General features: G+C 38.2%; 16 protein-coding genes and 3 pseudogenes across 28 annotated transcripts in view; 14 read left to right on the top strand and 5 right to left on the bottom strand.

Annotated features, from left to right (window-relative positions):
• Nucleotides 1-7,982, top strand: part of LOC149003567 (protein DETOXIFICATION 42-like) — a 9,116-nt gene extending 1,134 nt beyond the window's left edge. Inside the window, exons 2-14 of the mRNA XM_089137341.1 lie at nt 4,282-4,558; nt 4,751-4,872; nt 5,056-5,265; nt 5,402-5,595; nt 5,777-5,912; nt 6,038-6,134; nt 6,317-6,417; nt 6,552-6,715; nt 6,875-6,946; nt 7,042-7,158; nt 7,262-7,357; nt 7,448-7,569; nt 7,665-7,982. Coding sequence (XP_088993467.1) covers nt 4,392-4,558; nt 4,751-4,872; nt 5,056-5,265; nt 5,402-5,595; nt 5,777-5,912; nt 6,038-6,134; nt 6,317-6,417; nt 6,552-6,715; nt 6,875-6,946; nt 7,042-7,158; nt 7,262-7,357; nt 7,448-7,569; nt 7,665-7,707 — 1,641 coding nt within the window. The 5' untranslated portion in view covers nt 4,282-4,391 and the 3' untranslated portion in view covers nt 7,708-7,982. The remainder of the gene's footprint in view (nt 1-4,281; nt 4,559-4,750; nt 4,873-5,055; nt 5,266-5,401; nt 5,596-5,776; nt 5,913-6,037; nt 6,135-6,316; nt 6,418-6,551; nt 6,716-6,874; nt 6,947-7,041; nt 7,159-7,261; nt 7,358-7,447; nt 7,570-7,664) is intronic.
• A 2,593-nt stretch (nt 7,983-10,575) lies between these two features.
• On the top strand, nt 10,576-14,016 carry LOC149003566 (protein DETOXIFICATION 42-like). Its single transcript, XM_089137226.1, has 13 exons — nt 10,576-10,742; nt 10,913-11,034; nt 11,240-11,449; nt 11,567-11,760; nt 11,940-12,075; nt 12,201-12,297; nt 12,477-12,577; nt 12,712-12,875; nt 13,177-13,248; nt 13,344-13,460; nt 13,564-13,659; nt 13,749-13,870; nt 13,974-14,016. Exons 1-13 carry the CDS (start codon nt 10,576-10,578, stop codon nt 14,014-14,016), a joined length of 1,641 nt encoding a protein of 546 aa, XP_088993352.1.
• A 2,813-nt stretch (nt 14,017-16,829) lies between these two features.
• LOC149003565 (protein DETOXIFICATION 42-like) lies at nt 16,830-19,005 on the top strand. Its single transcript, XM_089138839.1, has 8 exons — nt 16,830-16,972; nt 17,142-17,263; nt 17,443-17,652; nt 17,800-17,993; nt 18,092-18,251; nt 18,384-18,480; nt 18,652-18,814; nt 18,910-19,005. Exons 1-8 carry the CDS (start codon nt 16,830-16,832, stop codon nt 19,003-19,005), a joined length of 1,185 nt encoding a protein of 394 aa, XP_088994965.1.
• Nucleotides 19,006-23,599: 4,594 nt separating this feature from the next.
• Nucleotides 23,600-27,731, bottom strand: LOC149003564 (zinc finger CCCH domain-containing protein 30 pseudogene; annotated as a pseudogene). 3 transcript variants are annotated; one of them, XR_016170314.1, is made up of 2 exons: nt 27,436-27,731; nt 23,600-26,749 (listed from the first exon to the last, which is right to left on the bottom strand). The product of XR_016170314.1 is annotated as a zinc finger CCCH domain-containing protein 30 pseudogene, transcript variant X1 (transcript). The 3 variants fall into 3 exon arrangements; XR_016170316.1 differs by having other exon boundaries at nt 23,600-26,745; XR_016170315.1 differs by having other exon boundaries at nt 23,600-26,729.
• Nucleotides 27,732-41,731: 14,000 nt separating this feature from the next.
• LOC149003563 (chaperonin-like RbcX protein 2, chloroplastic) lies at nt 41,732-44,788 on the top strand. Its single transcript, XM_089138442.1, has 5 exons — nt 41,732-42,418; nt 43,596-43,687; nt 44,072-44,129; nt 44,206-44,271; nt 44,357-44,788. Exons 1-5 carry the CDS (start codon nt 42,077-42,079, stop codon nt 44,480-44,482), a joined length of 684 nt encoding a protein of 227 aa, XP_088994568.1. The 5' UTR covers nt 41,732-42,076; the 3' UTR covers nt 44,483-44,788.
• Nucleotides 44,789-45,773: 985 nt separating this feature from the next.
• LOC149003562 (ARM repeat superfamily protein) lies at nt 45,774-55,228 on the bottom strand. 2 transcript variants are annotated; one of them, XR_016170233.1, is made up of 9 exons: nt 54,739-55,228; nt 53,063-53,788; nt 50,144-50,239; nt 49,984-50,067; nt 47,217-47,451; nt 46,955-47,115; nt 46,510-46,791; nt 46,206-46,413; nt 45,774-46,119 (listed from the first exon to the last, which is right to left on the bottom strand). XR_016170233.1 is itself a non-coding variant. In XM_089137062.1 (8 exons), the coding sequence occupies exons 1-8, from the start codon at nt 55,066-55,068 to the stop codon at nt 46,363-46,365; spliced, it is 1,965 nt and encodes a 654-aa protein (XP_088993188.1). In that variant the 5' UTR covers nt 55,069-55,228; the 3' UTR covers nt 45,775-46,362. The 2 variants fall into 2 exon arrangements, 1 of the variants encoding a protein (XP_088993188.1); XM_089137062.1 differs by having other exon boundaries at nt 45,775-46,413.
• An 89,806-nt stretch (nt 55,229-145,034) lies between these two features.
• On the top strand, nt 145,035-151,377 carry LOC149003561 (zinc finger, C3HC4 type family protein). Its single transcript, XM_089138440.1, has 3 exons — nt 145,035-145,200; nt 145,504-145,620; nt 151,005-151,377. The coding sequence occupies exons 1-3, from the start codon at nt 145,180-145,182 to the stop codon at nt 151,113-151,115; spliced, it is 249 nt and encodes an 82-aa protein (XP_088994566.1). The 5' UTR covers nt 145,035-145,179; the 3' UTR covers nt 151,116-151,377.
• A 1,277-nt stretch (nt 151,378-152,654) lies between these two features.
• LOC149003560 (guanylate kinase 2-like) lies at nt 152,655-156,961 on the bottom strand. Of its 3 annotated transcripts, none has more exons than XM_089137871.1 (11): nt 156,571-156,961; nt 155,908-155,943; nt 155,651-155,758; nt 155,438-155,514; nt 155,225-155,354; nt 154,675-155,037; nt 154,365-154,486; nt 154,141-154,276; nt 153,949-153,994; nt 153,738-153,843; nt 152,655-153,634 (listed from the first exon to the last, which is right to left on the bottom strand). In XM_089137871.1, the coding sequence occupies exons 2-11, from the start codon at nt 155,908-155,910 to the stop codon at nt 153,496-153,498; spliced, it is 1,230 nt and encodes a 409-aa protein (XP_088993997.1). In that variant the 5' UTR covers nt 155,911-155,943; nt 156,571-156,961; the 3' UTR covers nt 152,655-153,495. The 3 variants fall into 3 exon arrangements, with proteins under 3 accessions (XP_088993997.1, XP_088993994.1, XP_088993996.1); XM_089137868.1 differs by having other exon boundaries at nt 156,513-156,960; XM_089137870.1 differs by lacking the exon at nt 156,571-156,961 and adding an exon at nt 156,345-156,506.
• A 10,601-nt stretch (nt 156,962-167,562) lies between these two features.
• On the bottom strand, nt 167,563-172,916 carry LOC149003559 (translocation protein SEC62-like). The gene is made up of 5 exons (XM_089137827.1): nt 172,705-172,916; nt 170,735-171,049; nt 169,310-169,520; nt 168,168-168,396; nt 167,563-167,861 (listed from the first exon to the last, which is right to left on the bottom strand). Exons 1-5 carry the CDS (start codon nt 172,861-172,863, stop codon nt 167,636-167,638), a joined length of 1,140 nt encoding a protein of 379 aa, XP_088993953.1. The 5' UTR covers nt 172,864-172,916; the 3' UTR covers nt 167,563-167,635.
• A 3,953-nt stretch (nt 172,917-176,869) lies between these two features.
• Nucleotides 176,870-200,720, top strand: LOC149003558 (uncharacterized). 2 transcript variants are annotated; one of them, XM_089136344.1, is made up of 9 exons: nt 176,870-177,105; nt 180,577-180,808; nt 188,912-189,061; nt 189,160-189,294; nt 189,721-189,786; nt 193,002-193,055; nt 193,217-193,339; nt 197,372-197,453; nt 199,806-200,719. In XM_089136344.1, exons 2-9 carry the CDS (start codon nt 180,611-180,613, stop codon nt 200,018-200,020), a joined length of 1,023 nt encoding a protein of 340 aa, XP_088992470.1. In that variant the 5' UTR covers nt 176,870-177,105; nt 180,577-180,610; the 3' UTR covers nt 200,021-200,719. The 2 variants fall into 2 exon arrangements, with proteins under 2 accessions (XP_088992470.1, XP_088992471.1); XM_089136345.1 differs by lacking the exon at nt 176,870-177,105 and having other exon boundaries at nt 180,711-180,803; nt 199,806-200,720.
• Nucleotides 200,721-202,804: 2,084 nt separating this feature from the next.
• On the bottom strand, nt 202,805-205,048 carry LOC149003557 (remorin 4.1-like). Its single transcript, XM_089137436.1, has 2 exons — nt 204,323-205,048; nt 202,805-204,227 (listed from the first exon to the last, which is right to left on the bottom strand). Exons 1-2 carry the CDS (start codon nt 204,944-204,946, stop codon nt 204,036-204,038), a joined length of 816 nt encoding a protein of 271 aa, XP_088993562.1. The 5' UTR covers nt 204,947-205,048; the 3' UTR covers nt 202,805-204,035.
• Nucleotides 205,049-218,466: 13,418 nt separating this feature from the next.
• LOC149003556 (calcium-dependent protein kinase 8-like) lies at nt 218,467-223,422 on the top strand. Its single transcript, XM_089136755.1, has 8 exons — nt 218,467-219,565; nt 220,314-220,437; nt 220,543-220,686; nt 220,944-221,096; nt 221,239-221,354; nt 221,465-221,632; nt 221,912-222,139; nt 222,229-223,422. Exons 1-8 carry the CDS (start codon nt 219,062-219,064, stop codon nt 222,385-222,387), a joined length of 1,596 nt encoding a protein of 531 aa, XP_088992881.1. The 5' UTR covers nt 218,467-219,061; the 3' UTR covers nt 222,388-223,422.
• Nucleotides 223,423-229,248: 5,826 nt separating this feature from the next.
• Nucleotides 229,249-236,324, top strand: LOC149003555 (uncharacterized). Of its 2 annotated transcripts, none has more exons than XR_016170381.1 (5): nt 229,249-229,516; nt 230,110-231,780; nt 231,877-231,923; nt 235,289-235,369; nt 236,249-236,324. XR_016170381.1 is itself a non-coding variant. In XM_089138473.1 (5 exons), the coding sequence occupies exons 3-4, from the start codon at nt 230,198-230,200 to the stop codon at nt 231,881-231,883; spliced, it is 1,590 nt and encodes a 529-aa protein (XP_088994599.1). In that variant the 5' UTR covers nt 229,263-229,329; nt 229,452-229,516; nt 230,110-230,197; the 3' UTR covers nt 231,884-231,923; nt 235,289-236,216. The 2 variants fall into 2 exon arrangements, 1 of the variants encoding a protein (XP_088994599.1); XM_089138473.1 differs by lacking the exon at nt 236,249-236,324 and having other exon boundaries at nt 229,263-229,329; nt 229,452-229,516; nt 235,289-236,216.
• A 1,741-nt stretch (nt 236,325-238,065) lies between these two features.
• LOC149003554 (uncharacterized) lies at nt 238,066-247,426 on the top strand (annotated as a pseudogene). 2 transcript variants are annotated; one of them, XR_016170241.1, is made up of 3 exons: nt 238,066-238,170; nt 238,770-239,518; nt 247,183-247,426. The product of XR_016170241.1 is annotated as an uncharacterized LOC149003554, transcript variant X2 (transcript). The 2 variants fall into 2 exon arrangements; XR_016170240.1 differs by lacking the exon at nt 247,183-247,426 and having other exon boundaries at nt 238,770-239,769.
• A 4,307-nt stretch (nt 247,427-251,733) lies between these two features.
• On the top strand, nt 251,734-254,634 carry LOC149003553 (polygalacturonase-like). The gene is made up of 9 exons (XM_089138838.1): nt 251,734-252,012; nt 252,149-252,277; nt 252,414-252,581; nt 252,686-252,706; nt 253,494-253,701; nt 253,824-253,905; nt 254,023-254,131; nt 254,219-254,335; nt 254,416-254,634. Exons 1-9 carry the CDS (start codon nt 251,734-251,736, stop codon nt 254,632-254,634), a joined length of 1,332 nt encoding a protein of 443 aa, XP_088994964.1.
• A 3,974-nt stretch (nt 254,635-258,608) lies between these two features.
• LOC149003552 (F-box protein At3g07870-like) lies at nt 258,609-262,565 on the top strand. The gene is made up of 3 exons (XM_089137651.1): nt 258,609-260,335; nt 261,853-261,912; nt 262,006-262,565. Exons 1-3 carry the CDS (start codon nt 258,663-258,665, stop codon nt 262,331-262,333), a joined length of 2,061 nt encoding a protein of 686 aa, XP_088993777.1. The 5' UTR covers nt 258,609-258,662; the 3' UTR covers nt 262,334-262,565.
• A 1,731-nt stretch (nt 262,566-264,296) lies between these two features.
• On the top strand, nt 264,297-268,077 carry LOC149003551 (F-box protein At3g07870-like; annotated as a pseudogene). Its single transcript, XR_016170351.1, has 3 exons — nt 264,297-265,863; nt 267,461-267,520; nt 267,610-268,077. The product of XR_016170351.1 is annotated as an F-box protein At3g07870-like (transcript).
• A 6,197-nt stretch (nt 268,078-274,274) lies between these two features.
• On the top strand, nt 274,275-277,073 carry LOC149003550 (F-box protein At3g07870-like). Its single transcript, XM_089138837.1, has 4 exons — nt 274,275-274,527; nt 274,650-275,706; nt 276,503-276,562; nt 276,654-277,073. Exons 1-4 carry the CDS (start codon nt 274,275-274,277, stop codon nt 276,820-276,822), a joined length of 1,539 nt encoding a protein of 512 aa, XP_088994963.1. The 3' UTR covers nt 276,823-277,073.
• Nucleotides 277,074-284,614: 7,541 nt separating this feature from the next.
• Nucleotides 284,615-286,930, top strand: LOC149003549 (cytokinin riboside 5'-monophosphate phosphoribohydrolase LOG1-like). 2 transcript variants are annotated; one of them, XM_089136673.1, is made up of 8 exons: nt 284,615-284,867; nt 284,986-285,125; nt 285,219-285,316; nt 285,419-285,449; nt 285,548-285,647; nt 285,751-285,821; nt 285,911-286,054; nt 286,212-286,930. In XM_089136673.1, exons 2-8 carry the CDS (start codon nt 284,991-284,993, stop codon nt 286,305-286,307), a joined length of 675 nt encoding a protein of 224 aa, XP_088992799.1. In that variant the 5' UTR covers nt 284,615-284,867; nt 284,986-284,990; the 3' UTR covers nt 286,308-286,930. The 2 variants fall into 2 exon arrangements, with proteins under 2 accessions (XP_088992799.1, XP_088992798.1); XM_089136672.1 differs by having other exon boundaries at nt 284,616-284,872.
• The last annotated feature ends 1,428 nt before the right edge of the window (nt 286,931-288,358 follow it).

Here is a 288,358-nt window from a genome sequence, read left to right as displayed (position 1 = left end):
AAACCCCAAAAAAATTAAAAAAAAAAATAAAAAAAAAGAAGGGAAAAGCCCACCTAAAGTAAAAGATTTAATACAAAGTGCTACTAAAAAAAGTATGAACTATATAAGTAAGGTCAGACTGCTAAAGATTTCTGTAGAGCATGAATATAATAATTTACAATGCAAGGGATGGCTAAATTTGTAAAAATCAATGCCTCATACCATAAGATCAATTCTCCTTTATTATTTGCCTAATTAAAGTTTATAGTCTAACACTATAGACATTGAAAAAGATGTCCAAATTGGACCCCTTCAAGTGTACTGTGGCAACCCCATTGATTGGCTCTGAAACCTATTCACAAAAGAGAAAATGAGTGTGGGTTGACTCGAGGGTCAGTCAGCCTTCAAAATTCAAGCCAAATTTAGGAACAACACTATTTAGAGGTCAGGGACCTAAACTATTGTGCTAGAATGAACAGTAAGCAATGGAGGTAAATATGCCTTTTCAGATACGGTAGTAGGTGTGGGATATTTATAACTGAATTTAATTCCCTGTGGTGGTTGAATTGATTAACATGTCGCGAATCTCCTCTGGAGTCAACACGTGGCTAGTAGGCATATCCCTGTTGATGGGTCTACTCTTGCAACTGGCATGGCAGTGGTGGGTGATGGGACAACTCCGAGTATGTGCACCGGACAATTAATTCAGCTGGAAATAACGCCCCATGTAGATATAAATAAGGTCAAGGAATCTCTTGACTAGTACAGGTTGTCAGACCTTGACACAAGCATGCACTATCTTTCCCACTTTTTTCGTTATCATGAAACGAAGGTCGACCCCTCATCTTGACAATGATGTAATCCCTCGCCGGGGACTAGAGTTTCCCTCATGCCTTAGCAGGGAAGACATTGGTTCCGAGAGCCCCTACTGCGTATGACCTAGATTTGGATTTCTGACACCTCCAGAGGATTCGGTTGGCTTTGGTTCGGTTAAGACTCCGGTATATTCTAAGGTCAATGCCTTGGACAAAATTGGCATCACAAGATCGAAAAAATAAAAAAAAAGGAAAATGTGAGAACTCTCTCCTCTTCTATCGTGCCAGCTTCTTCTCTTTTTGTCAACCAACAACAACCTACTATCGTTTACGTGTCAACTTTGGATTGTACATTGATTTAAGGTCTTGAAGCCTAAAGGGGTTGCAAATAAAGAAAGAGATTTGAGAACACCAAAATGATAAAAAGTCTTAAATCCATTAAAAAAAAAAAGCAATAGAAAGTACAAAGGAGGGACAAGTACAATTTGCTTGACTAGAACTTCAGCTCTATCTGGACCATTACTACCTTAGACAGGTTTAGTATTATGAGAACAAAGCAATAGAAAGTAGAAAGGAGGAACCACTTGCTTGACTTAGAAACTTCATCTCTATCTGGGCCATTACTACCTTAGACAGGTTTAGTATTATAAGGAAGAGGACCTACTTTGGTGGTAAGTACTCTTTTGTTGAAAAAAAATTTTGGTGATAAAGAATCTATCCCCTTGGATGCTTGTATCTACATTCTCATTGGTGAACGAACACACACCGATTCAACAAATGAGTTTTAATGCTTGTATTATTATTTTAGTTTAGGGTTGTTGAGTCACTTAGATGAAAATCTGACACCTCTTCTTCAAGAATAATTTAAATGAAAAGATCCAGAAAACATGCATATTAAATGTAGAAAATCAGGATCTATGAGTTTTGCATGAGAAGTCTCCAAATAAAGCTTTCAAGATTAACATGAATTTTTTTCCATTAACGTCTTATCAGTTTTCAAATAGTTTTTTCAACTTTCACGAATAGCAGCAGATTTTTTGCTGAAATTTTGTAAATTATATCGCTTCTTCATCCGGGCAGGGCGTTCGTTCATCTCTTGTACTTCTGGGTGGGCAGCACATAATCTGTCCGTACTCGAGGGTAGAAAATGGAAGAACTACGTGCCTAGATAGAGAAGATCTGAATTCAAGATTTTGTCTATAAAAAGAAATCAGTTGTTCTTTAATATTTAAAATTTCACTTTAGCGTCTTGTGTGGATCTTCACTTTGTTTCACATTTAGGTTCTGTAATGTTATCTGATCCACAAGTATCCTGTACAGGTGCTATCCATCTACATATCATTTGATGATTCCATAACTTTACATGTACTTCCCCAAAGAAAGAAAAAAAACGAAACTTTTGCTGTAAAGTATTATTTTCCAGAAACCTTATCTGGCCCAGAAACAGCATGAACAGGTTGCATCTGTGGATGACTTCTTGGTCAAAAGATAAGTAACAACAAGAATCAGAGCCATCAGTGCTCTTATATCTGATTCCTCTTCTCACCGAACAATGACCCACAAATCCACTCAGAAAATTTACTAATAATGAAGAAGAATCCAACCTTGCAGACGTTCTGCATTTGATTTTTCTTCCCTCTTTAGGACACCTGGATTCATTCATACATGTGAGGTAGCTTAATCAGAAGTGAAAAAAGAAAAAATCAATCAAAAATGCTTGTTGGGTTCCTTCAGAATATTGTTTTTAGCATATGGGAATAAGTTCTCCAGAATCCTGTGTCACTCTCTGATATAGAAACCTGGGGAGTGGGGACCATTGTCCAGCAAACACAGTTGCTCGAATCTTTTGACACACTTTTGAATACTATTCCTCATTTCTTCTATTTTCCAGAAGCTCTATTTAATTGTTTAATCCAAAATAATAATAAAATAAAAAAACTCTGAAGCTTGGATGGAGATCCATCTTGTTCATGAACTACATTAATGGTGGTCCTGTAATTTACTACGGCGGGAAACGTACGGTGTTCACAGTCACCGTACGCAACACTCAGTCAATGGGAACAAAGAATCATAGGGCCCTCCATGGCATCACATTCACATTCACATTCCCTTCCCTCACCACCTTGTTCAGGTGTTTTCTGGGGATGGACAAACCTCACCGTCATTTTCTCTCTCTCATATGTGGGACCCACAAACGTTAGTATGTTCGGCCCATGTTACAGACAGGGTAGTATGGGACCTACACTCATGTGAGTGTACGGATGGGTTGGGGCAAAGCATTTGTTTCCCACATAGTGGAATTTGGAATTCTCTGTCTTGCATTGCCCATGTCGCCTTGAATGGGTGACACGTGGATGGGTAAAATTTTAACCGTTGGATGGTAAGAATGGAACTGAATCAGTCCATTTAGATATGACTGAGAAACAAAATAAGTCCATTTTACCATCAAAGGTCAACCGAGTTGACAATGACCAACACCTCCCAGTGGAATGATTAGAGAGTAGCAAATCTGAACAAAAGACAATGTAGGATGGAGAGGATCTGGATCCCAAGTGTTGCTTTAAGGGCCTATTTGATTATCTGAATCCAGAGATTTCAAATCCCTTGATTCATGAAAATCGGAGATTTATACCTGTTTGATTGTTAAACATAAATCCAGGGATTTCATTTTTTTGCCAAAAAATGTGAATTAAAGTCATTCTTTGGGTATTGGGTGAAATCTATGGATTCCACAATGAGTATAAAATTAATAAAATTCACGGATTTGAAATCTGTAGATTTGAAATCCCATTTCATTTCAAATCCCGGTTTGAAGTAACGAAAAAGGCCCTAAAGAAACATGACAAACCCATGAATAAAAAAATATATATAAAAAAAAAAGAAGGAAATAGAATGAGTTCGAACTTCAATACCGCGTTGGGCAGTGGATATGGAACTGAGGGAGGCTTTATGTTAAGTTTGTTCAAAAGCTATGTTGCTATAAATGTGACAATGCATGATTCTCGCACAACATACCTATAAGACCCTACCCTTGTGGTTTCTTGACTGCATGTGTATTCTTCCTTCGTTTCCTCTGTTGTTCCATGTTCATGGGTAGTGGTAGTAATTATTGTGTTTCTTGGCTCTCATCTCTAGACTCAGAGAGCCATGCATTTGATCTTTGATTCAAAAAAAGATTGGTTTCTTAACTGACTGCATGCATTCAACCTTGTTCATGTTCATAATCGAATCTCTCTAGATCCATCACTTAACTGAGGTTAGATTATGCAGCCTTTGCTATAAAAAGTTCAAATCCCATCAGGGTTACTGCATGCTTCTCTCTCCCACTGGTTTCTTTAACACATTTCATTCTTCTTTCACATCACCTGTTCATATTCATGGGTACTCAACATGTGTTTTGCTTTAGTTTCATCTCTAGACAATAATATTTGATGATAATGTTCTTGCTTTTTCTAAGTATTGATCGTTTGTAAATGAACTTTTGCAGGGTGTAGCCCTTTCACTTGTTTGAAGCATTGCTTGTTAGAGTGATCTACATTTCCACGTTGAGGAGTACATCTGGGAGCATCTTAGTTTGATAGTTTAGTGTTTCCATTAATGGCAGAAGTTGTAGTTCGGGCAGCCATAGAGGAGGTTCCACCGGTGTCCAAACCAGATGATGAGGTTCCAGTTGTCTCTGAAGAGGTTCCAGTCAGTACAGAGGAGACCACTCTTTCAGGGAAGAAGCGAAAGATACCCCTGTTCGTCATCTTCAAGGATGCAAGGTAACAAATGCTAAACCAGGGTTATGCAGTTTCTAGACTCACTCAGAATGTCTCCCCTTCCTGGACGTTTTTCTTTCTGAAATTCTGTTTCATTTTCCATTGCTTCTGTTTAAACTGAAAAAAGAATACTGCGAAGATCAATCAATAACGTTACAACAGTACTAATGTGAGATTCTGAAATTTCATGTCCAGTCGTGTCTTCAACAAGGATGAGCTGGGAATGGAGATATTAAGGATTGCATTTCCTGCTGCATTGGCTCTAACAGCTGATCCAATTGCTTCTCTGATTGACACAGCCTTCATTGGACGAATAGGTATGTCTACTTAATGAGTCTGTTTCTCTTTATGTTTAATCTGTTGCAATGACTATTGAAACTGTTATGCTTCTAAATGATTTTCCGTTAATGTATAAGTTCATCGATTGTATATGGAACTTAGCATTTTTTAATGGTTCTGTCATTGCTAATGAAGTCTTTCTCTTAACTTGTAATATATAGGTGCTGTGGAGCTTGCTGCTGTGGGAGTCTCTATTGCTGTGTTCAATCAGGTGTCAAGAGTAACAATATTTCCACTTGTTAGCATCACAACTTCTTTTGTTGCAGAGGAAGAAACTGTTGCAAAAGTGCACGCTCATGAACATGAAACTGACAATCTAGAGAAAGGGTTGTCCACATGCAGTGATATGAAGGAGCTCATTCCAGAATGTGGTATGCGAGTCAAGTTTTCATTTTAACTTCTTTCCATGGTGTATTGAATAGTCATGGAATAGGAAGTAGCAGCCTAGAGAATTTAATCTCTTCAATCCGAAAATGAAGAAGTCTTTTGATTATGTCTATATTGCAGATACTGAAAAAACCTCATGCCAGACATCTTTGGATATTGTTGGAGAACCCAAAAAATCCAAATCTAAACTTGTAAAAAGGCATATTGCATCAGCATCATCGGCATTGGTTATGGGTGGGATACTTGGCCTTCTCCAAACCATATTCCTAATCTTCGCATCAAAACCAGTCTTGAGTTTCATGGGTGTGAAATCTGTAAGTATTCTCACTAGGATCTTGATACAAGCATTTTGGTTTTCTATATATTTTTTTCATGATGGAGGATATGAAATTGCTAGCATGGTCTGTGAATTTTAAATATTAGTCTCTTCTATTCTTTGTAGTTTCCATGGCTATTAACTATCATTGACAGACACTAATTTCTATTTATAAATAGGGTTCCCCTATGCTGAAACCAGCTTTAAGGTACTTGACATTGAGGTCACTTGGTTCTCCTGCTGTTCTTCTTTCTTTGGCCATGCAAGGGATCTTTCGAGGACTTAAGGACACAAAAACCCCTCTATTTGCCACTGGTAAGTAGACGTCTTTGTTCTTAGTAAGTATACTTGTGTTTGTATACTTGACACAGCATTTCACCTTTGCAACCCGGATCACATTTACCACATCTAATGCACGCTTTTAATCTTTTCTGATTCAGTGGTGGGGGATCTAGCAAATATAATTTTGGATCCCATACTGATGTTCGTTTTCCACTTGGGTGTCAGTGGTGCAGCACTTGCTCATGTCATTTCTCAGTAAGTCATATCAGGTTGCAATTCAATATAGACCGAATTGTATCATAACTACTATTTTCTTTTGGGGGGGGGGGGGGGGATGGATAGATGAAATATGCTTTATTAACTAGAGTTCATATTCATGATTTAATATACTCAGACACCTTTGCTTGCTTTTCTCACAAGAGTTTTCTTATCTTTAGGTACCTGATTGCTGTAATACTGTTGTGGAGATTAATGAAACAAATTGAACTATTACCTCCAAGTTTTAAGGAACTACAATTTAGTAGGTTCCTAAAAAAGGGTAATGTACTACTCAAGTGCCTATGGGCTTCTCTTTATTCATGTTCAGTGCACTTCCAGATGAAGATTCAGTGCTTCTGATCAGCTAACTTCTAGTGGACCCATGTCTTACTCTGTTTTTGTACTCGAAAACAGGTTTCTTGCTCCTTGTGAGGGTCATTGCAGTAACCTTCTGTGTTACCCTGGCAGCATCAATGGCTGCAAGGGAGGGTCCAACTCCTATGGCTGCGTTCCAGATCTGCCTGCAGGTCTGGATGACAACATCTCTTCTTGCTGATGGATTGGCTGTTGCTGGACAGGTATGACACCTACAACCTTGGTTCACTATGTTCTGTTGCTGTGCTTGGAGATCTTTCTCATCAACAAAAACAATCACTCACCATTACCAATTTATGTAGTGTTTCTTTTCTTTAGTTTCATATCCATTCTTAAGACTGAATGGTCTCATGCTCTTTCAGGCAATACTCGCAAGTGCATTTGCTGAAAAGGATTATGAGAAAGTGAAAGCCACTGCAGCCAGGGTATTGCAGGTGCATCATTTGTCAACAGAAGGACCAAATCTAATCATTTTGTTTCTTAAATGTAATGATTTGTTCTGAAAGATTTAGATGGAATAATATTGCAGATGAGCTTGGTACTTGGGTTGGGGCTTTCAATCTTTATTGGACTTGGCTTGTTTTTTGGAGCTGGAATATTTACGAGGGACATCAATGTTATTCATCTCATACATATAGGTCTTCCGGTATGTCCTGCTTCCTATGAACGTAACAAAGACAACAATGTTCTTCCTATTTAATTTACAGAAATGCGAACAATTCTGAATTTTATCTTCTCCTGTCCATCAGTTTGTTGCAGCTACTCAGCCTCTCAATTCCTTAGCTTTTGTTTATGATGGTGTCAACTTTGGAGCATCTGATTTTGCTTTTACAGGATATGCCATGGTATGTCTGTTAGATTATTGCAACTGTGCATTACCATCACTGTTCATTTTAATTCTGTTCTGATAACATGTTATACTCTTTCTCCTTCAGGTCCTTGTAGCTGCAGTGAGCATTGTGAGCTTATTCTTTCTGTCTTCTAGTAATGGTTTTGTTGGAATTTGGATTGCCCTGACTATATATATGAGTTTACGTGCATTAGCCGGCTATTGGAGGTAATACCATTTTCGATTTGCAGCAGCATATGAGTCATTTTCACTCAAATTTGTCATGAGCCCTTATTAGTTTCAAATTTTTTTGGACATTGCAGGATGGGAACTGGAACTGGACCTTGGAGATTCTTAAGAAGCTAGGTGTTTAGACTCTTTTTTATGAATAAGGGCTCTTGTTCCATAGGCTTTTATACACATATATACACAGATCGATGTAGAGTTTTCTATTTTCTGTTTAGTCTGCCCTGAGGGATAGGTCTGTGAATCTCTCATGTGGTGCTCATTTGTTATTGCTTCAGTGCTGAGCCTTTCAGACTGTATTAGTTCACTGTTGACTATAATGTTTGTAAAATAGTGAGGAAAGACATGCATTCCTAATTCTGATAGCAAATATAACTTTGAATTTTGGAGAATAATTAATTATCCTAATATTTGATGATTCCATAACACTTATACTGTAAAATATTAATTTCAAGAAAGCTTATCTAGCCCAGAAAGAGCATGCACAGGTTGCATCTATGGATGACTCCATGGTCAAAAAGATAAGTAACAACAAGAAATCATAGTCATCACTGCTCTTATTTCCTATCCCTGCTTTTTCCCTACCAAACAATCACGCACAAAGACAAACCCATTCAGAAAATTATTGACTAATGAAGAAAATTCCAACCTTGACATTTCTTCGAGTCTCCACCAGAAGTTCTGCATTTTTTCTTTCCTCTTAAGACACCTGGATTCATTCATACATGTGGGGTAGTTTAGACAATCAAATCGCTTGTTGGGTTTGAGCACAAAACAAAAAACGCTTGTTGGGTTCGAGCACAAAACAAAAAAATGCTTGTTGGGTACCTTGGGAATAAGTTCTCCAGAACCCTAATGAGTCGATTTCTCACACAGAATCGTGGGGAGACCTGCTTTCTCTAGCAAGACACTTGATGGAATCCTCATTAATTTCTGTTGTATTTTTTTTTTAATATAATAAAAATAAATGTTTCATTTTCCTGGATTTTTAAAGTGCTTAAACATTTTCTTTATTTACTTTCAAAAAGTGTTTTTATTTAGCCTCACATCGGAAACCGAGAAATCCCAATCCGAATTTAACTTTAATTTATAATAATAAAGCACACCAATATGTGTGCGGTACAAGTGAAAATGGTGCACCGTGCACCATCCTAGCGCACTTGCGCTCGTGCACATGCCTCACGATCTATTTGTTAGCGCTTAGCACTCGTGCATGCGTGGAGTGGGTAGTAGGTTGTTTGGGCGCTTTTGCACACTTAACATGCTTGCATTGTTTCGAGTGATCAGATCTAAACCACGTATTTTGATCAACCATAGATCAAAGACAATGGAAGTAGATTAATTGGATTCCAAGAATATGTTATAAGATGATACACATCTATACACAGCAGTGCTTTCACTTCACACGCGTCAGAGAATCCAGAATTTCAGGTAGACAGAAACGTTTTTCCCAACAGCAATGCTTAATACAAAATAATCTGAACCTTGGCTTTACATGGGGATCATCAATATTGTTGTTCATGAATCATGAACCACATTAATGGTCCTCATCACGTCAATCACTGTGAAACGTAAGCGAACTATAGAGGTACGTACGGTCTTCATGATCATGGCTGATAGGTTTTCTTCCAGATGATGATATAATAAATAAGTACGTAAAAGCTCAGTCTACTCACCGTACGCATCACTCCTCAATGATAATAAAGAAAAACAGTCTTCTCCACCCTTGTTCAGGTGTTTTCTGGGGGTGTCCTTGTTCAGGTGTTTTCTGGGGATGAACAGGCCTCTCTTCTCTCTCTCGGCACAACACTGAGAGAGAATTGGTTATAAACTCTTCAATTGGATGTTATCAACTTGCTGAACCCACTCTGGTGTATAAGTTTTAGATTGAACCGATGAGAAGAGAATAGGTCAAGAGAGTCAGCCTTGGCACCACCTCAAGGTTCAAATCTTATAAAGGATTATTTGAGTAAAAGCTGCCAAGAAAGTATTGCCTACCACCTTAATGGGTTAAAAACTTCTTTTAATCCATTTCATCAACTTCAAAGCTTTTGGTGCACAGTTCAAATACCCAACATCACATTAGATGGCATTACCCAGTTTGGTGTTTCAACAAATCTAACAAATTAACCCATGAAAATTAAAATAAGAGAAAAGAGGTGGCTCTCATCACCCAGCCAGCTTTTCAACAAATCTGACAAACCCATGAAAAATAGAATAAAAGGAAAGACTAAAAAAGAAAAGAAAGAAACTGAGTTGACAGGAAACGGACATGGATCTGAGGGAAGCCTTATTCAAGTGCAACCTTCGCATTAAGTTAGTTCAATAGTTTTTTTTGGTCAATCCTTCTTCCCACACCATGGTTCCCTCATCGGGATCCATTCTCCTTCATTTCCCCTTGTTGTACTATGTTCATTGGCAGTAGTACTAATTCTAGTGTTTTTCTTGGCTCTCATTTCTAGACTCAGAAAGGCTTGCATTGGATCTTGCTTCAAAAGGTTATCAGTAACTTACACGCATTAAACCTCGTTACTGAATGCTTCTCCCTCTCTATTGTTTCCTTAACTATCTACATACATTAAACCAATTGTTTATGTTCATGCTCGGATCTCTATATCCATCACGAGGCAAGCATTAATTGAAAATGGATTTGAAATGGAGAGTAGCTTATGCAGCCTCGGCTATAAATAGTTTAGAAGCTATCAGGATTATTGCATTCTCCTCTCTCTCCACTGGCTTCTTGTCCACATTTCATTCTCCTTTCACATCACCTGTTCATGTTCATGGTACTCAACATGTGTTTTGATTTACTTTCATCTCTAGACAATAATAGTTGAGGATAATGTTCTTGCTTTTTCAAAAGTATTGATCGTTTGTAAATGAACTATTGCAGGGTGTAGCCCTTTGGCTTGTTAGAGTGATCATCATTTCCACGTTGAGGAGTACGTCTGAGGAGCATCTTAGTCTCATAGTTCAGTGTTTCCATTAATGGCAGAAGTTCTAGTTCCAGCAGCCATAGAGGAGTTTCCACCGGTGTCCAAACCAGATAATGAGGTCCCAGTTGTCTCTGAAGAGGTTCCAGTCAGTAAAGAGGAGACCACTCTTTCAGGGAAGAAGCAAAAGATACCCCTCTTCGTCATCTTCAAGGATGCAAGGTGACAAATGCTTTTACCAATGCTAAAACAGGGTTATCCTGGATGTTTTTCTCTCTGAAATTCTGTTTCAGTTTCCATTGCTTTCTGTTTAAACTGTAAAAGAAGATTGCGAAGATCAATCAATAAGGTTACAACAGTACTAAAGTGAGATTCTCAAATTTCATGTCCAGCCGTGTCTTCAACAAGGATGAGCTGGGAATGGAGATATTAAGGATTGCATTTCCTGCTGCATTGGCTCTAACAGCTGATCCTATTGCTTCTCTGATTGACACAGCCTTCATTGGACGAATAGGTATATATGTCCCCTTCCGTCTGTATGTCTACTCAATGATTATGTCTCTCTCTATGTTTAATCTGTTGCAATGACTATAATTGAAACAGTTATGCTTCTAAATGATTTTTCATTAATGTATAAGTTCATTGATTGTTTATGGAACTTTGCATTTTAATGGTCTATCATTGCTAATGAAGTCTTTCTCTTAACTTGTAACATATAGGTCCTGTGGAGCTTGCTGCTGTGGGAGTCTCTATTGCTGTGTTCAATCAGGTGTCAAGGGTAACAATTTTTCCACTTGTTAGCATCACAACTTCTTTTGTTGCAGAGGAAGAAACTGTTGCAAGAGTGCACGCTGACGAACATGAAATTGACAATCTAGAGAAAGGGTTGTCCACATGCAATGATATGAAGGAAGAACTCCCAGAATGTGGTATGCAGCCACTTTTCATTTTAACTTCTTCCCATTGTAGAATGAAGAGTCATGGAATAGGAAATAGGAGCCTAGATAATTCAATCTCTTCTTTCCATGATTATGTCTCTATTGCAGATATTGAAAAAACCGCATGCCAACCATCTTCAAATACTGTTGGAGAACCCAAAAAATCCAAATCCAAACATGTAAAAAGGCACATTGCATCAGCGTCATCAGCACTGGTTATCGGCGGGATACTTGGCCTTCTCCAAACCATATTCCTAATTTTTGCATCAAAACCAGTCTTGAGTTTCATGGGTGTGAAATCTGTAAGTATTCTCACTAGGATCTTGATACAAGCATTTTGGTTTTTTATATATTTTGGTGGTGGAGGATATAAAATTGCTAGCTCAATCTGTGAATTTTTAATTATAACTCTCTTTTATTCATTGTCATTTCCATGGCTATTAACTATCACTGACCAATAGTACTTTCTATTTATAAACAGGGTTTCCCTATGCTGAAACCAGCTTTAAGGTACTTGACATTGAGGTCACTTGGTTCTCCTGCTGTTCTTCTTTCTTTGGCCATGCAAGGGATCTTTCGAGGACTTAAGGACACAAAAACTCCTCTATTTGCTACCGGTAAGCAAACATCTTTGTTCTTTGTAAGTATAAATGTGTTTGTATAGTTGACCCAGCATTTCACCTATACAACCCGAATCACATTTACCACATCTAATGCACACTTTTAATCTATTCTGATTCAGTGGCTGGGGATCTAACAAATATAATTTTGGATCCCATACTGATGTTCGTTTTCCACTTGGGTGTCAGTGGTGCAGCACTTGCCCATGTCATTTCTCAGTAAGTCATATCTGGTTGCAATTCAAAGTAGATCGATCGTATCATAATTTCATAATTAGTATTTTCTTTTGGGGGGATGGATAGATCAAATATACTTTCTTAACTAGAGTTCATATTCATGATTTAATATACTCAAGACACCTTTGCTTGCTTTCTCACATGATTTTTCTTATCTTTAGGTACTTCATTGCTGTAATACTGCTGTGGAGATTAATGAAACAAATTGAACTATTACCTCCAAGTATTAGGGACCTACAACTTAGTAGGTTCCTTAAAAATGGTAATGTACTACTCAAGTGCCTATGGGCTTCTCTTTATTCATGTTCACTGAACTTCCAGATGAAGAATTCAGTGCTTCTGATCAGCTAACTTCTAGTGGACCCATGTCTTACTCTGTTTTTCCCTTGAAAACAGGTTTCTTGCTCCTTATGAGGGTCATTGCAGTAACATTCTGTGTTACCCTGGCAGCATCAATGGCTGCAAGGGAGGGTCCAACTCCAATGGCTGCATTTCAGATCTGCCTGCAGGTCTGGTTGACAACATCTCTTCTTGCTGATGGATTGGCTGTTGCTGGACAGGTATGAGACCCACAACACTCCTTTGTGAAACTTAAATTTTGAAGGACCACAGTTAAAACACTCATGAGATGGATCCACCAAGTTTACACTGACCCATTCTTTGATATAGCATGAAAACTGAAATTTAGAACTAAGAGAGCATCTATTTTAGATCACAAATTTTGTTCAATATGTTCTGTTACTGCGCTTGAAATCTTTCTCATCAACAAAAACATTCACTCATCGTTACCAACTGACTTAGCATTTCTTTTTCGTTAGTTTCATATCCATTCTTAGACTGAATAGTCTCATGCTCTTTCAGGCAATACTTGCAAGTGCATTTGCTGAAAAGGATTATGAAAAAGTGAAAGCCACTGCAGTCAGGGTATTGCAGGTGCATCATTTATCAACAGAAGGACCAAATCTAATCATTTTGTTTCTTAAATATTGTGATTTGTTCTAAAAGATTTCGATGGAATAATATTGCAGATGAGCTTGGTACTGGGTTTGGGGCTTTCAATCTTTATTGGACTTGGCTTGTTTTTTGGAGCTGGAATATTTACGAGTGACATCAATGTTATTCATCTCATACATATAGGCCTTCCGGTATGTCCTGCATCCTATGAACATAGCAAAGACAACAATGTTCATCATATTTAATTTACAGAAATGCGAACAATTCTGAATTTTATCTTCTCCTGTCCATCAGTTTGTTGCAGCTTCTCAACCTCTCAATTCCTTAGCTTTTGTTTGTGATGGCGTCAACTTTGGAGCTTCTGATTTTGCTTTTACCGGATATGCCATGGTAAGTATGTTAGAGTAGAACAACTCTGCATACCATCACTGTTCATTTGAATTCTGTTATGATAACAAGTTCTACTCCTCCTTCTTCAGGTCCTTGTAGCTGCAGTGAGCATTGTGAGTTTAATCTTTCTGTCTTCTAGTAACGGTTTTGTTGGAATTTGGATTGCCCTGACTATATATATGAGTTTACGTGCATTTGCCGGCTACTGGAGGTAGTACCATTTTTTATTTGCAGCAGCATATGATTCATTTTCACTTCAAATTTATGATGAGCCCTAATTAGTTTCTTTTCTTTTTTTTTTTTGGATATTGCAGGATGGGAACTGGAACTGGACCTTGGAGATTCTTAAGAAGCTAGGTGTTAAGACTCTTTTTTATGAATAAGGGCTCTTGTTCCATAGGCTTTTATACACATCTACAGATCGATGTAGAGTTCTCAGTTTTCTGTTTTCTCACCCTGAGGGATAGGTCTATGAATCTCTCATGTGGTGCTCATTTGTTACTGCTTTCAGTTTTCTGTTTTCTCCACCCTGAGAGATAGGTCTATGAATCCCTCATGTGGTGCTCATTTGTTACTGCTTTAGTGCTGAGCCTTTCAGACTGTATTAGTTCACTGTTGACTATAATGTGTGTAAAATAGTGAGGAAAGACATGCATTCCTTACTACTACTGATAACAAATATAACTTTGAATTTCACTCTTAGGGTTCTATAATTTTGTCTGATCCACAAGTATCCTATACAGGTACCATCCATGATTCCATAACTTTACTGTAAAATATTAATTTCCAGAAACCTTATTTGGCCCAGAAATAGCAAGCACAGGTTCCATCTATTGGTGACTTCGTGGTTAAAAGATAGGTAACAACAAGTATCATAGCCATCACTGCTCTTATATTCTATCCCTTCTTTTCCCTACCAAACAATCACCCACAAAGAAAAACCCATTCAGAAAAGTATTAACTCATGAAGAATAAGAATCCAACCTTGACATCGCTTCCAACCTCCAGCAGAAGTTCTGCATTGGATTATTCTCTCCTCTCAAGACACCTGGATTCATTCATACATATGAGGTAGTTTAGACAATCAAAATGCTTGTTGGGTTTGAACAAAAAACAAAAAATGCTTGTTGGGTACCTTCGGAATATGCTTTTTAACACATGAGAATAAGTTCTCCAGAACCCTAATGTGTCGATTTCTCACATACAATCGTGGATGTACCTTTCTTCAGCTCGAATTCTCATTAATTTCTTTTTTTTTTTTTCTGGGCAACTGGAGTTGCCATGATCAATGCAACAAGCAGAGAATCCAGAATTTCAGGTTAGACAAACACTTCTCCCGAGTGAAGAATTATAAACCAGCTAGAGCTAATTTTATGGAGTTTCTGTAAAATAACAAGAATTTAGATCGAGTCGGCTTCGGTTTTTATTAGAGTTCTTGAAATTACCATAAAAAAACAGAATCTCTAATATGCCCGGAAAGCATTTTTTAATCAAAAATAATAAATAAATAAATAAATAAATAATCTGAATTTTGGCTTTAGATGGAGATCAATCTTGTTCATGAACAACACCATCGTCCTTCAAGAGGGTTTGTTAGGTATTTGATTAGTGCAGTGAGAACTCAGTAATTGATGGAAGAGATTCGAGTAATCTTTTCTCTCACTAGTGGGAGGATGAAATTATCATCCTTTAATTGGTCAGACTATTACAAGTCGTCTTCAGGTAAAAAGATTATAGATGTACGGTCTTCACGGTCACCAGTTGATAGGTTCTCTACTCACCGTACGCATCACTAACCAACAATGGAAACAAATACTAATAGAGTCCTCCTTCGGAGTTCGGATCGTCTCCTCCTACAGGGAGAACTCTGTGAGTAGTATGTCTCTCTTGATGACCACGAATTACTAGGGAGCCCACAATATTAAGGTGATAGAATTTTTTTTATATATATTTTTTATTTGTGGATCCTACATAATTTGTGATCGATGTCGGGGAGATGATCCATACAGCCCCTCGTGGTATCACATTCACATTCCTTTCCCTCTTGCCTTCTCCTCAGCTCCCCTGTTCAGTTATTTTCTGGGGATGGACAAGACAACCCTCACCATCGTTCTCTCTCTCACTATTTCTCTCTCATGGAGGCACAGTTTTGAGAGAGAATGTGGTATGAACTCCTTCACCACATATTGTGTGCCTAACAGGGGTTCTTGTATGGGCACTAGACGAAATAGCTTAGGATGGGATGGGTTAATTGCTTGACTCAATCTATTTCATTAGATCCAAAATTTTTATTACAATGATCAAGTTCCTAACATTTGGTATCAGAGATGATACCAGTCCAATATTCGAATTCCAGAAAGAGCTAACCCAGGCTACTGCACCCAAAACAAAACAAAACAAATTTGAGGGAACGAGTAGATGAGACTAGGTGGCTCTCATCACCCAGCCAAGTACCCAAGTGTTACAACAAATCTGGAACTGAGGGAGGTTTTATGCAAGTGCAACCTTCGCGTGAAGTTAGTTCAAAAGTTGCGTTGATTTAAATGGGTTACACTGCATGCTTCTCCCCATATCACCCTTTTCATTCATCTTCATTTCTACTCTGTTGGTCCTTCTTCATGGGGAGTAGTAATTCTTGTGTGATCCTTCTTCATGGGGAGTAGTAATTCTTGTGTGGTCCTTCTTCATGGGGAATTGTAGTAATTCTTGTGTTTTTCTTGGCTCTCATATCCAGACTCAGAAAGGCCTGCATTGGATCTTGCTTCCGAAGGTTAGTTACTGAAAGCTTCTTCCTCTCCATTGGTTTTCCTAATTGTCTACATACATTAAATCTTGTTATGTTCATGCCCATCACTAAACAAGCATTCAACAGAGGATAGCTTATGCAGCCTCTGCTATAAATAGATTAAGCTATCAAGATAATTGCATTCTCCCTACACGTTCCCTATTCATGTTCATGGGTACTCAACATGTTGTTTTACTTCAATTTTTTCTCTAGACTATGATATCTGATAAGTTCTTGCTTTTTCTTAGTTTTGATCATTGTGAATGAACTATTAATGCAGGGTGTAGCACTTCAGTTGTTTGAAGCATTGTATCTTAGAGTGAGTCATCATTTCCACGTTGAGGAGTACATCTAAGGATCCTTTAATAGTTTAGTGTTTCCATTAATGGCAGAAGTTCTAGTTCTAGCAGCCATTGAGGAGGTTCCATCAGTGCCCAAACCAGATGAGGTTCCAGTCAGTACAGAGGAGACCATTCTTTCAGGAAAGACGAGAAAAATACCCCTCTTTGTCATCTTCAAGGATGCAAGGTGACTTAAAATGAACGAAGCCACAAATGGTTTTAGAATGTCCACCTCCCTGGATGTTTTTCTTTCTGAAATTCGGTTTCCATTGCTTTCTGTTTAAACTGAAAAAGAATATTACGAAGATCAACGAGGTTACAACAGTACTAATGTAAGACTCTGCAATCATGTCCAGCCGTGTCTTCAATAAGGATGAGCTTGGGATGGAGATACTAAGGATTGCAGTTCCTGCAGCATTGGCTCTAGTAGCAGACCCCATTGCTTCTCTGATTGACACTGCATTCATTGGACGAATTGGTATGTTCCCTCCACTCTCTATGTCTACTCAAATGAGCTTTTCACTCTCTGTTTTTGAAACTGTTATGTTTCTATATGAATTTTCATTAGTGTGTAAGTTCGTTGATTGTTAATGGGACTTTGCATTTTAATGGTTCCTTCATTGCTAATGAAGTTTTTCTTTTAACCATAATGTATAGGTCCTGTGGAGCTTGCTGCTGTGGGAGTCTCTATTGCTGTGTTCAATCAGGTGTCAAAGGTAACAATATTTCCACTTGTTAGCATCAGAACTTCTTTTGTTGCAAAGGAAGAAACTGTTGCAAGAGTGCATGGTGATGAACATGAAACTAACAATCTAGAGAAAGGGTTGTCCAAATGCAATGATATTGTGGAGTTCATTCCAGAATATGGTATGTGTCCACTTTTCTTTTTAACTTCCATGGTGGAATGAAGACTTTTCTTTTTAACTTCCATGGTGGAATGAAGAGTCATGGAATAGGAAATTGCAGCCTAGATAATTTAATCTCTATAGTCCTTTGATTATGTCTCTATTACAGATAATGAGAAAGCCATGTCTCAGCCATCTTCAAGTACTGTTGGAGAATCCAAAAAATCCAAATCTAAACATGTAAAGAGGCATATTCCTTCAGCATCATCAGCATTGGTTATCGGCAGGATTCTTGGTCTTCTTCAAACCATATTCCTGATATTTGCATCACAACCAGTCTTGAGTTTCATGGGTGTAAAATCCGTAAGTATTCTCACTAGGAATATTAAGGTCACAAAGGACTTGGTACAAGCATTATGGTTTTCTTTGTAGTTTTCATGGCTATTAACTTTCATTGACAGATACTACTTTCTATTTATGAATTGGGTTCCCCCATGATGAACCCAGCTCTAAGGTACTTGACATTGAGGTCACTTGGTTCTCCTTCGGTTCTTCTTTCTTTGGCCATGCAAGGGATCTTTCGAGGATTTAAGGACACAAAAACTCCTCTATTTGCTACTGGTAAGCAGACATCTTTGTTCTTAGAAAGTATACATGTGTTTGTATACCTGCACCAGCATTCCCCCTATGTAACTCCTGTCAACACATTCAGTACATCTAATTAATGCACATTTTTTGTCTTTTCTTATTCAGTTGCAGGGGATCTTACAAATATAATTTTAGATCCCATACTGATGTTTGTTTTCCACTTGGGTGTCAGTGGTGCAGCACTTGCCCATGTCATTTCTCAGTAAGTCATATCTGGTTACAATTCGAAGTAGATCGATCGTATCGTCATTGGAATTTTATTCCTGAGTTGGGGGGGGGGGGAATGGATAGATCAAATCTGCTCTCTTAACTGGAGTTCATATTCATGATTTAATATATTTGTTTTTCTCACATGCTTTTTCTTACTCTTTAGGTACTTCATTGCTGTAATACTGTTGTGGAGATTAATGAAACAAATTGAACTATTACCTCCAAGTATTAAGGACCTACAATTTAGTAGGTTCCTTAAAAATGGTAATGCAGCACTAGTCAAGTGCCCATCAGCTCCTCTTTATTCATGTTCACTGCACCTGAAGGTTCTTCTTCATTACTATGTTATCCTTTCACACTTTCATGTAGCAGTTCTCATAGTCAAGTCATGCTTTCATCTTTAGATATGCATAAACTATAGAGATATGTTGATGATGACAGTGTCCAAGCTTGGTTGCAAAGTGATTCTCATGATTCTATAATGTTCTTTTTACCTGACAATGTTCAGAATGCCTAATAGCTAAACTGCCCTGTCAAGTGCATATTTTATTGACACTTTTTCTTTGCTCTGTTTGTGATTCCATTTACTTTATCTACTTCCAGATGAAGAATCAGTTTGTATTTAATATACAAAAATGCAAACAATTCTGAGTTTTATCTTCTCCTGTTCATCAGTTTGTTGCAGCTTCTCAGCCTCTCAATTCCCTAGCATTTGTCTATGATGGTGTCAACTTTGGAGCTTCTGATTTTTCTTTTACTGGATGTGCCATGGTAAGTATGTTAGAGTAGTGCAGCTGTTCATTTGAATTCTGTTCTGATAATATGTTCTGCTCTTCCTTCTTCAGGTCCTTGTAGCTGCAGTGAGCATTGTGAGCTTAATCTTTCTGTCTTCTAGTAATGGTTTTGTTGGAATCTGGATTGGTCTGACTTTATATATGAGCTTACCCGCATTAGCCGGCTATTGGAGGTAATACCATTTTCGATTCGCAGCAGTATATGATTCATCTTCACTCAAATTTGTATAAAAGTTTCAATTTTTTTTAATATTTGCAGGATGGGAACTTGAACTGGTCCTTGGAGATTCTTAAGAAGCTAGGTGTAGACTTTTTTCTAGTTCCAAAGGCTTTTATGTAGAGTTTCCAATTTTCTGTTTTATCTGCCCTAAGGGATGCTTCTGTGAATCTCTTATGTGGTGCTAATTTGTTATTGCTTCTTTCAGATTGTATTAGTTCATTGTTCAGTAGAATGTTTGTGAAATAGTGAGGAAAGACATGCATTCCTAACTACAGATAACAAATATAACTTTCAATTATGGAGAATTATTAATTATCCTATGTTTTTCACCCCATTTGGTTGAGATAAAAAGATCGAGTTGAGTTGAATTGTTTCACAATGGATCACTTACCTAGTTTATTGACTCCAATGCTTCCAAATTATAGGAAACCAACAACTTGAATTTCAGACAACGAATCATCTGGATTTTATTTTGGGATAATTATTGTTGCTCTCTTATACTATAGCTTAATTTTTACCTTATCTCCTATATTTTTTGAAATTATTGATGCAACCTTAGACTTTGTTTGTATTTACTGTTGTCCCCCTATCGTTAAGCTCTGTTAGTTAAGTGATGATGTGGCATTTTTAATTTATTCAAATACCCTAGAATAACCCTAAGTTTTTATATTACTTATTTACATTTTTTGTTAAATTACATTACTACCCATAGTAATTAGGGAAAAAATCAACCCTAAGGTGATCTAGACTCGTCAGTCTAGCTTATACACATGCCTCAGCAAGTCTAGAACACATTTCCATCAAGGAGGAAGTATATGCTCCATTGACTCTTCTTCACCACACAATAGGAGTTGTGTCTACCAAGGTCCCGCCTCTGACTTATTCGGCTTAGTGAGGCTTAGCATCTTATGATAAACAATGTCATTTTTTAATCTTCTCGAGGCCAGGGGCGCCTTATACTCTGTGCTCCCCTGACGGCTTTACAACGACAAACAACATGTGGGACCCACAAATAAAAAATAATAAAATATTTAAAAAAAAAACCTGTCACCCTAATCTTGTGGGCCCCCTTGTAATTTGTGGTCAATAGCCATCGGGGAGCACAGACCGTCAGGGGAGAAGATCCTATATATATAAATAATTTTAAAAAATAAAAAAGGAAGAAAAATCAACATTTGAGTTATGATTATCAAAAGACTATGTGGAGTTTGTAACTTCAAAAGCAGTTTTTTTTTTTTTTTTTTTTTTTTTTAAGTCAAATGATTTTGCATTTAAGTGACAAATGACGAATTTTATAAGATCATTTAATTTTCTTTCTTATGTTTAGGGATTAAATTAATCAAGTTGCTATCACGCTATCAGTAAAGTGGCAACATGTCCCTCTTTTAGTTGTTAATTATATTATTTCCAAAAGTAATCTCGAATACAAGCAAAAATGATTCTTAAAATATTTTGAAAGTTGCTTTTCACTGTGTCATTATCAAATAGCATGCCATTGTTGTCTTTGCAAATTTCTCAAGCACAAAAGAATGACATAATTTATCTTTTGTTGATAGAACATTATATAACTTAAAGAACAAGAATAAAATTACGACATCTTAAAGCAATATTCTCGTGGCTTAATGATGCCCAATATCTCAAAATATGCCTAACCTTTTTTACAAGTTAAATATCATGATTTTTGCATCTAAAGACATTGATAATATTATAATGTATAAATAAAAACAAAAAATTGAAATACAACGTGCTATAACAAATACCACAAATAAGAAACAAAAACAAAAACACACAGAGATTTAACGTGGTTCACACACCGATATAGTATGTTACGTCTACGGACGAAGAAGAAACGTTTTTAACTAAGTAGAAGAAAAACAGAAGAAGATTTCACGACCAACTCGCCAAGAATCGCATTACAAAAACTCTTACTCAAAACCTAATCAAAAATCTCAAATCTCTCAATCATATATGTGGTAGACGAACATACGATATAAATAACGGCTCAAGCCCTCCGCTTCCACTACGAATCTCCTTAAACAGGTCATTCGGGTCACCTACTAAAATATGTCAGTACGTAGTCAATTTTCCAAATCAAGTACAAGAATTTGAGTCAAAACATAGCACAACGTGAACTTGATTTTTATCCATGGAAACTATTGAACTTTTAAATATTATTGAAACTAATTAAAACCTATATTTTTCTAACTCTTGATAATTTACCAAACTAAGATTTATTTCCATGAAAGTAGAATGTTGACAATAAAAGTTTTGTCCCCCAAGAAAATTCAAAGAAATAAGCAAATCAACAAATGGTTCAAAAGCAAGAAATAAACCTTCTTTTTTCTTTTTTTGTAAGGAAAAGAAGGGATGCAGTAGCTGCGACCTAGCGCCTCCTCGCTACGCAATGTTCAGACTTTTTATTGAGTGCGACCTATGCAGGCATTAGCCCTGTGCACTACTAGCGCAAGCATTGGCCCCGTCAACGGAGCCCCACTGGAGGCCTAGTATAATCCACAAAAGCCGGTAGCACTTATGCCCAGACCAAAGAGAAATAAACCCAATGCATTCACCAATAGAAATGATCTCACAAGGCCATACCCATACACGTGTTATTTTTATTTTTTCCATATGAAATAACTCTAATGTCTTTATCTTTATTCTTTTTTCCGTCATCATCGAACTAGTCACAAGGACTGAGGGTTTATAGGCCAAGGATGAAAAGGGTAGAGGGGTGAGAGGTACGAAGAGAATTTCGAATGTTACTTTTTAATCTTGTTGCCTTTACATAGGAGGCTACTACCATTGTGCCAAAAACACATCCACATCTATTTCATTTGCTTACAACCATAGAAGCATTAGCAGAGCCACTTTTGAGTCATACAAGCATAAAGGTAGACCTACCCATTAATTTACAACCAACTTCACATCAAACTTCCAAAGCTAGCATTACAAAAGTTTTATATGTCACCATGACACATTTGGTAGAGAAAAGTCCCCATCCTCTTGCCACTCACCACTACATCTCCTTTATTAGAGTTTTAGGGTTGATAACCCAAACCATCTACCAATTCAGAACTGGTAAACAAATCTGAAAAGCCAAATAGAAGAAGATGGGAACAAAGCATTTCCATGTAAACCAAAAGGGAAAAAGGGTAAGAGCACTAAGGAAGGTTGGATAAAGGAAAAGAGCAGTATTGAAGGTTTTGTGGCCTTTGTTGGTTATACATATGGTGCATAGCTTGATTCATTCACACCTTTACAACTCATATTATACTCATCAAGCCAATATCCTTATTATGTGAATCTTATCATTAGAACATAAGATTATCAAAGAACCAATTAACTAATTCCACTAGCAATTAAGCAATATAATTCAAAGAAGCAATGCATTTCTTGGTTGATTCTTGCATTTTGTATTTGCCAACTTTACTAATAAAAGGAAAAGAAGATAAGGGACAGATTTCACATCGTTTTCTAAAGCGATCTTGCTATGTTGGAGTGTCTAGTAGTGCCCAGCATTGAATAGACACCACGTGAATTCCATTTAATCTCAATCATACAAAAGAGCATGTGTACATACCACAGAATTGCTCAGCCGATAATTAATAACACATCCACCTGCCCAGGGACAAGCAGTGCTGCTGCTAAATATAAACCAACAGATTTGGTTTTTGGACCCTCAGCAACCCAACTGATCTACACCCTTTTTAGAGAAACAGATTGGATTTAGGACCACCACCAAGGCACCTACCCTACATACCTGCAAGGTGCCAGCGCAAGACGTAAAAACTCGGTATGACAACGAATCCACATCCATTCATCATGGCCCGCCGACACGTCGCATCATACCAGTATCATCCAAACCAGCCAATTGGCCAATACAACACTTATTATCATGGGGTCACTGTATTAGCTCTGACCTTGTTAGCCTGATGCGTCTTAATGGTGGTCTAGTAATCTCCAGCTCACTCCCATTCAATTTGATAGTTTCCATATTCCAAACACAAATCTATACTAGATCTCTAATGGGAATATGCTGACAGGACCAGTGCAAGTTCACACGGCTAATACTTGCATAAATCAAACTCAAAAGTTCAAACACTCCATTACCAAAGGCCGCAAGTTTGTCACATCTGCATCCCCTCTTTTATTATCAGAAAATAAAAAAGACATGGTGACAAACATATCACTCAACATTAGATGAATATCACATAAATTCTATTAAATCTTAACCACACATTTTTGTGTAAGTAATACCAACTCAATAAATTAAACCCACGTTTCTTGACTATAACTCAACCATTGTGCGGCTAAAATAAATTAGTGATACCAACAAAAACAAAAAACAAAAACCACAATAAGAAAAACAAAGACAACCTTCGATTCCCCATAAAGTTTGATAGATAGTTAGATACTATGCTGCATTCCCCACCGAGGCTGAAAAAAAATTCCCAACTCATGTTGCCCGCACTATCTACTTCCCATAATGAAGAGAAAACTACCACTTCACAGATTCTCTTGCTTTCTTGAAATCCGAATCCACTATACAAAGATCACAGAGAAAGTAAAGGAAAGAAAAAATGCAGTAAACAGAAAGATACACCCACTTCTTTATGTTCAACATTAAAATGATAGAGATTAAAGGAACAGTGAGAATTACATTGTAAAAGGAACATAGAAGCTATTCTTGTTTCATTTTCAATGAAACATGTAGCCAAAAAAAAGCAAAACTGGAGACTATAGGGAGGGAGGAGCTCACCTATCCAACTACTGGGTTTTCGAATTTAACCCAGTGTTGTTCTTTCTTCCACTACTAATAAATGGTGACAAATAAAATTTCTTTCTGAACAAAAAGAAAAAACTATTGAACCCTTCTTGTTCTGTTACCCTTTCCACCGAACCCAAAAAATAGTAATATGTGATATTTACTAGTTGTTTCTTCTTGGATGATTAAACTACCTCTTGGCTCGTCGCCCGGTAAAAGAATATCATTTTTTTTGTCAACTTTTACTGAGCCACGAGCTGATCAAGCTGCATTTGCTCTAGCCAAGCGCCCAAAACCGAATGATCAATGGCATCCAAGTGAGAAATTGAATTTGAACCCTCACCGGAAGAGGCAGCTACAGATGTCTGAACAGCTAACTTGTCTTTAATTTCTGGTGGTGATTCCTTCACAAGAGACTGAACCCATGACAAATCAGGTTCCTCGCCATTGTTCCCATGTTCGAAGGAAGATGATGATCTCTGAAAGCGACCCAGTTCATCTCCTTGAATAGCCCAGTCTAATTTTCCATTTGGGGATCCCCATTTCATCAAAGAATTTACAGGAGACCCAACAATTCCGACAGTACTGGAACTGAGATCGCGTGAGCTGAGGCTGCGAAGCTTCTGCTGTTGTTTCTCACGTTGAGCAAACGCAGGAAGCCGGGAGCTCATCGGTGAGTGTTGCTCCAAGCTCCGCGGTGACATCCTTCCAGGAGAAGAAACACCGAAAGAAGGCTGCAGAAAAGGGTGATCCACACTCTTGGGGGAAAACATGCTTGTGTTGATGGGTGCTAACATGCTTTGCTGTTGCGGGAACTGATTAAGAACGGCTGATTTGTGCGAGGGAGAGAAGACAGCAGAGGAAGCCTGATCTGAGTACCTAGGAGAGGAAGCAACTTCAGCAGTAAAAAGCTCCTCAAGGTTTGAAGGTGCTAGGGTCTTTGATCGACCAGATTGGTTCACTGACATGGTTCCAAGACGGGTTTGTGAGTAACAAGCCAGGTCATTGAGGAGGTGCTGCTGCTGAGCATCAAAATCAGCCAACATATTGAAGTCTTCAGCAGGAATGTCTCTTGCATTAAAAGATGATCTCAAACGACTCGATTGCAGATTACTTCCAGGAAGATGCAAGGTGGGGACATTAGGTTGTGACCAAGCCAAAGAGGAGTGAGACATTCCATTGGATGGTGACATAGGTGGCGTAAATGGAGAGGGTGACATAACAGAGACTGAAGAGGGAGAACCAGGCAGAAGACTCATGGCTGCAGCCATCTGTTCCATGGCAGTAGCAGCAGAAGCACTTGAACGAGGAGATGGAACAGCAGAGCCAGTAGATACATACAAGGGGCGAAGCTCATCAGATGTGTGAGCAAAGAAACAGACCCTTCTCATACAACTAGTTCCATCCTTGCAAAGACGGGTCCTGTATTGGGCTGGATGAAGCCAGCACTCGAATACACCATGAGCATATTCGCACAAATCCCCTCTTCTACAAGCACCCTTTCGAAAATCAGGGCATGGCACACAGCTATAGTGGTACTTCCTTGGGTCTCTTCTCCGAGCGTTCTCTCCTGGGTGAACAAAGGGACACTCAGTCCAATCATGCGAATAGGCTCGAGAACAAGGTCGGACCTTGAAGGAGAACATCCGAAACTCATCAGTTGCATAGATGCTGTTCTTGATATCCGGAAGCGATGGATCAATCGGGTACTCTTTCTTTTCCGATGCAGGAGGATCATAGAACTTTACGTTCATAGGAAAAGATGTAGAATCAAAAGTAGAATCAGATGCAGAGGATGGTGTTTCATTCTCTGGAGACGAAGAGCGCGCAAGAGAATTAGAATTAGAATTATTAGTATCTGTGGACACTCGAAGGTTGCGCAGAGCAGCAGAACCATCAGAAATATTACTCGAGAGGAGGTCTTCTAGTTCACCCTTCAAGTTAGGTAACTTTGGAGGGAAAACAATACAATCGACTGGTTGTCGTCCATTGGCATCAACACAACAGGGATCAGCACCAGCCATTAGAAGTAGCTTCACAATATCAACACCATTTACAGAACCACCAGAAGCAGCACAGTGAAGGGCAGAAATCCTATCTGGGCCGCATGACCGATTTACATCAGCCTCAGATAAAGAAAGGATGAACTTCACAACATCAACGCTACCATAGGTCGCAGCAACCATCAAGGGAGTTCTCTCTTCAAGGACCATCTGTTTTGAGCCCTGCTGTCGTCCATACCAGAGACCAACCTCATCAATAGCAGAGGGGTCCTGCTCGATTAAGCGTTGGAAACCTTCAAAATCATTGTTAGCTGCAAGCTCGAGTAAGCTGGCGAAAGAATCATCAGTTTGAATAGTCAAGTGATTCATATCTTTAGTAGTGGATTTGTTTTCTTCTGAAGATGATGGAGACGGAAACGATGTAGATGATTTTAAGTGTTCTGGACCACCGCACATTCTCTGATAAACCAAAAATCTACCTGAGTGCACCGAAAATACTCAAAATCTCCCACAATATAAGAATCATATATGAACAAATGATCCGACAAACCGGAGAAAAAGCAAGAAGATCAAGGGACAGAATAAAAAGCGTCAACACTACCGAGACGACTCGGCAAAAAAGAAAGCAAAAATCATTTCTTGTCAAACAAGAAAATCGGAAGAGAAGCCCAGAATGAAAAGACAAAGGATCGCGGCTAAAATGTAGCCAACATAAAGATTCAAACGGTAATAATTCGTTAGATAATGTTTCCGAAACTCCAAACCCTAATAAAGCTTTGACGATCGTAGAAGGATAAGAACAAACTAAATGAAGAAAAATAATTGAATCCGGTGAAAATATGAGACAGAGATTATCTGACTCTTTCCTCACGCGAATCATATGCAGAATATCAAAATAAACGAAAAGTAATTTAATAAAAACTTAGTCACTAAGGCAAAAGAAAACGCTTCTAATTTCCGAGAAAAAACACTTAAAGATCACAAGACATTTCAGCATAAACTCAGGAGAACACCAAAAGCATAAATTTTTTTTGTAACATCGTGAACTTCGAAGGGTACAGCGACGAATATGGTGCAAAAGAAGGGGAAAACAACTCCTTTTCAGTGACAGTCATTAGAAAACATATATCATCAAGCACCATAAATAGATGAAACAATTACTCACCTATGCAGTTAAAAAAAGATCAAAAGCTCCATTAACGCTCCAAAGTTGCAGACAAGACTTCACCAATCTGAAACCAGTAGAGAGAAACAGATATTGAAAGCCGAAAATGCCTCGATAACCAGAAGACGAGAACAAGAAAATCGCGAAGAAGAGCAACAGAGAAGCAAAGGTTCGATCGCCATGTCTCGATAAGCCCCACCCAACCCTTAAAGCTTTCGTTGAAATACTCGCCGATCCACTTGAAGCCGAGAGGGAGAGAGGGAGAGAGGGAGAGAGGGAAGAAGAGAATGAGAACTCCAACGTCTCCAAATTAAAATGAAATGAAATGAAATGCATATGAATTGAAGAAAGTTAAAAGTTAAAACCTTTGGGAGGGATAAATTCGAGAATTCAAACTGGGGTGAAACCGATCGAGTCGGTGAAAGGTAGGAGACGATTCACCGGTTAGGTGAACATCTTTGTGTTAGTGGCGACCGAATTAACCGGTGTCCACTTCCGGACATATCTAGAAGATTTTGTTGGATTTGAATCCGGCATGGATTCCGCGAATCAGAATTAAAGATTGAGCATACGAGCGGACTCCAGAAACTAATCAAATCGAGTTTAATCGTGGAGTCAAATCGAAGAAAAAGGCAAATCCCAAATGGAGCACTAACGACAAAAACGGCCCCCCACATTATATATTTCCAGTTTTAAGAAAAAAGAATTTGTGAAAATTCTATCTACACGAGCGTGCTAGTACGAACGGCTCAGATTGAATTATATTCTTATCTTACGGATGAGGATGATGGGACAATCGTGTGGCAAATCTTGCCAGCCACGTGGGAGCTCATTAGAAAACGGAGTTCGAAGTGAAGAGGAAAGTGGAAATTGTGAAATCTTGGCCAGTGGGTCCCACCGCCGTCCCCATTGACTCTAAGGGTCAAGAAAAATAAAATTTCTTTTCTAGAAGAAAGATCCAGAAATAAAAACAGTAATTAATAAATTAAAGAGCAAATTACAGATTCTTCACTTTAGCCGAGCTTAAACTCTAAATTTCACATTTTACTGCCATAAATTACATATTGCATATTCTTAAAATTACAACTTGCACACTCATAAGGGTGTCAATCGCTATGTTTTGATAATTTGGTACGATTTTGGTACAGTACCAACTTTAAATACCAAAAAACTAGAATCATACCCTACTGAATTTTCACAATACGGTACAGTTTCGGTACTAGCAAAAATGATCTTATATAGTTTTGATATTAAATTGGTGCGAAAAAATTGTTTAAATACGGTATTTAGTGCGAATGAACATATGCCACTTTTGTTATTAGTTCATTAAGATCCTAATGAAATTGCGATCAAACAGTCGTTAGAATTTTATATTAACAAGCAAGTAAATCTAAGAAGAGAGTGAATGACAGAAATGAAAAATTTAAGGATTTAAGGATAAGATAAAGGTAAAGTGTTTTAATTAAAAAATTATATTTATATTCCTTAATTTGGTGCGGTACCAATTCGGTACGGTTTACGTACATACCGATAGTATGAGTACCTAAAAATGGAACCGTACTGAAAAAATTCAGTTTCGGTACATACTGTACTGAATTTTGAACAGTGTGGTTTTAGACGGTACGGTTCGGTGCAATTAAACGATTTTGGTACACAATTAACTCCCTTACTAATGCTCATCACTTTCTATCAATTCTGTTAAGTTTATGAGTAAAATGTTCATATTACCTTCATTATAGTATAATGACCAATCCATCCCTTTTTAAATTCTCTCACATCCAATCTTTAGATGGATGAATGGAATCGCTTCACCCTTCTTTCTATCTATACCTCAATAGACCACTAGGAAACCACCCAAACCCTCCATTGCCGGTGACCACCGCCCTCACCATCCCTACAAAAAAATCCCTCTCTCTCTCTCTCTCTCTCTCTCTCTCTCTCTCTCTCTCTCTCTCTCTCTCTCTCTCTCTCTCTCTCTCTCTCTCTCTCTCTCTCTCTCTCTCTCTCTCTCTCTTCTCCCTTGCCGGTGACCACTGCCCTCATTGTCCCTACGAAAAAATCCCTCTCTTTATCTCTCCGTCTACACCTCTATCTCTCCTCCTCTGCCGGTGACCACTGCCCTCACCGTCCCTACCAAAAAATGGCTCTCTCTCTCTCTCCTCCTCTGCCAGTGACCATTGCCCTCACTATTACTACCAAAAAGTCATTCTCTCTTTCTATCTCTCCTCCTCTACTGGTGACTGTGACCATTGCCCTCACCATTTCTACCAAAAGGTCATTCTCTCTCTATCTCTCCTCCTCTACTGGTAACCACTCCTCACTGGCTACCAAAAAATCCCTCTCTCTTTTGGTGAAATTAAAATTATTGTGCTAAAAATTATGGACAAATAAAGTTCACTTATCAGGCTCATACCTCCATCTTAACAACTTGTAACTTGTAAGTATGTTTTTCCAATGCCAAAGGAAAATAGATATTGTAAGCAATCTGCACTAATTTGAACAATTGAGGACCCAATTTATAGAAAACCAATTATAAGTATGACAACGCCAGCTAGGTAGATAGATCTGCTGTCGATCCTACTATATATCCTTAAAGGCTAAGTTGACCTTGAATGCCACTATTTCTTAAACGAATTCAAACAAAAGGGCTGCACGGCAGCACAACCTATTTATGATGCCTAAAGAATTTTTTGGGAAAGAAGCAATATAGTCATTTAACCAATTGAGGTTTAAAGTATCTAGTGTCGTATCGGTTAGCTGATTTTAAGAGACCCATTCTCCTGTATTGAGCATTGTATCACTTTGGCTAATGTAGTTTAGTGTAATTTAATGGAGAGACGTATCGAGATGTATCATATCATTTGGGTCAAATATGGATATATACTGGCTAGTATCGTATGGTATCGTGGGATACTTTAAGCCTTGCAACCAATAATGTTCTCACGCCGGGGGGAGGGAGGGGTGTTAACTATTAAGGACAATAACAAACGACACATAACTCTTATAGGGATCGAATGGTGAAGTCGAGAATTGGTCTCAAATCGGCAATCTATTTACAGAGAGAGAGAGAGAGAGAGAGAGAGAGAGAGAGAGAGAGAGAGAGAGAGAGAGAGAGAGAGAGAGGGATTATGGCAGGGATGGTGAGGGCGGTGGTCACCGGCAATGGAGAGTTGGGGTGGTTTCGGATGGTGGTGGTCCGGTGAGGTGTAGGTAAAACATGGGTGAAGAGAAAAGTTAGGTGTGATCAAGTTTAAATGAAGGTAGACTGGTCATTATACTATAATGAGGGCAATTTGGGCATTTTACTCTTAATTTAACAGAATCTTGAATAAAAAGTGATGAACGTACAACTTCTATCTATAATTTAAGATACTAAAGCATGCAATGTAAAGTTTAAGCCTCACTAAAGCATGCAATTTATAATTTACTTTAAATTTATTTTAATTGCAAAAAACAACAAGATTTTTCTAATTTTTAGATTCTTCGAGTTTCTAACAAATTTTTCGGGTTTGATATGAAGAAGAAAAAAAATATGATTTATTAGTAAAACTTCATATTTGGGAGGAGAAGTTTCATGTTCTTTGACTACGCTGTTGAGGCTCATATCAGTAGTTAACAGGGTTAATACTAGCATAAGCTGAACTCACAAGGTCACCATTACTACATCTCCTGATAACTACTACATCCCCTCTTACTTACAACCAATAGGTGAGGGGGGGGGGGGGGTATGCTCCATGGCCACCATCTATGACCTAGTTTATCCTACTTTAGTATAAGGGCCTCATTGATTTTTTGAAAATTTTGCCACGTCTCTCTAATTTGTTTAAATTTTTTCTCCGAACTTGTTTTATGTATAAAATGTCAACACGTGGTCCCTAGTAATTTTTTCCAGACTATTTATTTACAAGCAAACAACTAGAGAGCATCTAATGAAACTTGGCTTTATGGTTTCTTACACACAGCAATTGAACATTAATTTGGGTAAAAAAATGCTTTGCAATCCAAGAAAAAAAACATTACATTAGTGAATTTTTAGGTAATATTTAGAAAAAGAAAAAAAATTCTAACATGATAAGATGTATGTTTTATGCTAAGCCAAAATATTGAAATAAATTTAGATTGCTAACGAAATCATAATTAAATCTGAACTTTTTATAATAAATGATCCACATTTAATCCTATCAAATTTTAATGGTAAAATTTTTAGAATTGTTCAAGCAATTTACACGGCTGTTCAGCCACCACATTTCCTCATTTTATTATTGTGAATGACATTTGGATTTTTTATTCAGAATACAAAACTAAAGATTAAGTAGGAATTTTAATATAATATGATCCAAATGAACAAGGGTCAATCCTTTAGACGTATGACGAGTGTTCGGAAGCATGCTTTTATAGAAAATTTTCAAAACAATAGTACTTCGAAGATTAACATTTTCATATCATTATCTCTAGTGCTAGGTTAAGATCAGCATTTATATAGAATTATTATTTCTAGAGGCTAAGTGTCTATTTTGCCAATTTAACCTTCTTTAATTAAAAATAGTATCTAAGGAAAAAGATGAGAAAATAAAAAACTAAAAATTAAGAACATTATAAATCAAGGCCAAAGCCTATTGAACACCTCATTCATGAAAAAACAAAACAAAACAAACAAACAAGAGTGCACAAAGCTAAATTTAATTCATCTGCCCACATCATAAAAAATTAACCTTTGTAAATTCAATTTCTTCCCTCAAATACATAAAATTACATTTAAGTAAACTATAAATCATAATAATTACTATGAGACCCACAAAGCATTTGTAGAAGTGTCCATGAATACCACTTGAAAGAGATAAGTAGTGGAGTGAGGGTTGTTAGTCACCTTCATCATTACATGCTACATAATGGGATTGCGAATATATACGTTCGAATCAGTAACCCTAAAGTGCTCCCCAGACGCTTTTTGACCACTGTGGGTTCCACACCCTTTTTTTTATTATAGGTCCCACTTGATTTTGTAGTTAAGAAGTGTAAAGTGCTCTTCATCAGGGGAGATGATCTAAATTCCTAATATGCAAGGTGATTTCCTTTATAGGTCCCGTACGGTAGTCAAATTGTAGATGCTATGAATTGCTATGGAGAACAAAAAGAAGGGAGGGAGGAGAGGAAGTCTGGATCAATTCTTTATTGGGGAAAATTGCATATTGTGTGGAATTTTTGTCTAAATATGATAATATAATTTAGAGATGGGGTCTCCAATAGGTCCCACATAGGCCCACACAATCTATGTGGTAAAAAAGTCAAAGAATGCATCGACGGAGAGGTGATTCAAACTCGAAAGGGACGGAGAAGGGGAAAGATGAAGGTAGTCTTTCAACAAGGACAACCGTAGCATAATTTTTAATTAATTTTGACATTATTATCATATGGCAATTAGATAGGTCTCAAATTCAATGTTTATGCTTACATTATACATATATATTTTTTGGTAATGATAATTATAATATATTCATAACTTCATTGATGAATATCTTTTGATTACTTAACACATCAATATTTATTTATTTAATATAATAGATTAAATAAAATATTTTTTAATATATAATATTCAAAGTCTAAGGTCAAAGTATCGAATAGCTTACAAGAATAATTGTTGGGACAAGGCTACGTAAGAACTAACGATCTCTTCCCTTCTCTCCCCTAAGACTCCAATTTTACGAAAACCTCGAATACCAAGGCCCCGCAAAAGGGGGAGAATGTGTGGAAAAGATGACGATTTAAACTCATGACTTCCTTTGATTTATTATCTCAACATAGAAAATTACCACCACTATATTAGAAGCGCATCCACTTGTTATTCCTAAATGGGCCATGAAAGGATAATTTCCAAATATAAATAGGTAAGGAAAGAAAAAAATGATTTCTTGAAAAGAGAAAATTAATGAATAAAAGTGGATAATAAGCCTTGGTTTGCTTTACTTTCCGTCCAACAAATTTTTTTAAGGCACTATTTTGATGCTCAAAAGTAACCATTGTACTTGCATATTTTAAAAGGTAACGACAACGGCCACGATCGCTTCAGAAAGTACGAAATTTTGAAATATTGATGAAAAAAATAAAAATAAATGAGTTTGAAAATAAAATAATTTAAATCGAGACGATTTATTAGGGAAAAAAATCATCCGTTGTGCATAGATTTCTACTGTGCATTTAGATGCCAAACAATATGTTGAAATTTATAGCGTGATTTTAAATTTAAAAAGTTTAAAATAGACTTATAATTTTTTTGTTTTTTCAGCCTATTGTTTGGCATTTAAGTGCACTGCTGTATATAGCAGAGGATATTTACCCGATTTATTACCCATTAAAAATAAAAAATAAAAAATTTTGGGGTAACCACAAAAGTAACATGCTTAGAATAGATTGAAACTTAACTTGAGTTCAATCTAATTTTTTTAAACCTAAAAGGTGAGTTTGGGTTACAACATAACTGGCCCTAGTAGGGTCAGATAAGGTTTAGGTACAGCCCTCAATTCAACTTGACCCAGCCCTATCTGATCCTATGTTTATTTAATCAAGTTAAAATTATATATAAATTGAATTTGAAGAATTACTTAATCAAACTATCTAAGTAACAATCTCAATGGATTAGTTCAATTAGCAAACCCCTAAATTTTGTTTTGTTTTCAAGGTTACAGGGCAATGTTAGGTTAAAACAGGGTTAACCCCAACCCTAGCAAAGTAAATCAGGTTGGGTTGGATTTAGAATAACCCTGAAAAGATAGGGTTTGGATTGGGGTTCTCAAACCTTGATAGAGTTGGGTAAGGTTTGAATAACCCTGTAAAGGTAGCATATATGTTTTTCTAATTGAAGTACACCCATTTAAGATATCTAGAGCATTAACCATCGGCCTCCTCTATGGAAGCAAAAGCTTGTTGTGATGTTCTCCATTTTGCATTAGCCCTAAAGCTTAACTGTATTACTAGATACTCTGATTGCCTACCAATTATATCTTTGTTGAATGGTGCGCAAGTACAAATAGATTGGACAACTTCTTTAATTTTGGAGCATGTAAAGCAGCTTGCCAACGATTTTGTGTCAATTCAATTTCATCACTTTCGTAGGACTGACAATTTCTATGCAGATTCCCTTGCTTCTGGTTGTTCTAGGGTGAAACTTTCTAGGGTCTGTTGGGATTACACACCACCATTTATTCTTGATCCGTTAATTTGTAATGCACGGCTGTTCAGGCTAGATTTTTTTATTAATGAAAATTTTCAATCTTCAGACCAAAAAAAGATATCTAGGGCATTAACCATCTGTTTTGATTGGAATCTATTCTTGAAATTGATAGAATTGACCCAAGTTTTACCATCAAGCAAGAAACAAGAACATTTGCAACCAGACAAGGATGTTGATGCAACTTTGATTAATTTACCGAATAAAGTTAACAGAGATGGATTCTATACTATTTATACTTTTATTCTTCTAATGGTCCCATGTCATATGATACAAGATTTGTTTATCCTTGTAGGTCCAAGCATTATCATCTGAATTCCAATTCAGAAATCCCCATTACAAGTTTCCTTTTGTTTATTAAACTCATAGAAAGGATTAAAGTTGAACCAGTAACACTTTTGAGAATAAGCTCTGAAAAGGTTGTTGGGTATATACTTATATAAGAGATCAGAAGAAAAAGACTGGTTTGAGAGGATTTGTGGCTAAGGGAGTTTGATAAGTTTTGCTTCTTGCTTTTCTTTTTACATTCAAGAATCAAGAAATCTTAGATACTAACACTCTTTCATTTTCTATTCTCTCACTTTCAAAGCTTGAGATTAGAAACATGAAAGGAACAACTGGTCCTTAATTTGGTGTTTGTTTAACACTCGATTATATTTTCACATCTTTGCTAGTCGCATCTACGTAGGATTGAGACATTAAGGGATTGGAAAACTTTACATCTCTGTCGTGGTTTGCTACCTTTCAATCTTATCGAATAGTTGAAAGGGTTTCCATTCCCCCTCCCCCACAAAAAATAAAATAAAACCCGAATGGAGAAAAGTAGGGATTCAGATCTTCTCCGTCCAAGTCTTTCATATGTCCGATCTGCAGGCCGTCAAGTAAACAACATATCCATGACAACCGTTGGATGTAAAGACTAAAACGAAATCAATTTGTTTAGAAATGGCTTAAATGAAATCAATCTGTTTTCAAAAGGTGTGATTCTGTTTCTAAACAGACTGATTCGATTTCAGTGTTTTCATTCAATGGTTGTCGTCATCTCCATCCACGCATCGCCCATTCGATGGTCTGATGGACCGAACAGACGAGAGGATTGAATGGAGAGGATTTGAATTTGAAAAGTAGAGTTTTTTTGGGAAGAAAAAACAAGAACAAATTACTTTGGTGACTCCTTCCACCATGCTTATGGCTCTTTTTCTTTCTTTTCTTGTTTTCTATAATGGTAGCCCTTTCACTATTAGATTGTGACATTAGAAATTGGCTGCCTTGTCAATTGTCCAGCCAATCCAGATGATTGATTTAAGGGAAAATAGCACTCTTTTCATCATCCACTTGGCATCTTCTAATTGGTTTGTCGGTTCTATTAGTTGACTTACCACTTGTCATACATGAGCATTTTGAAAGCTTTTTCTCATAATAATTTGATCCCGGAAAACATAAATTGATTTCCTTTTCCTTTTATCTTTGTCAATTTCATGTGAGGAAAAGATTAATTGATCAGTCAATTTGGGATTTGTTTTTTATTATATAAAATGACCTTATTACCCTCAGCCAGTGTAATGCACTTTTTCGATATGGAAGACTTGACATTGGTGCTACTACTTTTTGACGAAACTGTCGAGTTACCTGCAAACAAACTGGCCAGTTTTGGTTTGGTTGAGGATCACCTCTGAAGATCAAGTCAATGCCTCTCACAGTAAAGAAGGAGACTAACGAAAGTCTCCCAATAACACTTGATAGTGGTGTAGAGAATAGTTACCTTTAACCCTCTTAGGTTGGGCTATTTATAGTGCCACCTATGGTATCTTTCTATCGTTGGATCCTGCAGTTGTCCCTACGAGGTGTTCGATCAACCATAGAATCACATTCTTATTTGGTTATGCTGGTTGGGCAAGTTCCTGTATACCATATATCCTAGGCCACTTCGGAGTCTTTTGGTAATTTAGGTTCTTAATTGTTTCTGCAAAAGATTATGCCGTATACTTTGTCAAGAAATGATAACTCGGGAACTAGCGGCTGGATACTGGTTCGACCACATGGAACTCGGTCCATTCCCTTGGCCATAACAGATTTAGAACTCATGGAAACTTTGTACAATTATGAGCCCACTTTGACCCCCAAAAAAAATGTTTTTTTTTAAAAGGTAGAGATGCGGTCTTGTCTATTTCATATCAAAACATAACCTCATATTTTGAAACTTCAAAAACAAGTTTATAGAAGAGAAGTATCACATGCAAGTCCGCGTACAGTAGAACATGGGTCGATTAAGAACATTAGTTTAAGTGATGTTTTATGTCAAAATAACACTCCCAATGTGCTTATTGACCTCAAATTAGGCTACACGTCAAATTTCAGGTCAAAATGACCTGAAATACCCATCGAAACAAGGGTTCAACTCAAAATAATTAAACAGGGGTTAAACAGGGGTTTAAGTAACCATGTCGCCAGGGTCCGACACGGGTTGACATGTCGAACCTTGCATACAACCCTATATTACCTAAATAATGGAGTGATGTGATAAAAAGGGTGTTCGAACTGTAAAAATATGACATCTAATAGAATTGAATTGTAAGTTCATTCAAGTGCACCATTCTCACTCAATTTTAACGGTGTTATACCACATTTGCAAGAATAGATTTAATGGTGTTAAATTAAATATCAGGGGTACATATGTAAATAAAATTTTTTATTTTTACGTTCAAATGTTAAATATTTTAAAAACTTATAAAATGAACACCCCCTACAGAAACCCCTAGCTCCACCGAATCCCAAACCTTCTATTTCGCAAGCCCTAGACGAAATAGAATTTTTTTAAATTATTTTCTGGAAATAATACAAAAGCAAAGAGCTTTTTTTCCCTGAACTCAATTATTTTTTATTCAAAATCCCATCAGGAGGGTGAAAATGAAATGGTTTTTCTTTCCACCTTGAATTTCTTTAATTAGGTCTTACAAAATAGGAATATGGGATTGAGTAAAGTTAGGGGTTCATTTTGTAAATTTGTAAAATATCAAATCCTTGAATATAATAAAAAAAATTATTTACATATGTACCCCACTATTTGATTTAATACCATCAGATTGATTTTTATACACATGATGTAATCCCGACGAGGAATTTGTATTTTTTTTTCCGGTAAAGTACGAGGAATTTGTTAGTGGAGCTATTGCATATCACATCCCAATAGAGAAATACTTTTGTTTTTTCTGAAAAATAATTCTCACTAAAGGAGAATATAAATCGGTAGATTGTTAGTAGAGTTACAAAATATCACATCACAATAAATTAATTTGTTGTTTTTTTTAAGGCCTGTTTGGTTACTTGAGTCAGCAGATCTCTCAAAAATCTAGAGAGTTCAAATCTATGGGGTCATGGTTCATAAAATTAGTTTGGTTATTTTGAATTTTTGGATAAAATCTATAGATTCATCTTAAAAAAACATTTTTGGAATCATGATTCAAATGTTTAATACTTTTATACTATAAGTGAAAATGAAATATCTAGATTCATGTTTTTAATGTAAAAAAATGAATCTCTAGATCTCATGAATTCAAGAATTCAAGAATTCACACAACCAAACAGATATAAGTTTCTCATTTATGAATACAGAGATTTGAAATGTCTTATTAACTAAAAACATCACAATTTACCAGAGAGAGATTCGAACCTATGATCTCTTTAATAAGAAGTGTCAGAGTTGCCAACTGAGCTACCCTTCAGTAGTAGTAATTGTAAATAGTTTATGGCTAAGAATTTTTATGGTGGAGCCACAGCTTTTTCTTCTTCTGCCTTTTTTTTTTTTTTTTTTTTTTGAGTGGATGTGAAAAGTTTTACACAAAAAATATGGTCACATTTAATACGGTAATAAAAAAATTTATATGATCCATTGTCCTAAATACCCTTTTAAATCCTATCATTTTCATTCGGTTTATATAGATTCTGAGGGAGGAAAAAGAAAAACTCCAAAATTGGAAAAATTTACTAATTTTGAAGCTAATCCAAAGTCCGAACACATCTAGGATTCCCCAAAATCAGTCATTCCAGGATTTTAAACAGTGAATCGAAAGATCCAACCATGATATTATCATTGGGAGTATAGTTTATGATGATATTGATTTCAATTTGGATGATGGTTCCACCAAGAAATCTAGAAGATGGTCAGTGATACTCAAGTAAGGGTTATGATCACTTCTAAGAATTCGAGGAACAAAAGTAACGGGAAAACAATAATCACAGGGTGGATTGGTTGGTAACGATCAAACACCTCTTATTGAAGAGGTCGTGAATTCAACTCTCCTTGATTATATATGTGATATTTCATTCCCCTCCGTATAAAAAAGAGAGTAAGGGAAAAACACGAAAACTAATGAAAGAGAGAAAGAGAGACCAAGAGCTCATTGACTATATTCCTAATTATTCTTTTGCTGTGGTGGTTAAAAAAACCGGTCCAGTGTATTGAACATGATGGCTCATTGAGGGCGAGAACAACAGATTTGCAATACGAGAAAAACTTCACTTTCTTCACCTAAATGGAGGTTGCTAATGAATTGCATCCTTAATAGCCTCAAACTCCAACATTGTAAATAACAATTCTAAAAGCATAAAGTATCCTATGGTACGATGTGATCTATATTGGATACTTCAAACCTTGTCTTGAAGTTGACTGAGAGAAAATGGGCCGTTCGGCCGTACTAGACACATACAGGGCCATCCGGGCTAAGGAATGAATGTCGGTGTTCCAACTACTCCCTTGGAGAAAGCACAAAACTATGAGGAAAACCTAGACCTCTGGGCCTTAATGTCTTCCAATATTGATGTGCAATTTATAGGGCCCACTAGGTCTGGTTGCTGTGAGAGCCCAATTAATGATATATTGTCCAATAGCACCAAAAGCTTTTGGACTTGGGCCCACGAGGCCCATTTTAGAGCCCACAAGAAAGATGGAAGACGATGGAGGAATTCCTCTCATTGGTGGCGCACATTCATATTTGGTTACGATGAAGTGAATAACTCCCAATTGAAGATGTGAACGAAAACACTTCGTCTATTTAGAAGAATAAAAAAAAGAGTTTTATTTAGTTAAGAAAAAAATTATATAGGTTTGTCACTTATCAATGTTATCATCACGGTATATTATGTCACCGATTTATCGGCGAAATATAGCGATAAATCGACATGTCGCTGAAGGGTGACAGAAACCCAACTTCGATACGACATCGACGGAAATCGTCGAACCAGCAAAATATCGGCCAAAACCAAACTGTCACCGCCGTTATTCAGTCTTCACCTTCTCCGACTTCACCATTGTTGTTCCTCAGTATCTCTCTCTCCCTCTCTCTCTCGCCCTTTGCCGGCGATATCTATTTTCAGATATTTCTCAATTTCTCTTTAGTTTCAGGTGAAGCAGAGCCCTTTGCGCTGCAGATTTCCGGCCGACGACTCTCTCTCTCTCTCTCGTTTCAGGTGAAGGCGTGAAGATTGTGGTTTGAAAGAGAAAGGGAGAAAATTTAAAGAAACCTGTAACTTGATCGCAGGAATCATCCAAAGCAATCGTTGCAACCATCACCACCGCTGCAACCTATCAGGCTATCACTACAGCCGCCTTCACCACTGCTGCAACCTACCACCAGCCCCACTGCATCTTCACTTCTTCAAAGTTCAGACCCCTTTAATCCTTTCTTCGATTCAGCGATGAAACCTAAAACCCTGACAGAAATAAATAAAACCACCGACAAAAGTTCGCCGAAGTATCACGAAACATTGCCGTTTCGGTGGTGTCGCCAGCCACCGACACGACGACATAAATAGATATATCGAACATTGGTTATCATAAGTTAAAATTGATTGAATCACTTAAGTTCTTAAGGGCCTGTTTGGTTACATGAATTCAGAGATTTCAAATCTCTAGATTCATGAATCTGAGAATTATACCCGTTTGGTTGTAAAAATCTCTAGATTCATGAAATCTAAAGATTCACCTTTTTACACTAAAAACGTGAATCTGTAAATTTATGGGTAAGGGGTGAAATCCAGAGATTTCAAAAAACCTATACATTTGCACATTCACAAAAATCATGTCGATCAAATAGTATTTTAGGATGAATCCACATATTTCATTCCACTACCAAACATCTAATTTTATAAATTATAACTCCATAGATTTTAAATCTATAGATTTGAAATCTCTAGATATTTGAAATCTTTAGACTCATGTAACCAAACAGACCCTAAAATTATGTTGGGTCACAAGTGAAACTAATAAGTTTCTATTGTTAAGTTATCAAAATATCTTTACATAAAATTAAAAGAGATAAATGTACCAAAATACCCTTATTTCGTATTTCATACCTAATTCTTAGATGGGTGAAGGATTCTCGTCATTTTGACCCGCCATCCCCAGAAACCACTAAACACTAAAATAAATAAATAAATAAATAAAAGCACTCCATTGTCCCAAATCCCTTCTACCTCTATTACTAGTACCCATTAAGGTCGAAAATCCTCTTCCACCACTATTGCAAGCCACCCAATGCTACAAACCCCACAAAACCCACTTTCTCCTTCTTCATGTGGAACCTACTGAAAATTCTACCTTTGGTCCACTTTATCAATAGTCAAGTAGATCTTCCTTCTTTTTTGTGGTCAAGAATAGTAGAAGAACACATTGTTCTCCTTGTCAATAGAAGAACACATTTTTCTCGTTTGACAAGGAGATGATCAGAATCTTAAAGTATAACGTTGCATTAAATTCAAAGCCTTGCTTGTTGATTTGGGAAGGTGTGAACTGAATCTTTACATACCTAACACGATCTCTTTACGTTCACGGTTCTATGTTTTAAGAATTGAAATCTCTCACACAATTCATTGCGAAATTGCCTCAGTTAATGTGTATGATGGTCAAGTGAAATTGCAGACCGTCAAATCCAAAATTTCTATTGTGATTGAGATTTCGATCTGACGGACCAAGATGTACCGCATGAAAATCTACGCATTATGAATGAAGGTCCCAATTATTGGAGCCAAAAGTGGGTGATACCGGTATGTGTGAAAAAGGAAAAAACGTCCAGGTGTAATACCGTTGAGTGTCGTTTTTAGAAGCTGAGTTAATCTTGTGAATTTCTGAAGGTTTGGAGAGCAAAGAGATTTGGACCTCACAAAAAACGTCTGGTAAGGGTTGATATAGAACTTCATTCTTCATTCCTCTGAAAGCTCTTTAGTTCATCCATTGCTCCACTAGCCCTAATCAGCCTGGAATTCTTGTTTTCACCGTTTAATCCACGAATCTCTGGTACCCATTACTGTTTTCGTAGTTTTCCTTGGCTGGTGTCTCCTATTTCGATATAAATTGCAGCGTTGAAGAAGAGATATTGGTTTTTTTCTTGAAGAAACTTGTAGGGTTTGAGTGGTTGAAGGATGGTGGGAGCTTTATCAATTGTGGGTTCAGCAGTTATCGACTCTCACACCTGCCCATGTCTTTGTTTGGATTCTCTTTCATCAGCTGACATCAATATGAAGAGTGCAGGGGATTCTGGTTTGTATAGAAATTTGTTGAGAAGGGAACAATTCAAAAGACGTAAACCTTTGGAGCTGAGTAGCTCATTTGTGGATGCATGGCAAGAATGGCGTCTCTCTGCAAAAGCATTTTCGGTCTTTGTTAATGGACAATACTCAAGGAAACAGAACAAGGGCAGAAGTCTTGTAATCGTCAGTGAACTCGGAGGACAATATGAAGACACCTTCGAGGATGTTAAGAAGGTGAAGAACTAAACCAGATTTTTTTCCTTTCTCTCGGATTTAAAAGCTTTTGTTGATGTTTCTTTTCCATTCTTCTCAATTTGAAATTTGATGGCTTTCATAGCATTGCTATTTGCTTATGTATAATCTTAAAAATTAGCTACAAAAACTCTTGGTATTGATTTTTCTAATTTTCTTTTACTTTTTGTAAAGTTTGGAGCATCCTTTTTGCATCATCGTTACTGCTTGATTCATTAGAAATGAATGGGTATGAATTGATTTTTCCCCAGTTGCCTCTTTGATGATGATGATGATCTTATTGAATGGTCTTCAGCAACTTAACATGATTTTCTTCCAATTAAGCTTACAATGCATTGAATATGTGTTTCATTACTTTCTGTGATACTACATCACATTAAGAAGCCAAATATAAGACATTGAAAAATTAGCATGTTCAGGACTTCTTTGATGTACAAAAAGACTGAGTCTTTGAAGAAACAGTAAAGGTACCAGTAAGTTCTATATGCAATGGCTTGAAACTTTATTCAAAATGTGTATTTTGACCCAAATATTTTCAGGATGCCCCTTTACCAGCTTCATCTATTACAGAAATTTGCACTTTGCCTCCAATGAGATGTGACCAAGTATTAAATCATGGTGGAATTTCCTTAAACATTTGTTTAGGTATCTATTATGAACACCAACTTCTGTTCCTTTTATTTTTTCTGTAAAAGTTGAGATTTTTCAAGGTCACTCCTGAAAGTTATTCCAGACCAGTGTGCGTTCTGCAAATGTGATGTTTTAGCATTAATTATTCAAGTACTCAGGCTGCCTTGTGAACTAATTTCATCAAATTCATTAAAAACAATGATAATAGTAGTGTTTCTCTCATGCTGACCACACTGGGATGCATCTGGTTGGACCTATAATCTATGATCAAATTGATAATCATGCCTTAACTAGGAACTTGAGAATCTGAGATAGGTTTCATCCACTTCTTGTTTGTTTTGTTATGCGAGAAAATACGCTTCAATTGAATCCCCTGGCTCATTTTCTTGTATTTTATGATAGTTGTCATTATTGTTACCATCATGAGCTAGCTAATTGTGGGATTACTACTGTTTGTATTACAGCTCACGCAGTTGATCCAATTTTATTTGTAATATTCCATACTATTAAAGTTTCTTTTTACTTGCAGCAAATACTCAACTATTTCACATACAAAGCTACAAGGACTGTTCTTACCCAGCTTTATGAGATGAACCCAACACAGTATCGGTGGTTCTATGAGTAAGTGGTTTATTGCTGTCAAAAGCTTTCTTCTGTGAAGGCATTAATAACCTCTTTCTGATTATCTTGTTCTTATCTTTGGCATGCTAATAACATATTAGGAAGCCTTGGAGGCTTGACTTGTGACCTTAAAATACTCCAAGATGGTTAAAGAAATTGTGCTGATCAGCTTTACTTAGTCAATAGATTGCTTAACTAGTAATGCTTACACTGATGATTATGTCGCATTATACTTTAGATGATCTATGATTCTTCCTATTCAATACCTCAGAGCAGACTGCTTTTATGTCTTCATAGTCAGTTCCAAGGCGAAGCGTCCATTCCTCAATTCTTATCTCATTTAGCCATTTTCTTCTAAATCCTGTTCCTTCCCCTTTTCTACAGTTTTGTGGCCACAAATCAACCTCAGGATGCAAAGCGTTTTATTCGTAACCTTGTAAAGGTATTTATATGTCTAAACGAATTCTAGTAGCTTTATATATTATCTGGGTTAGAGAGTTCACTGTTACCATTGTCAGGAGAAGCAAGAGCTCGCTGAAAGGGTGATGGTAACTCGCCTTCATCTGTACGGTAAATGGGTCAAGGTATGCACATTTCCATGCTATTTCAAGAGCTTGGCTTTGATTTTAAGCACGATAAATAAAACTTGCCCATTGTTTCATGATTCAGAAATGTGACCATGCTGCGATGTATAAAGAAATCTCTGACCAGAACTTGGAGTTGATGCGTGAGCGGCTCATTGAAACCATTATATGGCCACCATCTGATGACTCAAATACAGAAAAGATTGGCTGATGGGTTAACCTTTGGTCTTGGACTTCATGTGATTTTCTCAGTGTATCAGCATATATCCTCCTCTATGTTCAACCAGTTAGGTCCCCAAAGGCTTCCCATTATGAATATTTCCCACATCCAAGGGAGAAATGTTGTAAACTGTATTCTTGCTTATATAATGTTAATATACTTGAAGATGAGAATTTTTTGTTCAGTTTCTAAAAATACAGAAAAACAGATCCCAATCTATCTTTAAAGGTTTCTTTTCTCTATATTTGTTGTGAATTTTTGGGAACTTTCCCTAGTCAATTACATCTGCGGTTGCAGTTAGTTTTACATTAAGCTTGTTCTTCTCAACTAGCCACCCTTTAGTTTTACAGTAAGCTAGTTCTTCTCAACTAGCCACCCTCTCTTGTACCTTGAGTTGAGATTCTTTTAACAAGCTCATTATCCAAAGGTTCTCAAAAGGAGGAATATGAACTTTCCTTGTCAATTCTTGCACATTTTTCTTTTTTTTCTGTTTTGGTAAAATACATTAGACATTTCTACAGAAATCTTGAAGGTTCTTTTTGGTTACCAAGCAAAGCATTCCTTTAGTATAGAGTGTAATTTGAAGTTTTACAGATCTGTGGCCCGCGGCTGCTGAAAAATCTGTCTACTCGTGGTGGCTTGAATTACCCTTCTGAGTTTTTTGTACGGTGCTTTAAGTGGGTCTCAAATTTGTGACTTGTCCCTTATGTCAGTTAAATTACATGACACCCCTTGCTTAAGTTCAAATATTGTAAATTACCCCACAAATATTGTAAATTACCCCACCCAAATTCGTGACTTTGCCACCCCCTTTGTTTAAGTTCAAATATTGCATGTTACCCCTTAGAGATCAAGTTTTTTGTCCGTTAAGTTTGGATTGTAAAATGTCTAATATATTTTTGGTACTATGTATAGAAAAAATTATCTGCTTACTCACTTAAATTATCCAATCCTAAATTTACCTATCTTCTTCTCATACCCAACAAGCAAAAACCTGACATCATCAGCAACCGCCGCCGCCCCTTCCCTGACGGCAACAACCACCCCCAAATTTAAGTGAACATTATCTGTTTGTGATTTAATGATTTTCGGTGACAAATTGGATTAATGCGTCCAATAAAAATCCAATTTTGAAGTATCTATTTTTTTTTCAAACATAACATAAAATAAGGTGTTAGTGCTTTAACGCCTCCATTTTAGTCTGCCAGTGCAATTTACTCTATCAATTAATTATGAATTACAAGGTAAATCCTCTCTGATTTGATTAGATGACTGAATCAAACTACTCGGAGGGGCAGCCAGATAGGGTTGAGTGAAAATTTGCTAATATGGCAATAAAGGTGAAGGTCATAATGAACTAATTTAACAGCCCAACAATAAGGGACCAACAGGAGCAACTTAACTTTCAATTGAAGTTAATTTGATGTTCATGGCTTACAAACATTGATTACAATAAAGTACATTCACCACACACTATATTTACAATAGGGTCACCTCAGCAAACCGATGGATAAGCTTCAAAAAGATCCGGTTCGATGAGATCTGAGATTCATGGATACAGATACAAGGATACCAATCATGTAACCTTACTGGCTAGAAACTGCAGCAACAAGCGAGTTCCGCAAGTGCTTAAACAAGCAAATGAAAAACACATTAGTCCTGCAAAAATAAAATTCAAGGTTTCAATTCACAGAGACCACCATGAATTTTATACCTAAAGGCGACCCTACCCTTCCACTGTAAGCCTGCAAAAGGGTTGGGAGCAGTCACATTGACTGATATAAAACAGGGCAACATCCCTGCACCCACCAAAGCTGAATCTCTTCCTAGACTTTTGGGGAATGAACCATTGTGAAGAGAAGACCAAGCTTTCAGCTGCTCTCAGAAACCATACATTGTTCTAGAACTGTTTTTACTCGAAACTGCAGGCAAAAATGATAAACATGACGCAACTATTAGCACACTGAAGACGGTTATAGAAACATGAAACATGTACGAAGAAAAGATATGATGAAGACCTTCACATCCAAGGAGGGGTCATTAGCCATATTCTTCATTTGACAGAAAATGCCTGCATTCCGTATTCTCTTGATACGATCAGATGTACCGGGACAATTAGGATATGTAAGATTTACAACACACCAAACAGCCGCCGTACGTAGACTACTGTCATTATTGTGCAAAAACTTCACTACAAAAGATTGGGAGCATTCACTGGCTTTAGGTGGAAGGAGATGATGCATGACTGCCTCTTTATGGAGTTCATTCCCAGTTGCAACATTACTTAGCGTGTACATTCCCTAATGACGAAGATTGCAGAATTTGTCAGTACTCAGTAACAAAAACTGATCCCTATGGAAGAAAGAGGTTTTTCCCTCGTCTCTCAGCATAGTGTTTTATGAATATAAAAAGCATACCGCACCCTCAATTTATTTGAAGAAAAAAAAAGATTCAAGTCTTCACCTGTATGCAAACTTCTGGTTTCAAAGATTTCCACAATTGCCTTCCAACAGCATTTATAATAATACCATCCTCTGCAAACACATGCTCAATGCAGTTGATACATCCATCAACAAGGTTGCGCACAAGGGCAAGAGATTGCTCCTGGATAGAAGGCTCTGGATCTGCAGTATAAACGCAACCAGAGATTCGAATTGTGGTGAGATAGATCAACGACAAATTGGTATTTGATTGGATAAATTTTAGGCAAGGAGATTCATATTACCACAGATGAGGCTTGCCAGTGTGGACGGTGTCAGCTCCAGAAAAATATCTTCTCTGCGAGTTTGATCAGCAAGAAACGTCAAGTTCCTTAAAGCCCACACAGAATTTAACCTCAGGGCAGAGTCCATTGATTTTGATAGCCTAACGAGCTCTTTCACACCTCCACATTGGATAAAAATAGACTTCCGTCTTGTAAAATCAACCGCAATGTTGCAAAGAGCTCCAAGAGCTGCAACCTGGACATGTAAATCAGACATGTAATCTTCCTATTTCCCCCAATTAGATATTAATGAAATGCTGCAGCTTCTTGTGCAAAATCAGGGGTCCAAACCTTATGGAGCCACCCCAAAATTTAAAAACTCAAATAAGAATTGAATCAGGTCAGTAAAAATAATTAATATATGGTCCATTTTGGAATAAAAACACAACTAAAACTCCAATTGAAATGTGTTAGGGGCTACTTTTCAACTCAATGAAGGAATAGTTAATGTGTTAAGGGTTAACTTTCAACTCAATGTAAGGAATAGTTAATGGAATAACAAAGATTTAAAACTATCAAGAAAAGAGGTAAAGATATCATTTCCAGAACTAAGAAAGAATCAGAGTGAGAGGGAAGGATATACAGTCCTACCTCTCAGTTACAAACAAGGCAGTAGAAATGTAGAATAGCTTCTGACTTACAGAAGAACCTCACCCAAATCAAGTTCATTCATAGTGACATTTTACAGTGATGTTCTCCAGTTAATATGCTGTAATAGGTTCCATTGGTTCTTCTAGCAACATAATAAAGATGGAATTGCAGTCCCCTGGCAAAGAGCCCAAGGGCCAAAGTATTAAAATCCATCACAGTATCTTCACGATCCATCAGATATCCCACAAAAATGAGCATACTGTGATTGGAACCAAGCACTATTGATGCAGAATCACTAGACAGGCTAGACAGACATGCTAGGCTTTGGAGGCCCAACCCTAAAAAGAACTGTTCTAATGGGTTTCGGTCCAACAAGAGCTGGAGTCAATTAATCAAACTATTTCAGCATTCTATTCTTAGTCTTTCATTTGTTTCAGTTTACCAAGTAAGAAAGTTTAAATCAGAGTTGAATTGCTGCATTAATACAAGTTGATATTGCCATAACAGGAGTCTTACTATTTCCTTTATATATTTGCTTGTAACCAATCATTATTAGAATGAACTGACATAGAAGTCTAGGAGTTATTTGTGAATTAGATTGTGGATTTTCTTCCTGCTTTCCCTACATACTCCCCTTCTTCTTCCTATTCGTCTAGTTCTCCTTCCGTCAAAGCCCACTAAGCAGCCTATTCCCCAGTCTGCAGCGATTATTATCCTCTCCAAAAAACTAAGTTACCTGGACACAGCAAGGATACAACTTAAGGACTGAAAATGTTCCACTTTATGCTTACTCATTGACTTGCACAGTGTTGGGCACAGCTGCAAAACATTATGATTGTAACCAATTAAAGGTAAGCAGGAAGAAAAACACCACTGTTTTACAGTCAGAGAAGCATAAGCCGTAAAGGGAAATTGGTGTAGGGTGAAACGGTGTCAGGAATTATAAAGATGAAGCGGGTGGGTGGAACCTATGGTCTTGTAAAGGTAGAATTGGTTTGTGGTGTCTGTAATGGGTTCTGGGACATACGTAGAAAGATGAGTACAGCAAAAGATATGAAAAAGCTAGCTCATGTTGGTTAGGTGATTAGGTCACAAGTAACAAATAACAAGAGTGTATGAAGATAACTAACTGAGCCATGAGTTTCCAAGGGTTTAATGCTAGAATCAACTAGCATCAGAATACAAGGGCAACAACCACAAGTGCAGCAAGCCAGCAAGGTAAAGCAACAACTCAGCTTTGATTTAATAAATGCACCCGTTGCCTTCATATAGGCAATACCTTGAGAACTATAAATCGCTCCCCCGACAATTTCCCAGAGAGACATTGACTTTGACTATGAATGACAAACAGAATTTAGAATCTCAAAAACTACTCAACCTACTAAAAGCCACAATTAGATACAAATCATACAACCTTTTTAAATAGGCTCTCCCATTCAGTTTATCTCCCAGTGCACAAGTTTCCTGTCATTACAGGTTCTGGGAGAGGGCTGGCTATAATGTATGGGATCTTACTACTGATTTTGCAGAGGCATTCTGGACTTGAATCCAGAACCACTTGGTCAAAACAGAGCAACCTTACCATTTCAGTTTAGTCTGCCCTCAAACAAAAGAATGTAAAAGGATCTTTGGTGAATATCATTACCAAGGATGCTGGCTCAGGTTTGTGTTACAAGAACCATCCTCGTACAGATCTGAGCTACACATATGGAATCAGGCTGTGGAACCCACCCAGCTTGGCTTCCATCAGTGTGGCTCAGCCATGCAAGAATGATGCTCCTAAATTGGGCTGCACCCTTACGAGTGATGGCTCCTCAAGTTTTTGATCTGATAGAGATAATTCATCAGATTCCATAACAAATGAGGCATACCCAAAAGATCATATGCACGCACCCCTATTCACTGGCTGGTGAAGAGGATGCCGTGATATTTTTGTATACACATTTTTCATCACCGCAACCCAGTTTCAACCATTGCAGCTTTTATATTATAATATTTGACAATGGAAAATACACATAGGTAACTGACTCAAGGTTATGTCTTGAGAAAGTGATGGAAAACTGTTAGTCATAATGTAATGTTCAGCAATCCAAAGTCAATCAGATTATTCAAAATGTAAAGTGGTAAAAGCACAAACCTGGATTGATGTGGAAGGATCATTCAAAAGTTGCACCAAAGAAGAAACGATCTTTTCATTCATAAAACGACCTGCACTCAAGTTCTGATTAATATCTTGTTAGCAAATTATCTAGCAGACCAAACCAGGGTTTAATTCACAATCAGCATTTCTATCACACCTTGGATGAGCGAGAAACATTTCTCATACAGATGCAAGCTGCAATACGCACAGCCAGACTATCATGATTCAGTGCATCTGTTACCACATTCAAGACCTGGACAATTCATGAAAAATGAGTCACAAATCACAAGTTCATTTATGCATGCATAATTACATAACTTTGAATAATGTATTCCAATATTAAATGTAAAAACGAGTATCGTGAAAGTACATATAATGACACTTTCTTTCATGTAATTTTTTCTGATTAATTAGCACAAAAGGACAATCACCTTGAGTAGAAAATATATACTAAGGGAACTGCCATACATATTGCTCCAATCTCCAGGGTTTGAGAACTCTGCTTCAAATCATTTATAGGCCCACCCAAGTTACAAACAGATCAAATAATAGGACTGATGACTATACTATAATTCTGTAATAGTCCAGCACCTCGTATATAAAGAAATGAGGAAGGAAAACTGAAATTTAAGTTTTAAGTCAAGAACTTCTTAGGAACTAGAATAAGAAAGGAGACAGGACATGAATGGAAACTGAATAAGGGCCTTTTGGTCATTACCAGCTTATTTTTATTTTAGTGATGTTATCTTTTTAGGTTAGAAAGGAAAGCGCCAGAAAAGATACTCAGTATCAGAAAGTAAAAATAGAACAAACAGGGCTTCGTTTGATCTGGAACTCCGACAGCAGATCCCTAACCCTCTGGTCTACTTAATCAACTCAAAAAGCACCACGATTTACAACCTGAAATTTAATAATAAAAAATTTAAAAAAAATAAAAAAAAAAACTCTGGAAGTAAGATCTGGCAGAACTGGAAGAACCAGCCTGGCTTGCAGATTTGTTTCCATAATAGAAGGGGCTTCCCTTTCTGGGTTTCATGGGAATAATTGCCTATAGCACAATAGGAGAATTGACTAGCGCCCAAAATAATAGCCGAAAGGATCAATTAAGAGGGAGATCAGTCACTTAACATCAAAGGATGGTTATGTTGCCAGAAAACAGAGCAAGCTACTACTAGTGCCAAAAGTGAGGTATATCCCATGGAGATATAGGGTTCAACAAGAAACTAGGTTGAGATGCAGACCAAACAGACACAGTAACAGCAGTTAAAATCAAATGGGGAGGTCTTAAAATATCTTAGGAAACAGAGTATCGCATATTTGGGGAAGAAGAAGCAGAAAGAACAATAATGAAAGCAAGAAGAGAGGAGAGAATGACAGCAAACAAGCTATCCAGGTCATTCACACACACTCAAAAAGAAACTTGATATTCCATTCACGTTCATCTACTAATTGCTGGATTACAAGCACATTTATAACAAAGAAATTGCACCTTATAAGAGAACCTGAAGAAAACTTAAACTAAAATATCATATGTATCTTACCCCAACCCTAATTAATGGCTGAAAATAATGTTCTATCCAAATAAGAAAAATATTCAAAAATATCCTACTGAACCAACAACCTGGTTTGGAATCAGTAAAAAGTCTAGTAGTCCCAATGCCCCAACAGATCAAACCACTCCAGCCAAATGTCTGTGTTTCACATATTCCAAAATGCTGATCATGAGAGCCAGGTGCCTTCCAAGACTCTTTACCATTCCCCATCACATATCCCTACCCTTAAAGGCTTAAAGCAATTAGCTATACATTTCCAAATGCAATCTGGTAAAGGTCCCCAAATGTTGCTTCTATTATCTGCCCATTTTCCAATAACTTGAAATGAATATGATGATCTTACAAGAGGTTAGAACGAGATAGCAGTAGACAAAAAACCATCACAAAAGGCTTTGTTATGTTCTAACCTGATGGACCCACACTGACATATTTTGGTGGGGGCGACCCAAATGACTTGTTTTTGGAGTTTTGGGCCTAAGCTTGGAGTCCACCATTGATCTTAGTCTATGGAGGGGGTGCGGGGGCATAGCCCTTGCGGTATGATATGATCCAACTCGATGGGTCAACCCGTTTACCCAATTGGAGTCTATATATATGAATCTTATGTTCACCTACCACATCATTGAGAGATTTGGGATTTTCGGTTAGGGTTTTGCATGAGAGTTCTTGTAACATCGTTCTTGGCGATTGGTTGTGAGATCTCCTTCTATTTTTCTCCTAAATAATGAAAAAAACTCTTTATCTTTGCCCGTGGACGTAGCATACCGCATTGGTGTATGAACCACAGTAAATCTCCGAGTGTTTTCATTTTGTTTCTATTTCGATTCACTATTTCATGGTGTTTGTTTTAACAGGTTTTACACAAGAGATTATCAACCTCAAATGGGCTAAGATAGTAAGATCTACTGAACCAAACAGCTTGGAAGAAGCGGGGATTGAACCAGGTCATGGTGTTGTGCACCAAGCAAGTCATGGTAAAAAAAAGACCTTTTGTTATCTAATTTTCAGGAACCAAGCAAGGGACAGATTCCTGGTACCCTATGAATATATGCTCAACAAGGTTTTGATGTTTACATATTAGATTCAAATTTGAATTGAACATAAGCAACACAACTGATGCAGTAATGCAGAGGTTAAACTCGGATCATATGGTAAGTTTTCTTTTCTTATTTATTCATGCTGCAAGAAGATAAGAGTCCAGATGCATCTGAATTTGTCTTCCATTTCAGGTTATGATAGAGTTTGAGAGTTAAGCCCTCGCTCTCTTCACGTTACGTCTTCTCCTTGGGGCATTTGGTTGCCCTACCGAAGCTTCTGACTCAGGAATTATACTTCGGTTACAACTTACAAGATAGGATTACAAGTTGTTTTTTCCTTTATGTACTTTGTTGTATGCAACATGGTACTATATGACTGAACTACTTATAAGAGGAATAGAAAGCATCAAGGGATTATCCAAGAGTAATTAACAAAAACTAGAAATGGAACATATGCAACTTACTGCCTTCTGTGAAGTAACAAACCTGCAGTGAGAGAAATCTAGACCTGCAGATTTCCATATTTGAGCATAGTTCACCTAATGCCAGCAATATTCCTTGTAGACATCTGACTTGTAGTGGACTTTTATGCAAGAAACCACAAAGTTTATCAACAGCATTGACCTCAAAGGCCAGTTTTTGTAGATCCTCCTTTTCTGCAATCAGGTCTGCCAGAGCAAATGGAGATTCATCCCCAACTTGATCAGGCTCACCAAGAAGTTCAACTAAGATCAAGATCAACTTAGTCTTTGTTCCAATGTCTTGAAGATAGCAAGGAAAAGCATTTCCAATAGCAATCAAACAAACGCAGGCAAGCAATCTTGTCCGGGGGTTCCTGTCCTTTGTCAACTCAGCTATAGTACTCAAAGCTGTTCCACCCTCAAGTCCAACAAACTTTGAGATGACATTTGAGTCATTATTAACAATTTTGGCTATCGAATCTAAGCTAGCATCCCTCTGATTTAAAGAACCTTCAAGTAAGCATAAAAGCCTCTGCAGAACTCCAGCATCACACAATGCTTTTTGCTCTATATTTGTCTCACAAGAGTGTAAAATGATGCTTGTACCTAGTCCTGTTACATTCTCATTATCACTGTTCAGAAGAGAAAGAAGGAACTCCATGTTCTTCTCGATAAGAAAATCATATTTTGGCGCCAATTTTGATTGAAAAATCATCCTTAGGGAACGGGCACTGGCATCCACAACCTGAAACTGAAAACAAAGCCATCTCTCAGATACCATGTAAGAAGAAAGAAGGATGACCATGGGATAAGTCCATAAACGAACTAATTCCATAAAAAAGAAGGATGATAATGGGTCCATAAACGAACTAATTCCATAAAAAATTAAAAAAAAAAGCCATGATGTCAAGCAAGGGCTTTAACCCTTATTAAGCAGGCTCCCGCAGCTGAATGCAAGTCAAATAAGGGAAATAGTAGTTTACTTTCATAAGCTTTGTTCAACTTCGACTGGAATGAAACAAAAATTATCCTACGAATGTTCATGTCCCCTACATATTCTAAATTTAAGTGAAATGCCTTTGTCTTATTGTTCTACATAGATAGCCAAATGAAACATTTCCAAATTTTCATATTAATTTTAAGATTAATTTTGCCCACAAAGTGAAAGCCAAGAAGCCCATAAAAAATTGCACTTCTGCAAACACTGGCTCACATTGTTCTAGTACAATAGAGACAACAAGTTCCACAACCAGTGAGTTCCATTCTTCATACCACCCTTACGTTAGGAAGCTGATCAGAGAAAACTTAACTTGACAAAATCCTTAAAAAAGAATATTGTCAGAAATAAAAGGCAGGAAAGTACATGTTTTGTTAGAAACCAATGCCCTCATTGCATTCACAAGATAAATACATGATATGCCATCAAAATTAAATAGTAGGATAAGACTGTCACACGATACAACAGCAGGTTATTTGCACATTTTTGCTTAAGACGGTTAGCCCCAATCAAAAATAAAAGTCAAAACTAAATCTATATACAGGGTAAACATTTATGATAGCAGCATGCCCACCACCATATACATAATTGAATGCTAGCAACATCCAATTTTCAATTTTCAATTTTATTCTAAAAGATCATAGATTTGGCAACCAAATAATTTAAACTCAAACTCAATAGTCGACATTCTCAATAAGAAATACCTTAGCATCTGGATTGGAGAGGGTTCGAAACAGATGAGGGAAGGCTCCGCTGTCAAGAACCGCCTTGACACCGGCGTCTATGCCGCATGCGAAACTGCCGATGGTGACGGCGGATTGGACTAAGAGAGGAACGTCGGAATCAGCGGCGGCAGCAAGGATTGAGACAACCGCAGGGACAGCACCGAGCTTGATATAAGAAAGCTTCTTGGTTCTGTTACCGATGATTTGATTCTTCACTTCTCTTATGGCTTTAAGCTTCACCTCACCATCACTCGATTTCAGGCGAATGATGAGATCCTGTGGTCGGTTTGTGGACGCCGAAGCCGGCATTTTGGTCGGAGGGAGGGAAAAAATGGAAAATCAAACACGCACCTCCGCCACCGGCGACGGATTTTTTTATCAGAAGATTGTTTTTGTGTTTAATAAGGAAAATTTTAATAAAGATGAACCACCGTGTTCGATCTTATCCCTACCCAGATCTGGAGACCCACAGAACCAAATTCCAATTTGCCCGGTTTTTGTATCATCGAATAAACATATATTTTTAACCATTTTTTTTAATTAATAATTTAAAATTTTTGTGTAATTTTCATCACTACCCTGATATATGTCATTTTTTCATAAAAAAAGACTGAAACTTTGCATCTGCCACCCTGTACTATAGAAAAAATCAATTTAAGGACAAATTATCACTTTTATAACCAATTCACCCTTATATTTTTAACCAGTTTTTTTTAAATATTTTATTAATAACTAATCATTTTTAAATAAAAACACTAGAGTTTGTCGATCATTCCCGTTGGTTATTTGGTCTCAATTAATTTTTATTTATCTATTTTTAATATTACCTACGTTATAAGAGAAAAATGTAGGAGGAAAACAAAAAAAATTGTGTCAGAAAAAAAATCATGAAGACATAAGAATGAAAGGTAGATGAAGATGAGTTGAGTGCAAGGTTTTTCGTTTAAAGGTATTCTTGTCCCTTTAAAAGTTTAACTTATTTACATTAGCACTTTGATTTTGATTTTCTAACAACAATTAATTGATTAAAAAATATCACTAGTATATTTTTCTCCCATAAAGGATCTTAATGATAATTGGACAACTCAATGAATGACATTAATTTCAAGGAAATAACTTACGGGGGTGGAGCTGAAATTTTTTCCCATTCCTATAATCATAGAAATCAAAATCAAGCAAAATTCTTGTGAGATGATCTGTAACGTAAATATAATACACAAATTTTTTTCCTTGTCATGTATTATTAAGTAATAAGATCAATGTACCATATAATACCCCAAAATAATTTATTTTATAAGTATTTTTATTTATTATTTATACTAGGACATTCAAAAAATATATATACTAAGGAGGCATATAATTCTATTAAGGACCTCGAGTTTCATGTTTAAAAGTTATTATGTATATACTAAAAAAATAATAATAATAATTACTATTGTCTCTTGTAGTGTAGCTTAATTGTTTTTTTTTTTTTTTATACTTTTTAAATTTATTAATCTAATTTTAGACTTTACTTTTAATTACTATTGCCCTTAATGCGAAACTTGTTAGTTAAGTGAGATGACATGACAGTTTTTATTTGTTTACAAATTTTAAAATAATCTTAAAATTTTATATTATTTATTTACATCTTATGTTAAATTATATTTAATCTTAGTAATTAAGAAGAAAAAAAATAATCCTAATTAAACGTTATTTTTCTCTAATCAATATAAAGAGTGGGGAAAAAAAGGAAAAAATAACCCAAAATCTTATGGTAGCTGCTTTTTTTTAGATTTTATATATTTATTACTTTTCAATTTAATGTTACTTTTAATTTTTGTTATTTTATTTTCAATTTAATACTATCAAGTTTAGGAAGTTTCTACTTACTGTCTAAGTTGATGTTATCAATTTTAGGAAGTTCTTGCTACCAATAGGATTTTTTTTTTTTTTTGAGAATCCAAAATGATAAGTAAAAATATAAAAATGGTATTTTATATGGTTTTTTAAATAAGGATATTGTTGTCTTCTCGCTTCTTAACTATAGAATGGCAAAATAAACATAAAATATTCAACTATAATGGTCTCTTAACACTGTTAGCTGATAAAGAAACAATAATAATTTTTCATAAAAAAGCAAGGTCCTTCAGTAATTAAACTACAGCACAGAGGGGCAATGGTAATTATCTCCCAAAAAAAAAAGGTAAAGAAAGAGATTTTTAATTCAAAAGCCATAGTGGTTCTTTGACTAACACGAAAAAAAATTGATGGGTTAATAAAGCGGTTAAGGGCCCAACCTCCCTAGGGGAGATATTGGGTTCGCACCCATTCGGCGGTTTTAATTATATAAAAACTCATTGAGGATGTAATCGTGGCACACGTAAGTTGGCCTTGATAATCTATGGACATGCTAGGGAACGAGACATAAGAATCATGTTCAAAGGTTTTTCCATTTTTTGATGGTTTAAGGCTCCCAACATATATGGTATACATTTTTATTTTATTTTCATTAATTTATGTAAAAACCCCCAAGCCAAAAGAAATATTTATTGAAACCCCATGGTTGGGGTGCAAGTTTGTTTCTAATGGCTCGAATTATTTGAGTCCTCTAGCATTGGTTTTCATGCATTGCCAAAATCTAATTTTAATGCCTTCCATACTGAGTTTCTCTCTCCTCCTAAACTCCTTTAGAGTGGTTGAGTATTCTTTGTAGTTATCCACTTCCATGTGGAAGTTCAGTTTTCGAACCTTCAAGCTCAATTCAAATGGTCCAAAGTTGTCGTCTACTCGAGCTCCGAGTTCGTAGTCTTGAAACCGATGGATTAATGGATTAGGATTCTTGTGGATTTCACAAGAAGCTCTGAATCTTCGATAGAATCACTTTGGTAGGGATATAAGAGAGACCGTTTGATTGTAATCCACTGTGGAAGTCTCAATTTTTGATTGTAATCCACTGTGGAAGTCTCAATTGGAAGTCTCAATTGGGAGTACCCATTGAGACTTCCACAGTTCCACAAGAGGTAAGTCTTGCAGTAATATGAGTGTAAGTATGAGTAGAAGATGAGGATTTTTAGTTTAATAAGACAATAGATGTGATGGGTGTGGAAGTTTCACAGTTTCTCATGAATTCAAAAGTCAAGCTTGGCTACGTAGCATATATGGACACCACACAGCTGCACCAGCAAACTTCCAGAAATGTTGTGAATCTGGATTTGTTGGCAACCAGTGAAAGACGAAATCTCGGCAAAACGTCGCACCTTGATGAGTCAGTTGGAACTAACCAATAGGGGGATAACTCAGAGAGTGGCAGTGTGGCACCGAAAATTTTTCCATTTAAAAAATGATTGATCCGCATTTTACCAAGGAAAGAAACAGAAAACATAAACAATTTATTAATAGCCACATTAGCGTTAAGGAATTATAATTTATTATTATTTTTTATCTTGTCTACTTTTCGTGGTTCAGTTTCTCGTTGAGAACTGCAGAGGGAGAAAACTGACATGGATTTACATTCATGGCTTTGAGCTTCGTTTCAGCGAATTGAAGGGTTCTTTCAGTGCTGTTCTGAGTCAGTAAGTTCTTCAAGCATCTTTCGCGGTTCATCTTTTAGTGTCTGAGCATTTGTTACTTAAGTGCGCTCAATTCACAGGCTTTTGGAGCTTCTGGAAATGGAAAGTTTGTATTTTTTCGTAGTGGTTTTTTGGTTTTTTTGGGCCTGCGGGATGCAAAATGCTTTTTTTTAGGCGACTTTTCGGTTTAAAATTTTATGTGTAATGTATTTTTAAATTATTAGTCTATCTTCAAGTTGGTGGTTTCTTCTGATCTGTTGTTAGTTTGGTTGTTTGGTTCTGAAGTGTTTCTTTTCCAAATAGGTTTTTATCTTTCAGTATAGTGGGTAGAATTTCCATGGTTTGTTGGTGGGAATTTTGCTTTGTTTGATTAGTTTCATGATATCTTCAGAGTCTGGACTCTTCTAGGACTAGGGTTCTTGGTCTTGTTCTTCGAGGTGAATTGTTGATATGAGGAGATTTTACGCTTGGTCTGCGCGAGGAAATTGGTTTAGTTTGATAAATCCGTCAATTTAATACACTATTTTCTTAGAATTTTAGCTTTAAGTCTCTTGTTGTGTTTTAGTTGGGTTTGGCTGATGACGGTTTCTTAAGAGGAACATTCATTTTGAACATTTTGTGAAAAGAAGGAAGTTTGTGTGAGTTCACTTGATTGTGTATTAGTTGCATTTCTGATGATTTCCAGCTCAGATTACAGCTTACCGATGTTCTTGGTGGGGCAATTCAGGTTTGTTTCAGGAAGCATTGGTCGTTGATGTCTCTTCTGTCGCTTAATCTTCTTTCTGTCATCATCTGTTTGTGGACTTTTCAGGACCTTTTGATTAGAAACGGAATTCTTTATGTGGTGGCGAGGCTATAACTTCCAAAGTTAAATAGATGGAATCAGAATCTGAAAATGCAAATCGATTTCAGCTTGGAGCACAAAGCATTCCGACTTCCACAGTATCCTCTCGACCTTGGTGGCAGCATAATGATGTCCTGCCAGCTGCAGTAGCAGAGAATGCATCAAAATCACCTTCAATGAATGACATAAATGGTGGGTCGGGGGGCAAAGCAAGCCAATCACAAGCCAATGCTGTACTGGAGAAAGAAGCTGATCTTAGCAAAGAAATAGAGGCTTCTGTGGCATCAGGTACTTCTATATCATCTCTGTGTGTTTTACCATAGTATTCTTCGTGTTCCTTAGAATAAAGAAAATTTGTTATTTTCTGAATCAGCAAAAACCCGTTCCTGCTCTTACTTCTTAGTAGCATCTACCGGTTAGCTTCAAATGATTCTTGATGCCAACGTTCATCTTTGATTGTCTCGGTCTTCAAAAAAGTTGTAGTTGTACTTGGAATTAAGGTAAGGAAAAAGAGTAGAAGTGCCATGCATTTTTGTTCAGGTTGAACAGTCTGTTTCCAATAACATTTGGAAAAAAGGATGAGGATTTTTTTGTTGGCTCGTTTCAATTTAATATTTTATGTTGGGATTACAGTGATGCTTGTATTGTTTTTTAATCTTATTATAATTCTCACTGAAGGTATTGGTTAATCATATGAGTACTCTTCTTTGCGTCAAACTCCACCAAGAACTATTCAAGGTGGGGCTTCCATTTTTTGCAACTTGGCCTTGTCACAATGTGAACTTGCATTTGCATGTGATGAGTTTCTAGCACCTAAGATCGTTATATAATCAAATTAGGTGAGACTAATATTTCCCCCCATATGTTTGTGTCTTATGTGCATGTATAAACTATATCAATACCAATATATAAATGTGTTTATACAAAGTGTAGAATTGCCAATGTAATACTATGAAATATTTACAACCTAGAGGTGCATAAGCCATAAATTACAATATTAAATTGCAAAAGGAACAAAACAACTCAACTCAACTCAGCCTTAATTTTTTTAATAATAAAAAGCAAAGACCACACTAGCCCACAGATTTGGTATTTTGGAGAACTTGTTTAAATCAACCTAGGCAGGTTGAACTGGCGGAAATTGCCCCTTTTGAAGAAAATTCAACCAAATTAAATTCAATAAAACAGATAAAACAAAAGACAATTCAACACAGAATCTATAGTGGTTCGACTCAATTGAGTTTACATCCACTCAAAGACAATGCAACACAGAATCTATAGTGGTTCGACTCAATTGAGTTTACATCCACTCTTCTCTAGTCTTAGAGAGAATTCTGCTAGTGATTCTCATTCAGTACAATAGGTGGGAAAACAACACCTCTTTCAATCTTGTTAAGGACTAGAGAACCTATACACAATCTTGATTCTGGACAAAAGTATCCAACCTCTTAAGGATGAGAGAGTCCTTGTACCTTACTCAAGTCCAATCTAGTGTCTTACTACAATGAATTACAAAGATAAGAAATGATAGAAATGTTACCTACAAATTACTCTTTAAAGTGAGTGATGATGATGGACAGTGATACAGATGATGAGCAATGCACCAAATGTCTCCTCAACTTGCTTCTTCATCTTGATGATGCTTAAGGAAGGATGCCTTGAGTTCTTCACACCAAGCTTTTCAATTGGTAGCAATTGAACTCAATGAGATTTGGACTTCTAGGAAGACAAGGAATAGTGAGAGGCTAATTAGTGTTTCATGTTTGTAATTAAGAGTGTCTTGAAGACCTCTATTTGAACTCCTTGCTATTGGTCCCAAAGGAAAATTATATAGGACCATCGTATGAGTAGTGATGGTGTATGGTGTGGAGTGTTGGTCTGTTAAGAAGTATTATATAGATAAACCCAATGCAGCATAAATGATGATGCTAAGGTAAGTGGGTAGCAAAACTAGGAAGGATAAGGTAAGGAATGATCATATTAGAGCTGGACCTAGGAGTAGCTCCGATAATTGATAAGTTACGAGAAAGTTGATTGAGGTGGCACATCCACGTTCAACTTAGGCCTTTAAATGCCCCTGTGTGGAGTAGCGATTTAATCTAGATTGAAGGAATTAGAAGAACTAGGGGCAGACCTAGGATAATCTTGAGAGAAGTGGTGAGAGAGGATATGCATAGCTTAGGCTTTGTATCTAGTATGAACTCAAATAGAGCTGACTGAAAGGCAAGGATCCATGTAGTTGATCCTGTTTAGTTGGGAAAAGGTTTGTTGTTGTTGTTGTTAGTTTATTGTAAAGTTAGGTATGTAGGATATTTGGTTTCTCAATTGTTCTTGGTTTCTTTTTTCCAATTGTTTTCCTGTTAGAGAATTGGTCTCTATTTTTGGGAGTCTTCAATGTAATTCTCATAGCTGGACAGAAGTTGAGTAAAATAGAATGGTTGGGTCATGATTTGAGTAGCCTCTGCTGGCTCTGTGTGTGTGTCACTCTTCTATCCCTCCCTCCACTCCCTTCTTCTTGTGTGATACCTCCTTAGCCCTTGCAACTCTGATATTCCCTTCTTCGTACTGCCCCTTCACCATATCTTTTCTCTACCATTGTCTCCTCTTGACTCTTTTGTGTTTTATCTTATCCTTTACTATTGTTCTTATAGTTTCTCTTATCTTCCTTTGATTTAACGTACTATACAGGTCTTGTGATAGGAATTCTTTTCATTTTCTAAGTCTGATAATTCAGTCTGTAGAGAATATAACTATCAAATTAGGCTGGATTTTGACTTCCTCTACTCCATTCAACCGAACTTGAGCACCAATGTACTTACTTGATTGAGAGTTATGATAGTTTTCTGCACTACTTTCTGTTCTATGTATCTCCTAATCAAGATATATTTACCACTTACTCAACCCAATGTGCCTAATTGATCTCAATGGACAGATGAGGAAATCTTTGTTGGATTTTATAGTCCTACCTATCTTGGTTCTATGTCTTAGACCACGAATTGCTTCTTTTTGTTAAGACAACAGGAAAATATATTATAATGAACATGTAGAAACCTTTTTTTTTGGGGTGGGGAGAAGACTATTGTAAGTGAATGTATAAGAATCATCTACATAATTGTGTGGTCCAAAGAAATAAATAAATCACAGAATTGAAAAATTAGAAATGTGCAAGAAGATCTGTTCCTATACCTTTGTCTGTATGTCCTTGAATAATTGCCACAGCTGTAACATATCCCAGTAAAACTTTCAGTTCTTGGAATCTATTTGTAGTCATTGCACAAATTATAATACTGCACCAATGAGTAGCAGCTATCATGCAAGGTGTGGTCTGAAATATTCATCAAACGTGTTTGTTTTCTTCTCGTTCTATGACCTACAAGAAATTCTAACCAGTAACAGTTATCCACTAAATCATAACTCTTTTGGATTAAGCTCCAGAGAAGGTGAGAAGAAATGAATATTAGCTTCAGCCGAGAAGGGAGCACAAAGATTTGTTGCTTCCATATTGCATTTGCCTAAATAACATCTGAGGCCAGTTAGAATACTACATAGACTGTAATCTTTGTCCAAAGGAATGGCCGATGTAAACCCATCAACCTTGCAAGTTATGAATAGTGTGGTCTTGACTGATGTTCCTGTTCAATGTCTCTTCCCCCCCCCCCCTTCTCAAGGCCATGTTTGAAATGGACTCTTTCTTGTCAGTTATTTGTATCTTTCAACTAGTGGAAGTAGAGTGGCCATCTTTGTCACCCAGCTTCTTCATTTTCTTTAGATTAATGGTGACTTCTTCATGGTTTATTTTTTAAGAAATTCCTTTTCTATAAATGTTTCACTCTTTTGTGAGGTTCTTTTCCCTTTTAACGTGTTTTGATTGGGTAATTTGCTGCCAAACTGTGCTCTTATGGCTTGTTTTGCAGAGAAGCTTTTTGTAATATAATATTTCTTGGGACTGGTCGCATTTTTCAAACCTGACCAGTTGACATGATGAATCAGGTTCCCTGGACATTCCAGTCAAAATGTACCAATGACTAATGAGAAATGATAAGTGCTATGTTCTATAAAGGAAAGGATTAAATGCTACTTGTCCTTTTTCGTTGCCTCATTTCTTTTGTTTTTCTTCCTTGGTTCTTTGAGCTTGTGAAATTGCTTGTACATTTCCCCATTGTTATTCTGTGAAATATTTGATAAATTGGTTCATTATTTTTTTGTTTATTTTACATATAAGTAATCTGGATTGGATTACTTCCAGGCTCAGCTGGAGTTCCTCCAACAATTGGTGAATGCCTCGTACCACATTCCCAACTTGAACTTGTTGGTCATTCAGTTGTAAGCATTTTTTCCCCCCTTTCTCTATCCAGTGAGAATTTCACCATTTCATTTCCCCTCCTCCCTCCCTGCCCCCCAAACTCACCCGCCCCTCCCCCCGCCAAAAAAAAAAAAAAGAAAAAAAAAAAAAAAAAAAAAAAGAGAAAAGAAAAAGAGAAAAAAGAAGTTAAAATTATGAATGTTATTCCTTCATTTACTTGGTACTTTGGTAGTCATCTTGATGCAGTCGCATGCTAGTTTAATTAGGGATATCTTATAATTGTGAGAGTGGTAGGAGATAGATTAGTTACATGGAATTCCATTTTCAGTTTTAAAGTTTATGATAAGCCCCTGGTATCACGAGTCTACACTCGACAGGGAAAGCAAATCCCTAAATTCTAGGAAAGCAAATCCCTAAATTATAGGGAAGGAAACTATTGGCAGATTTGAAGAGTCTTATTGCATTCAGGTTACTTTTTAGGATTAGATTTGAAGAGTCATATTACATTCAGGTTACTTTTGAAGAGTCCTATTCGAATTGGGGTGATTCTGTTAATTAATACTGTAGGAATGTAATTGCTATAAATAGGGGGAAGAAAGAGTAGAAGAGACATGTTTGGGAGTTAATTGGGAAGTTGAGTGAGAGTTCTTGCTCTGGGGTAGCCGTAGGATTCACCTACTGCTAGTAGTGTTTTGTTTGAGATTCTTTTGATTATATTGGAGATAACTATTATCGTGGTGTGATAATTTTTCCATTACTCTTTTGTTGATATCGGGTCGTATCAATTTGGTATCAGAGCTAATCGATTCCAAGGGAATGGAAAAAAGCAGAATGGAGCAGCTGGTAGAAGATCTGGAAACGATCGTGAAGGAGATACAAGGGCAGGTAGGAAGCTTAGCACAACAGATAGAAAAGGGAGAAAAAGCCAACGATGAATTTCGTGAAGAATTGCGATTGATGATTTCAAAAGGGAAGTTAGTTGATAATCTAACTGTAGAAGAAATTGAAATTAAAGGCACACCAGATCACGTCACTCGAATGGGTACAGCAGAAAAATCGAGAGATTTTCTTCCCAGGCAAATTGAAATGCTGATTTTTTTGGGAAAAGACCCTATAGGATGGATCGCAAGGGTTGAGTGATACTTCGATCTGTATAGATTGAGCGAAGGAGAAAAACTATGAACTGTAACACTGTGTTGTGAAGGAGCAGCATTGGGATGGATACGTTTCCGAGAACTTCGACAACCGTTGCTATCATGGAAAGGACTGAAAGAAGCAATGATTCAGAGGTTTAGTTCGACGCAGATGAAGACCCCCCAAGAGGCGTTGATCACCCATAGACAAACTGGAACGTTTGCAACATATAGAGATGGTTTTGAGATCCTCACAGCGGCTGCCGGAGCTGTGGACGACGAGTGGTTAAAAGGAGTCTTTCTCGTAGGTTTGAACGAAGATATAAGGGCTGAATTCCATATATTTGGATCCACTGCTTTGGGATAAATGATGGACCTGACCCAAGCAGTAGAAGCCAAAAATCTGGTGGGAAAGTTAAATAGAAAAACTTCTTAGGCTCAGCCCATTCAAGCAGCCCAAAGCCCTACCCAGCGCTATATTCAATTGGGCCCAGCCCAGAGTACCACTAAAGGAACCGGAACAGTCCACGGGTCCAACCAAGAAGTCGGATCGAACCAAGGGAGCAACTTACCGGTTCGCCCAAACCACAGATTTGAACCATCGTCTTCCTCCTCTCATTCTCGATCTGCAGCAGCTTCAGCGTCAGGAAGCCCAAATCGTTCACGGTGGTTGTCCTAGGAGGAGATCAAGGAGAAAATGGACAAAGGCATTTGCTTTAGATGCGACGCTCCATATACTAGAGGCCATCAGTGTACTCAAAAACAATTGAAGTTGCTGCTGTTACACGAAGACGATGAACCAGAACTCATGGTAGAGACCAACGGTGACGGTGGAGGAGTCGAAACGGAACCATTGCTGGAGATAGAGCTATCTCACACTTCTTTGGTAGGAATTGATTCTCCCCACACACTGAAACTGAAAGGGCAGATCCACGGTTGTGATGTTGTTATTCTGGTTGACTGTGGAGCAACGCATAATTTTATCGCGCAAGAGCTAGTGGAGGCATTAGGATTGCAAGTACAAAAGAAAGACTTCCAAGTGGCTTTGGGAGACGGCACGATTCGCAGAGGGATTAGGGTTTGTCGAAATGTCCTGATTAACATGGGTGGTGAGAGTTTCGTCCAAAGCTTTTACCCTTTCAATTTGGGCAGTATTGATGCTATTTTGGGCGTCGAATGGTTGCAAACACTCGGGGAGGTACGCAGTAATTGGCGTTTGAGGACCATGAGCTTTGAATGGCAGGGACAACCCGTGAAACTGAATGGGGATCCGACTTTGCTGCAATTAGAAACAACAGTAAAGAGCGTGCTACAGTCCATTCAAGCAGGCGGTGATGGATACTGGCTACAGCCTTAGCATTCCGACAGAGACGATATAGAGGTACATGAGAGTACAGCAGTGTCAAATTTATTAATCGAATTTGTTCAACTATTTGCTAAACCCACTGAACTGCCGCCAAGAAGGAAGCAAGACCACTGGATACGGCTAGCCAAGAAAAGTACCCTACCTAATATTCGACCCTATCGTTACCCACACTCTCAAAAGAATGAAGTCGAAAGCTTGGTACAGGAAATGTTAACAGCAGGATTGGTACGGCATAGTGTGAGTCCTTACTCCAGTCCAATATTGTTGGTTCAAAAAAAAGATGGCGGGTGGTGTTTCTGCGTGGATTATCGTGCCTTAAATAAACTCACGGTTCCTGACAAGTTCCCCATTCCCGCAATTGCCGAACTGTTGGATGAGTTAGGCGGAGCCACGATGTTCACCAAGCTTGATTTGAAAGCAGGATCCACCAGATCAAAATGGTGAAAGGTGATGAGGAAAAGACATCTTTTCGTACCCATAATGAGCATTACGAGTTCTTGGTGATGCCATTTGGGCTTTCGAATGCTCCGGCCACATTTGAGTCACTCATGAATGAGGTATTTCGAGAACACTTGCGAAAATTTATTTTGGTGTTCTTTAACAATATTTTGGTGTATATCAGGACCATGGAAGAACATGTGGGTCATTTGCGAACCACCTTTATACTCCTCACACAGCACCACCTTGTCATCAATCGAAAAAAATGCATGTTTGGAGTTGCTACACTGGAATATTTAGGGCACATCATATCTAAAGACGGAGTTGCGGCGGATCCATGGAAGATCAAATGCATGGTGGAGTGGCCCCAACCCGCTAATCTTAAAGCCTTACGAGGGTTTTTAGGTTTAACCGGGTATTATCGCAGATTTGTCCAAGATTATGGTAAGATTGCCGCTCCGCTCACTAACTTATTGAAGAAAGATGCATTTCAGTGGGGTAACGAGGCAACCACGGCATTTATGCCCTCAAGACAACTATGACAACCGTTCCAGTATTGGGTATGCCAGATTTTACAAAGGAGTTTTTGGTGGAGACTGATGCTTCAGGTTTTGGGCTGGGTGCGGTCTTGATGCAAGATGGCCATCCTATTGCCTACTGGAGCCAAGTGTTGTCCCCTTGCGCACAAACCAAGTTTGTCTATGAGAAAGAACTAATGGCAATTGTGCTAGCTATCCAGAAATGGCATCATTACTTGATGGGGAGACATTTCAAAGTACGAACTGATCAGAAAAGTTTGAAATATTTGCTGGAACAACGCATTGTGGCTATTGATCAACAGAAGTGGGTCTTGAAGCTTCTGGGATTTGATTTTGAGATACTGTACCGTCTGGGCAGCAAAAACAAAGCCACCGACGCTCTCTTGCGACGCTCAGAGGGTGACAAACAACTTTTCTTTATGACAAAAACAAATTGGCAGGAAAGTGAGGGTTTAGATGCGGCAGTTCACGCCTCAGAGCGTTATCAGAAGATTATTCAGGCATTGATGAAAGGATCCCAAGACTATCCTAACTATCATCTCCAACAAGGAACATTATCTCTATACAAACAGGTTAGTCATCCCTGAAGGATCCCCCCTAGTTCCCAAATTATTTTCCGAGTATCATTCTACCCCATTTGGCAGACATTCAGGATTTTTGAGGACCTACTGGCGATTAGCAGCGGTGGTATACTGGGTAGGAATGAAGGTTGTTGTCCGCGATTTTGTGGCGAGCTGGGATGCTTGTCAACGCAATAAATATCAAGCCATGAAACCCGCTGGACTCCTTCAACCACTACCAATTCCGGATCGCATTTGGGAGTATATTAACATGGATTTTATTGGGGGGTTACCCAGGACTAAGGGTGGAGATGCCGTGCTTGTTGTAGTTGACCGGTTATCCAAGTACGCTCACTTCATTGCTCTTTCACACCCTTATTCCGCCAAGGATGTGGCTACCTCATTCAGCAAGGAGGTTATCCGCTTACATGGGTTCCCTCGAACCATTGTCTCTAACCGAGATCGCATCTTCCTCAGTAATTTTTGGATGGAGCTTTTCAAATTGGCGGGCACCAACCTCAAGTTCAGAAGTGCCTACCATCCCCAAATGGATGGTCAAACGGAGGTGGTAAATCGCAGTCTTGAGATTTACCTACGATGTTTCTGCGCTCGCCAACCGAAGGACTAGATTAATTGGTTGCCGTGGGCAGAGTATTGGTACAATACGACATTTCATTCAGCCACTAAAATGACTCCCTTTCAGATTGTGTACGGGCGAGACCCCCCTTCTCTTCTGCGTTGGGAGGATGGTCGTTCTAAAGTTGATGAGGTTGGTGTGTTCCTTCGGGAGCGTAATCGAGTGTTAGATGACCTCAAAACAAATCTGCGAGTGGCCCAAGATCGAATGTGCGTTTCAGCAAATTCCAAGCGTAGGGAGGTGCATTATCAAGTGGGGGATGAAGTTTTTCTTAAGCTACAACCTTATCGCTTTCAGAAACTCGCCAAACGGCCCAATGAGAAACTCATCCATCGCTTCTATGGGCCGTACCAGATCATTGAGCAAGTGGGACCAGTTGCCTATCGTCTACGTTTACCTGATGATTCAAGGATCCACCCGGTGTTTCACGTTTCACAGTTGAAGTAGGCACTTGGGCAGCATATTACTCTGCAGCCGCTTCCAACTTGTTTGCAAGGAAACGGCGAGTTGCAGCTCACACCCGAAGCCTTGCTCAACATTCGTTTCTCTACTCAAGGGATGCTGGAGGTTTTGATTCAATGGAAAGGACTGCCTCATTGTGAAAATACTTGGGAATCTTATGATGAAATGTAGTCCCACTTTCCAGATTTTAACCTTGAGGACAAGGTGAAACTGTTGGAGGGGATTTTTGATAAGCCCTTGGTATCACGAGTCTACACTCGACAGGGAAAGCAAATCCCTAAATTCTAGGGAAGGAAACGATTGGCAGATTTGAAGAGTCCTATTGCATTCAGGTTACTTTTTAGGATTAGATTTGAAGAGTCATATTACATTCAGGTTACTTTTGAAGAGTCCTATTTGAATTCAGGTTACTTTTGAAGAGTCCTATTCGAATTGGGATGATTCTGTTAATTAATACTGTAGGAACGTAATTGCTATAAACAGGGGAAGGAAGAGTAGAAGAGACATGTTTTGGGAGTTAATTGGGAAGTTGAGTGAGAGTTCTTGCTGTGGGGTAGCCGTAGGATTCACCTACTGCTAGTAGAGTGTTTTGTTTGAGATTCTTTTGATTATGTTGGAGATAGTTATTATCATGGTGTGATAATTTTTCCATTACTCTTCTGTTGATATCGGGTCGTACCAGTTTACTTTGGAAATTTTTATATATGTAACCAACGCCACCAAATTGGTTTAGGTTTTGGAAATGAATGGGAAGTTTGTATGAGTTGCCTATCCTACTGTATAATGCACTTACCTCTGTTCGATCCAGAGGTACTCCTAAGTTCTGGCTTTGGCAACTCACTTTGTTAATTTCTGTCTTCTTTTTCTTGTTTCCGATCATCTGTTCATCTGTCAACTTGTCCTATCTTGTGCTATTGTGAAATTCTTTGTGGTTTGGGCTTCGTTTCCGGTGGTTCTGGCAGCTTTTGATCTTGAACTCGAACTCGTTTGATTCTTATGGCACCATCCATGCTTTTACGACATAATCCTTAATCTAAAACGGCCTATATGGCAGAGTTTGGTTTTGAGATCTGAACTTGATTAAAAGTTCTAGCCAGTTCAAGTCTGGTTCCTTTGTCTTCTGCCCTACTGATTTCAGAGATTATTTTCAATTGTATACAGTTACCTAGTCTGTTAGGGCTGGGATCATGATCCTTACTTGAAATTTTGAATCGGTCAGTGCTATACTTAAATGAGATCCTTCACCTGAAAGCAAACCAGATCTACTGCAGGTTTATGCAGTCTCAGGGAAGATGAGGAATTCTTTTTGGGATGGATTTGTGCTTGTTTACATAATTACCCTTTTAATCCTCTGTTAATCTATTCTAGTACATCCTTAGTATCAGTTTCTGGTAATAGCCCCCCTTGGTTAATTGTTACCATCCTTAATTCTATTTTGCTTCACTTGTTGGTTATAGACTCGCATATAATTGCAGAATTGGCAGTTAAACCATTGTTTTGATATATTTATCATTCTCGTGAGCCTGCTGTGAATCCATAATCTGGGTTATTGAGCTGGGATTGCATCACCTCTCTTATATTAAATCATGGGTATGTTCCTTGTATGTTTTTGGAAATATAGGACTGCTGAAATTATCTAAATTTTCCTTTTTGTTATGTGACAGGCTTGTGCTCCATTTACATATTCTGATCCATATTATGGAGGAGTAGTTACTGCATACGGAGCCCAGGCTTTGGTAAGCAACTTGTGGTCCTTTGTATATATATGGTTAAATTGATCATATCTGTCTAATCAGGTTGATTTACATCAGATTGATTCGTTCCATTAGTTGGGCTGTGATTTGGTTTTAATTTGATGTGATGGTCACTCTCGTGTTCTGACTTCTGACCAAAAAAAAGAAGAAGGTGGTTACTCCCCTTCATTGTTCTCTGTTTTTAATCTATACATCTGGGTGAGATCCCAGTTTCTCATTTCTGGTTCATCAGAATTGATGTCTATGTCCAGTTCACGGGGTGCATATATGTTGTTTACTGGGACAGGAGGATGTGGAGCTTTGATGTGCCCTGTGCTAATGAGACTATTGACGTCATATATATATGAAATAAGTCTTTGTAGCCATGAAAGTTTTGCCTAATGATTCTCGTTAATTGTCAGGCACATTCTCATTTGGTTGGAATGCATCAAAGCAGAATGCCATTACCTCTGGAAATGGCAGAGGAGCCTGTTTATGTGAATGCCAAGCAGTACCATGGAATTCTGAGGAGGAGACAGTCACGTGCAAAAGCTGAACTGGCTAAGAAATTGATAAAAGTTAGAAAGGTAGATGAAGTATTTTATTCAAATAAAAAAAGTTCTTTCTACTTTTGTTGCTTACTTTTATTTAAAAATTCTCTCAACTTGATTGCCTCCTATTATTTATGAACTGTATTATTTCATATTTCTTAGGAGCTTTATTTATTTATTTATTTTATGTCAAAAAGAATACTTAGAATTCTTAAATTTCTGAAGTGATTTTTTCTCTTTTTTGGTTTCCTGCAGTGGGTAGGAGGTTGGGGGTTAGAAAGAGTAAGATATCTTTACTGTCAATTACATAAAGTGCTAAAAATATCTGGATCCACTATCAATTTGATCTGACACTGATCAACTGCCCATTGTTCATTACACGAACCACGGAGATTAATTTCATTGCAGAATAAGAAGGACATTAAAGAGAAAGAAATGAAAGAAGAAGAAAAGAAAATGAAAGATCAAGAAAGAAAGAAGATTCTAGATCCATCAAGATTGATCCCTGGCACCCGTTGGGCATTCTCTTCACCCTGCTTGGCCCCCGTACTGCCTATGAGACTCGCATCCCCAAGTCTGCCACCCTTGACAGCTTCCTCTCCAGTGGAACTTGGGTCCCTCTCCCCCACCCCAGCCTCACGCATGTTTGGAATGCTTTCCCCCCTATCCATAGCCTTCCTCGAGATACCACCATTTGGTCCCCATCGCCCTCAAAATCTTTCACCACTTCTTCCGCTTGGAACCTTCTCCGCTCCCTCATCCCCCTGTCCCCTGGTCCCACTTGGTTTGGTTCAGAGGTCTCATCCCCCGTCATTCCCTTACCCTTTGGAGAGCCCTCAACCTTGCTCACCCCACCCAATCATTCCTCATTAGCCACCATATCTCCACTAACCCTAGTTGCACCTTGTGTGGGGATGGTTCAGAGGACATCGACCACTTGTTTTTGGCTTGCCCTTTTTCCTGCCCCTTTGGGACAAAGCCCTTGCCTCCATTCGGCCCCGCTCGAGACGCTCACATGGGTTTGCTCGTGATTGGACTTGGATTTTGAGGAACTTTGCCGGTAACTCTATTTGCGCTCGCCTTATCAAGCTTGTCTTTGGTGCCTCCATCCATCACATCTGGTGGGAGCGTAACCTTAGAAGATGGACTTCCAAATCTCGATCTTTAGACCTGATTTAGAAAGCCATCTACTTTGATGTATCTTCTAGATTGCTATCTCTTCCCCACCCCCTGTTGTTGACAACCCCAAAAATAGGTTAATTGTTAGTTTCTACCTTTCTGGGGGCCTCACTGTTCCTTCATCCCCCCTTGAGCTTGTGCTCCATCTCCCCTCCCCTCCTTCTCGGCTCCTTGTTTTTGGGTTGTTCTCTTGTTGTTGGCTTCCTAGTTTTTTAATATATTATTTATTCATAAAAAAAAAAGATTGATTTTAGAAAGCATCAAACCCATTCCCATAACCAACCATAAGCTTCCTTTTCCAGTAACCAACGACTTCTCCATCCTTCCTTTTCTTTCCCACATCCATTGCCTTATCCGATCTACAGTCCCAAGTGTGAACTTTGATCCTCAAGTTCTTCCATTCTATTTAGGTTTTCTTAAACCCTGATCTTCATCCCACCCCATCTTGGGTCTATTAAGACCAACCTTCCCATCCTTCCCGAATTTAAAACTCTATTCCATTCCATCTATCTAATTCAAACCTTAGTGTCTTTGTGTTGACAAACACGTTATTGGTAGAATGGCTATATGATCAATGATCTGAGGCCCTTTATTTATAATTAAGTGGAAAGTACACTATTACATAAATCTTACTTGGGTAACAAGAAATAGAAATTAATATGAATACAAACTCTAATTGAACTCCTAGTAGAATCTAACACTCCCCCTCAAGTTGAGGCATAGATATTAGTCATGCCCAACTTGCCTACAATAGGAAGGAAATATCTTTCTTTCAAACCCTTAGTGAAAACATTTGCTACTTGGTCTCCAGACCTCACAAAAGGCATGCAGATAAGCTCTTGTTCCAGCTTTCCTTTGACAAAAAATCTGTCAATTTCAATGTGCTTTATTCAATCATATTGCACCGGATTATTAGCAATATTAATAGCAGCCTTGTTGTCACAATATAACACAGGGTTTGGAGCTTGGACTCCAATATCTTGCAGCAAGCCTTTCAACCATTGTAGCTCACAAACTCTACAAACTATAGCTTTATATTCAGCTTCGGTACTGGATGAAGCTACCACATTCTGTTTCTTACTTCTCTAAGTAACTAGATTACCTCCAACAAAGGTACAGTAACCTGAAATTGACTTCCTGTCTGGAGATCCAGCCCAGTTTGCATCAGTGTATGCTTCTACTTTTAAATTATCAGTGGGAGACATAAGTATTCCTTTTCCAGGAGTTCCCTTCAAATACTGTAGTATTCTGTAAACCACCTTCATATGAGCTAAATATGGATCATGCATGAATTGGCTCACTATCCACATGGCATAATCAATGTCTGGCTTGGTGTGGGACAAGTAAATAAGCTTTCCTACCAGCCTTTGGTATCTTCCTTTGTCCACTGGTTCTCCTTCTTTTTCTTTAAGTTTAGCTCCAGCTTCAATAGGGGTATCAACTGCTTTACACCCCAACATTCCCACTTCTGATAATAAATCTAGGACATACTTTCTTTGTGATAGGAATATACCCTTCTTTGATCGAGCCACCTTAATCCCTAAGAAATACTGTAACTTCTCTAGATCTTTAATCTCAAACTCTCTGCCAAGAAAGTCCTTCAACCTTTGAATTTCTTCTCCATCATTCCTTGTGATGACAATATCGTCTACATAAACAATGAGAAGTTTGATGTTAGTACCTGACTTCTTGACAAATAGTGTATGATCAACATTGCTTTGCTTGTACCCAATAGAAGTCATTGCCTTCAGGAGGCGTCCAAACTAGCATCTAGGAGACTATTTTAACCCATAAATTGACCTCTTCAACCGAACTTTCCCTGCAGTAGTGTCATCGGAGAAACCATGTGGGATTTTCATATAGACTTCTTCCGCTAACTCGTCATGTAAGAAGGCATTCTTTATGTCTAGTTGATGAAAGTTCCAGTCTTTGTTCACAGCTACAGACAACAAGAACTCGACAGTGTTTAGTTTAGCAATAGGGGTAGAAGTCTCCTGACAATCAATCCCATAGGTCTGGGTAAATCCCTTTGCAACTAGTCTAGCTTTCAACTTGTTGACTGATCCATCCATATTTTGTTTAACTACAAACACCTATTTGCAGCCCACTAGTTTTTTTCCTGGAGGAAGTGTAACAAGCTCCCAAGTGTCATTTTTCTTCATTGCCTGCATTTCCTCTACCATAGCTACCTTCCATCTCTTATTAGCATAGGCTTTTTGCCAACTTTTAGGAACATATATAGATGATAGAGAGGATATAAAAACATGGTAAGAGTCAGACAAATATTCATAAGAGACATATTTAGCTATGGGATGATGAGTGCAAGATATGATTCCTTTTCTCATAGCAATAGGAAGATCAGAAGAAGATACCTCAAGGGGAATAGTAGAATCTGATTCTAGAACAGAGACTTGAAGTGGTAACGTGTCACATTTCTCCACTTGCTTTAGCCGGTTGTAATTCTTCCTCTGATAAGTCTGCACCTCCATATCAGATCAAGCTGGTTTTGAAAGACCTCAACAGTGTGCCTCACAGGAGTGGTCTCCCCTTGGCTAAGTTCTTCACATGGTTCAGAAAATGAAGGGGGAGGATTAGAGTCCTTAGGTATACTGACCGAAGTCTCCCCCTGGTTAAGAAACTCTTCTTGAACTCTTAAGTTGTGTTGGTGTGTGATAGGAAGATCTAGAGTTGGAAAGAACACCTCTCCTCTAGGACTCTCCCCCTGGAGAGGTGTATAGTAAGGGCAAGACTCATTAAAAATTACATCCATGGATACAATGGTTTTCCTGGAAGGAGGATGATAACTTTCGTACCCTTTCGAGTAGCCAGAATACCCCAAAAATATGCAGCGTGGGCGCGGGGAGCTAGGTTACTCTAGTGGGCTGTGATTCTAGCATAACACACACATCCAAAAATCTTTGGGGGAATAATAAAAGAAGAGGCTCTCTGGAGAATCTCATTAGGACATTTAAAACCAAGTATCCTACTGGGCATCCTATTCATAAGGTAAGAAGCAATGAGTATAGCATCACTTCAGTATTGGTCAGGTACATTCATAGCGATCATAATTGAACATGCTATCTCTAAAAGATGCCGATTCTTCCTTTCGGCAACCCCATTTTGGGCAGCCGTATCAACACAACTGGTTTGGTGTATTATGCCAGAGTCAGAGATATCTTTGAAATTCACCATTAATATACTCTGTCATTGTCACTGCGAAGGATCTTCACAGTGGCATTGAACTGAATTTTAATCATATTATAAAAATCACGAAAACATCGGAAAACCTCATTTTTTTTGTTTTAAAAGATAAATCCATGAAGAACGAGAATGACAATCAATAAAAGTAACAAAGTACCTATGGCGAGTAATTGACACACGTCGGCAGGGACCCCACACATCAGTATGAATGAGCATAAAAGGAATAGATTTTCTATTATGAAGAGAATATAAATAAGTAGAACGAGTCTGCTTCGCAAAAATGTAGGCTTCAGAAAAAAAATTATCCTTATTACAAAAAGAAATCAAATTAGGAAATAATATTTTCTTAAGAGTTCTTAGAGGAGGTGACCTAGCCTACGGTGCCACTGATGAAGGTCTGATATTATCAAATGGATCGGATTAGAAGATGTAGTCAGAGCAGAAGCAGATCCTCCAATCGGGTCGAGCAAATAAAGTCCTTTGTCTAGTTTACCGCGTCCAATCTCCTTCCTCGTGACTAGATCCTGGAAGACACAGTAAGATGGGAAAAAAGTCACTTTCTAATTCAAGTCATGTGTAAGACTATTGATAGAGAGCAAGTTAATAGAGAAAGAGGGAACATGTAAAACTTTAGACAAAGAAAGTGATGGAGAATGCTGAATGGTCCCTTTTCCAGCAATGGAAGAATAGGAGCCATCAACAATTGAAACTTTATCCTTTATAGAAGTTAGAGAATATTGTAAGTAAAAGGAGGATAAACCTGTCATATGATCTGTGGCTCCTGTATCAATGATCCAAGGAGTAGAAACTGAAGTAACTTGGAAGCCTGTAAAAGTTTTACCTGAAGTAGCAAGGTAGGACTTGGTATGGGTAGTAGAGGAAGCAGTGGTAGAGGCTGTACCGGCAGTAGAAGACTGCAGAGTACGTCGTAGAGTAGCTAACTCATCCTGTGAAACCAATGTCTGCAGAGGGTGTGGTGGAAACTGTCTCAGAAAGATTAGCGTTTGGTTTTCACTTTCTTTGAGCTCTTTTTTGCTCAAAATCAGCAGGCTTCCCATGCAGTTTCCAACAATTGGCTTTGGTATGATATGGTTTGTGACAGTGCTCACACCTGACAATCTCCTTAGTCGGATCATATTTAGTGCGAACAGAGTGTAAGGTTGATTTCTCCATAATAGGAGTATGAAGCATGGCTAATCGACGACTTTCCTCACATTGAACAAGAGAGACTGTTCTAGTGTAGGAAAGGGAGAACAACTTAATACTTGCACTCTGATCTGATCGTACTCCACATTCAAACTTGCCAAGAAGTCATATACCCGAATCTTATCAATGTGTTTCCTATAAGTAGTCACATCATTTGGGTTAATGAGATGATAGTCCCCATAATGATCCAACTTCTGCCAAAGAGATCGCAACGTGGCAAAATATTGGGCCACAGTCAGTTCCTTTTGGGGAGTCTCATGAAGCTTCTTTCGTAACTCATAAACCTCTGCATCATTCCCTAACTGTTCATATGTTTCAGTAGTAGCCTTCCAGATTTGGGCTGCAATATCAAGTAATAGATATCCATGAGCAATATTTGGAATCATGGAATTCAAAAGAAATGACATATTAAGAGAGTCATTCGAGATTCATTTATTCTGTGAAACACTTGTGGTAGTTGGTTTGATAGTGGTGCCCATAATGTGTCAAACAAGTCCTCTTCCGGCAATAGTTAGGTAAGCAGATCGGGACCAAATCAAATAATTTGTTCCATCAAATCTTACCGAAAGAGGATGAAGAGTGGGGTAATGTTCGGAGCTAGTGGGAGCAGGAGTACCATTAATAGTTGTCATGTTGACAAAATTATCTACAGTTTTTCAGTTTTCAACAGAAATGTCGTAGAATGCAATATCCAAAAAACCCAAACAATTCTAAGGAATGATATGATCAAAAAATACAAGTCTCCTCTTTTTTTTTTTTTTTTTGGCTAAAACAAATAAACTTTGAAAAATATGAACCCCTGAAACATCAATAATATATATATATATACTAATAGGGGGTAGGAGGTATTCCAGAAAGTTTTAAGTTCGCTGGGTCGAACTATGCAAAGCTATATGCAAATATGACCTATACTCAGAGTATTTTGACCAGTATATCTGAGACAAATAGACGCAGGACACAAGGCCTATAGGGCTCCTGCATACTTACATCGTACCCACCGAGACTTATAGCCAAGCTCGCTCTGGAAGTGGCACTGCAAAGCAGGGATGCTTTCTGCATTTCCTTTTGGGCCAAGGGATACATTTCTGTCTGCTTTCAACCAGATCTCAACTCTTATTGAGTTCTATATGAGTTGATGCAAAGTCTAAATGATATGCAAAGTCAAGTGTGGAATTTTTAATTTTCAAGGAGTAACCCAACCAAATTAATGGTACTTGTCTCCTTAGGTCAAGAGAGGCTTCCATAAACAGACTCATCTGGCACCTCTACAACCTCGCCGGCATAATGGGACTTACACTTACTGCCCTTCACGGCTCTCGCCGAGGCCTTTACCCGATCCTTGATCGTTATAGCCTTTACCTCTTGACTTTATCAGATAGGGTCCTTTAACTTTACTCATTCTTTAAGACTTAGACAGACTTTCAGACCGTCAGGCACCTCACCGACTATTTCACGGGGCTATAAACACTCGTCTGAACTTCTGAATAATTCTTAGGATTATTTAACTTCAGCTTTCGTAACAGTGTTTCACCAATTCTAGGTAGCACTGGAGTTGGGTCTCTTTCAACTCGTACTCAATCACAAGATACATCTAGTTTCGGTTTTCACTGAAACTACTCATCTGGGATTATTAATGAGATATGCAGCTACATGTATGCAGTGGTGGTCGTCATCAAGAACAGAGGCACTACTGTAAGCATGTTCCACGGTTATCCACCTCGAAAATGCATGCAGATGACATGAAATACATAATTACTACACTACTACAAGCCCATATCTTAAAGAAATTAAAAAAAGAAACTTACGGAAGAAGACGCAGTCTTTCTTCGCTTTGATCTTCTCAAGACAAGTGCAATATTTGAAAGTAGTACTTCATAAACATCTATTACAAACCTTACAACAGTTACTATTACAGAGCTTCACTCCTCTCTCAAGCTCTCTCCATTCCTATTCTATTTAAAACAAGAAGTCCTATTTATAGACTTTGGACTTCAAAGTTTATACAACATAATTTAATAAAAGATAAAGTGGAATCCAAAAACTATAAAAGGTAGTTTAATAAAAGATAAAAGGACTCTTATTTAGTGGTTACATGACATCAGCATGACGTCAGCGGCATCTTTGTTGTGAGTGGAATCTTTTAGGCAATTACTGTTCCTACTTCAAAATCTTCAGCTGCGAGGCTAATGATTTCTCCAATAATCTTGTTGTATCTCAAGGGCTGATCATCCATCATTTCCATGATTTGGGATCTGCTCCTTCTATTGGCTTTCTTGGTCACCTTTTCATCATGCTTCTTTTCATATCTTTTCAGAAAACAGGTAGTTTTCTTATTTTTCTTGAACCTTCGTCCAAGTATCTGGCCATATCTGTTTACCCATCTTAGAATAGAAATGTCTCCAAGTTGGGCAATGACTATTCTTCTGGATCTTCTATTATACTCATCTCTTCTGGAGGGCCTTCTACGAGCCATCTGATCCGTAGAAACTGATGAACTGGTCCACCATCTTCCGCTGATAGTAGCTTCTTGACCTGTACCAGCATTTCATCAATTGATTTTACATATTGCTGGATAGGAGGTTCTAAAGCTTCTATAATCTGTTTATCTATAGAGGGTTTATCTTTGGAATCTTCATTTGATCTTTTCTTATGCTTTCTGACAAATGATGTCATAATCTCTAACTCATTCATGCCTAAGAGATCTTTGGCAAGAAGTAGATGTGCTGTCAACTCTACTTTCTCGCTTTCAAGCTTACGGTTCGCAAGCCTTAAGCTGTTTACTTCTTCAACAAGGCGCAGTGCAGACACCCCTGTTTATTTCACATTGCTCAGTGAGATCTTTTATCTCCATCTTTGTGACAGAACACTCATCGCACGCCATAAGTGCTCCTTTGAAATCTTTTTGATCAACTTTTTCAATCTTCGGATCTTTGTGGAAGTTAATACCAAGAGTCTTCCTGGCATCCCTCAATGCTTCAGATAAATCAACATAGCCTTTGTAAAGAGGCTTGTCAAAATTTCTGATGCAAACAGAGACATCTGACCATTGTGTATAAATTCCAGGTAGCTTTCCTTTAAACACAACGTAGTATCTATAACTGGATTTTGACTTGGAATAAGTCATGTTCATCTGATAATTTAAGCAATTCATGACTGAGCTAAAATAGTCACGCTTGCTTTTATCTGCTGGATCTTGGATACTCTGGTGATGAGAAATCCAAAGATTATCTAAAATTGTTTTATCTTGTTCTTCAACTTCAAGGAGAACCTTGAACTGAAATCTTTCATCTATGGTGTAGAGGTATCTCTGCCCATACATAATCTTCTAGGGTACTGATATGGAGAGTTTATGATCAGACCGGGTTCATACCTGGTCCGACCCTCGACCCCGGTCGAGACGGAGAAAACCGAATCGCTCTCGAGCGAACCGGATCCGGAAGATGGCTTGCTGAAGAAGAAAGCTTATTCGGCTGCAAGCGTGCCCTAATCTTACTTATGGATTAGGGTAATCACCCTAATGAGGGCAGACTCAAACTGACGGCTGCGGATAATCATTATCGAAGGGATAACCATCGCATAACCAAAAGGTTATCTCAGGAGTCCTCTACTAGCCCAAACTAGTAGAAGTCTATCGCTCAACAGATCTCACTAATGAGATCCAACGACTACCCGAAGAAGGCTCAAGTGCATCCAACGAAGGAGATTCGAAGGTACACTCTATATAAACCTCACTACCATACAAGGTGAGGGACGGATCAATCGATCAAAAAGAATACTATCTGAGACTCGGGTTCGGATACATACCGATAGACCTAAACTATCGCCGATCTCGCTATCTAGATCACCTTTCCCGATTCTTCATTCTTTAGCTCGTGCTTCTAGCGAGCCGTTTGTGATTAAGTTCATCAATTGACTTAGCCTTCGGAGGTGGACTCCCGACCCCAGCGGTCGGGCCACATCTGACGCTTTCGTTTTGCAGGACATCACGTGGAGATCCAAGGGCTGAGCAGATTTTGGACGCATCATTTGGCGCCGTCTGTGGGAAACGACTTGAAAAGCCATGGTGACTAGATCAGCAGCCGCAGCAGCCGCTGCACAACGCAATTCCGGTGTTCAGATACCTGGAGTAAATAATCCAGATATTCCCCAGGAAAGCCAAAATCCTATCGAAGTGGATGATGGCCAGGGAGGACGTAATCCTCCTCCTGATACAATCCAAGATCAATTGGATCAGGTAAAGATTCAACTCTTGGAGGTGAGCCAAGCACTCCGCATGCTCACCAGACGAGTGGTTTTACCACAAGATCCTGATCAACGCGATTTAGGGAGACGTGCATTGCCACGTGACCAGAGACTGGAGGAAGACCGGAATGTTGATCAGAATTTTCGTGAAGGAGACTGAGGACTTCGGAGGATCGATGATCAACCGAGGCGAGGCGATCGGTTCGACAGACCGCAAGAGAGTACAACTGATTCAAATACAAGGTTGGATACAGGGGTAAGAACTCACTCACCCACTGTCAGAAGAACCGTTCGTGATGATCGAGCAGTTCATGACGAGAGGAATGCTCGGGAAGGATGGACTGTTCGTGATGATCGAGTAGCACGGGATGATCGTGTTAATCGAGGTCGTGATCATATTGCTGAAGATCACCCGACCCAGATTGGTCAGGAATTGGCCAACATCAATGAGAAATTAGGGCGATTGGCTAAGGGAAGAATAACGGATGATATTTACTCGGTCATTCGGAAGACTCCTTTTCTTGAGCCAATTGCGGGATATCGGTTTCCCCATAACTTCCGTTTGCCTACCTTCTCAACATTCGATGGCTCCGGAGATCCAACGAGCTCACATCGGCTATTACCAACGAGACCATGGCAATTTCAGGTAATTCTGATGAAATTTTATGCAGGGTTTTTGGTTCATCTCTAACTGGAGCAGCACAAAAGTGGTTTTCTAACCTCCCCTCTGGAAGGATCATAAACTTTGACGAATTGGCACGCCAATTCATAGGGCGATTCCAGAGTGGGATACGAGGTCAAGAAAACGGAAGAAACCTTGTTTCTTGTCAAACAAGGAAAGAGCGAATCGATCGGAGAGTTTACGAAAAGATTCAACAAAGTGACGATGGAGATAGAAAACTTGGATGAACAAGTAGCCGAACCGCTCTATTCACAGGACTCACTAATCGGAAACTCCTGGAGTTATTACTACAGGATATACCCACGACTTATGCTGAGTTGGTACAAAGATGCCAGAAGTAGGCTGAAGTCATGGAGATTCTAGATGCGCGCCAAGGAGATAATAAAGTCTCCAATAAGGAACAAAAGGCTCCTGAGCAGAAGCAGAAGCTAAAGAAAAATGTTCGCGATCGGGTTGGAAAATCCCAGCCTTGGCGCCAAAGATCCCCCTGTAAAAGTGAGTACACTCCATTGAGTGCTCCTCGGGCTGATATTTTGAATATCCTCAAAAGAAAAAATATTTTAAAGTGGCCGCCTAAAATTCTTTTGAAACCCGGAGAGCAGCAGGATCGGGAAAAGTATTGCCGATTTCACAAGGACTATGGTCATTATACTAATGATCGTCGTCATCCGAAGGCGGATATTGAGAGATTGATATCTCAGGGACATTTGTCCAGTTTTGTTAGCAGGAGAAGGGAGGAGCCACGTGGGCCACGTGCGGCTGCTCCAAAGAGGGATTGTTCGGTTAGTTCAGAACGATCGAGGGAGGCCCCGAAGTCTAAAAAAGGCAAGGAGGTGATTGAAGCTGCTACTCGGTCACCGATCCTTACCATCTTCGGGGGACCAGAGCCCGAATCATTCCGAAGTCTGAAAACAAAATCCAAATTTGTTGGAGCCGGAGAGGCGCAGAAGCGGAAGAAGCTGAATGGTGAAGATTCTATCACCTTTAGCGAGGAAGACGAAAGAGACGTTTGTTTACCTCATGATGATGCTATAGTCATCAAGGTAGAGATTGCACGGCGGGAAGTGCATAGAGTTTTGATTGATACAGGGTCTGCAGCTGACCTAATTTCCTACGAAGTGTATCAAAAATTGAAGGTTGATCAGGACTTGATGAAACCTTCATCTACACACCTATATGGCTTTGCAGGGTCATCTGCAGTAGCGGAAGGATCGGTTCAGTTGGATTTATCTATTGGAAGTTTTCCTAAGGAAACAACTGTCCGAATCAATTTTTTGGTGGTTCGAGAACTACCAGCTTATAATATGATTCTCGGGCGACCATCTTTATCCAAGATAGGTGCTATTGTTTCGACAAAACACCTGAAGATAAAATTCCCAACTGATATGGGAATTGGTCAAGTCTCCTCTGACCAGAAGATCTCTCGGCAGTGTTATGTTGCCTATTTAAAAGACAAGGAGGGTCCGAGGAAGGTTACTGCCCTCCCCATAGAAGTTCGAGATGATCGGGTAGAGACAGAGATGCAAAGGCCCGAACCAGTGGAGAAACTGGAGCAAATCCAGCTGTGTACCGAAGACGAGAAAAAGATTACTTATATCGGGTCCGAGCAATGGAAGAGTTTAAAGATGAGTTGAAGTTATTTCTTCAACGGAATAAGGATGTATTCGCATGGTCTGCGCTAAGGACATGCCCCGGGATCGATCGGACCATTGCAGAGCACAAACTCGGATAGACCCTAAGGCGAAACCAGTGGTACAGAAAAGAAGAAATTTCTCTATTGAAAAGTATGAAGCCGTTCGAAGCGAAGTTGAAAAACTTAAGAATTCTGGTTTCATAGAACCAATCGAGTGCCCAACGTGGTGATGGTGAAAAAGGCGAATGGGAAGTGGAGGATGTGTACAGACTACACAGATCTAAACAAAGCTTGCCCAAAAGATTGCTACCCGTTGCCTCGGATTGACCTCTTGATAGATGCGACTACGGGATATGAAACTTTAAGTTTCATGGATGCCTACTCGGGGTATAATCGGATCCTTATGAATAAGGAGGATGAGAAGTATACGGCTTTCATGACTGACCGTGAGAGCTATTATTACAAGGTCATGCCTTTTGGCCTGAAAAATGCAGGAGCAACATATCAGAGGGCCGTCAACAAGATTTTCAAAGAGCTGATAGGAAAGAATGTTGAAGCTTATGTTGACGACATGCTAGTGAAAAGCTTTACAAAAGCAAATCATATTGTAGATTTGACTGAGGTTTTCTCGATCTGGCGGAAACATCAAATGAAGTTAAACCCGAGAAAAATGTGCCTTTGGAGTCTCCTCGGGCAAATTTTTGGGTTTCATGGTATCACGAGAGGGGAATTGAGGCTAATCCCGCCAAAATACAAGCTCGATTGATATGGAGGCTCCCAAAACCGTTCGGGATGTACAATGTTTGACGGGAGAGGATTCTTTGCTTTAAATCGATTTATCTCCAAGTCCGGAGAAAAATGTTTGCCTTTCTTCAAGGCACTTAAAGACCTGAAGGGCGGTAAGGAAGCAAAGTGGATGAAGAGTGCCGAGAAAGCTTTCGAGGAATTAAAAGAAGCACTTGGACAACCACCGATCCTGTCCCAGGCCGGAGAAGGGGGAAATATTACAGCTATATCTAGCGACGTCCCTTTCGGCGGTCGGTGCGGTACTTGTTCGGGAGAAAGATAAAAAACGGTGGCCGATTTACTATGTAAGCCACGTGTTGCTAGATGCGGAGACGAGATATTTGCAGATTGAGAAGCGGGCTCTAGCTCTCATGATGGCCGCCGGGAAGCTAAGGCCATATTTTCGAGCTCATCCAATTGAGGTATTTACAACTTTTCCTCTTAGTAAAGTTCTTAACAAACCTGATTTGTCTAGAAGGATGGTGTCCTGGTCGGTTGAGCTCGGTGAGTTCCAAGTGAGCTTTAAGCCCGGAACCGCAATCAAGGCTCGGGCATTAGCCGACTTTGTAGTAGAAACTACTGCACCAGTGGAACCCACCATTGAGGATCCCATTATTCCAACCACTTGGGAGGTATATGTGGATGGTTCGAGTAATAAAGATGGAGCAGGTGCTGGAATTCTATTAAAAAGTTCAGCAGGATTTTTTATTCGATATGCTTTGAGATTCGCATTTGATGCAAGTAATAACGAAGCGAGAATATGAGGCACGATAGCGGGACTTCGGTTGTCAAAAGCATTAGCTATTACGGATGTTACTATTTATAGTGACTCTCGACTTATAGTCAACCAAGTCCGGGGGGAGTATGGCATTAAAGAACCACGCTTGCAAAAATATCGGGAGATAGTGCGGGCATTTCAAAACCAATTTCGGAATTTGAAGATATCTCAGATTTCGAGGAATGAAAATTCAGTGGCAGATGAGCTCTCCCGACTAGCCAAAACCAAGGAAAAGAATCTAGACCCTTCGGTCTACATTGAAGAGATAACTTTTCCAAGTTATCTTGAGAAAGAAATTTCTTATATTGAAGCAGAACGTTGCTTGATGGATCCAATAATCGAATATCTAAGGGATGACAAATTACCCGAGGATCCAGTAGAGGCAAGGTTGATCGGGATTCGATCAGCTAGATTTGTCATTCGAGAATGGGAGACTATACAAAAGATCTTATGCTGGACCCCTTATGAGATGTATAGGCCCCGAAGGAGCAAAATCAGCTTTGGCTGAAGTTCATGAAGGAATTTGTGGAGCTCACATGGGTGGCCGAGCCCTTTCCCACAAAATTCTAAGACTTGGGTTATATTAGCCTAAGGTCCAAGAGGCTGCTATGGACTACGTTCGTCGATGTGGTAACTGTCAAATTCATGCTACAGTATCGAAGCGCCCGGCGGAAACTATAACTTCAATTCTAAATCCCATTCCTTTTGCAATGTGGGGAATTGATATCATGGGCAAATTCAACAAGGCATCAGGCGGACGGGAATATCTGATAGTAGCAATAGATTACTTCACAAAATGGGTAGAAGCCGATTAGCACCGCGACAATTCCCGAGAAAAAAGTGGAGAAATTTGTGCTTGAATCAATCATATATCGCTTTGGGATTCCAAAGATTATTATCAGTGACCATGGTACTCAGTTCGACTGTCCACAATTTGAGCAATTCTGTGGAACATATATGATCGAGCATCGTATGTCCTCGGTGGCATACCCCCAAAGCAATGGCCAGGTAGAGGTTACTAACCGAACGCTACTGGAAGGAATAAAGAGAAGACTCGAAGCTGACAAAGCTTATTGGGTCGAAGAACTACATAATATACTGTGGGCTTATAAAACTACGGTTTGAACACCCACAGGAGAAACTCCATTCAGGTTGGCATATGGATCCGAAGCATTGGCACCAGTGGAGATAATGGTGGGGACATTACGGGATCGTGAGTTCGAGGAAAAAGCAAATGAACAAGGACTGCTTGATAGTCTTGATTTGTTGGACGAAATTCGGACAAAGGCAATAGCACGAACTCAACATTATCAAAGAAGGATAGCGTCTCATTATAATACTCGAGTGAAGAATCGTCGGTACTTAGCCGGAGATCTGGTGTTGAGAAACACCCTAGCTTCCGACCCGCGTCACCAGAGAAAGTTGGACCCTTCCTGGGAAGGACCTTATATGGTTGTGAAACTGGTCGGTTCAGGAGCTTACAAGCTGAAGAACATCGATTCCCAGAAAGAATTGGATCGTTCGTGGAATGCTAGGCATCTCAAAAAGTTTTATCCTTGAGGATGATTTCAATTTTGTTCGCGATGTAATCATTTTCAACTCAATCAATGCAATTTTTGGCTTTCAACAAACTATCTTTTGATTGGGGGGCGTCATTCACCACATTCAAGAACAAGATCCAACTACAAGGCATCGGATGAAAATTCGTATGGGTCCTTTAACACTTCAACACTTATGGAAATTTTTCGAACTTTCTTAAGTCGGGGCATCGGATGAAAATCCGAGTGAGTTCCTTTTGCAAGGCGTCAGTTTGAAACCCGAGTGAGTTCCTTCGATACTTATTTAATTTTTGAATTATCCTTAAGTAAAGGCATCGGTTTAAAACCCGAGTGAGTTCCTTCTCAGACTTATTGTATTTCTCCGGAAATCCTTAAGTAAAGGCATCGGTTTAAAACCCGAGTGAGTTCCTTCTCAGACTTATTGTATTTCTCCGGAAATCCTTAAGTAAAGGCATCGGTTTAAAACCCGAGTGAGTTCCTTCTCAGACTTATTGTATTTCTCCGGAAATCCTTAAGTAAATGCATTGTTTCAGACAACTAAGACCTAATACAACGGCGATTCAAGTGGCTAGCAAAGTTCAAGATAAAGTAATTTCTTATTTCTTCAAAAGATCCAAAGAGGCCAGTATCAAAACAATTACAAGAGCTGGATACAATCTTCGATCAAAGAAGAAAGTCATTACAGGTGACTGTTAACAAGTTATACAAGATCGACGCGACTTTGCTAGAACAAACATATGAGTCAACCATTGGTGGGGATTCAAGGAAAAGAAGAGAAGAAATGAGGATTACAAAAATATTTCGGTATTGATATGGAGAATTTATGATCAGACCGGGTTCATACCTGGTCCGACCCTCGACCCCGGTCGAGAAGGAGAAAACCGAATCGCTCCCGAGCGAACCGGATCCAGAAGATGGCTTGCTGAAGAAGAAAGATTATTCTGCTGCAAGCGTGCCCTAATCTTACTTATGGATTAGGGTAATCACCCTGATGACAGCAGACTCAAACTGACGGCTGCGGATAATCATCATCAAAGGGATAACTATCGCATAACCTAACGGTTATCTCAGGAGTCCTCTACTAGCCCAAATTAGTAGAAGTCTATCGCTCAACGGATCTTATTGATAAGATCCAACGACTACCCGAAGAAGGCTCGAGTGCATCCAACGAAGGAGATTCGAAGGTACACTCTATATAAACCTCACTACCATACAAGGTGAGGGACGGATCAATCGATCAAGGAGAATACTATCTGAGACTCAGGTTCAGATACATACTGATAGACCTCAACTATCGGGCGTCCCGCTATCTAGATCACCTTTCCCGTTTCTTCATTCATTAGCTCCGTGCTTCTAGCAGAGCCGTTTGTGATTAAGTTCATCAACCGACTTAGCCTTCGGAGGTGGACTCCCGACCCCGGCGGTCGGGCCACATCCGACGCTTTTGTTTTGCAGGACACTACGTGGAGATCCAAGGGCCGAGCAGATTTTGGACGCATCATTTGGCGCCGTCGTCGTGGGAAGGACTTGAAAAAGCCATGGTGACTAGATCAGCAGCCGCAGCAGCCGCTGCACAACGCAATTCCGGTGTTCAGATACCTGGGGTGAATAATCCAGATATTCCCCAGGAAAGCCAAAATCTTATCGAAGTGGATAAAGGCCAGGGAGGACGTAATCCTCCTGATACAATCCAAGATCAATTGGATCAGGTAAAGATTCAATTCTTGGAGGTGAGCCAAGCACTCCGCTTGCTCACCAGACGAGTGGTTTTACCACAAGAACCTGATCAACACGATTTGGGGAGACGTGCATTGCCACGTGACCAAAGAATGGCTGAAGACCGGAATGTTGATCAAAATTTTCGTGAAGGAGATCGAGGACTTCGGAGGATTGATGATCAAATAAGGCGAGGCGATCGGTTCGATAGACCGCAAGAGAGTACAACTGATTCAAATACAAGGTTGGATTCTGGGGTAAGAACTCACTCACCCACCGTCGAAGAACCGTTCGTGATGATCGAGCAGTTCGTGACGAGAGAAACGTTCGTGAAGGACGGGCTGTTCGTGATGATCGAGTAACACGTGATGATCGTGTTAATCGAGGTCGTGATCGTATTGCTGAAGATCACCCGACTCAGATTGGTCAAGAATTTGCCAACATCAATGAGAATTTAGGGCAATTGGCTAAGGGAAGAATAACTGAGGATATTTACTCAGTCATTCGGAAGACTCCTTTTGCTTGAGCCAATCGCGGGATATCGGTTTTCCCATAACTTCCGTTTGCCTACCTTCTCAACATTCGATGGCTCCGGAGATCCAACAGCTCACATTGGCTATTACCAACGCACCATGGCGCTTTCGAGTAATTCGATGAAATTTTATGCGGGTTTTCGGATCATCTCTAACCTGAGCGGCACAAAAGTGGTTTTCTAACCTTCCCTCGGGAAGGATCGTAAACTTTGACGAATTGGCACGCCAATTCATGGGGCGATTCCGAGTGGGATACGGAGTCAAGAAAACGGAAGAAACCTTGTTTATTGTCAAACAAGGAAAGAACGAATCGATTAGAGAGTTTCTGAAAAGATTCAACAAAGTGACGATGGAGATAGAAAACTTGGATGAACAGGTAGCCAGAACCGCTCTATTCACAGGACTCACAAATCGGAAACTCCTGGAGTTATTACTACATGATATACCCACGACTTATGCTTTGAGTTGGTACCAGAGATGCCGAAGCGTGCTGAAGTCATGGAGATTCTAGATGTGCGCCAAGGAGATAATAAAGTCTCCAATAAGGAACAAAAGGCTCCTCGAGCGAAGCGAAGCCAAAGAAGAATGTTCGTGATCGGGTTGGAAGATCCCAACCTTGGCTCCAAAGATCCCCCTGCAGAAGTGAGTACACTCCATTGAATGCTCCTCGGGCCGATATTCTGAATATCCTCAAAAGAAAAAATATTTTGAAGTGGCCGCCTAAAATTCTTTTGAAACCCGGAGAGCAAGCAGGATCGGGAAAAGTATTACCGATTCCACAAGGACTATGGTCATTACACTAATGACTGTCGTCATCTGAAAGCAGATATTGAGAGATTGATATCTCAGGGACATCTGTCCAGTTTTATTAGCAGGAGAAGGGAGGAGCCACGCGGGCCACGTGCGGCTGCCCCTAAAAGGAATCGTTCGGTTAGTTCAGAACGATCAAGGGAGGCCCCGAAGTCCAAAAAAAGGCATGGAGGTGATTGAAGCTGTTACTCGGTCACCGATCCTTACCATCTTCGGGGGACCAGAGCCTGAATCATTCCGGAGTTTAAAAACCAAATCCAAATTTGTTGGAGCCGGAGAGGCGCAGAAGCGGAAGAAGCTGAATGGTGAAGATTCTATCACCTTTAGCGAAGAAGATGAGAGATGTTTGTCTACCTCATGATGATGCTATAGTCATCAAGGTAGAGATTGCACGGCGGGAAGTGCATAGAGTATTGATTGATACAGGGTCTGCAGCTGACCTAATTTCTTACGAAGTGTATCAAAAATTGAAGGTGGATCAAGATTTGATGAAACCTTCATCAACACACCTATATGGCTTTGCAGGGTCATCTGCAGTGGCGGAAGGATCGGTTCAGTTGGATCTTTCCATTGGAAGTTTTCCCAAAGAAACAACTGTCCGAATCAACTTTCTGGTGGTTCGAGAACTACCAGCCTATAATATGATTCTTGGGCGACCATCTTTATCCAAGATAGGTGCTATTGTTTCGACAAAGCACCTGAAGATAAAATTCCCGACTGATATGGGAATCGGTCAAGTCTCCTCTGACCAGAAGATCTCTCGGCAGTGTTATGTTGCCTATTTAAAAGACAAGGAGGGTCCGAAGAAGGTTACTGCCCTCCCCATAAAAGTTCGAGATGATCGGGAAGAGACAGAGATGCAAAGGCCCGAACCAGTGGAGAAACTAGAGCAAATCCAGCTGTGTACCGAGGATGCGAAAAAGATTACTTATGTCGGGTCTGAACAACTGGAAGAGTTTAAAGATGAATTGAAGTTATTTCTTCAACAGAATAAAGATGTATTCGCGTGGTCTCGCCGAGGACATGCTCGGGATCGATCGGGCCATTGCAGAGCACAAACTCGGATAGACCCTAAGGCGAAACCAAGGATACGTAAAAGAAGAAATTTCTCTATTGAAAAGTATGAAGCCGTTCGGAATGAAGTTGAAAAACTTAAGAATTCTTGTTTCATAGAACCAATCGAGTGCCCAACTTGGTTGGCCAACGTGGTGATGGTGAAAAAGGCGAATGGGAAGTGGAGGATGTGTACAGACTACACGGATCTAAACAAGGCTTGCCCAAAAGATTGTTACCCGTTGCCTCGGATTGACCTCTTCATAGATGCTATCACAGGGTATGAAACTTTTAAGTTTCATGGATGCCTACTCGGGGTATAATCAGATCCTTATGAATAAGGAAGATGAGAAATATACGGCTTTTATGACTGATCGTGAAAGCTATTATTACAAGGTCATGCCTTTTGGCCTGAAAATGCAGGAGCAACATATCGAGGGGGCCGTCAACAAGATTTTCAAAGAGCTGATTGGAAAGAACGTTGAAGCATATGTTGACGACATGCTTTGGTGAAAAGCTTTACAAAAGCAAATCACATTGCAGATTTGACTGAGGTTTTCTCAAGTCTTGGGAAACATCAAATGAAGTTGAACCCCGAAAAATGTGCCTTTGGAGTCTCCTCGGGCAAATTCTTGGGTTTCATGGTATCACGTAGGGGAATTGAGGCAAATCCTGCCAAAATACAAGCTTTGGTTGATATGGAGGCTCCCAAAACCGTTCGGGATGTACAATGTTTGACAGGGAGAGTTGCTGCTTTATATCGATTTATCTCCAAGTCTGAAGAAAAATGTTTGCCTTTCTTCAAGGCACTTAAAGACCCGAAGGGCAGAAGGAAGCAAAGTGGATCAAGAGTGGCAGAAAGCTTTTGAGGAATTAAAAGATGCACTTGGACAACCACCGATCCCGTCCGGGCCGAGAGAAGGGGGAAATATTACAGCTATATCTAGCGACATCCCTTTCGGCGGTCGGTGCAAGACTTGTTCGGGAGAAAGATAAGAAACAAGTGGCCGATTTACTATGTAAGCCACGTGTTGCTGGATGCGGAGACGAGATATTCGCAGATTGAGAAGCAGGCTCTAGCTCTCATGATGGCCGCCAGGAAGCTAAGGCCATATTTTCAGGCTCATCCAATTGAGGTATTTACAACTTTTCCTCTAAGTAAAGTTCTTAACAAACCTGATTTGTCTGGAAGGATGGTATCCTGGTCGGTTGAGCTAAGTGAGTTCCAAGTGAGCTTTAAGCCCAGGACTGCAATCAAGGCTCAAGCATTAGCCGACTTTGTAGTAGAAACTACTGCACCAGTGGAACCCACCATTGAAGATCCCATTATACCAACCACTTGGGAGGTATATGTCGATGGTTCGAGTAATAAAGATGGAGCAGGCGCTGGAATTCTATTAAAAAGTCCGGCAGGATTCATTATTCGATATGCTTTGAGATTCGCATTTGATGCGAGTAATAACGAAGCGGAGTACGAGGCCCTAATAGCAGGACTTCGGTTGTCAAAGGCATTAGCTATTGCAGATGTTACTATTTATAGTGACTCTCAGCTTATAGTCAACCAAGTCCAGGGGGAGTATGGCATTAAAGAACCACGCTTGCAAAAATATTGGGAGATAGTGCAGGCATTTCAGAACCAATTCCGAAATTTGAAGATATCTTAGATTTCGAGGAATGAAAATTCAGTAGCAGATGAGCTATCCCGATTAGCCAATGCCAAGGAAAAGAATCTAGACCCTTCGGTCTACATTGAAGAGGTAACTTTTCCAAGTTATCATGAGAAAGAAATTTTTTATATTGAAGCGTAACGTTGCTTTGGATGGATCCAATAATTGAATATCTAAGAGATGACAAGTTACCCGAGGATCCAAGTAGAAGCAAGGTTGATCAAGATTCGATCAGCTAGATTTGTCATTCAGAATGGGAGACTATATAAAAGATCTTATGCTGGACCCCTTATGAGATGTATAGGCCCCGAAGGAGCAAACTCAGCTTTGGTTGAGGTTCATGAAGGAATTTGTGGCGCTCACATGGGTGGCAGAGCCCTGGCCCACAAAATTCTAAGATTGGGGTTATATTGGCCTAAAATCCAAGAAGCTGCTATGGACTACGTTCGTCGATGTAGTAACCGTCAAATTCATGCTACAGTATCGAAGCGCCCGGCGGAGATTATGACTTCAATTCTAAATCCCATTCCCTTTGCAATGTGGGGAATTGATATCATGGGCAAATTCACCAAGGCATCGGGCGGACGGGAATATCTGATAGTAGCAATTGATTACTTCACAAAATGGGTAGAAGCCGCACCGGCGACAATTACTGAGAAAAAAGTGGAGAAATTTGTGCTTGAATCAATCATATATAGCTTTGGGATTCCAAAGATAATTGTCATCGACCATGGTACTCGCCCGATCGTCCACAATTTGAGCAATTCTGTGGAACATATATGATCGAGCATCGTATGTCCTCGGTGGCATACCCCCAAAGCAATGGCCAGGTAGAGGTTACTAACCGAACGCTACCGGAAGGAATAAAGAGAAGACTCGAAGTCGACAAAGCTTCTTGGGTCGAAGAACTATATAATGTACTGTGGGCTTATAGAACTACGGTTCGAACACCTATAGGAGAAACTCCATTCAGGTTGGCATATGGATCCGAAGCATTGGCACCGGTGGAGATAATGGCGGGGACGTTACGGGATCGTGAGTTCGAGGAAAAAGCACATGAACAAGGACTGCTTGATAGTCTTGATTTGTTGGACGAAGTTCGGGCAAAGGCAATAGCACGAACTTAACATTATCAAAGAAGGATAGCGTCTCATTATAATACTCGAGTGAAGAATCGTCGGTACTTAGCCGGAGATTTGGTGTTGAGAAACACCCTAGCATCCGACCCGCGTCACCAAAGAAAGTTGGACCCTTTCTGGGAAGGACCTTATATGGTTGTGAAACCGGTCGGTTCAGGAACTTACAAGCTGAAGAACATTGATTCCCAGAAAGAATTGGATCGTTCGTGGAATGCTAGGCATCTCAAAAGGTTTTATCCTTGAGGATGATTTCAATTTTGTTCGTGATGTAATCATTTTCAACTCAATCAATGCAATTTTTGGTTTTCAACAAACTATCTTTTGATTGGGGGGCATCATACACCACATTCAAGAACACATTCAAGAACAAGATCCAACTATAAGGCATCGGATGAAAATTCGTGTGGGTCCTTCAACACTTCAACACTTGTGGAAAATCTTTCGAATTTTCTTAAGTCGCGGCATCGGATGAAAATCCGAGTGAGTTCCTTTTGCAAGGCGTCGGTTTAATACCCGAGTGAGTTCCTTCGAGACTTATTGAATTTTTGAATTATCCTTAAGTATAAGGCATCGGTTTAAAACCCGAGTGAGTTCCTTCTCAGACTTATTGTATTTCTCTGGAAATCCTTAAGTATAAGGCATCGGTTTAAAACCCGAGTGAGTTCCTTCTCAGACTTATTGTATTTCTTCGGAAATCCATAAGTATAAGGCATCGGTTTAAAACCCGAGTGAGTTCCTTCTCAGACTTATTGTATTTCTCCGGAAATCCTTAAGTGTAGGCATTGTTTCAGACAACTAAGACCTAATGCAACGGCGATTCAAGTGGCTAGCAAAGTTCAAGATAAAGTAATTTCTTATTTCTTCAGAAGATCCATAGAGGCCAGTATCAAAACAATTACAAGAGCTGGATACAATCTCTGATCAAAGAAGAAAGTCATTACAGGTGACTGTTAACAAGTTATACAAGATCGACGCGACTTTGCTAGAACAAACATATGAGTCAACCATTGGTGAGGAGTCAAGGAAAAGAAGAGAAGAAATGAGGATTACAAAAATATTTCGATATTCATAAAATCCTCTGCAATTTCATACTCTTTGCCCAGCTTGTCCAGGAGAAGAAGGGTCCTCGACCAAACTCGCATTCGGCACAAGCTCGTCATAATTGACTTCTTCTAGCGGAGAATAAACAGGAGAATCTTCCAGATATTGCATAATATTTGGATCAGAAGGTGGAGGATCAATCTTATCCTTGGTCCAGTCGGGAGGAGGAATACCCAGCTGAAACCACCGCATTGGCCCCAATCACCACCGACGGAACGCTATTCTTGCGAGATTTTGCTCTGATAAAGTCTGGGTTGATCTTGGGAGCCACTATAAAAAAAAAAAAAAAAAAAAAAAAACAGCCGTATCAAGACAGAAATAAACGACAGCAACAATGGGGAAACCCTAGTTTTCTAAAGCATCTGACAGACCAACAAACTAAACCCCAAGTATAACTACTTGGCAGTTTACTTTGGGGAGAAGAGGGGAAAGAGATGAGAAATCAAAAAACTCACTTGTTCAGAAATGGATAGAGCTGTCGTCGAAGTACGAGGAATACGGAGGTAGGCCGAAGGACGAAAGGTTTCTTTGGCACTTTAGCAAATCTATCTTGCAGAAGTCAGGATAGATGGAGAGTACCCACGAAGGCTTTAAATAGCCTCAGGTATAAGACGACGGTTGAAGGCTAAGGACAACCGACGACCCAGATCGAAACGACGCTTCGAAATCTGCAAAAAGCAAGATCAACGGTCAAAGGGATGCCACATGGAAACATGTGGAAGCGAGCACCTGATGCAGAGAAACCTCCAATCGTCGCACCGCCATTAAAATAATGGAGGTATTTCCGATTCATTGGAAACAGTGAATGGTACACAAAAGCAGGAAAACGTTTGAACTTCGCAGAAGGGAAACGTGCGGACTTTGCAATAAATGAAGAAGTGGGGAAGATTAACGCATCTTCACAATATTTCTACAAGATCATTATTCGGCGAGGAATGAAGAGTTAAGTGATAAGTTTTATCATTAATACTTTGATATTCAAGGCAATACTTCGGCAAGTGATGGGGAAATTTTGAGGTCAACATGAGTAAAGAAATGTCTATTCATTAAAATGAGGGTACATCTTTACAAAGGAACAACACCCTAAGCCTTTTCTTCATTGTTGCCCGAGGGACCCTGGTTGGGATGACTTTTCTCAGGATCCTGAGAAGAGCCTTCCTCAAGAATGTCATCAGCTGAATCCTCTACAGCAACAACTTGAGACTCGGCTTGTGATTTCTCCTCTGGAAGTGCCGGCTCGTCATCTAGATATGCCTCATATTGAGGGTCAGCTGGAAAAGGATCTACTCCCTGGGCCCAGTCTGGGAGATCCATACCAACTTTCCCGAAGACCTCTGGGTGGCATACCTCACGAAAAGGAGCAGTGTCGAAGTCAGGGATCGTTCCAAGGATCTGCTCCCAAACATCGTTCTACCCCATGCGATAAGCCTGAATGTTGTAGAAACCTAGCAATTCGGAGAAAGGTACGCTGTCCAGGTATTTCCGGATGCACTCCTTCCGAAGGTTTGGCTTTATATGCTCGGGCTTGCTAGGGATTGCCAACTTCGGATGTTCTTCGAGATCCCTACTCTTAATTTCAAGGCTGTCACCAAACAACGTGGCAGCTGCCTTTTGCTTCCTGGCCTCGCGCTCGGCAGCAGAGACACGAATTCTTGAAGCTTCAAGGGCTTCCTTGAGGGAGGTCACTTCTTCCTCATGCTTTTTCTGCAGCTCCACGGTAGCTGCAGTCAGCTGGTCTATTTCAGAATTGGCCTTGGCCAATTTCTCTTCACAAGTTTGCAGCAAGGAGCTGGTGCGACCAACACGGCTCAAAGCTTCCATGTGTTGATAAAAGCTCAACACAAAGCATTCCCCGGGAAGACAGAAGATATCGAAGAAGTCATAAGAAATTATGAAAACATAAATAAGCAGGAAGACCGTTACCTTGTAGATTGACTCACAAGGGAGGTGTCATCCAGGGCTTCAAACTCCTGGCGATCAGAAGGAGCAAGACTGAGAGAGCTCCACTCTGCAGCTTTCCCAGGATCCCGAGTGACCCTGTCGGTCATCTTCAGGGTCCACTGGGGAAGGAAGACTTCCTCACCATCCGTCGAAGCTTTGGATTTTTTGTTGGAGGGAGCATCAATTATGTCATGCCTCCTCTTGGTTCGGACAGAGGAGGAAACGGTGGCCCTCTCCACCATTGGTTTCTTCCCTTTACCCGAAACATCAGCTACATGCCGGATATTCCTGATACCCCTGTAAGAGGGATCGGGAGAGGGAAGAGAAGCCTCTTGATCTGCAGTCAAGACCCTGGGCGATCGTTGTTCGGCTGTCACAACGGCTCTAGCGGCCTTCACCCGCAGGCTTTCAGGGTTCGTTCTGGGAGGCACTGCAAAGAAGAAGGACAAGGATCAGAATTCAAGACATATCACTTCAGTCAAATCAAAGGATGATGGTTAGAAGCTCACAATGAGCCAAGCCCCAGTACTGAAGGATGGAATTATACTCCATTTCATATCCATGTATCTCTTGATACCACGGAATGGATTTGATCTTCAAGATGGCCGCCTCGTCTTCTTTGGATAAGGGAAGGCCCCGGTTACTTTCGGACGAAGAAGTAAACCTCCTCCAGGTGGTCGGGAAGTTAAGATCTGATGGGGGCGCTCGACAGAAAAAATATCGTTCGCGCCATCTTTTGTGGTTAGAAGGGCAAGTTCCTTTGGCGAGGATGCTGCCCCTCCAATCAAGTTCAGCCCTATTGCGTTTGGAAAGAAAGACCCATCCGGGAGGATGGGAGATAGAAAGAACATGAAAATGTACAAAAAGAGAAAGAGATGGCGTGATGCCAAGCTCAAAACATAAACCCAAGAAGCCGACGATGAGACGCTAGCTATTGGGGAGGAGCATTCTGGGACAAATGTTCCAGTGATTCAAAACTCATGGAAAATAAAGGATTAAAAAAGGGAAAGCGAACCCCGCTTTCCAAAGGTATCTATGTACAGAGAAAATTCACCCGAAAGGGATGAATCAACCCTCTCATCGGGGTGGGGAGCCCTAACCCGATATGAGGAAGGAAGGTCAAAATCTTGAACAGCGGAAGAAGAGTTTCTCCATTATAAATGGAGGGAAATGAGCTAGGCCCACCATTGGACCCGGAGGTTTGAGGTTGCCTAGAGGAATCGACGATCTTGGAAGATCTAGACTCGACAAGAACAGGAGAAGTTTCGGTTTTTCTTTCAAAACCTATTTGAGAAACTTCAGCGAACTCCCCGCGAGGACGGTTAGGGTTTTGTTATCACTATCCGACTGTTCGGGAGCAGGAGAAGCAAAAGCATCACTCGCTATCACCAACTTGGGGTACTAAAGAAGCCCTACGTCCGTCCGCCATTACTCGTTTCAAGAAACTACAAAAGAAAAGATCAAGAAACTTACCGATTCAAGGAGACGGAAGCTTGAGAGCAGGAAGGCGCGAAGGCACAACAAAGGTTCAAATTCCAGACAGGAAGAATGAAACCTACGAAGACAACGAACCGCTTTTTAAAACTCCCGCACGAGTGTTCGGGAATCCGAACGATCGAGATTATTTCAAAATCAACGATCAAGATTGAAAGACGTTTTGAAAGTTTGAACTCACGAATCCGAAATAGGCGTTCGGAAACCGTCGCTTGGATGACTTGAGCCACGACGGATCAACCGCAACGGAGACATGTGGCCTTACACTCACAACGCTCGAGGAAAAGTGACCACCGCATTAAATGTGATATGACATTTAATGAAGCACGCAGAGATCATCACTTGACGACGAACCCAGCTTAAAAACCAAGCCCTCGGGATCGACCGAACGCTTGGTCCGGGGGCTCGTGATATGGAGAGTTTATGATCGACCGGGTTCATACTGGTCCGACCCTCGACCCCGGTCGAGAAGGAGAAAACCGAATCGCTCCCGAGCGAACCGGATCCGAAGATGGCTTGTCGAAGAAGAAAGATTATTCTCGTCGCAAGCGTGCCCTAATCTTACTTATGGATCAGGGTAATCACCCCCGATGACAAAGAGACTCAAACCGACGGCCGCGGATAATCATCATCAAAGGGATAACTATCGCATAACCTAACGGTTATCTCAGGAGTCCTCTACTAGCCCAAATTAGTAGAAGTCTATCGCTCAACGGATCTTATTGATAAGATCCAACGACTACCCGAAGAAGGCTCGAGTGCATCCAACGAAGGAGATTCGAAGGTACACTCTATATAAACCTCACTACCATACAAGGTGAGGGACGGATCAATCGATCAAGGAGAATACTATCTGAGACTCAGGTTCAGATACATACTGATAGACCTCAACTATCGGCGTCCTGCTATCTAGATCACCTTTCCCGTTTCTTCATTCATTAGCTCTGTGTGCTTCTAGCAGAGCCGTTTGTGATTAAGTTCATCAACCGACTTAGCCTTCGGAGGTGGACTCCCGACCCCAGCGGTCGGGCCACATCTGACGCTTTTGTTTTGCAGGACACTACGTGGAGATCCAAGGGCTGAGCAGATTTTGGACGCATCAGGTATGCATAAAATCCTCCTCAATTTCATACTCTTTGTCCAGCTTGTCCAGGAGAAGAATGGTCCTCGACCAAACTCGCATTCAGTACAAGCTCGTCATAATTGACTTCTTCTAGCGGAGAATAAACAGAGAGAATCTTCCAGGATATTGCATAATATCTAGATCGGAAGGTGGAGGATCAATCTTATCCTTGGTCCAAATCGGGAGGAGGAATACCCGTGTCGGTAAATACTTCAGGATGGCAAACAAGACCTGTAGGGAGTCGTATCAAAATGAGGATCCTTCCTTAATATTGATTCCCATACTTCGTTCTCACCATCCCGGACGCCTGCAAGTTATAAGCATTCAGCATATCAACAAAGGGCTTACCGTGTAAATACTTGAAGACGCAGGCTCTGCGAACATCGCTTGGAAGGGATTCGGGCAAAGGAACGACAGCTTGCCTTTCGTGTAATGTTTCGATCCTTTGGCTCCCGACTTTCCAACTGTTCGCTCCAGTCGCCGGATCTTCTCCCCGGCATCATCCAAGTCCGACCGAAGACGACCAATCATCGAATTTTTTTCTCCCCGCCACCTCCCAAGCTAGATTCCGAAGGCGAGCAATCTCAACATCTTTAGCTTCGGAGATTTCCCGAAGCCTAGAAACTTCATTGCTCAACCTACTGAGTCTAGTAACCGCTTCCACTTGGTTGTGGAAGTTACCAAAGAAGACTCCCGCAAACAACTTCCGAGTTAGCGAGGAGCAGAAAAGTAATTTTTCAGAATCGGAGGATAATGAAAAAAGACTTACATCACCAAGTGACTTCGTAAAGACTTCATCCGGAAGTTTGGAAAGAACCTGCGCTCTCGAAGTCATTCGAGCAGCAGAGACACCATTCCAACGCTCAGTCAAACTCGTTTGACACTAATTCAAGCGAAGGATGAGAAGGATGAACTACACCAAGAGAAGGATGAGCTTCATCACTTGTCACCCGGCGGCGCTTCCTAGTGGCAAAATCCTCCAACTCAGAAGGAGAGGAGGAGGATGCCAAACAAGCACTAGAGTTAGAAATAGGAGCAGCACCTGCTAGGACCACACCTTCATTAGACGCCAACATAGTTGCCTCGGATGCCCGAAGAGTCTCCTTCGGGGGGTTCACCAACAGGCTCACCAGCAGGAGCGTCGGCAGCACCATCGGCAACGGAGTGATCAAGATCTTCCTGGGAAAGACGAGCGATCACTTCGGGCAAAGGAGGTTCAGGGACGGCATCAATAGAAACTGCGGGAATCTGACTTGAAGATTCACCGCCAGCAGTCGCCTTACGCTTGGAGGATTCACTAGCTGAAACCACCGCACTGGCCCCAACCACCACCGACGGAACGATTTTCTTGCAAGATTTTGCTCTGATAAAGTTCGGGTTGATCTTCGGAGCCACTATGCAAAACAACAAAAAAACCAGCCGTATCAGTACAGAAATAAACGACACCAACAGCGGGGAAACCCTAGTTTTCTAAAGCTTCTGAAAATCCAACAAACTAAACCCCAAGTATAACTACTGTGCAGTTTACTCAGGGGGGAAGTGGGGAAAGAGATGAGTAATAAAAAAACTCACTTGTTCAGAAGTGGATAGAGCTGTTGTTGGAGTACGAGGAATACGAAAGCAGGCCGAAGGACGAAAGGTCGCTTTGGCACTTTAGCAAATCTAACTTGCAGAAGTCAGGATAGATGGAGAGTACCCACGAAGGCTTTAAATAGCCTCAGGTATAAGACGACGGTTGAAGGTTATGGACAACCGACGACCCAGATCGAAATGACGCTTCGAAATCCGCAAAAAGCAAGATCAACGGTCGAAGGGATGCCATATGGAAACATATGGAAGGGAGCAGCTGATGCAGAGATACCTCCAATCGTCGTACCGCCATTAAAATAACGGATGTATTTCCGATTCATTGGAAACAGTGAATGGTATACAAAAGCAGGAAAACGTTTGAACTTCGCAGAAGGGAAACGTGCGGACTTTGCAATAAATGAAGTAGTGGGGAAGATTAATGCATCTTCCAGAAACGCATCTTCACAATATTTCTACAAGATTATTATTCGGCGAGGAATGAAAAGTTAAGTGATAAGTTTTATCATTAATACTTTGATATTCAAGGCAAGATTTCGGCAGGAGAAGGGGAAATTTAGAGGCCAACATGAAAAAAGAAATGTCTATTCATTAAATTGAGGGTAAATCTTTACAAAAGGACAACTCCCTAAGCCTTTTCTTCTTTGTTGCCCGAGGGACCCTGGTCGGGAGGACTTTTCTCAGGACCATGAGAAGAGCCTTCCTCAAGAGTGGCATCGGCTGAATCCTCTACAAAGAACAACTTGAGACTCGGCTTGTGATTTCTCCTCCGGAAGCGCCGGCTCGTCATTCGGGTATGCCTCATATTGAGGGTCACCGGAAAAGGATCATCTTCTTCCCGAGCCCAGTCCGGGAGATCCATACCAACTTTCCCGAAGACCTCTTGGTGGCATACCTCACGAAAAGGAGCAAGATGTCGAAGTCGTGGATCGATCCAAGGATTCGCTCCCAAACGTCGTTCTGCCCCATGCGATAAGCTTGAATGTTGTAGAGACCTAGCAACTCGGAGAAAGGTACGCTATTCAGGTATTTCCGAATGCACTCTTTCCTAAGCTCTAGCTTTATATGCTCAGGCTTGCTAGGGATCGCCAACTTCAGATGTTCTTCGAGCTCCCTACTTTTGATTTCAAGGCTATCACCAAACAACGTGGCGGCTGCCTTTTGCTTCTTGGCCTCGCGCTCGGCAGCAGTGACACGAATTTTCGAAGCTTCGAGGGCTTCCTTGAGGGAGATCACTTCTTCCTCATGCTTTTTCTGCAGCTCCACGGTAGCTGCAGTCACTGGTCTATTTCAGAATTGGCCTTGGCCAATTTCTCTTCACAAGTTTGCAAGAAGGAGCTGGTGCGACCAACCCGGCTCATTGCTTCCATGTGTTGATAAAAGCTCAACACAAAGCATTCCCGGGAAGGCGGAAGATATCAGAAGAAGTCATAAGAAATTATGAAAACATAAGTAAGCAAGAAGACCGGTACCTTGTAGATTGACTAACAAGGGAGGTGTCATCCAGGGCTTCAAACTCCTGGCGATTAGAAGGAGCAAGACTGAGGGAGCTCCATTCTGCAGCTTTCTCGGGATCCCGAGTAACCCCGTCGGTCATCTTCGTGGTCCACTGGGGGATGAAGACCTCCTCACCATCCGTCGAAGCTTTGGATTTTTTATTGGAGGGAGCATCAATTGTGTCATGCCTCTTCTTGGTTCGGGCGGAGGAAGAGACATTAGCCCTCTCCACCATTGGTTTCTTCCCTTTACCCGAAGCATCGGCTACAGCCCGATATTCCCGATACCCCTATAAGAGGGGTCGGGAGAGGGAAGAGAAGCCTCTTGATCTACGGTCAAGACCCCGGGCGATCGTTGCTCGGCTGTCACAACGGCCCTAGCGGCCTTCACCCGCAGGCTTTCGTGGTTCATTCCGGGAGGCACTTGCAAAGAAGAAGGACAAGAGTCGAATTCAAAACATAGCACTTCACCAAATCAAAGGATGATGGTTAGAAGCTCACAATGAGCCAAGCCCCAAGATCGAAGGATGGAGTTATACTCCACTTCATATCCATGTATCTCTTGATACCACGGAATGGATTTGATCTTCCTGATGGCCGCCTCGTCTTCTCTGGATAAGGGAAGGCCCCGGTTACTCTCGGACGAAGAAGTAAACCTCCTCCGGTGGTTGGGAAGTTAAGATCCGATGGAGGCGCTCGACGTAAAAAGTATCGTTCGCGCCATCTTTTGTGGTTAGAAGGGCAAGTTCCTTTGACAAGGATGCTGCCCCTCCAATCAAGTTCAGCCTTATTGCGTTTGGAAAGAATGACCCATCCGGGAGGATGGGAGATAGAAAGAACATGAAAATGTACAAAAAGAGAAAGAGATGGCGTAATGCCAAGCTCAAAACACAAACCCAAGAAGCCGACGATGAGACGCCAGCTATTGGGGAGGAGCATTCCGGGACAAATGTTCCAGTGATTCAAAACTGCGGAGAACAAAGGATTAAAAAAGGGAAAGCGAACCCCGCTTTCCAGTGCATCTATATACAAAGAAAATTCACCCGAAAGGGATGAATCAACCCTCTCATCAGGGTGGGGAGCCCTAACCTGATATGAGGAAGGAAGATGTAAGTATGCAGGAGCCCTGTAGGCCTTGTGTCCTGCGTCTGTTTGTCTCAGATATACTGGTCAAAATACTCTGAGAGTATAGGTCATATTTGCATATAGCTTTGCATAGTTCGACCCAGCGAACTTATAACTTTCTGGAATACCTCCTACCCCCTATTAGTGGTATCAGAGCAGTTACTTTCTCTGTGACTGTGTAAGTAGTAGTTTTGCATTGCATAATTATGACATGAAACAAGCCCTTAGTTTCTTTAATGTATTACATTTATCAGATGTTTTTCATGCTGATAGATAGATTAGCCATTTATGGTGAATTTGGCTTACAGACAACTTTTATGAAAGATTATTATAAGTCTTTTGTTAGATTTATAGTTTACAACAAAGAATCAGATTTACATCAGCTTCCTGATGAAGTAAAAGATATCATTTTTGAGAAATGTCTAGATAATTATCAAAATATTCATTTTGATTTAGATCCTTACGTAAAAAGATATATATCTGCAGGATGGAAGTATAACTTACCAACTCCTGAAAGATGTCTAGGACATTTATTTGGAAGAAATGATTGATCCTATTTCTTTCATAATTATTGTCATGCTAAAACAGTTTCTTATGTTAAAGATATTAGAAGAGATTGCTGATGAGATATGTTTTAAACATGAAATAAGTCGTAAAGATTTTTATTTCAGTGAAGAAGGTTCAGATTATTATCCCTTGGAATATGGAGAAGATAATGAAATTACAGATACCGAAAATTGGTACAATGATGACTGATTTAAAAAGATTAGATTATCTTGGTCTCGAAGTTTCGGATAAGATAGGACAGATTACCACTACTATAGATAGATATAAGATCAAATGTTATTTTCAGACTATTCACTTCAGGCATAGGCTGCATGTGGAAGATTTAGATGATACCCATGAAATAATTAATTCTCTCATGGATTTAGTTATAAGCATGAGTATAAGTCTAGAAGATAATTGGAGTAAAATCCAAAACACTATAGATAGGATAGCCGATATCATAGGAGATAAAAATAAGATATTAAAACAGATAAAATAGACTCTTGATTTAGGAAAAGATAACACCCAGATTCTTAAAAATCTAGATTACATAAAACATAAGATTGAAGATTATAGAAAAATAATCCTCAACATTGATTTATCTAAGATTCCCTCCAAAGATGAAATACGAGAGTTAATCCACCAATTAAGGTTAAGAGAACCTAAAGATATAGAAAGACAGACTCTAGCAAATCTAGAAAATTTAGAAGTTGAAGCCCAAAAGATGAGCCTCCAAAGGCAACAAGATTCAGAAGAGTTTAGAAAGAGAATGTCCTTAATAGATACAAAGATAGATAACCTTGAAAATTTAACCAAAAAATTATTTGGAATATGAGTTTATCTTGCAGTATAGACTATATGAGAACCAAAGAAAGATTGAAAGAATTATATTGGGGAGACCTACCAGAAGAAAATGTAGGAATAACCAAATACAAAGCTCCAGGAGTTCCAGATACAGTTATCATAGTTCAGAATAATATTGAACTAGAGATGCTCAAGACTATCATGGAAAAGCTTGATAGGATAGAATCCAAGATTAGCCAACCAAGTAATGTTTCAAGTGCTGAAATTGACAACTTGAATTCGTCCTTGGATAGGTTAAAGGTTACTGAGAATATTGTAAAACCCAAAGGAGACTTCATTAAGTATTCCCAGGATAAAGACATTCAGATTTGGTCCATATTTTTCAAAATGAGTATTAGACCATTTACTGGAAGATCCAATTCTGTAAATAGATCAGGTGGATATGAATCAAGTGGTTCAAACAGTTCTGAGTCTACCATAGGAAGAATTTTCAGAAGATTTAAGCCTTCTAGTAGTCAAAATCTTGCATTAGAAGAAATAATAGATATAGATCAAAACATAGAAAACTTTAGAAATAATAGATTGAGTTTGTTAAAACCAGAAGCATTATATGCTCGTAATGGTTTTCTTAAAGATACTGGCTTAGTAAGAGCTTATCAAGAACAGCCCATGAATGTTACTGGAAGACAGACCGGAGTGATCCAAGTCTTGTCAGATGAAACCTTGGGTAAGTTAAGGATAAACAAAAGAATGAATTTGTTACACCTTGGTGTTATAGTTATTGGCATCAAAGGACTAACAAGAAAGAATTTAGGTACCAAAGTGTTGGTAGCCCTGACAGATGACGGATGGCAAAATCCCGCAGAATCGATTATAGCTGTTACAGAAGTAGATATGAATAACAATATAGGATTGTTCTATATTGCTCCAGATTTTATGAAATATATAAAGGATGCTCGTCAGATAAGATTAAAGATTATGACAAAAGGCTATGAGAGTTACGTTGGACATAACCTTTTGGCATGCGTAGGATTTATGGGGAAAACCTCCAATAATTCTACAATCAAGTTTAATGTGCAGATAGACGATGTTATCCAAGGAATAGCATCAAAACATATAGCTTTACAAAAACCAGCCATGATTGACCCGATAAGATTGGCAGGATTAGAATGGGATGTCACACAACTCATCCACCAAAAGGATAATAAGGTAATTACTCCAACAGAGAATACCTTATACCAAGATTCGCAAGGTAATACTTTGCTTAGATTCCATAATTATTTAGAAACTCAACAAAGAGTATCTACAGATAGGAGAGATGAAGATAGTAGTAGCATAAGATCAGAATTTGAGTAGACTTTGATGGACAGAGAAACCAGAAAACTCTGTGAAATTAGAGAAAGAGCTATAAAAAGAGGAGATGAAAGAATGAGGTTGATGGCAGAAGATGTTCTCAGAAGACGAGGAATCATATTTGAAGATAATACCCATACGAAAGCTGCTGAGATTGAATCCAAATTTTTGGCAAAAATAGATGATGAGCCTACCGAAAAAGATGAGATAAAGTCAATCCCTGAATCGACCAATGACAGCATAAGAATTAGAATGGATAAGCAGGATGAAGACTTGAATCAGATTCCTTCTGATTTGGAAGATGTTGGTGAAGAATTAGACAAATAAAATTTTGTAGGAATGAACATGCAAGGAGCTCCATATGACTCTAGTAAGCCTTATGGACCAGGTAATTCAGATATGAGGTTTGGAGACAGACCTAGATTAAAGATAGAAAAATTAGATTATGATGTTGAACAAATTGGACCAGGAGATATAATCGGGCATCGAGGAAGAGAAATGCCTGTAGAGCCTCCGATTAGATTAGGATTAGATACTATCACAGAAACAGAAGATTATCGAACCTAGGACACCATGATCCTCAAAGGTGGGACAAGTGTCATAGATGTCCTGGAAACACAATGTCGTTAACGAATTCTTTAAAGAAACTCGTAATTGGACGGCGAAGAGATGTACAGATATTTGGAAACCTTTTTAGGGGAATCCATGAAAGCTAATTGGGAAAGGTATAAAACAGAATACCCACAAATCATATACTGGACTTGTAAGTCTAGGAGTAAATCCCTATAATTTTACAAGTTTTATTCATATGTTATGTACTGGACAAGATCCCAATAGTGCACAAACAAAGGTTCAAGCTATGGCTTTAACTAATCTTGAACAGTTAAGCCTTCGAGTTACAGATACATAAAACCATTCCTTAAGTTGTATTACTATTATACTAGTATAAGTGGTAATATTTTTACTAAGGAGATAATGGACAAGTTATTTAAGAAGTTACCAGGACCCCTTGGAACAAAAATTAAAGATAGCTGGATCCCAAAGAGAAGGTGACCCTAAAAAGATAATGTGTGTATACGAATCACACATATAATTACAAAATTAGTTGAAGAATGTACTTTTATACGAGATACAAAGACAGTTTCAAAGTACAGATTTTGGATTTTGTAAAGATATTTTCACCACAAGCATTTGGTGAGAGAAATCAAGATCACAAACCAAGGAGAAAACCTAGATACATCCAAGCACCTAGGAAACCTCAGATAGGTTATTATGAAAGACCTAGAAAAAGATCCTACCAGGAAAGGAGAAATTGGTATTTAAGAAGATCCACTAGGAGGAAGCCCTTCTTAGATCCCCAGAAACATGCTAGGAGATATAACCCAAATAGGAATTATAAGACTAGATTGGCATGTTATAATTGTGGAGATACCAGTCATCTGGTAAAAGAATGTCCCAAATTAGTCAATACAGATAGCAAAAGAGCAATGGTGGTACAAAATACCAATGAATGCTTGATTGCAGTAGATCAAGAGATGTCAGATCAAGAATCAAGTATATAGTGTTGTATCAAGAGAAATACCGGATACCCAAGAAGAAGATAATGAACCATACCCAGATCTGATTAACCAATTAGTTAATCCTTCAGCCTTATATATCAGGATGGTTAAGAACCAATGTGAAAAAGATAAACATCTTTGGAAGCACAAAGGTGGAAGATACCATATTGCTTGTTCAGGCTGTAGAAAATACCCTGGATTAGACCTAAGATACCAATGCAGAAATTGCCTTGACGAAAGATGTGTTTTTTGCCTAGATAATTCAGTAATACTTGTTGAAGAAAGGGAAAGTAAAATTACTATCCCGGAATTACAAGAAAAAAGAGATTCCACTAAGTTAGAACTTTTACAAGATGAGTTAGCAATTATCAATGCTAAAATAGATGAAGATCCAGACCCTGATATCAGATGGTTTTCTGAGGTAGCTTTGCACCCTCGGAAATCTACAAAATACAGTTTAGGGTACGACATATTTATCCCATATGATTGTATCCTTGAGTCTCAAAAGCTAACTATCATTGATACGTTCGTTACTTATACAATCAGTAATAAGTTCGGAATGATAGTCAAAGATAGATCTTATTATGCATCACAAGGTTTGCAAATCCTTGGAGGTGTGTTAGATGCAGATTATACAAATTCCATAAAGATTTGTATGATGAACCACAATGACAAAGAGATAGTTATCTCCGAAGGAGAAAAGATTGCCCAGATCATAATTATACCAAATTATGGTATTGGTCCTGAAATTAAGAGGAGAGGTTTTGGTTCTATCAATCAACAAAGCACCTCAGCTCAGATTTCCAAAGAAGTACAGATACCCCTTTGCCAAACAAAAGATGATTTGAAATCTATTGAGGTAGAATGTCAAGTCAAAGTTGGTACTAAGATAGTTTCTTTAACCGCAATAATAGATACGGGTTGTACAATTAGTACATTGAACCCTAAATGGTTCAATGATCCTAAGTTTTTAGTAGATATACCACCCACTATCAGTAGAGGAATAGATGGTATACCCCATACAATAGATAAGATGCTGAAAAATCCGTTAATTAGTTTCAAAACTAATTGTGGCCAAAGTCAGTGGTTCCAGATGGGTAAAGTTTGTCCAAGACCAATTTCGTGGGATAACCTCCTAATAGGACTAAACTTTATTTTAAGCTTTAATGGTGCCTTACAAATTAACAAGCACTATGTTCAGATTAATAGACAGTATTATGATTCCCACTCTTCCCTACTCCAGCCCTCAGAGTAGCGAGCGAAACGTGGTGGATAAGATAAGAAAAATTCCTGATTGCAAATGCAAAATACCAGGTTCTTGTAAGATTGCCTTAGATATTGAAGAAGATGAAAATTTTGAGTTCAGAATAGAACAAGAATTATTAGAAGAAGAATATGAGTTTAATTCTTGTTATAAGGTTGAAACAGATTATTTAGATTTTAGAAGATTTGAATCTAATTTTCATGAACTGACAATTCAAAAGGTTCTAGAAAAACTAGAAACATCAAAGATTATACAGGATAAAAATCCCTTAGAATTCTGGCATATAGATAAGCCAATGATTGAGCTAAAGATAAAAAATCAGGATATGAGGATTATTACAGGAAACCCTAAGTATAATCCCAAAGATGATGAAGAGTTCGATATGCACCTTAAAGAGCTCAAAGAACTTAGATTAGTACAAGATTCAAATAGCCCCCATAGGTCACCGCTTTCATTGTAATGAAATAATCGAGAAAAAGAAAAGAGGTAAAAGTAGAATGGTGATAAACTACAAAAGATTGAATGACAATACCGAAGATGATGCATACAACATCCCCAAGAGAGATTTCCTTGTCTCACTAATAGACAAAGCAAAGATATTCAGCAAGTTTGATCTTAAATCTGGTTTTCACCAGATAAAGGTCCACAAAGATTCAATTCCATGGACTGCTTTTACAACAAGCAAAGGACATTTCGAATGGAACGTAATGCCTTTTGGACTAAAGAATGCCCCTTCGTGTTCCAACGCGAATGGATCGATATTCTTAGATTACGAGAGAATTTATTGCAGTCTATATAGATGATATTTTAGTATTCAGCGAAAATGAAAAGGAACATGTTGAGCATTTGCTCACCGCCTTTAGACTATTTGCTAAACATGGTTTAGTCATTTCTAAGAAAAATTAGAGATAGCCAAAGAACAGATTAACTTTCTCGGGCTTAGTCTTAGGAAAGGACCCGATATCTTTACAAGATCATATTTCGAGAAAAATCTTGGAATTCCCGATGTCCTCGAAGGAACAACCCGGATTAAATCTTTTGTGGGCTTAGTCAACCAAGCCGAAAATTTTATAAAAGATTTGGGAAAAATCTTAGGCCCCCTATATGCTAAGACTTCCACAAAAGCTGAGAAAAGATTTAACCAACAAGACATTAAGTTGGTCCAAAGAATAAAACAAATTGATTTCAAAAGTTAAACCCATGAGATATCCCAAAGATAATTATTACCATATTGTTGAAACAGATGGTTCACAAGAAGGATGGGGAGCAATACTCAAAATTAGACCAAATGAGTATTCGCCTAAATCCAAAGAAGAAGTCTCAGATATATGCCTCTCGCTTACACCGGAACAAAAATTCTGGCAACAATAGATTTTGAAGTTGAGTCCGTTATTAAAGGATTAGAAGCCTTTGAACTTTTTCTTCAAAATAAAAAGATTCTTGTTAGAACCGATCGCCAAGCCATAGTCGATTTTATAAAAATTTAAATGAGAAAAAGATCTCACAAAGAAGATGGTTGATTTTTAGAGATACCATTATTAACAAAGGTTTTGATATAACCTTTGAACATATTAATGGAAAAGATAATTTTCTTGCAGATGGATTATCCAGATCCTTATTTGGAAAATAATTTGCGAGAACTAGATTTGGTCAGCTGTTTCTCAGATACCCAAAGATATGGCTGATTCTCACCCAAAGATTCTCAAGATACGATCGATTCCCGACGTCAAAAGATACTTCCATTGAAGAGATTATAGCTTCTGTGGTTAATACCCGAAGCAGCAAAGATAAAGTTCCTCAAATGGGAAGTGCTAACTTGAAAAAGAAGCATGTACCCAAGAAGATTATGTATGGGCAGAGATACCTCTACACCATAGATGAAAGATTTCAGTTCAAGGTTCTTCTTGAAGTTGAAGAACAAGATAAAACAATTTTAGATAATCTTTGGATTTCTCATCACCGAGTATCCAAGATCCAAAGAGATAAAAGCAAGCGTGACTATTTTAGCTCGATCATGGATTGATTAAATTATCGATGAACATGGCTTATTCCAAGTCAAAATCCAGTTATAGATACTACGTTGTGTTTAAAGGAAAGTCACTGGAATTTATACACAATGGTCAGATGTCTCTGTTTAAATCAGAAATTTTGACAAGCCTCTTTACAAAGGCTATGTTGATTTATCCGAAGCATTGAGGGATGCCAGGAAGACTCTTGGTATTAACTTCTACAAAGATCCGAAGATTGAAAAAGTTGATCAAAAAGATTTCAAAGGAGCACTTATGGCGTGCGATGAGTGTTCTATCACAAAGATGGAGATAAAAGATCTCACTGAGCAATGTGAAATAAACAGGTGTCCGTGACTGCGCCTTGTTGAAGAAGTAAACAGCTTAAGGCTTGCGAACCGTAAGCTTGAAAGCGAGAAAGTAGAGTTGACAGCACATCTACTTCGTGCCAAAGATCTCTTAGGCATGAATGAGTTAGAGATTATGACATCATTTGTCAGAAAGCATAAGAAAAGATCAAATGAAGATTCCAAAGATAAACCCTCTACAGATAAACAGATTGTAGAAGCTTTAGAACCTCCTATCCAGCAATATGTAAAATCAATTGATGAAATGCTGGTACAGGTCAAGAAGCTACTATCAGCGGAAGATGGTGGACCCAGGTCATCCAGTTCTACAGATCGATGGCTCGTAGAAGGCCCTCCAGAAGAGATGAGTATAATAGAAGATCCAGAAGAATAGTCATTGCCCAACTTGGAGACATTTCTATTCTAAGATGGGTAAACAGATATGGCCAGATACTTGGACGAAGGTTCAAGAAAAATAAGAAAACTACCTGTTTTCTGAAAAGATATGAAAAGAAGCATGATGAAAAGGTGACCAAGAAAGCCAATAGAAGGAGCAGATCCCAAATCATGGAAATGATGGATGATCAGCCCTTGAGATACAACGAGACCATTGCAGAAATCATTAGCCTCGCAGCTGAAGATTTTGAAGTAGGAACAATGAATTGCCTAAAAGATTCCACTCACAACAAAGATGCCACGGCGTCACGTCATGCCGATGTCATGTAACCACTAAATAAGAGTCCTTTTATCTTTTATTAAACTACCTTTTATAGTTTTTGGATTCCACTTTATCTTTTATTAAATTATGTTGTATAAACTTTGAAGTCCAAAGTCTATAAATAGGACTTCTTGTTTTAAATAGAATAGGAATGGAGAGAGCTTGAGAGAGGAGTGAAGCTCTGTAATAGTAACTGTTGTAAGGTTTGTAATAGATGTTTATGAATTACAACTTTCAAATATTGCACTTGTCTTGAGAAGATCAAAGCGAAGAAAGACTGCGTCTTCTTCCGTAAGTTTCTTTTTTTAATTTCTTTAAGATATGGGCTTGTAGTAGTGTAGTAATTATATATTTCATGTCATCTGCATGCATTTTCGAGGTGGATAACCGTGGAAAATGCCTACAGTGGTGCCTCTGTTCTTGGTGACGACCACCACTGCTTACATGTAGCTGCATATCTCATTAATAATCCCAGATGAGTAGTTTCAGTGATAACCGAAACTAGATGTATGCGCAGTTGAGTACAGGTTGAAAGAGACCCAACTCCAGTGCTACCTAGAGTTGGTGAAACACAGTTACGAAAGCTGAAGTTAAATAATCCTAAGAATTATTCAGAAGTTCAAGACGATGTTTATAGCCCCGAGAAATAGTCGGTGAGGTGCCTGACGGTCTGAAAGTCTGTCTAAGTCTTAAAGAATGAGTAAAGTTAAAGGACCCTATCTGATAAAGTCAAGAGGTAAAGGCTATAACAGTCAAGGACTGGGTAAAGGCCTCAGCAGAGCCGTGAAGGGCAGTAAGTGTAAGTCCCGTTATGCCGGCGAGGTTGTAGAGGTGCCAGATGAGTCTGTTTATGGAAGCCTCTCTTGACCTAAGGAGACAAGTACCATTAATTTGGTTGGGTTACTCCTTGAAAATTAAAAATTCCACACTTGACTTTGCATATCATTTAGACTTTGCATCAACTCATATAGAACTTAATAAGAGTTGAGATCTGGTTGAAAGCAGACAGAAATGTATCCCTTGGCCCAAAAGGAAATGCAGAAAGCATCCCTGCTTTGCAGTGCCACTTCCAGAGCGAGCTTGGCTATAAGTCTCGGTGGGTACGATGTAAGTATGCAGGAGCCCTGTAGGCCTTGTGTCCTGCGTCTGTTTGTCTCAGATATACTGGTCAAAATACTCTGAGAGTATAGGTCATATTTGCATATAGCTTTGCATAGTTCGACCCAGCGAACTTAAAACTTTCTGGAATACCTCCTACCCCCTATTAGTGTTATCATATATATATAGGAAGGGCGGGCCTGGCGCAATGGTGGAGTCTCTCCATTGTGAGCTTGAGGTTGCGGGTTCGAATCAGACTCTCTGCAAAAAGTAGGGGTAAGGCTGCCTAGAAAGTCCCTTCCCCAGACCCCACAGTGTGGGAGCTTCAGCACTGGGTACGCCCTTTATATATATGTAATATAGGGTATTCCAGAAAATTTTAAGTTCGCTGGATCGAACTATGCAAATCCTATATGGAAGTATGACCTATACTCTCAGAGTATTTTAACCGGTATATCTGAAATAAACAGACGCAAAACACAAGGCCTACAGGGCTCCTGCATACTTACATCGTACCAAGCGAGACTTATGGCCAAGCCCGCTCTGGAAGTTGCACTGCAGAGCAGGGATGCTTTCTGCATTTCCTTTTGGGCCAAGGAATGCATTTCTGTTTATTCTCAACCAGATTTCAACTCTTTTTGAGATCTAATGCATGGATGCAATATACTAGAATGATATGCAAAGTCAATTTTCAGAGGAGTAACCCAACCAAATCAATGGTTTTGTCTCTTTAGGCCAAGAGAGGCTTACATTAACAGACTCATCTGGCACCTCTGCAACTTCGCCGGCACAACGAGACTTACACTCACTGCCCTTCACGGCTCTGCTGAGGCCTTTACCCAGTCCTTGACTGTCATAGCCTGTTCCTCTGGCTTTATCAGATAGGGTTCTTTAACTCTACTCATTCTTTGAAATTCAAACAGACTTTCAGACCGTCAGGCACCTCACCGACTATTTCACGGGGTTGTAAACAGCCATCTGAACTTCTGAGTGATTCTCAGGATTATTTAACATCAGTTTTCGTAACAGTTTTTCACCAATTCTAGACAGCGCTAGAGTTGAGTCTCTTTCAACCTGTACTCATCGAGCATACATCTAGTTTCGGTTATCCACTGAAACTACTCATCTGGGATTATTAATGCAGATGATCCTACATGAATGCAGTGGTGGTCGTCACCAAGAACAGAGGTACTACTGTAGGCATGTTCCACGGTTATCCACCTCGAATATGCATGCAAATGACATGAAATACGTAATTACTCCACTACTACAAGCCCATATCTTAAAAGAAATAAAGAAAAGAACTTACAGAAGAACACGCAGTCTTCCTACGCTTGGATCTTCTTAAGACGAGTGCAATGTTGGAATAAGGTACTTCATAAACATTCACTGTCTATTACAAGCTTACAACAGTACAATACTTTCTGACTCTAAAACTTCTCTTAAACTTCTCCTCCTCTACTTCAACATTGAGGTTCTTTATATAGACATCGGACTTTCTGACTCTAAAACTTCTCTTAAACTTCTCCTCCTCTACTTCAACATTGAGGTTCTTTATATAGACATCGGACTTCAAAGTTTATAAAACATAACTTAATAAAAGATAGAACGGAATTCAAAAACTATTAAACATAGTTTGACAAAAGATAAAAAGAATCTTCTTTTATCGTTACATAGTGCTTGATGACGTCGCATTGCATCGAGTAGCATCTTTGCATAAGTAACAAAGATCTTTTGTGGCGTCGGCATGACGTCAAGAATTGTGGTAGGCGGTATTTTCAGGACAATTACTGTTCCTACTTCGAAATCTTCATTTGTGAGGCTAATGACTTCAGCAATAGTCTCATTGTATCTCAGGGGTTCTTCGTCCATCATCTCCATGATTTTGGACCTGCATCTTTTGTTAGCCTTTGTAGTAACTTTCTCATCATGCTTCTTTTCATATCTTTTCAGAAAACAAGCAGCTTTCTTTTTCTTAAATCTTCGTCCAAGTATCTGTCCATATCTGTTTACCCATCTTGGAATCGGACGATCTCCAAATTCGGCAATGATTATTCTTCTGTATCTTCTGTTGTGTTCACTTCTTCTGGAAGGCCTTCTAAGAGCCATCTGATCTTGTGGAGCTGGATGAACTGGGTCCACCATCTTCCGCTGATGGTAGCCTTTTAACCTGCACCAGCATTTCATCAATAGATCTGACATATTGCTGGATGGGAGGCTCTAGAGCTTCTACAATCTGTTTATCCGTAGTGAGATTATCTTTGGGAACTTCATTTGTCTTTTTCTTGTGTTTATTGACAAATGAGGTCATAATCTCTGACTCATTCATGCCTAAGAGGTCTTTAGCACGAAGTAAATGGGCTATTAACTCTGTCTTTTCACTGTCAAGCTTACGGTTTGCAAGCCTTAAGCTGTTAACTTCTTCAACAAGACGGAGTGAGCCTGTCCTGTATATCTCACACTGGTTCGTTAAATCTTTCATTTCCATCTTTGTGACGGAACACTCATCACATGCCATGAGTGCGCCTTTAAAATCTTTCTGGTCAACTTTCTCAATCTTGGGATCTTTGTAGAAGTTGATACCAAGGGTTTTCCTGGCATCCTTCAGAGCTTCAGAAAGATCAACATAACCTTTGTATAGAGGCTTGTCAAAGTTTCTGATACAAACAGAGACATCTGACCATTGTGTGTAAATTCCGGGAAGCTTTCCCTTAAACACAACGTAATATCTGTAGCTGGATTTTGACTTGGAGTAAGCCATATTCATCTGATAATTTAAGCAATTCATGAGTGAACTGAAGTAGTCACGTTTGCTCTTATCTGCTGGTTCTTGGACACTCTGATGGTGAGAAATCCAAAGATTATCTAAAATTGTTCTATCTTCTTCTTCAACTTCAAGTAAAACCTTGAAAAATCTTTCATCTATGGTGTAGAGATATCTCTGCCCATACATAATCTTCTTTGGTACATGCTTCTTTTTCAAGATAGCACTTCCTATCTGAGGAACTTTATCTTTGCTGCTCCGGGTATTAATCACAGAAGCTATAATCTCTTCGATAGAAGTATCTTTTGACTGGGAACCAATCGTATCTTCGGAATCTTTGGGCTGGGATCACGCCATATCTATTTCCTGCAAATTATTTTCCAAATAAGGATCTGGATAATCCATCTGCAAGGAAATTATCTTTTCCATTAATATGTTCAAAGGTTATATTAAAACCTTTGTTTATAATGGTATCTCTAAAAATCAACCATCTTCTTTGGGAAATCTTTTTCTCATTTAAATTTTTATAGAATCTGACTATGGCTTGACAGTCAGTTCTAACAAGTATCTTTTTGTTTTGAAGGAAAAGTTCAAAGGCTTTTAAACCTTTGATAACAGACTCTACTTCAAAATCTATTGCTGCTAGATTTTTATTCTGGTGTAAGCCAGAAGCATATCTGCAGACTTCTTCGCTGGATTTAGGCGAATACTCATTTGGTCGTATTTTGAGTATTGCTCCCCATCCTTCTTGTGAACCATCTGTTTCAACAATATGGTAATAACTATCTTTAGGATATCTTACAGGTTCAATCTTAGACCAATTGTTTTATTCTTTGAACTAGCTTAATGTCTTGTTGGTTAAATCTTTTCTCAGCCTTAGGGGAAGTCTTGGCATAAAGAGGGCCTAAGATTTTCCCTAAATCTTTTATGAAATTTCTGGCTTGGTTGACCAAACCAACAAAGGATTTAATCTCATTACAAGATCACATTTCAAGAAAATTTTTGGAATGCCCTATATTACTGGTATCAGAGCAGTTACTTTCTCTGTGACTGTGTAAGTAGTAGTTTTGCATTACATAATTACGACATGAACCAAGCCCACAGTTTATTTGAGGTATTTCATCTATCAGATGTTTATCGTACTAATAGATAGATTAGCCCAATATGGAAAATTTGGCTTACAGACAAGTTTTATGAAAGATTATTATAAGACTTTTGTAAGATTTATAATTTACAGTAAAGAATCAGATTTGCATAAGCTTCCTGATGAAGTAAAAGATATCATTTTTCAAAAATGTTTAGATAATTATCAAAATGTTGATTTTGATCTAGCACCTTTTATTCAAAGATATATAGCTGCAGGGAGAACGTATAATTTACCAACTCCTGAAAGATGTTTAGGACAATTATTTGGAAGAAATGATTGAATATATTTCTTTCATAATTATTGTTATGATTAAGCAATTTCTTTTCTTAAAGGTATTTGAAGAAATTGTTAATGAGATATGCTTCCAGCATACAATAGATCATGAAGATTTCAGTTTTTCTGAAGAAGATTCTGATTATTATCCTCTAGAATATGGAGATGATAATGAAATTTCAGATACAGAAAATTGGTACAATAATGACTGATTTGAAAAAATTAGGTTATCTAGATCTTGAAATTCCTGATATAGTAGGACAAATGGTTACTACTATGAATAGATATGAGGTTAGATGTTATTTTGAGTCTTTAAAATGCAAACATAGTCTGCATACGGAAGATTCAGATAATACCCATGAGATGATTAACTCTCTCGTAGATTTAATTATTCGCATGAGTTTAAGTCTTGAAGATAATTGGAGTAAGATCCAAAAATCAATAGATAAAATAGCTGATATTATAGGAGATAAAAATAAGATATTGAGACAGATAAATCAGTCTCTTGAGATGAAAAAAGATAATACCCAGATACTCCAAAATCTAGATTACATAAATCAAAAGGTTGAAGATTATAGAAAAATAATCCTTGCCTTAGATTTATCAAAGATTCCCTCTAAAGATGAAATCCGAGACTTTAGCAAGTCTAGAAAAATTAGAAGCTGAAACCCAAAAGATGAGCCTTCAAAGGCAGCAAGATGCTGAAGAATTTAGGAAAAAGACATCCTTAATAGATATTAAGATAGATAATCTTGAGAACCTAACCAAAAGGTTGTTTGGATTATGAGTCTTTCTTGTAGTATAGATTATATGAAAATCAAAGAAAGATTGAAAGAATTGTATTGGGGAGATCTACCAGAAGAAAACGTAGGTATAACCAAATACATAGCACCGGGTGTACCAGATACGGTCATTATAGTTCAAAATAATATTGAACTAGAAATGCTAAAGGATATCATGGAAAAGCTTGATAAGATAGAATCCAAAATTAGTACAGTTTCAAAGAATGAAATTGAAAATCTCAATTCATCCTTAGACAGATTAAAGATTACTGAGAATAGTGTGAAACCTAAAGGAGATTTTATTAAGTATTCTCAAGATAAGACCTTTAGATTTGGTCCATATTTCTCAAAATGAGTATTAAGACCATTTATTGGAAGATCCAATGCTGTAAACAGATCAGGATATGAATCAAGTGACTCAAACAGTTCCGAGACTACCATAGGAAGAATATTCAGAAGATTTAGACCTTCTAGCAGTCAAAGTCTTACATTAGAAGAAATCATAGATATTGACCAGAATATAGAAAGTTTTAGAAACAATAGATTGAGTTTATTAAAACCAGAAGAGTTGTATACTCGGAATGGTTTTCTTAAAGATACTGGCTTAGTAAGAGCTTACCAAGAACAACCCATGAATGTCACTGGAAGACAAACTGGAGTAATCTAGGTTCTATCAGATGAAACATTGGGAAAGTTAAGATTGAACAAGAAGATGAACTTGTTACATCTTGGTGTCATAGTAATTGGCATTAAAGGATTGACAAGAAAGAATTTAGGTACCAAAGTACTAGTAGCCCTGACAGATGATGGATGGCAAAACCCTGCAGAATCCATTATAGCAGTTACTGAAGTAGATATGAACAACAATATATGATTATTCTATATTGCCCCAGATTTTATAAAAGATATTAAAGATGCCCGACAGATAAGGTTAAAGATCATGACAAAGGGTTATGAAAGCTATGTTGGACATAACCTTTTCGTTTGTGTAGGATTTATGGGAAAAACCTCCAATAATTCTACAATTAAGTTTAACGTCCAGATAGATGATGTTATCCAAGGAATAGCATCAAAACATATAGCTTTGCAGAAACCAGCCATGATTGACCCAATCAAATTGGCAGGATTAGAATGGAATGTTACACAACTCATCCACCAAAAAGATAACAAGGTAATTACTCCTACAGAAAATACCTTATACCAAGATTCCCAAGGTAACACCTTGCTTAGATTCCATAACTATCTAGAAACCCAACAGAGAATGTCTACAGATAGAAGGGATGAAGATAGCAGTAGCATAAGATCAGAATTTGAGTAGATTTTGATGGACAAAGAAAACAGGAAACTCTCTGAAATCAGAGAAAGAGCTTTAAAAACAGGAGATGAAAGAATGAGATTGATGGCAGAAGAAGTTCTCAAAAGACGTGGCATTGTCTTTGAAAACGATACTAGAAGATACTCCTTTGAAGATGAGATAACTGAAAGGGCTGAGACAGAATCAATTCCTGAATCATCCAATGCTAGTATAAGAGTTAGAATGGATAAACAAGATGAAGATACTAATCAGATTCCTTCTGATTTAGAAGATATTGGTGAAGAATTAGATAACCATATAGGTATGAATATGCAAGGAGCCCTGTATGATCCTAACCAGCCATACGGACCAACCAATTCAGATATGAGATTTGGAGACAGACCCAGATTGAAGATAGAAAAACTAGATTATGACCTTGAAAAGATTGGACCAGGAGATATAATCAGGCCTCGAGGAAGAGAGATGCCTGTAGAATCACCAGTAAGATTAAGATCAAATTCCAACACAGGAAGAGACAGATTATTAAACCTAGGATACCATGACCCTAAAAAATGGGACAGTGTCTTAGATGTTTGGAAGCAGAATGTTGTTAACGAATTCTTTAAAGAAACTCGTACTTGGATAGCGGAAGAGATGTATAGATATTTGGAAACCTTTTTAGGTGAATCCATGAAAGCTAATTGGGAAAGATTCAAAACAAAATACCCACAAGAATATACGGAACTTGTAAATTTAGGGGTAAACCCTTATAATTTTACAAGTTGTATCCATATGTTGTGTACTGGACAAGATCCCAATAGTGCACAAACTAAAGTTCAAGCTATGGCTCTAACTAACCTAGAGCAGTTAAGCCTCCTAAGTTATAGATATATAAAGCCATTCCTTAAGTTGTATTACTACTATACGAGTATAAGTGGTAATATTTTTACTAAGGAAATAATGGATAAGTTATTCAAGAAGTTACCAGGACCTCTTGGAACAAAGATAAAGGATAGTTGGACCCCTGTAGAAGGAAATCCAGCAAGAGATAACGTGTGTATAAGGATTACACACATTATTACAAAACTAGTTGAAGAATGTACCTTTATACAGATTCAGAGACAATTCCAAAGTACAGATTTTGGATCTTGTAAAGATATTTTCACCACACAAGCATTTGGTGAAAGAAGCCAAGATAAAAGACCAAAAAGAAAACCCAGATATACACAGATCCCTAGAAGATCCCAGATAGGTTACTATGAAAAACCTAGACAAAGGTATTACCAAGAAAAGAAAAATTGGTATTTAAGGAGATCCACTAGGAGAAAGCCTTTCCTAGACCCTCAGAAACATGCTAGAAGATATAATCCTAATAGGAATTATAAGACTAGATTGGCATGTTACAATTGTGGAGATACCAGTCATCTGGTAAAAGAATGTCCAAGATTGATCAATACAGATAGCAAAAGGGCAATGGTGGTACAAAACACCAATGAATGCTTGATTGCAGTTGACCAAGAGATGTCAGACCAAGAATCAGTTTATAGTGTTATATCAGTAGAAATACCAGATACCCAAGAAGAAGATACTGAACCATAACCAGATTTGATTAACCAGTTGGTTAACCCTACAGATTTGTATATTAGAATGGTTAAAACCCAGTGCGAGAAAGATAAGCATCTTTGGAAACACAAAGGTGGAAGATACCATATAGCTTGTTCAGGTTGTAGAAAATACCCTGGATTAGATTTAAGATACCAATGCAGAAATTGCCTTGATGAAAGATGTGCATTTTGTCTAGATAAATCAGTAATTCTTGTTGAAGAAAGGGAAAGTAAAATTACTATCCTAGAATTACAAGAAAAAAAGAGATTCTACTAAGATAGAATTATTACAAGATGAACTAGCACTTCTCAATGCTAAGATAGATAGTGATCCAGACCCAGATATTAAATGGTTTTCAGAGGTAGCTTTGCATCCTCGAAAATCCACAAAATATAGCTTAGGATATGACATATTTATCCCGTATGATTGTATCCTAGAACCTCAGAAGTTAACTATCATAAATACACTTGTTACTTATACCATTAGTAATAAGTTCGGAATGATAATCAAAGATAGATCTTGTTATGCTTCACAAGGCGTACAAATCCTTGGAGGAGTATTAGATGCTGATTATACAGATCCCATAAAGATTTGTATGATGAATCATAATGAAAAAGAGATAGTTATCTCTGAAGGAGAAAAGATTGCCCAGATCATAATTATCCCAAATTATGGTATTGGCCCTGAGATCATAAGAAAAGGAGGTTTTGGTTCCACAAACCAACCAAGCACCTCAACCCAGATTCCAAATGAGATCCAGCTTCCCCTTTGCCAAACAAAAGATGATTTGAAATCCATAGAAGTGGAATGTCAAGTCAAAGTTGGCGATAAGATCGTTTCTTTAATTGGAATTATAGATACGGGTTGTACAATTAGTACAATAAACCCCAAATGGTTCAAGACCCAAAGTTTTTAATAGACATACCCCCTACTATTAGTAGAGGAATAGATGGAATACCCCACACCATAGATAAGATGCTGAAAAATCCTCTAATTAGTTTTAAAACTAATTGTGGACAAAGTCAGTGGTTTCAGATGGGTAAAGTATGTCCAAGACCCACCCCATGGGATAATTTACTCATTGGACTTAACTTTATCTTAAGTTTTAATGGTGCTTTACAAATCAATAAGCACTATGTTCAGATTAATAGGCAGAGTATTATGATCCCAACTCTTCCTTATTCAGATCATCAGAGTAGCAAGCAAACCGTGGTGGATAAGGATAGGAATAATAACCACCCTTACCCTTACCCTTACCCTTACCCTTACACCCCAGATTGCAAATGCAAAATTCCAGGATCTTGCAAAATTGCTTTAGATATTGAAGAAGATGACAACTTTGAGTTCAGAATAGAACAAGAATTATTAGAAGAAGAATATGAGTTTAGTTCTTGTTATGAGATAGAACAGGATTATTTAGATTTTAGAAGATTTGAACATAACTTCCATGACCTCACTATACGGAAAGTCTTGGAAAAGTTAGAAAAGTCAAAGATCATACAAGATAAGAATCCCCTAGAATTTTGGCATATAGATAAACCAATAATTGAGCTGAAGATAAAAAAACCAAGATATGAGGATTATTACAGGAAACCCGAAGTATAATCCCAAAGACGACGAAGAGTTTGATATGCATCTTAAAGAGCTCAAAGAACTTAGATTAATACAGGATTCAAATAGTCCCCACAGATCAGCTGCTTTTATAGTAGTCAAAGAATCAGAAAAGAAGAGAGGAAAAAGTAGAATGGTGATAAACTACAAAAGATTAAATGATAATACTGAGGATGATGCATATAACATCCCCAGTAGAGATTTCCTTGTCACACTAATTGACAAAGCAAAGATATTTAGTAAGTCTGACCTCAAGTCTGGATTTCACCAGATAAAGGTCTATAAAGATTCTATTCCATGGACTGCTTTCACAACAAGCAGAGGACATTACGAATGGAATGTAATGCCCTTTGGATTAAAGAATGCCCCTTTGTGTTCCAACGCAGGATGGACCAGATATTCCTAGAATATAAAGATTTTATTGCAGTTTATATAGATGATATCCTAATTTTCAGTAGAAATGAAAAAGAGCATGTTGAGCATTTACTCATTGCTTTTAAGCTATTTGCTAAGCATGGTTTAGTCATTTCCAAAAAAAAATTAGAGATAGCCAAAGAACAGATTAATTTCTTAGGACTTGTCTTAGGAAAAGATTTAATCTCATTACAAGATCACATTTCAAGAAAAATTTTGGAATTCCCAGTTATCCTTGAAGGACCTACACAGATTAAATCCTTTGTTGGTTTGGTCAACCAAGCCAGAAATTTCATAAAAGATTTAGGGAAAATCTTAGGCCCTCTTTATGCCAAGACTTCCCCTAAGGCTGAGAAAAGATTTAACCAACAAGACATTAAGCTAGTTCAAAGAATAAAACAATTGGTCTCTAAGATTGAACCTGTAAGATATCCCAAAGATAGTTATTACCATATTATTGAAACAGATGGTTCACAAGAAGGATGAGGAGCAATACTCAAAATAAGACCAAATGAGTATTCGCCTAAATCCATCGAAGAAGTCTGCAGATATGCTTCTGGCTTACACCAGAATAAAAATCTAGCAGCAATAGATTTTGAAGTAGAGTCTGTTATCAAAGGTTTAGAAGCCTTTGGACTTTTCCTTCAAAACAAAAAGATACTTGTTAGAACTGACTGTCAAGCCATAGTCAGATTCTATAAAAATTTAAATGAGAAAAAGATTTCCGAAAGAAGATGGTTGATTTTTAGAGATACCATTATAAACAAATGTTTTAATATAACCTTTGAACATATTAATGGAAAAGATAATTTCCTTGCAGATGGATTATCCAGATCCTTATTTGGAAAATAATTTGCAGGAAATAGATATGGTTGATTCCCAGCCCAAAGATTCTCAAGATACGATCGGTTCCCGGTCAAAAGATACTTCTATCGAAGAGATTATAGCTTACGTGGTTAATACCCGGAGCAGCAAAGATAAAGTTCCTCAGATGGGAAGTGCTATCTTGAAAAAGAAGCATGTACCAAAGAAGATTATGTATGGGCAGAGATATCTCTACACCATAGATGAAAGATTTAAATTCAAGGTTTTACTTGAAGTTGAAGAAGAAGATAGAACAATTTTAGATAATCTTTGGATTTCTCACCATCAGAGTGTCCAAGAACCAGCAGATAAGAGCAAACGTGACTACTTCAGTTCACTCATGAATTGCTTAAATTATCAGATGAATATGGCTTACTCCAAGTCAAAATCCAGCTACAGATATTACGTTGTGTTTAAGGGAAAGCTTCCCGGAATTTACACACAATGGTCAGATGTCTCTGTTTGTATCAGAAACTTTGACAAGCCTCTATACAAAGGTTATGTTGATCTTTCCGAAGCTCGAAGGATGCCGGGGAAAACCCTTGGTATCAACTTCTACAAAGATCCCAAGATTGAGAAAGTTGACTAAAAAGATTTTAAAGGCGCACTCATGGCATGTGATGAGTGTTCCGTCACAAAGATGGAAATGAAAGATTTAACAGAACAGTGTGAGATATACAGGACATGCTCGCTCCGTCTTGTTGAAGAAGTTAACAGCTTAAGGCTTGCAAACCGCAAGCTTGACAGTGAAAAGACAGAGTTAATAGCCCATTTACTTCGTGCTAAAGACCTCGTAGGCATGAATGAGTCAGAGATTATGACCTCATTTGTCAATAAACACAAGAAAAAGACAAATGAAGTTCCCAAAGATAATCTCACTACGGATAAACAGATTGTAGAAGCTCTAGAGCCTCCCATCCAGCAATATGTCAGATCCATTGATGAAATGCTGGTGCAGGTTAAAAGGCTACTATCAGCGGAAGATGGTGGACCCAGTTCATCCAGCTCCACAAGATCAGATGGCTCTTAGAAGGCCTTCTAGAAGAAGTGAACACAACAGAAGATACAGAAGAATAATCATTGCCGAATTTGGAGATCGTCCGATTCCAAGATGGGTAAACAGATATGGACAGATACTTGGACGAAGATTTAAGAAAAAGAAAGCTGCTTGTTTTCTGAAAAGATATGAAAAGAAGCATGATGAGAAAGTTACTACAAAGGCTAACAGAAGATGCAGGTCCAAAATCATGGAGATGATGGACGAAGAACCCCTGAGATACAATGAGACTATTGCTGAAGTCATTAGCCTCACAAATGAAGATTTCGAAGTAGGAACAGTAGTTGTCCGAAAATACCGCCTACACACAGTGCTGATGTCATGCTGACGCCACAAAAGATGCTGTTACTATGCAAAGATGCTACTGACGCAATGCTGACGTCATCAAGCACTATGTAAACAGTAAAAGAAGATTCTTTTTATCTTTTGTCAAACTATGTTTAATAGTTTTTGAATTCCGTTCTATCTTTTATTAAGTTATGTTTTATAAACTTTGAAGTCCGATGTCTATATAAAGAACCTCAATGTTGAAGTAGAGGAGGAGAAGTTTAAGAGAAGTTTTAGAGTCAGAAAGTATTGTACTGTTGTAAGCTTGTAATAGATAGTGAATGTTTATGAAGTACCTTATTCCAACATTGCACTCGTCTTAAGAAGATCCAAGCGTAGGAAGACTGCGTGTTCTTCTGTAAGTTCTTTTCTTTATTTCTTTTAAGATATGGGCTTGTAGTAGTGGAGTAATTACGTATTTCATGTCATTTGCATGCATATTCGAGGTGGATAACCGTGGAACATGCCTACAGTAGTGCCTCTGTTCTTGGTGACGACCACCACTGCATTCATGTAGGATCATCTGCATTAATAATCCCAGATGAGTAGTTTCAGTGGATAACCGAAACTAGATGTTTGCTCGATGAGTACAGGTTGAAAGAGACCCAACTCCAGCGCTGTCTAGAATTGGTGAAAAACTGTTACGAAAACTGATGTTAAATAATCCTGAGAATCACTCAGAAGTTCAGATGGCTGTTTACAACCCCGTGAAATAGTCGGTGAGGTGCCTGACGGTCTGAAAGTCTGTTTGAATTTCAAAGAATGAGTAGAGTTAAAGAACCCTATCTGATAAAGTCAGAGGAACAGGCTATGACAGTCAAGGACTGGGTAAAGGCCTCAGCAGAGCCGTGAAGGGCAGTGAGTGTAAGTCCCGTTGTGCCGGCGAGGTTGCAGAGGTGCCAGATGAGTCTGTTAATGTAAGCCTCTCTTGGCCTAAAGAGACAAAACCATTGATTTGGTTGGGTTACTCCTCGAAAATTTTAAAATTTTCATATGACTTTGCATATCATTCTAGTATATTGCATCCATGCATTAGATCTCAAAAAGAGTTGAAACCTGGTTGAGAATAAACAGAAATGCATTCCTTGGCCCAAAAGGAAATGTAGAATGCATCCCTGCTTTGCAATGCAACTTCCAAAGCGGGCTTGGCCATAAGTCTCGGTTGGTACGATGTAAGTATGCAGGAGCCCTGTAGGCCTTGTGTTTTGCGCCTGTTTATTTCAGATATACCGGTTAAAATACTCTAAGAGTATAGGTCATACTTGCATATAGGATTTGCATAGTTCGATCCAGCGAACTTAAATTTTTTGGAATACCCTATATTACTGGTATATATATATATATATATATATATATAACTGATAAGGGAGAAATATATCAAGTAAACCAGTTCGGTACAAACCTGACCAGGTCAGACCAAGATGCCGACCAGGATAAAACATCGGCAGAATAGTGAGTCATATTCCAAGAAGAATAGTATTCCAGTAGAATTCAACTATTCGTATTTGGGTGATACTCAATCACTAGGATTCACGTAGCCGACTTACTAAGGTTTGAGTTCCAATAAAACTCTGACCTAGAAAAGCTATAAAAAGGTATGACATCACAAGAGAAAGGTACGCTGAATAGAACTATCACTATTCGTATTATTATTGTTCACTACTTTCTTGTCTTCCTTAGTCGGATTCCTAACTATATTGTCGACAGTGAAAACTCGACCTCCACGGTCAAGCTCATTCTTGCAGGTTCAACCGGCTGGAAGGGACGAACAGGATTGTGCAACGACAATTGGCGCCGTCTGTGGGAATACTCTGATAAAAAAGCCATTATGAGGACAAGATCACGTTTGGTAATCCAAGATGGGTCTGACAGAGAAAAGGAGGTCGACTAGGGCACAGTTCCCTAAGGAATGGGAAAAATTCCCGAACTCCAAATTCAACAAGAGCCTCCAATTCTTCCAGACCCTTAAGCAAGTCAATATGCGACAATGCATCAAATTGTCGAAGTTCAAAAGGAGCAGTTTGCCATGAGGAAGGAAATCTCATTCCTAAGCGAGTTGATCAGGATGGCCATGCAACACGTAATCGCCCCAGAAGCAGATTCTCAGAAAAAACAAAAAAGTCCCGAATGGAGTAGGCGTGACCGACCACTCGTGACCGACCAGATACCTCAACTATCTCAAAAGGAGCTGCAGAAAGAGACAACAAAGTCTCGAACTTCGAAAGAAGTTATGCCAGAAAAGAATCCTCCAGTCGACTAACACGAAGATCGAGGAAGCAGCACAGATCCAGCAAAAGCTTCAAAGGACAAAAAGAACCACAATGGTTCAAACAAGCGGGATGAAGAGATGAATAAGCGCATCACCGACCTTGATGAAACCGTAAAAAAATTGAAAAATCCTGGCAAAGACGAGCTATACGCCGTTTTAAAAGAGGATCCTTTCATCAAAAGCATCTCGGAAGCAGAGATGCCAAAAGGTTTCAAATGCCCTTCCTTCACCGCATACGACGGATCGAAGTGACCCATTATAAGTCCGTCATGTATACTTTTAGACACAATGAAGCAGCTATGTGCCAAAGTTTTCCAGCCTCATTGACTGGAGCAGCATTAGATTGGTACCAGGCTCTGCCGAATGGCACAATAAAAAGTTTCGACCATCTAGGTCGGACTTTCTTATTGCGTTTCCAAAGCAGAGTAGAAACCAAAAAAAAAGAGGATACCTTGTTCGCTATAAAACAAGGGCGAACGAAATCCATTAGAGACTTCCTTGCGAGATTCAATAATTTGACCATACAGATCGAAAATCTGGACGAAAAGATAGCCTTCCACGCTTTATACCAAGGACTCAGCCATGAAGGCCTACTCGAGAGACTCTTGCTTGACATTCCTAAAACGTATGATGATCTCAGAGAACGATGCCACAAACAAGCAGAGATATCAAAAACAATTGAATCTCGAAAGAAGGAGCATCCAACCACTGAAGCAAGAGCACACAAAGAAAAACACCAACCCGTCAGAAGATCGACCATAGACCCGACCAGGGATGGTCGACCTGACTGGGAAAGGTCACCAGCTATGAGGAGATCAGAAATCCTGATGCAAATTAAAGATTGAGGAATTCTCCAATGACCCGGTAAGCTACACTCTCGTCCACGAGATCGTGATAAAAGCAAATATTGCGAGTTCCACAAAGATCACGGACACTGGACGGATGACTGCCGACAACTAAAAACAGAAATTGACAGGATCATATCTCAAGGGCAGCTCACAAAATACCTCCGACCTACCCAACCTGGTCAAAAGCAAGTAGAAGGGGGTAAGAAAAGATATAGATCTCCAAGCAGAGAAAGACGCCTAAACAAGTCCTGACCACGGGAGGGAGGAGATGATCAAAAAAGACCACCAATATTTACTGTGTTCGGTGGCCCAACCGAGGAGTCAAGTAGACAAGCCAAAAGAAAAGCACGATATGTGGAGAATGCTGAGCTTGAAAAGTCAGATGAGAAGGTCACTTCATAACCAATCACCTTCTCATCCAGAGACAAACAAGGGGTAAACACTCCCCACGACGATGCCCTTGTCATCAAAGTCACTTTGGCCGGAACAGAGGTCCATAGAGTCTTGGTAGATACAGGGTCATCAGCAGATATCTTGTCATTAGAAGCTTTTAAAAAATTACAGCTAGACGAGAAAATGCTGGTCCCCTGTGGAACACACTTATACGGCTTTACAGGAACCTCAACTCGAGCAAGAGGGCACCATCGATTAGATCTCCGTATTGGCAAATACCCCAGAGACAGGGTCATTCAATCGAACTTTATGGTCGTCCGAGATTTGTCAGCTTATAATATGATCTTAGGACGACCAACCCTTTGTACTCTAGAAGCGGTAGTATTGTCCTTACACATGAAGATGAAATTCCCTACAAAAAGGGGAATAGGGGAATGTTCCGCCGATCAAAAAGGAAGCCGGCAGAGCTACGCCAATTACATAAGGAACAGAGTAAAAACAAGCTCTACCATAGTGGTCGAAGTCAGAGATGATCGCGATGAAGAAAGCATGCAAATGGCGGAATCGGTAGAAAAGTTGGAAAAGATTATGCTGAATTCAAAAGAAGATCAGGGAACAATGATCGGGGTAGAACAAGAAGAAAAGTTCAAAAATAGTCTAACTAGATTTCTACAGGAAAATGTTGACGTCTTTGCATGGTCGGCAGAAGATATGCCCGGAATAGATAGAGAAGTAGCCGAGCACAGGCTGAACATCGACCCTCAAGCGATTCCAGTGATACAAAAGAGAAGAAATTTTTCTTTGGAAAAGCATGAGGCCATCCGAACAGAGGCTCAAAAGCTAAAGCAGTCTGGATTCATTAAACCCATTGACCACCCAACTTGGTTGGCCAATGTGGTAATGGTAAAAAAGGTAACCGAAAAATGCAGAATGTGCACAGACTATACCGACCTCAATAAGGCCTGTCCAAAGGATTGTTATCCTTTACCAAGAATAGACTTGCTCATCGACGCAACGGCCGGTCATGAGATGCTTAGTTTCATGGATGCCTACTCAGGATACAACCAAATCTTGATGGATCCAGCCGACCAGAAACATACAGCATTCATGACGGACAGGGATAGTTACTACTACAATGTAATGCCTTTCGGTTTAAAGAATGCTGGGGCAACCTACCAGCGAGCGGTCAACAAAATTTTCGAGCAGCAGATAGGCAGAAATATGGAGGTATATGTTGATGACATGCTGATAAAGAGCACATCTCAATCCAACCACCTCAAAGACTTAGCAGAAGTATTTGAGGTACTCCGAACATACAAAATGAAGCTCAACCCAGAAAAATGCGCTTTTGGAGTATCTTCAGGAAAATTTATGGGGTTCATGGTATCCCAAAGAGGAATAGAAGCTAATCCGGAGAAGATAAAAGCCATACAAGAGATGAAACCACCAAAAAGCATCAAGGAGATACAAAGTCTCACTGGTCGGGTGGCAGCCTTAAACAGGTTCATAGCCCGATCAGGAGAGAGATGTTCTCCTTTCTTTCAAGCTCTAAAAAACATATCCAAAAAAGAAGTACCAGAGTGGAGCGAGGAGTGTCAACAAGCTTTCGAGCATCTGAAAGAAAAGCTGACTACTCCACCCCTGCACGTACGACCAACCACAGGAAAGGAACTGATCATCTACCTGGCAAATTCGCCACTGGCTGTTAGCGCAGTGCTAGTACAAGATGAAGGAAAACAGCAAAACCCCGTTTACTACGTGAGCCATGTACTCCTTGACGCTGAAACAAGATATCCAGAGGTGGACAAGCAAGCTTTGGCCCTGGTCATACCAGCCAGAAAACTGAGACCATATTTTCAGTCACATTCTATTGCAGTATTAACAAATTTTCCTTTAAAGAAAATACTGCACCGACCAGACTTGGCCGGAAGACTAGTATCATGGGCAGTTGAGCTAAGCGAGCATCAAATTGAGTTCCGACCAAGACCAGCTATTAAAGCACAGGTCCAAACTTCTGAACCACAGCATAAGCAAGAAGAAGAGGCTGCCTCCGAAAGCATCAAAAGATGGATACTGTTGGTAGATGGTTCTACCAATGCACAAGGGAGTGGAGCGGGATTACTCCTAATAAGCCCAGGAGGATTCCAAATACGGTATGCACTACGCTTCCAATTCAGGGCCTCAAATAATGAAGCAGAATACGAAGCATTAATAGCAGGTCTTCGTATAGCAAAAGCCCTCGATATTCAAAACATCGAAGTCAGAAGCGACTCACAACTAATTGTGAATCAAGTGAACGGGCTATATGAAGCAAAAAAAAAAAGGATGACTAAATATCTGACCATGGTCGACCAATACAGACAATGCTTCAAAGACATCCAAATCCAACAAGTCCCTAGAGCAGAAAATGAGCAGGTAGATGCCCTATCTAGGTTGGCTACAGAGCCAGTCATATATATGGAAGAGCTATAATTTCCAAGCATCAGTCTGACTGACCAGATGCACGTACTAACCGAGCACGGTTAGATGATTCCAATAATCAATTATCTGGAAAGTGATTTACTACCAGAAGATCCAAAAGAAGCTAGAACTGTAAAGCAAGAGCAGTCAGATACACCGTCAGAAACGACAAGTTATACAAAAAGTCACTAACCCGACCATTGTTACGATGCGTCGGGGCTCCAGAGGCAGCTGTCATCCTAAAAGAAATTCATGAAGGAAACTGTGGAAGTCATATAGGAGCCAGAGCCCTAGCAGACAAGATGATAAGGCAAGGGTACTATTGGCCCACACTACAAGAATTCGAAAACTCATGTCCGCAAATGTGACAAATGCCAGGCACACGCCAACATACCTCATGCCCCTGCAATGCCCCTAACATCAACCCTCTCTCCGATTCCATTCGCTAGATGGGGGATAGACCTGGTAGGAAAACTACCAAAGGCCACAGGGAGCAGAGAATACCTGGTGGTGGCAATTGATTACTTTACTAAATGGGTGGAGGCTGAAGCACTGGCATCCATCAATACCGACCAGATGAAAAAATTCGTCACACATAATATCATGTATCGGTATGGTATCCCAAAGATCATCGTCACCGACCACGGTAAATAGTTCTAAAATGCTGAATTCGAACGATTCTGTAAAGAGCAAGGCATAGAGAACCGTTGGTTTTCTGTAGCATATCCAGAGAGTAATGGTCAAGTAGAAGTTACTAATAGATCAATGCTTGAAGGATTGAAGAAAAGATTGGGTCAATCTAAAGGCAGATGGGTAGAAGAGTAACCTAAAGTTCTATGGTCTTACCGAACTACTGTCAGAACGACCACCGGCGAATCTCCATTCCAACTAGCTTATGGAGTCGAAGCTCGGATTCCCGTGGAAGTTAAGGTCGGATCTATCAGAGAAGAGGAATTCAATGAAGAGGCAAACATTGAAGGAATGAGGGCAAATATAGACTTCATTGAGGAAATCAGAGATAAAGCACAATATCGCCTGGAGGAATACCAAAGACGCATTTCAACATATTACAATGCAAGGGTTAAATCGCGACAGTATCTCCCTGGAGATCTAGTCCTCCGCAAATCATCTGCTTCTGATCCCACAAATCAAAGAAAGCTTGCTCCAAACTGGGAAGGACCGTACATTGTAATGCAACAAGTTGCCCCTGGAGCATACAAGCTGCGAGATCCAGAGACCGGGCAACTAATACCTCGGACCTGGAATTCAAACAACTTGAGGAAATACTATCAATAGTATTAAATCCTAAAATTTTTGAATTTTTTCAGCTTTTTAAAATTGTTTAGATATTCACGCCATAGTCCGTGATTTAGACATTATGAATTTTTCTCTATTGAATAAAGTTTTTGAAGTTTCTACATATCATCACAGCTCAAGCTAGAATACCTAGCTAAGATGATCGGGGGAGTACAGACATGAGTTAAAATTCATAAACCGACCTACTAAGGTCGGGATGAAAAGACCTAAGTCACTTAGGCATACAAAGACCTAAGACACTTAGGCACTACAAGACCTAAGTCACTTAGGCATACAAAGACCTAAGCAACTTAGGCACTACAAGACCTAAGTCACTTAGGCATACAAAGACCTAAGCAACTTAGGCACAAAAAGACCTAAGTCACTTAGGCATGAAAAGACCTAAGTCACTTAGGCATACAAAGACCTGAGTCACTTAGGCACTACAAGACCTAAGACACTTAGGCACTACAAGACCTAAGTCACTGAGGCATAAAAAGCCCTAAGATCCTTAGGCAGGAAAACCGACCTACTAAGGTCGGGAAGAAAAGACCTAAGCCACTTAGGCACTACAAGACCTAAGTCACTTAGGCATACAAAGACCTAAGCAACTTAGGCACAAAAAGACCTAAGTCACTTAGGCACTACAAGACCTAAGTCACTTAGGCATACAAAGACCTAAGTCACTTAGGCACTACAAGACCTAAGTCACTTAGGCATAAAAAGCCCTAAGATCCTTAGGTAGGAAAACCGACCTACTAAGGTCGGGAAGAAAAGACCTAAGCTACTTAGGCACAAAAAGACCTAAGTCACTTAAGCACTAAAAGACCTAAGCCACTTAGGCACAACAAGACCTAAGTCACTTAGACATAAAAAGCCCTAAGATCCTTAGGCAGGAAAACCGACCTACTAAAGTCGGGAAGAAAAGACCTAAGCTACTTAGGCACAAAAAGACCTAAGTTCACTTAGGCACACAAAGACCTAGAAATTTACTAGGCAACAAGAACCGATCTTCTAAGGTCGAGAGGAAAAGACCTAAGCTACTTAAGCACAAAAAGCCCTAAAAACCTATTAGGCACCAAAAAGATCTGATTTTTATCAGGTATACAAACAACCAAGCTTTTATGTTCGAAAAGGCAAAGGTATCAATTGACCTAAGAAATCTTTGATATTAAACAAACTGCCTCATTTCGAACAAACAGAGATTACAAAATAAGTTAAGGCCAAAAAGACCATACATACAAAAGGACCTTGACCGAACAAAGTCTCAAAAAAGTAAACGTTCTAAAGCTTATCTGGTTTCTTCAGAGCTGATTCGCCTTTCGAAGTGGAGGTGTCCGAACTACCGACCTCAGGCAAGGGATCCCAGTTAGAGTTCAGAAAATCAGTCACTTCAACCTCTTGAGGCTTGGGAAACCTTGGTCGATCAGCACACCAGGCAGGTCGGGGAATCTTAAGGTCGTCATAGATTCTAGGATCGATCAAGGTTCGAAATCTCTTTAAATCCAAATCTTTGAAAGCTGCAATAATGCCTTGATAAGCATGACGCCGAGCATAGATATATCCTGGCGCAGCTACCTTGGCCATGAACTTCCTACAGCCAGATGTCTTGACCCACCTCTATATCACCTTAATGCGAAGCTCGTGGGGGATGTCTTCGAAGACGCAGAGAGCTTTCTCCTCAACCGCCTTCATCAATTTAGCAACTTGATGATCCGAGCTCTCTAACTTAGCTCGGAGGCTGGAAATCTCAGCTTCTTTACTGACCAAGGAACCTTGTGGTTCTTCCAAGGAAGTTTGAAGAGAGGATTTCTCAAGTTCCACAGCTTCATTTCTCCCCTTTAACGCAGCCACCTCGCTGAGCAGATCGGCTTCCTGAGCAATCAAGGAGCTGTTATTTGACTTCAGAGCTGACAACTCCTCTTCCAACTTCTTGTTGCGCTGCTCGGCTTCTTGAAGAGAAGAAAAATCTTGCCGAGCAGAGTCAATGCTTTGACCCAGAGATTGGACCAAAGCACAAGCCATCCTGTACACAAAAAGGCAAGGAGTTTTCAAATGAAGTAAAGAAAAGTAACCTTCAATACAAGAAGGAAATATCTATACCTCACAGTAATGCTGTGCACTTGCAAGCGACCAAAACTTTGAAGATATTCAAAGTCGGATGGAAGAATAGCTCCACCCAACCACTCGTTGGCAACTCTAGACATTGAGCAGGAATCGGCCCTGAATACCGAAGAGTTACCATCCAACGACCAGGTTGGTCGAAGAATATTGGTGGAGCCCGAAGAGCCTGAAGCCCTGACCTCGGCTGAAGTCTCTTGACCAGAAATATCCTCACCTAAGGAGGGGTGAGAATCAGAATCCGAACTCTTCTTACTGGCCACCCTTTTGGTGGTCGGGGAGGAATCTCAGAAGGATTTCCTTTCCGAACACGAGAAGATGCCTTATCCTTAGCAGCAGTCTTATCCTTAGATGGAGAAGCCCGATCAGCCTGTACTTTATCCAACTTGGTCGTATGCTTTGCCTCCACCTCTAGCATAGTAATTGCAGCATCTTTAAAATCATCCTCACCGAGCAACACTGCATCATTTCCCGAGTAAGTTAACTTGGCATAATAAGAATAAACAAAAGGATAAAGCAAAAGCAAAAGCATACATCTTACCGGTCAGGAAACCCCAATGATGAAGGATATTAGGATATTCCGTATAGAATCCATTCACAGCAAGCAAGTTCCAATCTTCAATGTGGATCATCCGAATGCGATCCCTTGCTTCCTGCTCAGATAAAGAAAGGGGAGGAAGGATATTTGAACCTTCCTTAGGCTTTTTGGGCCAAGAGATCGGAAAATCAGGAGGAGAGGGAGGGCGAACAATGAAGTATCTGGATCTCCAACCCTTAGTATTTGAGGGAAGGGTTCCTGTTCCAATGAAATTAGCCTCCCATCCAGATTGGAGAGCAGTTCGCTTGGAAAGGTAGAACCAACGACTTTACTCCTGCTTCTTATGCATGAAAATTTGAAGGAACAAATTTAAGGTCGGAGTCACACCAACCTCACATTGCTTACAGAAGCCCCAAAAACAAATTATGTCATGCCAATTATTTGGCGCTAACATCCCTGGGCACATCCCAAAATGATTCAGAGCTTCAACAAAGACTGGGTGCACGGGAAGCCTCAAGCCACTAACCAAGGCATCCTCATACACAACAAACTCATCCGAAGGAAGTCGGTGAGCACGCTTATGAGGAGTAGGGACTCTAAGCACAAAATCATCTGGTATCGCGTACCAAGCTCGAATGAGTTCCAAGTCACTCTCGGTCAGCTCGGAAGGAAAAAAGCTAGGACCTGAACTACTAGGATCGAAATCTATATGTTCGGAGGTCCTAGGACGACTTCTCTCAAAAGCAAGTCAGAAGGAGAAAGACTTTTCAGCCATTTTCTCCTGTTTGTGCTAAACCGAGCACGGATACTTAAAGTCCTAAAATCCTCATCACTAAGCAGGTTAGGACGAACACCAGAAGACAAGGACGGGTCAACAGAGGTATCACTCTCAGAATCACTATACCCAGAAGACGAAGCCTCACTGTCCCCAGGACGAACAGTCTCACTCTCATAAGGTGGATGACCAGAGGGAATCTTAGAAGGTCTAAAAGCTTTCTTTTTAACACCCATCACTAAGTAAGAGCTACGTTTACAATCACAGAAACAGAAACAAAAAGAAAGGGAAAACACAAACACATTTAGCACACAACATACAGCATGAAAGGAAAAATAAAATGAATTAAAATGATCGTGAGAAGTAAACGAACTTACTGGTGATTAGAGGTTGGCACGTAGAGCAGCAACGAAGACAGAAGGAAGGAAATACCTTCTAAACAATACTGTTCGCCTCTCTTACAAACAGAGCTCGTAGGAAGCAGAAATGAAAAGAAGTGGAAGAAGAAGGGTTTTTATATTCTCCCAAAAAATCCTAATCTAAGGGATTAAAAAGGAAGCTTGTAGACTTTAAAGAAGCCCCTTCATCTAATGATCCACAGAGATCTGAGACCTTATGCCTTTTAAAAGATTCCAATTTGAAGGCTGAAGATTAAGTAATAAAGGCGGTTGGAATTCAAGCTTTTTTTAAATAAAAAAGTCATTATGAGAGCCCATAAAGACATGGCCACGTGCCAGTAACATGACGTCCTCAGAGAACGTGCGCCGTCTTTGCCAGTTACTACGGCACAGTTGCTTGTCAGATGACATCAGCTATAAAGCTAGCCTTATATCTACCTCCAAATATACAAGTTTTGTTGGTCGGATAGCCTGAGCTTCATCACCTGTATTCGAGCTTAAAAGTCTCTACAATCCGAACAGCCTGAAGACCGGATTCCAAAGACTGGGGGGCTTATGATAAGGGAGAAATATATCAAGTAAACCAGTTCGGTACAAACCTGACCAAGTCAGACCAAGATGCCGACTAGGATGAAACCGACCTTATGGAGGTTGGCAGAATAGTGAGTCATATTCCAATAAGAATAGTATTCCAGTAGAATTCAACTATTCGTATTCGGGTGATACTCAATCACTAGAATTCACGTAGCCGACTTACTAAGGTTTGAGTTCCAGTAAAACTCTGACCTATAGAAGCTATAAAAAGGTATGACATCACAAGAGAAAGGTACGCTGAATAGAACTATCACTATTCGTATTATTATTGTTCACTACTTTCTTGTCTTCCTTAGTTGGATTCCTAACTAGATCGTCGGAGGTGAAAACTCGACCTCCACGGTCGAGCTCATTCTTGCAGGTTCAACTGGCTGAAGGGATGAACAGGATTGTGCAGCAACAATAACAAAATAGGGTTTCAAACCGTAGAATTGGAGGACAAAATATGGTTCGGAAATAAGGTTTGGTTTGGTTCAGGTGATGGGCTTAATGGGATTTTAGAAGGGCCTGGCTTAAATTGATGGGATTTCAAAAGGGTTTACCTGGGTTTATGACGATGGCAGAGGCGATGGCAAAGGACGATGTCGATGTCGATGGCGGAGGCGATGGCAATGATTCGATGGTGCTGGAAGCAGAGTCGATGGTCAATGGCAGAAGACGCAGGTTTAGGCGTGATGGGGAAGTCGCAAAAGAAGAGTCGATGGCGGAAGTAGGTTTAGCAATGGCTTCTGGAGCAGCCAATGTGATGTTTCCAATCGATGGTTTACCCTGCTGTCAACGCCAAGATGTATGTAGCGGCGATAGTTTGGGTGGGAAGCAGAGGCGATGACTTTTTGGAGAGATTGGGTTGATAGCGAAAGCAGAGGCGATGGCTTCTGGAGAGACGTCTCGGCAATTGAGGTAGGTTTTCCTCAGCGAGATTTTTTCCTCTTCTCTTCCCTAATCGAACTTAGGCTCTGATGCCATATTGACAAACACGATAGTAGTAGAATGGCTATTTGATCAATGATCTCAAGCCCTTTATTTATAATTAAGTGAAAAGTACACTATTACATAAATACCCTAACTTGGGTAGCAAGAAATAGAAATTTACATGAATACAAACTCTAATTGAACTCCTAGTAGAATCCAACACTTTGGATATCTCGAAACCATATGTTCCACAACCCACCATCCCACTTTGGAATTTGTTAACATTAATCTTTCCTATACACAAGACACAAAATTTCAAATAGATCCAACCACCTTAAGGATCCTTGTTAACCTAAAATTGTCCTATTTTCTTCACCAAAACCATCCCATATAGGATATAGATAAAATCCTAACCTCAATGATAGTCCAATTATTAGCTGGTTCTACTTTGAGAGGGTCCGGAAGACTAGCCCAGAACCTGGGTTACATCAACCCCTCTCTTGGCCCATCCCTTCTCTCCCCTCAACCATTCGTCTCCTCCCTCTTCCTTGGCTGAAGCTCCTTCCCCCTCTTCTCCTCATCCCACTTCTACCTTTATTGTGGCTTCGAAGGTTAATCTTGACCCTCTTTGGGTGTTCGTAGGTGGCAGTAAGGACTCCTCCGACACTGAGACGCCATCTCCTCTTCGGAGTCGCAGAAGTAGCCGCTCCACTAGAGGGTGCCACCACCTCCGAGGACTTCATTGTTGAGTTCAAGTCCTTTTAAGAAAAAGAAAAAAAAATCATAGGAACAATTAGCTTAGTTCATTTTGTTGCCTCAGCTTTTAAATCTCTGTTTTTGCCTTGGCTTTCTTAGCTTTTCTAGGCCTCGTGGGCATAGTTAGGGCTCTGCCTATGTCTTTTGTATTTGTCTTAAACTGTTGTATTTATCTTCCCCTCCTCCTGTTCTTGTAATGAATTTATTATTCATCCAAAAACAATCTCAATGAAAGGTCTGCCTCTAATTAATGACAACAGGATTGCAAAAAATAAACCAACCCTAAACTACTGAAAAAACAAGTACCAAAAGGCCCTTTGTTTTTTGACCATGGAACACGCAGGACTTCAACAGTTATTGTCACACCCCACCCGTCGGTCTCGGTTACCCGCCCGACAACCCATGGGTGCGATCTGTCACAAGATCCAAGGTTTTAGTCTATCAACAATATTTAAGACAAATAAAGATAATCAAGAGCAAAGACTATTCAATAACTGAATTAAATGAATTACAGGAGTCCAAATACTCCAATAACAATAATAAAGGAAAGAAATAACGAATAAAATGAATAAAGGTTTCAGCGGAAGTAAACAAAAAGGTTATATCAATTTCTTCCTAGTTTCCTTTTCTAAATCTAAAAAGTGTTTTTTATGGATCTCAAGGTAAGGTGTTCTCCAATTAAACTCTATTCGCCGAGCAAACTTTCTGACCACCCTCCGCCTTTGATCATCAATAGGTGCGATAAGCGCACTCCATGCAGCTACAGGAGCTCCCGCACATGCTATTTCCATCTCCCACTGACGGTGCCACATCTTCTTCATACGGGATGGTTCCTTCATAGGAAACCAGTCCATCTTCCTGTAAAGTTGCTTCTTCAGTGCAGGCTAATAAACAATACAAAATAAAGACGTGAGTTCTAGAGAACTCAGTAAGAAACAATCACAATCCCATCAATTATCCAACAAATGTCAAGATACATAAATAATATGAATGAATGCAACATATGAATCATACTATGATTTCTAACTATGCAGGTCTCTAATAGTTGACATGCTTTAAGTTATACACCAGCCCTCCTCTGGGTAAGCCTCATCACTCTGATCCGGCAAGGACTGGCTACCTCTGTAGGGATCCTGGGAAAAAAGGGGAAAGTCCACACCTGTGGCAAACGGGTGCGTAACGCGTGGGAATTTGCCGAACAGTTCAGGCCAAATCCTGAAGAAAGCTAAAAAGCGCTGTTTGATGAGCCTGCGTAGTATTAGGTTGTTGGTCAAGTAAAGGCTGACCAAGCCAATGATGCTGTGGAAGAGCCAGGGGAGGCCGGGTCATTTAACGGAAATGGAAGGCTTTTTCCGAGCGGCTCATGAATTCTTGGAAAAAGAGGGAGCGAAGAAAAGCCCTAACCAGCGAAGCCAAAAAGCCGCGCTAGGCGCTTTCGGCCTGATCTTAGGCCCTAACTCACCCTCCGTGGACGAACCTTGCAGAGGAACCCTTAGGTTTTCGGGGCATTGGATTCTCACCAATGTTTGCGTTACTCAATTCCATGGCTGGGGGTTAAGTCAACACTTTTTTACCACGACCATTGGTAATGAGTACTGGCGCATGTCGGGGTTTCTAATCCAATGCAAGGTCATACTGGTTACATGTCTACATGAAGTCCAGATACATCCCCTATGGCACCAACCAACTTGGTTCAGTATCCTTCGCAACCTAGGAGAGAAAATCCTCACGGACTGGCTACCGCTGTTGGACTCCACTCCTTAACCCTATGGTCATCCACATATTATTGGGGCGGATGCTCTAATGATTCCTCACGACACCCGGTCCAATCCTTGGACATCCATGAGCCCTACCCTAACATATGCAACCCTACCATTTATATGACTAACAGTGGACCACAATGTCACCTCACTGTCATCACGGGTCACTCGGTTTCAATCCCCCTACCGAAAGGGTAGTAGCATGTGGGGTACCTAACCATGCAAATCTAGACTCTACCTAATTAATGCCATCAAATAGTAAAGACAATGCTGGAGACATCAGCAGGCATGTGTCCCATTCCACAGCCTTCTGATATCCTTAGCTAAGATATCCCAAAATAGATACCTCATCCATCAGAACCATATACCAACTACCATCAATCCATAACATCCATAATCAACACAATATGTATATAAGTAAGACAAACAGCAGTAAAGTAATATGATTTCAATATAAGACATATAAACAGCAGCATATATAAAGAAATATGATTTCAAATATACACTAGATTAACATATTATAAGTCTATTTAAGAGATAGGATGAATTGTCCTTACCTGCATATAATAAGATTGTCCGTAAAATGAAATCCGATAACAATTATATGACTTTTCTTTCAAACAGTGTTTACCTATATACAGGGTTACAGTAACATATAAATTAAATGAATCAATTTGAATCAGAACCAAAAACCATTTGGTCTCTGTTTACCAGCCGGTCGCTTAGGTTGAGCGACCGCCACTAGTGACCTCCCCAAAAACAGTGAGTTTTAATCCGAAACTCAGGCCTCTGATTACTCATTTTCAATCCGGATTTCGAGTAATCTTGACCTAAGTCTCGAATCTAATACTCCCTAAGCCAAAAGGGTGAGGGAAAACTAACCATTACCATCAATAGATTACCCAGAACTCTCCCCTTGACTGGATTAACCTTCTCACGAAAACAGGGTTTCGTTTACGATTAATTCATCTCAAGTAGATTAAAAAGAGAGTTAAAAAAATATCCAAGGGGGTAATCACAAAGACGAGAGGATGGGTTAACACTAATTTAACGGACAAAGAGAGTAAAGAACAAAGGATTAATTCAATACCTCACGCCAGAGAGTCAGAGAAGGAAAGGACTGATCTCAAAGTCACTGCCAGCACTCCAGAGTCTCTTTCGGAACTTCCCCGCAGCCGTCTAACCTCCCAAATAAGCAACCACGAATAAAGTATTCGTTAATTAGACGAGGGTTGCCTTTTATAGAAGTCAGGGAGCAAAATAGGGTAAAATTCCCAAAAACAGACCGGGCGGTCGCTCCAGGCGGTCACTTGGTTTGATCGACCGCCACTAGCAACCGCCCCCATGTAATTTGCCATACAAGGGTGCTTTTGCTAGGGGGTTGATACCCAAAACCAACCTAGCCCTAAAGAAGAGATGGGGGAGATCTTACCTTCATTCCGGACATCTCTGAACAACACCTGACTTCCAGAATTCCAAAATCCAACCAAGGCAGGCTCTTCAGATAAAGGATCCAGATCCATGGGTCCAGGGTATGGATCATGGGCTTCAATCCGGACACTCCACAAGTTCACCCGACTAGACCTTCGGGTTCTCGGACCTGAAATACGGATCTCGGGTTAGAAATATGGGGGTTGTTACAGTTATCATTTTAGGTGTTGGGCTTAATCATATAAAAGGAAGGTGATATTAGGATGATGTTTCATACAGAATTAAAATAGGATGGATGAATTGGAAGGTGCATTTAGGTATTGTAGGATTGAGTTACTAATTTAGGTGTTAAAGAAACTTTTGTAGAACAGCCGTGTGACCAGCTCTGACATGATGTGGATTGTTTGAGGTTCAGAAGCATCATACAATTGGCTAAAAAAAGAGATGCATCTTAAAAATAAAATCAAGAGATGTGGATGTTAGGATGGATGAGTGGCTAAATTGGGAAAAATAAAGCAATGAATGATCATACTAAAGCTGATTTGGGATTATCATCATTACAGATAAGCTATGAGAAAGCCATTCGAGGCGGTATGGCCATGTACAATGGAGAGACCTTTGGATGCTCCAGTATGGAGGAGTGATTTCATTGACATTGAAAGAACTAAAAGGGCCAGGGGCAAACCTAAAATGACATTAGGTGTCAGGAGGAAAGTCTTGAATAGCTTAGGCCTTATATCTAGTGTGACCTCAAATAGAGCCGATTGGAGGGGAAGGATCCATGTAGCCGATCCATTAGGATGAGGCTGATAGTTATTTAAGTTGCACACATGGTCAATCCAGACCATTCCTTAGATATCAAATGGTTGAAATTGCCACATCAGACTTCCATGTGGCAGAATGGGGGTGTGCCTTGATGTTTCAATGTAATCCTGATGAAATTTTGGCTACTACTTTCCGTAAGATTATGAATTCACATACATTGCTGGTTTTAGCTAAACTGTTTTTTTGAGTGTTTCTTACTTAATAGCATTTACACCCACCAGATGGACCCCAAGGATTTCTCCTTTTTTTGTCCTTTAATTCTTCTCTCCATCATCGGGGGGTAAGATAAGGTCTTCTCTGAACTCTTGTTTCAGTTGTTCTATGAACTGAAATAGGCACTGCAGAGTGTGAAAAATAAAAAGGTGTGAAGGCCTACCATGTGCCCTGCACATGACTGGCCCAACTAGTTGAGATTAAAAATGTCTCTGTTTTTGGTAAGAAATTTAGTAGCCTGTATATTTAAGATTTTTTATGCCTCTGGATATTTGAGATTCATTATACCAGTTCAGTAGAAATGTTTTGATCTTTCTGAATGTGACATATGGGTTGACTTGCCCTTTTTTCTACAGCCTTACCTTCATGAATCTCGGCACCAGCATGCTATGAGAAGAGCACGGGGTTGTGGAGGTCGTTTCCTCAATAGAAAGAAACTTGACGATAATGGCACTGATTCCACGCCTGAGAAGGGCACAAGTTCTGTTGCACCCCACCATACCCAGTCAAGGAGTTCATCTGGGTCACCTTCTAAAGTAGGTTCTTCCAATAATCAGACTGAAGTAAATGGTTTATACACCAACAACAGTGGTTGCTACCAACATCATCAGGGCTTTCCGCTGTCTAAGTTTCATTCACACACAGAGGAATGGGGAGAGGAAGGAGACTGTTGGGGCCAGCAGCGGGGAAGCATAGCAGTAAATCAGGCCCCAAACAGGGTCCTCAGCATCCAATAAGCTCCCTTGTGCAGGATCCTAGGGTCACGTCTATCTTTTGAGTGGTCTAGTGCTTCAGTCATTTGCATCTTTGTTGGTGTCAAAGGTGTCTGCATTTGAGAGAGATTTCTCCAGCATGTTATATTGGATCGAACGTTGGAGAAATGGTAGGAGTTGATACTGGAGGTACAAAAACTCGTAACACCAGAGAGATGGGAGAGGAAAGCCCTGTTTGGCTGGCATCTGTACGGCAATTCATTCTTGGCTTGGTTGTGTGTTTTCATGGGGACAGAAGGGGCCAGAGAGATATGGTAGCTTTGTGGTTTCCAAGTCTAGCGAGGTTCCTGCTCTTCCTTTATTCCCCAGAATTTTCTCCTGTATAGAGTATGGTAGATTTTAATGCTATGTGAAGGAACAGAGACCCCTTTTATATTTTATGGCAAAAAACATTTTGGGTTGGGTTTTTCGTCACACTTCGCATAAGACCTTGTATGGGTTGCTCAAGGGATTCTGGAACTAAAAGAAAGGAAATATTTCTCAGACATATAAGGGAAGTGTACTTATCAGTCTTTCTTTCTTTCTCATCCAATGACTTCATTACCTTTCTTTGCACAAGATCTATTTGTCACAGTTCATGTGTTTTCTCTGCTGCTAGTTATAAGAGGTCCTCACAGGTGGAGCAAAGTTTAATCAATACGTTGTCCTCACAGGTTCAGGTTCAGGTTCAGGTTCAGTTTGAAGTGGCAAGTGTTGTTGAGGATATTAGACACCTATGCTATGCTTTTGGATTTTGTAAGTTCTCTTATGCTCACTGGAGATGCAATTCAGCTGCAAACTCACTGGCCCTAGAGGCTTAACTCTACAGGGAGGGGTAACTGGCCATCAACCTCTCCATAGATGTTAGACCTACGTGGCTGACTCTGGGTGGTTCTTTCCTTGTCAGGAATGGACAGCATGTAACAACATGGTATGGCCGACTCTGGGTGGTTCTTCTCTGTGTCCTTGGAATGTATTCCTCATTAGCAAAAAAGAAGTTATAAGTAAGGGGTCCTCATCCAGCCATGGCCACCCACGCGCAATAGAAAAAAATTTAAAATATATATATAGGAAAAGAGGTAATATTGTTCTGGGACTTGGGCCATTATCCTCCCCATTTCTGACTTGGGATCTTCTATCTGTAGGTATTATGTTTCCCTTGCACTTTTCTTGATCTACCTCTGAGCATTAATAAAGTAAACCATGAATACTGGTGGGGATTTCCCTTTCCCTCTCTTATGGAATGAACATTTTTTTTAAAAAATGGGTAGCACGCATGGAATGAACTTTTTTCTTTCTTTGGGAATTGAGATTTATTAATGCTGAGAGGTGGATTGCTCCTCCCAAAATTTTGGTAGAGGGGTGTGAGAAACACAATTTTCGGACTCCCCCTTCCCTCTCCTTGTATGGAATAAACATTTGTTTTCGAAAAATGGGTAGGATGCATGGAATGAACTCTTTTTTGGGAACTTAGATTTACCGAGGATAGTTTATGCGCACCTTGTCTATATTGTTGAGAGGTAATCTCTACATATACATATAAGTTAAAAATAAAACAGCCCCGGCTCTTAGGCGATTTGAAGTTTTAACCTCATACTAAAGAAAAATCCTTGACCTCGTACATAAGCAGGCTGGGATACACGGATTTTTATCATTTCCATTTTGACAAATAAATTGACCATTCATTTCTCTCTGGATGAATGACACATGTTTATCAGTTACATCCAAAAGTTTATATTAAATTAAATTAAAAAAATTTTATATTTTGTAAACCTTACCTCAACTTTTGGATGTGAATGAAGGACATGTGTAAAATTCTTGGAATGTATACATCCCCTATTTCGCTTGCGTAGGATCTGCGACCGCAAAGAGTAGGCTAATAGTTTTAATTTTTTTTTTTTGGGTAATAAGAGGCTTTATAGACTTTAATAACCATCTACGAAACCCGCTCAGAGTTCAAGCGTCCGTAACCTTCGGTGTGTTCTCCCACCTGCCGAAAAAACTTGAAACAGTTTTCAATACTACGCTCTTCGAAGACGACAACGTTGTTGCTGCAGAGGAAAACAGTACCGAACGCCATGATTAGCGTTCTTGCTCAGGTGAGTCAACGAAGCCTTCCATTAGATGATCGGCTGCTTTCGCATTCTTCCTTTGGAGAACGCCTTGTTTTCTGAATCTGTTGTATCGTTCTTAACGTTACCGAATCTATTAAAATATTGATTAATAGCGTAAGGTTAAAATTTTCGCTGGGTTTAATTTGCTTTCTCTTTGATTGGAGGTTTCCCTCCGCTTATGTATGAAATCATCTTTGGAAGGTTGAGCTCTTTATTTGTAATTGATTCGGAAAATGTGAAAGCCTTTTCCAATTCATTTTGTTGATTGAGTTCCGGGTTAGTACGCAGGAACGTCTTCTTGGCGCGGCATTAGGCAGTATTTGCGCTGGGATGATGATTTTTGAGCATCGCAGGAGCATCTATAGCTTGATTTCAGAAAATCAACCTCAGTACAAACCTCCTCAGGTGAAATCATTTGCCTTTTACCTCTCTATAAGTATTACTTAGCTGAAACCCTCGAATTAAAACTGCATTTCTGTTGTTGCCTGTTGCTTTCAGAATGTTAACTTGGATAGACTTCTTTATTTCATTTTTCTTTTCTGTTGTGGTGGCTGGGGGAGGAGTGTAATAAATTTTTCTTCCCCCTTTCTCTCTCTCTTAATGTTTAAGAGCTGTTTTTCAGACTCCAATTGTTCCATATATGTGATGTGGAAAAACATAAAAGAAGAGCAAACAGCTCACCTCGTTCGGATATACTTCTTAAGACGTTGACTGTTTCTTCTCGTAATTAGATGCACTTTTCTTTCACGCAATGTAAATTGTTTGTAACATAATTTGCTAAATCTCGCCATCTTGCAAGAACCATTTTGTTATCAAGTTGTATTCAGACTATGGTTGGTTTAATTGGATTGTCTTGTGAACTGAAGGGTCCTCTCTCCCATTTTATTCCTCGGGTAACCAAAATGCCACTGGTTAGCTTGGTTAGATGCACCAACTTTCTTTGTGTTGCAGTTCTCCTGGAAGAGGAAAGACACAATCACTCTGTACTTGTGGAAAATGCCAGCATTTGGTGGCTTGGCAATTGGCACTATAATCCTTTGAGAAATAGTTGAGAAGTTGATATGGTGTAAAATTGATGCAGTTACTGATGTACTCCTTAATTGATAGATGATCAACCATGAGCCAGTTCTTCCTAGGTCAGTGTTTAGGACCAACTCAAATGGGTTCAAGAAAGGGTTCCTTGAAATTTTCAGCTAGGGCTTCGTAGGCCTAATGGATCTTGTGGTTCACTGGATGGAATTGGTTGAATGTATGGACTAGGGTTAAAGGCTTGAGGAGTTGAGTTGTAATCCCTAAAGGGTTGATCGAGGGATCATCAAAGATGATACACAAGAGGGTTTTCCTAATTAAGGTTTTCAGACGGGGAAAAGTAGGGTTGTTTTCTTGAGATGTAGTAGGAAAGTTTCTACTAATTGGATGGAGATGAAACTTGGAAGGAATATTATAGCTAATAATGTAGGGGGATGATCCTCGAAGTTTGGTGATGTTCCAACTAGTAAATTGGCCTAAATCTAAGTTCTTGATTTTAGCGTTTTAGGGAGTCCAAAAATCAAGAAATTTGCTGGTTTCTAGGGTTAGGAATGTCAAAAATTGACTAGAACTAGGCAATATAGGTGAAGGGATATGATCCTCCAAGTTTGGATGGATTTGGAGATTAAATTGCAAAACCTGGAGTTACTTGTTTTGGGATTCTAGGAAGTCCAAAGAGTTTTAAGGGGGGGGGGGCGTAGTGATAGAAACAGGTGCTGTTTGCTGGAAACCTAGATATGAGATATATGCTTTAAAGATGTTGGAGTGGATCAATGTAGGCTAAGTCCTCAACCAATATGGGATCTTGACTTATACATACCAAGAACCCTAGATAAAACCCACCTTGGAAATTCCTCAGCAAGTGCAATACTAATTAGTACCTAGATTAGTAAAACAGTCATAAACAGAAAAGGCTGAAACGAGTACCAAATAATGAGTATCTGCTTATTCATCCCCTCTAGGATGTGTAAATTGGTCTGAAGAGCCTTGCAACTGATAATAGAAATAGGAAATAAACTCCTTAAAAGAAATAAAACTTAAAATCCTATTAGACCTTGGATTCATTGTCGCCTTATGACTTGGACACTTTAAACTAAAATAAAAATCTGAAAAGTGCTATTCTACCCTTCTAACTTAAGTTGGAAGGATTTACAATTAGACCAATATAACCAATGAATAAACTATTTTTGTACTTTAGCTAGGTGATCCATTACGGGCCCACTTTGCTTTAAAACTAAAGGATCAATGGACCATGACCTAGGTAATACAATTCTAGGTTTATTTTGAGAAAACTAAGCCCAAATAGGTGCCGATTCTGCATCACCTGACTGAGACTTTCATTTGCATTCTTAACAGCAATGATGTAACAAATCTGCCCTTCCATATTGATTGTCGTGGCATGAACACAGAGTGTCTTCACTTTGATTCCATCTGATTTAGATCCTCCTGACTTCTACTCCTCGATCATCATTGGTCCTTCATTTGAAGTGGGTGTTGTGTACTGAGGAAGCTCGCCTTTGATTGTGTGACAAGAAAGCTTTTCATTACATTTTGAGAATTTAAATGCAAGAAACAACTGGCAATTGTTGTTGTTCAGACAACTAGGAAGCATCTTGAGCTCAACATACTTAGCTGTTCAGTTATTATTTTGGAGACTAGAGAAGTCTTGATATTTCTATGTATTGCGTGTATTTTTAGCTGGAGATTGGTTGATTAGTTTAGGTGTTTTTCTTGTTGATGACTGAAAAGACTAGGGAGCTTCTATGTATTTAATTTTCCTAACTTTTGTCATTTCCTAAGCATGCAAGAACAATGGTGGGTTGTGTTGAAGGGAAAAATTATATACCAAAAAGGGGATGACCAGTCAATTAAGTGATTGGGATCTTACGTACGTTTGGTCTGGCTGTGGGACCTTACTTCTTGCCATGAACAAATAAGCCTTTCAACTAATGGGATATAGCAGGCACTGATCCAGCATTTTCGGGTTAGTACCACACTATATTGCTTCAAAGTTAGATGAAAATGAGCTGGAAAGGCTGATCTATATGCATACCTGCAGAGCTCAATACAGCCCCATAATCTTCATATGATTGTCCTTGTTTGAAATTGCAAATATCTTCTACTTTTCATTATGTTCCTTATTGCTGAATTCATCTCCAAGGGAATCCGTTGTGTATAAGGTGATTAAGGTTATTCTGGTACACTTGTGGCCTTCAATTTAACCCTATAAGATACATTTTGGTGTTTTGTCTTTTTCCTTTTCATTATTTCAGGTTTCTAGTTAAAAAAAAAAGAAAAAGGATAAAAAAAATCAGTGTGATCAATTGGCTCTAAATCCTACTGTAAGTCCCCATGTGCGTTGATATTAGAGCCTTAATAGCTGGTTGGTGTTAGTTGTACCACTTTGTGTTTCCAATATAGTATCACTCCAGCATAGTTGTCTGTCTTGATTTTATTTGAAATTGCGGGGTCATCCTAAGAGAGGACCAAGGGCCGAAAGAAGACCTGGGGTTGCTGCCCAGCACCCTACAGACCATCTTAGCAGCATGGAGTATTTTTCATCAACAAGGGCATTTTGGTCATTTGGACAGCCCTAGTCCAGTCCAAGTTGGTCTTGTAAGATGTAGATTCATTAGGAGTCTGGTGACTCTGGTCCTATTTTTTATTTTATTATTTAAATGTCCTTGTTAAGTAAGAGTCCTACTCTAGTGGGGAGTTATATTTAAAGTAAGATTCCTTTAGCTGTCCAAATTCTACTAGGAGTCTAGTCCTATTCTTATTATGTTATTTTAGTCCTCTTAGGTTGAGATTAGGAAGAATCCTAATTGAAGTAGGAGTCCAATTATTTTAGAAGTTCTTATCTGTTTTTGGTTTCAAAGTTGAGTCCAAGTATGAGTTATTCATTGTAGGCTATAATGAAGCCGCAGGCACGTAAAATTGCTTGAAGGAGAGGTGTCGGATGGAGTGAAGGTCCCCAAGGGAGGAAACCCTCTGGCAGCCTAGTCATGGCCTTCTGTTGATGCGATTTGTCTTCTCCAAGCTCTCTATTGTCAAGCAAAACGTCCCCTACCCTTCCCCCTTGCCTTCCTCCCATCACACCTAGTCTAGAACCCCTCCCCCATCCCTGCGGTGTCCTCCTTTTCCTTCCCCAGCCCCCGTGTCATCACACCGCCCCTTTCCCCCTCTCTTTCTCTCTTGGGGCACTTCATCTTCTACCCCAGACTTTGAAATTTGAACTGAGATTGTGACTAATGGAGTTGAGTTATAGGTTTCAATAATCCTAGTCTCCAAACCATAGCCGAGCTAATAGATCATCCCCACAAGTCCTAAAAACCCTAAACAGCCCCTACATTCCCAACTGCAGGGTTTTGAGAATCTTTAACTTGCCTGCTGAATTCAATTATCCAATCCTCTAACTGGACCTAAATTTTGAGGTTGCATCATGATTGGTTTGTTTTGGGGGGGGGGGGGGGTTGGATTTGCAAGTGTACTCTAACGTGGAAAAGTAGCTGTTTTTAATCTATTTTAACACATCATACGTTTTATTTCCCAGACAAAGGATCATCATGGTTTCCAAGGAAAAATTAAGATATTTGCAATTGCATGCTGTTGTTCTTTGGTTTCTAGTCAATATGAAAGTGTGGTGCATCATTCCGTTTGGTCCTTAGAACTGTTAACGTGCATTGAAAAATAAATATGTGCATACATCTGTTCCTATCTGGTAGATGGACAGACTCCCCTATAAATTCCAAAAGTTAATGGTGTATTATTTTCGAAGTCCCTTGTCATATCATTGTGTTATAATATTGAGAATAGGATCCAATAAAAGTATTATTGGTCCAAGGGTTTTACACGTTGGGCAGGTCAAGGATTGAAATTATCAAAATGCCCACAAGACGCGGTCTGTGTGTTTAAGGCATGGAACTGAAAATTCAAAAGACTCTAATTTTTCCCTCAGAATTTGACTTGTTTGAAGAGGTTGCTGTCTAGGGTGTAGTCTAATGTTGTTAGTGATAGTTAAATTTGGCTAGTTTCTTGAAGTTTTGCTTAGAAGTAGGAATTTAAGATGCATTTGGTACGAAGAGACCAGTCCTCGTTAAAATCGTTTTTACATGTTTCCATGTTAGGGGACCATTCTTTGTTTTAAAATGGGTGTTTGATAAACTTGTTCTGGAAGTATTTTGCAGTTCGGCCCACAATTTGAAAAATCTAGTTTTTTTATCTAGGGCTGAGGCAGGAGGGTAAGGTGGAAGGGTTTTGAGGGTGGGGTTGGTCTGTTGAGACCATTTATTAAGTTTATGGTCCCTCTGACAAAATGAAAACTAAATTGGGATACAGATCCACAATTTTTTACTAATAAGAAAGGTTTATCATCCTACCTACATTATTGTTCACTAACTCATGCCAATGATGCAAACGGGCTTCCTTTTTGTGACACAAACAAGATTCTTGAAACACCAAAAAGGTTTTTACACTGATTTTCAAAATTACTGAAAACAAAACGTTTTATGCCCGAAAGTTTCTATCAGAGGCTTAAACAAAGAAGAGAGAAAACTAGACACCTGCAATTCTCCATCTTCTACCTCTGCCTTTGGAAAAGAGTTCTTGTAGCAAGTTTTCCACACACCATTATATGGTTAGATTCCAACTGGGATAGGCTAACCTTTTAGCAATCTGTGAATAGTTGCTTTTATGTTGGCTTAAATGTGCTTATTGGTTAGGGAGCAGATTTTAACAGTATGTGTTGTTAAATGTAACAGGAGCCCATGCTTGGAAGGACAACTCGCGTGGAGCTGGCTCACCTCTGGAACAAAACGGTTGACCAAACACTGGGGCCGGTGATTGCATATCTGAGCTCTCGCGGGTGGTAGACTTCCTTAACATTTTGTACTTAATCTTCAGTTATTATTGTTGTGGCACTTGATTGTATGGGCCTTCTCTTCTTGTCATTCACTGACACTTAATATACTTTGAAACCTTGTGAAGGTGTCTATTATTTTTAGATAGCCCATAATCAATCATTACTCTCTCATATTTTTGCATATTCTGACACGACTTGCATACTTGATCCCGGTTTTCTGATCAATCTCTGAATAAAAGCATTAATCTGTTTTCAAATTTTCATCATTCCATCCATGTTAATATAGGTTCGTTCTGCGAAAATTTTATGGACTACACTAACAGGAAATGGAGAAACCATGAACTTTTTATAATGATCCCTGACCATAGGCCGATCTGTGCTCCTCCGACAGTCGTTGACCACGAATTACAGGGGTTGCAGAGTTAGAATGATGGGTTTATTTTTTTAATATTTTATTATTTTTTACTTGTGGGTCTCATATAATTTGTGACCGTAACGCGGTCACACTCACAATAAGCATCCTTTTGGTGTTTCCATCTACAGCTTCTGTCATTTACTTGTAGAACTGTAATTAGTTGGAGAAATGCTGGTCTTTTTCTTCAGTTAAGAAAGAAAGGGTGCTTATACAGATCATAGTCTTTCAGGTCAAAGCTTCTAGGTATTGATATGGGTTGGGTCGATACCACTTTTGTAATACATTCCACAAAAGATATTAATTTCTAAGCCTAGAAATCTGTTTTTCTCTTAAAAATCAATAAGGAGAAATTCATCCAACATTACCTATGTTAAATCCAATATTTGTCGCTTTCTATATCAACATTGCCTCTCTTGTTTTTTTGTTTTACATTCAAGGGATTTTATATTTTTAAAATTTACAAACGAAATTCTGAGTCTGCTGAGTCTTTTGTTGCTGGCATTTCCATTCTTCGATTGTCTCTCTCTCTCTCTCAGGTTAGCGGGAGGCAAAGATGAAATAGCTGGATAAACCCTTGACGTTGAAATTAAATTCTTCAATGCTCAGGTTTCTCCCATCCTGGTGCGGGGGTAGGATGATTTCAAAGGATATTTTGTGATTATTTGAGTGCTGATTTCTCAAATTTCTTTTGTCTTTAAATGGAGGACTGATTTCAAAAGACATTTTGTGATTATTGCTATAGCCATGGAAGATTTTTACCGGTTTGATCCTCCGATTATTTTGTTCAAATGGAATTTTCGAAATGCGAACGATTCAGATTTCTAAAACTAGGGCTTGCAAAATTGGGTTTAGGATTGGGATGAACAAGGGAAAAAAAAAATGAAAGACATTTTGATAATAAAAGGAAGATGGCATGGAAGTGAAGTTTTGAAACAATGGGGTTTAAATTCGAGTACGTACTAGGAATTAGGGTTTGTAAATTTACAAACTCTGAAACCCTTAAAATAAAATTTATTTATTTATATTTGCATATGATACCCTTGAGCTTTTAATCTATTACTTTTCTGAAAATCTCAACCATAGGCTGCTACTGCCGCAAATTAAAAAAAAAAAAATCACACCGCCTTTGGCCCCACTGGAAAACGTCTGAAATACGCCTCCTTAAAAAAGCGATTGAAGTTTATTGATAGATTTTGAACACGTAAATTGATTGAAACCATCATTTGCTTCTTCCCTTTCTTCTACCTTTGAAGATACAACTTGCACATCCTTGGTCAAAAAACTCTGCTTGTCTAAGTCTAACCACTTGTCATGTCTCTGTCTCACATTACCTCTTATCTTCAATATGATTAGTTTTTTATGCCTTCACCCACCTTCACTCCTTGACGGAAATAATTGAACTCTTGGAACAGCTATGTCATCATGAACTCCCACCCTTCTTGTATTAATTCAAATAGCCAAGGGACCACCCAGAAGATGAAGATTGAGATTGAGAAACTGGGTACATCTTCAAATGCTTGAACACCCACAAGAATGTGTGATGAGATGGCAATAAAGCAATCTAAGCATCAACAGACATACAAATGGAATGCAAGAGGGTAGTTGGAAAGGTAAAAATAGAATCAGATCTATTATATTGATCCCAAACACAAAAACTCAGAAACTGTCAGGGAATTCAGAAAATCAAATCATTCAACTGACTGAATCTCTGAACTCTATTACAAGCTAGGAGGAAAGAAATTTGGAAGAAAAAAAAAGAAAAAAAAAACTAGCTGCCTGCCCTGAATCAAATTAGCAAATAATAAACAATGGCTTCCTCATATATATTAACCATGAATCAGCAACAAATGAGGAGTTGAATAGAAGAATTGTGTGTTCCCGCATGACTGTATTGTCAACCATTCTCTTCCTTCCTTTTAAGTTTTGAAAAAATGCAAAACTGAGCACCAGAGTTAGTCTTGATTAGTCCAGCAGTTCAATTCATCTTATAGGCTGAATTCTGGAGCTGTTTAAGTCCATTCAAACCATCTGTAAACGGATCGATCGCGTAAATGCTTAATCCTCTAGTCCGGCCTGGGGCCCCTCCTTTAATTGTAGAAACATCGAGTAGAAACCTGGTCAGCCAAAAAGTATTTGAGTGAGATCTGCACCTTTAATCCAGTAATTAGTGGAACACTCTAGATTTGCTAAATACCTAAAACAAGACAAGATACTTACAAGCTCCTTGATGCTTTTTCTAGTTCAGGAGTTCCACATTGAACCAAGACCTTCTGACCCATTTCAGACACCAAATGGTCTATTGGGTGTTCCAAGGTTTTGGGAGCTGGATGACATTTAAGGTGGGTTAGTAACTTTTAATTGGATAATGTGAAGCCAAACAGCAAAATAAAATCTCATGGGACCTAAGCAAAAGGAGAGGATAATTTACATGATTGATAGATGGCTTCAATGCTTCCATCAAGACCCAAGAGTTTCTACATCAGTATTATTGTATCAAAGATAAGTACTCAGATATCATAGTATCTCCAAATCAAGAGCATAAATGAATCTAAATGGGGGTGCATAAATGAATCTTGAATGGGAAAAGCCAGTAAATAATAAGTGAAGAAACAAAAATAACCTTAAGTCTCTCATAGCATTCTTCAAGGTTATCATTTATCAACATGTGATCAAAAAGACCCGATGATTCTCCTTGCTCAAGTTCCACTTTTGCATTTCTCAGCCTTTTTTGAATTTGTTCCTCCGTTTCAGTACCCCTATTCACAGTAAAAAAGAAAAATAAAGCGGCCTGAATTGGCTTCCGCCATACAAAAACAACTAAGAACTTTGATGTCTGCAGCTTACCGTGCACGAAGTCGCTTCTCAAGCTCCGCAAAAGAGGGTGGGCAGATGAAGATGAAAATTGCATCAAGAGAGCTAGCTCTCACGGACTTGGCACCTTGAACATCTATGTCAAGTATACATCTCTATAACAAGATAGAGGTACTGAATCAAAATCAAGAATACAAAAGCTATCAAAATAAACTTTCTGTCCTTGGTGATATCCACATAGCACAATCATACCTTCTAAACAAAGATCAAAGAGATCTGATTCTCTAATTTAGACATTAGGGATACATAGACCAACATACATAATAAAGAAAATCATTTTTACCTTTCCTGCATCTGCTACCACTTCAACAGCTTCAACACTGGTCCCATAAAGATTCCCATGAACTGATGCAGATTCGAGGAATTTCCCGTCTTGTATGGCCTTCTCCATCACGCTTCGTTCAGTGAAGTGGTAATGGACACCATTCATCTCCTTCTCCCTGGGATTTCTAGTTGTGTGGCTCACAGAGAACCCAAATGTAGATGGGTATTCCTTCATCAGTTTAGATATCAGAGTGCCCTTCCCCACTCCTGAGGGACCACTGACAACAATTGGTTTAGGACCTTCACCTTTAACACCTTTACTCCAAGCAACCACTTCTGTTTTCATTTTCTTCTTTTGTTCTCGAACATATGGGGTATCCACCTACCAGTAAAGTAAAACAACAGATCCAGCAAGTTAAATTGGTGGGTCACAAATAACAGAGGCACATGAGTACAGGAAAGGAAACCAATGAAAAGTTAACAAGATGACAAGTGAATTTAGAATCAGAACTGGGTAAAGTCGGAACCAAAAAACATCTAAAGATTCCACACAGGCACTTGATACCAACCTCAAGAAACCAAGCAGAGTCTTCTGGGGAGGAGTCCCTCTTAAGAATCAAAATTCTTTCTTTATTTAAAAGAGCAGCAGAGTAGCCATTGCATGGGGTAGGTTTTGTACCCAACACAGTGGGAATATCCCTGTGAGATCCACCATGATTAGTCGACAAACATAACTTTGAATTCCAACACAAAAGCAGCAGCACAGAAGGCCTAGAACTCACCATTTACCCGTCGATGTGTTCAAAATCCGGATGCCTATGGACAAGTTGGATCCATCATCCTTACCCCCGATCACATACTATACAAATCACAGGTTCTATTGCTAAGAAGACAACTTTGCATAGATATTCATTTTAGAAAGAACCGTGAAGGAGAGAAGAAACAGAATCAGGGGAAATGTAAGGGGGAGGAGATCTAAATCTGAATTTGCTTACAATCTTCTCGCCAAGTATGGTAGCTGTCTGGTAGCCTTTCAATTCTGAATCAAGCCCAACTGGGATAACTCCATGAATCCCATTTAGAAAGTTCTTCTGAGCTTCACCCTAAATGACAATCGTCATGCACAATGTTAGAAACTAAAATAATTGGATCACAATGATCCATAAATAACCCAATTCTGTACCAAGATTACAATTTTTCTGTAAATCAATGTACTCTTTACTGAAGTAGAAATTAGACAAAGAGATCTTACCATGGAGAATTCTAGCTCCAGGATTCAAGCTTCAACCTAAGGGAAGATCAATATAAGAGAAAGAGAAGATCAGAAAATTTACACCACACATAGATCTTGTGCATTCAGAATGGAAGGAAAACAGAGAATGAAGCAGAGCATCCATCAAATAAAAATCCGGGTTCCCCATTAAAAGAGCTTAGTTATCTTATTGGGGGTGAAATAAAAATGCAGATCCCAATCATAGTAGAAACTAAACAACACAAGCAATAAAAACACAAAAATAAAATACACAACATAGATCCCAAAAAAAACAGAAAAAAAAAATATCAATAGTGAAAATCAACTAGCAAAAACCCTTTTCACGAAACCATGCCTGAAAATTTTGAAAAAAATAAAAACCAAAAAAGGAAAATCGATGGAGAACGATGAATGGAAGAGAAGGGAAAACTACTTACGGGAGAGCATTACTCCCAAAGGATTCAGAAGGGGAAAGAAAAGCAACAGAGAAAATCTTTACGCCGCCGCAACATATAATACTAAATTCAATGAATTGTAGCTAATCTGAACCAAAAGGAATTGTCCAAGTAGAAGTTTCCAAAAAAACATAAAACCCCCCAAAATACCTCGAATCAAGAGAAACCCTCTGAAAGCAGTAAACTTATGAGGTGGGTCGGTTGATACCAAGGTTTCTCACGCAAGACTCGCTCAATAGTCGATGTTCCTTTGAATGCAGAAACAGGGTCACTCACCTTGATATGAAATCAGGAAGAATTATATTTTTGTTTCTAAGCTTGAGAGAAAAATTTCACCATGGGTTCCTATATATCAATGAGAGAGACGAAGATTAGCGCGAGACAGGGAGGGAGGGACGGAGAGAGGTAAGGAAGAATCTTCAAGAAAGTCAATTTTCTGCCGTCTCCTCCACCACCTTGCTCTTGCTGGGTCGCATTCAATTCACTGAACCACAAAACTGGCAACACATAAAACACACGCAAGGCCGTGCTATTGTCCCCAGGAAGCTTCTCTTTTGGGTCTCCGAAGGCTGGAAAACTTTGGGAAATGGTCAAAGGCAAACCCAATTTGAATTGGAAACTAAAACTACCCTTTCAAAACAAGCTTCCAAATTTAGGGTTTTCTCACTTCCTGTCTGTTTAGTTTCTAGTTAGAAGTTAGAACTAGATTCTTAAAAGCTTTATTACAATTGGAAAATCAAACGATAAAGATGGCTATTATTCCATTTGAAGTATGATCTCAACCATTGAGAATTAGGGATATTTTCGTCCTTAAGATATTTAGACTTTTGGATTTATTCTTTTCGAATTTTCGAATTAGTAGTTTTATATTTGGGGCGGAGACCATTACGTATCGTCATATACCATAGACAGAAGAGTCCGAACCTCTGCACCCAAGTAGGTTATCCACCCTCATAGTTGATCAGTTTTGTGGTATGCGGTTAGGCTCATGTATAAGTGTGGGGGAATGGAAGGACTAGTTGTTGGGTGAAAACGATCTACACTCCAGCGAGAGTCGAATCCTTGACCTCTTTACTAAGAAGTGCCGGTCATTACTAACTGAACAACCCTTTGGTTGCGAGTTCTAAATTTTTTTTTCTTTCTTGAAAACCCTTTTTGGCCGAAAGGCATTTCTAGAACTGTATGATAGAAGTAACGAAAACTTATTAAAGTGTAATCCTCACCTTTTCACAGAGCTAAGCTAGTCTTTTGCATAGCAAAGAAATCTCTCGAATGTGGCTTTAGGTTTAAGATAAATTTGCTTAGAATAGTTTTAGCTTGTATATTATTTCTTTTTCATGTAATAATCAAATTTGATAGATTGATTTGTACACCAAATGGCACATGGTGTCATTAATGGAAACTTAATTTGTAGACTTCAACTTTTCTCATAGCTAAGTTAGTCTTTAACATGTGAAAGAGATCCACATAATCTTATTTTGAGTTTTTTGTAAAACTTATTTTGGACTTTTCAATTTACACTATAACAAAGTCAAAAATTGTTTTGGGTAGGTCTCAATTGTAAACTACTCTATGAATGGTATCTTGACTATCTTCCCATGTATCTATTTATTTTAGGTTTCCTTGGACAATGTGATTGGTTTTATCTCTTTGGGAATCAAGAATCTGAGAATATATTACTCATTGTTTGATAGGAATCTCCAAAATACAAATAGAAAAAGGAACTTCTAGTTATAATTTGGCTTAAAGCCTTCGTTTTTGGACCACTACTGATTTTTTTTTGCTTCAAAGCAGGGAATCCCATTGCTAAGAACACAGAATTGTTCTGAAAAAATCCTCTGTTGTACATAGTACTACAGTATTGCATATAAATGCTAAACAATGGGCTGAAATTTAAAGCATGATTTCAAATGTTTAAAAAGTTAAAAATAGATTTGTAACTTTTTTGCTTTTTCAACCTATTATTTGATATCTATGTGTACTACTGTGCACGTACAACAGCTGATGTTTTCCCAAATTGTTCAAGGTGTGTTTGGATAGGGAGAATCCTAAACATCCAGAATAAATAATTGTTCAGCTAGTAGACTAGATTCCTTTTAGAGCAATTAATTTTCATGTTACTTCACTGTTCTAATAAGAATCAAACTCAACATCGGCAAGAGTAAGGTGGAGAATTTGATTCCAGTGTGGAATATGGGAATTAAAGAATCAGATAAGAGGATGTGATGTGCACTCATAAACCCATAGTTACTTGAAAACCGAAAGACTAAAATGAAAGAAATATTTGTTCCGGATCTTGTTAGGCTAGTGCCACTGACGTGATGGTGTCTATGGTGGCCAATTTTAGATAGTCATCACCTAATCTTCATTAAATCTTAACCGTGCAAAACACTTATATAACTAACTTAAGTGGAAAACCCAGTGTGTCTTCAAAACAAATCAAAGCATATTTTGAGCGACTGAGATTTAATGAAGACTAAATGGCAACCATCCAACGTTGAACACCACAGGAAGCTCTATGTCAATGACACTAACCTAGCAAACCCAAACTGAAAACCTAAAACCTAGTGAGTTTTAGTGTTGTTCACGGAATTGTTTTTCTCAGGGGTGAGAATGATTACAAAAAGCCAAAGAGGACCCACAAATAGGGTAGACTATTAGGGGTCGGCTGGGGGACCCAATTGGCCAACCTTTTGTTACATTACCACTACTATGATGAATCATGGTACTACTTACCTACCCCTACACATAATGGGGTCAACATAATGGGGCCCACCAAAGAGACTGAAGGGGCTGGCAATGGGTTATGAGTTCAGTTATTATTGCCTAGCTACTCACGTGGAAATATTATATAATATCATCAGAATGGTCAAATCTATGACTTCTTCACTAAAATGTATTGATCATTGACGTAATAAAATACATTAAATGATTTAAACAAAATATTTAATCATTTGGTGAGAAAATATAATTTATTAATTATGTGGTTTGATCTCATTGGTCAACATGACATCTAAGCAATTGAAGGTCCAAATTCTATTACTTATACATCCACTTCATAAAACCACCAAGGTGGCTAACAACCCTAAAATCAAACTTGATGTCTTTTCCATCCACTTGGATTTTGTAAAGGGGATCACAATCTCAACTAGGTTGGAATTGACTAGTGTAACCGACACACCTGCCTCCACACAGTAAGGTCAATGACAACTAGAATTTTCACAAACAAAAATGAATGTCTCAATTAGAACTGCGTAAGTGACTGGGTACCATTTGATATTATAAAGCTAAGTTTCTCAATATCATTTGATATTATAAAGCCAAGTGTCACGATAGCATATATTATAAAACAAAATGTCATGATGCCATTTGATATATTAAAGCCAAGTGTCACGTTCCTAAAAGGTAATAGCAGGATACATTACAAGCAAGCTAATTCCCTAGGGTGAAAATACACTGAATTATAGGTTTTTACGTGTCACCCACTACAATGTGCAGAGAGATTTTTACCAGCTCAGGGTGTTGTGGTTTATAGAGAAGCTGAGTAATTTTCGACGAGGTGTAGGTAGAAGATAAGTGACATAAGAATTGGGTATAATAATTAGTAGGTTATTTTACTTTCCAAAGGGTATGAGAAGATATTAAATGAAAGTAATTAGGTTATTTTACTATCCAAATGGCATTAGTGTCATTTAACTTATCACTTAACATAATCTAGGCCAAAAACCTAATTGTGTATAACTTGTAATATTGAATGTGGGTGACATGTAATTTTAGCCACTATAATAGATAACCCTGAGTTTTACTCCATTATAGTGAATGACATATAAAAACTCTAGGGGTGCAAGTTTGGCTATAGCGGCTCTAACTTGCCCTAAGCCTACCTTGAGCCCTAATAGGGCTTGGGCTCAAGATTGACTAGGGCCAAGGGCTGGTCTGGGATCACTCTTTGGCCCATGGGCCTGTCCCAACCTATCCCTAATTTTTGCCCTGACCCTGGCCTTGATTTTTGACTGATGCTTGATCTTAATGAATTAGAAACATGGACAATAATAGGGTCAATCAGGGTCAAGGTCAAGTATAGGTTCAATCAAGGCCAGTGCCAAGTATAAGGTCAATTAGGGCTAGAGCTAGGGCTAATGATAGAGCGAATTAGGGCTAGAGTCAATTAGGGACAAGGCTAATCAGGTCGGGAATGGGTTTGGCTTGACCCTATAAGGCTTAGGGTCAAGGACAATAATCATTGACCGAATGAGGGTAAGGATGAGAATGGACTTAGATTAGAATATAAAGTGGGCTGGACTTGGAATTGCAAAAGTCCGGCCTAGCCCACCGTTGCAGCAGCCCTTAAAAACTCAAACATATAATAAATTCACTTGAATCTTGATTTTGTTGTATTTTTCTTGTGATGCATTTGACATTTAATTTATTTTTGTATTAAATCTTTCTTTTTTTTTTGGTAAAAGTTTTAGTATTTGACCCACTATATTTTTTATCATTTTTTTTGTAGGTTTTATTAAACGGGTGGGGATATTTATGCCTCGATCGCCCACACCTCTTCTATCTTTATCAAATTTTTATTATTGTTTTTTTCATCTATCGACTCTTACAATTTGGGTATCTTTAGTACTGATTAAAATATCATTTGTGAAAACATCACAAAATAGCAGACACCTTTCAATGAAGAGGTCGTGGGTTCAACTATTGCTGAGGTATATTAATATCCACATCCCCCGGCTTAATAAAGCCCCTTTGTACAAAAAAAAAACATAACAATAAAAAAATGAAAATTTATGTAGTCTATTTCTTTGTCAGAAATTGATCATCCATTTCCTTATAGATGTGTGACATGTGTCCCAATATTATTTGGTTGAAATTCATTTATAAGTCACATTAATGAATTTTAACTATTTGATGTAATATTGGGACACATGTCACACATCTACAAAAATGGACATGACATTAGTCCATCAGAAAACACGATTTGTAGAATCCGACTCTAAGAAAGCTATTTTCTTTTTGAAACCCAATTCTCAAGTTCAAGCGAAAGTCTCTATGGTAATTTATGCAATCAAAAATTTAGCCAGATCGTGTGAAAGAGTTAGATTTTCCCATATATACTGGAAATCAAACTGTGCTGTTGATTAGATGATAAAGTGGCCAACTACTTTAGAAAACCCTTCACGAACTTTCTAGAGATCTTGAGGAGATCCCCCAGGCAATTTAATTTCAACCTTTTGGATTCTTTAAACCCTGTTTATAATAAAATAAAATTAAAAAAACGTCATTTAGACGTAAAACAGGATAAAATTATTCGCCTTAGATATCCTGGATCATTGGTTGGTTAAGAGAAAATAAGTTTTATTTTTTCTATTGCTGGAAAATACCAAAAGATGCCAAACACAAAAACGTGTTTGTTTGCTGGAATAAAAGATGGGATAAAAAAAATTTGAAAAAATAAAATTTTCCATTAAATTCTAAAAATATGATTTGTTTGGTTGATGGAGGTGAGAAATCTGAAAGTGACATACTAACTTTTTCATCTCGTACCTTTTCAAAATCCTAAAAAATATGTGAGAGATCGTGAAAAACTAAAAAATGAAATCCATATTTAACATTTTTCTACAAAATTCCTTTATTTTTTCTTTTTCACCCCATTACATATAAAGCTCACATGATCGTTTGTTTTTTTCTCACCCCCACCTTTCCAAACAAACACAGCCAATGGAATATAATAGAATGCTAAAGAGTTCAACCAATAATCGTCACTTAAGAATCATTGAAATATTACAAGACAAGAACGTATTCCAAATGAAATACTGGGAACCACTAAAACTCATATTGGAAGCCCCCACCCGCAACAGTCCCCAAAACTAAAAAAAAAACGAAAGGTTAGCAATGTGTGGAACCTCGTTAGTGAGACAAGAATTTGTGTTTGTTCATTTGAGAAAATAAATGTCAGGTGACCAAAAGCCATGTTTCATGGAGATCACAAAAACACAGATGCATCACTCTGTGACAACCTAGGCCCGTGGGCCATCATCTTATGCCGTACCTATCATACAGCTAATGAAAGAGGACCTTGTTTCAGTCCTATACATTAAATGCACATGACTGTCATGAAGTACATCTCGTCGGATCGAAATTTCAATATCCAACGGTCCAAAATTTTGCTTGACCGTCATGCACATGACTTATGCAACTTCCAAATAAAGAAGACGAGATCAATTTTTTCGAGTGTTCTATAAAAAGAAAACTACTAAATCTCTTTAAGAAATTCTTATAATTCGATCAAAGGATTGCTTAGTTGGTAATGACCAACACCTCTTAAGGAGAGGTCTTACGTTCAACTCTCCCTGATGTATATGTTATAGAGATAGAGACAAGTGTACGGTTATGATGATAGGTTTGATATGGGTTGTAATCTATAAATATACCTATACTGTAAATCTCAATTAAGGAATTGAAATATTCTGTTTTACCTTTTCTAATATGGTATCATCCATTGAGTGTATCATCCATTGAGTATTGATTGAGTGTTGATCTTTCTGTTCGAGATCTTTCTGTTCAAGTTTCTTTCTTCTGCTGGAAGCGTTTTCTCATGGCTTCTTCTTCTTCCTTTGATTCTCTATTTCCATATCCCAGTGGGTTAAATGTTACAAACTTTGTAACTATGCGATTAACTTCTGAAAATTATCTCTTATGGGATACTCAGATTCGATCTCTTATTGAAAGCCAAGATCTATGGGGTTTCGTCGACGGAGAAATTCCAAAGACTCTGATCGTCTTCTCGGAATCTGCTGGTGATGACTATATCAATCCGTCGTATAAAGCTTGGCTCAGAACTGATCGGCTTGTGAAAGCGTGGATTACAGGAACCCTAAGTGAGGGTGTTCTTGGTTTGGCTGTTGGTTCATCGTCTTCTTTCAATCTGTGGAAGATTCTTTCTGATGCTTTTTCTCAAGTCTCTGAAGCACGCGAATTTGAGCTTCTCTCGCGACTCCATTTCTTGCGCAAGCAAGATTCCATGCTTCTTGCTGATTTCTTGATTCGGTTCAAGACCATCTGCGATAAAGCGCTTCGATTGGAAAACCTGTTGCGAATCGGCGTAAAGTGTTTCTATTGCTTACAAATGCGGGATCGTCTTATGATTCCTTTGCTACAACCATGCTAAAACCCCCTGTTCCTTCATACGCTGAGGTCATTCCTTTGCTTCAAAGCCATGACTTGCGAAATAGAGGAATTCTTGGGGATTCTCCAAATTCCAATATGGTTTTTTCGGTTCGGGATAAAGGAAAACTACGATGGTCGCTATCTTTGAAATCGGTTTAGAGGAGGGAGTAGATTTGGTCGTGGCGGTCGGTTCTCTGGTTCCTTCTCTTCTCAAAACAGGGGTTTTCCACAGTCTACTCGATCTGATGTTTCTGCTCAAGAAAATCAAGACTCTACTCATCGCTCTACCATTCGTTGTCAAGTGTGCAAGAAGTTGGGACATGATGCTCTTCGTTGTTGGAATCGTTTTGATCACACATATCAAGTGGGTCGGTCCGAAAGCTTTGGCGGCTATTCAATTGAATGATTCTCAAGATAATCGTGGTTTCCGGACTCAGGAGCTACGAGATCATGTCACTTCTAATCCAGGTATTCTTTCTTCAATTGTTCCTCTTACTCATTCTTCATCTCTTATGGTTGGCAACGGTGCTCGTCTGCCTATTACTCACAGAGGTTCTGCTCTTATGACTGCTGGTACTTCAGTGATCCCTTTGCATGATGTTTTGGTAGTGCCTGATATTAAGAAAAATTTGATTTCTGTTTCAAAGTTAACAAATGATCTTGGGTGCTTGATTGAGTTTATTGATTCGGGTTCTTTGTTAAGGATCATCACGATCGAGTAATATTGGCATCGGGGAGTAAGCGAGATGGGTTGTATGTTTTTGACAATAATGGTGCTGTTACAGGACATCAAGCTTTCTTTTCCTCTCGTTTCTGTGTTGCTTCAGAGGATACTTGGCATCAGCGATTAGGCCATCCTTACCCCCGTATTACTAGTTTCTTGAAGACCAATAGTTTGATTCGTGTGAGTTGTAAATCTCGGCATCTTTGTAGCAGTTGTCAGATGAGTAAAAGTGCCCAATTTCCTTTTGTTAGTTCTTTCACTAGATCTCTTGCTCCTCTTGACGAGATACATTGTGATTTGTGGGGTAAGGCACCAGTATCTAGTGTTCAGAAATTTTGCTATTATGCTCTGTTTGTTGATGATTTTTCACGCTATACTTGGTTGTTCCCTCTTCGACATAAGTCTGAATTCTTTGATTGCTTTCTAAAATTTAAAGCCATGGTAGAGACCAGTTTAGCTTGAAAATTAAAGTGTTTCAATCTGATGGAGGTGGAGAATTTTGTCTTGGGAAGTTTCAGAAATTTTTAGCTAGCAGTGGTATTATTCATCATGTGTCTTGTAGAGGTACTCCTGCTCAGAATAGCATTGTTGAGAGAAAGCATAGGCACTTGGTTGAATTGGGCTTAGCCATGTTGTTTCATGCTTCTATTCCTTTATGTTTTTGGGTTGAAGCATTTTTGACTGCAGTATTTTTGATTAATCGTCTGCCTTCACAAACGATTGGTATGAAGACTCCTTTAAAGTTGCTTTTTGATCAAGCACCACAGATTACTAGCTTTAAGGGTTTTTGGATCTGGCTTGCTATCCATATTTGAGACCTTATGCCAAGAATAAATTTGATCCTCGGTCTATGTTGTGTGTATTTTTGGGATATAGTGACAAGCATAAAGGCTATCGGTGTTACCATCGTGCTACTGGTAAAGTTTACATTTCAAGGAGTGTAGTTTTTGATGAAGATTATTTTCCATTCAGTTCTACTACAAATTCTACATTTTCCGGTAAACTCGAGTTACATATTTCGATTTCGGTGGATGGGTTTCTTATAAAGATGATTCTCCCGATTCTAGAAATGATGTGGTAATTGCTGCGGGTAGTCTTGACGATTCTGTACATATAAAACCATGGTTTGATGATATGGATGTCGTGGTTCCAATGTCTTCTTCAGCACCGGTTGTCTCTGCTTGTCAGATTCTGCTCCTATGGGTGTTACACCTAATTCTGTTTTGGGTGTAACGACTTACATGCATAATACTTCAAATGGGCCACCAAGCTTTGCATCTAGTTTGTTTTCTGCTCCTAATGAAGCTACTTCACTTGGACGTTCAACACTATTCAGCATGGGTCTAATCAACATGAGCTTGTTGTATGTAATCCTTCTATTGTAGTTCAGCAGCCTTATGCTTCTCAGTCCATTGACCATAGCCCAGCTCAGCAGCCTTATGTTTCTCCCTCAATTTTAGCCCAACCACATATTGTTCCTTCTCATTCAATGGTTACCCGATTTAAAGCTGGACTTATAAAACCTAATCCAAAATATGCACTTGCTTGTTATTAGTATTCCACGTGAGCCTCGTACAATCAAAGAGGCATTGGCTGATTCTGGATGGTTTTTGCTATGAAAGACGAAATGAGTGCTTTGGATCAAAATAAGACCTGGACTTTAGTTCCTCGTACTACTCAAATGAATGTGGTTAGCTGTAAATGGATTTTTAAGACCAAACTCAAGGCTGATGGATCTCTTGAAAGACTAAAAGCCCGCTTAGTTGCAAGGGGTTTTACCCAACAAGAAGGGGTAGATTTCTTTTGAAACATTTAGTCTCGTGATTAAACACTGGTTCTATTCGGCTTGTTTTAAGCATTGCAACTATGATGAGATGGCAAATTCGACAATTAGATGTCAAGAACGCATTTCTTCATGGTTTCTTGACCACACCTGTTTATATGACCCAGCCACCTGGATTTGTGGACACAGCTAAGCCTCATGCAGTTTGTAAATTACACCGTTCGTTGTATGGGCTACGTCAGGCTCCAAGAGCGTGGTTTGATCGCTTTAGCACTTTTCTTCTTGAGTTTGGTTTTGTTTGTTCGACGTTTGATAGTTCATTGTTTATCTATCGAGCAAATGGGAAGATTTTGTTTCTTCTTCTCTACGTCGATGACATAGTTTTGACTGGGAATGATATGGGATTTATGATGGATTTCATCTCCCGTCTTAGTACTCCTTTTGCTATGAAAGATTTGGGCTCCTTACATTACTTTCTTGGGATTGAAGTGGCTACTACGTCATCTGGACTTTTTCTTTCTCAATCTAAATATGCAAGAGATTTATTACATCGGGCTTCTTTGGAAGATGTAAAGCCCATGCCCACACCAATGGTGTCTCACACTTCATCTACTATTGTCGATTCTACTCCTTATCCCGATGTCAAAAATTTTCGCAGTTTGGTTGGGAGCCTTCAATATTTGACTATGACACGGCCAGATATCTCTTATGCTGTAAATTCAATTTGCCAACCGATGCATCGACCTACTATGAGTGATTTTTCACTTCTCAAGCGTGTCTTGCGTTATGTTAAAGGCACTATTGATTTGGGTCTTGATTTATCATCATAGTTCTTTTCAGCTCTATGGGTTTGTTGGATGCGATTGGGCTGGCTGTCCCACTACTCGACGGTCCACAACTGGTTATTGCACATTTCTAGGTAGCAATTGCATCTCCTGGAGTGCTAAGAAACAGCCTACGGTTTCTAGATCTAGTACCGAGGCTGAATATCGGGCTATGGCTTCCGCAACAGCTGAGCTGACTTGGCTTAGTTTTCTTCTTCAAGATATTGGCGTTCCTCAGTCCTCTCCAACAATTTTATATTGTGACAATATGAGTGCTCTTCATATGACAATTAATCCTGTATTTCATGCACGCACAAAGCACATTGAATTGGATTATCACTTTGTTCGGGAGAAGGTGGCACTCGGGCATTTGATTACTCGTTATGTATCTACTAATCGTCAATTAGCTGATATTTTCACTAAACCTTTGCCTCGCAGAGAATTTCAGATTTTATGTACCAAACTAGGTCTGCTTTCCCGGCCTAGTTTGAGGGGGGATATAGAGATAGAGACAAGTGTACGGTTATGATGATAGGTTTGATATGGGTTGTAATCTATAAATATACCTATACTGTAAATCTCAATTAAGGAATTGAAATATTCTGTTTTACCTTTTCTAATATATGTAACAGTCCCTACCCCCTAATATAAAGCTACCAGTTCCCCCCCCCCCCAAAAAAAAAAGGAGAGAGAAGAAGAGAGACTACAATGGACAGTATGCTGCTCTACTTTGCATCTGATGGTTGGCAATCATGTATGAACATCATCTTCAGTTTGAGTAGGTTCTTTGCCGTCCATCATATTGGTATGAACTAGGGGCTCCATCTGCATCATCAAGTGAAGTATCATCAGTTGCACTTGCTCTAAAACCTTCTGTGTAGTTCCTCTCTGTTGCATTAACCGCAGTCTGCTGCTTCTCCATCATTCCTGATAAAGCCAGTTTTGGTGACCACTCCAAAACATCATCAATTATATTGGAGACCCGTTTTTGGTACCTGCGGAAGGTGTTTAAGGGTGATTAGGTTAGCCAAGCAACTAAAAAGAAAAAAGAGTATTCATCTATAATCAACCATAGAAATGACACAGCAGTTTTCTGGTGCTGCAGTTGTGCAGTCTGATTAAAACATGGAATACTGTGGCATGTGAAGATTTGATGACAAATTCTAGACAAGGAAGAAGGTAGATTTTGTTGACCTGACAGGAAGATAAATTGTCTCCAAAACGAGACAAGTGCTTCATAATACCCAAACAATTAAGAAGGGGGATTTGGACAAGGATTTTCTAAAACAAAAAAAACAAACCTGGCTCTGGCAGATTCATCAGGAGCATGGTGCCTAAGCAGCACTATCACCAGCACTGTTACAACAGAATAAAAAAGTCTCGCAGTCCACTTAGGCTTTTCTTCTTCATCTTTCTTGGGCCAAAACTGAAATAGTTCTTTCGATTCTGCTTCTTCTGCAAAGATATTCGGGAAAATCCAGACACGCTTTCCAAGGATGATCCACAGTGTACCATAGATTGCACATCTTACTGCAAGTGAAAGAATGGTTTTCAGAAATAGAAACAAATCAAACAGTAGTAATTCGAACAATCGACACTTTGCCGAGACAAGGATACATGCAAGCATGACCTAGATAATTATAAATGACATAAGGAGGTAATACTCGGGAACCCAATTTACAAGAAAAGGGAACTAACAGGGAAAACAGGGGGTTTGCGAGTTAAGGGAAAAGGTTAAAAGGATGGAGTGGAAAACTTCATTCTTAGAAAACAGAATCACCAGAGTGGTTAACAATGAGAGGTAATTGAACAGTAGATAGAAATAATAGTGATGTCGCAATAGGCTGCAATTCTGTTAAGGTAGCATAATTTTCTCATTCATCAGTCACTCCAGATATTCTATTGTTATTGTCAAATCTGTACCCCCACTAGGCAATTGTTGACTTGGCAAGGGCTAATTTGCTTATGGAATCTTGGCATGACAGATATTTCTTCATAGTCGCTTTAAGTTATGCACTACAACCTTAAGAAGCTAATAGAAGAAGTAACAAAATACGATCAAATTTATAAACCATACAAGGAAGGCCTATACTCTGGTACTTCTGGGGAACTTACTGTGCCTCCTACCCCAAATAGGCAGGGATCAGCATCTGGAATGGCCCTTTTTTTGTAATTTGGAAGGAAAACAAGATCAGAAGGTAAACTTACAAATGAAGAAACTAAACTTAGCCATATCTAAGCAGTTCAGTATTTCATAGTCTTGCATCTCATAGTAGAAGTGGAAAGGTCGATAGACTCTACACTATCACCTAGGTAAGGTAAGCCATATTTGAATAATTTAGCCTTTCATAGCCATGCATCTCATAATGGAGGTGAAAAGGCCTATACGCTCTACAGAGTTGTCAATAATATATTGATAAATCCTACATACTCAGAAACTTACATAAGACAAGTAAGTGCACAATGAGTATAAGTAGAAGAGCCCCTGCACAGGTGTAGAGTACTAGCAGCTTGCAACGGTGTGGAAATACAGGAAACAAGCAAATTGCTAGTGTCAAAACAGGCCAAAGAAATGAGAGAATTGTCTGCCATAAAGGCCTCTGTTTCACAAATGTCCATGCGAAAAAAGCATCATTATCCGAGAACACTTGATCCTGCACAAATGCAGAAAGATTAGCAGAACAACCTACCATTAATTTATTTTTGTTGGGCAAGCAGTTGAAAATTCAAACAGTGCAAGAATTACTAAAAAAAAGGCATGCATTTGGCCTGTTATAAAAATCAGGGAATATGTAACACAGATTAACTATGCCAGCAATACCTGAATCCAAAATCTTGGCAATGTGCAACCATAATTTAGGGAGAATAAGAAGTTCATAAGTTGAACTAATCACACATTATTGTCGACATTTTGTCTTAATTCATTTGCTTGTATTCATAAAAAGGCTAGAGTTTGCCACACAGAGTGCAACAATGAATGCTGCACGCTTAATCTCTATAGTGAAGAAAAAAATTTGCAACTTGGTTGATTATGCCAGTCAAATGTGTCTGCAATCCAGCAGCCTCTGGTAATATGAAAAACCAGAGCATCTTTTCTCATGCCCAGCAAAGGCACATGCGTCCAATTTAGTATATGAAAGACAACTATTATTCCCAACATGTGGGCAAAGCTGGAAGACTGAACATTAACACTAGACAGAAGCATGGTTCAGTAATGTATGTAACCCTCAAGGCCATCCAATAGGAAATACAAGGCATAAGAAAGATGACTATTTTTCCTGCAAGGCCTAGAAGACACTGCCACTTTGGAGGAGCATGCATCTATAAACACGTGGCCCTCAAAGGCCGGCGTTCATCAACCTCAAATCCCCCCACCCCCCACCCCCCACCAAAAAAAAAAAAAGATAATAATAAGAAGCAGTCTATTGCCAAATCCTGTGCAGAAAACCATCCCCTTATACTCTCCACTTAGATTAGAAACGGATAAAATGTCACTGAAGTTCGAAATTATTGAGAACAGAAATAAATCAAATCAGAAAAAAAAAATTCTAAACAGCTGGACACTGATTTCATTTGTGATTCAGTCATTCTGAGGACAGATCCCCATTGAAAATAATGACCAGGAAACAAAGATAATAGCCAACAACCAGCAAAACACATAAACCATGAGATGAATTATTTAAATATTATCCTTTGAGCTAAACAAAGACAAAAATAGTGCAATCCATAAGGCAACACTCAATCAAGTCCCCAAAAAATAATTCAACAAACATGATTCACTAAAATCAGGATCCCTGCAGTGAAGATGCTATTTAAAGGAAGGAAGAGTAAATAAAATAAAGGCATTCCAACGGAGTAGAGAACATACGGGGAATATTTCTAAATGAGCTGGCCAGGTAGATAATTTCCTCTTCCCAGGACGTACAGTTTTCACCACACGATCACATCTCACTATAAGATTCTTGCTCAAAAGGACATTAGCAATACCTTCTATGTCCAAATTCCTATCTGATTCCAGTACTTCCTTTAACTCTGGATGATTCTTCAAAAAGCTAACAAAATCCTTCCCTCTGAAATACTCCACTCGGGTCTCCTGTAAGACAGCCCATCTACATTTTAGATCTTTATGGTCCCTCACTTTCTCAGCAAATAACTGATATACATCCTTCTCAGCAGCTTGTTTCTGAAACATAGAACATCTTGAGGAAATCAGAATCAGGTAGAATGTAAAACAAAAATTTTGAACCAATTAGCATGCCATGAATATAAAGTTGTCAGATACATCACATGCTTCATCATCAAATGAACACAGAACCTTCTTCCAATATCACATCAAAATATCAAGCAAATGCATTATTGTGGAACAAAATCAGAAGTCATTGGAAACAGAATGGGAAGTGCAACCAACTGAAGGCCCCAGTCTCTATGCCAATCTTCTAGCAGCTAAGAAAGTTGCAGTGTCTCATAGTGTAAATTTGCAAGTATGGTCCCCCCTACGGTCGCAAAGAAAAATGAAATTTTAAAATTTTCCTCTTTCCCTATTTTATTCTTCTGATAAGGTAAAACTTCATCACCTTGTCAATTGATGCTTCATCGTAACTCGAGCTTTTAAGAGGAAAACAATGGGTTCCAACGCTGACCCCAATATGCTCAACTATCTTTCCCCTGGTACAACAGGGGAAGGTGGCATGATTTCTGAAACTACACCTCTATCCTGATACATTAACACCAAGTCAAAACTGATTTTTCAACACTTAAAACCCATTTCTGCTCTTCAGCCTCCATTAGTCAACAATAATAACACTCCACTTTTTTCCTATCATTGTTCATGTATATTTTATATAGACAGTCACCCTTCTTCTGCAAGACATGCACTTTATATCTCAGATTAATCTTAGCACTAAAATACCTAAGTGGACAATAAAAACACAGCAGAAAAAGGTTAGTAAAATCGTATACATGTATCACTAGATGCTGTAAATTTCCAAAAAATTTAAACACCAATAAGAAATTGGTGAAACATATGCTTTCCTGGTTCTAATGTTATAGATGATCGAAGCAAAAAGAGCGCTGGTGGTTGGTACAACAAATTAATTAAATTCTAATACGTAAATTCTTGGTCCTGGTTGCAGTTGACAATGATGGTTGGGAGCTGTGAGTTAAAAATAATAATAATAATAAAATGTGGAAAAAAAAAATCAACGAACACCATTAAAAATCTAGAATCTGTTCAAACCATAAAACAGTCGTTCTCACCGCTCTTATTCCCTAACATATTCATTTTCAGTTGAATGATTTTCAACGCCAGTCCTCTTCTCAGGTCGCAATCGCCACACACAAATTCCTCTTCTGTTGCATTCCGACAAACCAAATTCATGTTTACAGACGTCACCATGATGGACTTGTAAATTCTTGCATAACGATATTGTCACATAAATCACCTTACGACATTAGAAATGACAAGAAGCAGAGTTATCCATACGGTTGTATACGGTGATTCATATTCTAACCCAAAATCCATTCAAGAATCGTGATTGTATACGGTGATTCATATTCTAACCCAAAATCCTTTCAAGAATCGTAATTGAGCATTTCGATCAATTGTGCTGTCCATCTCATTACAATGTTATACAAGTTGTGGTAACAGTTCAGTTTACGTAGCTCGCATTTCGAGCAATTCTGATAGTAAGAATCAAGGTTCCACAGCTACCAAGTTCTATTCCTTTCACATGCGTATGAATAGATACAGTAACATCGATTCCATTTGAGATCACAACATAAACCCTAGGTAAGGAGATCGAATGAAGGTGAAAGAATAGAAAGAAAAAGAGAACAAACCCTAGAAGGAGTGTGCGTGCTTGAATCTTTGGTGCTATTTTGGACCGTAGAAGCTGCTCGTCGGGCCTTTTTTTTCCCCGTGCCCGACCTCTTCATCCTCCGATTTCTTTGTGTTTCCCTTTCTTTCGTTCTTTCTTGCTTCGCTGGTTTTGCCAACATCAACGCCCCAAAGCTGCTGTTCGACTGTACCTTCAACTGATAAAACTGTTCGACTGTACCTTCAAGGCTTCAACTGATAAAACGGTTTTGTTTATTTTACAGTTTTATCTATTACGAGGGTTTTTCTCTTCTTTCTTTCTTTCTTTTGTTAAACAAATTCAATAAGGAAAATATTCAGCCACCCTGGAATTACACTTTACATCCTGAGTTATTCAATTTGTTATAATACCCCCTTTCTTCTTCTTTTTTTTTTTTTTTTTGTTTTGAACCCCCCAGTCCCGATGTTCAACCCACGTCGCACACCTGGCTCTGGTGGGTGAGTCTCCCAGCGGGGATTTTTTGCATCCTCAAGGATTCGATCCCGAAACTTTAAGCAGACCAAGTTGCTTACCACTTGGACTAACCCCGGTTGGTATAATACCCCTTTTACTAACACCTCATTTTTATTTAGTTTTTAATTATCTATTTTAAATATTATCCAAGGTGCGAAGTTTTGACGAATTTTGTCTAGGTTTACCAACCAGGTGACATTTGCTGAGATTTTGTCGACATCAAGAGATATACAAAAGGTCACTCATTAAATAATAAATATTAATGTGGATGTGGACTACTCGGCTTGCAAGGTAGAGTGAGCCATTAAATATTTAAAAGGTCACTTTTAAATAAATGTATTAACAAATGGATCAGATTTCAAAAAGCCAATAAATATTTGTGCATGCTACTTACTCATCAACCCCTTTTGCATTTCTCTTGTGTCATTTTGTTTTCTTTTGAGACTGACTTTATTAGCTTTGCTATATAGGTTCCGGCAAAGAGAAGCAGAGACAAAGAGAGAGCATTGAAGATCGACCCTGGAATTTCAAACCCTCATTGCAAAATCTAGTAATTTACAAAGGAAAGTACTGATCATAAAATTTGAATCACTGGACCCAAGAGTTGGAATTCTTCTATGATTAAATGCCTATAACACAATTGCAAATACCATCTCCTTTTCTTATGAATTCTTCTATCTCTGGTGGTTGGCTTATCAATGCATGTTGTTTAAACTTTTGAATACTGATTGTTTTACTAAAGGTGGAATTGCAAAGAATCACCAATGTTGGTTCATTTTATAAGCAAAGTGTGCAGTCAATTCCATTAGTGAGAAAAAACCTTAACCGCTTTCACCATAATATCGCAAAAATCCATTAAATATATGACAAGTTATTCGCATAGAGAGAGAAAGGAGGGAGTTGCAGGGAAGATTATGGCAAATGGATGTCAAGTTTGGTGAAATTTCGCCTGAACTTCATTTGTGTTTCGCCATTCGCATAGAACATATATCCTTTTTTGTGCCAAAAAAATTCGCTGTTTGGTGAACCAGCCGAAATTCAACGAATTTTGAAATTCTTTGAAAGATAGTACCATGATATTACCCCCACATTTAAGGTTTAAATGAACTACTCATGATGTATAGCTTCTAAACTTTACGAGGATCTATGATTATAGGACAAAGTAGTAACATGCCATAGAGGGAGATAAAAAACAAGTCAAACATGGGTTTTTTGTTGAAGGTTATTATTGTCATTTTGAAATATTTAGCATGCTTATACCAACAGTAATATTACCGATATAACTCAAGAGGTGGGATTGAAAATTTCCTTTAATCTTCAATTTATTAATTTAATATTGAATGAAGAGCTCTCACAAAAAGTTACAAGAGGATATTATATGTCAATTTTTTTTTACACCCATCTAAAACAAAATAAGCAAATTATATAAATATATCAATTCTTTTACTTGGGGTGGAGAGGTGAAGGATAAATTTCTTTTGACAATAGTGAAAAGATAAATTATGTGTAGCAATTGATGCCTTGGAGAGGAGAAGGAGAACAATGACCACCTGAACGCCAAATGGAAAAGCTTGGCAAGAATTTTTGTAACACTTAAATTTTGGTACCCTTAAAATAATTGAAAAAGAAGAAATAAAACATAATATTTCTTTCTACACATGGAAAAGCCTTGGCAATAATTTGATGTAACACTTAAATGTTTACCAAGTTAAAAATTGCAATTAGATTGCTTTTCAATATTGATTATTGATTTAATTGAAAAAGTTTTCCCATAGACATAAAAGCCTTTTCGAAATATTTGTACATTGAAGGCATAAGGCTGATCTCCTAATTTTGGCATCTCATAATCCTGCTATTCTCATTGCCAAATGCGCACCAAAACATTTAATGGATATCGCAATACATTGGTGTCAAAGACAATTGGAACTATAAGACCGATGGTGTGGGATAATTTAAACCCAATCACTATTGTTGACTTGTAATTGTTACTTGAAAAAAGTTATTCTCATATTTAGCATAAAAGCCTATTTCAGGGTTATTTTGGTCAATAATTTTGGTAAATTTGATGTTATATCATAATTTGATGCAAATATATGGTAAATTTAAATTATTTTCTATAAATATTTTCATTTATTCCTTCACAGTTTAATTTGTTTTCATAAATGATTTCATGTATATACTCTTCCCTGACCACATTTGGCATGTTGACTTTTGAGGACTAAATCATTAGAATATAGTTGGTAAGATTGCTCATTAATCTTGAAGATTTTGCTATAAAATGTCTTCCTATCTATAAATTATTCTATGTAGATTCTTTTTCTAATTATATTTAGTACGTTAACTTTTGAGTCTTGAATCCGGATATAAGACCAATGGTAAGATGTGGGATAAATCGTCTAAAAATGCAAGAAATAACATAAAAATCACAAAATATATCGTGAGATTTTGCGAGATATATTGCATATCTCTTTTCGGGAGGGGGTTTCATTCACCAACTATATTCTAGTGATTTAGTCCCTGCTCAAAAGTCAACATGCCAAATGTGGTTGGGGAAGAGTATATACATGAAATAATTTATGAAAACAATTTAAATTATGAATGAATTTTGTAATAGAATATTCAGAGTGAATGGATAATCATTTCAATTATATCCGAATGATGTAAGCCTCATAAGGTAATATGTTAAATGTGACTAGGTAGGAGAATTTATATTATATATAGATTATCCTCCTAATTACATTTAACACATTAACTTTTGAGTCTTGAATCATTGTGATCGAATTAGTAAGATTGGGATAGAATCGCAAGAGAAATCGCCTAAAAAGTGCAAGAAATAGCATAAAAATAGCAAAAAAGAAATAAAAAGATGATATTTTCCATATATCACGAGAAATGGCGAGATATCGCCGATTTCCCACCAATCTCGTTTTGGCCTGTGTTTCGGTTCGGTAAGGACCAATATCCCCGCATTTCAGCGATATTTTCTTCTATGGAGCAAAGTATATGAGTCAGGGGCTTTTTTTTGCTAAATTAAAAAAAAAAAGTTTTCAATATAATTGTTTATATATTTTTTTATATATATATTTTGATTAAATAAAGAGTAAATATATATAATTGTTTATATATGATGAATTTATACCATATATCATCATCCCGGTAAAGTAATTGTTTATATTTTTTTCTGCAACAAGATGCGCTTTCTTGGGAGGTATATAGGGAAACTGGGGTTGGGGTAATTCCATAAGCGTTAATCTCCCGAACATGATTGAACAAAATTCTCCACCATATCAAAAAACCACCCCTTAACTCCTAATCTCATTGTTTATATCTTTAACCCTCCAAGATGTAGAAAAATAGCCTTTTTATAGATTGGATGACCACCATGGGGGTTGGGATCGAATTTCTATCATCGTCAAACCCATTTCACGAGTAGTCTCCATGCCACGCTTGATCGCATATAATTCCAATCGAGTAATATTTCTCTCATTACTACTATCTGCCAAAGCAAAAATAACCTCCCATTCGTTTCGGGCATATTTACTCAAAGCAACCGTGTATTTTTAATTTAAACCGTTGGATGCAATCTGTTATATGTGGCGCGGTCACCGCCTTTGGCTGTAGCAATAAAAACCCGTTATAACTCAACGAGATGGAATCGGCACTGTCTAATTTTTATCGAATTGATTACCATCCAGTTTCGGAACGAGACACGGCACTGCGGTACGAAAAGAGAGCTTTGCATCGGCTGCTAGACTTCACGTTTGACATAGACTCGAGAACCAAAGAACCAGAGATAGGGAGAAAAAGAGCGCGAGGGAGTTTTTTCGCAGAACAGTAACTGCTCTGGTTTGCGATTTTGTTCTCAAAGGAAAGGAAAATATATACCCGTTCAAATCACTCGCTTTTGCAGGTACAGTATATCGTCTTCTTTTTTTCTTAGATCTGTTTATATACTCTCTCCGTTGTTTCTTATTCTTTTCTCCTCGATTGGTCGCCGTTTATTTCTTTCGTTTACCCTTGTTTTCTATACTTATTTATCTTGTTGTGCACCTCTTAGATCATCGCATCATCCTTATATTTTTCTCCCCTTTAAAATCTAAATATTAGTTTATTACGATATTGAACAACTCCCTGTTCCAGCAATCCTGATTATTCAGTTGTCAACGACGATTATTAATTGCGTCGAAGACACTATATCTTTCCTTCTGTAGCAGTTGGTGGGCTCTTGTGTAAGGATGGCATTATTAGAGAAACACCTTGATTCCTTCTGAAATATATATATTATTTTTTTTTGATGGGGAACAGTCAGGGTAGTTGTTGGCGGATTAATTTCAGGCTCGATGTATGGCATAGGTTGTCATAGATGTGATGTAACCCAGGTTTAGGGTTAATCTTCCAGGATCTTCTAGAATGAAACCAGCACTCAACTACGGTTTTTGGAGGCTTTGGCTGAGGATTTTAGGGGTTATAAGGCTGCTGGGATTGTGATTTCAGGTCTGAAATTTAATAGGAATTCAACTCAGATTTGGAAATTCCAGTCCTTGGCCAACTGGGACTCAGTTCGGGTTAGGGTTAGGGTTTTGGGAATGGGCTTTGGTTGGTAGGGGGAAAGTGGATAGGGCTGCTGGTTATATTATTCAGAACTGTTTCCTCCTGTAGATGTTCTTCAATCAGAACCAGATCTGATGATTAGGACTTTTAAGACATTTTCAGAATTTGAATTTCTTGAAAGTCTGCAAATTCAAGGAAGAAGATGAATTGCAGTTCTTGTTTAAACTTCAGAAATAAGGCTGTTCTAGGCTTAAGGCCGACCAAAAGGGAAGGAAAAAGGGTTCAATTGGGGCTCGGAATATGGTTTTCCTATTAGTGTTAGAACTGTAAACGTGGGGAAGAAGAAGAGGAGGAAAGATGGCTTCTAGGGCTTAGGGTTTGCAGTGGGGAATGACTGCAACTTACTTGAGTGCTTTGAAATCGAATGCGTAACTGTCTGTATGCTTTGTTGATCCTAGTATGCTGCTGGATTGATGAAGAAGGCAAAGAGAATTATCAAATTGTAGAAGATAAACTTTCTACCCAGTTGTAGGGTCCTAAAGGGATACCCACGACTTCCCAAGTCGAAATTCACTCAATTAATCAATTCATTGATCCAAAACTGAAGTTTACTTCAACTGACTTGGACTCAAATAAGGAAACTTGGTTGCTAAGCAACCCTCACTTACTTGACTACAACAACGACAACAATAAGCCTTGTCCCAACTAAATGGGGTCGGCTACATGGATTATTGCCTTCCAAACAGTTCTTTTTGGGTGGTCCTGGATCTGGTTCACATCAGTATGACATCAAATAGTTGGGATAAAGCTTCTTGTTGTTGTTGTTGTTGATGGGATTCAAGCTATTTACTGTTCTGCTGCTGGGTGGCAACCCTAGGGGCTTCTCTTAGCCTTGGTTCTCTGCTTGTTGGCTTCTGCATTGCTAATTGCAGAACGTAATGGTTCAGATTTTTGGTACCCGAATGGATGGATGAAGGGGTAGGGCTTGGGTTAGGATTAAGGTGGTGAGAATGAAAAGGATTTTTTTTGGGGGGGGGGGGAGGGGAGAGAGAAGGGGTGGGGATTCTAGAACACATTACCCAGGCAGGGGGCTTTAATGGCAGGTCAAGTAGATTGATTTCACCGTCAGACCTAGGAACCAGGATTTTAAACCCTCCTGGACTTTTAACAACCTCCCAGGGAGGATGGTTGAAGGAATAATTATGAAATCTGAAAATTACTAATAAGAAATTCAAATTTTACTAATAAGAAATTCTTAACACGAAATTCAAAATTTAAAATTTGAAAACTAATAACTAGAAGTTAGTTACTTTTGAGAAATATAGAATTTGGCAAAGGGAAGAGGTCCAACTATGAATTGCCAAAGTTCAAGGGGTATTAGTAATTGTTCCCAAAATAAATGAAAAATACAAGAATGAGAAAAGTGAACCTGTAGAGGGGATGTTCCATTGTGGCATTTTGATGAGGGGTTTGTCTGTTCAAGAAGCGCTTTGGGTCACACGACCAAGTTGTTTTGTCATGTTACCTGGATCTGCATCATTTACTTCCTACCGCTGCAGTTGCATTGGGTTGGCAAATATGGTGATCCACAGGTTCTTCCTGGTTTTGTACTTCCTAAGTATTTCCTGCAGCTGTGGCCTTAGCAAATGTGCTGATCCAATGGTTGACACCCAACCTTGATTTTTGAGATCAACATTGGTTGTCAACCATTAGATCAGAGGTGGGGCACCACAACCGTGGGAAGTACAAGATCAGGTTGAATACCATTTTACCTAGCTGTTTGTGTTGAGTGACCCTACTCCTAAAGACAGGATTCTGTGTAATTCCATAGTAGCATCTTTTGATTTGCAATCTAAATGCACTGAGATTGGAGTTGAGTATGCTCCTAGCTCCTAACCCTTAGTATTTTTCTGGACTGTGCATGCGATTATTGGGGTTCTGATGTTATGAATCACCTCCAGGTTTTTAGTGACTAGTGAGAATAATTCATGTTGTATTTATTATTTCACCTTTATGTTTTTTTTCTTGTGTTTTTTGTTTTCTGTGGATTCATGAAATTGTTTTTAATTTGGATTGGAGATTGAAATTCCTTTTTATCTTTTTAACCATTGGGTCTCCAATATCTACTATGTTTTCTAAACAAGTAATGGGATCGTAATCTCAGGCGCTGGACTTCCAAATCCCACTCTCTTGACTCAATTTGGAATGCTATTTATTTTGATGTTTCCTCTAGAATCATTTGTATTCCCCATCCCCCGTTGTTGATTTCCCAAGGAACAGGCTCATTGTTGCTTCTTGGGGGCTCAACTCCCAAATCCATCCTTCTCTTTGATCCTTCCTTGTTTGGATCCTTCTTGTAGTTCATTGCTTTGTTCCTTTAATATATTATTATTTATTCATCCAAAATAATGTAATGGGATCGAAGGTTGCAACAACTTAACTGTCCTTGTTGTTCACCCCTTCAGCGTGTGGGCCCAATCCCCTAACTTCTTCCCTCCCCTAAACTTCCTGACAGAGAAATAGCCAATGACGCTGACCTGAGCGAAACTACATATCCATACAGTTCTGGTTGTTGGTAATATTTAAGTAACAATATAACAGATTATTCAAAAATAAAAAATATGAAAAATCTAGAATTACATTTGATATCCTTACATTCTGGCAATAACTTTAACTTGGTACTGCTGTTGCAGTTTGTATTGATAAATTTGAATAAAAGCTAGTTTATTTAAGTTGCTAGATGTATAGGAATCTGTCTTTGCAAATGCTTTTGGGAAAAATCAAGGATAGGCAACTAACTTGCCGGTTCTTTTTCTTTTTTTGGTTGTAGGTCTGCTAGATTTCTTTACTTTTGAGAAGCAAAGATGGGAGAGAGAAAGGTATTGAATAAATACTATCCACCAGATTTTGATCCCTCAAAACTGCCTCGTCGGAGGCAACAGAAGGACAAGCAAATAAAAGTTCGCATGATGCTTCCCATGAGTATTCGTTGTAATACCTGTGGAAACTATATATACAAGGGGACAAAGTTCAACTCCAGGAAAGAAGATGTTATTGGTGAGGTAACAAATTTTTTTAATTATATGTCATCCAATGTTTTTTAATTTTTACCATGCTAAAGGATTTCTTTCGATGCTGTATATTTGCAACTTGTAACTCATACTTGCAGTAAATTAGTAAAATTATACAAATCAATTTATTCAGTGAGCATGACTGCATATCTGCCTCTCTTTCTCCTGCACACTCACTTTCCCTTACAAGTTGAACCTGTATCACATTCACATGTCAAACATGTATTCAGTTCTATATGAAATAAAGCATATATGTCAGCATTTTGGGGTCTTACCTGTCAATATGAAACTCTTTATCTATATCTGGGATAATGCATCCTGAACTCTTTATACAAATCAATGGTTGCATGGATTGTATGATTGGTTAATACATCTTTTTCTTTTGATTCAAACCCTTCTATGTTATGATTGCTACTTAATTGGATTTAAGTGTTCCTTGCTTGGTGGGCCTGCTAGCAATTGAATAAAGGTTGATCCCTAGTTCTGCATATGCATACATTGTTCTCGACACTGAGTATGTAGTGGGGCACATTGAATATGTGATTCCCCTCGAGTTCTTTGATGAGATAATACTGAGATTATCTGACTGTTTCGTTAACTTTTCTGCTGTCTCATGTCTACCTTTAGATAACCAAAATACCTAGGATCTAGTTCCAAGCTTGTTGCAGCAGATTATCAATGCAGGAGTTGGGAAATTGCTGGATTGATTGTAGTCTGTGAGAGGATTTGAAACAACTGTAAAAAGAAAAAAAAGAAGAAGCCCTATATCTTCTTTGTTAGGTAAATAAAGATTTCATTAATAAAAGAAAAAAGGCTATGCTGTACGAACCGCAGGCCAAAGAGAGCGTCAAGTCAACTGTGTAAACCGATATAATGCTCAAGAGTGACGTAACCCCCAACTTGAGGGCTAAAATACATGATTAATCTGCTTGAATCTGCAGTAAAGTTTTTTTTTTTGGATGAATGAATAAATAAAGTAACCGAAAAAGGATAAAACAAGCAACCTTTAAACAGGAGGCTGGAAAGAGGAATTGAAACCCCAGGATACAACAATAAGCTTGTTCCTTGGGGTGTCATTTATGGGGGGATGGGCAAACGAAGAACTCAGATGGCCTTCCAAATCATGTCAATAGAGCGGGATTTGTTGGTCTATCTTTTGAGATTGCGTTTCCACCAAAGATGATGAACAGAAGCACCGAAAACAAGCTTACCGATCCGGTCTCAAATGGAGGAACCTGAAAATCTTCTCAAAACCTGAGACCAATTTCTAGCAAACCCAAAGGAGCGAGTGGGGCCAAATAGAAGCTAGGGCTTTTCTCTAAAGGGAGTTGGAGAAAGGGCAAAGGAAGAATCGGTGGTTAAGGTCCTTATGGTTACACCAACAAAGGGTACAATTTGAGAGTAAATGGATGTGATGCTAATGAGGAAAGCTTGGGTGGGAAGGGCAAGCATGAGGGCTCTCTAAAGGGTAAGGGAGTGGCTGGGGATATGACCTTTAAACCAGATCGACGGGGGACAAGGAGGGTTGAGGGAAGGGGTACGGAGGAGGTCCTAGGCCGAGGACGAGGTGAAGGTTTTAGTGGGGGTAGGGAGCCAAACAGTAATATCATGAAGGGAATTTGAGAGAGCAGGGAGAGAATTCCAAACTTGTGTGAGACAGGGGTTGGGGGTAGGGGACCTGGAGGCTGGAGCCATCAGAAATGAAGGAGAGGGGGTGGATTTAGGAATGTGGGTGTTGTACATAGTGCGGGGGCCAAGTGGGGGGGGGGGAAGAATGCCCATTGGATGCCACAGGTCTAGCCAAAAGTAGGTGGTGGTACCAGTGGAGATAAGACTAGAGATCGCCATGAGCGCACGCGGCATCAGAAGGATAAGCTTTTTCCAAACCCAGGAAGGGTTGGAGACGGTCCAGAAGGAGCCAGAACAGAGGAGGTAAGAGTGAACCCAATTGACCCAAATGGAACCCTGTTTGGATACAATCTTCCAGATGAGTTTGAGGAGGTAGGACATATTGACATCCAAGATGGGGCGAATGCCAAGGCCCCCTTCGGATTTTGGGCGACAGTTAACTAACCAGCTGATGGATGAAGGAAGCGGGAGGCTTCTTGACCCTTCTAGAGGAAAGCACAGAAAAGAGATTCCATAGCAAGGATGGTGGATTTAGGGAGGGAAAAGATACCACACTAGTAAAGATAAGACGAGTGGAGAACTGATTTGATGAGCACAACTCGGCCAGCAAAAGAGAGAAGCTTGCCTTTCCAGAGTTGTAGCTTTTTGCGGAGATGGTCAAGCATGGGGAAACAATGGTGACGAGTGAGTCTACCACGGATAAGGGGAAGACCAGGGTAGGTCATCGGGAAAGAACTAGACTTGAAACCTGTAAGCTGGAGAAGAGATGAGCGCAAGGAATCGGGAATACCAGAGAGGAAGATGGCAGACTTATCAAGGTTAACTTTGAGGTTGGAGAGGGACTTAAAAGTGGAGGGCTGAGAGGATGGAGGAAATGGATTGATGATCAGCTTTGGAGAAGATCATTAGATCATCGGCAAAAGCAAGGTGGGTGAGATTGAGGGACTTGCATTTGGGAATGGGGGAGATGAGATGCTGATTAGTGCTGGATTGGAGGATACAAGAAAGAACCTCTAAGGCAAGAGTGAAGAGGTAAGGAGAGAGGGGACAACCTTGATGAATACCAACACGAGAAGGGAAGTCACCAACCTGGGAGCCATGAGTGATAATGGAGAAGTGGGGGGTAGAGATACAAATCTCAATCCAGTGGATGAAGGAGGGCGGGAATTTCATAAGAGAGAGATCATCACTAATAAAGTCCCATGGAATAGAATCAAAGGCTTTGTGGAGATCAACCTTCATAAGAGCAGCAGGGGAGTGGGAGGACCTATTGGATCCGCGAACAATTTTCGCACAAAGGAGGATATTATCCGCTATGTTACGACCAGAGATGAAAGCAGATTGGTTGGAACTCACAAGAAGGGGCATAACCTTCTTGAGTCTGTTCGCAAGGACCTTAGAGATGAATTTATAGAGGAGGTTGCAAAGGAAAATAGGGTGGAAGTACGAGAGAGAAGAAGCCCCCGACTTTTTGGGAATAAGATAGAGGAAAGTTTGATTGATGGAGGAGAGTTGGGAAGGGTTGATGAAGAAGCCCATATTGAATCCATTAGGCCCAGGGGCATAATTAGGCTTGTGGGAGCAAATAGCGAGAAGAATTTCCTCAGTGGGAGGAATAACATTGAGGGAAGGGAGAGAGGAGGGGTCAAGAAATTTGTTGTGGAGATTAGGGGGGGGGGGGGAACGAGGGGGGAGAGAAGAAGGGGAGAGGAGATTGGTGAAGAAAGAGGCGACTTTGGCCTTGTTACTAGGAGGATCGGAAATCCAGGAACCATTACTAGAGAGAAGGATGTGAATGGAATTGTGATTGAGGCGAGCTTTAAGGGAACGGTGTAAATAAGAGTGTTGGAGTCCCTGAGGTCAAGCCATTTGATTCGAGCTTTTTAGTGGAGAAAACTTTCTTCTTGGGAGGTAAGAGAGGAGAGCTCCCTAGAGAGCAAGATCTCAGAGCCTACCAAAGAAGAGTTGGAAAGGTCATCATGAATGAGGGACTGGATGCGGAGAAGATCCAATCGACAAGTAGTAACCCTAGAGGAGATATTACCAAAGGTGGAAGCGGTCTAGGAATGAAGGGCTTCTTTGGTGTTTCTGAGCTTACGCGTGAAAGCAATGAGGGAGAGAGAATGGCAGTGAATCGGCTTCTCCCAAGGCCTCGAAAGAGTAGGCAAGAAGGAAGAACGAGTAGTCCACATGTTGAAGAATTTAAAAGGCTTTGGGCCAAAGGAAACAATGGGAAGGATATGGACAAGACAAGGGGAATGATTGGAAAGGCTTGGAGGGGAGAAAGAGGCATTGGAGAGCCAAGAATCATTAGTGAGGAATCGGTCTAGCTTAGAAGCAATTCTAGCCGAGCCCACACAGTGGTTATGCCAAGTAAGAAAATGGCCCAACCAACGGAGATCAGAAAGGCTAGAGTCTTGGATACAATAGTTGAAAGCATCAACCGCAACCGGGTGAGGGGGGTGCCCACCAATACGTTCATGGAAAGGGCGGACAATATTGAAGTCTCCACCAATGCACCCAGGCTGGTCCCCGTGGGATGAAGAGATGCAGAGGATATCCTCCCAAAGAGGGATACGGTGGGAAGCATGATTGAAACCATAGATGATGGTGATAAAGAAAGGGTGAGATGGGGAGGGGGGGGGGATATGCTGAGGTGCATGAATTGGGGAGAAGAGTTTTTGAGAGAAATTTGGAATTTTGAGGGGTCCCAAAGAATCCAAATTCGCCCATTAGAAGAATGATCATTATTTGAAATGAAGGACCAAGAGGGGGCTATAGCTCGAGCAATCCGATGGGCATTATTTTGGAGGACATGGGTTTCATAGAGCGCACAAAATATGCAGTAAAGTTAGGCTTTTCACCCTGCTGTTTAGGGCAAATAACAGGTGATCATCAGCTTAATATAATCAATAATACCCTGTGGCGACAGGGTTTTGACTTCCAACTCATGCAGTTAGGGTGGTGGAGGGTCTGGGGTTAACTTAGGATTTATAAAGGGGAAAAGCGGGGTTCGGTTAAGCTGTTGATGAAAATAATTCTGTTTTAACAGATTTTCAATTTCAGAATTCTTCCTCCTAAGACTCTTTGAGGGTGGCTGGGTTATGATTGAAGCTAGGGCCTAGGGTTAAGGATGTGGAATCCACAAGGGAATGGGATTTAGGTGAAGGGTTGAAGAGAAGTGGATTCTGAATGTCTAGGGTCTAGGGGTTGAATGAGGGAATAGGGTAGTGAAGGAATTAGGGTTAGACTAGGGTTAGGTTGGGCTAAAATTGGGAGGGAAGGTCATTAGGGTTTGGGGGGGGGGATGAGGTCCCTGAAGTTTGGGACAGATCTGACGGGTAGATTGTCGTAGATCTGACCTTGAATTTTAAGTCTTTAGAGGAGTCCGAAAATTCCAGAAAATAAAAGGGATATGGGGATTATGGTTTTTAAAGGATGAAGAATGGTTATGAAAGAGAAGAAGAAAGGAGAAAGGTAGGTGCTGGGGGTGGAATGGCTGCTTATGATGTAATCCAGTATTCCAGTCTAGGGTTAGGGGTATTTCAGTAATCTCCCTATACTTAGGGCTTGCCCAGGAAACTCCAGCAAATAAGGACTAAGACTAGGGTTTCAGAGGGTGTTTTCACACTTTCAAATCCAGTCACAGTGTGAACAGGGTTCTGGTTTTTTTTTTTTTTTAATCTGAAATCAGAAAGTAGGGTTTTCAGCAGGTTCGGCTGGGGTAGATGGGGATCTATCTTTGCTGGTCTACAATTTCAGAACTAGGGTTCAATGAGTCAGAGGGTCTACGAGGTCTGGATGATCTAGACTTGGGGTTTTAGAAACTTTTAAAATTCTGCAGAATTCTTCCTGGGAAGAAGATGAAGTGCAGAATTTTCAGACTTCAGGGAATTTAGGTTTTAGATGGTCCAATCGGGCTGAAACTAGGAGGGAAGATCATTAGGGTTAGGGGGATAAGGTTCCTAAAATTTGGGACAGATCTAATAGTTAGATTGCTGTAGATCTGACCTTGAATTTTTGGTCTAGGAAAATGTCCGAAAATTGCAAACAAATTCCAGAAAATTAGAAAAGGGGTGACAAGGGTAGTGGGGTCACGGCTTTAGGGTTTGGGTGGGTGGCTAAGGGTAGGGTAGGGAAGGGGCTGGGGTTGGGGAAAAAGGACACTTGAAAACTGCTGGAATTTTGAACATTCTTGGACCGTCACAAGCTTGAAGAAGATGCTGAATATTGAAGAAGCTTTTGAAAATCCGCCGAGGCCCCTCACAACCAGAACCCAGGTCCTTACTCAATAACTTTTCATTCAATTACACTGCAAGTAGAGGCTATTTACAGCCTAAAATAAATGACTTTGACTGGGGTTGGCAATCCCTAATAGATAGGTTCCCAACTCTAGAATAAAATAGTCAAAACAGAATTAAATTACTACAAGACACAGCCATAGGATTGGAATCTTGTAAAGACACTTCTTGGGATTCAACCTACACTTCCAAATAAAATCCAACTCTAAAAATAAGAACCCCTTTGGATAAGGAAACTTATCTTACCCACAGTTAACTAATTCAACACAAATTAAACTCTCAAATAACTTTCAATCTACTAAGTCAAACAAAAAACAAAAGGTATATCCATGACCTTTGGATTGAGGGGAGTCTATCCAGAACCATTTTGAGCCCTAAAAAGGGGCTGGAGAATATCCAAAATACCCTTCGGGGGCATTCCGCCAGCTTGAATTAGCTATTTGGATCTGGATCTTTTGGACCCCTTTTTTTTGGGGGGGGGGGGGGGGGGGTCCTTGTGTTGACATCAGGTTACTTGTTGTTGAAGAGAACACTTGAACGCTTGCAGAAATTATGAAATTCCAGGGCTGCCGCAAGCAAGAGAGAACTTGAGAGTTTGCTGGATATTGTAAAACACAGCAGCTGTGGCTTCCTTCGTTGGAACCATGACTGCTCACTAAGTCACTTTCAATCTTTTTCTTTATTCAGCAATCATCAACCCGTGTGCTTATGGGGGGTGGCTCTATTTAACAGCCTTACAGTTGAAGGAAATCACGCTAGGAAACAATAAAGAAGACTACTTGGATGAGGATTCAACTCATAAGACAACTAGAAAATGAATTCTGTTTTAAGACTTTAAGTACTCCTAAACAAATTAACCAAGGAACTCCTAACTTAAGAAGGAACCCAACTTCCACCTGTCCCCTTCCCCGATCCTTATGGGATCGTGCCATTGCTTCCATTTGGCCTCGCTCGACGTGCTCTCATGGATTTGCCAGGGATTGGGCTTGGATCTTGAGAAACTTTGCTGGTCACTCTATTTGCGATCGAATTGGCAAGCTAGTTTTCGGTGCCACCATCCACCATCTATGGTGAGAGCGTAATATGAGAAGATGGACTCCCAAATCCCGTTCTCTCGACCTGATTTGGGGGGCCATCTACTTTGATATTTCTTCCAGATTGTTATCTATCCCCCATCCCCCTATGGTTGACAATCTCAGAAATAGGTTAATTGTTAGTTTCTGGGGTCTCAGCTCTCCTCTTATCATCTCTCCCCGAGCTCTTTGAGCTCCCTTTGTATGCTATTTTGTTTGTTGCTGGTTTTTAATATTATTAGTTATTCATCCAAAAAAAAAAGAAGGAACCCAACTTAGAAACCCAAATGAAGAGAGACTTCCACTTGACTTGCGATTCCCATTCTACTAACGACTGCAACTAGGGAGACCCACTGGTCTCCTAACCTATCTAGGACTCTTCAGTAACTTGTCAAAACAATAACATATCAGAAATAAAAATAGAGTTGGACTCCTAGTACCAAGTTGAATCCAACTAAGACCTACTTGGACTCCAAAAGAGGGGGCAAAATGATCAATTTACTATTGCGTAAAATATGATACCCTCTGATCTCTTACGGTTGGGAGATAATTTTCAAAATTAAGAGCAGGCAAATTAACCACAGGAGATTGTATTTCACTATATTTGCCAAGGCACGGACTGTTTCATCATGGGAGTTGAGAACCTGATACTTTGTAGCTCTTCAGGTGCACCGGTTGACAGGGTGGGATAAAGTTGCACTCCACTTCAGTTGCCACTTGATTGAAAATGTGGAATGATTTACATATTTCTTGCAAATAAAGCACTAGTTAGATACATAAAATAAATCTAAGTGCTTCCAACATGTTTTTTCAATTCTCATTTAGTAGTTAATGCCTTAGTGGGAGCACCTCATATATGATTTATTTTTGTATTGAAACGATCGTTAATTAGAATTATATGCTATATTTAGGTAACCCAAATGATAGGATGTGGCATTTTAGCCTTTTTATAGTAAATTTCAGGTATAATTAAGTGTCTCATGCAGCAGATTGTTGATAGTGTCTCATGCAGGCGATTGTCAATGTTATCCTTCTTCATCATCTTTAAAACCTATATTCCATCCAAACTAATATTTTTAAGTATTTTGCAGACATATTTAGGGATCCAAATATTCCGGTTCTACTTCAAATGTACCAAGTGCTCTGCTGAACTGACAATGAAAACAGATCCACAAAATTCAGATTATGTGGTTGAGGCAGGTGCAACTCGCAATTTTGAGCCTTGGCGTGCTGAGGATGAGGTGACTGACCAATTTGTATATGTGTCTATATATCTTTAGCTGGATTCGAAATTAAATTCAAAGAGTCATTCTTAATTCATCGTTATTTATTTATTCAGGCAGTTGAAAAAGAGAAAATGAAAAGGGATGAAGAGGAGAAGGGAGATGCAATGAAATCCTTGGAGAACAGAACTCTAGACTCAAAACGAGAGATGGACATTCTTGCAGCACTGGATGAAGTGAAGTCAATGAAGGTATGTTTCAGTTCAATATTTTCTAAATTTGTGTATTCACTTCATATCCCATAATCATGTGGCCTAGAAGCTCCAGTATGGGGTAAATGATAATAGATTAAGTAGCAGTAGCCAAATGCTTGGGGATCATTGCTTAAAGCAATGGTAACAGGTTTGGTTGCTATGGAAAATGCTCAGGTTTATGTCTTGAAGATGGCCACTTTGTGCAAAAATTTCCAAAGGTTAGAGTTGACTCTAGACTCAGCCTACCCGTAACCTCACATGGGTGGGACCAGCCCCAAAAAAATGGCTCTTTAAGTAGTCAAAGGCCTAATGGATGTCCATTTTCATAAAGCAGTGCCCTTCTATGCTCTGCTCTCTGATTTATCAGAGTTTGTTGTGTTGTGCCTCCACTGAAATAAAGTTCTGCTTCATGTTTTTCTCCAGTCTAGACACGCAAACGTGAGTGTAGATGTGATGCTTGAGGCTTTGCAACGCACTACTGAAGAAAAGGTATGATAATTCTGTTGTCTACTTAAAGTCAATTCAGATTCATTTGTGCACATTAAACTACTCCAGAAATTCCCCCCCACCAAACCTCAAATTTTTTATTTTTTTTATTGAACTTGATTCAGAAATTTACATTCGGAATTCTTTCAGAGGACCAAGAATACAATGTTTTATATGTACTGGCTATCATTTTTGCACAAATAACTACGAGTCAATATCCACATAGTTCAGTTCTGGTCGCTGTTTTCTTTGTTTCCCTTAGAGCTCTGTTTTTTGGATGCTCAATGGGGATTGGACTCCTTGTGTAGAAGATGGTTTTTTTTTTCATCGATATTTATTTATTTATTTTTTGGGTATAAAGGTGTGAGAAGTCAGCTGGTAAGTCTAGTTCATACCGGTACTGGGGGTGTATTCCATTGATAGGGTATAATTGATCAAATCAAGCTGCTGTCCACCTGTAACTTGCCCTAAACAGCAGGGTTTACCCTGATTTACTTCTGGTTCAAGTGGTTGATCCTATCCTTCGGCCCTCATTTTGGTGGTTGCATAAAAGGTCTGAGGAGTGAGATTGTTAGGAGTTTTTTCTATGGGTGGGTTTGGACAAAAGGGGGGGAGGGGAGGCATATTTCATTGTTAGGTTTATAGCATGTGCAACTGAATGCAATGAGTACAAAAGAGAGGCTATATTAAGAATCACACTCTGCACATATTTGTCAGCAGCAGTGTAAAATTTCTAAAAATGAACACCAGCAATTTGGCAAGTTCAATAGAGTTGATGCCTAAATAATTCTTTAGAGGTAGATTAGAAGGGGTGGGACATGCCTTCAGGGGTAAAGTAATGATGGGATTCCATTATGTTTTAGGGCGCTGGAATTAGCTTTGCTGCTGAGGAATAGTTTTTCTGCAGAATCCCCAAGAGCAAAAAAGTAAAAGGTTATATTGAGGTGGAAGTAAACTTGGAGTTGATGTCTTTTTTTGGATGAATGAAAAATTTACTAAACAAAAAGGAGAAAATAGGGGGAGGGAGAAGAGAAGTACAACGGAGCAAAGTGGCAAAGCCCTGCAAAAGGCTACCAGGCACAAAGAGGAAACAAACAAAGAAAAGGACACAAAACAAAAACTGAGATCAAAGCCCAGGCTCACCTAAGGATTGAAGCTAGTTGATTTGAACACAAAGACCCCCTGGCTGAAATCTTAAGTGGGGCCCCTTGGATGGCTCCAAGAAGCCACCCAAAACTGGCCCAACTCTCTTTTAGGGGTGTTTTGGGCAATTTTGCCCCCTTCTTGATGCTGGAATTATTTCCAGATTAATGCTAGAATTTTGTTTGAGTTTAAATTCGTAAGTTGAGTTGTGTTTGCATTGGTCTTAGAAGTTTTGTTTTGATTAAAAGTTGTTTTGTTGAATCATGAGTTATCTTAAATTGGCACATGTGCTTAAGAGTTTTTATTAATATAAAATTCAGCATGTGCTTATTTAAGTTAAAGTCTTATTTTAGCATGTATTTTTTTAAACTTTTTTTAAGTAGTAGATTCCAATCCAAGAATTCTGGTCAAGTGGTGGGATCCTTTTCTTTTAAGGAATCCCACCTAAATTAGAGTGTTTTGAAAGCTATAAATAGCTTAGGATTTTATGTAATTTTCAGTTTTGGTGATTAATAAAATTGTTGAGTTTGGGACCAGGGTTTCCTAGTTGAGGGGGCCCTTGTGGAGTAAGAATAGCACAAGATTAGCGTCTTCTTCTTCATTCTAGCCTCCTACAATCAAGAAACGAGCAGCCCAGTCGACTACAGCAGCAATCCAAGTACACAGTCTTCCCTATCCTCCTCCACCTCCCTTAGGTCCCTTGCACTGCTCCCCTGCACCTCCCCTGTTCTGCGCTACATTCCCACGCCATGCGCTGCCGCACCTGTGCAGCAGCATCCCCAGCCCCTCCCCCAGACGCCTCCAGTCCCTCCAACGATCCTATTAGGCCCCTCGCCTACCCTATGACCCCTCCTTTCCCCCTCTGTACCCCCTCAGACTCTCTCTCTCTCTCTCACACTCTCTTGTGGCAATAGAAAAAGAAAGGAGAAAGAAAAGAAAGTTGAGTTGCCCAAGTTTTTCAAGAATTCTTGAAATTTTTTCCTCCAAAGTTTCCCTATTTTCCCCCTTTCAACCCATACCTATATGGATCCAAAGATTAATTAGTTGCTTTCCTATCCATCCTAGGAATGATATTTTCACTTCATCTTTTATTTTATTTTATGTTACATCCCATATTGATTTGGATATCCCAAAACCATTCCACTCGATCTCCTTAGAAGCCATCTGTTTTCCCCAAGTATTCCCATTCAACTCCCACCTAGACCAAAGCTATCCTTAGGATTCCCATACAATTTTTGGAATATTTGCTGGAAGATTCTGGGCAAATCCCAAATTCTAGGGAGATCCTCTTAGAAACCCTAACTGTAGAATTGGAATTACATCACTAGTGCTTTTTGTTTTTCTTCTTCTTATTCTTCTTCTTCTTGTTCTTCTTCTTCTTGGAGGGCATAAGCTCAACAATTAAGTCATTGCCGAGGTGGTGGTGTCCTTTGGTTTAACTTGAGCTTCTTCTACTAGCTTCTTCAACAATAAGAAAAATGCAAAATTATCTACTTAAATCTGAAAATAAAAACTGAAGCAAACTAGGAAACTACTACAAAAAACAGAAACTCCTCCATATCTAAAACCCGACCACATTAACAGATCCCCTGCCAGCCCCTTTTGGACCAGAATCTCAGGTAGGGTTCAGTTCATCTTGGTCCAGGTTGGAGCTCACATCAGTTCAAACAAGCACATGGAACTGCATCAGTCTCCCTATCTTTTTTGATCATCAACACATCTTTATCACTAGGGTGTGGTTGAACTACGTTACCATGATGTGAGTTGGAATCATGGTCATCATGCCTTCTTATATTATGATTCTTTTGTACTTTTGCATTCGATGTGCAAAACTGGATTATCCAATAAAAAGGTGTTTTGAGTTCATGAGGAGTAAGGTGCAGAACTGTTTTCTTGTTTACCCTGCCCCAAGTGAAACCTGATAAACTTTGGTAATTTTTGGAACTCATGTACTTGGGATAGCTGATCAAGTGGAATAATTTAATATTTCACTGCCTAACTTATTTTCTGTTGATGGTATTTTTGTAAGTGCACAATTAAGCTTAGAACTGTTGAACTATTCATGTGCTTTACAGGAGGAGAAATTGGAAGAAGCAGATGAAGAGCTCATAAAGTCAATTTTTTCACAGGTAAGTCTATGAAGTCCATCTTATGCTAGTTCACCATCTTATTTAACTGCTTATATTTTTGGGTGGAAATTCTGCAGCTCTTGGAGTAGGCTCTTCTCTTAGAAAGTATTGTTCCTCATATGGATTGCTCTAACTTTTATGAGTCCAATAATATTGCCCAGGGTTCAAAAAATTATGTTAGAAGGATCTATGATGATGACGATGATGATGACAATGATGATGATGGTAATGATTCAAATCAGCTTTCAACTGATGATGGGACATCGTTGCCAGTTAATTCAAAGGTATTTTACCCCGCCCATTCCCTTGATTATGAGTTTTATCTTTTTGTGGTGTCCATATCTGCCCTACGTTTTGGTGAACTGAAGGTAGTAGATTTCTGTTGCTGCTTGTGAGAGCAAATTTACCTTCCCAAGAAGTTATTTTTTAAGGTCTCTCTTTAATAGGAGATGCAACCAAAGAATATGAGAAAGAGGGTAGAAGATAAAACAAAGACATCACAATGGGGAACAGGTAGAATCATTTAGGAAGGGAGGGACCACAGAAGATGGGATCAATTGAAGGTGAAAGGAGAGGATCCAGTCACCACATGTGGTAAATAGATAAAACTCTTTAAAACAGACAGTTCCCAACCATTTAAAAAAAGAAATAATCTCATTAGCTCTTCAGAAATCCTATTATTGATAGAAAATCTAACCTCACTCTCTTAGCTCTCCTTGATGTGCTTTATATATATGTTTATTGATGTACAAATATGAAGAGGGATGTTAGGTACGCTTTATAGTGCTTATTTCTATTTAAAACCGATATAAAGTAAAATACATAATGAGGTGAAGAGCTGTTTACAATTTATTGGGATATAAGAGTTTATTGTTTTTTCTGGAGTAAACTGTAATGAGCACATGTTTAAAACTTATGGTAGTAGGTACTTTCACTTAATCTTATAAAATATGCTTACCTTTTATGTTCAACTCCTATAACTATTTCCCTATGAGAGATTAAGAGTCTTACCTTTGCTGAACACAGAAAGATGTGTTGCGAGGTACTCTTTCCCCTCTCTTTTTCTGTTCTCTCTCTTTTATCTGAAGTGGAAGAGCCAAGCCAAAGGAGGGCTTGAGTGGCCAAAATAGGGCCTATGAGGCAACCCCAGCATCCTAGGCCCTGATGGAGGACCAAACCTTAATAGGGGTATTTTGGTCATTTTGGATCTCCCTAGTCTCACCCAATTTGACTTAGTTAGATTCAGTATATTGTTAGAGTTCCATATCTACTTTTACTTTGTCATTGAGTCGTCGTTTGTCAAGTGACTCAAGTTATGATAGAGTTGCAATCCAAGTAAGAGTGTGTCAAGTTGGAATCTTATCTCAAATTGGGTTCCTTCTCAAGTTAGAAGCTCTTTGAGTTTTATTTAGTTCAAAGTTATTAAAACAGAATTCTTTCTTTGATTTACTTTCTAAGTTGAGACCTAGTAGGACTCCCTAAGTGTAGGGCGATGAATAAAGCCATTCATATTTAAATAAATCAATTGATTAATAAAAATTGATCAAAGGAAAATTGAGTGTTGGAGGGTTTCCAAGGAGGAAGGCCTGCAGCACCCTGGAACTTTCTATTTTTCTGCAACTTGGCAATCAATCCCCCTCTACAGCGAGTAACATTCCCCATCCCTGCGCCTACCATTCCCTCTTCTCTCCCTTGTGCAACCCTAATTCCCTCTGATTTCTCTTGCCACAGCCTCATAAGCATCCCCATCCCCAACCTCTCAACCCTAGGTCTCCCAATTCCCCCCACCCTAATCTCTTCCACTTTCAACTGCAAACTCCCTTCCCTCCCCTACCCTTTGACCCCAACAATAGCCCTATTCCCCTCACTCAAACCCCAACCTCCCAATTACATCTATCAAACCCTGAACCTGAATTCAGTTCTCTTTTGGATTGATTAATCATCATCCCTTTCCCTTCTCGACCTTTGAACATAACCCTAACCCTAGGCACTCTCCTAGAAATCCTAAAATTTAGGATACTCCTATTTTTTAAACCCTAGCCTTGGGAATTAAATCTGTAATTTAACTCTGTCAAAGGTCGTAACCCTATATCAGCTTGGCTGTAACCCATTCTCCTTCCCCATCAACCTTAAATTACCCCTTGACCTTTAGAAACCCTAGCCGCAGGTTTAGGAGTCAAATTCCCTTAGCCGCATTGTGTAATCAACCCTAATTTGCTGCTATTCATATGTGAATTGCCCTAAGTAGCCTTAACTGCAGGATCTTAAGAACCCTAATTTACTGCTGAATTTAATTTGAGTGACCCTATAGCTGACCCTCAATTCACACACACTCACACACGCGCGTGCGAACACGATGCTACATAATATATCCTTTGTTAGATATACCAAATCTATTGCTTGTCATATATTCTGTTGTGTCTACTGAAAACCAAACGATTATTGTTTGAAGTTCATAACTGAAATCAAACCTTGTGTGCCCCCTTTTCCCTTCTTTCTTCTATTAATTTAATGCACTACTTCGGCTTGTGCTTTGAATTTGGTTCTGTTTTACTGTTTTACAGTTTTACTTACAAGCATGGTAGAAGATCTCGCTCTCTCGAGAGATCTCGCCACCTTGAAAAAGAGAGATCTCGGTCGAGATATACAATTTTTTGGTGTCAACTCGGTGGCCCATCTCGGTGGGTTGTAGGGTCCCAATTGGGTTGAAACTTGGTATTTAGCTTATTTAAGGCCTTTTGAACACATTGATGGCCTTGGATTTGTCAAAAACAACCCTATATATGATTTCTAAGTCTATTCATAGTGTGAAACCGAAATGTAGTAGGATTAGGGAATGCAATGTTATACAACATGTAATATAGAACCTTTAAGGCATATAAATGAAAAGCAAGTATATCAAATGCATCAATTAACTTAAATGTTATCAAAATTCCATCTATATGAGTATCACAATTTCAATTTTCAAGAATAAAATAATTATACAACCATTAGAAGTTCTATATAAGTCATTAAATCATAAATTCATAAGACAAGTAGAGAATGATTGATTTTCCTTGTTGTAGATGTGTTAAGAGTAGTTGCAAGTGAAAATTTAGCCAAAATCCACAAAAAAAGGCAAAAATTGAGAGTTCCAGCGAGATTCAAGGTGAGATATGGCGAGATCTCGAGCGAGATATCCCAACTCTCTGCTCTCGACCTCCATCTCATCTCGCCAAGGTGAAAAAACGAGATATCTCGTGAGATCTCCCACCATGCTTACAAGTAGGTAGCTGTTGCATAAATAGCACGTACATTTAGTATACTGTGAGATATATTGTCTTTAAAGTTTCATTACAAATCAAGGTACACATTTTCTTGTTCTTCTCATACCATGGGAGCAGCAATATCTAAATTCTAATACATAATCTTTTGTCAGTGTGAACTCCCATAGAATTTTGGTCATAAATTTTATTCTCCTAAGAGCAAGGGAGAAACATATTTCAGCTAAAATTTGCAATGTTACCAAGAGATATTTATGTATTACTAGTATCTTAATCCTCCATACTTGGGTAGTTTCTTGACAGTGCATTTACACATAATTCAATTAAATTTAATCTCTCATCATCTGCTGCTATGAGCTGATACGTCTGTATACATGGAAGAAAGGTTCCGAACTTCGGTTTTAAGCTGGATGTTAACCTTTGTCAAAGCCAAAATATACCTGTCGAAAGCTACAGGATGGGCTTCAAAAGGTTAAATTAGAAAATAAATGAAGAATATTAAAAAAAAAAAGTGGTGGGTAGTATAGCTTACTATATTCTTCTTCTTCTTTTTTTTTTAAATTTTTTTTTAATGGCCTATTATACACAAAGTGGTGGAAACTATTCGCAAATTTGACTCTTGGGGGTGATGTGTTGCATTTTGTATGAGACATTGTGCTGTTTTGGTGTTGACAAAAACATTTTGGTCATTTAACTGAAATTTTGAATCAAACCTTGTAACCCTTTTCATATTTTTCTTGGGATGAATGAAGAATTCATTACCAAAGAGCAAGGAGTGAATCCTTTAATGGTGGTTTATTTTAAAAATGGTTTGAAGGGGATTGTAAACCGTAGAAATTTTAAATTATGCAGACTTATAATACAACTACTTTGTTATGCCACTTAGTGCTCTTATTTGTGGTCCGTCAGATCTTCATATCTTTCTTTTGTTCCTAATTTCTTAATCCTATCTTCATTGTTTAACAAAGGTTTTTTAGTTTGTCAACAGTTATGTTATATTGATTTCTATATTGAATAATTAACTTTGGAAACGAATTATTGTGTCTGATGCAGAGGAGGAAAGTTTCTGAAGAAGTGTGGAAACCGACCGATTGGCTGAGAAAAGGCAGTACTTTTGATAGCTTCCACAATAAAGGTAGTTCCACTGTTCACGCTGTTTAATTCTTTTTCATTCTGCAATTTCAGTATTCTTAATATTAAAAGTTTGCTTTCCACCAAAAAGTCTTGAAAAGGAAGATGAAAGGTTGCTACTATTGTGATCTTATTGGTATCTCATAAGCTTACACAATGAAGCAAGTCACCTCCTCTCTGTTGTGTAGTTTAAATAAGTGTATCTGTTATTCTTTTTAAGTGAGCATAATTGAGAAGATGAGAATCTGTGGAGAGAGTCAGTATCAGTTTCATTACTAAGTTGAAGAGAACAAGTAGGGATAAACCACTGTTTTTAAGAAGGGAAAGCCCTATGGCTTGCTTCAACTAAGTAGGTTTCCCAAAATTTTTAATAAAAGATCTTGATTCATGTAAGAAATGGATCTTTAAAGATTTTTGACTTGGGTTGACTCCATTACCAATTTTAATCTAGCTTTTACCTAAAAATGATTTTTGGCTAGGGAGACTTAATTTATCTAATCCCTCACCTAAGAGTGATGGTCTGGTGTTGGCTTTGGGGACCAAATGTGTTAAAACAAACAACAAGAGATCATGAATAGAAACGGAACCAAATCAATGCAACATAGGTGTTTAACGTAATTCATTCACCAACATGATGTGCTACGTCCACATGTGAAGGAGAGGAGCTTTCACCATCTATGGAAGAAGATAACAATGGAGGTCTCTCACCAATTGCCGTAATGGCATTACAAAACTCACCCAAAAACCCAAGGCAAAAATCCCCAAATTTCACAATGACTCAATAGGAGAACATAAGATACATATTTATAGAGTTTCAATCAGGTAAATGGGTGGTTGACAAATCAGGTCAGACCAAGCCCCCGGCTTCCATTACAAATCTTTGAACATGCATTCTTCAGGTCGCCCACCAAAATATATAGGTGCAGGTCAATGTTCGAAATAAGGTAAAAAAAATTCAGCTCACACATAGCGACCCACACCAGCCCACACAAAATGCTGTTGGTCATATAGCATCATATTAATGGGAGAGGGTAGGGAAGGAGAAAGAGGAATGGGATGGCCAGTTTGGTGAGGGCCAGTTAGGAGAATCAGGGTTGCCTGGAAGAAATTCGAGTTGCAGGGGAGATAAGAATACAAATCCTGACTGACTCTTTTCTACCTCGGCCATACCCTCTGAATATTCTTAACAGTAAGTAGCTGCTCCCCCATAAGTCCCTGCTACATGTCCCTGTCCCTTAATTCTGTCCTCCACATGTTTGGGAGTGTGTTTGATTCCCCTACAACCCTCCTATGGTAAAATAGTGTCCTATCGGACACCATCCTATTTCAACAAAAAACAACCATGTTCAAGATTTCCACCTTATCTACCTTAGGAAATCTAATCTTGTTTTGTTTTGTTCTGCGTTTGTTTCTTTTTCTAGACAGTATGTTTCTTTTGGCCTTTTAGTAAGCACATTCTCGACTGAAAAAGCTTTCGAGACCATGATGTGGTGTACTAGAGCATCAGTTTTCTTAGCATCTCGATCATTTCCATCAAGAGATAATAAATGTCATCAATCTTTGAGAATTTGTCTATTCTTAGAATGCCTTCTGCTGTTTACCATCCTTGTGATCTAGTCTTAAGTCTGAACCTCTGTTAGGTCTCCTTACTCTGGTTCATGTTCCATGATCACCTCCTTTTTGTCTTTTTGTGCTGAAGAAATTGGTGCTTGGAACCCATTGCATACGATCACATTGCTGTGGATCTCTCAATCCAAAACCAGTCTATTTTTCTTTTAGTTGTTACTATTCTTATTTTCTTTCTTTCTAGTTGATCCTTCAAACTGGTCATCTGCTATCTTCTTGTCATATCAATCTGCTCATTTAGTGTGGGCTCATCTCTTTTTGTTCTTCCAGGATTTTTTGTTTGACCAGCCCCTTAGACAACCTAGAAAATTTTCTCAAACTGCTCATGCCTAGACAATGGAGCCTGTTGTGGTGGGACCCTCATGCACTGATCCTTTTTCAAGTACCATTGTATCAAAACCAATATAGAGACCACTGGTATAAAGATCAAGTAATACATTGGCAAGAAAAGATGATGGAAGGAAAACCCCATATCCTTTAGTGACTTACCTGTTGCTCATGTTTTAGTTATTTAATCAGTAGATAGCTCTAGTGAAGATCATAAATTGCAAGCACACTCAAAAGTCAGTACTCAAAATACTGTCTTAGAGTAACAGATATCTTGGCAAGTTTATTATTATTATTCGGATTTTCTGCTAATTGTAATCAAATACATGAAATTTTATAGCTATAATATCTTTTGCGGTAATTAATCTGTTGTGTTTACCCCCTGTCAACCCCTGTTTGACAGAAACTGTTCGTGATTCTGAGTCTTCTAAGAATAACAAACATGTCTTCAAAGCTCCATCAGTCAGAATCTCTGTTGTGAAGAAACCTGTTTCACCTCCTACTAAAAACAAGCATGAGGGAGAGAAGAACAAGCAAGAGGAAGAACCAAGAACCAATGATACAACCAATGGACTCCAGTCGTTGTGTCAAGATTATGGAAGTGATGGAAGCGAGTAGCAATTTTGTAATCTAGCTACATAGACTTCAATGTTTGATGAAGTCAATTCTTTTCCTCTTTGAAACCTAACTCTTGAGCTGATTGTAGAGCCCCCTTGATGGTCATCATTTTGAGCTATCTCAAAATTAACCAACTTCAGATGATTGTCAGCCCACTCTAATATCACTTTTGACCTTTTCATCATCTTGTATTTACATAGGCAACTCTGATTCTGGTTCCAGCCAGTGGTGTCACCACTGCAAAGCTGGTGGCCAAGTAATAAAAGATTTTGAAAAAATACACAAGTAAAGCAATTAATTTTTTATCTAATTCTAAATATACAAAACAAGAGATCTTCATTTTTTGAGAAAAATATCTAAAGAAAAAGAAAAAATGCCTTATTTTGCAAACAAAATAGAAAGAAATTGAAAGAAAACTTGTAGAAAAGGCACTTACCGTGTTTGTCAATTTCCTCCACCATCTCATTGCGAGAGTTGAACTTCCTCTCATCTACCATCAAGAATAAATAATTAAAAAAAATAGTAATACTTCTATCCATATTTAACAATGGATTTGCATAAATTTTTTTATTAAATTTACTTACATAGTTACATAATTCACACTATACTAGAACTACCATTCAAAATATTAGTTTATCAACACTTAAGAGTTTTTAGTTTAAATCCTTCAATCGATCACAAGTCATTTTAAAGTTACTTCCCTATCATAGTAACCACATTTACATGCACATGATAAAAGGATGAAGTGAATAAGAAAAAGAAATAGAAAAGTAGATGTTAATTCAAATTATGTGATCCAATGTGATAATTGGGTTTTTTTTTTTTTAATTTTTTTGATAGGATAATCTTGGTATTTGTATAATAGTTATTTTTAATAATTCGAACAGTGATTTCGGTTCTCCAAGAGAGACTACAATTTTGTGAAAATGACCCACTTTTGTTCTTGCACGTAAAGGAGTTCACTCTTTTAGGTATACTTGATTACAATCTGACACTGAGAGGAACTCTGGGCCTAGATTCAAATGGTATCAATATACCCAGAATGCTGAGCCCCAGGGATTATGGGGTATTGGATTGTGGAATGATGAGCTCTTAGGGGATGTGTAATGTACTTTTTTTTTTTTTTGGCCAAACACATAAAAACTTCATTCAAAGAAACAAATCTGGGGAGATCCTCCCAGTAGAAACACTGTACAAATCCTCCAGCCCACATGGTGGCTACATCCACCAAACTTTAGACATACCTAAACAACGGGCCCCTCTAGCTAACAAATCGGTAGATTCATTGTCTGCACAAGAAATATGTAATACAATGCAATTGTCAAACCCCAACAATAGGTTCTTAATAAGCTATACTAAGTTAGAACAACGCCAATCCAGAGTAATAGAATCACCATGTAAACTTTAAATCACTGTCTTACAATCAAAGAAGAGTTTGATATTCTTTATCTCTATAGTAAAAGCAACTTGAAGGATGCCATACATCGCTACCAACTTTGCCTGTGATGCAGATAGAGCCCATCCTGCTTTCATGCAAGCACCAATAAAAGACTCAGAGGATGTCTTGATAACCCCTCCACGATCACTACGAGAAGTTGTTGGATGCGTAATGTACTTGTGAAGTATGGTTGTTCAATTTTCAGATACTTATACTTTTTTTTTTTTTTGGATATGAGGTTCATTCGGGCCAGCTTGCGCGCACCACGATTTCCAGATACTTGTGTTCATCTCAAATGGTTAACATTTGTGTTTTAACTTTTCTTATGGTGATTGTGCAAAGGTCCATGCTACATCTTGCTCGCTCAGCACAACAACAGTAAGTAATGAGCAATGTGGTGCGATCTGATATACATGTGATGTGGATTGGTTTTGATTCTTCTCACGAGGGTCATCTTAGCTTTACAGTATGTCAATATTGTGTATCATAACCCAAAGTTGCCCTAACTTCATAAGATGAGTGGGTGATGATGCTACTTTCAAACCACCTTTAATATGATTATTTTTTATTTCAATCTTCTTAGTTTTGTCATTTATCCATCTTGATATTCTCATTTCTATTACATTGAGTTTATCGATATGATGCTAATTAATAGTCCAACAATTTGCACCATATATTATAGCTGGTTGTATGACGGTCTTATGGAATTTCCCTTTGAGTTATAAAGGCATACATTGATTACACAAGATTTTGAACACACTTTTCCACTTCATCTATTCTATTTTATTTTTTTGAGAAACTTTATTTTCTATATCTAAAAAAAAACTTCATTCTTATAGAGGGACTTGGTGGTGGGATAGTGAGGTTCAATCTGTCATTAGAAATAAGAAAGCTAGTCTTAAGACATAACAAAGAATTAAGGAGGTTAATGATTTCAAATGTACAAGTTGGCTAGAAATGAAGCTAAGAAAATTGCGGAAAAAGTAAGGAAGAAAAAATATGAAGAGTTATACAATAAGTTGTGTACGAAGGTAGGGAAAAATTTATATATAAAATAGCTAAAATAAGGGATTGGAAGAGTAAAAAACTTGATTATATTAGATGTATAAAAAATAGAAATGATAAAATACTAGTATATGATGAGAATATTAATAAAAGATGAGAAATCTTTATATCTAGTTTATTAAACAAGCATGCTACAAGCACCTGTATTTCGGAAGAATACACCATTTACCAAAGCTCCAATTTGCAAACATATTTGCGAAAAATTTTGATAGCCGAAGTAAAAGACTTAGTTTGACCAAAATCGCTAAATCCTAGCAGGCCTTCACCCTCTCGAGGGTCTCTTCGTTTAGGTCGATCTCTTTTTGCGATGTTTACTTGTTTTAGTATTTCCCTACCTTTCTCACCATGCCCTATGTTTATTTTGACGATTTACTCATAACTTCTCTAATTTAGCTACGAATTGAGTGTCAATCACGGCTATGTGTCTATAACGATGACCTATACCAACAAAATTTGTCACATCACCAAAATTTTCACTATTTTGCATAAAAAACAAAATAACTCTAAAGAACTAAAACAACTTTCTTATGACTTCTCCGTTTGCAACTTTGAATTGAACGCTGTCCGTGGACTCAATTAGCACTACCAATGAAATTTGCAATATCAAAAAAATCTCCAATATTTTACATAGAAAAATGACAAAAATCCTTCAAATTTAGGCAATCTATAACTTGTCCATTTCAACTATGAATTTAGCTTTGATGGCAGCCATTTGCTTGTGATGACAACCACTAACAACAGAACTTGCCAAATTAGCAAATAGAGCACCACGAATACACTAAATCACCAAATATCCTTGCGAGTTATGTGAAACCAAAATATAATTTAAGCCATAGCTTCATCATTTTAGCTCCAAATTAAGTATGGTTTGTTACCATAAGTTTGTGATGATCATCAATACTAATAAGTAATAACAATGTGAGTAATCAGCAAAATCATCATTTCATTACCCAGAAAAGAAAAGAACAAAAAGACAAGTCAGATGGACCAAAATGTCTTCAAATGTAGGTGACCAAACAAGAATTCTTATGAACTTTCGAAATGCTTGATTTGTGTGTTGTTTGGAAGAAGAGATGATAATCTATAATACACATGTAGATTTTCTTACCTGCTGTCACCATTCTAAGCTTCAAAATTAGTGAATTGTTCAGGTCCAATCTGGTAGAGCTAGTGTTCTTTTGTTGAAATTAAAGGTAGAAAAATTATATAACACCAGTTTCTGGAGCTTTCTTTTCCTGTTTTCTTGAAATTTCTAACAGAGAAGAAGTTCACTTAAAAGAGTATACTTTAAAGCAAAAAGAACTGTACATGAACACTCAAATCAGCTTGGACAGCAACCCCTAACTTTTCCTCTTTCAAATCAAAATACTAACTACCCACTAATCACACACCTAAGAAAGAAAAAGAAAAACATAATTTCCTGAACCTGAGTATGGGTTTGAAACCTTTCATCACTGAATTGATGATATGGGCACCCTTCAAAGTTGAAAAGCAAAAAAAATTGTTGAAGACTTAGAAGAAGGAGCGTTTGGTAGGAGCCCTTCCAATGGCTCTGAGCAGATTAGATAGCTCAAAAATCTTTGCCACTTTGGTTCCTCTCTTGGCCTCAGCTGATGCTCTTCTCTCCTCTGCTTTTCTATGTGCCTTTGCTATCTCGTTTTGCATTTTCTCTATAGCTCTGGCCCTTTTCTCCTCTAGCTTCCTCTGCAAAAACAGAGTAAAACAGAGACTGTTTTTATAAACTCAAAATTTATATAATTCCTGTAAGCTAGAGATGAAACTAGCTAGAACCCACTTACCTCAACTTTCTTCATGGTAGATTGAGCCTTCTGGACCTGCTCACTCTCCCAACCATTGATGACTGCTTCTTCTCTCTTGAATCTGTTGTTGACCTTGGCAACCTTGGCTGTCTGCCATGCTGATATCTTTGTTTCAATCTCTTCTTTCTTGACTCTTTGCATAGACACTTCTTCAGTGATACCACTATTAATGTTAGCTGAAGATGAAGAACCACCAGGAGGATCCAAGGAACGGCTATTATCTGGAACAATAGCTAATGGGTTTGTTTCCTCTGCTGGTACATCATCATCTTCTCCAATCCTGGCAAGATTATTTCCACCACCTTCACTTTCATTACTTGTGTTTCCGATCGTCGACCCTGCAAGTACCAGAGCATTAAATTCTCTACTCATGGTAGTGAAATTCTCGCTTGAAACACTGTCACCACTAGATAATCTGTGGCTACTACTAATCTCCCAAGAATCACTCCGGCGACCTCTGCTCTGCAGTGATGGTGGTGGTGGCGGCGGCAGCGGACGAGGAGGTGTCAAGGCATGAATTTCTCTGACGACTTCATCAGCTTCATCTTCTCTTCTTCCATTGCTAGTGGAAGAGGAAGATGTGCCTTGATCAGAACTCAACATGTCAAGCTCTCAGAACTGTACTACTTTATGAATAATGTCTAAAGAAGATCAAAATGGAGGAAAAATATTTGGAATTGGAGGTAGGACAGCTCTTGTTGTTATGCAAACACCACAATCTAAAAATAAAATGCTGAAATACAAGTCACGTTTAGTTAATCCAAGAAAAAAATTAGCGATAAATTTGAGCCACACGTATATAACTTTTAATTAGGGTACTATTTCCGGTCCAAACCAAAATAGATCAATCTAGATTGAATGGACCAAACCAAACCAAACCATCTTAATAATTTTTCTGATTAAATCAAAATTGGCCGTGTTGTTATTGAAGTGAAATTGCTTGAACGGTTGGATCACTGGTCAAACCCTTTGGGTTTGTTGGATTCCATTGAAATCGGATTGGAAAGAACTATTTCGAAGTCTACTAAGATCCACAGACAAATGTCAAAGCAGGCCAATAATGATGAAGTCAGGTAATGACGATCACTGGGAAAATTGTGGAATCACAGTAAACAAGGAGAAGATTCAAGGGTTTGGAGTGCATACCGTTGCTTGGTTTAAAAGTTAGATATTTATACTCATTGTTAGGGTTTATTGTCTAAGCAAAGTTGGCAAACCAGCTTCTAGTCAGCATCATTCATCGCCATCCGATTCTCCTAGTAACAAAAGGTAACCAAGTTTAGACTAAGGAATCCAACTAAGTTTGTGATTCCTATTGCCTAACATTGTAGCCTAATGTATCAAACAACGCCCTTAACCAGGTTTAGTTGTTGATCAAGTCAAGTCAGTACTGATTCATCAATTGGACCGGTGGTTGGGCGGGAATTTATTCGAGTTCTAGAGTTTATTAAACCCGGTCCAAGCAAAACCAATGAAGTTTCAAAGAAGCTCAGCTCAGAAAATGAGTGCTGAAATGGACATCCATAACACTTTAAATTATTAAAATAAAAAAATTTCAAATAATCCAAAGGTTATAGATAAAAAGGAAGCTTAGATTTTTATTTTTTTTTTATCTGTTATTGGTGTCGGCCAAAAGAGATTGGAGGAATCCAACTAAGTATTTTTAGTAGTGGAGTGGACCCCACCCCACCACCACCAAAAGATGCGTGTAGGTTTCGGACGATGGGATGACTGACACGTGGTAAGATCTCATAGGGTGGTGGGTCCCACATCTAGGTCACGTCAACTTTGTCTCTACACAAGTGATGACGTGACATGGGAAATTAATGGTGGCACACTTGTGAGGGAACCTTTGGGTCTAACCTTAGGTTATTAATATGTCCACGTCTCAGAATTTCTTTCAAAGGTGATTTATTTTTATTCCATCATAGGCCAATTAAATTTTGACACCTGGATAATACCTTCTTTTGGAGTTTTTCTCGTGATGTGAAGGGCGTCTTACACGTGTCCTGAACTTGACAATAAATGTGACCATATACCATCCACGGATTTCTCCTTTGCCCAATTATCGGGGCAAGACCTAGATGTTGCGCGTTAAATACGCAGTACTTGCTACCAATAGTCAGAGAATGAAATATCGATCGAGCACAACGTTGCTCATTTAATGTTCAGCACTGAAGTTGAACCACAATTATGGACTTGACACCTGACTAGTATTTGGTTCCGAGTTAGAGTCAAGTTATACTATTGATTAAGGCTGCAACAGGGTCAAGATGGGACGGGCTTTTACAATCCCAAGCCCAACTCTGTATATTTTAATCTAACCCCATTCTTACCTTATCCAAATTCAAGGCCAAAGATTATTGTTTCTGACTCTAAGCCCTACAAGGCCAAGCTAAACCCATTCTCATCCCTGATTGGCCATGTCCTTGGTCCCGATTGGCCTTATCCTTGTCCATGTTCTTAACTCATTGAGATCAAGCATCGTAGACAAAATTAGGGTTAGAATCAAAGCCAAAATCAGGCCAGGGCTAGGGTCGAAACAGGCCTGGTGGGCTAAAAAGTAATCCCAAACCTACCCTTGGCCCTAGTTAGGGCTAGAATATTTTGCCTTAACCCTCCCTGAGAGCCAAAATCTTGAGTCACAAACTCTATTCGGGATCAGGGCAGGCTTAGGACAGGTCAAGGTCGTCAGAGCCAAACTTGCACCCCTACAGTATTGATACACTTTTTCTAGAGAATTAACACATGCCAACAAATAATTACAAGGTCCATGATAAGATCAATTAAAGTTGATTTGAGTAAGCAGCAAAACCAAAACTATATATTTACACATCCCTTATTGAGTTATTGGAACTTTAGATATATGCATGACTAGGTTAAATAGAAATGCAACTCATGAAGAATATCCTCTTTGGGTGCATATGGCATAGAAATTGCACAAATGCAAAGTGACGAGATGATTTCACATATGGTTAGAGCTTATAGAGTTATAATGTCTCAACCTACTCTCTTTTCTTTTTTTTTTTTTTTTGTAATTAAAAGAGGGAAGAGGGATGCATTAGCAGCGACCTAGTGCCCCCTCGCTACGCAATGTTCGGACTTTCTATCGAGTGCGACCTATGTAAGCATTAGCCCTGTGCACTACCAGCGACAAGCATTGGCCCCCCGTCAGTGGAGCCCCACCGGAGGCCTAGTATAATCCACAGAAGCCGGTATAACTCATGCCCAGCCAAAGAGCACACAACTGTCAAATGCAAGAAACAACCTACTCTTTCATGCTTCTATGAAATCATCAAGAGAAATTATAATCATTTGAGCATCCTCAATTGAATAAACGACAATGATTTTACAATTCTATGTGTGACTTGCAGTAAGTTCATAACTAGTAAGGATAATTATCAAAAGAAAATCACAAAAGTTAGGAGTCATTTCATCCTCTATTATCACACAAAGAATCTTGATAACCAGATATCTCTTTTGACTTACAATCACAGACTCACATGGTCGATAGTTCAGAAATTGTTTCGGTGCTGTGCATTAAATGCACAATGTCATACTGCATACGGTTGAGATTAAAATTAAGATCGAGATTTCAATCTCAAATAGTTGATTTTGTAAAAGTTGTTTGAAATACTTGTGCAAAACGAACAGTTTGTAAAATGCTGGACATTAATTACACAGTATCCAAACAAGACACTGAGAGTTACGTGATAAATGGCACTTTGGCATTTTAGTCTGTAGCCATCATTTGGTCGGTTTACATGTCCTATAAAATTTGGTCTGGTATTAATGGACTTGCCATGTGGCAAATCATAGCCTCATAGGAGTACCTGACGAATATTTGAGTGGGCCCACATGCCGCTATGCTGTCCTCTAACCAGTCAACCATAACATTATTTCCTTATCATGAAAAATATTAATAAAATAAAATAAAATAAAAATTTACCATCGAAATTGTAATCCAGAAATTTTCACACAAAAAATATACAATAATGATTAAAGAATTTGATATTGTTGAAAATGAAAAAGTAAAGATAAATCAATCTTCCACACCAAAAAAAAAATAAATCGATTCAATCCATCTCTATTCTTTTTTTTTTTTGGTAATAAGGATGGTTATTGACGAAGGGGCGGAGGAGGCCCAGGAGCTACAGAAGAATCATCTTGAGAACCAAGAGAGAAATCTGACCACTCAGTTCTATAAGAATAGGTGAGTGCCTTTGGCACTAGGGAATGGACTGAACCATTAACACCTTAGAAAATAAAGTTAAAATTACAATACTCAAATTTCTCTTTTAAGGATTCTTATATCAAACAGAATCCCAGATATTAGAGATGGGAGGTAAGAGTCTTGAGATACAATAAAACTGACTGTCACTTCACAATCTGAGAACACTTGTAGCCTTTTAAATCCATCTCGATTCTTGGTGATCTCAAGACCATGATCATAAAGTCATCACTCTATGCCATGGCAAGCAGGGTACAATCGTTAACATATTTAAAGTTGATTTTAAGTTGTTTTAGGCTCTTTTTGGGATTATTTTCATTTTTATTTTTATTTATTTTAAAAAATTGAAAATAAAAATTATTTTTCATAAAATACAAAAATCATTTGGAAACCAATAACCATTCTATGGTATGAAAGATGATTTATATAATGTTTTGAGGGTTATTTTAAATCCAGAGATTCCAGATCCCTAAATTCTTAAATCATAAATTTAGACTTGTTTGGTTATAAAACATCCCTGGATTCAAGAGATCTAAATTAAGTCATTCATGGGTATTAGGTGAAATTCATTGATTCCACCATAAGTATAAATGAATGAAATTTGTAGATTCACACATGGTAATCCGAAAAAACTTTACGAACTTCAATAAATTTGAGGCTAACCAAACATTTAATATTTTAAACTATGAATCCATAGATTTTTTTATTTGCCATCTTTAACAGTTTTACGTGAATTTTTTTTGAAGAACTTACAAGAAAATTCTGTTCAAAAATATAGAAGCTGGCCACAAGTGAGACTTGAGAGGGCTTGGCCAAATCTCCTATTCCTTTCTTGTTCCTATTTTCTGTAATTAGTTGCAATCATATCCAACTTATCAATTGACAATTGTTGTTATTTTAGGTGCCTCATGAGACATATTGTCTACACAGAGGGCTCAACTGAGAGGGTAACTAGAACTATCCCTTGCCAAATTCAAGCCCATGATGGTGAGATAAAATGAAACTGAGAATGAAATATACGGATTCTAATAAATGCTAAGTAAATGTTGATTCTAGCTATCAAAGGAGATAAGAGTTAGTAGACAAATAAATTAAGGTTTCACACCCTTCAAAATAGGAAAGGTAGGAGAAAAACAATGAAATCGAGAGATAGAAATTCAAATTTGAACCAATGGGGGTTGGTCCAAGGGTAAGCGGTTTTGAAGGGCAAAGTTGTGTCTAGAAGTTCGTCGAAACCTTGTGGATGAAAAACCCGTGGGAGACTCACCCCACCGTGTGCGCTCCGTCGAACACCGGATTAGTCAAGGCAAAGCCTTGGAACCGGGGTTGGCAACCAAAAAAAAAAAAAAGAAATTCAAATTTGAAAGAAATACCAAAGAAGATAGGAGAGATTTCTCCTACAAGATCAAAAACAAGGTTTTCAAGGAAATCAAAAGGTTGTGATCTAGAAGTCTAATAGAAAACGAAGAACAAAGAAATGAGGAACGACCGAACTGTTTCAGGTGTTTTAAAATGGACCTAAATCCTATAAAAATCTATCCGTTTATAATTTTGTCTCCATGATTTCACGCAAGTTAGTCCGAATCTGGACCCCGTCAGGGGGGCGCTGGCTCCCCGACGGGTTTTCCACCACAAAAACATATGGAGCCCACAAGAATTGGTATTTTTTATGTTTTATGATTTTTCCTTGTAGGCACCACATGCTTTTGTGGTAGAAAACCCGTCGGGGAGCACAGAGCGCTCCCTGAAAAAAGTGACTCTCCACCTATTTTTATTTTTTGTATTTTCAGCCACCTTTAATTAGAAATAACTCTCATAAACTATACCAAACACAGAAATAATTTTTTAGGTGAAAATTAAAATAATAATAATGACGATGCCAAAGACGCCCTAAAAACTTTGGATCTGTTTTGTTAGTGTTTATAGTAAGAGATTTGGGGATTATATCACATCAGGTCAAGTTAGGGTTTTCCTGCAAATAGGGTAAGCATTATTGGCCTCAGAAATTATTTACAAGGTGGAGTGGCAGATATATCTTTTTGTATAATGAGTATTAAAAAGGTATTTTAAATCAATATAATACAGGAAACCACACGTGGGCATGCACAATATAGAGTCCAGATCATCTCCTGAGTATTCCCGGACACATGACCACAAATTATAAGAGGGCCCCCAGGATTACGGTAATAATTTTTTGTTTTTTACTTGTGGGCCCCCCATGGTTTGTTGTTGTAAAGTCGTCGGGGGAGGCTGGGAGCACATAGTGCTACCCATGAGGGTAAATGATCCACACTCCACAGTATAGAGCTTAAATCCTCTCTTGGGAGAAGCTTTCTCAATGAGTGTTCAATGAATTACTGGATTCTACCACGTAGAATATTTTATTCAAGGGCTAGGTGTAAATCTAACAAGTACCTTAGATTAGAATATTACACGTGACTGAATTCTATACACATCGAGTACACATTAAAAGATACCCTCCAAGGAGAGGAGCCAAATACGTAACACCAACATATACGGTACCATATAAAGATTCAATAGACCGTTTGTTTGCAAAGATAGGGTGGAAAAAATAAACACATGAGACCTATATGTAATCGGAGTGGGAGAACAATAAAGGAAATGAAAGGGTTTTGTGGAAAAATTTAAATGTAGGTTTCATTTTGTTGCTTTTGAACATTTTTTTTACAAAATCTCACATATTTTATTAGATTTTGAAAATGGATAGGGTGAGAAAGTTAGCATACCACTTCAGCAAACACTCTGTTAACTTTTCTACCCCCAGTGAATCAAACAAACTACACTCAGCAAAAATTTTGCTTTTTCCACTCCTTTTTTCCCACCCCACGTAAGATCCAACAAACAAACGGTGCTTAGGGAAATTTACAATAGTAAACATGAAAAAACCAATAATAATGCATTGAAAACAAAATATTAACATGAGGCCCATATGTAAAATCGAGCCCATGAGGCCCATATGTAAAACAGAGCCCATTAACTGTGCTCATTGCCTTGTGTGGTTCCTCTTTCATGGAAGATGTACAAGTTGGTTTCTTTGACTTTTGAAAAATTCTTATACATTGAGATCTCAATAATGCTGAGTAGGTATGAGAAGAAGCTTTCAAATGGCGTAAGAGGATGAACAGCACACTTCTTCCCTTATTAGAGAATGTGGATTATGATGTGGGGTCCAGCAAACTCCAACAAGGGCCCACCAGACACTTCTAAGATAGTTGACTCCCACATTCTTCTGACTCTTTCCTTGTGGATTGAGATTCCTGGGTTTTTTCTGTTTTCTTCTTCAATCTGTCATAGGGGAATTTCCTTCTTCTAGAAGTGTTCTTTTTTGAATTTCCTTCTTCAGAAGTGTTTTTTTCTTCTTTTCTTCAGAGTAATTACACCACTTTCCTTCTAAGCACCCTTTTTATGCTCATAGATATTTACTCCCTATTGAACCTTGTGTTAAAGGTTCTTTCATTTAATATACATGAAAAAACTAAATTTTCTAGACAAGTAGGTGTTTTACATGTTTTGATTCTCCCACCGTTTTTTGGGTGGAGGGTGGGTGAAGGGGGTGGAATCTGGATCATCTTTCCGTCGGGAGAGCACAGAGTGGGTTCTACTGGTGGAAAAAAGTTTTTTTTTTTAATTTTTTTCCAAAAAATTTTTTTCACCGTGGGCTCCACTGATCTTTGTGATCAGGAAGCGTTGGGGAGCACAAAGTGCTCCCTGTCGGAGTCACTGATCCGAACTCAGGGAGGGGGAGGGGCTGGTATGACCACGTATATTTTTTCAAATAGTTTATGAATTTTTCAACAATTGTAGTATTATATATAAAATACATGGTTGACGTAACAATGAGGTGTGACAAAAGATAGACATTGGAGATAGTATGGTCATTTCATGTAAGAATAGAGAAAGACAAAGTATGTACTTGCTAACATTCTTGTCTTGATATACTAGTTTTTGTATAAAATCAATTTTACATGTTTTATGTGCTAGAACACCATTCTTAGTCCGGAAATGAACAATGGGCAAATTTATTCTTTTCCAACTGGACCCAAAAATTAAAAGTATTGTTCTCGAGCAAGGGTGTACGACAAGCAAGCAAGGGTTGCATGCGGCTGGGGGGGGGTTAAGAGCCAGGGTGGCAGGTTCTATCAAGAGATTCATTATCCAAACAATTTTATTAATTTTGCGTTCTCATGAAGGAACATATAAGACAAAACTAATTCTTTACGTTACTTTGCTCATTGATTCATTCTTAAAGAGGAAAATAATGAACCAATTTAACAAATGCCCTGCCTATTTTTCTTACTTCAAGAAAACAAGAATGCCGAGGAACTGTTTCACAAGGAGTCCAATCCGTGGAGCACAATATTGTTTTCTTAATGCTTTTCTATCACACAATAGAGACAAGCTTACGTGGGACCAATCGGACTTCCACCTTTCAATTATTTTATCAATACTCAAACGTTTTATATTTTTTTAAATACAAAATTTGAAAGTAGGGATTAGGTTTTTGAAACCTGCGTAAGACTAACCTTTGGTAAACCCCACTAAGATTTGAGCGTCACAAATATCTATAAATTATAAATGCTATATGACATGCCCCCACTTTGTGGGCCATGGGTCCCACACCCAAGAAAGGTATATAAGATAAATGCAATGATTAAATTAGGTGTTAGTCATCATCAACCACATGATTAGCATAAAAAGATGATCAAAGGTCCATAAATCTAACCAATCACGTGAAAGAGTGTGTCCCAATTGAATTGGAAGCCTGATAAAAGGTGGATTTTAAGACTCCCATAAGACGGAATATTAATTCGAAGTCAAATCGCCTTAGTTTGACCGACAAGCTCAAAGCTTCAAAGATGGCGGTTCTTTTGATGCATTTTTTAATATTTTTGTTGGTCCTCAAATGACGAAAATACCCCCCATAACGATCACATTTGGAGCCAAAGCCACAGTGTTGAGTCTGTTGACTTAATTCAAATAGTATCTTATGGACACAAAAGCCCTTCAAAAAATACTGGAATACCTGATTTGTCAATTCAAGGGTATTATGGTTAATCAGATAGAAGAGAAAGAGTCATCTCTTGTGTATTAAACAAAAGAAAAACGTTTAAATATAACGGTAACCAGTCAATTCACGTTATCTCCAAGCGTCAAAATGGGTACACAACCGATTATTCGTCCTGGTGACGCAATTACCCTTCCCTTTATTCTCTTTATCGATTGTTAAGCTTATCATGAAGCTGAGGACGTATGGTCATTTGTTGAAAGAGTGAGGGTATTTTGGACCGCAAATATGCTTCTAGAAGGCCTGCCGTGTAACGGTTGTTATGGACTTAAAATGGATAATAATCGCCGAAAGGTTGGAGTAGGAGAGCAAAGTGGGCCCATCAAACGTGCCGGCTCAAACGTTGATCGGGTAAACGCAAGTCTGAAATTACGATATTATCCTTCTGGAAACTTTACTCTTCAGAGTTTGGTCACCAACTTCTCTTTCTACTTCCGGTTCATTTTTTTGACTTTTAGAGGGTTGGAGATTCAATGAACTTACGAAAATGACCCGACATTTCAACTGACGAAAATACCCCTCTGGATTTTTCTGTAAATTAATTTTTGGGTAATTTTCATCTGGATCCCCTGAGGTTTGGTCTATGTCATTTTTAGTCCAAAAAAACTTAAACTTTGCATCTGCCTCCCCTGTACTATAGAAAAAGTCAATTTAAGGACAAATTATCACTTCTATGACAAATTTACCCTTATCTTTTTTTTTTAATTTAAACAAAACATGGAAAATAAAAATGAAAAAAAAAATTTCAAATTCAAATTCAAATATTTGAACCAAAGAAATACGATTGTTAGCATTCGAAATCAAAAGAGTTGTTTAAGATTGAAACATCATGCCATTCAAAATCAAAAGAGTTGTTTAAAATCGAAACATCATGCCATTCGAAATCAAAAGAGTTGTTTAAGATCGAAACATCATGCCCTTGAACCTCGCGTTGAAGCTCTGCCACTTGAAGTTTTCTTAACCCTTAGAGCCATGGAATCATATCTTTCTTATCGTCGGAAGTTTCAGATTTGTCTTCTCCGACAGAGTCTTATCTTCAAGCCATGGAATCACATCTTTCTTATCGTCGGACATTTCAGATTTGTCTTCTTATCGTCTTTCGCCATGAACCGGTGTTTAAGGTCATGATACTTTGTTTACAATTCTGTGGCGTCAGAAGACGAAGAGAAGTGTGAGAAGTGTTTCGGTATTTCCATAGCCACAGAGTCCCAGCTATTGGTTCCATGACGGTTAATGGCACATGCCAACAACAGCTTCTCCCAAATCCCCAATGATTGCTTCACAACATCTTCGACTTTAGCCATGGTTTTTCATATCAGACGCTCCATCAACCTTTCTGCAATTCGTAGATAATTTTTTTTTTCAAAACTAGGGTTTTTTCCCTTTTTATTTCTCTTCGGATTTCTCGTCACTTAATGAAAATTTACCTTTTTCAAATCCTTGAATCTTGTTTCCACTTGCCTGAGTTTTCCAAAGTGGCCCTGTGAAGCAAGAGAGCTTTAAGCTAGGGATTCAAAGTTAAATGAGTTGAATGAAGAAACATTCAAAGTGTTTGATGTTATTAGACAGTTGCTTTGCGGTGCTTTGTGGTGTTTCGCTACAGTTCTAAAGAACTGGATTTCGAGAATCACAAATGAATATTAACTTAAATTTTTTTTTTCATTTTTATTTTCTATATTTTTTGTTTAAATTAAAAAAGGGTAAATTTGTCATTGAAGTGATAATTTGTCCTTAAATTGACTTTTTCTATAGTACAGGGGAGGCAGATGCAAAGTTTCAGTTTTTTTGGACTAAAAATGACATAGACCAAACCTCAGGGGGTCCAGATAAAAATTACCCTTAATTTTTTTATTGCTTTACATTGAAGAACAATAACTCAGAGATGAACCCATTTCATGACCTAAAGCATGTTTTTCATAGCTTTAAGAGGACATGAATTCAACATTTCATGATTTAGGATTTGGGTTTCTTGATTTATAATTCACTCTTCCCACATATGATGATTAAAGTAACACATTTTTTTGAGGGATAAAGTATAAATATGATTTATTCCACTCTTAAAGTGAGTAAAAGGTCAAATGTCAAAAACAATAAAGAATTGAATCTCCCAAAAAGACTCAAAATTTGTTTGGGTATTTTCAATATCAATGCTTTGGGTTGTGTAATTCTTTGTTCGCTTCACGTATTGTTAAGTTAGGGTTTAAGAACGAGATGTAAAAAAAAAAAAAAAAAAGATGATAAATGTGGCATTGTATTTGAGTGGTTTGTATGCAGAGTACAATACACGTTCATCACTTCATTGCATGAATGAATTCTCTAATAGTTTTAGATTGACCAACCTCTAGACCATTTTTTAATTATTGATGTATGATAGTCGAAGAGAAATTGATATATGTAGCATATAATCAAAATCACATTACATTAACAAGCATTTTTAGTAAAATTTAAAGAATTATATAAATATATAAAATCAAACTAAGTGAGATTATAAATAGAGTTTTGCCATTATCATGCCTCTTTTTATTTTTAGCTTACTCCTTATACTTCATTTTAAAACACTAGTATTATCTTATATTTTTTTTCAGTAATCTTCATATTTATTGATAAGATATTAAGATGTACATGAGAGCTTACTTCGTAAGTAACGTGTTTCTCTGTGTGGCCAGCTCCTCTATAATAAAATCAAGTTGCTTGATATATAAAACTTTTCACCTTATTGGTCTGCTTCTAACTTGACATTATTGATCGATATACATTGAGACATATAAATATACACAAATTGGCTTTTTTTATTATTGAACTATCACAAATAAATGGTGGGACATAAAGTATATATGTGTGGGATTGATAATTAAGCAATATAATCATACATAATCAACACAATTGCTTTATATTTTCCTTCCTCTTCAATTCCTTTTCCACAAAACCACAGCATTTTTGAGCAAGTATGAAAAGAATATAAAACCTCATTGTAATATGTTTTTATTTTAAAAAAAAAAAAAAAAACACATGATGTTTGAAAAGGATGGTTGAATAATTAGTTTGAGATTCTGAAAATCATGGTTGCCAATGCAAGTAGCTGGAATTGGGTTGTAGGCAATTTAATCTGTCCCACCCACAAAAGAAAAAAGAGAGATTTAATCTATGAATATCTCCTCAGCTTCTATGATGTCATATTCTAATCATATTTTATATTTCGAATTAAGGTGATGAAGATATATGGAAGTTTGATGTGTTGATTAGCTATATTTTTTTAGTGGCAATTGAAAAGTGTGAAAATACAAAAGTTTAAATCCAAGACCTCATCGATCTTATTATATTTACATAAGAGACTGCTAACATTGTGTTAGAATCATATCCAAAAATAATGAATCATCTTATACACGTGTTGAGTTAAAACTCCATATCTCAATGGCTAGAGTTAACTCTGACTCTTTCATTTTAAAAATGACATAAGGTGAGCATGAAACAACCTAGTGTTCAATAGTTCTTCTTTGCTGATCTACCACTTCTACATATAAAGAATAATATAATAAAAATCTTATCAAAAGAAATAAAAAAATGGAAAAAGAAAATCGTGACCTCGTCATTATCTAATCATCAAAAGTCAAAGTTTAGTAGATGTGCTTATGATACAATGGTGGTAACTTTTTTGTTTTGGGGTTTTGCCGGGGGATTTTGATATTTATCTAGACTAGCTTACACACGCACCTTGACTATATCATCAGGGGAGATTTTAATTAATTTGGTTGTAACTTTTATGTAGAGACGATAAGATTAAGAGGTATTAGATTCAACTCTCTCTTTCCATGCCTCCCCTCAATTCCCATACCCTGGCTTAGCCCTAATTGGCAGTTCTTCTTGTAGCCATCATCCTTAAAATTAAACCAAAATAATTTAAAAAATGAGAAGGAAAAAAAAAGCACAATAATTTTGAAGCATATAAGAGTAAAATGACTCTCTTGACCTAACGAAAAATAAAAATCCTACAATGTGAATGTTAATAATCCTTTAGTAGGGATTTCCCTATCCAACTTTCTATAGGCATCAAGATTCGTTTCAGGCGTGGATGATTATCATAAGAGATTCATTCTCATTGCTCTGAAGTCTCAACTCATAATTTATCCGACTTCTTATATTACAGTGAATGTATTTTTGGTATAATGGTGACAGTTTTCTTTGTAGAGACGGTAAAATAATAAAAATATTAGATTCTGTTATCGGATATTAATCTTTCAGTATAACATAAAGACTAATAGTCCTAAGCATTGTAAAAGTTCTCATTCTCTGTAGAACTCCACTCATTGTAAAATATTACATCATGTATACTATCATCTCTATTTAAAGATAATAAAGGTTCTCCCCCATAACATAGTTGATTGGGGATTTCATCTTGGACGTAGACTTCACATTGAAGATCGAACCACTTTAAAATTGTGCATTCATTCTGAACATATTCAAAGAGAGATAATCAGGGATAGAGTAGTACTTAACATTAAGAGGAGCCATATAATGATTACAGATTTTCTTTTGTTGATAAAAAATTAGGAGGAAGGAGGAAATTTTCACTGATTCATGCTGTCCATCCCAGCCACTTGATCCAATCCAAGTTAGGTAGTTAATCAGTTGGCTTGTTCTGGAGGTTACTTTTGTCATTCTGTAAGAGAGAAGGGCATTATAGTAAAGTTCGATACTACGATGAAATAATGAAATATTCGTTAGATTCAGGGGTATTTCTAGAAAGGTATCTGTTTTCGTTGATGCTTGGAATTATAGAGCTTCTGTATGGACATTTTGGGAAGCGGGCAGAACGCGTCTCTCTACTTTCTCTCTCTTCTTTCTGTCTGTCTCTCTCTCACAAAATTTTATTGAAGTCACAGGAAGGTGGGAGAGATAGAGATAGAGAGAGGGAGAGGAAGAAGAAGAGAAAGAGAGAAGGGTATCACATGCCAGAGGGAGAGAGAAGTCTCTGCGAAACAGCTTTGACCCTCTCTCGTTCATGGCGCGTTCACACCCCAAGTTGAATTTTCAACCTCTTCTTCCCTAACCCTTCATTTATTCAATAGGTTCATCTTTAGATCTTTGAATCCATCTGGGTTTTTTTTCTTCTCTCAGATTGCTTTTCCTACGCGGTGGAACATCTTGGTGGATTTTTTTTCTCTCTGGGTATTCACCCGTGTTTTGTTTCGTTGCTCTTTCGTTTTTTTTTTTTGCGAATATTTGCTTCTCCTTCATCGCGTATTTAGCGTTTATCCTTGGCAGAGCTGCCAGAGTTGTAACGCCAAATTGGGCTATTGAGGTTGTGAGGGGAAAAAATCTGCAGCTTTGGCTGGATTATCTTGGTGTGGCGCTTGATTTGTTCGGAGATCAGAAGAATCTGAAAAAATTTAGTTTTTGAATCATGGGGAATTGTTGTGCATCGCCAGCTACTTCATCGGGGAAGAAGAAGGGAAAAAATAAGCCCAACCCTTTTGCTATTGATTATGCTGCAAATCATGGAAGTGGAGGTGGACACAAGCTAACTGTGTTGAAAAATCCGACCGGGCGAGACCTTGGGGTCACATACGAGCTTGGTCGCGAGCTTGGTAGAGGGGAATTTGGGATCACGTATTTGTGCACAGACAAAACGACAGACGCGGCATTTGCCTGCAAATCAATCTCAAAGAAGAAACTTAGAAGTACAGTAGATATTGAAGATGTGAGGAGAGAGGTGGAGATCATGAAGCATTTGCCTAAACACCCAAATATTGTGACCTTAAAGGATACTTTTGAGGATGAGAATGCCGTTCATCTCGTGATGGAGCTTTGCGAAGGCGGTGAATTGTTCGATCGAATCGTTGCAAGGGGACACTACAGCGAAAGGGCGGCTGCAGTTGTTACTCGAACCATCGTTGAAGTTGTTCAGGTTAGATCACTTAGGTCCATTCAATCTCTTCGTTCTATGATGAATTCATATTTATTATTGATGCCCAAGATCTCACTGTCAATTTGGTTTGTTGTGGCTTATGGGTTTCCATTTCTGGATCTAGGTTGAACTAGCTTTAATAATTGGATCTCTGGAAATCGAATCTTTAGCTGGTGAACTCAAGTTCTCCCCTTTTTGCAGAGAATTTTTTGGAGGATTTTCTCTTTATGAAATCCTTCTGAGCACTTAGTCCATACCAATTTCACGTTTTTAGTTGTCAGACATATCCATTCACGAGTCAATTTCAGCAAAAAGAAACATTTTTTTTAGTCTTGATCCATTTTCTGGGTTATTCATGATTCTTTGTCCTAGGTTCCCACTAAAGTCATGTCACTTGATCTTTATTCCTTACCATATAATTCTATTTATCCTTTTAACCCTAGTCTTCTGAAGTTTCCCTATTGCTTCCATTTCCTCTTCTGTTTCATCAAATGTTGTTCCAATTTTATGATTGGTTATGCAATTATATAGTTCTTTCATCATGTTAGAAACTCTCAAGAAGTTTCAAGCAGGTAATCCTACTGCAGAATTGGAAATAACAAGTATTGGGAACCCTTTCTGGTTCTGCTAGTAATAATTTGTCTTCTTTGATTGGGAAATTTTGGGATTGACCTTGCTTATTTTTTGTTTATTCTGTTTTTAAGTTGTTCCTGTAAACTTGATAGTAGTCTCCTTACTTCCCTGCCAGATGTGCCACAAACATGGGGTGATGCACCGGGACCTCAAACCTGAGAACTTTTTATTTGCGAACAAGAAGGAAACAGCTCCCTTGAAGGCAATTGACTTTGGTTTGTCTGTTTTCTTTAAACCAGGTAATGATTTGTAGTATTTTTATTCCTTGATTATTTTGTTCCATGTTGTTTAATTTGGTGATAATTTCCACTAAGTCATGGCCTAAGGTTTCTCCTTCTCCACAGGTGAACGGTTTACAGAGATAGTTGGAAGTCCTTACTACATGGCTCCTGAAGTTTTGAAAAGAAATTATGGCCCAGAGGTTGATGTCTGGAGTGCCGGAGTGATCCTTTACATTTTATTATGTGGTGTCCCTCCTTTCTGGGCAGGTACATATCTTCGTTTCAGACAGTTTCTTTATTTCTAGCATACTTTGCTTAAGTTCACATTTGGTACTGTTTGTGAGAGATTTGAAATTTGGGGTAGAAGATTTGAATTTGATCTTTGTGCAGACAAGAAAAGGGGGGGGGGGGGAGGGAAGATAAGGTAGTGATATCAATCAAAGTTTCTGTATCCTGTGTTCTTGACACTGAATCTAAGTTTCATTTTATTTCTCATTCCCCCTGTGCATTCTGATTTTATGCAGAAACTGAGCAAGGAGTTGCGCAGGCTATCATTCGCTCAGTTATTGATTTTAAGAGAGACCCATGGCCTAAAGTTTCTGATAATGCAAAAGACCTTGTGAAGAGGATGCTCGATCCTGATCCAAAGCGGCGATTGACAGCTCAGGAAGTGCTTGGTAATGTTCAGTTCTTGTACAGAAAGGGCCTTATCTAAATAAAGTAATGGGCTTTTGACTTAAAATTGGTTCTTGCTGAAGCAAGGCTGACTGCAACTCTATGAAACTTAAAAGTTCTTCTGTCCTGAACTTCTAAATGCAGATCATCCTTGGTTGCAAAATGCGAAGAAAGCTTCAGATGTCAATCTGGGTGAGAATGTAAGAGCAAGACTCCAACAATTCTCCATAATGAACAAGCTCAAAAAGAGAGCTTTAAGGGTAAGGATACAGAGCTTGTGGAACATAATCTATCTTATTTGGGTGGTGTTCTATAAGAAATGTGGAGGCGCTTGATGGTTGACGTTGAGCTGGAATTATCATTTTTACAGGTGATTGCTGAACATTTGTCAAAGGAGGAAGTGGCTTTATTTAAGGACGCATTTGAGATGATGGACACTGGAAAAACTGGAAAGATCAACCTTGATCAGTTCAGAGCTGGAGTAAAAAATCTTGGCCACCCAATCCCTGATGCTGACCTCCAGATTCTAATGCAAGCTGTAAGTACATCCCATGGTTTTCTTGGCATCTTTTATTTTTCTTTTTAAAATCCCCCCCCCCCCCCACACACACACATTTCTCTTTCTGCATTTGAGAACTTCCCGATCATATCCCTACCTATAAGTTCTATGAAATAATAGGTTTTTTTTTCTTCTTCTTTTTCATTCTTTTTCTTGAGTTTGGAAAAGGGGGAGGGGGTGGATAAACAACCTGGATAAGTGGCATCATGTGAAGAGACATCTTTCTTCAATTTGAAAGTTTGAAACTGGTTTTTACAGGCTGATGTAGATGGTGATGGAGCTCTGGATTATGGAGAGTTTGTTGCAGTTTCAGTACACATGAGAAAGGTTGAGAATGATGACCATATTCGCAAAGCTTTTGGATTTTTTGATAAAAACCAGAATGGTTACATAGAGATTGAAGAGCTACGCGAAGCTTTGGCTGATGAAGTTGGTAATAATGAGGAGATCATCAATGCCATTATGCGTGATGTGGACACTGACAAGGTTGGTGTTACATATCCATATGCTATTTCCCAATATTTACATTTAATCTGTTGATCATAATCCTATCTCTTGATCATCAACAATTGCAGGACGGACGGATTAGTTATGAGGAATTTGCTGCGATGATGAAGGCAGGCACAGATTGGAGGAAAGCATCAAGGCAGTATTCTCGAGAACGGTTCAATTCTCTGAGTTTGAAGTTGATGAAAGATGGGTCGCTGCAGGTAGCAATGAATGAGGCTAGATGAAACAAGAAAGAGAAGCAATAATTTTGAAGAAGTTGAAAGAGAAAGAAATTCATTGTACTTTTCGTTTTTGTCATCAAATTCTTTTTTTCCCTCCTACATATTTTCTTCTTCTCTTGTTCTTTTGTTTGTTTTATGGGTTCTCAAAGTTCTTTTTATTCTTACTCTCATCTTGAACTCTGGGTTGGGGGGGGGGGGGGGAGTTGTAAGGATGGAGATGAGATTGTCATCTGCTCAGCTATTTGTATTGATGAGGGGATTGCAGGGAGAAGTTAAGTTTAGAATTAAGATGTGGGAAGATTGTTGTGGCTGTAAATACGTAATTCGGCTAACACGGCCTTTCATGAACAAAGTTATTTGTATAATTACTCTTATGATGTTGAGATTCCCTAACCCCTGAAAGATCAAAACATGCAACACCCATGGCCACACCTTCATGGGATGAAAAGCAATATCCCTTGGCTGTGTTCATTGTAGGTTGGCAGGGGGTGAAGACTAACCAGTTATAACTAAATTTGGTTATTTCCCTTCAAAGTTTCTTAACCTGTCTGTATATTTTGTTGTGGATGTGCTTGGCTCCAATTTCTCTTTGCAAGTGTGCTGAATGGGACAGTAAGATGAAGACTAGCAAACCATAATTAGATTTGGTTATTTCCCACCAAATTTAGCTTGCCCGTCTATATTTTGTTGTGGACCTGTGTGGCTCTGATTTTGTATTCGCAAATGGGGTAGGTGTGGATTTTGGGTATGGTTTGTATTCTATGAGTTCATATAATTAGAGTTTGGCTGTATTTATAACTGAAACAGACTTTGGGTCGTTATCGGTATAGGGGTAGAATTGTAACTACATGGGAATTTGGGTTTTGTGTTTTCTTATAAATATTGGCTGTGTAGATGAACAAGAAGAAAAAAATTACAAAGAAGAGTAAATGGCAGCACCTTGTAAGGCACGAGAGTAACGAGGTTCTTTTGAAAAATTGAACTTTCTTTCTCTCTCGCGGAAATAGGCAATTTTGTTGAATTATGATAATTTTTTGTTGTTGAGTGTGTGATTTGCTTGTACTTTTTTTCATGATTGCTTGTCTCACAAGAATGAAAATTGAAAATAAATTATGAAATGGAAAATAAGTTTGGTGTCAAGATAAAAATTGTAAAAAGATAGTAAACCAAGGGGAAAAGGAGGGAAAAGGATGATTTTATAAAAGAATGTGTATTGACTATTTACCTCATCTTACTATCGAGCTTAAGTACACTTACACAATGAGTATGAATTCCATCATAATCCTAATGGACAAAAAGTTCTTTGGTTTTGGGGGTTTTTCTATTATTTTAAATAGAATAAAATTTGATGTGCCCTTTTTGATTTCCATAATCTATCTCAAGAGCTCAAGTTTAGAACAAATTTAAACAGGGAAGCCCTTCTGTGGCTGCAAATTGATGGCCAAATTTTCTAAGCAAAAGGGAGAAATATGCTGAGTCTGCAAGTCTCTGGATCTTGGACAATCATATCTCATAAAATAGAAATAGAAGTGGTTGAAGCACCGAGACCAATTAATCTGTTAAAAAAGTTAAAATTTCCATATTGGGCATGTTTCTTTTTCTCTTCTCTTTGAATATTCAATCCAAGATTCGTGCTTGAATGGACTGTCACCAAATTCCTGGTGGCTTGAACCTGATGCCCATTTAGAGAGCTTCAAGTCAATCCCTTGAATTAATAGATTTGGCTGGTCTTGGGTAGTGGAGATCTTCTTTCCACCTTCCTAACTAATCTTGCTTGTAATTGGGTGGAACTCAAGGATCAAGTAATAGTGTTATATTCAATCGAATAGAAAATTCGAATAAAAAAAAAGCACGGATTTTTACCCTGGTTCACCTCAATGTGAGGCTACGTCCAACATTTGGTTTTTTTCTATATTCTTCTCAAAACAATTACAACAGATGTTCTGCTATAATAGAATATATATGTGTGTTTAGAAATCCTAAGCTACAGCTATTTATGGGCCCAAGCTGAAATTGTAAAGAAACTTTGAGGCCAAAGAAAAAAACCCCATCACTCTAACCCTATGGACCCCCCAACAGTCGTCGGAGTGTTTCCCGTCAGGGAAGATGATCCAGACTCAAAGAAACTTGAATTTCTGTGTCCATCGGGCAAAACAAAGTGAAGCACGAGCCATAATCTTACAAAAAGAAAAGAGTTAGTTTAACTAGGATTGATTTTATTCAAGTTTGTCTCTGTGATACAACCATCATGGTCTTCAATAATTTTTGTTGCCCAGTCCTCCCTTAAGCTTTGAGAATAAAATGAATGAGGAACCAGTCCTGGGTTTGCTTAATTAATGAGGAATTCTGCCATTTGCTTTGTGCTATGGTTGGTTTTGCAGGTGTTGCTTCTGTGTTTCTGGTTTGTGGTTTGTGCTATGATTGATTTTGCAGGAGACAGAAAGGATCCCAACAGTGTTTTTCAAAAAAAACAGAGTAAAAGATTACTCTCTTTCTCCTGTGTTGTCAAAGAAGCACAGCAAGACATTTCTCCCTTTGTCGTGGTGTGATTTATTACTTCTTCATCATTATGTCTCCCTCGCTTATATGGAAACATCTCAACGTCTTTATTCTTTTACAAGAAATTCAAATTTTAAACATTTGAAATATATTTATCACAAATGAATCTTCTGACATTTTTTCATGGCAAAAATTAGTTTTCTACAACATCCTTGATATAAAACTGCTTCTATCGAAAAATAGATACAAAATTATTTTCTTTAAATTAATATACATTAATATTTTTTAGGTAATTTTCATCTAGAAAAGGAAAAAAATATTTTGAAGGGCAGCACATTTGTTTGGAAAATAGAAACTATAGAAATCCTTGCATAAATTCATGAAAGGAAAAATATCTTTTTCTTGATATTTGATTGATTTTTCAAGATATATGTTTATGCACTACTTTCATTTGCTTTCCTTTTTAGGTATTTACATTGTTGTTACCATTTTTCGGTAGAAGGGGATTCATGTACATTGTAAATATATGATATTGATATTTATATCGATAATTTTACTTAGGTCTTCTTCTCTATCAACAAAGAAATTCATTAAAACATCCTTAATTTATTTTTCATACGAGTTTAGTTTTGTTTTGGATAATAAAGATAGGTATAATAGTCATTAGTTTGTCAATACCTATGGTTATTCAATAAGTTGTTCAAGTTGTCATATGGTATTGTCCTACAAGGATATTTTGGTAAATTCATGTAAGACATTCGATGATTCTAGACTCTTTTACAATTTTCTTCCCTAGTAAGTTTTCTCATTTTTCTTCCTTTTTCCTCTCCTTTCTTTATTATTTTATTTATTTATTTATTATTATTATTTTTGGGGTGAGACTATTACCTTTATAAGGGGGGGGGGGGGGGGACTGTTACATATACCACTAGGGAAAGTCGAACCCTAACCTCTTCCTTTTTCCTCTTTATTCTTCATCTAAACCTAAATAACCAAAGAATAACCCTAGATCTCGCTTGATTTTAGATCATTCATTCAATCGAAGTTTTTATATATTCCTTTGGTAAAGATCCATAGTCATCCTTTGATGATTTTTCTTCAAAAAACTTTTCTTTTTTGAATTGAATTGTAATTCTTTTGCAGATTGTAGAAGAAGATAATCGTGTTTCAACAACCCAAACCATATTTCTACGCAGCTGGCATGATGAATACAAGATAAGTCTTCTTTCGAACCTTTTGACTTAGTATTGGTAGATTTATCCACCCTTGAGGGGTTTTTGCACTAAATTAGGTTTTTATGTTACTGCACATTTTTTGTCGTTCTCGGTCATCAACTTTTTAATTTCCGAACATAATTTGAAGTCGAATATGGAATTTAGAATGCATGTGTCTATATTCTTATGGATCTCATCAGCTTTTTAATTTCCGGACACAATTTGACATCGAATATGGAATTTAGAATGCATGTTTTTGTATCCTTATGGATCTCATTTTTGGTAAAACTATACTTGGTACATGCTTGACCTAGATACATGTATGCAAGGAAAATTTTTCTTTCCACCCATGGTAAAGTTATCATGCATGAACGTTCATCACTGGTCTACCATCAAAAGTCAGCTCTGTTGGTAATGATTGCCTCCCAGTGGGGAGTTGAGGATTTGATTTCCATTGTGATGATATATGTAATAGTCCCCCCCTATTTTTGTAAATTAAATAAAGCACACTTTTTTTAAAAAAAAATTTCATCACTACTATATGTTGGATGTTTGAAATATCCTTCAATGTTCTAGGTTACTTATTCAAATGCAATGATGGCCATTGGTGAAGGAACTTCTCATCCACTAGGGTTTAAGGAAAATTATGTCCTACACACAAAAATAAACTAATAGCATCCACTGATTTCTTTCTTTGTTTATTAATTGGCTAATTACCTCTATGTCCTTACATCTATTTGATAGAAAGTTAGACAAAGATAAAATGTTTATATGAAATTTTTCTTGATCTATTGAGTTTATGCCTAATGTCATTTACTGTTTTTTCCATTACACAATTATGAAGCATTTTGAGGATAACACAGTGTAGCACAAATGAGAATGTTTAAATGAATGAGTGACAAAACTATAAATAAAAAATATTGAATGATTTTATTAACGTAGAGTCAGAGTAGCTCATATATATGACTAAGTGTGAAAAAGTCATTTGAGGTGGCATGACCAATAAATAAAGATCATAAGATGCTCTTGTAAGGTAGGAGTGATTTGATTCAAATTGAAGGGGTAGAACTAAAATGACCTTAGGAGAAGTGTTCTATGAAGATAAACATAACTTAATTTTGTATCAAGTGTTATTTTTCCTAAAACCACAGAAACATGAAACCAAGGGTTGAAAAATGAGATATACCCTAAATGTCAGTGAGATAATTTCATCTTTCATATGTTGTTAATTAAGTAGATGTGCTAGTGGAACAATGGTAGTAGCCTCATAGACAAAGGCAGTAAGTCTAAGGAGATCTTGGATTTGAACTTCTGTCTCTTCACATCTTCCTTCAACATTTTAATCTCTGAAGAAAACCTTAACTATGTAAATCCTCACAAAACTAATATGCTCTCTAGTTTCTGCTTATCATAATAATAGCATATAGAATATACAGTATGAAATAGAAGCATAAAAAAAAGCTAAGAAACCCTAAAATTTAGAACAGAAATACAATCTAACACCAAATATCTCAACCCATAAGCAACAAACACCCGAACCATGTATTAAAAAAAAAATTCTATGGAACTTACCATTAAATGAGCCCCTAGAGCAATGCATAGAAACCCTAATTTACAAAAGACTAAGGCTACAAAACCCAAATACTGATATCATTACCATTAACAACAAAGATCAAAACTTGAAGTGAAAATTTCATCAAGGAAATTTCCCATTCAGAACCCAAAGCAACGCAGAGAATTATATACTAAAAGCTATAGAAAACTACAAAGAAATGTAGGAGGAAAAAGAGAACGAGATACCTCTCAAGAGCTTGCTATTCTGGGTTTTTGCTTCGTCGTGGGTTCCAAATGAAAGCTGAGAGAGTTCTCATGCACATGATTGGTATAAGGTAAGAGCCATATCAGTTACAAAAGAGCGGGAAGACATGCGAGAATATGACACGTGGCAAAAGGTGATTTGGCAAATGAGCAGTGAAAGGTTTACCTAGGTGGACTTGTTTAGGCTGTAAAGACTAGATCTATAAACGGATCGAATTCGGCTCGGATACACCACTATCTGAATCTAGCAAAAATTTGTAGATTGTATCCGAATTTGAATCCAGAACTTTATCGGATGTTCGATAATAATCTAATTTGATAAACTATTTGATTATTGATTGTTGGTAGTCTCTTCTTTTTCTTTTTTTTTCTTTTTTTCAATTTCTAATTTCGAATTCTGGTTATTGATTATTGGTTTCTGAATTCGATTCTCAACCCTCTTTAGAGAAAACAAATGTTTAATACTTTACTCTATTTGGATAATTTTTTATCTGGATATTATCTGATCTGATAAGCAATTATATGAATCCGAATTCAGTTGCTTACCGAACGGATATGGATATTTTTCAATAAAAAAAAAAGTTTTAGATTCGGATACTTCTAATGAATACGAATGCGAATTCAGAGGTGGATTTTGACTATCTATTTATAGGTCTAGTAAGGACTAGTGGACGAAGCAGAGTACTCATTCGACCATAGGTTTGTATTAGTTCCTTTGACGTTTCAATTTGAAACAGGTTCAACTTGGTAGACCATGCACCCACCTTAAGAACCTAGGACCTCTTGTTTAGATCATTTGGCTCCTCTTCTTAAAGGGTTTTCCAAATGAGTGTCAAATGAGTAATGGAATCTAGTGTATAATATTGTAATCCAAGGACACTCATTAGATTTACCCTAACCCTCGGACTTAACATAGGACCAAGGGATGGGAAGGGGAGTCCAAACCCTCTATTTGTAAGGGTACACGTTTGTACTCTCCTCAGGCCTCTCCGTCACACATTAGGGATGGGGTCGACGTGAGACTTACTAGGGTCCCACCTTTTAATTAGAATATTATATGTTGAATCCTATTATTCATTGGGCACTCATTTGAAAAACTTCTCGATGAAGAGGAGCCACCAGTTATATATAAATGGTCTTGGGTTCTTAGGTGGGTGGTCTACCTGGTTGAGCCTCTGTAGTCTGGTCTGAACATCAAAGATTACTACTAAACAAACCAATGGTCGAACCAAACCGTGTTGGATTTTTTTCTTTGTGGGTGAGAACCGTGTGGGATTTGAAACAATAGGATTTAAACACCCGCCAATACATGAAAATTAAATGCTGAGTTTCGCATAAATGGAGAAGAGATGAAACTGGAGCACTGTGCTGTGCTTCGTACACCAGTCCTTACAGCCTAAACAAGTCCGCCTAGGTAATCCTCTCACTGCTAATTTGCCAAATCAACTTTTTGCCACGTGTCATGTCGCCCGCCTGTCTTCCCGCTCTTTTTTTAGCTGACATGGCTCTTTACGTTGTACCACTCATGTGCATAAGAACTCTCTGAGCTTTCATTCGGAACCCACGACGAAGGAAAAACCAGAATCGCAGGCTCCTGAAAGGTATCTCATTCCCCTATTCCTCCTTCGTTTCTTTGAAGTTTTCTGTAGTTTTAGTATATGATTCTCTGCGTTGCTATGGGTTCTATATGGGTTAATGAAATTTCACTTTAAAGTTTTGATCTTCGTTGTTAATGGTAGTGATTACCAGTATCTGGGTTATCTGGGATTGTTTCTGATAAATTAGGGCTTCTTTGCTTTGCTCTCGGGGCTCATTTTATGGTAAGATTCCTGAAATTTTTATCAGTACATAGTTCGGGTATTTGTTGTGTATGGGTTGGGTTATTTTGGTGTTAGATTGTATTTTTATCTGTTCTTTATTTTAGGGTTTCTTAGCATTTTTTTATGATTGTATGTCGTACTGTATTTGCTGTATGCTTTAATTTTGATAAGTAGCCGAGAGAGCGTATTGGTTCTGTGAGGATTTACGTTTAGGGTTTTCTTCTGGGTTGATTTTTTAATGCTGAAAGATTAAAATTTTGAAGGGTTTTTCCCTGGGAGTTTTCTAGGGTTTGTTCTTTTATGGATTCTGTGAATAGTTGGTTTAAGTTTTGCTATGCTTTTCTTGTTGAAGTAACCTTGGATATCTTTCTTAGGTTTTGCAGGGTTGCATTTTGTCTGATTCTCCTACCGGGGTTGAGACTGAAATTTAGGAATTGATATCAAATTTCTTAGTTTGTAGAGATGGTTAACAGGAAGAAGAAACAGAAGTCTTTTTTTACTGGTAAACCACAGCTGGTGGAAACCAGCAACGAAGAACACACTGGGGGATCTGGTATGGAAAACTTGGAAGCAAAAATAGTAGACAAAGATGAGGAAAAAAGACTAACTGGTGTTCTTGAGGCTGTGGTTGAAGATGTTGAGAAGATAGAGATGTCTAAAACTGTTGCTATGAAACGAAAAAGAGGTCCCGACAAGGAGATAGCTGAGGCATTCTTCCAGTCCTCAGAAATGGGTTCTTCTAGACTCCGCCCTAGGAAGGATATACCTTCCTTTCATAGGGTTTTAGTTGGTGTCAATGATTTTGAGAGAATTGTGGGGAAAAGAATTAAAGTATTCTGGCCTGACTCAAGGAGGTGGTTCTCTGGTAAGATAAAATCATTTGACAACGTGAAGAAGCTACACACTGTTTTATATGATGACGGGGACAAAGAATACTTAAACTTGACAAACGAAAAATTTGAGCTGGAAGTTACGCCGAGTGAGGCATTTACAGTATCTTCCAGATTGAAGCCTAATAGTGGGACTCCAGATACTGCTGGGGAAAGTAGAGACACTGTAAATGAGGGCTCCCATATTATAGATGGTGCTGGTACTCGTATTGTTGGACCTCATGAAAATTCTGAGGGAGTGCAAATTACTGATGCACATAGTCTGGAAAATCGAAAAATTTCTGATCCAGTGAAGAGGTATGTTAGGACGGAGAGAAAACCTTCAGAGGCTGCCAAAAAGAGGCATCCAAAGCTGCAAGTTGAAAAAGGTACTGCTACTAAAAATAATTTGCTTTTGGGTGATAATGACAATGTAAGTGAACAATCTGAGCACAAGATGATGACTGATGAAGTCAATATGGACAAAATTGTAGGTGCTGGTTCTGAGAAACATGATATTGAGACTGGTAAAAAAGAATTGGATTCTGATGGTGGCAAGGTTATTAGGGGGTCTGCAAAAGAGGACATTACTGAGGTCAATGATGTTAAACAATCTGAAAAGATGGAAAAGGTCGTGAGAAAGATATCAATGAAGGCAGGAAAGAAGTCTAAGATAAATCCAAAGGTCAAATGGAATTCTGAGGATGAGAAGACAGTGCACTTGCAGGACATGGAAAGTGATGCGCTTACTGAGATAGTTGACAAGAAGAAATCTGGTGGAAAAATCATTATGGCAGGATCAGAAGATGGGTTTGGGAAAGATGAGACAGGACTTGATGCAAAACCAGAAAGTGGAAGCAAGGATGTGTCTGATGATTTGAGCACTCAAACTGAGAACCATGATGCTGTTGGAGTAAAAATGGATTCAGGAGACAATGATAAGTCAGAGGAAGAAAGAGAGGAGAAAGTTCAGGGTTCTCTGTCACTGGCTAGTCAACAGGGTGAGAAGGATAAAGATTTGGCAGACCAGGAAGCTGCCTCAGATGGGGGACCAGAGCCTAAGTCTTCAGATTCACTAACAGCATCAGATGCCCAAGTCAATGAGGAGGAAAGTCGGGATAATGTAGAAAATCAAGAAAATCCTACCAAGAAGGTGCGATCAAGGGCAAAATCTAGGTAAATATTTGTCTATCTGTACTAATGTCTTAGTTTAAAACTTAGTGTTCTGTTTCTGTGCCTTCTGTTGATGTTTATGTTTTATATGTTTTGTAGGAAGTGAAGTGCTGGTAGGGTCGAGGAGCTTTCATCTTCCTGATGAGGTTTGTCTCTTCAGTCTGTTTGGAAGTTTAATCAGATGACTTTTCCTTTTTCCTTCCATGAAACTTTATTCTTAACCTGGTTTTTGGGATCCCTTTGTCATCGTATGTTGTTATCATTCATTCATTCTCCATAACAAGAATCTTGGGGGGGGGGGGGGGGGGACAGATTGAGATTGTTTTGACTTTCCTGCCTGTTTTAAGCTGATTTCCTAATACATTGCTTTGCAGTCATTTTTCTTAGGATGCAATAAAACCCTTTTAGGTATATATTTTGTTGTGTCTTCAATTGTAGCAGCTTATTTTTCGGTAGTTTATCTTAAGATCTGGCTAGTAAGAATACTGAGGTGTGTTCTGGGTTTACAGGGAGATGTTATCCTGTTCTCTTTTTTTCTTCATGGTCATGACTCATGACAAGTTTTTTTTTGGTGCATACAGTTCTTTTCTAATTTTGTTCTCAGGTCATCCATATTAAACATTTTGAAAGTGATATCTTTGCTTAATCCTCCTTGAATTTTCATTTGGTGTTAAGAAAAAGTGAGATATTTATGCAAACTTTCTGTTGCAAGTTGCATCAGCTCTAGATTGGCCATGCAATGTCCGAATTATTTTCCATTCTATTGTACATTCTGGTTCATAACAAACAGATGATGTTCTAGATTTTCTTATAAGGTATTGGATTTTTTCCCTAAGAAGATTATACCCTTTGGTTCACATACTCATTTTACAAGAACTGTGTGGTTCTTAAGAGCTTGGTATATGTTTGGACTATCTGCTGTCTTGAATGAGGTATGTGTATGTGTGTCACGGCACATTGAGTTAAAAGACTAGCTTTTTTAATGGTTCTTGGTTCTTTCTAGATAGAATTCCCATGATTGCAACTTGGAGCATTCCAAAAGAAGTATTCCTTATTTTCTGAAGTTAACTCTGATGCTTTCCCTACTCCTGAGCTGCTACTAGAAAGAAAGAACATCCAGTTTTATCTTCCCCCACCACCAACAAGGGGAATGATAGAGATTTCCTCTTAATGGAGGTGAAGAATGATAATCTTATACTCATGATCCAGTGGGAAGATCAATTCCCCCCCCCATTCTGATTTCTTAGAAATTTGAAACATCATCCATACTTACAATTAGAGATTTAGTGATTCTTTTCCTTCCAGATATTGAAAACGTAATATAGAGATCACTATCCTTCGTAGAAGGGTTGGGTTGGAAAGTTTTTAGGTGTACTTATAACTTGAGACTATTGCCTTTCGTTGGTTTTCATTCTGAACATTGTGGCATGGGCTGGACTCAACTTATAATCGTTGCTTGATGCTGGTTTCTGGGTAATCCTATATTAAGGAAAAAGCTATGACTACATACTATTGTACTACTTGGCAAGATGGATATGGTATTGAATTTACATAGATACAGTTTCATATGTTATTCCTTGTTTACAGAGACAGCCCAACTGCAAATCCAGTTCAACATAGGTAGCATTGACAATGGAACTGTAGGATTTAACTTTGGTAATAGTGGTAGAATTTTTCCCATGAAATTGCTTCTGTGAATAATTCATTGGCGATGCCAGGTAGCAGAGTGGTTCTGAAATTTGAAGAGGTGGGATTTTGTGCATTCTGTTTTGTCCTCGCTTCATGTCAACTTCTTTAAGTGTAGATTGGTCAAGGATTTTAAGATATAACTGGTACCTTGTTTTACCATAACTTAATGCTGAAGAGATAAGCATGTCCATCTTACTCACCAACAATTGAGTTACATTAACATAATAGTAGGTTGGTGTTTTTTTTTTTTGGGTGTGTCAACGGAGACCTATAAATGCTCCTGTTCGGAGAAGTGATATAATCCATATTGAAGGAACTAGAAGAGCTAGGGGTAGACCTAAGATAACCTTAGGAGAAGTGGTGAGAAAGGATATGTATAGCTTAGGCCTTGTATCTGCTGGCCTTGACGACGATTGGAGGGCAGACCTGTGCCGACCCCTTTAGTTGGGGGTTATTGTTGTTGTTGTTGTTGTTGTTGTTGTTTGTGTGTGTGTTTATAATTTGGTGTTTTTTTTTTTGGTTTGTGTGTGTGTTTATAATTTGGTTTTTTTTTTCCTTTTCCTGTTGTTGTTGTTGTTGTTGTTTGTGTGTGTGTGTGTTTTTTTATAATTATGGACTGTTAGATCAGCAGGGGAAGAAGAGATTGATTTTAGATGAAGCGTGGGCACTGAATTACACCTTCATCACCACCATCATCCCTCCCGACAGACTCATACACACACACAAACAAAGCAAAAAAGGGGGAAAATTATCGTGCACAGAAAATAAATAAATAAATAAAGAGGCAGGGTTGGGGGGGGGGACTTTATTGTTACTGACAGAAATTGAATCTTCACTTTCCAAAATCTTTTTATCTTTGCTTTGGGGAGGTGAATTCATCCCTGATGTATCAATATGTTGCATAATGGGTATGTTTTCTTTTGTTCAGATTTCTATTTTGTGTTCATGTCTCTTTACCCTTTGCACCCTAAACCATCCTTCCCCCACCCAAATAAAGAAATATAGATGAATAAATACAAAAAAAAGGTTCTCATACTCAAGAAAGAGAAAATAAATCGACTTACCAACAACCTTTAGGTTTCCAATTCATAATACTTCTATATTTACCTTTGATCGTACTTTATTTGTTCCTGATATATTGATGTTGCTTAATGAGTATGCTTTCATTTGATTGAAACTAAGTTCTTTTTACTTCTGGGTGGCCATTTATTTGTTTCTGATTTTGTGTTTATTTGGCCGTTAGGCTCCATAAATTTGAAAATCTATATGTGCAGTGATGATAGATGTTCCCTGCACTTAGTGGACATGCCTAAACTTTATCTGTAACTATAATAATGGTTAAATGGAAGTGCTTCCTTCCATTCACATTTTCCAATGATGACAGATTTAGTAATCTGAACTTTGCATGAACTTCTGAAAGATGGGTGCTCCCTTTGTAGGCTGCTTTGCAAAGGTCGAGGGACCTTGTTTCATGCTAGGTTGATAACAGCCATTCTGAGGGAAGTTGTGAATGTATTATATTTGTTCCCAGCGAAAGATGTAATCTGATCTTTGCACGAAATTATGATTTATTGGTGCTCCTCTTTTAAGTTTATCACATGCTCGAGCAATGTTAGTGTGTGGTTGATGGCAGGCATTTTGAGGGATGTTTTGAATGTTGCCCTTCTAGATATCCTGGATTGTTAGAGTTAAAATGTTTAATGTCTTTCAATCCTATGATGATCTTATTATAGAGTTTGAATTGTTTAGCATCTGCTTTCTTTTCCTGATATATTCATTGGCATGAAAAGCTTATGGTCGGTTTATCATTTTGGTATGACAGGTGATTCTGTTGTTTTTGCATAGACGTTTGGAGCCTCAGCGGGAATCATTTGCCTGCACTATTCCATTTTATACTGAAAAAGTAAATGTAGAACTTATACTCCATTATTCCAACTGTTGGGCTAATCCGTGAATTTATTTATTTTTACTCTTTTTGGTAGCATACCTGTAACTCTGTAAGCATAATGATGCATGAAACTCCATCTGATTTTGAATTGCATGTTGTCTCTTCATTTTCTTTCATTACTTCAAAATTGTTTGGTGGTGGATATTGATACCTATGTCATTTACCTGTACTGTACAAGTGGAATTTTGTAACTTACCACCTTAGGGACCCAGATAATCTTCTCTTCATGATTGTTGGTATAGAACTTGGGTTGGCCTGGCATGGCATGAGTTCTGAATTTTGAAGTTTATAATTTCCTAATTAATTCGTGGAACTGAAAATGTAATTGCAAGTGTTTGACATTTGGAGGTAATTCTGTCTATAAATGATGACACTAGATTAAGATATGGCTGTTGATTGTTTGATATGGCTTGGCTTCTTGTATATGTAGTCCTGTCTGGGTCTGAGTGGGATATGTTATGGTTTGTTCCAGCAACTATTAGACATTTGATTTTGTATCTTGCACTCTTAATAGTTGAGATAGGGGGAGCAGGGAAAACCTTAAATCTCATGATGTGAGAGAACAAAGAATGAGATCAAATATCAAGAGGCAACAGATATTCTGATTCTTTTCTGCAGAAATTGCTGGTTTGGGAGAGTTGGAACAGAAAAGAGAAACTGAGACAGGTCATTTAGGCTCTTTTTGGGGGAAAAGAAAGAAAAGAAAATGGTTTGGTAACCATAGTCCAGAACTGATTATGGAATGAAAATGGGTTCCCAATGCTCTATAGAGAATGATGTTTTATTGTTATTATTTTTTTTTTCTTTTGATAGAAATTCATGGCTCTGCTGTAGATGGCTGCTACTTGTATGGTAATGTCAACAGATGAGTTGAATTGAAAAAGCCCTCTGGATCAGCTACTCATATATTATGGTAAGAATAGATCTCCACCTTCACATTTGAGGTGTGGGACTTGTGTCTTATAGAGGGTTTATTTAGATCCATCTCACTGTTACCCATTTGGATAGCAGATCTGAATTCGATCTATTCACTAGTTATGGTGCGAGAATCAAGTTCAAAACAATCCAATAAGGATGCAACCACATCATCTCTAACTTGGTTTTGATGTTTTATCAATTTGCTTTTGATTTGTAGTGAATTTGTTTCAGTTCATCATGTAAATGATTCTAAAAGAATACAATTTGTATATAAATTGTTTCACTGTGTGTGTGTATCTTCCCCCCCCCCCCCCTGCATAATTCCACATCAATTAAAGCCATATGAGCAATAAACACAAAGCCTGCAAGAAGGTTTTTTATATCCTGGCCTTCATATAAAGTATTCATGAATTCTGATGTTATTAGTTTAATAGTCTGAGGGAATGTGTACCTTGATCGCTTCACACCCCGGTGGTTTCAACGGTTTTTCATAGTTCGAATAGAAATCAAATCCTCTCAACCTAGGCAAGCCGTTCCACCATCCTTAATTCTGTTGATAGAACAACATGCACCATTCCTTTTATGGCAAGTGATTTACATGACCATGAACAATTCGAAAAATAAATGAGTTTCTCTCAGCTCATCCATCAAACAGTTTGAGTGCATCTGAAAATGGAAATCACGGTCACACATGTGCAATAAGTTTTTATTTTGTAAAATTTGCAAAAGTGCATACGAAAAATTCATTTTAGAACAAAGAGATGTAATATTTTGAAGAGGTTGTTCAATTTTGCTATCTTCACGGGTCAAGGTGATACTCTAGCAGATTACCTTGCTAGAGAGGTTCTAGGAATTTTGGTTTAGTTATGTTCGGTGGAAGTTCCAACCCTTTTTTATGGTGCAAACTCCATTTAATGCCTCTGCTTGGAGAGCTTTGGAGAGCTTAATATAATTTTAACCCTGGTTTTTTTAATGAGTAATCGGTTTGGTTTAACTTATCAGATCATTCATCTAAACCGAATTGTTTGTAGCCGGTTTTACAGGAAAATAGAGGAAAACATAAAAAAAACTTAAACCGCTCTGATTTTTTGGAGGATACGTGGCGACCATCTGGAGCGGCTGCTGGATGGCCGTAGAGGAGGATTGAAACCCCACCTACCATAATGGGGTTGAAATTCTGGCTTCTCCACTATAGTGGCTTAAATTATATGTCACTCAGTTGTCAAAATTACAAATTACCTACAGTTAGGTTTTGAACCATGATTTTGTTAAATGAGTTGAAAAATGGTCATAATGCCTTGGGTAGTAAAATGACGTAATTATCCCCCATTTTACTCATTTAAATTTAAAAATCAAATAACCCAAATGCCCGTTGGGCAATAAATTACATAATTACTCTCTGATAACTCACTTACTGACTTACCCCTCTCCACTCAATGTCTTCATCTTGGTGGAGATGAAAACGTCGACACGGAGACGAAGACGTTGAGTGGAGATGGGTAAGTGAGTTACTTGGGGTAATTACTTAATTTATTGCTCAAAGGGAATTTGGGTAATTTGACTTTCAAATTTTAAATGAATTAGATGGGGTAATTACGTCCTTTTCCTGTTGAAAGGCATCATGGTCACTACTCAACTCACTTAACAGAATCTTTATTAAAAAAAAAAAAGTCTAATTCATTTATTTTACAAAAAACCCTTCTGATTGTTTTCTTTTACAAGAAACCCTTCTATGTTATTTTTCAAAAACCCACACAAAAACCCCAAGTCACAGACCTCGACGCAGCTATTTCGGCAGTCGGCGTCTGCTAGTCTTCAACGTCTCAAATTCTTCAACGGTAAGGTTTTCTTTTTTCCTCTGTTTTTCTCTCTATGTTCTATTCCCATTTTATGTAATTACGTTCTCTTATCTTTGTCGTTAAACATTTTACTTTCATTTCTTTTCTCGTAGTCAGCTCTTCAAATTTGAACTTTTTAATGCTTTGATGATAAACTGCGGTCATTTTATTGTTTTAAGGTATGAGATTGAGATCAGAATTCAAAGATTACCTATCTTCTTTTCCTGACTTGTGTTGAAGATGTTGGTTACATTTGGATCATTATACTACGATAACTAATTGGGTTTGCGCAAATAAGAAGACTTCGATTTTTACATGCAGATCCATGGACGAATCTTTGGTTCTATGTAAAGAACCTAAAGTTTTCCATTTCTGAAGCTTTGCATTCTTTTCAAATATTTACAGTGGCCTAGTGTTTCTGGGATCATATCTTTAGTTTTCTTGAACATACATAGTAAGGATTTGGTTCATATATGCCTATTTATGAATTACAAAAGGTGTTAATTCACCTTTTTTTTTCGTTTTTGCTGCTTAGTTGTTTAATTATTGTCAATGGGTATCCTATATTTCTAAGTGTTTCCTTTCCTTTTGTTGATTAGAGAGCTTCAACTGGAAATACTGGTGATGGGTTAACATTGCAGAACAAACAACTTGAGCCCTTGTTTTGAAATCAATGTTGCAAATAGTTGGTTTAAATAGTGTCTTTTTCCCAGCTGTTTTCATCTTGTGAATATCTGCTTTCACCATTCTCCACCATGAAGCTCATTGCATTTCTCAAAGCCGTACGTGACCCTCCCACGCTTTCCAAAATAACGGGTCCACTACAATGTCGTCTATTCCAATCTGATTTTGTTCCCAGAGACCCTAAGACAAAACCTAAGAGGTACAAGTACCCTGCTTTCTATGATCCCTATGGTCCTAGACCCCCACCGTCTGATAAGATACTCCAGCTTGCAGAGCATATTGCTGCACTACCCCCTGAAGAACTTAAACAGATTGGGCCTGCACTAAGAGACAAGCTTAGACATCCCAAGATGCAACCGATATCAACAGAAGGTATGGACTTGGGTTCTCAGGCTGGAGCTTCAACTACAAAAGCTGAGGAGAAAAAGGCAGAGAAGACAGCATTTGATGTGAAGCTAGAAAAGTTTGATGCAGCAGCAAAGATCAAGGTGATTAAGGAGGTGAGAGCATTTACTAGTTTGGGACTGAAAGAGGCTAAAGATCTAGTAGAGAAGACACCAGTCTTATTGAAACAAGGAGTGACCAAGGAGGAGGCAAACGATATAATAGAGAAGCTCAAGGCTGTGGGTGGTGTTGCAGTGATGGAGTGAAGAACTTCACTGGTGTAGGTTTTCCTCTGCTGAACTGCTTTTTTTTTTTTTTTTTTTTAAGTCAATTTTGATATTTTTCTGCATCTTGGCTGCTGAAAGCCCACAAAAGTAGGATGCTTGTTTTGTTGAAGTTCAATCTGCATTGAATTATATACTTGCTTCGAAACCTCGCTATACATGGTCTAATCGTCAAACCCCTTTTTTTGATATTATCTGTAACTGGGATTCAGTTATTTCTATCACCAATGAGACATACATCTAAACAGATCCATATTGGCCTTGGTCTTGCGTGGATAATGATTTATTGTATGGTTTTAATGAGATGTTCTGTTTGTAACATTAAATTGACCAACGTAGGTGATGTGAATCCAATTTTAGGGTTAGGGTTTCTAGGACAATTTCCCTAGAATTAAGGGCTCACTCAAAATCTTCTAGCAAAAAATTAATGGGATGATGTGAGGAACCAAGGATGATCTTAAGACTATCATGGGATGAAAAGGGTTTATCGAATATTATGTGGGAAAGCGCTTTTGTCAAATTGAAGGGGTTGGGAGATTTTAGGAGAAAAGGGGAAAAATTAGGGTTTTTTCAAAACCCAAGATGGGATAGTTTACTTGGTAGTAGGATAGCCAAAATAATACTAGGGAAGATGGGAAGGGTAAAGGAAACCTGCAGCTGGGGTGTGAAGGGGTTTGGGATGATTTTTGGGAGGGCTATGGGTGAATCTCACAAATCTTGGTTCTTTCTTTCTTTTCTTTTCTTTTCTTTTCTTTCTTTTCTTTCTTTCTTTCTTCTTCTTCTTTCTTTTTCTTTCTTTCTTTCTTTCTTTCTTTCTTTCTTTTTTTTTTTTCCTTTTCTGTTTTTCTGTCTTCTCTTTCCGCAAGAAAGAGAGATAGGGAGAGATGGGGAGCTGTAGGGCACAGGCAGGGTGGGAGAGGGGCCTAAAGGGTTGTAATGGGGCAGGGGAGGGAATGGGGTGTCATGGGGGTCTGGATATGCTGCTGCCCAGGTGAGCAGGGGAAGGGGTTGGGAGAATTTGCACAGAAAAGGGGAGGAGCAGGGATTGTCTCGCGGGGGTAGAGGAAGGTGAGGGAGGGGCAGGGGATGGGGGCGGCTGTAGTTACTTGTTTGCTGCTGGGAATTGAAGAAGATTGCTTTGAATGCTTGTAGATGCTGGAAATAATGATAGAGGCATTGTTCGTTGAACAATCCCTTAATCACTCAACCTTGGCATCCTCAACCAGGAACCATGATCCTTAACTCAATTTTATTCGATGATAAGTAAACTTGAAGAATTACAAAGAAAGAGTAGGTTATTTATAGCCTATTTAAGAATTGACTCTAAGTGGGATTCCTTTATAGATTAAGGTCCCACCACATAATCTTGACTTTTGAAATAGAATCTAAACATCGAAAGACACATGCTGAAAATAAAAGATTGAATAACTTAAAACTTTGAGGAAGTTCACTTGAACAAGAACTCCGTAGGACACTCAACTACTAACTAGTAACTCAACAACTAACTCCCGTTAAGAAGTATGAACAAAAATGGACTCTAGGACTAAGTCTGGAATTAATTCCAGCAATAAAATAGGGCTGAAAACGCCCAAAATACCCCTCCTAGGGCTTTCGGCGAGCCTAGGTAGACTTCTTGGAGCCATATAGTGGGCCCCAATTAGGGTTTCAGCCAGGGTTAGGACTTGTGGTCACATCAATAGGCTCTTCTTTTGATGGCATCAAATAGTTTCAGTGCCATTGGCCTTTGTTTCACCATCTACAGGTAGTAGTTATACTGAAAGCAAGTTGATTGCAGCGCTTTTCTGTCTTGGTTGAATTGGTCACCCAACACTGATCTGATTGCTAGCACTGATGTCATTACTGAAGATCTCTAATTATTATTATTATTTTTTTTTTTTGGGGGGGGGGGGGGGGTTGGGATACCTTCACAGTTGTGGACTGCATATGATCCTGGTAATCAAATGACTACTTGTGCTCCTCGATCTATTTCTATCCACTTCCCTGTTTGGGTAAGTTCCTCCTAAAGCTTTCTTCTTATCTTCTGTTCCTCCCTAACTTCACCCACCAATATTCTTTCTCTGTGCTACTATTTAACTGAAATCCGAGTTCCGCAGATAGAGAGTTTGGATCTTTCTCGTTACTCACCCTTCCACCTTCATAACTGGGGATAGAATTGCTAGCATATAGCAAGTTAGCCCCCAGAGGTTTGCCCATATAAGCCCTCTTCTGTGAGTTCCATCATTAAGTGTGGGGTTCTGACATGGGTTCAGCATTGCTTCCTGGTGATGCAGCCTTACTAAAATAAGGCTTAGTCTTCCAAGATCTCTAAGGCTAGACTGGTTTCCAGCCCAAAATATTGACTGTGTATGGTATATGGGATGGTATCCTGAATGGTTTCCCCCAACTGGGTTTGAGCTGATGGCCTTTGAATTCCCTGGTTGGGGTAATTAGGGTTTAGTTTTGGAGAGATCTAGAATGCTTGGATGAGGCAGATTCTTGATATATGGGATGAAAAGTTCTTAATTCGGGTCTAGCTCTTATTGGCTAGAAACTACTCATCAAATTTCAATGGATTTGGATGGTAGAATATGGAGATATTAGGATTCATTTTGGAGGGGAAAGGGTGATAAGAACAAGAATGACCAGATCTGGTGAACGGCTGGCCTGTTTGGGCTGAAATTTGGATCAAAGGTAAGTGGTATTGTCATGGATTAATGGCTGGAATTTGGGTAAAAGTGGTGACTGATTAGGGAGATATTTCAGTTCTGTTTAGGGTGGAAGAGAATGATCGAACCAGGCAGGGGGATTCTGTAGGCTGCCAGTATTACCTGATTGGAGCTTATGGATGCTGGAATTAACCTGTGGATGGAAGTCGAAGGCTGTTGTATACAGTCATATCAAGAGTTAAGACTTGATTACACTTGGAACCTTCTTTAGCCTTGGATCTGCCTGCTGACAGAACCAGAACTTAGCATACAAACACAAGAGAGATGAGAAAAGCTTTGTATTCAGTATGCAAATCTTACTACAATTGAGTATAGGGATTTTTTTTCACAACTTGGGGATGGTAATCCTAATATGGTCCAGTGGCCGCTGTGGTCTAAACTTTGGATGGATAAAGAATGAGATGTTTCTCTGATTTGACTAAAATATTTTCAGAAATTGGATACCAATTATGAAGTCCATTAAACAGGGAACCGGAACTTCTGACCTCGTCTGGCAATCTGAGAACTTAAATGAGTAATTTTGAAGCAAAATTGAAGAATAACGTGAGAGTATTGCTGGAATTCACGTGCGGTAGCTTTGGAGATAATACCAAACTTAGAAGAATCCTCCCCTATCAACATTTCTATGTGTCCTTCCTGCCATGGAGATGAACAAAAATTTCACTAAAACATGGCCAATGCAGTCCTGAATGCATGGTATTGACATTGCAGTGATAGTTATATTAACTGCTACTGCTTACAATGATGGAAATTGTCTTGAAACTTGAACAGAACTAGAGACTATCTAGGGGGGCTTAGTCACCATTGTTAAATTTGAAATTAGTTTTTGGGTAACACATCCCTACACTTTTACTAATACCAACCTTGTTCAGTGAGGTTTGTGCATCAATAATTACAGTTTTTGAAGATAAACTATCATTTCCAATCACCTCTTATAAAGTTTAGGGTGATGTTGCATGTCAGGACCTATAGGTGACAAAAAATTTAGCACTCAAGCATTTCCCTTATTCTGCTACATTAACACACTTGTTAGCTGGGATCGGGCTTGAAGCTAAAATTTCTGTGAGGCCAAAGGTCTGAACCCTGTCAGTTAGCACAATGAAGATTTCGTTAAGGATCTATGACAGATTTCTACCTAATATTAACTATCATTGTTGTGAACAAAGCTCAAAAGAAATGAGACTATTGCTTTGCCTTACTCCAGACTTACACATCCATTTATCAGAATAGCTCTGTGGACCACCTCCCAGGTCATTAAGTACTAATATTAAAGAGCTTATTTATTGTATTAACTTGTGATACATGCTTCTCAGATTTTCTGATTTGCAACATAGTTTGAAGTTTACACCATTGGTCTAACCACTACACTGTTCCTGGTTCTTCATATATAAATCAGGATAAAAGTACCATGGGTAGCAGCAAACACAAGTCCATCTCCCAGGAAAAGTAGTTTGGACATTACCATAATTTTTGAGTTTTGTTCTTGGAGTGATTCATTGGATTTCTGTCGGACTCCCAAAACAGGACAATATAGCCACAGGGTAGTTAGTGACCGTTGTATAGTAGTTTGTGATCTTGGTTTGCTCTTCAGGTGAGAAGTGTAAGGCATTTGATTTCATTGGTTGCAAGTCTGGATTTGTTTTCTGGCTCAGGTTGGAATAGCTGTCATCACAGTGAAATTTAGGATCACACAGCAGGCATGGAGTGCATCAAGTTGACAAACACACTTCTATAGGATTTTGGATTAACAGTTTTTCCCAAGACCACCAATGACCTATTAGTCATTTTAGATTTCTTTGTCCTTTGTTATATGTGGTCTATATTTGTTGCATTTGCTAGTGGTAACATTTGTCCGCAATATAGGAAAGAAACATATTTGAAGCTCATGCAGCTCTAGTTTTCCACAAGGTAGTGAAGAAAAAGAGGGTCTATCTGTATTTCTAGTTTATTGATGCTGTCAAATGACTCAAATAAAGCTTCTTTGAGTGTTGGTTAATGCGAGACATCTTTAAAAGTTCTACCGTTTCATCTACATTTTTTTACTGAGAAATCTTCCTGGACAAAAAGAGACTTGAATCAAATGGTACTTAACCTGATTTTAGTCTTGTGGAAGCAGTTGGCAATGGAGCTTTACGGTAAGCGTTTTGAAAGGGAAAAATGGGTGTTGGTGTTTTCCCCCCTTGGAAAATAGCTTATCGAAACTTGGCATCTATCTGGGTCAGCCAGATTTGGTTTTGCTTTGTAGCTTCTGCTTCATGCCTTCATATGTGTTGTTAGCTTTTATTCTAGTCTTGCTGCTACTGTTAGAAATAGAAAACAGGAGCAGTAATCATTCAACAGACATCATCCAGTTGTTTTTGGTAAACAGATATTTTTTTCTTCTTATGATGCCACAGCTACTCCTATTTCAGGCTGTGAAATGCTTTATATAAACCATGAACATAAAACACACTAGTTTTTATGTGGGAAACTCTGAAAGGGAAGAAAACTCATGGCTGTAAAAAAATTTATTAATTTCAACAATCTTGAAAAAATAGTTATAGAGAGAGAAGAGTTATATGTTTGTATCAAAACCCTAAACCGAGATAATCAGTACTGTACATATCTCAGGGTAATCTGGACCTTCGGATGAAGAATTTCAATGCAATTTGACTTAGTGAGCTCCATTCCATGTGGGGGGGGGGGGCAATTGTTTCTGCCACCCTATGCCGTCATGCAGAATCAGGGCAATGTACATAACGGACTAAATCTCAGGAAAACTTGTCCTTGAAAGCTAAGTTTAAAAGGTGAACGAGCCATGTCCTTGTGAACCCTTGCAAATTTTTATGAAACTTGACTTGGATGGAGCATGTTGGAGGGTAAAATCCATGCATCTCACTGTATTTCGCTTAGATTCTCTAGATTTGTTGAGATGTCCTCTTGTCTTACTCTTGGCATTCATCATATGTGTATGAAATGAATCTGCATGTGAGGCTTGGCTTTCCATATAATAAGCCAGTCATGCAATAATAAAAACTACTGCAAGATATGGAATTAGAAGGGACGTAAACCTTGCTCCATTAGAGATGTTATTTCCAAGTTGTGAAGCTACAAGAAACAAGTTGCAATAGTCAAACTTAATCTAGTCAAAGCATCAAGAACCTTTGCTTCAAGCTTCTAAAGAAAGTTCAGTGAACAAATGGATCAGGATGCTCATCACTTCAGCAAGTCACATGGTTTTTGCTTATCACTAATCCATTTAACAGTTATAAGAAATATATTTCCCAGGCCAAACTTGTGAGACTAAGCATATTCCACGCGTTATTTGGAAAAGTACAAACATGAAAAATTGTTCATCATTGCTCTATTTTCCATTGAAACAAACAGTACCGGCGATGGGATAAACTCATAAAAGTAACTTTCACAAATGGCAAAGTAAGTAATTTTGAAAGAACATTTCTTAACATTTTTTGAATTTTGAAAAGACGATTTTTTTTCATTTGAAAAGAACTGCTGTGATCGAAAGGTTTTGAATTAAAAGAGGAAAGCGGAAGAGGGTTGTCATCATCACTTGTCTAATATGATTTGCAAATATGCCACGTGGACGGACTCACTTGTGTGGTGGGTCAAGAATCTTTCAACAACCATCCACCTCATCATGTAATACAACACGTGGTATCCAGGCTAGACAATTGAACGGCTAGAATGATGTCTGATTAGAAACGTTTCGTAGATAAGCGGTTATTGAGTCTTTATTGGGAAATAGCTGGCATTAGATGACGACGTGGAAGCTGAACATCATGCCACTTGAGTGAGTATTTAAGGGAAGAGCGTTGGTTTTAGTGGTGGGAGATCCTTCAGATTATTATAGCGCCTCTTATTGCTGGGGTGACCTTCGCAGCAGCTTTTCAAATGCCTGGAGGATATGGCAGCAATGGAAAGCCTATACTCCTCAGCGACAAATCTTTCCAACAGTTTCTACATTACGATGTTGTTGCTATGTGCTCATCATTGGTGTCTTTGATCGTCTCCGTCATCGCCTCAGTTCTCGACGAATATTTGCATGTTCACATACTGTTTTCGATAGCTACAGCGATGCTAATCATGTCGCTCATGGCCACTATAGGAGCATTCGTATTGGGTTTAGGGGCAGTGTTACCTCATTGCAGTAAATCTTCTTGTCTTCTTGATCCGTCAGGCATCACCTATCCAATCGTTAGAAGAATAGTTGTTGAATATATGCTTTTTGGTCCGATTTGCTGCATATTGATGTATTTCATTATCAGAATTACCATAGGAAAGAAGGCAGAGAATAGAGTGTTTGATGTGAAGCTAGAAAAGTTTGATGCAGAAGCAAAGACTAGGTTAATTAAGGAGGTGAGAACATTTGCTAGTTTGGGACAGGAGGAGGCTAAAGACCTAGTAGAGAAGACAACAATATTGTTGAAACAAGGAGTGACCAAGGAGGAGGCAAATCATATAATAGAGAAGCTCAAGGCTGTGGGTGGTGTTGCAGTGAAGGAGTGAAGAACTTCACTGATCTATGTAGGTTTTCCTCCGCTGAACTGCTTCTTCTTTTTTTTTTTCAATCAATCAAGTTCTCAATTTTGATATTTTACTGCATCTTGGTTGCTGAAAGCCCATAAAAGTAGGATGCTTACTGTTCTGTTGGAAGTTCAATCTGCATTGAATTATATACTTTGCTTCAAAACGTCTCTTACATGGTTTAATCGTCAAACCTTTTTTTTTCCTATGTTCTTATTACTTTTTCTTTTGATTGTATCAAATAGTTTCAGTGCCATTTGCCTTTCTTTCACCATCCACAGGAAGTAGTAGTTATACTGAAAGCAAGTTGTTTATCAGAATCCAACATCACTGGGTTTCTGTTTTGTGGACCACATCCCAGGTCATTAAGTACTAATATTGAAGAGCTTATTTTATTTCATTGGTTGCAGGTCTGGATTTGTCTTCTGCCTCAGGTTGGAATAGCTCTTATCACAGTGAAAGTTAGGATCACACAGCAGGCATGGAGTGCATCAAGTTTACTCATTAGTCATTTTAGATTTCTATGGCATCTGTGATATGTGGTATATAATTTATTGCATTTGCAAGTGGTAACATTCGTCCACAATATAGGAGAGAAACATATTTGAACCTCTTGCACCTCTCAGTTTTCCACAAGGTAGGGTCTATCTGTATTTCTAGTTTATTGATGTTGTCAAATAAATCTTCTTTGAGTGTTGCAGACATGCAAATTTTACGTGGAAAATCCTCAAGAGGAAGAAAACTCACGGCTGTTAAACAATCCATTAATTTCAACAATCTCAAAGAAACAATTATAGAGAAAGGAGAGTTACATGTGTATATCAAAACCCTAAATCGAGATATAATCAACACCGTACATATCTTAATGTAATCTGGGATCGTTAGGTGAAGATTATCAATGCAAATCAGCTCTGCAAGCTCTGTTCACCACAAGGGGCTGCTGCCTCCTTGCCACCCTGTGCAATCACACAAAATCAAGCCCTCATATATACATGACTGATTGGATCTTAGGAGAACTTGTCCTCGAAAGCTAGCCCTTGTGAACCCTCGCAAATTGTTATGAAACTGACTTGGATAGAGCCTTTTGGAGGGTAAAAATCAATACATCTCTTAGTATTTAGCTTAGATTAACTTGACTTGTTGAGAAGTTCCTCTTTTCTTACTCTTGGCATCCATCATTTGTGTTTGAAATGAATCCAGTGGGCAAGGATTGGCTTCTATGAGATTGGCAACATTTGTAATGATCCCAACACTCATTGTCTTGATTCAGCGACGAAAAGCACAAAACCCTAAAAACCCTAGTTCCTTAAAAACTCATAAAAGCCAAGCCTCACCCATGGATTAATTTCTTCCCCCTTTTACCTGAGGATAGGTCTGATAGGAGTCCATAGATTTGTTTCTTCTTTCTTCATCTTTTTTTTGGGTAGAAACCCACGGAATCATTTTTTTTTTTTTTGGTAGGTGCCCAAGGATTCATTTCATATACAAATTATGAATTCGTCAACGAATATGATTGCAAGGGTAAAATTGTATTTCATATAATTTGTTTAGATGACAATAATATTGTCTATTGACTTCCTAATTTTAGAATGACAAAATAATTATTAAACATTTAAGCGTAACGATCACTTAATACCATTACAAGTAAGGAGGTAATAGTAATTTCATAAAGAATAGGGTCCCTTAGTAATTAAACTACAGTATAAAAGGCGATAATAATTATCTTCTACTTTTTAGGAAACAATATTTTTGAAAAAAAATTCGTGTACTACAATATGTACAAATTGCTTGACAAACATTGTTTTTTTCTTTTTTATGTCTAATGATTCTTCACTCTTGATAGGTTAAGATAATAAGTGTCTATTAAATAGAAAAACCAATATATTTCATTGCATGATCAAAGAAACAACTTCTTTTTTTTTTTTTTTTGGTAATGAAAAACAACCATATCAAGATGTCTTGATGCTCAGATAGATCACGAAAAGCCACCGAGGATTGAAAGAAAAAAAACCCCAAATAGAAGCTGTATAGCCCAGGGTATCATCGTTCAAAATTTGAACATCCAAAAGCGTCGTAAAATAATCTTATGGTGATCAACGTGTGCGCGCATTGCACTGTAACACCAAATATGTCATGCAATCACGGACCACAAAATAGAATATCCAAATATAAAAGAATTTGGTACACGAGATCAGAATCTTTACATTTCCCCAACCAAATGCGGTGCTACACTGTAAAATGCAAATATGATCCTAACCATAGAAAAAGCATCTAGAGTGTGAGGAAATCCGAACCGCTCAAGTTTCACTGTCTGCGTAACTGCATACCATTCTTTCTCTGCTCTGCAACATATCAGAAAAACCTATGCCACCCATAACTTCTCGTCTTCTCCTTTTCAGCTTTGAATTGAGCACTAGTCATGACCATGTGTCTTTGACTACTACCACTACCAATAAAATTTATCATATTAGCTAAACCCAGTGAGAATATCTCCTATGGAGAACCCAGTGAGTTTTGAGAAGGTGTAATTTGTAATATACTGATCTAATGGCAAGGATAAAACTCCTAGATTTATCTAGTTTGAAATGAACATGTAATGGTTGGGTGGCATATGCATAAATCCCAGTGCGTATAGAGAGATGCGTACATGCCAATATGTGGGATGCTACATTGGATTGGTGCACTTCATGGAGAGAATTCAGATTTCCCTTACCACACTCACCAAGGAAAACATTGTCGATGTCTTCAAATTGTTGTGGTTGGTGCTCACTTCAAGTTCCGATCACCTCCTCATTAGGGAAGTGATATATGCTTCCATGATGCTTATCCACTACATAATAAGGATAAGACCTATGTGAGATCCAATGGAAATTCCACCTATGATTCATTTGATCAAGATTGAGAGATAAATCTCAACCCTATTGTTTGATGAAGAAGTGTCCTAGGAGCACATACCCTCCCCTGAAGGGGCGGTGATCTAGACTCACTCACTTCTCTCCTAACTTTTGACCAATTCAGTTAGAATGCTTATTCAACAGTTCTGATTGGTCCAAATTAAGCCTAGAAGCTTAACCATCACCTGAAAGAGGTTAGAATGCTGGCATAACAGTTCCCCCAAACTCCTATTTTTGGTTGTGCAACACTGTTACTTAAGAAGACTTCCATGAAATGCTTGTTGATCAAGGGTTAGCAGGGTAGATCAAAGTTACAGTCTAAACATATATTGTTACTTATATAGAACAGACCTTGCAAGTTTCATTTGAATATTACTGATCTGGAAACCTTTCCTCATGTTGCTGACTAGTCTCTACTGGTTACAGTGTTGGCTATGAACAAGCTTTCAAACCACAAGAAAAGCCATATACGTAAAGAACTTGGTGAATAGGAAACTTGTTACTCACCTGATGTTAATATAAGGTAAGAGTCTCCACAAGCAGGTGTTGCCGTAAACGTGTAAAGCGCCTACATACAATGAATAAATCACCCACAGAATTTGACATGTGGCCGATTCATTGGTTACATCAGCAGTAATCAACATGGCTTAAATCAAGGAGCCAACCATATTGAAATATGGAGACCCTGCTGCTATCTAAACATTTGAAGTATTCCAGCCATTCCATTTAGTTAATGGTAAAGCTCATAAATAGGAAAAAGGAAATACAGATGGAGCAAGTTTCTTAGGTCATGACTTATGACTTGATCTCAAGGCCCATACCTCAAACAAATTTCTGGAACAATCATTTATAGCTCTGTGTAATTACGTACAAGTATCATTTCAAAGCCTTCAAGATGCCAATTATTCACTACAGCAAAGATTGCAAGAAACTTAATTAATACAATCATCTCGCTTTCACCTCTGATATAATCATCTTATCCTATGAGTTAATATTGCATTTGTCATCCATGAGACAAGTGTCTGTTTTACAAGCCTCAAATCATCTTAAAGGATATGCCAGAAATTCCTATTCTTATATTAAGATCTAACCCTGTTTCAGCCATCATTAGTCATATCAATTATAAAAGAGATATTGCTGCAGAGAGAGGAAAAAACCTAATTGAAGTCTTCCCTCTCATTTTGTCACGGATCATAGAAACTTAAAAAGAGCACTAATCTAAGAGTCTCAAACAAAACTACTGCAAGTCCATACCTTCCCTCTTTCCAACTTCCAAAAGCACACGCTAAACCATTTGGCTGCCACAAACTCACCTTCTACTTTTTCACCCTACTAGATAGCACCCAGATAATGTAGTTTAACACTTTTGCACCAAACAGATCCTATTTGACAAATTGAACGTAACCACGTGTCCTGATGCAATATGTTTATGTTTAGTAAAAAGATGCATGCCCGCTACACAAGGCTTCCACCTCTGTAGGTATGAGAAACTGAACCTGCTATAGAGCAAACATCTAATAAAATGGTAATGCATGCTACATGTGTGCTTGTGTAATTGTATGCACATCTCCTATCCATAATGGTAGCAAATATTCTCCACCTACAAGTTAATCCAGAACTACTTTGCATGTGTAGATGTTTGGTTATGTGTGTCTACATATGAATAAACTTGTACCTACAATATCATGTTCATTAATGTGTAGTTCATACAAATTTATACCAACAATCGTTTTCTATACATGTATGGGTGTTTGTGTGTGGATGAGGATACTTTCAACTCAATCTAAGGGTGGCTGGGGTCAACGTCTCCATGTTGCTGAGTCATCCTCCGAGGTATGGATTGGATACGAAAGATTGAGACGAAAGGACCTCTAGGTTGGTCACCCACATTGTTATCTCACAACCCCAACCTCTCTCTTACACATAGAGATGACTACAAGCATTCTTTCTTTTCTATAAATATGTAACCTAATCATGGAAAGGTTTCTTCATCTGTGTAATCCTCTAAGCAAACTTCCACACTCCTTGGATGTTGTTGTTATCTGTTCCTTACAAATGAAGGGTACAATGGGCCTACAAAAACTACTGCACCCACTCTTCTTGCTGTTGCTATGTTCTTACTCTTACTGTATTTTGCAAGAGGACCCACTCTCTACCTACAAGAATGAAGCCTCTGTTTACAGCACCCATGCCTATCCTACTTACTTCAGGAAACTCATTAACAATGGAAAAAGTGAAACTTCTGGCTTGGTGAAAGTGGACCAAGTTGGTAGTTCTACTACTTCAGTTAAAGTAGTTAATGTAGATGATTATGGAGCTAAAGGTGATGGAAGGGACGATACAGAGGTCTGAACTCTGATTAAAATTCAGATTTATCTCTTAGTTTTTCTTCTTGAAGGCCATTGGCCACTGTTATTTTGTATGACTTCTACTTGATTTATATGTTATTTTAAACTGGTTTACCTTTATTGGGTTCATTCAGGCATTTAACAAGGCTTGGAATGTAGCTTGCTCATCTTCATCTGCTATTCTTGTTGTCCCTCAAAACAAGAAGTATCTTCTCAAGCCAATTACATTCTCTGGTCCTTGCAAATCTGAACTTACAATGATGGTGAGCACCCCCCCCCTTCCCCACCAAAGCACACACACACACGCACGCAACACAGGTAAAACAAATGAAGAAGCCTATGTACATGAATGATTTCTTCATGAAAGATATGAAATGTTTCTACTCTATATACCTGCAGGTCTATGGAACAATTGAAGCGTCAGATGACCGAGCAGACTATGAAAGTGATACTCAACACTGGCTGCTGTTTGAAAAAATACAAAATTTAATAGTTGAAGGTGGTGGAATCATCAATGGAAATGGAAATATTTGGTGGCAAAATTCCTGCAAAATCAATAAAAAGCTTGTGAGTACTTTGCATTTTGAATTATTAGTGTTGTACATCACTGTATTTCTTACATTTATGGACTAACTGTTCTTAAATTTATTTCACATACTTGATGCTGCCAGCCTTGCAAGACCGCGCCCACGGTATGTTTATGTCTTCAAGTGCAAATTTATGCACGGGTCTTTCCTTTTCTGATGCTTAAGGCTCCATTTGTCTTTATCTAAAGGGATCTTATTCTTGACAGCCCTATGGTATCAAATAATCTGTAACTTTATTTTTCATCCTTTGAATACAACAACAATACCAACCCAATTAAATGCAATTATTAAAATACTGAAAAAATGTAAGTAAAAAGAAGAAAAGGTACAATCACAACATTGAGAACCAACCAAAATTCCACATCTATGGAATCAGCTACATGAACCTTATTAGTATGCCAAATTTTTTCATATCTAGAAAGGGTAATAGACTGATTTCACATTTTTATCAAAAAAATATGATAATGACATCTTCTTATAACGCCATACTGATATATCACATTAATTTCACACCACCACCACCCCCCCCCCCCCAAAAAAAAAAAATCACATTAAAACTGTTTTTGACAACCTTTTTAGACCTATAGTAAATGACAACAATTTTAGTGAAAAAAATAATATCTAAACACCTTATGCCTGATATACCAGTTAGATAATTCATTTATCATAGTTCGGGAAAGGTACAGGGGCAGAAAGTCTTATCTAAAAGGGAGACAGAAAATGACATGCAGGGCACCTTGGGGCTGCCCTGCCTTTTCCCATGAACTAAAATCAGACTCATTCATAGAAGTTCAACCTATGATATTCCTACTTTTTGGGGATTTTACAAGAAAGAAAATGGATCCCAACTAAATTTTCTCTGTTATAAAGAAGATATTCTTCATTTCTACAGGCCTTAACCTTTTCGGACTGCAAGAACTTACTGGTGAAAAACCTCAAGATCAAAGACTCACAACAAATTCATGTTGAATTTAAGAACTGCATCGGCGTCCAAGCTTTCAATCTCTTGATAACTGCACCAGAAAACAGCCCCAACACAGATGGAATTCATGTTGCTGGGACAAAAAACATTGTGATCAAGAAATCTGTGATCAAAACAGGTAAAAACTTATACTGTAGCCACTATGGTTTCGAAAAAAAAAATGAGACAAATAAATAAACTTTGGGTTCTGGAGGAAAAAGATCTAGCTGATGGCTTCTTTTCTTTTTATTATGTTTTTAGGTGATGACTGCATCTCAATTGTGAGTGCGTCTTCAAATGTTCAAGCTGCTGACATAACCTGTGGACCAGGCCATGGGATCAGGTATTAGGATTCAAATTCAGTCCATCTATAAAGTCCAAATGAAATATTCCTGCTTTCATCTTTGATTTTTTTTTTTTTTTTTTTTGGGGGGGGGGGTGATTTTGCTGGTGAATTTAGCATTGGAAGCTTGGGAGCAGATAATGAAGAAGCCCATGTTACAGACGTCCTAGTAGACAGAGCTAGACTTTCTGGAACCACAAATGGGGTCAGAATCAAGACTTGGCCGGTAAATAGAGTTAGATTTACTGATATACTTGTGCTTATGGGTGTAAGAATATAACAATGTTCACACATTTGTTAATTTACTGTGCAGGGAGGATCTGGGAGTGCAAGCAAGATAACATTTCAAAACATTTCCATGTACAATGTTACAAATCCAATAATAATAGATCAGAACTACTGTGATGAATATAAACCGTGCAATGATCAGGTACGGACTCCACCTACCTTGCAATCACCAAAACTCTTGATTCCTGAAATTACAAAGAACTGACTTGATATCCTTAACAGAAAAAGTCAGCAGTGCAAGTAAAGCAAGTGATGTACAAGAACATCAAAGGGACAAGTGCTTCAGAGGTTGCAGTTAAATTTGATTGCAGCAAGACCATTCCATGTTCTGGGATTTCGTTGCAAGATATTAATCTAGTAAGTGTAAGGGGAAGAGCTACTGCCTCATGTGAGAATGCCAAGTGGAATCAAGTGGGGAGTGTTTTCCCAAATTGTGCTTGAGAGAAATTGGAAGTTAGGTTTCTTAGATTAGTTAATGGTTAGATGCATGGTGTGATCGTGTATGATAAGTACCAAGGGCTTGTTTTTCTTTGTTCAGATCTGGGGATCAGGTTTTTCCATTCACAGCTAGCATTAGGAGTTTAGAATGGAAAAGGAAACTATGAGATAGATACCTGTGCATACATCAATAATATTTGAGCGAGAGGATTCTATTCCTCCCAAGAACTTTCAAGGATGACTCTTATATTTGTTGTGGTGAGTTTGTAATAAAGATGGTTTTATTGTGAAAGGAATCGATCCTGCTAACTGTTTGTCTTCTTCCTTATACTAAATTCAGTTTTTCACATAGCGAAAAGGTTAAGTTGAAGCAATTAATTCTAAGGGTCATGAGGAAATGAGCTAGGGTTTATCAACTTGTGCAGTTTTTTTCAATCCGACGAGATGCATTAGAAAGTACGGAAACCATTTTCTAGATCAACAAAACAAAACAAATGGTAGAAACCAGTAACTCTGAAGAGAAGCCATAGACCTGAGGAGTAAGCTTCTGCGAGAGAGAAAATCCTCAAGAGCAATCGCCATGGATTGAAGAGGAACTGCTAGTAACGGCCCACACGGAGATCCATCCCCACCAGGACCACACAGTCCACACCACCTGTCCGATCAGATCTCATGGTGTTATCTCCTGCGATGACGGTAGAACTCGAAAATTGAAACGAAGACGAAGGACATTTCTGTAAAACACATTTTTTGTAATTCTAAAAAAAAAAAAACTGCTAGTCTTTTTAGTTTTTAACTTAGGAAATTTGCAGACCACACCCTGACTTACCCGTTAATATTAATTTCACCCTTTGACTTATACTATTTATTACAAACACATTAGTCTCAAGTAATTTTTTTTATCTATTTTTAATATTAGAACAAAGCGAAAAAAAAAATTCATGCGATAATAAAAATCATTAAAATGTAATAACAGAAAAAGATAATTAACTCTAGACCGTAGAGGAAGAAGAAAATGAGTCGAGCATTGGGTTTTTTGCTTAAGGGTGTTCTTGTCTTTTCAAAATGTTCAACTTGTTTACAAGGAAAGAAATCTCACCGAGATTTCACCGATATTTACTTAGCTTTCACCTCGTTTTCTCTTCCAACTTTAGCACCACCGCTGCTACTACTTCCTTGCGAGCAGTATAAGCCCTTCTCCAGCCTGGGAAAAGCAATGAACTATAGAAGCTAGGGCTAAGGGTGTAAATGGACCGGATTCGGATCGGATAGTGGTATATCCATATCCGCATTCTATTATATTCGGACGGATTCGGATAATATCCTATGGGTTCTTGAACGGATTCAGTCGGATTCGGATGATAATCGGACAATTATTTTCTTAAGTAGATTCTTCTAAATGGACATAAATATAGATCAAATACAAATTTTCGACTACCTGATTACATCATTACCTTTTTATTTGTGAGTAGTAGGTTTTAAATTTATGAATTTAACAACTTTGGTAGCTATTTCAGTAGAAAAATCTAGAAAAATAATCACATATCATAGGTAAAATTTATAAAAATAAGAATAATAAATCTAAATAATAACTTAATCGGATAATTTTATCCGACGGATAATAATCGGTAAGAAAGGGGTATAGCATATTTACATCCTATTAATAATCAGACGGATTCGGATACTCCTAAACGGATGCGGATGCGGATGCGAATTCGAAAGTGGATTTCGGTTATCCATTTACATCCCTAGCTAGGGCTTTGTTCTTTCTCTAAAAGCAACGAATCCTACTTCATTGGTTCTGTTTCTTTCTCTTTATCTCTTTCTTTCTTTCTTTCTTCTTCTTCTCCTTCAATGATCCGGCGACATATCGTTGGATTTGTGGATCTCTCGTAGTCATAAGCCTCCTTATTCTTCTCTTATTCTACTTCTGTATATCTCCTCCTTTCCTCTTTCATTCAAGAATTGGATTTCATGGAGATCTCTGTTTCAGTCAATCGAGTTTGGTTATAATTTCCATTTCCCATGGCTTCCACCGGAAATCCAAATCAACAACCTGCAAATTTCAACATGCAACAGTTCTTCAAACCCTCCTTCCCCTAACCCTTGAAGAACCATAATGAGTTGCAATTCCCAACGTCTTCTTATCCTCCGCCTTTTGGTCCTTTCTCCTACCCACCTCAGAGCAGAAAGCAGTAAAGCATAAGAAGATAAAAGGGGTTTTGAAGTTTCGTCGAAAAATTGATGAATTTTCAGCAAAGTTTTGAAGTCAATTTTCCAGTGAAGTTTTGAAGTTTCGCCGGAAAATCGTCGATTTTTCAGCGAAGTTTTGAAATCTCGATTTCTATTACTTTTTGATTTCACCCACTCACGAACTTGGAGAAATTCACCAAAATGTTTTTCCATGCTTGTTTATATTAGCACTTAACTTAAATTTCCTATTAGTAAAGGGAGCCACTGATATATTCTTTTACCTATAAAGAGTCTGATAAAATGGATAACTCATGGTGCCATTAATTTTAGAGGGTAACTTAGGGGTGACGCCTAAAATTTTCTTCTATTACTTTCGTGTTCAATATATCTTCATCAGTAAAAACAAAAAGATAGGTACGCAAGTGCGTAATACTTTATTTTCTTTTTTGAAAATCCTCAAGGAAATTTTCTCCATCACCCCCTAATATTTTAATTTTTTTTATTTAAATGGATCCTATTTTTAAAAATAATTACTAAATCATAAATTTAGAAATAATTTTCATATCCAACTAATATTTTACCGTGAACTACCTAAATTACCCTCAAACTTTTAATATAAAAACTTGCAAGATGTGTTTTCCATTTCCTTCAATCTCTTGGTCATTCAATGGGACAACATCATGTCTTTTGTAGCTGTCAGTCCTCTTATTATTTGTCAAATTTATTTTTTGCAATAAAAGGCTTGATGGTAATTTGGCTAGTTCATGGTTGAATATTAGTTGAGTGAAACAATTATCACAAAAATTAATATTTACTAATTACTTTAGGGCCTATTTGGTTACATGAATCTATAAATTTAACAAATGAGAGTCGGGAGATTTATACCTATTTGGTTATGTGAATCTCTAGATTCAACTAAAAACATGAATCTGTAGATTTATGGCTATAAAGTGAAATCCAAAGATTTCACCCTACTATAAAAGCGATAAATATTTAAATCATGACTCCATAAATGTTTTTTTATGATGAATCTATATATTTCATTCCAAAAATTCAGACTAACCAAACAATTAATTTTATGAACTATGATTCCATAGATTTGAAATTTCTATATTTTTGAAATCTCCAGACTCAAGTAACCAAACAAACCCTTAAAAATCAAATCTATTTGAGTACAACTTTTTTTAAAAATATCTTATTGTGTAAATATTTTTTAAAAACTGACAATCGGATAAATTTTCACTAAAATTAAATCCATCTCCTAAATTATTCAATTTTCTAGTCAAACTCCTCCTATTAAGTATTAACATAGTTAGCTGCTGTAAATTTTTATTTATCCACTTTCAATATTATCCTTATTTATGAGGAGAATAAAATGAAGAAATATAGGATAACGAAAAGAAAAAAAATCCTACGAAAAGAAGAAAAAAAAAATCCTACGAGAATAGAAATCATAACTATTATTCTTTATAAAAAATCATGACGATGCAAGAAGGAAAAAAAGAGAGTAGTCGCATGACTCGCATTAATTTTGGGATGGCTGAAGGGTTGCCTTTGAAAATTTGCAAATTCTTCACTGAATTTAAATTTCAACTTTTCGTTAATATTTTTATTTCGATTTACATTGGCGGGAAACTCATTTGGTATTCCCAACCCTACACGTGTTATTTTTACTTAAAAAACTTACACGTGTAACTTTAGCGTACATGTACAGCACGTTTTATCCTTTTGCCCACCGATCAAGCTTTTTACTGTTTAGGCTGTAAAACCTAGATAAGAAAAAAAAAAAAAAAACTGCCAAACCGTTTCTGCAAAATTTCTACTTCACGGACACCACCATGGGTGGTAGAAGAAGAAGCAAGAACCTCTCGAAAATGGCAGAAACAAGCAACAAAGTCAAACACGTTTGGATACCTAAAAAAGCAGCAGAGGAAGTTCAAAGCAGTACTGTCTCAAGCAGCAATCCTCAAGCGAGCCAGAAGAACAAAGAAGTTGCAGAGCAGGTTCCTCACATGAACATAGGAAGTTATTCTCAGTTCAATGTATCTGAAGATTTTGGTCTCGATTACGATTCCGACGATTTTGGTCTCGATTACGATTCCGATGGTTTCGGTTTCGATGATTACGACTTCAATAACCCTTTCACTTATGATGATTATATGGATCCTCTACGCTACGACGAAGAAGGTAACTACAGAGGTGATTACAGTCACTGGGGTGGTGATCAGCGTCACTGGGCCATGTATCACGGTTACCCTATTCCTGATTACCTTCTCGATGATGAAGAAGAAGAAGAGGAAGAAGAAGTAGAAGTGGATCTTGAGAAGATTTCCAAGATGGCTGTTCTGCAAAAAGAAGAGGATGAACTGATAGATAAACCGATGAACATCGGAGAAATGTCCAAGTTTACTACGGAGATTGTGTTCGATATTCTTTCTAGGTTACCTATAAAGACCCTTGCTCGCTGCAGATGTGTGTCTAAGGATATTCGTAGCATTACTCATATCCGTCGTTTTATTCAAATGCACCATAAGAGAGCAACCCAAGGTGATATTCATCCCAGTATTCTGCTTCATGTTAAGTCATACACTAATGCACCACTATGCTTGTTACAGCATGATACTCTTGATGATACTCTTGATGCCCATGTTGTTTTTGCAAAACCCCTGTTTTCTTTTCCAAAGAAGGAGTTTGATATTGTGGGTTCTTGTAATGGCTTACTCTGCTTATCAGATACAATGTATGATGGTTATGGTCCTAGATATGTCTACAATCCTGTAACAGGAGAATATATCAAGATTCCAAAGCCAGATATTACTAATATTGACGTTGACAGTAACCTTGTATACGGTTTTGGCTATGATGAAACGGTTAATGACTATAAGGTGGTAAGGATGGAATTCCTTATGATGGATCCTGATGGGCTTTGGGACATAGAAGGCGAAGTTTACTCGCTTAGTTTGGGAAAGTGGAGAAAGATACAAACTGATGGCGAATGGCGACAATACAGACTTCGCCATTTTACAGCTCCTGCATTTGTGAATGGAGCTCTTCATTGGATGGATGTGTATGGAGTTCTGATTGTATCTTTTGATTTGGGCAGGGAGGAATTCCAAGAAGTGCCTCCTCCACCAGGCTTTAGCCCTGATTGCTCGGGTGAGAAAATGAATGTAGGTGTGTTAGGGGAACATCTTTGTTTATTTGATTATTCAATCAATGGGCAGCTTGAGATTTGGGTAATGAAGGAATATGGAATACAATGGTCTTGGAGTAAAGAATATGTCATCTCATCAAAAGATTCGGTCCAAGACAGTGGTCGTTTTATTCCTTTAAGATTGATGGGAAATGGTGAACTTTTGCTGTCCTATAAGGGTGAATGTCTAGTTTCCTATGACCCTGTGAAGAAACAATTGAGGGATATTCAGATCAAAGGACTTCCACTCCATTCTGATGCAGTAATTCATGCTACAAGCCTCCTCCCACTCCGGAATGTGGTTGGATTGGCAAACAAGTAAGAAAATTTTGCCTTCCTATTTCCTTTGTATATCTATTATTTACTATTTTATTCTATGTTTTTGTGCCTTGTCCCATATGTATGGGAAGATGATCTTAAATGCTTGATCAGCATGCATAATATTTGTTGCTATCCTGAGATTTTTTTCTTCTTCAGTGAGTATGATTTCTTGACAAATCAACTGAACCTAGAAAATTAGATTTAATTTGCTCTTTTCACCAGCTAAGGCATTGATTCAATTTTCTCTTTTCACCAGCAGGTGTAAATAAGGCATTGATTCAATTTGCTCTTTTCACCAGCTAAGTTAAAAAGGCTGTAGCATGCTATGTGTTTTGCTACTTTGCAGTAACTTTGTGTTGTAAACATTGAAAAAATGGGGATAATAAGGCTGGTTATACATGCAAAAAAGGAATGCGATGTTTCTGGAAGTCACGAGATAAATCTGAACCATCCATTTTTAGGCATCCCTTATATCTAGTACAGCAATGATATAAATGTCCTTATATGTTACATTACGAATTATTAAGGTTTCTGACAACTGATATAAAAGAAATAAGTTTATCCCCCCTCTTTTCTTACTCACGATGCTAACTGGAAAGAATTTGAGAAGGAAGAAGGAAGAAAAAGAGGGGAAGGGATTGCTGACTGATTACTGCAGTAGCTGGTGCGGCTCAAGTCTGGTTATTCTAGGATAGAGAATATCGTCCATGCTTGTTAGTTGTTTGTCTTTCTGTCTTGCTAATGTTTCATTTTCCCTTTTAGAGATTATAATGTAAATCAAGGTAGAGCTGTGAATGGAGAATTTGTACAGATATCCATGTATTGGTACTGAAAGTGGACTACAGGGCTTGAGGAAGACTAAAATAGATGGTATACACTAAGATGCAGGAAATACATAGTCTTTATGAGAAAGAAGGAATACAGAAAGTTTAGGTAGATTAAATTAAAGCTTCTTTTATAGCCCAATGCAATCTGCCAGAGACTAAGCATAGGGAGCTGACACGAAAACTTGGTGGCATTCAATTCATCTGCCTTGTCAACAATGTGTTTTATGCATGATTAACAGTACTCTTCAGCCTTAAAAGGTCTTTTTTGAGTTACCTTGATGCTTCACTTCCTTACATTTTATTTGTATATTTCCAACTGTATCATTCATCTTTCAGTTGAAGTCTATTGATTTCTGGAGTGAATGTTCCGTCAGATTGCAGGGCATTGTACAGTCTTTGTTATGGAACCTGTCTCCTATGAAATATTACAGTGGAAAGTAGGATGAATTTGGATTAAGGAAATAGTACCTCATGCTCATGCATTGATTAAAGAAATGTGGACCAGTAAATGTTTGAGTGGATTTTCCACCAAAGTGGTTGAATTATTTTCTTCGGATGAATTGAATTCCTGATTTTTTTTTTTAATAATTTGTTATACCAATATTTAACTATTAACTTTGGTTATTTACTTACTGGTGCATGGAGTTTTGCAACTTCTCATTCACCTAACTGTGCTTTTGTTGACAGAGACGAATTCAACTTCAGCTTCAGCAAATGGTGCTCGGAGTCATTCCCAATTCCTGCACAGTAATGTTTTGTCATCTCTCTAGTTTGATAACTAACTAAGTTATGAACATCATTTTATTGGCTTGACTAATATCTGGGTTATGCTTCAAGCAGTGAATCAATAAAGCTTGGAGACAAGCAGCTCGCGGAGCATGGGAATCCAGATAAGCATAACGAAGAGAACCTTCCATTCTTTAAAAAGCCAGAAGGCCGAAACAGGCTTCAAGGGGAAGGTGCTTCTGATGAAGCTGCTAAAAGAATGTATGATAGTTATACTGCTTTGATTAGTCTTTTTGGGAGAGGATTGGATATGGATATTTTTACTGGGGAACCAAGAAGATCTTCAGAAAGAGACCAAGGAAGTCAAAGTGGAAATGGAAGTGGGAAGGGAAGGAAAAAAGGAAAGGGAAAGAGAAAAGGAAAGGGAAAGGGGAAAACATAATCTGCTTTATCATGCTTTACTGGTTAAACTGGTATATATGGAGGTGGGCTTTGGACCCTTTTTTTGGTATTTACTAATGCTGTTACTTTTGCCACTCTAGTTTTCCAGATCAGTAAATGTTGGTATGACTGAGATGAGTTGTAATTATTGGGTTGTTGGTATTGACTGATGCTGGTATATTTGATAACTCTAGCTTTTCAGATATTTGAATGTTGGTAGAACTAATTTAAGAATTTCCTGTGCTGGATAAATTGATCGTAGTGCACAAGTGAATGGAATTTAATCTTTGTTGATAACTGTGAGTTCGGTTGCTAAAGAAACTTCATTTCTGATCCTTCCGCTTGGGTTTCCAACCTGTGAGCTCTAATTCTCTAAACCTTATTCTGATGCTCTTTCAGATATTCTGTCTTGATCTGATATTAGGCATTTGAAGCTAATTTCTCTTTGAGATCTTCATGTTTCTAGAGATGCTAGTTGTGTAGTGCATACCCTAGCCCGTGAGGCCTTGTCACTAGAGACAGCAACTGAATGACATATTTCCATTGCTTGGTTAAGAGAGGACTCCCCTGATAAGCCAAAGTCTCCTTTTGAATAAATTTGCTTTCTATCAAGAAGAAAAGGAACATCCTCTTGTACTCTCCCTTCCCAGATCTCTCTGTTGAAGTTGACAGGGGTGGTCTTTTAGGGGTTCAACTTCTAAATGCGCAGCACTATGTTGTTTACGGTTGAGATCGAGATCTGGACCGTCCGTTTTGGTTTTGACCACCTGCAAAATGGACGGTTGAGATTTGATCTCGACCGCCGACAGCAAGTGATGCGCAGCACTAAAGTTCACTTCGTGTTTTTGAGGGCCACGACCCCCTTTCCTCTCGTGTATTTTCATTGTTCTCTTTTTATGGGAAATTTCAGCATCATCCCTTAAAATTAATACCACACTTTGAGTTATTCAATTTATCAATCAAAGCTCTTAGGGTGAAAATGTTAATAACATCCTGCCCTTTGGAAATTAGAGTTAAAGGTTGATGTAAGTTAAAACTGTTCAAAAAGATGAGGATAACCTTCAACAGAAAACCGTACGCTCAATTTGTTTGTTCATTCTCTTGTGCCGTTTGGTGCTTCTTCCTCTTCCAATCGTAAAAATTCTCATCAAGTTTGTTAGATGTGATTCATAAATGGAGTTTTTAAGGTTAGGATGTGAGGATGATTTGAAAATGGATGAATAAAAACTATCTGAGACTAGCGGTGTTAGTAATAAAGGTCTAACCGATAAATTGGATAATCCAATAAATGACATTAATATTAGGGGTAACTCTAAAGGGTGGGACTTCAAATTTTTCTATGTTTTGATTTCGAATTATGTTAACGAGAGAATCATACTAGATCAGCTCTTGTCAGGGGAGAACAATGTGCTCTCTAACGCTTGTGAACCATACAATAGGGGTGGTACCTATGATAGGCCTCATTAAACTTCCATTTCTTCTTTGTTTTTTTTTTTTTCTCAATATTTACTAGTGCGTCTTAGATAAAGAAGATGATGCGTAAAGGGAAGCCGTGCAAAGGTATATTAGATATTTTACAACCTAAATTTATCGGTGACTCCATTAAAGGATAACTTGCAATATTTGAATTTAAGCAAGGGGCTCCGTGTAATTTTTTTTGTTGAAAGGGACCGTCATTAATTTGGAGTGTAGATCATCTCCCTTGATGTCTGTGTTCCTCGACAGCTTTACAATCACAAATTCTGTGGGCCCACAAGTAAAAAGTAATAAAATATTAAAAAAAAAAAACCATCATCCTAATCCTATGGATCCCTTGAAATCTGTGGTCAATGAGTACGACGGAACACATGCTTCTCATGGAAGGAGATGATCCGGAACGTCATGCAAAAAACACTCATTTATTTATTTATCCTTCCGGGGGCGAGTTTCTCTATCTAAGTTTTTTCACCGTTAAGGCTGTAAAACCCAGAGAGAAAGAAGAAAAAAAAACCGCTAAGCCATTTCTGCTCCACAGAGGTCACCAAGGGTGGTAGAAGAAGAAGAAGCAAGAACCTCTCGAAAATGGCGGAAACAAGCAAAAAAGTCAAGCAAGTTTGGTTACCAAAAAAATCAGAGGAATTTCAAAGCGTTACTGTCTCAAGCAGCAATCCTCAAGCGAGCCAGAAGAACAAAGAAGTAGCAGAACATGGTTCCTCACATGAACATAGGAAGTTATTCTCAGTTCAATGTATCTGAAGATTTTGGTCTCAATTGTGATTCCGACGATTTTGTTCTCGATGATTACGAGTCCAATGAAGAAAAAGAAGAAGAGGAAGTAGAAGTGGATGTTGAGAAGATCTCCAGGATGACCGTTCTGAAAAAAGAAGAGGATGAACTGATAGATAAACCAATGAACATCGGAGAAATGTGGAAGTTTCCTCTGGAAATTGTGTTCGATATTCTTTCTAGGTTACCTATCAAAACCCTTGCTCGCTGCAGATGTGTGTCTAAGGATATGCTTAGCATTACTCATGTCCATCGTTTTATTCAAATGCACAATAAGAGAGCAACCCAAGGTGATATTCCTCCCAGTATCCTGCTTCAAGTTAAGTCATACACTAATGCACCACTGTGCTTGTTACAACATGATACTCCTGATGATACTCTTGATGGCCGTGTTGTTTTTGCAAAACCCCTGTTTTTTTATCCAAAGAAGGAGTTTGATATTGTGGGTTCTTGTAATGGCTTGCTCTGTTTATCGGATACAATGTATGATGGGCATGGTCCTAGATATGTCTACAATCTTGTAACAGGGGAATATATTAAGATTCCAAATCCTGATGAGCTTAATGATATTGATATTTTTGTTGACAGTAACATTGTATACGGTTTTGGCTATGATAAAGTGGTTAATGACTATAAGGTGGTAAGGATGGAGTTCCATATGATGGATTCTACTGAAGGGCTTTGGGATTTGGAAGGCGAAATTTACTCGCTTAGTTTGGGAAAGTGGAAACAGATACAAACTAATGGCGAATGGAGACAATACAGACTTCGCTATTTTTCACCTCCTGCATTTGTGAATGGAGCTCTTCATTGGATGGATATGCATGGAGTTCTAATTGTATCTTTCGATTTGAGTAGGGAAGAATTCCAAGAAGTGCCCCCTCCACCAGGCTTTAGCCGTGATTGCTTGGGCAATAAAATGGATGTAGGTGTGTTAGGGGAACATCTTTGTTTATTTGATCATTCAATTGATGGGCAGCTTGAGATTTGGGTAATGAAGGAATATGGAATACAACGGTCTTGGAGTAAAGAATATGTCATCTCATCAAAAGATTCGGGCCAAGATACACGCCGTTTTATTCCTTTAAGAATGATGGGAAATGGTGAACTTTTGCTGTCCTATAAGGGTGAATGTCTGGTTTCCTATGACCCTGTGAAGAAACAATTGAAGGATATTGAGATCGTAGGACTTCCACCCCATTCTGATGCAATAATTCATGCTGCAAGCCTCCTCCCACTCCGGAATGTGGTTGGATTGGCAAATAAGTAAGAAAAAGTTTCTTCCTATTTCCTTTTTATATCTATCATTTACCATTTCATTCCAAGATTATGTGCCTTGTGCCAGATATATGGGGAGATGGTCTTAAATACTTGATTGGCATGCATGATATTTGTTGCTATGTTGAGATTCCCTCCCCCCCTTTCAGTAAGTATGATTTCTTGACAAGTCAATTGAACCTAGAAAATTAGATTAGGCAGGTGTAAGTAAAGGATTGATTCAATTTGCTCTTTTCCCCGGATAGGTTGAAAAGGCCATATCGTACTATGTGTTTTGCTACTTTGCAGTAACTTTGTGTTGTAAACATCGAGATAATAGGAATAATAAAGGTAGTTATACGTACGAAGGAATGCGATGTTTCTAGAAGCCACAAGCTTGTATAAATTTCGGTTGAAACTACCGAAATTTCGACCGAAATATCCGGAAAGAATGATAATGAAATGAAAATCCATGATTGGCAAGATAAATCTGAACCAAAATTTTCTCCATGGTCACAAGATAAATCTGAACATCCATTTTTACTCATCCCTTATTATCTAACACAGCAATGAGATAAATGTCCTTATATGTTACATTACGAATCATTAAGTTTTCTGACTAGTGATATAGAAGAAATAAGTTTAATCCGCCTCTTTTCTTACTCAAGATGCTAAGTGGAAAGAATATGAGAAGGAAGAAGGAAGAAAAACAGGGGAAGGGATTGCTGACTGAAGACTGTAGTTGCTGGTGCGGCACAAGTCTGGTTGTTCTAGGGATAGAGAATATCGTCCATGCATTTTAGTTGTTTATCGTTCTGTCTTGCTAATGTTTCCTTTTCCTTTTAGAGTTTATGTTGTAAATCAAGATAGCGCTTTGAATGGAGAATTTGCTTGTACAGATATCCATGTATTGGTACTGTCAGTGGACTAAAGAGGTTAAGGAAGTCTAAAATAGATGGTATACACTGAGATGCAAGAAATACATAGTCTTTATGAGAAAGAAGGCACACAGAAAATGTAGTTAGATTAAGTTGAAGCTTCTTATATAGCCCAATGTAATCTGCCAGAGACTAAGCATAGCTGGCTAACATGATTACTTGCTAGCATTCAATTCATCTATCCTTGTGAATGTGTTGTATGTATCTAACTCTTATAGTAGTTAAAATACTGCAGTCAACCTGAGTGTGATATGTGATGACAGTACTCTTCAGCCTTAAAAGGTAATTTTTGAGTTGCCTTGATGCTTCACTTCTGTATGTTTTATTTGTATAGTACCAACTGTATAATTCTTCTTTCAGTTGAAGTCTATTGATTTCTGGAATGAATGTTCTGTCAGATTGTAAGGCATTGTACAGGCTTTGGTTATGGAACCTGTCTCCTATAAAATATTACAGTACGAAGTAGGATGTATTTGGATTAAACAAATAGTACTTCATGCTCATGCACTGATTGAAGAGATGTGGACCAGTAAATATTTGAATGGATATTTTGCTCATTCCTTATTTTTTTAATCAAATTTGTTAGCCCAAGATTTATCTTTGACTTTGATTATTTACTTGCTGGGGAATGGAACTTCTTATTCACTCTACTGTGCTTTCATTGGCAGAGATAAATTCAACTTCAGCTTCAGCAAATGGTGCTCAGAGTCATTCCCAATTCCAGCCCGGTAATGTTTCGTCATCACTCTAGTTTGATAACTAAGTTATGAACATCATTTTATTGGCTTGACTAATATCCGGGATATGCTTCAAGCAGTGAATCAATGAAGTATGGAGACAAGCAGCCTGCAGAGCATGGAAACCCAGATGGGCATAATGAGGAGAAGTTTCCAGTCATCAAAAAGCCGGAAGGCCGAGACAGACTTCAAAGGAATGATGCTGCTAAAAGGATGTATGATAATTAGTGCTTTGATTAGCCTTTTTGGGAGAGGGTTGGATATGGATATTTTTTATTGGGGAACCAAGAAGATCCTTAGAAAGAGACCAAGGAAGACAAAGTGGAAATGAAAGTGGGAAGAAGGGAAGGAAAAAGGAAAGGAAAAGGGGAAAACATAATCTGCCCTATGATGCTTTACTAAACTGGTATATATGGAGGTGCACTTAGGATCCTTTTTTTGGTACTTACTAATGCTAGTACTTTCACAACTCTAGTTTTTCGGATCAGTAAATGTTGGTAGAACTGAGATGAGTAGTAGTTATGGGGCTGTTGGTATTGACTGATGCTGGTATATTTGATAACTCTAGCTTTTCAGATTACTGAATGTTGGTAGACCAGAGTTAAGTATTTTCTATGTTGGATAAAATGACTGTAGTGCATGCATAACTGAATGGAATTTAAATCTTAGTTGATATCTGTGCACCATATAGAAAGAAAGATCTTTTGGACATGGTCAGACCTTATTTTTGAGCATTCCTGTTTAATCCTTCATTTTTTGTTCCTCCCCATTTTCACTCCTTGGGTGATTAGGTTTGCCTTTCAGACAATACTTCATCTTGCTCTCCCCTGGGGCTCTGTGTTTCTCTTTTTTTATGTGAAGAGTTGTTTGCATGCCTGATGAAACTTCATCTGTAATTGTCTTCCTTCACCCCAGATTATTCATTTCAAGGTACTGGTAAAAGCCAGAAACAGAATCTTCATTTGCTCGGAGGGGACGACAGACAAATCCAACAGTTGGGATAGAAAACATTGTTTTTACCTTGACCTTCATTTGTCTTCTAATCTTGCCAACTGTGAGTTCCAGTTTTTAAATTAATTACTTCTATTTCTGATCCTTCTGTTTGGGTTTCCAACCTGGGAGCACCATACTCGATTCTCTAATGCTCTTTCAGATCTTCTGTTTTGGTTCCTGCTTGTGTGCCAGTCATGACTTGAGGAATGTTTATTTATGAACTCATTTGATCTTAGAAAAAAGTCATATTTAAGTGAATGTAGAATGGCCTGAGTGTTGTGGAAACGTTGACATTGCTAGCTCACTTTGTTGGTTAGTCTGCTATTAGATTGAATGCTTCCCAGTAGACAATTTTGGTTATATTGTTGGTGAATTTGCAGGGAAGGGAAGCCTCAGTTGTTCTTCTCCTTGTATTTTTGTTCTCTTTTTGGGGAAAATTTCAGTGTCATCCCTCCCCCCAAGTTACTCATTTAAAATAATGCCATCTTTTGAGATTTATCAATTAGACTTCTTTTATGATGAAAATATTTTGGTGACACCGAGCCATTAGGAAATTAGAGTTGGATGCAAAATGTAAGCAAGCTAAACTTTTCAAAAAAGATAAAAAATAATGAATGGAAAACTTTACGCTTGACTCGTTTCTTCATCTTTGTAATTCTTCTATGACTTCTTTCTCTTCCAATAGCAAATCCTCGTAAGGTTTGGACATACAATTCATGGATAGTCTTAATTCGCAAATCTTCTGGAGTTCCATGTAAGTAAAAAAAAAAAAAAAAGCTTTTTACATGTGGGTTCCTTTAGTGGATCACAAACTAATATTGCGAGACAAGAAGAAGAAGATGATGATGAGAGGAGAACAAGGAGATCAAAGACTTGAGAAGGATTTGGAAATTTTGGTTCATGCTTTATTCATATAGTTGTCGACTTACCCTAACGCTTTACACCATATAATCCCTGAGGATAGTGACCTACGAGCAATGCACGTCATGCTTCCTGGTCCTCCATTAGTTACCCTAATCCCTGATTACCTTTTCGATGATGAAGAATAAGAGGAAGAGGAAGTAGAAGTGGATGAAGACAAGATCCCTACAATGGCTGTTGTGCAACAAGAATGTTAGGGATACGGATGCACAACCACTAATAAAGAAGAAACATAAGCAAAATACACAAAAGGAGTTTAAGGTGGTTCGGCAAAATCCTGCCTACATCCATTAGAGACAAAATAAGTTTCACTATTTCAAAAACGCACACCACTCTCACACCCACAAAATGCTATCATTTGCTTGCTTTGCCCCAGTCCCTATCACCAGGATGGGTTCTCCAATCCCCTATAGGATTTGATACAAGGCAAACAAATGGTAACACTTTGTGGGTGTGAGAGTGGTGTGAGGTTTTTTGAAATAGTGAAACTTCTTTTTCTCTCTGGTGGATGTAGGCAGGGTTTTAACGAACCACGTTAAATTAATTTTGTATATTTTGATAGATAAATTTATGAACGTCCGAGAAATGCCGAAGTTTCTTCAAAAAATTGTGTTAAAAATTCTTTCTAAGTTACCTATCAAGACCCTTGCTATTTGCAAAAGTGTGTCTAAAAATATGCTTTGCATTACTCTTGTGTTTCTTCTTTCTTGCTCTGATACCAGCAAGCAAAGGGTAATACTTTCTAGGTGTAAGAGTGGTATGAGGTTTTCTGAGATAGTGAAACTTATTTTCTCTCTAGTGGACGTAGGCAATGTTTTTTCGAACCACGTTAAATTCTTCTTGTGTATTTTGCTTGTGTTTTTTCTTTATTTGTGGTTGTGCATATGTATCCCTAATAAGTGGCATCAGAGCAATGTTTAGTGGATCGTCGAGGTGTGCGAAGATCTAGGTGCCAGAAGAACAGAGAAGGTTTGGACGGAATAATCGAACATATGATTTTAAATTCAGAATTGTGAATTTTTTTTTATATCTTTTTTCTTGTGCTTTGATCAAATTGGATCGGTGACAAAAAAAAAAAAGAAAGAGAAAGACGATCTTAATTTAAGATTGTGGGGAAAAGAAGAAAAAATATTGCGCAGGAAGAAACTTATCTGGTGTTGAATACTCTTGATGGCCGTTTTGTTCTTGGAAAACCCCATTTTCCCTGATCGAAACGAGAACTTTAATATTGTGGGTTCTCTGTATATTGGAGCTAGTAAATGGTTATTATGGTCCCAGAATATGTCTAAAATCCTGTAACATGAGAGTATATTTTGATTGTGGAGCCTAATAAGGATATTGGTATTGAAATTGAATTTAGCACTTTGGTTATATTAGGTTTTGGCTATGATGAAGTGGGTAATGACTACAAAGTTGTAATGATGATGTTCCATATGACGGATCCTGATGACTTCGAATGCCATGTTTACTCACTTAGTTTGGGAAGGTGAGGACAGATACAAACTCATTGAAAATGGCGACCATAGAGGCTTCATGATTTTGGACCTCTTGCATATTTGAATGGAGCTCTTCATTGGATGGATGGGTATGAAGTTGTGATTGTATTATTTGATTTGGGTAGAGAAGAATTCCAAATTGTACCCCCTCCACCAGGCCTTAGCCCTAGTTGCTGGTACCATTCAAGGAACGTAGGTGTGCTGTGGGGATGTCTTTGTTTATTTGACCATTCAATCAATGGGAGACTTGAGATTTGGGCAATGAAGGAATATGGAATACAACGTCTTGGAGTAAAGAATTTGTCATTTTGTCGAAAGATTCGGGCCATGACAATGGTTGTTTTACATCAATCCATGAAGTTTTCTGAAATAGTGAAACTTCTTTTCTCTTTGGTGGACGTAGGTAGGGTTTTTCCGAACCACGTTAAATTCCTCTTGTGATTTTACTTGTGTTTTTTCTTTGTTCGTGGCTGTGCATCTGTATCCCTAACAAGTGGTATCAAAGCAAGGTTCATTGTCGAGGTGGGCGAAGATCTAGAAATGGGAGGATAGGTGCCATAAGAACATGGAAGGTTTGGACGGATTAATTGAACATACTATTTTAAATTCAAAATCATGAATTATTATTTTTTTAATATCTTTTTTTCTTGTGCTTTGATCAAATTGGATTGGTGAAAAAAGAAAAAGAAAAGAGAAAAATGATCTTGATTTAAGATTGTGGGGAAAAGAAAAAAAAATTGCACAGGAAGAAACTTATGGGGTGGGCTTAGGACCCCTTTTTGATACTGACTAATGTTGGTACTTTCATAACTCTAGTGCTTTTAGATCAGTAAATGTTGGTAGAACTAAGATGAGTTGTAATTAAGGGGTTGTTGGTATTGGCTAATGTTGGTATATTTGGTAACTCTGATATCATTTTTAGCATTCCTATTTTGCCCTTCATTTTTATTTCCACCTCATTTTCACTCCTTGGGTGATTGGGCTTGCATTTTGGAGATTTCTTCTTCTTGCTCTCCTCATGGGCTTTCTATGTTCCTCTTTATTTGTGAAGAATTGTTTGCATGCCTGATGAAACTTCATCTGCAATTGTCTTTCTTAACCCTAGATTACCCAATTCAAGACTACTAGTAAAAGCTAGAAACAAAATCTTCATTTGCATGGAGAGGATCGAAGACAGACGAATCCAACAATTATCATGCTTACCCGAACTCGTGCTCAACTTGCAACTAGGTTCCAAAAATTTCATTATGATCTTCCGAAGGCCCTTCTTACCTGCCCCCCCGGGCCCTTTCTTTGTTTCACATCCACTTCTAAGAAAATTTCAGCATCTACTCCTCGGTTTTCAATTTATCAATTAAACCTCCAATAGGGGAAATTGTCATGCATCCTTGCGGTTGGATGGTTTGTTGATGCGCGGTACTTTTTTTTTTATTTTATTTCGTCGTGCTGGCCGGCCCGCCGGCCGCCTGCTCCCTTTGCCTGGTCTCTCCCTCCGGTGTGGCTCCGGATCCCTGTCCCTGCTTCCTTTGCTCGCCGTTTTTCTCTTCTTTCGTTGCCTTCTTCCTCTTCCCCGTCCCGTGGCCTGGTGTGTTTTGCTTTGGTGTGTGGTGTTTGACTGGCTGTCTTTGGCTTGGTGTGGATGGGGTTCAACTGGATAAATTGGATAACTCAAATAATGACATTAATACTAGGGGGTTAATTATGGGGCGGGACTTAAAATTTCCCTTATTTTGATTTCATTTTATATTAGCAAGAGAATCATTTGGTGTTTGATTATCCAAGGGGAAAAAAAAAAAAACTACATGTGTAACTTTGTGGTTACATGTACAACACATTTCCTTGAAGTCCAAATTAGCTCCCATTTGAGAAGAACAATGTGTTTCTTTGATGGTTTTGAACCACACAATAGGAGGTACGACCCACTAATTTTTTAAATTATTCTAATACTTTTTTTAATTTCTTTTACTCAAGTTGAGTAATTTATTCTAATACTTACAAGTGGGCCCCACTTCCTATGGTATGGTTTGAAATCACCATGGGAACACATTGTTCTCCCATTACAAGGAGGTGATCCGAACTCATTTACTTGGACCCCAAGCATTGCTTTTTCACAAATTTAGTTTATTTATATTTTGGGAAATTTTCATCGCCACCCCTTGAGTTACCCCCTAAAACTAATGCCCCTCTTGAGATACTTAATTTATCAATTAGACTTATTATAAGAGAAAAATATATCAATGATACCTAGTATTTTAGGAAATCAAAGTTAAGTACTAATGTAAACAAAAACAAGTTAAACTTTTTAACTTTGCTAATGTAAACAAAAACAAGTTAAACTTTTCAAAAAGTCAAATATACACTTGAATGGAAAACCCTACACTGGACTCGTCTTCATCTTCTTGTATTGTCTCCAATTACTTTTTTCTGCTATTTTTGCACCTTCATGATTTATGTTCTCAGCACAAATATTTGTTTTTCTTCTTTTCACATTTACCATCCCCTCTCCTTAGAATATAGGGGTAATATTGGAAAATGCATAAATAAACTAACTGAGACTAACTATGTTGGTAATACTAATACGGGCGAAGACCCGCCTATATTAATTATATAAAAGCTCTCCTAAGGATGTAATCAAGGTGCATGTAAGTTGGTTCAGACGAACCTCAGATTCAAAAAAAAAAAAAAAAAAAAAAAAAAAAACTATGTTGCTAATAGGGGGGGGGTCTAGTTGATTAGTCAAATAACTTAGGAGTGACATTTATATTAGGGGGTAAGTCAAGGGGTGAAGTTGAAAATTTCTCTCATATATTTGAAGTCTAGATCAGCAATGCGGAACACTTTGTGCTTCCCATGCTTGCTGACCACGAATATTGAGTGGGTAACAAGATACCGTCGTGAGTCTCCCTCCTCTTTAAATTTTTTATTTCTTATTTTTTTATTTTATTTTTTTGTGCAAAGGGGCTTCATTAAATCGGGGGAAGAGGTATTCGTTTCAACCACTAGAACAGCTTTGTGGTGACTCTTATTTTTTATTTGTTAGCACGATTTTATGGTTAAAAAGTATAAATCATCATAAATTTATAAACTGCTGCAGACAAAGGTAGATGATCTACATTCATATTTTGGGGGTAGGTTTCTTATTTATTTTTTTATTTTTATTTTTCTTTTTTCTTTTCTTTTTCCGGTAAATTTCTCACTTAACCTATGAAAACCGTTTATGCTGCAAATACAGAGCGAGAAGAAAACCGCAAAACCATTTCTGCAAATTTTCTACAACTCCATAGACACCATTAGGTGGTAGTAGTAAAAGAAGAAGAAGAAAGAATCTTTTGAAAATGGAAGAAACAAGCAATCCGCAACCGAGCAGGCAGAACGAAGAAGTAGCAGAAGAGGGTCGTCCTCAGATGAACATGGGAAGTTATTCTCAGTTCAATGAATCTGAAGATTTTTGTCTCGATCACCTTTACGATGGTTTCGGTTTCGATGATTACAACTTCTCTGACCCCTTGGCTTATGGTGATTATAAGGATCCTCTTCGCTACGACAAAGAAGCTAATTACAGGGGTTATTACCATTACCGTTATAACGGTCTAAGCTGGCTTGAAGTAGAAGTAGAAGTGGATGAAGACAAGATCTCTAAAATGGCTGTTCTGCAAAAAGAAGAGGATGAACTGATAAAGAATCCAATGAACATCGGAGAGATGTCTAAGTTCCCTCTGGAAATTGTGTTCGACATTTTTTCTCGGTTACCTATCAAAACCCTTGCATTACTCATATCCGTCGTTTTATTCAAAGACACCATAAGAGAGCAACTCAAGGTGATATTCCTCCCTGTATTCTGCTTCACGAGGAGTCATACGCTGATGCACCTCTGTGCATGTTACAACATGATACTCCTGATGATACTCTTGATGGCCGTGTTGTTTTTGCAAAACCCCTGTCTTCACTTGAAAAGAAGGGGTTTGATATTGTGGGCTCTTGTAATGGCTTGCTCTGTTTATCGGTTAGAACGCGTAAGGTAAATGGTCCTAGATATGTCTGCAATCCTGTAACAGGGGAATTTATTTCGATTCCAAAGCGTTTTAACTTTGAATGTAGCATCGTATACGGTTTTGGTTATGATGAAGTTGTTAATGACTATAAGGTGGTAAGGATGGTGTTCCATCCTGCTTCTCCGTTGCTTTGGGACTTGGAAGGTGAAGTTTACTCACTTAGTTTGGGAAAGTGGAGAAAGATACAGACAGATGGCGAATGGCGACCATACAGACTTCGTCCTTTTGCATCGCCTGCGTTCGTAAATGGAGCTCTTCATTGGATGGATGACCATGGAGGTCTAATTGTGTCTTTTGATTTGGGAAGGGAAGAATTCCAAATTGTGCCCCCACCACCGGGTCTTACACCGGTTGGCTGGTACTTTTTAAGGAATGTAGGTGTGCTAGGGGAGTGTCTCTGTTTATTTGAGTATTCAATTGATAGGACACTTGAGATTTGGGTAATGAAGGAATATGGAATACAATCGTCTTGGAGTAAAGAATATGTCATCTTATCAAAAGATTCGGGCTATGACTGTGTCTATTTTAATCCTCTAAGATTGATGAGAAATGGTGAACTTTTGATGTCCTATAAAGGTGAATGTCTGGTTTCCTATGACCCTGTGAAGAAACAATTGAGGGATATTCAGATCAAAGGAATTCCACCCCATTGTGATGCAATAATTCATGCTGCAAGCCTTCTCCCACTCCGGAATGCAGTTGGATTGGCAAACAAGTAGAAAAATTCTGCCTTCCTATTTCCTTTGTGTATCTATCATTTACCATTTCATTCTAAGTTTATGTGCCTTGTGTCCATATGTATGGCAAGATGATCTTAAATGCTTGATTAGCATGCATAATGTTTGTTGCTATGCTGAGATTATTATTATTATTTTCTTCAGTAAGTATGACTTCTTAACAAATCGTTGATGATGTTGACACTATAAGATGCAAGAAAGTGGAGTTAGATTAAATTAAGGCTTCTTTTAATGCCCACTGTAATGCCCTTCCAGAGACTATGCATAGCTTGAACATGATAACTTGCTAGCATTCAATTCATCTTCCCTTGTCAATGTGTTTTATGTATCTCTCTAACTCTTATGGTAGTTAAAACGCTGCAATCAACCTGAGTGTGATGCATAATGATGGTTCTCTTCAGCCTTAAAAGGTTTTTTTGTTAGTTCCCTTGATGTTTCACTTCCTTATGTTTTATTTGTAAATTAACAAATCTGTAATTCTTCTTGCAGTTGAAGTCTATTGATTTCTGGAGTGAATGTTCTGTCAGATTGCAAGGCATTGTACAGGCTTGCTTTGTTATGGAACCCGTCCCCTATGAAATTGAACAGTAGAAAGTAGGATGAATTTGGATTAAAGGAAATAGTAGTTCATGCTCATGCATTGATTAAAGAGATGTAGACCAGTAAATATTTGAGTGGATTTGCTACCAGGATTTAACTGTAACTTGATTATTTACTTACCAGTGCATGGAGTTTTGCATCTTCTTATTCACTCTATTGTGTTTTCATTTGCAGAGATAAATTCAACTTCAGCTTCAGCAAATGGTGCTCAGAGTCATTTCCAATTCCTGCCCAGTAATGTTTCGTATCTCTTTAATTTGATAACCAAGTTATTATGAACATCATCTTATTGGCTTGACTAATGTCTGGGCTATGCTTCAAGCAGTGAATCAATAACGTATGGAGACGAGCAGCCGGCAGAGCATGGGAACCCAGATGAGGATAATGAAAGGAGTCTCCATTCTTCTAAAAGCCAGAAAGCTGAGACAGAGTTCAAAGGGAAGGTGCCTCTGATGCTTGCTAAAAGAATGTATGATAATTATACACTGCTTTGATTAGTCTTTTTGGGAGAGGAATGGGGAACACATAATCTGCTTTATGATGCTTTACAGATTAAACTGGTAAATATGGAGGTGGGCTTAAGAGTTAAGACCCTGTTGTTGGTACTGTCTAATGCTGGTACTTTCATAACTCTAGTTTTTCAGATCAGTAAATGTAGGTAGAACTGAGATGAGTTGTAAGTATGGGGTTGTTGGTATTGATTGATGCTGGTATATCTGATAACTCTAGGTTTTCAGATCATTGAATGTTGGCAGAACTAAGTTGAGTATTTAAATCTTGGTTGTTTTCTGTGCACCATATTAAAAGAAAGATTTTTGGACATGGTTTGATCTCATTTTCAGCATTCCTGTTTTACTCTTCTTTTTTTTATTTCCTCCCCATTTCACTACATGGGTGATTGCGTTTGCCTTTTGGAGGGAACTTCATTTTGCTCTCCCCCTGAGCTCTGTGTGTTCCTCTTTATCTGTGAAGAACTGTTTGCATGCCTGACGAAACTTTAGCTGTAATTGTCTTCGGTTATCCAATTCTTTTAGTTTGGGCTTGGGCCCGTGAATAGCTATGGCTTAGGGTTTCTAAGAGCATATATATATTCTCTTGAAACAGAATATCTATAATAGTTGTTTGAGAAGAATATAGTGAAAACCTAATGGTGGGCGTAGCCTCTCATTGAGTTGAACCAAAAATCCGTGTCTCTTCTTTCTTTGTTTTATGTTCAATTGTGTGTGATTGATCGCTCTAATCCTAACGCTCTAATACTTCCATGTGGGTTTCCAACCTATGAGCTCTATACCCGATTCTAATGCTCTTTCAGATTCTTTGTTTTGGTGCTTGCTTGTGTGATGGGTTAGATCCTCTGCGTCTTGGCAGGACATGTGCCTGTGGTACCAAGCAACCATGGGCAGGCTATCTGTCGTCCATCCAACGGGGTGGTTGGATGAATGCACGCCCTGCCCAGACACTGAAAATCTACTTTGTTCTGTGCTGGCTTATGACTTAGAGAGAATGATTATTTCTGAACACATTTTATCTAAAAAAGTCATATCGAAGTGTATGTAGAATGACCAATGTCTTACATAAACATTTAAATTGCCAGCTCACTTGGTTGGAAGTCTGTTATTAGATTTAATGCTTCCCAGGTGACAAGTTTGATTCAAGTCTGGTTTAAAGCACTTCCTCTCGTACTGACCCTTCCCTAATCTCTCTGTGGAAGTTGAAAAATATGTTGGTGTTCCTGTGTATACCAACTTTTGGACATGCATGTTTCAATTTACTCTCCCACTTCTAAGAAATTAAAGACTCCGTGTTAATGCTCCTGCATGCATCTCATCTATCAAATCTGGATTTTCTACCCATTAACGTAGAGGTTTATGTTTTTTTCATATTTTTTTTTCACGCATTAGGGGTGGAATCCATCTTTTGAGCGTTAACAAAATGAATTACAGATTAGAACTGCTAATTAACCTTGTATGAGTTCTATTAATCTGTGGTGAAAAAGTGTGAGAAGAATACAAATAGAAATTCTCATCTGTCCCATGCTGGTGCAAAGACTACCAAGACATTGAGTGGAATTTGATGGATAATTGGGTAGTTGACAAGTAAGCCACAATCCCAAAAGGGTTAGGTTACAATTTGTTGAAATCCAACCCTTAAATGTCTATCTTACATTAAATTAATGTTTAAATGTTAAGGCTAAAGTGCTCAATGATTACTTAAATTCATCATGCTTCTCCTTGCTATTGGCTTAGGACCTGCTGCACAAAAGCAAAAGTGAAAATTTCTGTATAGACAATCAAGTCAAATCATGATTATGTATAAACCACATTATATATACAATCATGCAACTTAATATTCCAACTTGCTATTGTGGATCAGCGTTTGAATGACATGTTGATATTGAAATTTGGAACTTATTACTCTTTACTGTTTGATCAGATAAGCTTAATTTTGTGGCTACCCCTCACCCCTCACCATTATAAATCTTCCAATCTTCCTGAACAACTCTAATCTTCTTCTGGGTTTTTAATAAAAACCTAATTCATCTTATTAAAATAAAAAAAAATTCCATATTATTTACATGCACCCTTAGATTTTGAAATGGAATTTTGGCTAACCCTAATAGAAGAAGATAGGGCATAGGAAGGGAGAATAGAAGACAGGCGCCTCAAATTTTAAAGAGCAGCAACGAATGAAGAATTGAACCCATGAACTCTCCAGAGTCATGCTTGCTTTCTGGGTTTTCTTTATGTGTAATCACCCTGCTTTCTAAGGTTTCTTTAGGTGTAATCACTTTTATGCTTTATTTTTGTGCATAAGGTTGTGTATGTCAAAGCTTGCTAGTGAAAATATAGTGAAGAAACCCTTGAGCTTGCCCATTTAGACTAATGGAACCTAGGTTTCAAATATCTAGAGATTTCAAATCTATGGAGTCATAATTTATAAAATTAAATGTTTGGTTGTGGAATGAAATCTGTGGATTCATCCTAAAAAGCTATTTGATCGACGTGATTTTTGTGAATGTGCAAATGTATAGCTTTTTTGAAATCTCTAGATTTCACCTCTTACCCATAAATCTACATATTCACGTTTTTAGTGTAAAAAGGTGAATCTCTAGATTTCATAAATCTAGAGATTTTTATAACCAAACAGTTATAATTCTCGATTCATGAATCCAAATATTTGAAATCTCTAGATTCATGTAACCAAACAGTTACTTTTTTGAAAAATATTACGAGGTTTTTTTGGTTTAATATTTTGAATGAAATTAGTACATTTTTCTTCCTAAAAGTTAATAAAGAACTTTTAATTTAGGCAAATTGCATATGAACCCCCTGCGTTTGTAATTAACTAAATCTATTATCCCTGTAAAGAAAGAAAAATAATTACAAATGCTCTTCTACTATTAATAATTAAAAGTTATAAATGGACAATTCTGCTAAAACACTAAAGGGACATCTATAATTTGATTTTTCTCCAAAGGTAATAGATATAATTAATTGCAAATATAAGGGTCTATATATAATCTGTCTTTTAATTTAATATATAGAATAATATTATTATGTTTATTTCTGAATGTAGCACGTACACTTGTACAATTTTTTGTTTGCATCAATTCATACCCTAATAAATGTCAAACATTATAGTGACTCTCGCATTATTCATTCTAAATGTTTTGTTAATAACAAGGAGGGTTTTCAAAATGATCTTTATAGGAGTATTACTGTCGTTTAATTATTTCTTGTTTTATTCTTAAAGGGTTCATATGAATAAAGATGTAATCGATGTAGGCATGCACGTAAGTCTCTTCTAATTAAACATGTTTTCAAGTGATTTGTCATTTCTAATTGGAACTTTGGTTGTCAAATTCTGGCTCTAGAGGTAGAGGTGGGTGAGTTGGTTCACGTGATAAGCAGTTCGCTTAAGCAAAGTTTCGGTATCATAACCTTGTGGATGTAAAAAATCTCCAGTGACATTTTGCGTCGCGGAAGAGTTGAGGATAGAAGGGGAGGCGTTAATGTGGGCCAATGTGGGACCCACTATAGGTCCCATCTCATAATATATTATTATATTATAATGTAGAGTCTACATTAAAAATTAGGTAAATTAATAGAAAATTCGTGAGTGTAAGAGAGAGAAATAAATAATTTGAGAAAGGAGAGTGAATCTGATCTGGAGAAGATTTAGGAAAATTACAAAGTTTGCTAACACTGCAATATTTTGTGAGCGTAAAAAAAAAAAGGGACAAATATAGATGTAGATGTAACTCCAAGAGAGAATAAATAGAAATGAAAATAGGAGTGCAATATATAAGGAGAAATTCTATGGATCGTGAGTTAGTCTTTAAGTAGAATTTAACATTTTATTGCTTAAAACTAGGGATGACCATTAGATGAGATGTAGAATGACATTTGTACCCATCATTTTTATGTTAAATTTTCATCTTAATTCTTGGAGGGGCCAAATAGGGAAAAAACAAGCATTATTGCCACTCTCACAAAATCGCATGCTAAATGTGTTGCCCTAATAACAAGGAGGGTTTTCAAAATGATCTTTATAGGAGTACGACCCGGTCGTTCAATTATTTCGGGGTTTAGCCTTGAAAACCAGGGTTGACAAACAAGAATAAAGATGTAATCGCATGCCCCCAAATTGAGGCCTTAAAGCACGTAAGTTTCTGTTTAATTAAACATGTCCCTTTAATAAACACACTAGTCCATTTGTCATTTCTAATTGGAACTTTTTGTAATTCCAAAAATGACCTTACTCTAAAAAAAAAAAAAAAAAAAAAAAAGAGGAAGAAGAAGAAGTGAAACGGTTGAACTCCCAATCGTCCATAAAGTTAGTTTTTTTTTTTTTTTTTGGTAAATGAAAATAGATTTCTTGAATAATAAGTCAAGGGTATGATAGTCTTTGCAAAAATATGATTAATCAAGTAATAACCCTTCTAACAGAACAGGACCTATGTGTTTTTATCGAACACCGGATTAGTCACGGCAAAGCCTTGAAAACCAGGGTTGACAAACCAAAAAAAAAAAAAAAAGGGTAGAGTTGGGTGTCATATTTTGATTTGGTTAGTAAGCTCCACTACTACAGTTTCAAATTGCTAGGTCACCATTTAAATAAATAGACATTAATAAAGAGACCAACAACTTACACTATATTTGCATAATTGTTTTTAGAGTTTTTTACATGTGGGTCCCTTTAGTGGACCATAAACTAATGGATTAAATAACCTAAGAGCACTTTAGTCTCTTTCCATTTGAAATTTGAATATCCTTAATAGAGGCTAATGGTGTTAGTCTGCTTGGGATCCATACGTAATATATTACATTAAGGGGATCCAATATTAGCTTATGGTCCACTAAAGAGACCAACATGTAAAAAACTATATAAGATAAGATTCAATCATACCATCAAGAGCGAAATAAGAGGAGCGTTGGTGACCTAATATAAGAGGGACCGAGACCTAGTAGTCACAGGTTAGTCAAAAAATGAAAGGCTTTGTACGTTACGAACATCCCCCCTTTCCAAAACCGCAACTCATGCATTGGCTCCATCAAGACTCAAAGAGGAAAAGTTCAGTCTCGAGATGTTCTAACATATATAGTAAAATGGTCAATAAGTTTTTCTATAGGGTTCTTACTAAAATAGGGGGGTTGTATTATTGTAGATGATTTTTCTTGAGGTTGTGGTTGTTTGCAAAAGTGGGGTGTGAAAAGGAGTCCGGATCAGCTCCTCCGACAGGTTCCCGACCACACAAAACAGTGGGGCCCACGGTGAAAACACTTTTTGGAAAAAATAAAAAACAAAATTTTAAAATTTATCCGTGGGCCCCACTGTTTTGTGTGGTTGGGAACACGTCGGGGAGCACTCAGTGCTACCCTTCCGGGTGAGGATCTGGATTCTGCGAAAAGAGGGGTGAGTTTCAAATTTAGTCCCAAGGGTAAGGTGAGGGTTTAAGACTAACCCGGCCCATTGATACCCCTAATTTTACTCCTCGAGTTTTGAAGCCAAGTTTCAAAGTTTGGTCCTATCGGATTCGAAGAGGAAAAAGGTTGTACTTCTTCAATTATTTCTTTCCATATCCATTGATTAGTGAGAAACGCCTTTGTTTTTTTGGGGGAAAAGAGAGATTTGGATTAAGTAATTAATATTGTTTTATAATAAAAAGGGATGAGTTTAATAGGAATTAATTAGAGAGAAAGAGGAAAAGTCCTTTTATATTATTTAGGAGTGAGAGACGTTGCATAGTATGGATTCAATTCTTTTAGAAAAGGAAAAGTAGGTTTTAATTTAAGAATTTTAAGAGATATATATATGTATATAATATAAGAATAAAAAATGTATTAAGAAAAAGCATAAATGTAGCTAAATAGCTGTGAAATAAATATTACTATTAAATTATAAAATTAAATCTAAACCATTTAGATGGATGATTTAGGTTTAATTCTATCAAATTTAATGACAGAATTTCTATGAGTGCAACCAAACAATGTGCACACTGAGCCACTACCTTCTTTAAAAATATTTACATCAAAAGCATATTAAGAAGAATTTCGTTAATGAAAACAAAAAGAAATAATTGTTGAATAGACTTCTGTAAAAATGGAAAATAAGGGAAAAACTATTTCCTTGGAAGGGGAAAGAACATTACACGAAAGAGGATCAAATAAGTAATTATTATTGTTTAATTTTTTTTAGGGGAATTATAAATTCGAGTAAATATTACTTACCTCTCATCTTAGGTGGACAAATAGCACTTACACCCCCTCTTAATTGGATAATATCATTTACCTCCCCTCTTACCTAGCAAATATATCAAACACATCCCCTTTGTTAGTTTTTTCGGTTAATTTTAATTTTTACCGTTAAATATTTTTCTAAAACCCCAAATTACCCTTCATTAAAAATACTATATTATCGTCAATTAAAATAATTATTAAAAACCAAAACATCATAGTTAAAATTTAAATTATTTTTAATTATAAAAAACCCAACATATCTTTTTGATAATTCAGTATTGAAATTGCATTTTGATATCAAGCAGTTCGCGTTTTTTTAGTTGTTTGATAAAATTTAAAAAAAGAGGGTATGTTGGGGTTTTAATAATTAAAGATAATTTAGGTTTTAATTATCGTATTTTGGTTTTTAATAATTATTTTATTGAGGATAATTTAGTATTTTAGATCCTATGGTGATTAAGGTAATTTAGGGTTTAAATTATAAAAATATTTTCAGCCAAGGGTATTTTGGAGTCTTAGAACAATATTTAACAGTAAAAGTTAAATTTAATCAGGAAAGTTAACAGAGGGGAGGTGTTTGATATATTTACTAAAAAGGGAGGTAAGTGATACTATCTAACTAAGAGGGAGGTATAAATGCTATTTGTCCAGCTAAGAGGGGTGGTAAGTGATATTTACCCGGCCTATAAATTATTACACATATGATGGGTGACCACCATGTCACATCTTAACCTACTCTTATTCTACCAAAAACAAAATTTACTCTTTTATTCCACTTTCCTTCTAAAACCATGCATACTTAGTCACACAGAATGAGGTAGGCTCTCCAGATTTATGTAAGACACGCTTTCATCATAAATAGTCATTAAATTGCATCAACTTGAGCTATTAAATAAAACCCGTGATGCACTTTTCTTTCCAAATGAAAATAGCATTCCTCTAAAAACGATTAGTGAAACTTTTAGTACTCTTTTGTTCTAGAGCAAGAAAGGACAATGATCATGAATTTGACCCCTAACTGGTTTACCAAAAAAAAAATTGACCCATAACTCAATCAAAGTGTCTCTCACCTTCAAACCCTTCTTCACATTTCATGATTATGTTTCAATAAATGATTTCAAACTTTCGAGCCTTGTTTATGTTAGGTAATCCTAATTATTGGGGACAGCTTGAGCAACTTTTTTTTCCTAACGAGACCCATACTGGTCCAGCCTTTTTCTGTCCTTGGCTAGAAGTTATAAGATCCTTATTAAATGGGGAAGCATGGTTTAGAGAGATCAAATACACACCATTGCTGTCAACTTGGCTATATGCAAGGATGGCTAGCTAGAAGTATAATTTAGTGGGTCAATGTGTTTGATCGTATGTCTATGTTTTGGAGAAATGAATTATACTGGTAAGCAGTGATGGAAAAGAAGAAGGGAGTAGTACAAGAAAGTGATAAAAGCAAGGCATTGATTGAATGGACAAACACAAATGGTGGACAATAGGCAACTAGGTGTGGATCTCTACTGTACAATTCAAGATAACAAATCTTGAGAAATGTGTGTGTGAGAGAGAGAGAGATATGGTGGGTTGGTTAAGACTTAAGACTATAAAAGGGGAAATGGAAGTGGTTCTTGTTTGGCTGTTCTCCAACATATGGAGATCGGGAAGAAACATTTTGGTGGGTTATTGAAGGCATAAAATTATAAGAGAGGATACAGTCTCTTGTTTGGCTCTTCTCCAACACCTAGTACTTGTTTAAGCTGACCAAAGGAACTGTTTGTGATAAACGGGAGCCATTCAAAAGCAAGGATGTCGGGTTATACCACTTATACTTGATGTTCTTGTTTATCTTTTACTGTTCCTTTTTTAAGTCTTTCTCTTCTTTATGGTGATCGGTTCCTTTCTCTTTTGTGCTTTCTTGGCTTCCAGGAAGGATGGAGAGAGCTGAAGAGACATCTGTAGTAAGTGAGAAACTATGCAAATTCAAGAGAATTTGTGTTTTCTGTGGGAGTAGAGCTGGATATAAGTCTAACTTCAGTGATGCAGCTCTTGAACTTGGCAAAGAACTGGTAATAACGACATATAATTCAAAAATGAGATGAATCAAACTTCAGTTCTAGTTCAGATTTTTATGCTTAAACTGATCTTGTTTCTCTCTTCAGGTTCAAAGGAAGGTTAATTTGATTTATGGTGGTGGAAGTGGGGGTCTCATGGGTTTGATTTCTCAGGCTGTTTTTAATGGTGGTTGTCATGTCCTTGGGTATTACTTTCACATTGTCGGTTTCATTTTCATGCCCTGGACTGGTTCCATGTTCATTTTGGTGGAGAATTTTTTTGATAAGTTTTTGTTTTCTTGTTGCAGAATCATTCCTAGAGCTCTTATGTCTTACGAGGTAATGTTTCCTCTTCATTTTTGTATGCTTTCCTCATATTTAGTAATAAATCTGATTCTGATGTGTATGAACTGATGAAACTCAAAAAACAAGTGTAGATATCAGGAGTAACCTTCGGAGAAGTGAAAGCAGTTGCTGACATGCACGAAAGGAAGTCAGAAATGGCTAAACATGCTGATGCTTTCATTGCTCTTCCTGGTTTGCTCAAACTCAGTAATTCATTCACTTCCACAAATTTCAGTGGACAGTTTTGCTGGCTTTTGTCTCCATGTAAATTATCATATCTTAAACCTGTTTTTAGGTGGTTATGGTACTCTGGAAGAGCTGTTAGAGATGATAGCATGGTCTCAACTAGGAATTCATGAGAAACCAGTAAGATTAATTGATACCTCTTAATCTTGGTGTGAATTAATTCAGCTGGGTTCTCATTCTCACTTCCTTTGAAATTTAATTTGAGACAGGTGGGCTTGTTGAATGTTGATGGATATTATAACAACTTGCTTGCATTTTTTGACAAAGGAGTGGATGAAGGTTTCATTCAGGACTCAGCAAGACATATTGTAGTCTCAGCAGATACTGCAGAAGAGCTGATCAGGAAGATGGAAGTAAGACGAAGGCATTCTTTCTCTTCGTCTAATATATTGAAGTTAATATCATTAATTCATTGTGTGGCAAACAATTAGATTGTTAAATTATTGGATTCTGTAAAGATGAAAAGTTCCAGGAAATGATTTGTTTGCTGTTTCCTATTGCAATTTGCAGGAGTATGTGCCACTTCATGACAAGGTTGTACCCAGAAAAAGCTGGGAAGAAGATCAATCAATCTCTGCTACAACTGGGCATACTTCAAAATTCTGAATTCAACCAACTTATTTGAATACTACTTTTAGTTAAATTTTGATTTTCTTCTCCACTACCAAATTGATGCAAAAAGTGAAAAGTTATGTTTTCAGTTCCTTCTCCAGTACCAAATTGATACAAAAAACCATCTCTCTCTCTCTCTACTGGGAGTTTAGACATGGAAAGCAATGTTGGAGTAGAGAGAGAGAGAGAGAGAGAGAGAGAGAGAGAAAAAGGGAGAGAATGGTGTTTCTTAGGGTTTCTCTTACACTGAGGTTGTGCAGTGAGGCTTGTCAATCTGGTTTCATTTGTGGGTTGTGATGAAGATTGTAAGATTCTACTATGCAGTTGGGTGGATAGAAAGAACCCTATAGATGTTGGTAGATTATTCACTATCTGGTCTACTCTAATGGATTGATGATCCATTTGAAAGCTGACAAATCTTCTAGGTTTACCTTTCTCAAACCTTTTTACTGTTTGTAATCTACCTTAATTTGCATAATTTGCTTTGGACTTTGAACAGTAACTAGCACGTGTAAGGTAAGTCTCCTGCTTTGGGACACCACTTATGTGTTTCTGTGGTGCTAACTCCACTAATTCAACTTATGCCTGCCAAAGTGGGACTCACAAACACTCACACACACACACAGATCTGAATTTGATGCTAGAGTCTGACTTGTAATCATATGCAATGGGAAAGCTTTCAAGAAAATGAAATGATCTCATTAGCTGCTCTGCAATATGATGTTTACATCCATATACACAGAAACTGAAGATGATTAAAAGAATAAAATCTCAAGACCATCAGAAACTCCAGCATGAGCTTTCCTTAGAACCCTAGTTTCAAATTCTTCAAAATTTGCTTGTTTTACCAGCTTACACAAGAAGACAGCAAGCTACTATATATTATCATTCCTTGCTAAAGTTTGATGAATGAACAACTACTGTTTACCTGAAATGAGCAGGCACCTCAACCTGTAAGGATCTCCATATATCCATTAGATTAAATAAAGAACAAATGCATAGGACTTTTTCTGGATAGGAATCGTGTTTCGAGACATCATGCAGTGACAGTGGACCACCATAGATTGCTCAGCTGAGCACTGTATTTTCAGCAAAACTCACTGTCCTGACATTTTGAAAGTGAAACGTGAATCCTTATTCCTTGCTGCATCAATGCCAATATCCAAATACCAATGCCAAAGATGTTGCCTTCAGTGCAGCAGCGAAGAGGACCACAAGGTACTGCTACTCCTACTCTAGTTTGGCACGATATTTTCATCTGTTAATGGTGGGTTAGATTCTTAGGTTGAATGGCTTTGTGCCTATGGTAACTCAACAACCCAGTTTGGATCTGTCTCCCCTTGACAAACATACATATTTCATAGGATGACTCCAGATCCTCTACCCTAAGGGGTAGAGGTTTGTGCTGGCGTGTGCTTCTTTCACATTTTTCCATTCCACATTACTGGTGGTCATCACCTCTAAGCTTTGGAAAAATGAATCAAATGTGAGACCTCCAGTGGATGCTATGTGGATCCTCCTTTTTAATATATGATGGAAATGTGTGAGGAAAGCACTGACAAATTCAGACTCCCATGAAATTAGTGCATGTCAGGACATGAGTTTGTTTTTGGTATATTGATACTTTGATCTTCTACTTCAAGTTGTTAGTTGTTTTACCTTATATTTGAGATTAACCTAGTTGACCTTAGATGTGAACCTCGAAGGGTTGGCTTGGTTGGTAAAACAACTAACAACTTGAAGTAGAAGATCAAACTTCTGGGGCCAAGGGCACAACCTTGCTTATTATGTAATACACTAATACCCGCCATCCCCAACATATAAAATCTTTTGTTGCCCTCCTCCCCCACTAATAAAAAAATAAAGGACATTAAATGTGGGACCGGAATCCCCACCCTATACACTACCCCTAGGCAGTTTTGTTGTTAATTTTTAAAAAAAACAAAAATAAAAAAAAAAAAAAAAACCCTTCTTCCACAAAAAAAAAAATATTTTTTTAAAAAAAAAACAAAAAAAAAAAAAAATTTTTGGTTGGAAGAGAAAAA

The sequence above is a fragment of the Hakea prostrata genome, chromosome 10 (assembly GCF_041222555.1).
Source record: "Hakea prostrata isolate BN-2017 chromosome 10, UWA_Hpros_2, whole genome shotgun sequence".
Lineage (NCBI taxonomy): Eukaryota > Viridiplantae > Streptophyta > Magnoliopsida > Proteales > Proteaceae > Hakea > Hakea prostrata.
Note: the sequence above shows the minus strand (reverse complement) of the source record. Positions and strands in the feature narration are given on the sequence as shown.

Coding starts and splice junctions, on each gene's coding strand:
- LOC149003550 (XM_089138837.1), top strand. CDS start 274,275: ATGGAAGAAACAAGCAATCCGCAACCGAGCAGGCAGAACGAAGAAGTA. Junction 274,528..274,649: donor TTACCATTACCGTTATAACG/GTCTAAGCTGGC, acceptor GAGATGTCTAAG/TTCCCTCTGGAAATTGTGTT. Junction 276,563..276,653: donor TCATTTCCAATTCCTGCCCA/GTAATGTTTCGT, acceptor TGCTTCAAGCAG/TGAATCAATAACGTATGGAG.
- LOC149003552 (XM_089137651.1), top strand. CDS start 258,663: ATGGGTGGTAGAAGAAGAAGCAAGAACCTCTCGAAAATGGCAGAAACA. Junction 260,336..261,852: donor GTGGTTGGATTGGCAAACAA/GTAAGAAAATTT, acceptor TTTTGTTGACAG/AGACGAATTCAACTTCAGCT. Junction 261,913..262,005: donor TCATTCCCAATTCCTGCACA/GTAATGTTTTGT, acceptor TGCTTCAAGCAG/TGAATCAATAAAGCTTGGAG.
- LOC149003549 (XM_089136672.1), top strand. Junction 285,317..285,418: donor GGTGGTTGTCATGTCCTTGG/GTATTACTTTCA, acceptor TTCTTGTTGCAG/AATCATTCCTAGAGCTCTTA. Junction 286,055..286,211: donor AGCTGATCAGGAAGATGGAA/GTAAGACGAAGG, acceptor TGCAATTTGCAG/GAGTATGTGCCACTTCATGA.
- LOC149003566 (XM_089137226.1), top strand. CDS start 10,576: ATGGCAGAAGTTCTAGTTCCAGCAGCCATAGAGGAGTTTCCACCGGTG. Junction 11,450..11,566: donor GGAAGAACTCCCAGAATGTG/GTATGCAGCCAC, acceptor TCTCTATTGCAG/ATATTGAAAAAACCGCATGC. Junction 13,871..13,973: donor GCATTTGCCGGCTACTGGAG/GTAGTACCATTT, acceptor TGGATATTGCAG/GATGGGAACTGGAACTGGAC.
- LOC149003562 (XM_089137062.1), bottom strand. CDS start 55,068: ATGCCGGCTTCGGCGTCCACAAACCGACCACAGGATCTCATCATTCGC. Junction 53,789..54,738: donor TCTCCAATCCAGATGCTAAG/GTATTTCTTATT, acceptor CTTTGTTTTCAG/TTTCAGGTTGTGGATGCCAG. Junction 46,414..46,509: donor ACCCCTCCTTGGATGTGAAG/GTCTTCATCATA, acceptor TTTTGCCTGCAG/TTTCGAGTAAAAACAGTTCT.
- LOC149003559 (XM_089137827.1), bottom strand. CDS start 172,863: ATGTTGGCAAAACCAGCGAAGCAAGAAAGAACGAAAGAAAGGGAAACA. Junction 169,521..170,734: donor CTCATTTAGAAATATTCCCC/GTATGTTCTCTA, acceptor GCATTTGTGCAG/GATCAAGTGTTCTCGGATAA. Junction 167,862..168,167: donor GATGAATCTGCCAGAGCCAG/GTTTGTTTTTTT, acceptor CACCTTCCGCAG/GTACCAAAAACGGGTCTCCA.
- LOC149003556 (XM_089136755.1), top strand. CDS start 219,062: ATGGGGAATTGTTGTGCATCGCCAGCTACTTCATCGGGGAAGAAGAAG. Junction 221,097..221,238: donor GACAGCTCAGGAAGTGCTTG/GTAATGTTCAGT, acceptor TTCTAAATGCAG/ATCATCCTTGGTTGCAAAAT. Junction 221,355..221,464: donor TCAAAAAGAGAGCTTTAAGG/GTAAGGATACAG, acceptor TCATTTTTACAG/GTGATTGCTGAACATTTGTC.
- LOC149003560 (XM_089137871.1), bottom strand. Junction 154,487..154,674: donor TGGTAGCAGATGCAGGAAAG/GTAAAAATGATT, acceptor ATCTTGTTATAG/AGATGTATACTTGACATAGA. Junction 153,995..154,140: donor AATGCTATGAGAGACTTAAG/GTTATTTTTGTT, acceptor ATACTGATGTAG/AAACTCTTGGGTCTTGATGG.
- LOC149003553 (XM_089138838.1), top strand. CDS start 251,734: ATGGGCCTACAAAAACTACTGCACCCACTCTTCTTGCTGTTGCTATGT. Junction 254,132..254,218: donor TCAGAATCAAGACTTGGCCG/GTAAATAGAGTT, acceptor TTTACTGTGCAG/GGAGGATCTGGGAGTGCAAG. Junction 254,336..254,415: donor ATAAACCGTGCAATGATCAG/GTACGGACTCCA, acceptor TATCCTTAACAG/AAAAAGTCAGCAGTGCAAGT.
- LOC149003565 (XM_089138839.1), top strand. CDS start 16,830: ATGGCAGAAGTTCTAGTTCTAGCAGCCATTGAGGAGGTTCCATCAGTG. Junction 17,994..18,091: donor GTTTCATGGGTGTAAAATCC/GTAAGTATTCTC, acceptor TTTCATTGACAG/ATACTACTTTCTATTTATGA. Junction 18,481..18,651: donor CTTGCCCATGTCATTTCTCA/GTAAGTCATATC, acceptor CTTACTCTTTAG/GTACTTCATTGCTGTAATAC.
- LOC149003561 (XM_089138440.1), top strand. CDS start 145,180: ATGATTAGCGTTCTTGCTCAG. Junction 145,201..145,503: donor TGATTAGCGTTCTTGCTCAG/GTGAGTCAACGA, acceptor GTTAGTACGCAG/GAACGTCTTCTTGGCGCGGC. Junction 145,621..151,004: donor CTCAGTACAAACCTCCTCAG/GTGAAATCATTT, acceptor TAAATGTAACAG/GAGCCCATGCTTGGAAGGAC.
- LOC149003558 (XM_089136344.1), top strand. CDS start 180,611: ATGGGAGAGAGAAAGGTATTGAATAAATACTATCCACCAGATTTTGAT. Junction 193,056..193,216: donor TAAAGTCAATTTTTTCACAG/GTAAGTCTATGA, acceptor AATATTGCCCAG/GGTTCAAAAAATTATGTTAG. Junction 197,454..199,805: donor TGATAGCTTCCACAATAAAG/GTAGTTCCACTG, acceptor CCTGTTTGACAG/AAACTGTTCGTGATTCTGAG.
- LOC149003555 (XM_089138473.1), top strand. CDS start 230,198: ATGGTTAACAGGAAGAAGAAACAGAAGTCTTTTTTTACTGGTAAACCA.
- LOC149003563 (XM_089138442.1), top strand. CDS start 42,077: ATGGTGGGAGCTTTATCAATTGTGGGTTCAGCAGTTATCGACTCTCAC. Junction 42,419..43,595: donor CCTTCGAGGATGTTAAGAAG/GTGAAGAACTAA, acceptor TTTTACTTGCAG/CAAATACTCAACTATTTCAC. Junction 43,688..44,071: donor CAGTATCGGTGGTTCTATGA/GTAAGTGGTTTA, acceptor CCTTTTCTACAG/TTTTGTGGCCACAAATCAAC.
- LOC149003557 (XM_089137436.1), bottom strand. CDS start 204,946: ATGTTGAGTTCTGATCAAGGCACATCTTCCTCTTCCACTAGCAATGGA. Junction 204,228..204,322: donor CTACCATGAAGAAAGTTGAG/GTAAGTGGGTTC, acceptor CTGTTTTTGCAG/AGGAAGCTAGAGGAGAAAAG.